We start from the raw sequence: 206839 nt of genomic DNA, 5'->3' as shown, positions 1-206839 counted from the left end.
CCCCCACCCCCCAATACAAAAACGCACAGACATTAGCGAGACAATATCACAAATCGTACAAATGTGTTCATCTATGAGAAGCGCGAGGGTTAAATGTGAGAGCACACGGCAACAACTGCTCGGTTTGGCTTGCTAACTTTAGCAGATGTTGGAAATGACAAACCGCGTTGAAGGAGAAGCTCCGTGGTCGAATAGAAAACCAAAAAAAGTAGAGGATTCCTCCCTCGGAACGCATCAGTGAACGCACCACTAACGCAGATTCATGGGACTTTTTGAAGGTTTTTAAAAGTCATTCGAATGTGAGACCATTTTGTAGAGAAATAAAGATTCATTAACAACAAAAATGTGTTGATTTTTTTTTTTTAATTAAAGTGAATGGACCGTGTCACATTTTGGGGGTTTCTAAATATCATAAAAAGGTGAGGCAAGTACAGCACCTGAGAAAAATGAGGATTCATTGAATGCACCAGCAATTGAAAATAGAGATTTGTTTGACAAAAAATGGAGATCAAGCACAACCTGTTACCTATTCTTAAAGTTCTCAAAGCCAGCAAAACGAGGATGACTGAGATGGCCACCACTAGCAAGCAGCAGTGAACGCACCAGTAAAAGTCATCAAAAATATGAACAGTATGAAAAAAATAAGGATTCTTTCCCTAAAAAGAAAAAAATGTGACCACACGAGTAAAATCATGTTGTCAATATTTTATTTCTATAAGTAATTACAGTTAAAAGTCAGTGAACGCACCAGTCAAAGTCTGCCATGTCACTAGTTTAAAATTGATAAAAGTAGTGGAAACACGAGACCAGTTTGAGCAAAATTAAAGATTCTGCAACTAGGAAGTGCCAGTGAAGGCACCACGTCACTCCTTCTGAACTTTCTTCTAGTATAAATACAACTCCAGGATGGAGAACGCCCAGGATTCCTCCCCCTAAAAAGCGCCCGTGAACGCACCAGTACAAACGTGCCATGTCACATTTCTTTAAAGGGTCTAAAAGTTGGTAAAAAAAATGCGCAACATTCCCAATGTAGGGAAATCCGACACCTCGATCCCACCCACTCCTTTAACTCCATGCTGGAGCGTTCACGGGTCACTTTCGAGACAAATGATCAATTTAAAAAAAAAAGTTATTTTTGCATAAAACTTTCAATCACTTTTTTTTTTTTTTTTTTTTTTACGAAGCAGCACGGCTGCTTTTTAGCAGCCTGTCAGGCGACTCGCGCATTATCTCAAAGTCCAGGGAAGGATCCCGTCAGATTTTCCATCTGGGCTGTCTGACTGGATGTCTGCGGCCCTGGTGCAGGGAGGGAGGGAGGGAAGGAAGGATGGGAAAGAGAGGGTGAGAGAGAAACAGAGGGAGGGATGGAGAGAGCTTGGACGAACGAGCGATGGGGGCTGGGATGGAGGACGCAGCCAAACAGTTATAAAAAAAAAAAAACAGGGCCCCCAAAAGTATCGGGAAAATCGACGACGGCCCCCAGTGCCCCTCAGTGATGGGTGATGAATGTTTAGGAGTTTTGGCGTGGAAGGACCCCATCAAACGGCCCTCTGGTCTGCCTCCTGGGTGCTGGGACACTTGCAGATTTTGGCAGCAGCGCCACTTTTGCTTAATTTCCTGTTGGTGGGATGCGTCCCAAAACTTTTGCCCGTCCACAAGTAAAAATCAGCTGCCCGAGTGGCAGATGGTTTTCCTTCGTTTTTGTTCGTTTGTTGTCTTAAAGCACTACTACGGATTCATAACTGAGGATTCCTCCCCTAAAAAGCACCATTGAACGCACCAGTAAAAGCACATCATTCACTTTTTCAATGGTTTGAAAAGACAAGTGAGAATTCTTCTAATAGAAATGGTCATTGAACGCACCACTAAATTCTCGCCACATCAATTTTTGGGAGCCATCTAAAAAAACATAAATCCAGTGGAGAAATTCCTCCTCTAGAAACCATCAGTGAACGCATCTGTCAAATTTGAAGTTTGGATCCCTTCAATGTCTTTTTGAATGCTATAAAAGTTATGGAAAAATGACGAAAACACTGAAAATCAACATGTTGAAGCCTCTTGAACTTGTGAAAATGGGAGGCGAATTTGAAGGTAGTCAAGGGATAAGATGGAGATCCCTTCTTTTTTGGAGGGTGGGGGTGGGATTAGTCCTTCAGAGTACTCATCACATATTAGCTAGGTAGGTAGGTAGCATCTAAAGATATTGTAGTGCACCTCATCTGATTGGCGACACTGTAAAATTTTCACGGTCACGCCCTGTAATTTATCTGCGTCAAGCGTGACAAGACGGATTGGAATTGCGACCAATGAAGAAAGGCCAAAGGAGAAATGAAAGGCATATTTTTGAATATTCGCACCGATAATTAATGCGCTTCGTGTTTGAAGGGAAGCGAGGCACGGAGGGGGATGTCTGGCGCAAAGCTGCAAGTAGGAACACGTGCACGCTGCAGCGCGCAGGCTCGCTGGGAATGTAAAGTTTGCCCGGCGCGTGTGAGGAAGGCTTAAAGACGTAAACTTTTCATTTTTCGCTTTAAGGCCCACGGCACGCATGCAGCGGAACAGGGCGGTCGTCTTAGTTTGGCCAACTAACTGCATGCGTCGGTTTCATGGTCGCCGGGCTGTACGTTTTGGACCCCCGGGCCCTCTGTTTCAATTACGTCCAATCACAGCGGCCCGCCCCATTCCCTTTAAACGTAGGGACAATGGCAGTCTCGTGCGGAGACATCTCCGCGCAGGAGAAGACGATGTGGAAAACGACAACGCGGAATCGTCGCTGATCTTAGGCCACTGTGAAAACAGACAATGTAATGTAACTGTGCCGGCCAGTAAATGATTTCAAAAATACAATACAAGAATGATAATTATATTAATAAGAATGTGTTTAATGTATTCGTTTCAGAGGGGCGTCAGAGGGTTTTATGCAAGCTGTTGACTTATTTATGAATGAAAACTATCTGACATCCACCACACGTTCACGGAGCTCACGTGTTTGTCTGCCTGTGCCCCGATCCATTGCGCTAAAACCAGCGGTCCAGCTACAGTCCCGGACTTACATGTGGTCGCATGAGGTAAACATCTGGACCAACGTTTTACCACCAGACTTAGTAATTGAAAGTGATACATGTAGTTATAGACAACGATATGATAAATGTTGAAGTCCATCGTGAAGTCTATATACAGTAAGTCTTTCTCAAAGTCGAGATCGAAGCGTACTGTGGATCTATGTCTTAATCGTAGTCTATGTTCATGATGGAGTCTTTGCCCCAGTTCAACTCTCTCTATGAGTCAATGAGTAAGTCCAAGTCTATGACTAAGTCCTTTTGAAAGTTGAAGTGTAAATCTTGGTCTAGTTCACTGACCAAGTCGTAGTCTGAGTCTGACTCGGAGTTTTTGTCCTTGTCTAGATCTTTCAGTCTGTCTATGCTAAAGTCAATGACAAAGTCCAAGTCGTGATTCTCAATCATATTATTATATTAACTCTGCTTGAGTGTCACTGAGTTTGTATCATTTTCGTGTTCCGGATGGGGACAAATGCCGGTGGACCAAAACGAGATATTTTTGTCCTTCATCTTTTTTTTTTTTTGGGGGGCAGGGGGGTCAGCTTCGGGCTCCTGGCGCTCACCTGAGCTGGTCCCAGCCGTTCGGTCACCTGGGATCTGCTCGAATGTTCTGCAGGTCTGATTGAGCTCGAGCAGCTTCCGGCCAAAAGAAAGGAGGCAGAAAAAAAGGGAGGGAGAGCGAGAGAAAAAAAAAAGAGGCCGCAAAACGATCTGTTATGGCGAGGCAGCGAGACTTCATTCTGAGGGACTGGGAAGAAAATTACAAGTTCTATTTAAACTCGGCCGCTTCACTCGTGGAACTTTTGCACCAACGCTGCAGCGTTACAGTACTCCTGACTCCTTCGAACGACAACTGCGACTACTTGTACTACTATGCCCAGTACTTACTCTACCACTAGTACTACTCATTTTAGTGTTCCCATCAGCACTATTACAATCACTACTACGACTACGATGACGACTCCTACTGAACCTACTACAACTCCCAGCACCATACTACTACTACTACAACTACTAATATTACCATCATTACCACTCCTAGTGATATACAATACGATAGAGAGGTATCGAGTGTGGTATAGTAAATGGTATAGAATATATAAGTACAACTGATAAACACCAGTACGACCAATACTACTGTTACAAGGACTGCACAATTAAAACAACTACTACTACCACAAGTCTTACAAGTACTACTGTTTCAACCGCTACTACAACTACTGCAGTGCTATCAGGACTAGGGTGACTATGTAGTAATACAGGTCCCAGCTCTAACACTACTAGGACTACTCCTACTGCTGTTATTGCTGCAATATTTCTATCACTACTACTCCTACTCCTACTTCCAATCGGCTACTGCTACTTCTATTACTACTAAGTCAACAACTGCAAGCAGTACTATCGTACTACATCACTACTTGTAGTATCAGTATTACAGTACTCCCAGCTCTACGATTACTGCTACAACTCCTGCAACCACTACACTACTGCAATCATTACATCTATTATTGACACTACTAATATGCCTACTACTATGAGTACTACTTTTATGACTACCACTGGTACTTAAGAATATTACTGCTTCTACTCCTACTACCACCAAAATGATTTCTACTAATAACACTAAAAGAGACTACTAATGCCATCACAACTAAATATGCTACCACAGCAAATAAAAAAATACTGCAACAACCGCTGCAAGTATTTCAACAGTACGCACCTGTACCACCCCTACTGCAACTATAATTGATCCTACAAAGGTGACTTCTATTACTTTTCTATTACTTTCAGTAGTACTTTTCTGACTACTGCTACAACAAAAGTATTAGCGCTTCCAGCCTAAAAGTAGCGCTAACGACAAAATTCGAAGATCGAAGACTCAAGCGTCCACGAGGAGAGCGAAACATTCACAACTGCGTGCTTGATAACGCGTCATGTTCACATCTTTTATTGATCCCAGACTTCTCCTCTTCTCTTTTTTCCCCCTTCTCGCAGAAAAGAGAAAGAAAGAAAGGAGGAGATGGAGTGAAATGAGAGGTCAGGCTGGGCCAACGTGGAGAAGCTGCAACGTGTCCACATTGTAAGCAGGCAGGCTGGCTGCTTTGTGGCCCTGCCAGCTTTTCTTTTCTTTTTTCAATCTCTCTCTCTTTCTTTCTTTTTCAGCTCCACGTCTTTGAGCTGCAAAACGTTTTGTGCATTTTAACCATCATTTTGTGTGTTTATTTCAATATTCAGGCACGCAGTGTGCTGACACAAAGCATCATTGGGGGACGTTTAATGGGTTTTATTGCTGGGGCGCGCTCCCGTGCGTAATTACGCACGAGCAGACCCATCTCTTTGCTTTCGTGTCGTAGGGATGAGGAGAGTTGAAGGGAGGCCGGGGCTGACCTTGTTAATGTTCACGTGCAAAACGTAAAAATGCAAAGCGATCGCTTGTATCGATCGGTGACGTCACACCCAACCCCGCAAAAGCCCAAAGTTAAATGGAAGAGTCCGAGAGGAAGCAACCTTACTTCAAGCCCGTCAATTGTGTCAGTGATCGTCCTCATCATCGCGAACCAAGTTTTTTTTCTTTTCTTTTTTTTTTGTTACATGGTTGTAGACACCCACCAGCCCTGCATCCCGCCCCCCGTGCGCTCGGGGCCCTCCCCAGAAATCTTCGGGGCATATAAAAGCCCCGCTAAGTGATTTGTTGAGGCAGTAGGGAGTTTCTGCTGGGGTCTGGATTGGAGTTACACACGCAGACCGGACCCTACCGTGTATGAGTGGCGTTTGAGGAGACGAACAAAAGGACCCCCCCTGCCGCAAAGAATCTACATGTCTAATATTTAGACATGTTCAGCTTTGTGGATATTCGGTTAGCGCTTTTGCTCAGCGCAGCTGTGCTTGTGGTGAGAGGTCAAGGCGAGGATGACAGTAAGTATTCACTTTATAACATTGATGTGCTTGTTTTGGAGGGAGGGGTGGGGGCAGATGGGGGGGAGGGATTGATAGAAGCACTGTGGCCCCGTCAGAAGTGGACACGGCCCTGGAAAGAGAGAGGATGCTCATTCTGGATGCCTTTTTTGGGGTTCTCATGGAGCTCCGTTTGTGGAGGAGTGGATTGTGGGTCCCCCCCCCCTCCTCCTCCCGCTCCCCCCTTGGCGTGCACATAAACGACCTGTGAACGTCCTCCTGAAGGAGCGCAGCTGCGTCTCCTCTCTCTGACAGATGTTTAGGTTCAGAAGCGCCATCAGTAGAAAAAGAAATAGAACAAAGTTTTAGTGGACAAAAAGTCTTATTTGGAGCAATTTGGGGGAGGGGGGGGGGGGACAACCTAAACAGAAGTAAAGTAACTGTGTTATACACTTCACCAAATTAGAATATGATCACTTAAATTCATCAACCCCGAAAATCATATCCCGTTAGTTCCTATTCGGATCCTCAGATTACACGAATGATTATGAAACCCAAAGTAGGTTGGATCAACGAATTGACACTGGTTTTGAATTGGGAAAAAAAATATATATAGATGTATGGGTGAAACTAAAATCTAAATCTGATGTTGAAAAACAACTATCTTCAAATGTTGTAGAAAGTTGGGGGGGGAGACAATGGAAAAATTGCTGAGGTGTGACGTCGAGGCATCAATTAATCACAGCGGAGGAGGAGGGGTCTCCTTTGTGGGGCAACAGCACCATCTGGTGGTTAACTCTAATACTGACACCTCCGTCCCTTTAAAAAAAAAGACCTCAGACGCCCAGTTGAACACTTCCTGTTTAGAAAAGCTAAAAGCGCGTCTGCTGGATTGTTTTTTTTTTTTTTTTTTTAATCTTTTAACACAAATGATACAAATCAAAGTAATACATGTGCTAAAAGTTTCCATCTTGAACTGTTATCTTACTGTACTGATGATGCATGCTGAAAGAATCAAAATGGCAAAAGGCCCAAGGAATCACATGCCGCAATTGACAGAATTCATCTTGCGATGTTTTGTTTTTTAATTATTATTTCGGAAGAGTGTCTGACGCTCACCTTGTTGTCGCCCCAGGCACATTTGGCAGCTGCACACTAGACGGACAGTTGTACAACGACAAGGATGTGTGGAAACCAGAGCCGTGCCAGATCTGTGTTTGCGACAGCGGCACAGTGATGTGCGACGAGGTCATCTGCGAGGACACTTCTGAATGCGCCGACCCCATCATCCCAGAGGGCGAATGCTGTCCCATCTGCCCCGACCAAGACGGTACTGCTTCACCCTCCGTCCTCCTCAGCAGCGTTTATGTTTTTGGGGTTTTGTTTTTGCGCTGACAACTTGGGCCCAGTCTGAGAATCCCCCCGGACGGACATCCTTGCACGCCCTCTGGGGATTTTCATAGGACTTGCATGGGATTTGTGCACACGTCATATATTGATTGGCACTGTAAATGCCTCACTTCCTTCGCAAATTTTGTTTAGCTCATTCTTCTAAAAAAACGGGGCTCGTTTTTTATCGATAAAATGTCTTTTTTTACCGATTTGGAGGCACAGGAGCGAGCAGCCTCGACTAGTACTAATTGAGTCATGGGTACGTGAACGGTAAACACGATGACAACAAAAAGCACAAATTACGTTAATGACAGTAAAGTTTGTAAACGACAATAACAATGGCAAACAAACAGTGCGACAACAAAGTTTGTGATAAAAAAAAAAAAAACCCGAGTGAGCACAAAGCTCACAAGCGGTAAACGTATTGACAGCAAAGTTTGTTCTCGTTAACCTGACTGACGATAAATTTCCCGAGTGATGCTAGCAACAAAGATCGTAAACGTTTAACCGAGCGATATCAAAGTTTGCATACGACACCGCAGTTCGCAAAGGATGAAACTGACTGACGACGAGTTTCACACACGAAAAACTAACCCCTGTCAATCATATGTCCTACGTCTGCAGTTTTAGCATGTGACGCCACCATTTGTCTGCATTCTATGTTGTTAAAAAGCAAAATTGCTAACTGGCCTGCATGGTCACAATGACAGGTGAAGGAACTGATGCTATTAGTGTGATTTTCAAAAATATATGTAATGTTGTTGTCAAAACACATCACACCTCTCCATAAACGATTCTCTCCACTGCAATGAATTGTCGGCATCTTTCGTTAGCCGCGATACGTAGCTTGTATGTAAACTCATCAGGTGAACGGCATGTGACTTTTTGTCCCTCCTTCTCCCCCCGCAGGACCCGTGAACCCCCAAGAGGTAAGGTCACCTTTGATTGACCCTCAACGTAAAGTCTCCTTGCAGATATTTCCCGTTTAGCTTCTGCAAGCTAGATAGCCCGCGTGGTGTTAGCCGCCTAGCTTCACTCTGTTTTATTTGTGTCTGTTCTTAGGGAATCAAGGGAGACGTTGGTCCCAAGGGAGATGTGGTAAGATATGCATTTATACTCATTATTATTTGATTAGCATTGTGTGACATTAGTACTTTGTCTGGTTGTAAGAGTAAATCCTAAATTGTTACGCTGTCATCAGTCTTGTTAGCGCACCTTTGGGACATTTTGCCCAATTTTTGTTGCATTTCAAAGGACAAATATTCAACGGTACTAGCCTGCTAAGCTCTAATTGGCGGTGATGTCACTGAGGTCAGAAGTTCAAAAGGACGTTAAAAGTTCAAAGACCAAGTTTTTTTTAACCTCACTTTGGGGATTGAAAAGAAAGTTTACGTGTTGTGAGTTGCACAAATTGATGATAAAGTTATTGTCTAATCTGTATTAAATATACTTTTTTGTCACAAACAAAACAATATTTCGCAGCTAATGGTCCACCTGATATCCTTCTAGGGTCCCATGGGTCCTCCTGGAAATGATGGAATCCCCGGACAGCCTGGACTTCCTGGCCCACCCGGCCCCCCTGGCCCCCCTGGCCTTGGCGGAGTATGTTCAAGTCATATTTAATAATATCATAACGAAGACTGAATTATAATTTGTTCGTCATAACCTTTTGCCTTCTGAGATTACGGCGTTAAACAGCCCAGCACTCAATTGTTTACCTTTTTCCCCTTTGACAGAACTTCTCTCCTCAAATGAGCTATGTGGACCACTCCAAGTCCAGTGGCGGCCCACCCATGCCCGGCCCAATGGTATGGTGGCTTTGCACCAACACACCTGCTTGCTCTCGCTAAATCAGGATAGCCCTAGTTCCCGAATGCTTATGCTGACTTTTCACTCATCTTCGTCAACAGGGTCCAATGGGTCCTCGTGGTCCTGCTGGACCTGCTGGATCTTCTGTAAGAATCCCTCTCATCAACTCCTAGTCACGCTTCTGAAATATGGGCATTGTTTGGTAAATCTTCTGGGTTTGTTGTTCATCAGGGTCCTCAGGGTTTCACTGGTCCCCCCGGAGAGCCTGGTGAGCCCGGAGCTTCTGTGAGTATCCTCGAGCTTTCTTTTTCACCCTTCAGCCCAACCTGCTGTTCCTATTCGCACTTCAATGCAATCGTCCTTCTGCGTTCCAGGGACCTATGGGAGCTCGCGGTCCCGCTGGCCCCCCTGGAAAGAACGGAGATGATGTAAGGGAGTTTATTGATTCTAACCTTAACCCCAATCCTAACGATTGGTTTTTCCAAAGACCCATCTTTTAGTGTCCCCAACACTAACTATGTTGCTGTGCGTCAACAGGGTGAGGCTGGCAAAGCTGGACGCCCCGGTGAGCGTGGCGCTCCCGGCATGCAGGTGAGTACTCCCCACTGGGAGAGGGGCAAAGATCAAGCGAGAGCCTGGTTGACAATTTCCTCCTGCTGCAGGGTACCCGTGGATTCCCCGGAACTCCTGGACTTCCCGGCATCAAGGGACACAGAGTGAGTAGGGAGCACCTGCAGTGTGACACTGGGATGATTGTTGTTGTTGGGTTAATGTCTCACCTCTGATTTTGTCCGCAGGGTTTCAATGGCTTGGATGGAGCTAAGGGAGATGCCGGACCTGCTGGACCTAAGGTAAGATTAACAACAGAAGGCTGGCCTGATGTCCTAAAGTTCTTCACATCCGGCAAGCCGTGTTAAACCATCTCTGTGTCTGTCTACAGGGAGAGGCTGGTGCCTCTGGTGAGAACGGTATCCCCGGTGCCATGGTGGGTTTTTGTCTCTCCTCCATCAATCAGATTCTACTCATGGAGACAGTCTTGACAGAATGAAGACTAAAATGTGGTTTTTGTCCACCAGGGGGCTCGTGGTCTCCCCGGTGAGAGAGGCCGTCCCGGACCTGCTGGCCCTGCTGTAAGCGCTTCTAGCTAGCCCATGAAGGCAGACATGTTTTATTTCCAATCGTATCCTCTGTCTGATTTGATTAACGCTTGGACACCTCCTCTGCAGGGTGCTCGTGGTAACGATGGCAATGTTGGCCCCGCTGGACCTCCTGTGAGTATTTGTCATTTCACTTGCAGTTCCGCTGCGCTCATATTCTTAGGAGTTGCTAACATCCAGTGTCTTCATGTTTTAGGGACCCACTGGACCTGCTGGACCCCCTGGATTCCCTGGCGGTGCTGGTGTGAAGGTCAGTTATCCAAAGAAGTTTCATTGATGACTACAGTATTACCACGATTTGTAGTTTAGATGTTTGTACTCATGTGGTATTTGGTATCGTCGGTCACATCATCTCCCAAAAGAATCAAAATGATGAATATTGAGCAAGTAATTAACAATTTAATACAGTTGATATCCACCAGGTTGTCATCAACTAACTGGAATGACATAAGGATAAACATTATGAGAAGGTGACACTACGACAATATGACATATTTACTTGTTATTTTCCTGCTCAGGGAGAGACTGGTGCCCAAGGAGCCCGTGGTTCTGAGGGAGCCCAGGGAGCTCGTGGTGAGCCCGGTAACCCAGGACCCGCTGGAGCTGCTGGCCCTGCTGTGAGTATACATATGGATATCCATTCCACATGTTCTGAGAAGGTAACCTAACATGGCTTCCGTAGGGTGCTCCAGGAACTGATGGTGCCCCCGGTGCCAAGGGAGCTACTGTAAGTATCACAGTCACGGAATACATTTGGTACACTCTTACACAGATCAGGAACTGGCTGTGACACCTGTGTTCTCTATCCTTCAGGGTCCCGCTGGTATTGCTGGTGCCCCTGGTTTCCCAGGTGGTCGTGGTCCCGCTGGAGGTCAGGGTGCCGTCGGTGCTCCTGGTCCCAAGGGTAACAATGTGAGTGGTCAATAGAAGATATTTGGTTTTAGAATTGCATACAATATTGACTGTCTGTGTTTCTATCATCAGGGTGACCCAGGTGCTGCTGGTCCCAAGGGAGAGCCTGGCGCCAAGGGAGAGACTGTAAGTTTCAGCATACATCCATGGATTTATCATTGCTCTTCATATTGTGTGACACTATAACAAAACTTGCCTGGTGTCTTTCCTTTCAGGGCCCCGTTGGAATTATGGGACTTCCTGGCCCATCTGGTGAGGAGGGCAAAAGAGGACCTCGTGGAGAGCCCGGTGTTGGTGGACCCCGTGGACCTCCTGGAGAGCGCGTACGTTGCAAGCTAAATTTGTTGTCGTCTTTTTTTTCTTTAACTAGTGAAATTTTTATTTCTTCTAATTATCCACCAATTGTCATGAAGATTATTTAGAAGCTCCAGCTCACAATTCTGGTTTTTGTTCTTCCAGGGTGCCCCCGGTGCCCGTGGTTTCCCTGGAGCTGATGGAGCTGTTGGTGGCAAGGTGAGTTGGCGAATAGCTTCCTAGTTGGTTCTCGTTCTTTTATCACGGGAACGAGACTTTTGTTTTAACCTTACGCATGTGATAGGGAGCCCCTGGTGAGCGCGGTGCCACTGGCCCTGCCGGACCTCAGGGAGCAACTGGTGAGGCCGGAGCTCCTGGCGCTCCTGGTGCACCTGGAGCCAAGGTGAGATTTGCTCTGCATTACTTACATTTAAACATTTCAGTATGGACAAGCTCTAAACAGGCAGAATCTCTCCACAGGGTATGACTGGTAGCCCCGGGAACACTGGCGCTGATGGCAAAGTTGGACCCACTGTAAGTTCAAATTCTCTCAGGAAAGGTCTTGAGAACACAGTGGACACGATTCTCAACTTGAAATCATTTTTAAGGGTCCTCCTGGACAAGATGGATCCCCTGGACCCGCTGGAGCCACTGGAGCCAGAGGCCAGCCTGGAGTTATGGGATTCCCCGGACCTAAGGGAGTTGCTGTGAGTGCAGCACTCTGAACGTCCTGACGTTAGTTGGAAAGCCAGCATACAAGCTGCATCAGACACTGATTTTTTTTTTTTGTTCTCTTCTTTAGGGAGAGAATGGCAAGCCCGGTGAGAAAGGACCTGCTGGTGCTATGGGTGGCGTTGTAAGTGTTATCATTTTATTTGAATTAAATTTGTCTGGTGTGAAACACATCGTGTTCAATGTCACATCCACGTAAAGTAAATCAGATTCCTTTGTCCGCCTTAGGGTGCCCCTGGCAAAGATGGTGATGTTGGTGCTCCTGGACCTTCTGGCCCTGCTGTAAGTATCACCTCAATTACGTGTCTCACTGTAGAAGCACAAAGCAAACGTGTAGGCAGGTCTGATCATTTTGTGTTCTTCTTCAGGGACCTGCTGGAGAGAAGGGAGAGGGTGGCCCTGCTGGACCTCCTGGATTCCAGGTGAGTTCGAGAACACAAATGTAGCTATTTAAACTTCGGTAGGTAGACTTTTGGACGTATATCAATATTCTGCTTCTCTCCCGCAACCAGGGTCTTCCCGGACCCCAAGGTGCTACTGGTGAGACTGGCAAGCCTGGTGAGCAGGTAAGAGTCACGGGAAATTCCAATTACGTTATACACCATCATGATATTTCTCAAGGGTTGTTGATTGGTAACCATGTCTCCTTTGATCAGGGTGTTGCTGGTGAGGTTGGACCCCACGGTCCTTCTGGACCCAGAGTGAGTATCCTACAATTAAGCTAAACCTGGTTCCTTGGGTGTCGTCGGCTTCTGATTGATTCTGACTCTTTCCCTATCTTTCTCTCAGGGTGACAGAGGTTTCCCCGGTGAGCGTGGTGCTCCTGGCCTCGGTGGTCCAATTGGACCCCGTGGTGCCCCCGGCAATTCTGGTAACGATGGACCCAAGGTAAGTTGGAGAAACTGTTCTTGTTGAGGTCCATGAGCTTTGTACATATTTTTTCGGTCTCACTTTTATCAGGACTCATACGTCAAAGCAGAAACAAAAAATGATCTTTTGCACAGCAATGAGATCTCTGATATTATTTGATGTTGTGTAGCTAGCTAGCGAAGTTTACACTAACTATCATGGTACACGCTTAAATCCTAAATTCAAATGAATTTTCAAATCAGCACTGACATTACTGTCCAAAGCCTTATAAGAAAAAAAATCTGTTGCTCATGTTAAGATAGTTTAAAAGTTCCCCAGTTTGGTTTTAAAGGTACTGGTGTGTATTTATACCTCAAAGGTAACGAACGGTACACCAAAACATCATCAATAATTTTTCTGTTTTTCTTTTTAGTAGATGTGTTCAAAGCATGTGACAGCATTAATAATAGGAAATTATTCATGAAGTTGTATCCGAGGGAGGTGCCTAAAAATATAGTGCAAAGGATACTTTATTGATAGGCTACTAAAATACTGTCCCAACTCCATTTGGTTTAAGTATGGAAAGAGAGAGGGGGGGGGGGGATTCCCCACACCTCCAAGGCTTCATTTTAATTGACACATGGATGATTTGTCCAACGAGTTGGAAACTGCATGAGTGGATAATTGGAAATTTATTAGTTAAGCATATCATGTATGCAGATGACCTCGTGGTCCTCAGTCAGGTTCAGAGAATGGTGTGGAACATCATATTAAAAAAAATAATGCTGCTAAGAATGTCATAATGATCAATAAAGCCAGAAGATAACAATGGAAATTTTTCCTGATGATATAATAATCTCACAGTCAACTCAACCATTTTATGAAGGATCAAAAAACAGAGGATGAAGACATTTAGTAGGATTGTGCGTGTTGTTTATATACAAGGAACCATGCTTCGATGAAAGTTTTTACATTTGATGTAAATATGTATTGGTTTTGGAGTAGAGTGGACTGCACTCTGCACAGATTTGTGGTCAAATCATGTTAAATATGCTCTGAGATGATTACTCACTAAATCTATATGGACAAGTGCAAGTGGAATACAACCGCGAATACCTTTGTAGGCTGTACAAAGAGATGTTGTACAAATTATTTTGCCAGAGAAATGAATCAAACTGAAATTTAAGTGCTACACGGTACCGGTCCCGGATCCAAATCAGAATCAGCTTGCTACCTCTGCTTCTTTTATGACACTTTCAAGTGAATATGTATTTTCTCGTGATTACCTGTATATTTATACCTGATTGTGTGATAGGTTGTATTTTTTTCTCTATTCCTGGACCTTAAGTGGGTAGATTCGGCAAATTGATTCATACAAATCAAATTCATTCAGTGTTTGGAATTCATCGCACGTCTGAGACACCGTGAGAGATAAATTACCGAACATTTGCAACAAAATGACAGTGCATCTGTTTATGTGACCAGGGAGAGCCCGGTGCCCCCGGTACCAACGGTGCTGCAGGAAGCCCCGGTATGCAGGGAATGCCAGGTGAGCGCGGAGCTGCTGGTCTTTCTGGAGTCAAGGGAGAGAGAGTAAGAATCACTCATTAACCCGCTTTCCAAAGTGTGTCAGTGGCGACTGACAAGATCCAGGAGGCCGGAATGAATGTGAACATCACCGTGTTGGAACTTTCTCCTCTCAGGGTGAGGCTGGCGCCAAGGGAGGCGAAGGTGCCCCTGGCAAAGATGGCGCTCGCGGTCTGACCGGACCTATCGGACCCCCTGGACCTCCTGGTTCTCAGGGCGAGAAGGTAACTTGGATTCATCATATGTCCAGGAAGTGGTGCAGCAGCTAGTTTAAATCATTATGACGACCATCCCAGATAAACTCAACAACAGAACAAACGAAAAAGATATGAACCATTACTAGGGAGTCATCTGAGGTTCTTTGCGTGTGGTTTTAGGGTGAGCCCGGCCCCATTGGAGCTGTTGGACCTACCGGCCCTCGTGGTTCCCCTGTAAGTTTTTGTCCAATTGTTTAAAAGAAAAAAACAGACTTACTTTTAATGATTGAGTATTTGTATCTTCAGTTTGTACAAAGGTATATTCTTATGACTTTTCATGCCTATAGGGTGAGCGTGGAGAGGCTGGCCCTGCTGGACCTGCTGGATTTGCTGGACCCCCTGTGAGAACCTGACTTTGTCCATACCATCGTTGAAGGATGTCGGAGACCTTGTGCTGATATTTTGTCCTTCAAATTCAGGGTGCTGACGGTCAACCAGGTGCCAAGGGAGAGACTGGTGAAACTGGACCCAAGGGTGATGCTGGTGCTCCCGGTACCAGTGGACCTGTTGGACCTGCTGGCCCTCAGGTAGGATTTTGTTTTAATCATGTCACTTTTATTCTTAGTCTTCATTCTAAATGTGTGGCTCCAGTTTCATCTTTAAATACATGTGCCGACAGGGACCTGCTGGTCCTCCTGGTGCCAAGGGTGCTACTGGTGGTGCTGGTTCTCCTGTAAGTATTTTGAGAACCTTTGTGTGATCAAACGTGATGGATTTACAAAAACACTTCCGTGGCTTTCAGTTCCTTGTTTCACATCATGTGTTCTTGTGCAGGGTGTTACTGGTTTCCCTGGACCTGCTGGCAGAGTTGGACCCGCTGGCCCCTCCGTAAGTGTCTCGCTCGCTTGGGACCAAACACCTGTTTTATCATCAATGATGACCTCTAAGCGTGTCTCTGTAGGGAGCTGCTGGACCCCCAGGTCCCGCCGGCCCCGTTGGCAAAGATGGAGCAAGAGGAGCTCGTGGTGAGACTGGTCCCGCCGGTCGTCCTGGTGAGCCTGGTGCTGCTGGTGTTGCAGGATCTCAGGGTGAGAGAGGATCTCCTGGTTCCGATGGTGCCCCTGTAAGTAGACGTTGTTTTTCACGCTGTTTATTTGTTTTTTGTTTTTTTTTAGAAAAGATGGACTATTCTTTGTTGGCCTGAACCAACCCAATGTGTCTTTCTATTTAGGGTCCCGCTGGTATTCCCGGACCCCAAGGTATTGGTGGACAGCGTGGTATTGTAGGTCTCCCTGGACTCCGTGGAGAGCGTGGTTTCGCTGGTCTGCCTGGACCTGCTGTATGTTGACCAAGAGCTTACTAATATCTGGCCATTTTGAAAATGCACACTGGTTCTCACGCCTGTACATAAATGTTTCAATTCAGGGTGAGCCTGGAAAGCAGGGACCTGGTGGACCTGTTGGTGCCCGTGGACCCCCTGGACCCGCTGGACCCCCTGGACTGTCTGGTGCTCCCGGAGAGGCTGGTCGTGAGGTCTGAGATGTCACACTGCTCTTTGCTTGTGCCTAATTAGATTCTGATCACTTTGGTAATCACAATCTAGCTACTGCAGCTTGTCTACTTTGCAAAATAATCTAATATGGCCATTCTTGCACAGGGATCTCAAGGACACGATGGTGCACCTGGTCGCGATGGACCTGCTGGAGCCAAGGTAAACAAGTTATACGAAAATTCCCTTTTTGAAACATTCAAAAAATGATTGCATTGTGATAAGTTGTCTCATTGAATGTGCCCTCCATAGGGAGACCGTGGTGAGTCTGGCATTGCTGGACCCCCAGGACCTCCTGGTGCTCCTGGTGCCCCTGGAGCTGTTGGCCCCTCTGGCAAGACTGGTGATCGTGGAGAGCCTGTATGTCTCGTCCTCACTGAAATGTTGAAAATATCATTGCTCTCTGATTCTCTAGTGCTCTGACATTTGACCAATTTGCCATCGCTAGGGTCCCGCTGGTTCTGCTGGCGCTGCTGGTCCCGCTGGTGTCCGTGGTCCCGCTGTAAGTTCCTTGTGGCTTTTTCTCGTTTCTGTGGACATGAAATGGTAGGTCAACCTCACATTTCTGTTTTTTTTTGTCATGAAGGGACCCGCTGGAGCTAAGGGAGACAGAGGAGAGGCTGGTGAGGCTGGAGAGAGAGGCCACAAAGGACACAGAGGATTCACTGGCATGCAGGGACTTCCTGGACCTGCTGTGAGTACCATTTTTTGCCCCTTGATGCATTCATCACAAAACTCCTTTGTTGGATGTCTAGATTAGGTCTTGGTTCAGTTCTTGACGTATTTCTTTTTACATGCTCATGGTGGCTTTTTCTGACTCCAGGGAACTTCCGGAGAGAGAGGACCCGCTGGAGTCTCTGGACCTGCTGGACCAAGAGTGAGTACAATCTGCCCTTGAATGTGAGATGGACGTGTATGGTGGCTACTAATTCTTCACATGCAATATAATATGGTTTTGCTGCATAGGGACCCTCTGGATCTAACGGCTCCCCTGGTAAAGATGGCATGAATGGTATGCCTGGACCAATTGGACCTCCTGGACCTCGTGGTCGCAATGGAGAGATGGGACCTTCTGTAAGTTTCTTGGACCTGCCAAAACTTTCACCTTGGTTAGATGTGAGGGGTTTCTAAGCTCCTCTTGCGTTATCTAGGGTCCTCCCGGACCTCCCGGACCTCCCGGACCCCCCGGTGCTCCCGGTGGTGGATTTGACTTCATCAGCCAGCCTATTCAGGAGAAGGCCCCAGATCCCTTCCGCTCTGGCCACTACCGTGCTGACGACCCCAGTGTTCTCCGCGATCGTGACATGGAGGTCGACACCACTCTGGAGTCTCTGACCAAGAGAATTGAGAAGCTCAGAAGTCCCGACGGCACCCAGAAGAGTCCCGCCCGCATGTGCCGCGACCTGAGAATGTGCCACCCTGAGTGGAAGAGCGGTGAGTGGGCATCTCGAGCCTCCTCGGAAAAGAACTTGCCCACTAGATAGTGGCACTCACTTGTCCCATCTGCTTCAGGTACCTACTGGGTGGACCCCAACCAGGGCTCTCCTCTGGACGCCATCAAGGTCCACTGCAACATGGAGACTGGTGAGACTTGCGTCTCCCCCAGCCAGTCTACCGTGCCCATGAAGAACTGGTACCTGAGCAGGAACCCCAGAGACAAGAAGCACGTCTGGTTTAGCGAGTCCATGACCGGTGGATTCCAGGTGAGAAAAGACCAGATTTTCGTCCACCACAATTTTCTGACAATGAGAACTTGTTGATAATAACAGTACGAACACCTTACAGTTCCAGTACGGCAGCGATGGAGCTGATTCCGAGGATGTCAGCATCCAGATGACCTTCATGCGTCTGATGGCCAACCAGGCCTCCCAGAACATCACATACCACTGCAAGAACAGCATCGCCTACATGGACTCCGCCTCCGGCAACCTCAAGAAGGCCCTGCTGCTCCAGGGCTCCAACGACGTGGAGATCAGAGCCGAGGGCAACAGCCGCTTCACGTACAGCGTCAGCGAGGATGGCTGCACGGTAAGTCTTTGAAATATGATTTGAAACGCAAAATATGAATGTTAGAAAAGGTTTCTGAGCTTTTTATTGGCCTTCCTTCCACAGTCACACACTGGCTCATGGGGCAAGACAGTTATCGACTACAAGACATCGAAAACATCCCGCCTGCCAATCATTGACATTGCTCCTATGGATGTTGGTGCCCCTGATCAGGAATTTGGCGTCGAAGTTGGCCCTGTTTGCTTCTTGTAAAAAGGAGAGAAAACAAGGAAGAAATATGGACATGAAATTGTTGTTTTTTTTCTAGCAGTCATCTCTAAAATCCTATTCTCTTTGCATTCAAAACTCATTTGGCCACCATCAGTCCACACGCTTTAAAACCACTCCACTGAAGATGATTTTTTTATTTTGTTCGTTTTGTTTCCAATCGTGAGACATTTTGGGACTGCCACTCCACAAGGACACTTTTTTTTTTTTAATGACCAAAAAAAAAAAAAAATTGAACAAATCTGTTCGTTTTCAACGGCAACAAGAACATGATATTTGCTTGTGTAAAATGTTTCCCTTGGAGTTTAAGAAAGAAAAAAATCCCGCAAAATTATAGCAATGAAACGCAGGTGACCTTTGCCGTTTTTCGCCCCCCAACTGCGGAAGGACATTAAGGAACAACAAATGATATGTACCATTTTTTTCCTGGTGTTAAATAAATTGTAAAAAGTGTGACGTGTCTCCTTGTTGTAAAATTGTCCCATCGGAATGCAAAAAAAAAAAACTCAAACCAAAAAAAAAGTGCACCTTCATTGCTTTGATGGCTACCTCATAACAAGAAGTCACCGTCATGTTTTTAATTTCTTAAAAAGGAAAGGGTCATATTTTACACAACGTGCCTATTGGGGAGCATGCAAACACGTCAAGGTGCTATAGAACCGACTCAACGAGGTCCCCTTGTTGTGACGGTGAGACGTTCGCTGTCATACTGTAATTCTGACCACTCGTATGCCCGCGGAACCCTTTGGTGCTACTTAATTGACTTGCCTTGTTGTCTTTGCCGTGCAATTGAATTTTTTTTTTTTTTGTAAACGCATGTCATTGTAGATAAAAACAAAAGTGACCATTTCAATCGACATCTCCTGCCCGTTGTTGTTCTTTTCCTGTCTCATCTTCACTAAAGAAAAACTAGCACACATCTCCCGCCCTGTTGTTCATGTTATTTGTTGTCTCAAGACCAAGAAAAAAAAAGAAAAAAACAACAACCCGGAAGCAGACTCACTTTCATGGATCAAAAGGAGAGATTGTGTACTTGTGTTGTACATGTATAATAAATCAAGATGTTTTTAATTATTTTTGCTGGGTGCTGAAATAAAGCATGTGAAGTGGTTCGACTCAGTGGCCGACTTTTCACTGTCCTGTCCTGCAACTGTTGTGAAACCCAAAATGGCTTCCGCGTCGTTCCAGAAAAGTCAGCGTCTGCTACATCGCCGGGTGGCACTCACGATTCCACAGCAGTTGCACTTGTGTTCCCCACGAGCAGCAGTGAAAACAAAGCCGACTCGTTTCCGTTTCAACTAATCCATTTGCGTTCCCTGTTTAGGTTTACGGCTGAGCTGGAGACTCCGATCGAGGTTCGGCGGGGTACGCCCTGGACAGGTCGCCAGGCGCACGCAGGCGAAAGGATCACTCGCACTTAGGGACGATTTAAAGAAGACGACGCGCATTTCGGGGAATGTGGGAGAAAGCAACAAATGCGAACGCCACGCAGGAAAGCTGGAGCACAGATTCCAACCTGAACCTCAGAACCGCGATGCCGACATGCTAACCATTAGCACGCCACGCTACCTCTTTAACGTTCCATCCGACGGAATCATCGTTTTTCCGAACATATTCCCGAAACAAAAATACAACCGATAACATTAAAAGAAACAGAGCACTTTATTTCTTCAACATTCACCACTAAAAGTCTCAATACAAAGCCTTGAATAAGAGGAGCACTGGACTTTGGAACTTGAACACGAGAAGCTACTCTGACGCCCTCTGGTGGGCGGGAACCGTTCAGCATAAACTGGAACATGAAATTTCGAGCTTGTGTATGTTAATATGTGCATATTAAATTCCAGCCACTTTTACTTTTACTACGCGTATCCTCACTAAGCTCACGTTTGCGCTGTAGTCTATCTCAGCGGATTACGTACACCGGGAGTCACCAACGCGGTGCCCGCGGGCGAATGGTAGACCGCGAGGACCGCATAAGGCCCCCATGAGGTATGTTCTAAAAATACCTCTGAATCTGAATTGCTTATGTGAATTAAAAATTTAAAATACCTGTAATGTCATTTACTACAATAAATTAAAACAAAAAATATTTTATGTACGTGTAATGAACTGAGTTTGAAATTTGACGCAAACAGGTCACGTAGCCCTTGATACGATCGGCGCTCACTAAATAGCCCTCAGTCTCAAAAAGGTTGCCAAGCCCTGACGTACACCCTGAATGGGTTGGCCGGGTAAGACCCGCATCGACAAAGAACCCTTCACACATAAGGACAAGTTAGCCTTCAATCAACCTTGTTCAAGGGTCGTGGTAGGGAATTGGATTACTCGGGGGGGACACACCAGCAAGGGGGAGAACTTGCAACTCCACACAGGAAGGCCAATAGCCCAAGGAACCCACAAGTTCAGAAATGTGAGGCAAATGTGCTAAAAACACGGTTCCATTTGTGATTAAATGAGGTATTACTATATATTTCAATGTTTAGATACACATTTTTCAGTTTTGTTCTACATGAATGCTAAATCATTGCTTGGTGTGTTAAAAAGAAGAATATCTTATACACCGCTACCAGGATAAGACAATTGAGACCATGTAAAAATAATGTGGAAACACCAAAATGACCGGGCACATGATACAATTTTGGATTATATTATATAATACTATAAGTTAGCCATCTCAATTTATACTACAAAATAGTCTCATTTGTGAAAGGCCAAAATATCACACCAGTTTTTAAAACGTGGATTCCTACTCATGTTGTAATATCAATAGAGTCAAAAATAAATGAATGAAAAACACTCACAAACGAGCACACAACACATTCTGTCCTCCTGGGCTGCTGCTCCGTTGGTGGTCTTACTTCCGGCTGAGGCAAAGGCAAAATTTTGTGACTTTAAAGCGTCGAGCAGCATGCAAAGATGTGAATACTACCCACCTGGGCAACGTATCGACGTGGGGGTCGCTGTGACGGGACAAAAAAAATCAGACGGCAAATTTGATTCAAACAAAAGGTGTCAAGAAAAAGCTTCTTACTGCTGGGCCATGATGAGGGGCACGCGGGGGCTGTCAGCGGGTGTCGCACGGGACCCTGTGCGACTGTCAAACATGGGAAGCGTAGAGAGCGGTGGGGGGACGCCGCGGTGGTCCGCCATGGTCCTGAGCTCGTCGGTGTTGTCCAGAATGGTGTGGTGGTGGTACAGTTGGATCCTGAGCCACCGAGTACATACAGCATGAACGTTACAGGGCGATACAATGTGGACGCACGCGCGAAAGGCTTTTTACTTACTGGTTGGTCTTCGCGTTCCTCTTTTCGCTGCAAGAAAACATCACATTTTGTTGTCTATGTGTCCACATAGAGTAGGCCTATCTCTGCGTTGCACGGGTGAATACGTACACGCCCTCACGGCGACCAAACATGACGAAGGCGAGCAGCAGGCACAGGATGAGGGCTAACACCAGCGGCACGATGACCGTCACGATGTAGTCCGGCAAAAAGTTCCGGTCCTCGGGGGACTCCGGCGGTGCGAATTCTTCTACGGCCTCCAGTACGTCGGAGCCCAAGGTAGGGGGGGGCGGGCTCGGTTCCACCTGAGACAGATCGAACTGCAAAGGTGGAGTATGATGAACGGGTGTTACCGGCCACAAGATGGTGACGGATATCCAGTATCCATCGTGCATCGAGGTCCTAATTCATGTGAAATTTGATAAACTGCAAGCATGCAGTGCTAACATGCTAACCATTGCTACGGAAACAAACTGCGAGATAGTAACCAGAGTACAGAATATTTAGTTAGCAGCCCAAAGTTGAAACCCCCCCAGGTCTTGGTCTCACCAGCTCAGTGCTGCACCAGCTGATGCAGTTGCTGGGGATGCTGCAGAAGTTGCACCCGCCGGGCACCTTGACCTTAGCCCCCGCTGCGCACTGCAGCTGGTGCTCGGGCGCCCGTGCCCGCATTAGGCAGGCGGAGAAGTTCTGCTCCGACCCCGCCTTCACGTACACGCTGGCACAAGGGTGGAAAAAAGGTGATGGACCAACCGGCGCAGGGAAGCCGGCTCCGGAAATGCGACGCGGCCGTTACCCTTCGAAGTGCCCCGCCAGCGGGAGGGGGACCCGTCCGCCGCGGTCAAGAGCGTTGGAGATATTGACGATGTCCAAGTCCTCCGTGTCCCACAGCTTCTGCAGGTCCTGCTTGATCTCGTCCTGGACAGCAGGAGGCAGCACTTTCTCGATCTCCCGTAGCTTGATGAAGAACTCTGCCTGATAGGGGAGGCTCTTGGCTGAGTGGGAGAGGGCCGGGAGGTTAGCATGAGTCCCTAATAAAGTGATACGCCGACTTACGAGTGCCCCAATTTGAGTTCATAAAGTTATGATGACATCACACGCTAGACCGTGCCCATTAAAGGCAAACATGCAACACATAGTAGACACTACGACGTGCACAAACTTTTGTTTTTATACAATACAGTGATATTTATAATTTTGAACAACAAAAATGGTGGTGTTTTTTTTTTTTGGGGGGGGGGGGGGCTGGAAGTAAAGGTACCGCTGTACAGTAAATCACATTCATGCTTTTTAGTACCTGCAATTACATTAAGGACGAGAATCTGCCTGGTGGTCTCGTAGCTTCGCTTGTTGACTGCGTAAATCTGCCAGAAACGAAACATCATTGCAACTTTTTTCAGTGAGAAAAATGTCACATTTTGCACGTTTTTTTTTTTTTTCAATTTCCTGCTCATAAATCCAAATCAGGCCTTTCAGTGACTACCAAAAACTACCGAGCTGCCTTAAAATGTATTTTGGTGTCCGGTATTGTTAACAATGTTGTCTTTCAGCAATTTGAATGTTTTTTTTCTCCCCTGAATTCTTAACAGGGATGCAAATACCTCAATGACGCTCTTCCCAGGAGATGTCGGGGTCCCGTAAAGGAATCCGTTGTCGTAGGGATGCCTCTGGGTGAAGCGCAGCCACTCGGGGAGATCCGGGAAATGCTGCTTGTTGCACTTGAACACCATCGGGTCATCGTACAGGTGCCCCACTGTACATGATAAAAAAAAATTGCGTGTGTGTCTACGCTCACCAAGATTCAACATTGGGTGCAGTAAAATCGGCCTCTTACGGTAGAGTTGGGACAGGGGCTCAAAGTCACTCTGAAATGTCTCCCTCATCAGTTCGTAGGAGAAAAACTTCCCCGCCGGGATGTTGAATTTGATCTCTGCGCGGGTCCAACCCGCTACTGCTGTACGAGGCAATGCAGTAATAGAAAACCGGACGTGAGGGATACAAAGCAAATGTTTTAAGGGAGGAAAAACTTGCCTGTTAGAAGGAGGATCCAGCTCCTGTAGCCTGCCATCTTGTTTTGGCCTATGATTGACAGCTGCAAGTGCAGAAAAGGAAAGACTGGCAAGTTATTTTGGACTCCGCCGCCTCCCAATGATATCCAGACGGGTGTCAACCTTCTGTTTGGTCATGATATTAATAAAAGAGGAGGGGAGGGCGGCGGATAATTGTTCACGTTAATGCTTTTCAATACATTTACAAACACAAAGTACAATTGTATCGAATGGAGTGTTTCTGACACCTAGTGGTGATCACTGACCTAAAAAAACAAAACAAAAAAAAAGACTGGAAAGCGCATACACGTCGAGCGGTATGTCGATTGGCTGAAGCCAGTTGGCCGCCATCTTGGTACTCCCAAAACGCGTGGAGACTTACAGGTTGGCTTATGGCGGGGGTTTTCTCAAAGTTTGGCATGTAGAAATAAAACTGGTCGTGTGATCTTGGCATTTTTTCAGTTCTAGTAACATGAAGGATTTTTAATGAATTAACCTTGAATATTACCTAGGGCCCGATTTCCATGACATGTTGACTTTTCAAAATACGCTGTGAAGCACTATCATCATAACGAAGCAAAAAGAAAAAAGTAGGCATTTTTTTGCCATAAAAACATTACATTTTAAGTCAATTAGCTCGATATGTTTTTGGAAATAAGGACTCTCAATGGGAAAAATACATGCTAAATGCATTATTTGTTATCTCTGCGACATCCTATTTCAGACAGAAAATTTAAACTTGTTTCCTCGCATTTGAAAATCAATTTCAATTCAGTTCTGTATTACGAAATTCATCCAAAATTTCACAGAAATGTGTTTTCTTGCTTACCCACTGATGAAGTTTTTTCGCAAAAAAAAAAACGCTCAGCCTATAAAGGTGAAGCAGAGAGTGAATAGTGAACAACAACAACTGCAAACAAAACTTTGTTCAAGTGAATTAAGATCATCAGAAAATTTAAAAAAACATTTTACAAACTAACTTTAACAGTGTCAAAGTAAATCTTTCTAATTTACCTGTGGAATATTTACCCACAGCCACGAAACTGGCGATTAACATATGTTAATCGCTGTCGCTGCACAGGTCGGCATGCTTGTTTTGGGAATATCAAGATGGGGGATGGCGACTTCAGATTTGATGGCCAATGAGCCATCCAGGCTTTTTTTTTTTTAAGATCAGTGGTGGTGACCATTGCAGACAAGGTGTTTTGCGCTTCTAGGCCACCGTAGGGAATCTTCAATCTCCATAACAATCGAGCTCAGGAAACTAAGATAAAAGGTAAAAAAAGAGATTGTTTACTAAGCCATTCGCATTGCATCGTTCAACAAAGCATGCCATTTTCAACACTTGACATCGATCAATAATTTGGATATAAAAAAAAACAATATGCCCACGTCAGGGATGACAATTAGTATCGATCAGTGCCGTCGTCAGGCCTTTTTTAGGTAGGGGTCACGCCCCGGTACACCCCCTTAAAATTTTCTTAAACCCCGTTAAATGATTTGGTTGCTTATTATTATTAGGTTTACAAAAAGAAGCACCAACAAATTCAATATGAATTGAAATGAGTTCACATAAATAATTATCTATCATTCTTCGCTTCAATATTGTCATAAATCCATGGAGTTCCCCTCACTTTAAATTGTAATAACTGCATATTTTTTCGTTTTATTTTGCCAGCAATCCACTTGTTGTTAATTTAAATGTTGCTTTCTACTAGTGCAGATGACTTATTAGTGGTTTCAACTGCCAAATATGTAATTTTTGGTTTAGAAAGTAATTCCTGTCTATAATTAGTCGTTTGCATAATAAACGTGTCATATATGACGTGACGGAATGTGCAAGCTACCAGAAGGTGGCGCTATTATTCCACTCGGTTAGATTCAAACGGTACAAAAGTACTTTTCGTATTTAATTTGAATCCATAACTTGATGTTTATAAAGCTATACTCCGTTGGAATAAAAAAAAAAGGAAAATTATTTTCTGGATCACGAGCAAACAAACATGGTGGGAAAGTAGTCATAAAGAACAAAACTACAGGATGGAGGGGAAAAGTCAGTAAAGGCGACCTTAATCCCACTTGGTCTAAAATGCACATTTAAAAACACAATGGAAAAGACGGCCAAACACACATTCAAAAAATACATTTCCAAAAAATATGAAGAACATAATTACATAAACAGCAATGTCTGTTGTTGCGTTCATTCCTCTACGGTACACAGAAACTCATTTGAAAGGGCGCTTTCCATTCAACTGGCGAGGGCATCGACGTCAACCGAATCTGGGCTACAACGATGCCAGGTTGGGGGTGGGCGCGGATGTGGTCCATTTTGTTCCATTTCGCTTTGACGTGAGAGCTGAGTTGCTCCGCGTTCAATGCGGCAGAGACCACAAAATAAGGCAATTGAAGGATAATACGGTAAAAAAAAAAAAAAAAAAGTAGCTGTTGGGTTGGGTGAACTGTCAGTGTACTAAATTGAGCTGAGCACGGCGCTAGGACCCAGCGGGCCCCTCCCCTCCATGCAGCAGGCAGAAATCTGCTGCTGGCCGCGAGAGGAGATCAAAATGATGCTGCCTTCAAAACGGGATTAAAACGTAAGCAATCTGTCGTCGGCCGCGTCGCGTCGCCCCGCGGTGCTTCCAAACGACGTCCTAATGTCTGCCGTTCGAACGACGGCGACGGTCTAGCAAAGAGTCGCCGTTGCGGTTTCGCGCTCGCTAATGACAGATGCGCGGTGCCCACTTTCTCTTCTGCAGCGGGTCGCGCGCAGGCCTTTGACGAGATTTCTCGGTTTTTTTTTTTTTTTTTTGTCTCGATCCACCTGCCCGGCTGCCTGTGGGCGGTTAATACAGCTTTGCCAGTGGGGCCGAGGGAGGGGAGACATGCCGTCGCAGAGCATCCGTCGCGACGCCTGAGCCAGCCACCATGATGAAGACGGAACCCACGTCCAAGAGCGCCGGCTCCACGCTCAGGAGCCCGTCCCCGCATAGGAGCGCCTACGAAGCGGGGATGCAGGCCCTCAAGCCGGTCGCGGACAACGCCGCCAACGGCGACGTGCACGACGGCCCCCGGGGTCGCAGGTACGGTTCCAACGTGCACCGCATCAAGAACATGTTCCAGCAGCTGCAGACCACCACGGCCGACGTCGAGAACGAGGAGGGGGCCAAGGGAAGCGACAAAGCCGTGCGCCTCTCCCTCCCCAGGGCTGGCAGCCTGAACGAGAACGTGGACCACAGCGCCCTGCTCAAGCTCGGCTCCACCGTGTCCGAGCGCGTCAGCAAGTTCGACACCAAGCCCGAGAACGGCCACCAGCGAGCCGGGTCGCCCAGTTACTCGAAGCTCCAGGAGACCCGCCGCATTTTCGAGCAGCAGCAGCAGGAGAAGCTGGCCACCACCAGGGTTCTGCTCAAGGCGGACAAGGCCTCGGGCTTGCAGGAGGGCAGGCTGGACATGATGGCCCGCTTCAACGGGAGCACCGAGTCCCTGGACAGTCTGGACGCCAGCGAGGCCGTGTCCCCCACCGTCAGCCAGCTCAGCGCCGTCTTCGAACGGGCGGCCGAGCTCCGGAACAACCTGAACCGTCTCTCGTCTGCGCCGCCGCTCCCATCTAGGGGGGTCAGCGCCAAGGTGGGCGTGTTGAACTCCAAAGTAATCACAAAGAGGGTCAGCGCCTTGGCCGCCGGCAACCAGGCGGAGGACTTCGGCCGTCCTCGGGACCAAGAGGCGCCTGCGAGGAGCACCCGCAGGGGGGCCGGCCCGGCCGGGAGCGTGAACGGGGGTCAGAAAGCGGACGCGGAGCTGCACGGGACCAAGACCGTGTCTGATGCCGGCGTGGAGGCGAAGGCCGAGCAGCTGGAGGAGGCCGGCGGCGTAGCGGCAAGCTACGAAAGCGGAGATGTCATCTCCGCCAGGCTGAAGGCGGCGGACGAGGGCAGCCGGACGCCGGGAGACGGCGGAGGAAGCCAGGAGGACGACCAGGACGAGGACGACCGCTACGAGGCCGAGTCCAGCTGCGTCGAGATCGCCGGGCTGCCAGTCGAGGAGGAAGCGCCCCCGTGCAGAAAGATCCGATTCAGCACCGAGCCCATCAAGGTGAGCAAAAGAAGTATTTATTCTTCAGCGGCGGCATCAGTGGGGCTAATGGCACTTTGTTAGCTTCATTTCTAAATTGTCCATAGGTGTGATGTTGTCTATATTTCCCCCGCGATTGGCTCGTCCCAAAGTCAACCGGGCTTGGCCCTGATGCAGATGAGTGCTCTGGGAAGCGGACGAATGGATGTTTTTTCCTTGACCTTCAAGCCAGCTGTCAGCGTTTTTTCATCACCAACTTGCGCTGCTGACATGTTGGATTTTCACACGAGCTGATGCGCCCGCATTCCAGCGGTTATACTCGCAGCGGAAGAGACGCAGGCAGGCAGGTTGGCGCTGATGATAAGGGGGCGGAGGGTGGGGGCGGTTAAAGGATGGTCTTCAGACTGATGGAAGAGAGAACCGAGGCGAGGGCCGCAGTGGGAGCACCGCTGGTGCAGCCATGTTAGTGTAGTACTTAATAAATTTAAATAAAATGTGCCTTCAAACTTACTTGACTATTACATATAGTGCTGTATATCCATTGCTAGGGCGCTTATATATTTTTTTTCATGTACAATTGTAGAGGTGAGGCAAAGCAACATATTTGTCATGGCTTGGAATCACATACCTCTGGTCAAAATCTGTCGATAAATCACTGCTTTTACCACAAATGAAGGCATCTTTTCTTCTCATTCACACAATAATGAAAATAATTCCACGTATGTAGTCTTTTTCATGGGGAAATTAAACTTGCTAGTCACTTTTGGAGAAAAATTGTCACTAGAGAAGTCAGAAAAGTATTTTGGAAACATAGTGAGAGTGCAAGCAGTGCAGTGAAGTGAGGACGTGCCTTGAAAAATGCAAAACCGCAAAACAAAATATGAATTGATTGATAAAATCAAGTCAGCATCCCGCCCTGGGAACCCCATCAGTCGGCAAATATTGATCATTTCCATTGATTGAAGTGCGAGGTGACATTTGAAGTAACGAACGGGTTTCTTTACTTTCATTGTAAGCAGGTTAGCTTAGCATGAACTGCTAACAGCAAACCAATTTGGCATAAGAAAAAGCAAGTTTGGTTAAAAAAAATCAAACATTGAGACCTGGATGTCTGCATTATTGTTAAAAGTGCTTTTCAGATCAAACCCAACAGAGAAGAATATTGCTAGGGTGTACTGTGACGTATAAAATAGTTGTTAGACGGCGATAATTCCTTTCAACGCAATAGGGCGGGAGAAGTTAGCGTCAGGGGTCAAATTTCACAACCCCGGTCCGGACGTTTCCACTATCACACAGTCGCCATCCCGCCTCTGACACTATCTCAGAAGCTAGAGAATTCGCAGGGTCAGCTTTGACCCCCGCCCCAACATCCCTCCCAACTTGGATCGGTACTTTTAACACAGAACAGTGATATGGAGTTAAAGCAGGGACCGAGCTGGCTTTGAAGAGCAGTGTGAAAAGAGCTATGGACATTAAAGCTAGCTAGCTAGCTTGCTAGATGGATGGAATGATAATAAATTTATCCCCTAAGGGAAATAACACGCTAAAGCTTGCTAGCTAGCTTGCTAGATGGATGGAATGATAATTAATTCATCCTCTAAGGGAAATAACACGCTAAAGCTAGCTTGCTAGCTAGCTAGATGAATGGAATGATAATTAATTTATCCCCTAAGGGAAATAACATGCTAAAGCTAGCTTGATAGCTAGCTAGATGAATGGAATGATAATTAATTTATCCCCTAAGGGAAATAACACGCTAAAGCTAGCTTGATAGCTAGCTAGATGGACGGAATGATAATTAATTTATCCCCTAAGGGAAATAACATGCTAAAGCTAGCTAGCTAGCTTGCTAAATGAATGGAATGATTAATTTATTTCCTAAGGGAAATAACACGCTAAAGCTAGCTAGCTTGCTAGATGGATGGAATGATCATTAATTTATCCCCTAAGGGAAATAACACGCTAAAGCTAGCTAGCTTGCTAGATGGATGGAATGATAATTAATTTATCCCCGAAGGGAAATAACACATATAGACTCATATTAATTGATGGGTTGAGTGTTATTACATTGGGCACGTGTACCAAATAATGTCGTCAGTGACGACATTACATTATATGACACAAAATTGACAGACAGGTCAACTTCTGTTTCCTAACATGCTTAAATTGACCCCGCACATGTCTTTTGATGAGTGGAAACCCTCCCCCCTCCTTTCACACTGTACCCCCCCAGAGGCCTTTGTTATGGATATGTGGCGCATGCGGGGGTGGGTTGGGTCAAAGGAGCGTTGGGGGTCAATGGGGGGGGGGGGGGTTATTATGCTTTTATGGGGCTCAAATGTCATGTGTCCGCGTAGTGTCCCAGAGTCGCTTCTCAAGTTTGACAAACAGGAAGTGGCCATTTTTAGATTCTGCTTCCTGTCATCGGCAGCTACAATCGTTTTTTGTTGTTGCGGTGATGGGGAGTTGGTCTCTTCTGTACAGAAAAAAAAAAATAGTGTGCTCGGGGTGGGGTTAACACGTGAATCTCTCACTCGCTCTGTGTGTGCTTCTTCGTTGCTCGTTCGCTCTTTGTCATCAGTCTGCCGTCGCCGGCGCTTACAAAAATAGAAACGCCGCCGCCAACGTCTTGTTTCGCTCGTTTGCCTTGGCTTTGTGTCTGCCGCTCTGTGTGACCGCGTTGCTTTCGGTGGTGGATTTGGCCTGGCACCATGTTGACCACCCGTGTGTTGTCATGGCACCCAAAAAAAACTATAAAAAAACTATTCAGTGTTTACATCTCGAATGTTTCTTATTTTTCCTTATAAAATAAAAATCAGATAGTATAAAACTTGTCTGAATGTTTACAAATTCAATGTCATTTTAGTGTAGATTTGCACGATTATAGTCAATGTAATGATCGTGACTCTTTCAATCAATATCACAATTATGAATCAGAATTATTCCACGTTTTTATTGCCCGACTTTTTAACCAAATAAGGTGTAGCAAACTGGATTGCGAGCAAATCGACACCACCGTGCTGGTCACTAGGAAAGCGACAATGCTCTCCTCAGGGTTAAATGATAAAGGGAGATTTAAGATATCCATCCATTTTCTGAGCCGCTTATCCCCACGAGGGTGGCGGGAGCGCCAGAGCCAATCCCAGCCGTCATCGGGCAGGAGGCGGGGTACATCCTGGACTGGTTGTCAGCCAATCGCAGGGCACATGGGAGAAAGATAAACAATATTAAAAAAAAAAAGTGAGTGAGTTGTTATATAATATGGCTGGTGGCAGTCACCTGGATGAGTGGGTGCCCACACAAACTCATACACACAAACACACATTCTGCCTACACAACATTGTGAGACTGAAACAATGGAGAGGGACACAGCGACCTTGCAGATTATCTTTCAGAGTCCTCTCAACCTCAGACGGGTTTTTACCTTCTCGCCTCTGCCGAGCACTTACCGACACTAACACAATAAACTGGAGGACGCCTGCACGGTGTTGCCGAGGCATGCGTGTGACGATGGCAACGGGTAGAACAAACTTTGTAATGGCTCTAATTTGAACTAAGTGTGCTCTGGGGATTTTGTCGTTAATATCTGTGGATTGCTCAGGAGTTCCTTTCACACTGCGTGTCACATTTTAAGTAGTCGACCTGCGATTTTCATGTAGTATCAGAAGCGGGACGGCGGATGTGCGAGCAGAAGTAAGCCAGGACAGCATTTACCGTAATTTCCGGCCCATAAACCGCAACTTTTTTCACACGCTTTCAACCCTGCGGTTTATGCAGTGATGCTGCTAATTTGTGCATTTTTGTCTAACGGCCGCAAAGGCGCCCAGGAATGGAAAAGGTAATAGTTAGACCGGTGGAATATATGTCGAGGAAGTGACTTTTACTGGTCCCCCCCCTGTTAGCGCTGCGCTAGCGTGTTACTGCCGTGTCTCAGTGATTTTTACCAGTATGTTTTTTTTTACCGCCCCTGTTAGGGCGGTGTTAGGGTTAGTGTGGCGCTAGCGTTAGAGTTAGCGTGGCGCTAGCGTTAGCAGTAGCGCGGCGGCACTAGTGTTAAGCTCTCTTTCGGCTTGTCCCGTTTGGGGTTGCCACAGCGTGACATCTCAGATAAATGCTCGTATTTGTTCGGCACAGTTTTTACGCCGGATGCCCTTCCTTGACGCAACTCCTCTTGGGGAGTCGAGGCCCCAGTGAGATACGAACTCACGACCCGTGGTTTACCAAGCCAATGGTCTAACCACTGAGCAATGGGGCCTCTTAGCGTTAAACTCTCTGTCTAGCGTTTTTCTTTGTAAATATCTCATGTTTCAATGTGGACACTTGCGGCTTTTAGACAGCTGTGGTGTATGTATGTCCCAAATGGTATTTCCTTTACAAATGTACTGAGTGAGGTTTACGACCAGGTGAGCTCTGTAGGCCGGGAATTACGGTCATTATTTTAAAGAATGAAGCTGTTAGTTATGTAAATGGGTTAGCAAAAATGTCGCATTTCTCTGGGTCTGTGTGAAATTCAATTGCTACAGGCACGATGCACCACTTTCGAAGCAACTTTGTGCGAAAGTGCTACTGATAGTGTTGTCATGTTTTTCCATCATTTATGATTTTGTTAAGTTTCACACGCAGACAATCCTCGCTCGGGCTAATTTGTGGAAACAGTGTAGTATGCATGCCAGACCAGTCGGGGGCGATGTCGACGAGCGCCAACAGATTTAAATGGAAATGTTAAAAATGTGATGTACAGTATTACACAGTAGTTAAGTGGGACTGGTCTCATATCTTGATTGTGATGTACTCAACACGGCTTTGTCCCGCTTTGTTGGGTTCCGTTCAAAACCCACGGATTGAAGAATCCCGCTTCTACAACAAAAAAAGTCAGCGATATTACAGATGAATTGCCGAGCGCTCCTCTTAGCTGTTAGCTTGTGAGCTGCGTTTAAAAGAGGCTAAAAAAAAAGCGCGTTAGCTGTTTTCTGACAAAAGCGCCACGGAGACAGCGGGATGATTCCGGCCTCTATCGCTGACCTTGTTATTCTGCAGCCACGTCCCTCTCTCGAGGTCATCGCTAAGCCGCCACATGCCCGCTGACCGGCGGCAGCCCGCCAAAGCAGATGAACGCCGGTTGACCATTATTTTATCTGCGCGTGTGTTCGACATTTAGCACGAAGCCGCAATTCTAGACTGCTTTGACGGTGACGTCTGGCAAACTGGGATTGCGAAGTGAACTTCTTGCAGACTCGTGCAATATCATCACCTTGTAATACTTTCTTTCATCCCCGACAAAACAGAAACGGCGAATTCACCTGCACATCACAATGACGGCGCGATACGAGAGGAAGTTGCATCTATTTTGAACGCCGAGCACCCCTTGGCTCGATCCAAATATAGACGGGTTTGGTGAGTTCCGCGAGTAGGCGAGCGCATCAGTGTGGGCAGAGGAGGTTCGCGGTGGAAGTGCCCAGCATACAAAGTACAACTTAATTCTTGAAAGTACTACTGAATTATTCTGAATTTACAATTTCTTCTATATTCTGTATTCTCTAATTTCCCTGTTTATAGTGTGCAAGTGTGTCCAAATCTTTAACTGGTACTGTATTTCCTGATGTAACTGCGCCACCAGAAACAGCCCTGCAGTCTCTAAAAGATGGTAGGGGGGGGGGTAGTGGGTGGTTTATGATGCGAGTATTGAGGGCTTTTGAAGCATTTTGGCGATTCCTTGTCATATAAATTGAATTGTTGCAAGTGGTTTGCAGTCTCGAGTAAGCACAATCACTGAGTTCGCATCTCGGGTTCGCTGCATTTGTAGGACATGGCGTGGCGCAAGGGGAGGGGTGTGGGTGGAGGGAAGGAGGAGGGAGTTTCCTGGCCATCTGTTGGCTTCTCTGACCTACTATCTGTCACAACTGGAACAGCACCCTTCTCTGGCACACATTGCCCCCACCCCCCACCCCCCCTCCAGACCCCCAGCGGCAGCCTGCCTCTAATCCCACTGTTTGTCTCCTCCGCACAACAACACGTCTGCAGGTCGAGGTGAAAGTGCGACGCCCACGTCGCTGCGGTGCCAAAACCATCGGCCCGCTTGTCGCACCATAAATCAGGACTCCCCCCCCCCCCCCCAGCGGCAAAGTCAGTGATTTGTCGAGGGTTGTTGGATTGTACCGGCGCCTATTTTTTGTGTGTGTAATCCACATTCTTGTAATCCCACTAAATACAAAGGTAACCTAAATCAAAAACCTCAGCGCTCGCCTGTCAGCCCGCTCCCACCCAGTCGGACTTCATTTGGGCCTGCATTCATATAGAACAAATGCATATTTTAAGACAAATAATACATTTAGATTCATTGCATTTATATAATGTAATTAGACGTCATTTTATATACGAGGTGGCACGATGAATAAGATGGAAAGCTCACAGTTGTGAGGTCCCGGGTTCGATCCCGGCCCCGCCTGTGTGGCGTTTGCATATTCTCTCCGTGCCTGCGTGGGTTTTCTCCAGGCACTCCGGTTTCCTCCCACATCCCAAAAACATGCAACAATAATCAAACACTCTAAAGGTGTGATTGTGAGTGCGGCCTTTTGTCTCAATGTGCCCTGCGATTGGCTGGCGACCAGGTCAGGGTGTACCCCGCCTCCTGCCCATTGACTCCCCGCGACCCTCGTGAGGATAACCGGCAAAGAAAATGGATGGATGAATGAGAGTTTTTAGACACCTTGTGACATTAAGCTTTTTTAGTGTTTTACAGTGTCCATAGACACTGATGATCATACTTTTCATGACCAAGGTTATTTTCCAGTCAGCATCCTAATAGCTTTCAATATTGCTTTCAATCATGTGATCAATATTTGTCTGATATGTTGGTTATTGAGATTGGGAGGTTTGTCTATTCAAACACTACAGATGGATGGATTTTATATACTATTTCAATTAACAGATAAAAACAATTTGTTGTTGCTCCATATAATAAACAGAATATTACCACACTACTAAACACATTGCTTAATAACTCTGTGCATACAGTATGTGTCTATGTTCCAAATGTATATTTTGCTCTATTGTCTAAAACTGAAGACTGTATGTGTGAGACTGGTTGGTTGTCTATAATGTCTGTGGCCTGTGATTGGTTGGCAGTCAGGTTAGGGTTGAACCATCCTCTTCCTCAAAAACATTCGAGATAAACTGCCGCCCACCTGTCACCCTAACAAGGACGAGACGCGTAGAAAATGAATTAATTTTCATTTCATTCTTTGACAGTCCTGCCATTTAAATTATTGCAGCATGTTTAGGCGTCGTGTAAGAAGTATTAGGGCCCCCTTCGAGGCTTTTCTTGTAGTTAAGGGAGATTTAAATGAAGAAGCAAGAGCCTTGTTGAGCGTTCAGCCATGCGTGCAAATACAATCGTACTGTAAATCTCTGAAAGGAGAGGGGGCAGGGAGGGGGGGGGGCGCTACTGTCAAATCTGACGAGTTTGCCGCGTTGCTATGGAGAGGGAGAAAAGCTGCGTGACGCAGATGGACGCACCTAAAAAACAAAGTGAATGCAAAAGTGTGAAAATGTCGCCGGAGTGAGAAGAAGAAAATGTTTGTTGAGGGGAAAAAAAAAACAAGATTCTGTCCAATCAGGAGCGCTCGAGTCGGTGTGACTATTCGAGCATGCGAGGTGCTGCATGCATAATCACCTCCTGTGTGTGTTTGAGTGTGTCTATTTGTGTGTCCAGTTGCGGGAGAGCTCCATTAGCATGCTGGGGGTGCTTATGTAAACGACCACTCTGTTAACAAGAAGCAGAACCAAGGTGGCGTTGTTTGTGTTGCGGATAATGTGCAAATGATTCTTCCACTTGGGAAAAAAAATGTCTTTTTTTGGTATGTGCCTTATGACTGGCTGGCGACCAGTTCAGGGTGTAGTCCGCCTTTTGCCCGAAGTCAACTGGGATAGGCTCAAGCGTCCCGTCACCCTAACCACGATAAGTGCTGTTGAAAATGGATGGACGTTTTTGTAACCACGATCCTGACAACAAGTTAACATTATGAATTGAGCTGTCAAACCACATGGTTTGGCTTGTAAATATGTCTCTTAAAGTTCTCGTGAAAATGCCCCCCCCCCTCCAAAAAAAATTGTCAAAAGTCAATAGTGCGCAGTAGTATCGGGGAATCTTTTTTTTTTTTAAATATTCATATAAATGTGTCCACCCATCTAGAGCAGGGGTGCCCCGACTTTTTTACCCCCAGATCTACTTTTCAAGCAAAAGGGTGGGGGGGGGGCGTGGTTTTTTTTTTTTAGAATGACCAATGATGAAATAGAATGACCAAGTCACAAAAATCTACCCACTAAAAAAATGCAAAACATATTTATTTGAAAGTATATTGAGGATTCTTTTTGTGTTAATGTATGTTCGTGTGCCTTGCATAACCGCATGAGCCAATATTGCACAACATTATTAACTTTAAACATTTTTTGTAACTATCTGAGTTCACGTTGATTATCACTAAACAGAGTTTATGAAGAAGCTATAGACTTTGATTCTAATATGCCACCGGCACCTCGAGGTTATGAAAAAGGTGTCGCCAATCACGCCAATGTTGTCTGTTTCTCAGCGAAAATTAAACATGCTCATCACTTTTCGGAAAATAGTCTTCTAGAGCGGTTTGAAAAGTTACTAAATATAGCAAACGACCAGTCGGCAACACTGACGGTGCTTTTGTAACAGTTTGCGTTGCCATGTTATTTCAGCATAAGCAATGAACATTAGCTAGGACGCAAAACAAAACAAAACCCATTCTGTGTTGATGCCACTTGAACAGAAAAGCAATTACAGGCAAAAATGTTCACATATGAGATATAATTTCCCAAGCTTGACGTAAGGTGCAGCGTGTTTGCGTATCGTGCAGGTGTTCGCCACCTACCCCAACGAGGACTACGACAGGCGCAACGAAGATGTGGACCCGATGGCCGCGTCCGCCGAGTACGAGCTGGAGAAGCGGGTGGAGCGGCTGGATCTGTTCCCCGTGGAGCTGGAGAAAGGCGAGTGGCAACGTTAGACGCGTATCACTGCGCCGAGACCATCTTGCGTAGCTAAAATGACCCCCGACCTCTCTTTAACGTGATGGTGTAGTCAGATATTTATGACACACTATATGTAGAAGTACACAAATGCCCTGACAAAGACATGCTTCCTGTATTTGACTTAAAAGCTTTTGCCTCATCTTTTTTCCTTCTTGCCTGCAATAAAGAGTTTGGGCTGAAAATTAAAACAAGTAGTACATCTATGCATACATATTTTTTTAAAAGTGGTAATTGGAGAACATCAAAATTGGCTTTATTCATGTAAAATTATGATTCTAAATAAAAAAGGATTTTTGTATTATTACACCTATTTTGTCTCATGTACAAATATATTCTCATTGCTCATATTTATTTGCAAAAAAAATAAATTCTTCTCGTAAGATTCTCGAAAAAACATCTGTATTCTCATAAATTCCGCTTATTTTATGAAAAAAATACAATATGACCCTCATGATATTAAGCCCTCATTTTCTGAAAAAATAAGACAATATTATTATAATAATTGTAATGTTATTTCTTTTAAAAAATATGACTTAAAATTAAGTAAAGAAATTTAAAAAAAGTTTTCAAATGACTGAATTCTTGCAAAATTGCATATTTTTTCCCTCCCCAAAATTGAGTCTGTCGAGTTTTTTTTTTTTCCTTGAAAAGTAGTTATTTTATTCCTGCAATATTGAGGCTCTTTTTTCCTCGTTTTATTCATTCCATTTGTGAAAGATTAATAAAGATGACAAAGTTCATGATAATTGCCATCAAAAAAATGTTTTAAATCATTTTTGGTGTGGCTAATAATGGCTCTGGAATAACGTCGACTTCATAATTTCTGAGCCTATGAACGTCGGCAAACGAAAAAGCAGCACAATTGAAACGAAACGGTTTTGTCTTGCCTCCCAGACGAGGACGGCCTGGGCATCAGCATCATCGGCATGGGCGCCGGAGCCGACATGGGCCTGGAAAAGCTGGGCATCTTCGTCAAGACCGTCACGGAGGGGGGGGCGGCGCATCGCGACGGCAGGTGTGTTCTCGAACATCGCTACTTGCCACTTTGGAACGTGCTCTCCGTCACGACGCGTTTGACATCTGCGCAGGATTCAGGTGAACGATCTGATCGTGGAGGTGGACGGGACCAGTTTGGTGGGAGTCACCCAGAACTTCGCAGCGTCCGTGCTGCGGAACACGTCAGGAACTGTCAAGTAAGAGCAACGCGTTCAAATCCTCCATATTTTCAAAAGCGTAATATTATTTTGTTACAGGATATAGACCTTGTAAGTTGTAAAAAGATACAAACTGCAACAGCAAGTGACCCACAGATAAACCGAGCGCGTGATTAAAGAAAAACAGAGCGGTCCTTGTGTCGCCAGCCTCGCACAAATAAAAAGACCCCCGTGTTAATGATTTAAAAATAAAACAATACAAAAAAAATAATAAATCCAATGCCAGACCCAATAGTAGTCATTTAATACCATCATCATTATTATTGTGTCTTTGAGTCTATGAAGAAAGACTTACTAGCGACCAGTTCAGGGTGTAGTCCGCCTTTCTTGCTGGGACAGGCTCCAGATCTCCAGTGACCCTCGTGAGGATAAGCGGCTTGGATAACGGGTGGATCGATAAAAGTAATAAAGTGATAGTATAAAGGACAGCCATTCCATTATATTCTAAAATCAGTGCGTTTTGTGAATAACAAAATAAAACGTCCATCCATCCATTTTCTGAGCCACTTATCCTCACAAGGGTCGCGGGAGTGTTGGAGCCTACCCCAGCTATCTTCACATCGGTGGCTCTTTTGACGTGACGACTGCCTGTCATTTGGTGCCAGTGTGACTCGAGAAGATCAGAGGCCTTCAAAGACAGCTCGCTCATTATATATTGTCACAAAAATAATAACACACTGGGGTCGGCAAACATCAGGAAGCGCGCGCATTTAATTACGCGGGAATTAAAAGGCTGAAAGACGTCGTCCTCACTCTGCTCTTTTAATAATTAAGAGTTTTTGTGTGCTTTGTAGTCACTGCGATAAAAGGAGCTCACAGAGAAAAGAGATGGGTAATTGATTTTTTTTCCCATTTTTTTTCCATTGTTATTGTTCTTAGGTCAAATAGCTATAATGAGGGTTTTGGGAAATCTTTTGAAAATCCAGTCTGCCATCTTGCTTTGCCGCAGCCATTTTAAGGGCCGCGTCGGCCATTTCACTTCAAAGACGATTTTCGTTTTGGACTGCTACCGTTTTAAGGGTCACGATGGCCTTCAAGGGGTCCTTCAAAGACAAATTCAACCTTGTGATTTTTTTTTTTTGGGGGGGGGATTCAGCTTTAATTATTACTATTATTGATGAACAATTGCATTGTGCAGGTTCTTCATCGGGCGCGAGAAGCCGGGCGAGCAGAGCGAGGTGGCGCAGCTCATCCAGCAGACGCTGGAGCAGGAACGCTGGCAGCGCGAGATGCTGGAACAGCGCTACAACCAGTACATGGAAGAGCATGAGGTCCGTCCATTTTTTGGGGGGGGGCGTGGAATAAAAGCGCAAGACTCGTCATTGTGGAATGTGCGGCAGGGCAGCGGTTGCCGCTGTGCCGAAGCAACGAGGGGAAACGCTGAGTAATCCATATTTCTAAACCCACCCCCCTCCCCCGCTGACTCAGAATTCTCCCTGCTTTCTCAGATGGGTTGCATCATCAATATTTCGCCAGTATTACTCCCACCTCAAGGGAAAAAAAAAAAAACGCATCTATTTTTATACACGCAACGGTCAAAATATTTAGGACCTCTTCAGATATGAATGACGGTTTATTATTGTGGTCGCCGACACATTTCGCCTAATAAGGTATCCAAAATGTGAGAAACGTCTCTCGTACGACCTCGCACGGCATCGTCACGGTAACACGGGCGGCTGCAAAATGGCTTCGAGGATTAACGTTAGAACAGTTTCGGCACCGCACGTGCGTGGCGGAAGCCGCCTTTTCCACTGGAGACAATAACAGGAAGTGGCTCCATTCATCGAGAGTGGGTGGTTCTTGGAAAGCATCTGAAAGGGTGGAAGATGGAGTGGTGGTGGTTTGGTTGGAAAAGAAATAGGAATGAATACAATGGCAGTTTTGCACCATCTATAGGCCGTTTGGTATACTCCACTTAGCTCCTTGTAACCATTTACAGCAGTGATTCCCAACAGATTTTTGCACTGTGGGAAATGACCCAATCTCTTCAAATTGGTCCAATATCATATTTATTTACTACAAATAAGGTTAATTTTTTCCCTGAAATTGTACAGTATGTTTGGTGGTGTGCTGTGAGGATTTTCTAATGTATAATATGTGCTTTGGCTCAATAAAGATTGGGGGAAAACTGCCTGAAAGCAGGGTGAGCAGAACTTTTCGGCAGCCCGTTTTGACGTACGCGGAGGTTCTTACCATTCCCCGTATCGGCAGGGTGGCGAGTACGGCACCGATGAGGAGGAGGACGAGGACGAAGACGTTAGTCCGCAGTACACGGGCGCCATCGAGGTGTTCGACTTGGCGGAAAACGAGGACCTGTCGCCGCTGGAGACGGACCCCGAGAAACTGGCCCATAAATACAAAGAGGTACGGGGATCCGCCGCCATCTTTCGCAATATAAACAAACACAACGATAAAAGAATAATAATCATCATCATCGGGGATGAGAATGACCAATTTGGAAAAATGCACGTGCACGGGAGGGTTTCAACAGGGGGTGCACCCCCCTTTGGGGATGAATTTTTTTTTTTAATAAAACACAGTTAAATGGTGACCTTCTGGTTACTTCTAACTGTGTAAATACAGGATAATCATAACATCAAAACTTAAAATATGAGTCCAAACAACCGAAATAATTTTGCCAAACTTCAGACATAAAAATGTAGACTGAGTGAAATTTATATCAAATAGGCTACTGCACTTACAAGTTATACTTAAGAAATAAGTACACAAGTTATTTATTTATGTGTGTGTATATATATATATATATATATATATATATATATATATATATATATATATATATATATATATATATATGAGAGACAGAGAGATCATGAAATATAAAACTGTGCGATAAAATGCGTGATCTACAGGGCCAGTGCTTGATATGGCTAATTCGTTGCCAGTTATATAATATTTGAGAAATTTACGTCCACTTTACCTTTGTGTTTCCTGGTTTGGATATGCTCCTGGATATTTTTTCCTCCTCAGCTTCCATAATTGATCATATCGGAACACAGAGTGCGCAGCACTTTGCCGGGAACGACCACTTTTTGTATGTGTTCGGGTAGGTATGTTGATACAGTTTTCGTTCCTTTCCGCACGGTTACACTTTTTTCAAGCCATGCCCATCTGAAACAGTTTTTTACCTCGTGGTTATTATCAATTTCCCTGGCACGATCTTCATATTTTCGCTCTAAGACTTTCACCGTACTGGCAAACATGCAGACCACTCTATAACATATGCGTACGTATGTCTATAAGTTATAACTATGCCATAGTAAACAGAATGCTTCTCTATGAAATGTTAACATCGGAGTGAAAATACCGCCAAAATGCTGTCGGAAATTGGAATGTTGTTGTGATTTTAAACACCAAATTCAATGCAAACAGATAGCAATGCCGTAAACAGATGGAAATCAGAACACGATCAGGTTTGAGTATGTCCTTACAATTGCAATTTCTGACCCGTTCAGCTACAAATAAAGCACGCAGTGACTCAGGCCGAGATCCAGCAGCTGAAGAGGAAGGTACGCCGGCTCAGTCCACGGAACCATCTCCGTTCCTCTCCACCTTTTTTGTTCTGGTCCAAAGGCAGCGTTTCTTTTGCCTTTCGCAGCTGCACCACGCCGAGCAGGACAAGCAGCGCTGGCGCATGGACAAGGCGCAGCTGGAGCAGACCCTGCAGGAGAACAAGGAGCGCATGGAGAAGCTGGAGGGGTACTGGATGGAGGCGCAGAGCCTGTGCCAGGCGGTGGACGAGCACCTGAAGGAGACGCAGGCGCAGTACCAGGCGCTGGAGCGCAAGTACAGCAAAGCGAAGCGGCTCATCAAGGAATACCAGCAGAAGTAAGACCTACATACCTGCAGACGGGGCCCTTCCTTGTGAACGTCGACTCATCCTGGTTATTTCTGCAGGGAAATCGAGTACCTAAAGAAGGAGACGCAGCGATGTGCACAAGTCGGAGCCGAGGCCTCGCTTCTCAAGGAGGAGTCGGGTCAGCTCCAAGAACAGGTCAGTAACGCTGAACCCGCACAAACGGAGAAGTCCTAGTAAGTCGGCAACATGATGCAAGGACGAAAGTGTTATTTGGCTAAAGAAGTGTGGCTGATAAATGTATAGTTCCCTGAAGTTTGCTTAGAAATCAAATTTTCATCGTAGGTGCATGTCCACTGTGAGAGAGATAATAATAAAAAAATCCAGAAATCACAATGTGTGATTTTTTTAAACATTTATTTGTGTGATACAGCTGCAAATAAGTATTTGAACACCGGTCCATCAGCTCGAATTCCGACACTCAAAGACCTGTTAGTCCGCCTTTAAAGGTCCGCCTCCACTCCATGTATTATCCTGAATCAGATGCACCTGTGTGAGGTCGTTAGCTGCATAAAGACACCTGTCCACCCCATACAGTCATTAAGACTCAAACTTGTAACATGACCAAGACAAAATTGTACAAATCCACATGGCTGGAAAGGGCTACGGAGAACTTGCCGAGCAGCTTGGTGAAAAAAAAAGTCCACTGTTGGAGCAATCATTAGAAAATGGATGAAGCTAAAAATGATGGTCAATCTCAATCAGAGTGGAGCCCCGTGCAAGATATCATCAGCTCGTGGGGTCTCAATGATCCTTAGAAAGGTTAGGAATCAGGCCAGGACTACGCGACAGGACTTGGTCAATGACATGAAAAGAGTTGGGACTACCGTTTCCAAGGTGACTGTTGGTAATACACTAAGACGTCATGGTTTGAAATCACGCATGGCACGGAAGGTTCCTCTGCTTAACCCAGCACGTCAAGGCCCGTCTGAAGTTTGCCAATGACCATTTGGATGATACAGAGGAGTCATAGGAGAACGTTTTGTGGTCAAATGAGACCAAAATTGAACTTTTTGGTCATAATTCCACTACCTGTGTTTGGAGGAATACGAATGATGTGTTCCATCGCAAGAACACCATCCCTTCTATGAAGCATGGGGGTGGTAGCATCATGCTTTGGGGTGTTTTTCTCCAAATGGGACAGGACGACTGGACTGTATTATGGAGAGGATGACTGCGACCATGTATTGTGAGATTTTGGGGAGCAACCTCTTTCTCCCAGTCAGAGCATTGAAGATGGGTCATCGCTGGGCCTTTCAACGTGACAATGATTGAAGCACACAGCCAGGAAAACCAAGGAGTGGCTCCGTAAGAAGCGTATCAAGGTTCTGGCATGGTCTAGCCAGTCTCCAGACCTAAACCCAATAGAAAATCTTTGGAGGGAGCTGAAACTCCGTGTATCTCAGCGACAGCCTAGAAACCTGTCTGATCTAGAGAAGATCTGTGTGGAGGAGTGGGCCAAAATCCCTCCTGCAGTGTGTGCAAACCTGGTGAACAACTACAGGAAACATTTTGGCTCTGTAATTGCAAACAAAGGCTACTGTACCTACTATTAACATTGGTTTTCTCAGGTGTTCAAATACTTATTTGCAGCTCTATCACACAAATCGTTAAAAAAAATAAATAAAATAATCATACATTGTGATTTCTGAATTTTTCTTTTTAGATTCTCTCTCACAGTGGACATGCACCTACGATGAAAATTTTAGACCCCTCCATGATTTCTAAGTGGGAGAACCTGCACTATAGCAGGGTGTTCAAATACTTATTTTCTTCACTGCATATTTATTTCTTATTTGGTATCCAATTCTTTTATTATTTTTTTTGAAACAGTGCCGATATGCGTCACAATGCCGAATAGGGGCGCTGATAATCAGATGATGATGATGATGATGATGATGATAATTGGGCTATCCGTATTTGGCGTGCATCTAATGGTGTCACTGTCGTGTGCTTCGGAGCAGGTGGCCGACCTGGAGTGCCGTGTGGAGGAGCTGAAATCGGAACCATTATAAGAAGCCTTTGGGGGGAGAGAAAAGGAAAGAAAAAAAAAAAGAGAAAGGAAAACACAAGGAGCTGCAGGGTATCTCTCATTTACTCTCCACCTGGGACCCTTTTTCTTTCACACCAGGAGAGTATGTCATCCCTCAGTTTGTTATTTGTGACACTTCGAGTTGTCAGTTTTTTTTTTCCCAATTGCCAAACAAAAACAAAACTTCCTCTCTTTCTAGTTTGGTGACATTTTCCAGCGTGTACAGAAGTGACTGTCGTATGGTTTAACAAGAGTTTCGGATGTGTCAAAGATTTTAACACGTGTAAACTCTAATTAGACACAGGCTTATTGTTGTAAAGTCGATGTGAGATTGACAACTGAGGTGCTTTGCCAGGGAATCAAAACTGGACTGATTGTAACCATAGCAACCACCTGCTGCCTAAAAGTGTTTGTGTATTATTATTATTATTATTGACACATGTAAGAGTCATGACTACGAGTCCAGGCCTCTGTTCATTTATGACTACTACCAAGAGTGGGCCAGTACCAGCAGAGGACATTTTTAGTCTGGAACCAGCAGCTGCAGCACAACAACAAAAAAACAACACAAAAAAATTTACACACACTGCCTGAATTGAACGCCGCACACCTGTGTCACGCCGCCACCGCCATCTTTGTAGAGCTCAGCTTCTATTTTAACTTCGTATTTATAACACAGACCCATGAGTGAACAAAAATGTTATGTAAGAAAAAAAATATATCCAAATGACTGAAATGAAGAAAAACAGGCACAGTTGTATTTTTCCTAATAATAATAATAATAATAATAATGATGACAACCTATACAGTGCACAGGGCTTGCATTGTGTGTTTTGTGGATTAAATGGTCAACAGTGGTGGACAAAGTGCTTGTTTTTATTTCAACTGTGCATAAAGGACGGCCATTTGGTCAAAAATGAACTAAATATTTTACATACTACTGACATTCAAAATGATTGAGCCTATTGTCAATTACAGCTCTTGAAATACCAACTAAGATGACTTTTTTTTTTTTTAAATTAAAAGTGTGCAACAGTATTATGCTACCTGATAGCAGCGTCTGTGTGGATGTAACTGATGTAGTGACAGACAGAACAATTAAATGCTGTTCCACAAGACTGTGGAATGTACGTAGATAAAGTGCATCCACTTACTGTACCTACAATACGCAAAACCTACTCGAAACTGGATAATCTCCTGCTGCATGTGCACATCTGCTTGTGATCACTCGTGGCATAATTTGGCAAGTTGGAAATCACTGCTTAAGATAGCAAACAACGTATGTGCACTGACCTCAATTCCTGATCACCAAAATAACAACGGATCTGGACAAAGGCTGATTGATCATACTAAATAGGATGTGTAGTCTCTTACGTGTGATTCTTCCGGTGGTGCCTGCGGAGATGATAGTTCCTCGAGAAGCTCTTTTCACACAAGCCGCACGTAAATATCCGCTGTCCCATGTGCAGCATCCGGTGCGCCTTGAGGCTCTGCAAGCGGCTGAAGCTCTTGCAGCATTGCTCGCACGTGTAGGGCCGCACGCCCGTGTGCTTCCGCTCGTGCCGCTTCAGGTCGCCCGACTGGCGGAAGCTCTCGCCGCAGTGCGTGCACAAGTAGGGCTTCTCTCCGGTGTGCGTGCGCAGGTGGACGGTGAGCTGGCCCGAGTGAGCGAAGCCCTTGGCGCAGTGGGGGCAGCAATAGGGCTTCTCGCCCGTGTGCGTGCGCTGGTGCTGCTTGAGGGTGTAGTGGTTGCCAAAGCCCTTGCCGCAGTCGGCGCAGAAGTAGAGCACCTTCACCTGTAGGGAGCAGGAGTGGCTTTTAAAGGCTTTGGCATCGGTGTAGCCTTCATCACAGTGGGGGCACGTAAACAACTTGGGCTCCTGCTCAACCTCCGGCTGATCCGACGGACTGTGGGCCACGTACTCCGCTGGGTGATGCCTGCGAACGTGCTTGGCCAGGAAACTCTTGGTGGTGAAGGAGAACTGGCAGTGGGCACAGGAGAAGAGCTCGGTGCCGCAGTGGTACTTCCTGCAAGCATTGGTGTGCTGGTGCTGCTTCAGACCTCCAGAGCCGAATACTTTGCTGCAGTGCTCACAGCGGCGCAGGACGACAGACTTGTCGAAGGTCATCCCGCAGTGTGTGCACGCGTGGCCCTGCTCTTTGCACTTGTGCACCCGCAGCTCATCTGGATCGGCGTAGCTCTGATTGCAGCGGTTACAACGGAAGCGCTTATTGCCGCTCTCAGCGCTTGCTTTTCGCTTGGGAGCGATGAGCTGCATGATGGAGGAAATTTTCGATTTAGAGACGTGACGCCGTGGCCGCACACGGGGAAGCCTCGTGACAGGCCCCTCAGGGGGTTGCGGCACGGAATCGGGATCGTCAACCTCTCGGCTCTCCTCCGAGTGACTGGCGCCGATGTGCAGCTGGAGGAGGTCCACGGTGGAGAAAGCCACTGAACACTCGCCACAGCTAAACGGCATTTCGTCAGGCACACCGGACGGACGGGACGATCTCGGACGGACTTTGCATCGTGTACGGTGACGTTGCAGGTGGCGGGTGAGGTCGCTGTACTGGCCAAAGCAGCGTTTGCACACAGTGCACACGTACGGACGAAACATGTCGTGCACCAGCATCGTGTGCTTCTTGAGAGACATTTGGTTACAGAAATTTTTCCCACACTCGGAGCAAACATGATGCTGCTTGCCCGCTTCCTCCTCTCCTGCCTCACTCAGCTGCTCGCTTGCAGTTACATCCGTCGTGTTGGAAGCGTCTTTTTGGGACCCATCAACCTGCTCAGCGTTTTCTGACACATTTGTCCCCTCTTTCGTTACGCCGGACTTCCTGTGAACAATCTGGTGTCGGATAAAAGCCGACGCCTGACTGAAGCTACGCCGGCAAAGCCGGCAGCAGTAGGGGCCCCTGTTGCCGTGTACGCACAGCTTGTGCCTCTTCAGGTGCCACGCCTTCTTGAAAGTTCGACCGCAGTCGGAGCAGGCGACTGACGCGATTGCGTCGTCTGGGAGCGGCGTTTTGGCGGGAGAGGAAACCTCAGCGTCTGCGGTGTGATTCTCTGCCTCGGTTTCGTCAGGGTTGGATTTCAGCAGCTGATTTGAGTGGAAGCAGTCCACGTGCCGCTGGAGGAAGGCCTCGGTGGTGAACGTCAGCTTACACTGCACGCATTCGAAGACCTCAGATGCCGCAGAGGAGATGCTCTCTGCTAGTTACAGGAGGAAATAAAAACATGTTAATGGGAGCTTTGAATTTGAAAAGTATTCAAACTATAATAAAGTACAGTATGTGCAGTCTTGAGCTTGGTCAGCCTTTTAATTTACAATTTAAATTGACTTTTAATGTACATTTCCATGATTAAAAAAAACATTTTAACATCCATCTTCCAAGCTGCTTATCGGACCGCGCACATTTGCGGTTTAGCATCAGGTGATTTACATATTCTTCGATTTTTTTTCTTCTCTTTGTTGAGGAGAGAGCCAACTCTGAAAAGGATTAATATGGGTTTGCTTATTCAAGAATGGTTTCAGCTCATCATTTGTGAAATTTATTTATTTATTTTCTGTGCCCACGACGCTTGTGAGAAAGCAGCTCAGAAAAAGGATGTATGGAATTTTTAATGGAATTATAATGGCCGTCGATTATCTGGGGATTTTCAATAGTGGCGCTTCAGCCTAGCTCCAAATCCCGCTGCGAATTGTGGGGGTCCACATTATTCACATTTGAATGGCAATGTTTATTTTTAAACATGGAATTTTTTTTCAAATATATATTACCAGAACATATCACTTCAGACATTTTATTGTTTTATTTAAACTTTGAATTTCCAATCATTCTTAGAACTAGTTATTATTAAGTGCAGTCTTGGGCTTTGTCAGATACATTTGACTAATTTTGAATTTAAACTATTATTAATGTATTTTTTGCATACATTTGAAAAGATAATTTTCGGGTATAAATGGGATCACTAAACGAATTAGGCTTGCAACACGATTTTCCATATTCTGAAAATTATTAACAGGAAGTACTTGCAGTCTTGAGCCTTTTAACGGGTATTTTATTTTTTAATTGCAACTATATACTTTTCAATGTTTTATTTGACGTTTGTAAATAATTAAAATATATATTACAAAGACATACCATCCCAGCCACATTTCCTTTGTTTTACTGTCATTTTAATTGCAAAAAGTATGGGAAATAGCTCCAGTTTTGAGATTTGTTCGTCATATTTTATATTACAAAATTGTGCTTCATGCAGCAAGAAGTACCTCTTGAGTCACATACTATTTCTTTATATCAGATTCAAAATAAAAGTACCTGCACTCTCGACCTTGGTCAGCCACATTTGTGTCCAGGCGTCGCTAAATCTTGCGAGCATCTTGTCGCTGGGCCACACCAGGAGCTCGTCTCCGGCGTGAACGATGCGGCGGCAGTGGTACAGGATGCTGCCTTTGTACTGCACAGCCAGCAGATTGCTCTCGTCCCTGCTGCGAGCACGGTTCACATACCTGCCACAGAGCCAAAAGGGTCAAAAAATGTATTAAAAATAAGAATAACAAAAATAATGAGTTGAAATTAATTAAAAACACACACACACAACAGGATTATTAAAACAATTAAAAAATATGTACCATGAAAATAAAGAGTGGTACCCCACATTAAAAAAGTGGGTTTTTGTTCTAGTTAAAAATGATTTTTTATCAGATTTTAATTTTTTAAAGAATGTTTTTACTTGTTTTAATTTTTTTTCCCAGCAGATGCGCAGAATACTAGAATGATGAGAAGAGTAACGCTTCTGAGGTTAAAAAAAAAGGACCCTAGTCAAGATTTATTCCAGATAAATCAAATTTCTTCACTCATATTATTATACTAAAGTTGTATTATTTCAAAATAAAGTTTGATTTGTTTAAAATTTTAAAAATCATAAATATATTGATGTATTTTTCTCAAACGTATTTTTTTTTCAAGCTAAAAAGCAAGGAGGCGAGGCCTCATATTAAAAAAAATATATATTCGACAAAGTTGTATTCCCCATTCCTGAGCCAAACTGAGTTTTGGGAGTGAAATCGTCCAAATCTTCTTAAATGTTTTTTTAGATAAATCAGATTTTTTTGTATAAATTAATATTCCAAGTTTAACAAGCAAAAAAATGTCAGATAAGGACAAGGGACTTTTAGAGTATTCTCATCATAAACAACTTTTTTCTAAGACAAAAAAAACTCCTTTTTGTTGGTTGGATAACAACTATTTCATAGCAGTAGTATTTTGTTCATGAAATGAAAACAAAAAAAAAAAAGATACCTCATCCAGTTTGACAGAGTTTCTGAAGAGGCATCAATGTACTCATAAACATCTTGTCCTTTGTAAATCTGCAAAATAAATGTCATTTTTATTCTGCGCAATGCTTCAAAATGGCAATGACTAACTAAATGTTTATTTAATGTCTAGTAATGCATATTTATATCCACAACACGATCCAAATAGTCAACCAACCTCCCAGGAGAAGTCACTTGCGACTACGTTCTCCACACTCGTCACCACACCCTCAAACGGCCCGAAATGCATCCCAGGAGCGAGAGGGGGCCCGTGATTGATGACCCCGACACCTGCGCCGGGAATACCGGAGCGGCCCACCGTTAGGCCGTAGGGCAAAGTGCAAAGTGCTCTCTCGGGGATGCCCACACTTGTGGGAAAGTCGAGGATAAAGGACGGTCCGCCGGCCTTGAGCAAGTCGCTCTGGTTTTGGAAGAGAGTGAGACACTCGTCACAGCCTGGAGAATAAAACCAAAAGTATTGCAGTTTATGTTTAGCTGAATAATGAATAACGCTTATTAAATGTCTTCCTTACAAAAGCCTTCCGCAGCCTCTCCATTACCGACCAGCAACTTCTGGATTGGTGGAATCACTGAAAGGTTAAAATTAGAGAACGGGGAAAAAAACATGCAGGAATGAAACAACACTGCAAGAAGATTATAGCTTTGTTATTTTATAGCATTTATTTAGTTTGTCCTAAATTGCTCACACCCACTTGGGGGTGCAATTACACTGAGGATTACTATTATAGAGTACAATCTTTAAAGGAGATGTCAAGCATTTTACTTTTCTCAAAACACCTCTAGGATAAAGACATGGATATTTTCAAACCATATTTCTTGTCATGTTTAAATCCACTCATTTTAAGAACAGCTATTCGCAATGCAGCCCAGCATTTGTTAGATTGTCATCCAGAGGCCTGGACAGCGCAGGGCCATTCCTGCTATTGTTGGCCCAGGTCCTCTTCCGACTCAATCAACGAGCGTTCGCAGCGGCCGGCTGCTTGCTTCTACTAGCAAGAACACCGTCCAGTGTGTAAAACAAGCAAGCACCAAATACAATGACACCGTTTTGTGAGGCGCGGACAGGTTGCCAGGACCCTCTTGGGAATATTGGTTAGCACTTGGCATTGCTTTCCTCATATTCCACACTGAAGTATCTGTGACTTGGAGTGTGCTTCTTTTTATAACCACTTTTGTCATCAGTGGCTATTCTTGACTACTTGTGACAACACCCTTTAACTAGTGATGGTACACTATATTAAAAATGGCTTTCCACCATCGACCTAGTTATTTCTACAATAATGAAATGAGGGCTGTCTACATGTAAATCCTGTATAGCTTAAAATGTTACTATTTAGTCGGTGAAAAACATTTCATACGTGTGAAATCCAATGTACCTGCTGTGTCGATGCCGTCAGCCCGCAAGGAGCCTTCTATGATAACGACCTGCCCGGTGGACTCGACCCATTCTATAGAGTTGGTTGTGCACGACATTTGGGAATCTGTGGAAAGCACATTATGTATTTTTTTTTATTTCTATTTTATTACGAAGAAAGACATTCAGTTAGTTTACGCCGCCCAAACATTGAGATAGTTTACCTTTGAGTTTAGCTAGCATTACGTTCGTGAATTTATCGTAGAATGACAACCAACAGTTAGCCACACTAGACTTCGTGCGTGGCGTATCACTATCGGGTTAATAGCTACAGTAAAAACAAAACAAAAACAAGTTGTTCCATTATAGACCTGTGTTAACTTTGCACATTTTCACTCTGGACCATTTTGCTAAACACTAGCACACACCGGAAAAGTTGAACTCTTACCCGGACGTTGATGGGCTACACCTTCTAAATAAAAGCGTCCATAATTATAAACCGTATATACGGAGCCTCCTCAAACTTTTACAAAGCTATAAAATCATCAGAATTAATTTAAAAATTGGTAACAAGTTGAATTTAAGCTTTTTACACGAAATCAAAACACATTGGTTGCGTCCTTCAGATTGATTTTCTCGTGACAACAAAGAGACCGGAAGCGTATAGTCGCTCTATTGAAACAAATCTAACTTAGTCACTTCACGCAACCCTTTCTTAAACTAGAAATTGATTAGTAGAGATTTTCGGAATACCTGCTTCTAAAAGTAAACACATCCATGCATCCATTTTCCGTGCCGCTTGTCCTCACGACGTTCGTGGGAGTGCTGGAGCCTATCCCAGACGACTTTGGGCGACCCTGGATACCCTGAACTGGTCGCCAGCCAAGCACAGACATATAAAAACAAGCAACCATTTGCAATCACAATCACACTTACATGAAATTTCAAGTCTTCATTTAAACTACTATGCATGGAGTTTCTGAATAAAATCACCCACATTTTTGAGGATTTTTTTTAATGACCATTAGTTCAACACACCAATGATAATTTTTGGGACATTCACAATTAAAAAAAAATATATCAGTACTGTGTTAGCTGCCTTTTGTGACACAAAATTGTTGTAAAATTCAACTTTATGTAAAAATGACCAAGAAAATTTGAGCAGAGTATTGCTAAACATTCAAAAGTCCTGAGCTCAACTAGCAAGTTGCTCTCAGAGGAAGGTGTGGAAGACCAGCGTCTTCAAACTGGAGCGTCTTGGGCTGTTCCTGGATGGCATCTTGGAACGTCTTCCAAAGCTCAAGAAGGGAAAACATCCAGCGGGTCCCTTTCTCCTGTGAAGGTTTAAGAAAGAAGCGGAGCAACGCTGCACGAGCTCCACGCTGACGGCGTACTGCGCCGGCGCCCATCGACACACACGCACCATGGTCACAGAGGTCACCAAGCCGCACTTGCGTGGCGCCACGCCGCGAAAGGTAGACTGCCCCGGCTGGGTTGGTGCGCCCCTTTCCCACACCACGCCGGCCTCCTCTGCCACACTCACGCCGCTGAGGTTGCACAAGGCCCGGAGGCATACCTCCTCTAAGGCCCCATTCCCGGGGAATCGCAACAGGACAGCGACGAGACGAGGCACCACTCCTTTGCGCAGTAACAGCTGCTGATGCTTACCTGTATTTTAAAAAAGTTTAAACACGCTTAAAGAGTGTGGGAGGGGTAAAACCACATTCAAAATGTTTTTATATAGGGTCTCTGTATCACAAATGTTCCTCTCTTAACACGTGGTTCTGGAACGTGTCCCCCTCCATGATTGGGGGTTCACTATTTTGTACTCTCTCTGTGCTTTCTACCCATATGATGCCTTTTAGGTTCGATACTCACAGCTGTCATATGAGACCCGAGCGATGGCCTGGACTGCATGCTCCAGCAGGTCCTGGTCTGCACTAGTCAGCACAGATAGCAGAGCTGTAACCAGACCGGCATCCCCGAAACCTTTACGGATCATCGCTTGAGAGACAGAAAACAAAACATCGCATGAGATCAATGAAAGATTTTCAATCCACTTCGCTTTGCCGCAGTACGCTTCGGAGGAGTCCGTCTCGACTTGGATTACACTTCGGGGCATCCTCTATACCGTACAAACAAGTGGTATCACATTCTAGTTCCTTACTGGACTAGTCTAATTGCTAGCGTGTCGTCACTTACATTCCTTGGCGAGTTCGGCCACTAGTTGCGCAGTTAGCTGCGCCAGAGGCCCTCTGCACCTCAGCAACAGTGCCAGAACCGGAAGGATCCCACTGATCACGACCTGCTCGGCGGTGCCTTTTTCTGTGTAGATGCGGAATAACGTCTGTGCAATGGCGTCATTATGAAAACACCCCAAGACCCCAACTCAAAAGTGTAAACTCTGGACAACAATGCTATTATAACTGATCAATGGATTATTATCAAGACACGTCTGCCACCTACTAGAAACTAGAAGATGCTACTATAGATCGATGAACAAAGATGTGATGAATAAAAAAACTAAAATTGGATCGTTTCCCAGCACACATTACATGGAGGCGGGCCATTTCTGTTGGCATGTAGCATCAGGTAGCGTAGTTACTGGCTCAAGCCCCAAGAATGGCATCAATTCAAACGTCTGGACTCACTCCTCTCCCGAATGTTCACCAGCACGGTGCACAAGTGCGGCTTCAGCTCATCTTCAATCCGCTCGAGACCCAGGACCCTGATGGCACCTAATGCGTTATTCAACGTCTCTGTGGCAGGGAGGGAAGAACGAAGAAAAGCATGAAGACCATTGACGCAGCAAGACGGAAGAAATGGTCCAAAGCCTTAATCTTGGTCTGTACAAATACCCCAGTCACCTAACCAGTTACCTTGGGTCAATTCACTAAGGCAAACAAACATCTGCAAAATGTGACGGACCATTGACCATACTCACCATTTGGGGAGTAGGGTTGCAGACAACTGGTCTTGTGTTTGTCCCCCTTGGTACTTTTGTACGTAAATGCGAGCGGCACGGTGGAATGTCCCATCCTGGTCTTTCGTTATCCCGACAATCTCCGTTTTCTATGTTTGAACATTTCCAGCCTTCGTCGAGGCTGGAAAAGCGTCCGGTGCTCGCGACAGCTCTCTCAGTCCTGTCGGCTTTAACGCAAATCCCCGCACCCCTTAAAGCTCTTCTCTCGCCATCTGTGCGTGCACAATTTAGGTATTAGCCACCCCGCTGCTTTGGGTATTTCGGCCGGCCGAAAACGTGCCAAGGCATCTCAGAGCCGTTTGAGGCAACGTGAGGGCAGGTAGGCGGGTACGCAGAAAAGGTTTCCTTATTCGTCACATAAACAACTTCGACTACTACCACCAACTCTCATGTTTTGTGTGTAATACAAAGACAGAAATACCTGGATTTGGACCAAAAACACAAATTGAGTCATTTGTGTCAAACCTGACACGTTCATCCTTGATTTTGATCACATGACTATATTGGCAAGTTCACTTCGACAACCCATTTCAGAAAACTTCGAAATATCACGTTGCACAGGCAGTGTATTATTACTACATGGTGCTGCCATTCTTGCAGATTAGCCAGGTTGGACTCCCTGCCAGTGCCCAAATACTGAAGCCTTGCCACACTGACGCCCAAGATGTAAAAATGTTTGGATTGTGTCAGGATGGGATAACCCAAAGGTTTCAGGGGGGAAAAAAAGGACACCATAAAAGAGGCTACTGTTACATCAGGAGATATTTTCACATTGATACAAAACACTACATGTGTCTTTAATCTTTTTGGTCCTTCCTGAGAACAATCTGGTAAAACCAAACATGATGTCATCTCAAGCCGGTCTGGAACCGCTAAGACCGGTGGAAACAGTCTCATATCCCACAGACACCAGAGTTAGCATGTTGCCTTGCACGTCATCTTTCTTGCAGGGTTCCACTTCTACTCGGTTCTCCTGATGCACCTTCTTCTTCCCTCTGCTTCGCCCTTTGCCTTTGGAGATGACCTTCCCTTGATCCTTGATGCCAAGAGACGCTTTGTAACACCGCCGTTGTCGTCGGCGGATGCGGCGCGTCAGCACCGTGGATTCAGGAGGTTCTGCGGCAGCGGCGCCAGACAGGATGCGAATCTGCTGCTCGATCGCCGTGACGATCATGTCCAGAGCCACGTCCAGCATTCCCAGACCGAGGCCGTGGGTCGCGTTGTCGAAGGCTCCGCTGTTGGCTGGGTCTTTGAAACATTTCCGCATGTCTTCTAGGTGATTCCTGCACAGAAACAAAACAGTTATACAAAATTACTTTTCTGTTGCTTTTAAAATGATCACTGTCTGCAAAAATGAACATACTTTGTCTCAATTATTTTGGACCAGTGTTGGACTGTGTTTGTTTCAGGGATAAGCTGTTTCGCCATGTTGCCATAGTCGATGTAGTCATGCGAGAAGTCTTTCATATCGTCGCACAAAGCTCTGGTGTCACCTGAGAACGCATACACATTGAAACACAGCAGGGTCATACACAAGGCCTGGATTCTCCATGTCACCGACGGACCTTTTTCCCAAGTTTATGTCTTCGTACTCCAGACGTGTTTTCTTGCTGCAATCCTCCAAAAACCAAGACCAACCATTTTTCAACCAACAACTTGCAACCAAGACTACACCGTGCTCTTCTCTTACCACCTTCAATGAGATTGGAGAAGGATGTATTCAACAGAGGTAGACATGGTGGGCTTGAAGCCGAGGACGTTCAGGGATTCGAAAAGGTTCTTCTTAAAAAACGCTAACTGGAACCCAACCCTAAACCTAATCCCAACAACTTGAGACCAAGACTCTACTGACCATACTATTTCCTTCCTGAAAAGGGACTTTTGCGTTTCTTGCCTCACCTTCAGTGAGTTTGGAGAAGGATGAGGAAACAGAGGTAGTCGTGCTGGGTGTGAGGCCGAGGACGCTCAGCGACTCCAGCAGTGTCTTCTTGCTAGCCGGGCCTCGGCTCACTCGCGTGTAGGCGGCCAACGAGCGCAGGGACATCTTCTCCGGTGCCTGCAAACGGCGCTTGATCTCCTCGTAGGAGATGAGATGTTTCCCTGAAATTGGAAGTCAGTGGCAACAGAGTTATTTCTATTTGTTAGCAAATTCGGAATTCCTTGTGAAAGGCCACTTACGAGCCTTGGATCCTTTCATGTTCGGATCCAGGAGTGACGACACCTCTGCAAAGGGCATCTGTGTAGAGAGCTCTGCAGTAGTGCGGGAGTTCTGTGGTGTTCCCTGACCCTGCATGGCTTCCTCAGTCTGGACTGGGACAGATATCTGCATCTGGGGCTGAAGATGAGGCTGGATAGCATGCATCTCAACCTGAGCGGTTTCGAGTGAAACCTGGTCTTGTGCAGAAGGCAGCACCAGTGTGTTTTCAGGTAAACCCTGAAGACCCATCCCCCCCTGGGTCACCGTTTGGTCTGAGGACACTTGAAATATTCCCATGACCGGCTTCACCATAGTGAAAAGCATGTTGCCCTGCGCGTCCAGACCCACCACCCTCGTAGACTGGTCCATTTTGTCGCAGAATCAAGTTCCCACGTACTAGGGAGCTTGGGGTTTGCTTACTTTTTACACTTTGAGGAGGGTGATTATCACTTTCAATAACAGCAAGTGCTTCCTACAAGACAAAACACATATTTGGTGCAAGATTAAAGAATAAATATAATACTAATACACAAGATGGCACTGGTAACATCCACAGATTATGTAATATTGGTGTTATCGTGGGATATTTTCAAAGGTTGAAGCGGGTATGAGTAGAGATTGGCACACAAGTTTTAGTGACGACTGATGAGAGTGGCGGCACGGTGATTCAGATTATAAACCGTTGGCCTCACAGTTCTGAGAACCCGGGATCAATCCCGGCCCCGCCTGTGTGGAGTCTGCATGTTCTCGCCGTGTCTCCGTAGGTTTTCTCCAGGCACTCCCGTTTCCTCCCATAATTCCAAAAAAATGTAACATTAATTGGACACTCTAAATTGCCCCTTGGCGTGATTATGAGTGCGACTGTCTCGATGTGCCCTGTGATTGGCTGGCGACCAGTTCATGGTGTACGCCGCCTCCTGCCCGTTGACAGCTGGGATAGGTTCCACCACTCCCTGTGACCCTCGTGAGGATGAGCAGCAAAGAAAATGGATGGATTAACAAGAGTTTTTAGACACCTGGTGACATTAAGCTTTTTTAGTGCTTTAGAGTGTCCCCTATTGAGTATACTGTACCCATAATATAGACACTGATGATCATACCTTTCATGACCAAGGTTATTTTCCAGTCAGCATCCTAATAGCTTTAAATATTGCTTTCAATCATGTGATCAATATTTGTCTGATATGTTGGCTATTGAGATTGGGAGGTTTGTCTATTCAAACACTATTGAAGCATCTAAACACAACAATGCATCAACCTGCAACATGACGGCACGTGAGATCATAGGAAAACTATTTAGTGTTACCTGATGTGCCATAGCACCTTTGGAAATGCTCAATGTGTTCCTGTGCAAATCGTCCATTAGATGAAATATAAGGTCATAACATTTTTTAAGGTCAAACTATTGTAATTTTCCTGCCTAATGTAATTCTGATTTTTTTTTCCAGGTATATATGTACATTTTAGAAACATTTCAAAATGGCTGCCACCGCCGTGCTTTGTTTGTTACAGCTGATCCCGGAAAAAAAAAAAAAAAAACTCGGCGTGTGGTGGTTCCGAGCGTGGCCAACAAGACCCAGATGAGCGGCGCCTCTCTCCCAGAAGCAAGTGGTGAGGAGTGACGGGATTTCCACTCACCAGCTTTCTCGCTTAAGCGGTCACTGATCCTAGAACGGTCCACGTCGAACCAAGCGACATTTTTGCGTCTTCTTTGCTGCAGCTTCGGCGGGTTGCAAATCAGCTCTACGCGCACCCCTGCCGGTACACTTGAATACAGACGCTCATTGACTGGGAAACACGTCAATCATTTAAAAATTGACACTTCATTGGCTAAGAGAAGTTGACGCAAAGGGGGCGTGTTAGACCGTAATTCCGGCTTCCGCCCAAACGTGTACAGTTCCGGCCTACTTTTGGCATAATAATAGTTTAAAAAACGAAACGAAACGATATTTATATGTATTCACCTATTCCCCAACAAAACTGATGATGGAGGTTTTCGTTGCTCACGAGACATAATTATACAAAAAACTCAACGAAGTAAAATGTAAAATATTCAATTCATATTACCTCAAAGAATAAATGTCTGTAAAAAGACAAATATACCATTAAATAATTTCTTAATAAACAGTATATTTTTTAATTTCGTCAGAATAACATTTCGTCAATTTATATGGATCATTTTATGATTATTATTATTAGTCATTTACCCTTAATTTTCCCTCTCATATAGCTGAATAATTTGTTGCAAGTTAGGGTTTAATAGCAACGAGCATGGGAGTATCATTTTAAATCTTTAATTGAATTTATTTCATTAAAATTAAAAAAGTACGCCCAAAAAAATCACAGAAAATAGAAATGAGCAAAACCATGTCAGTATCGATGACAGCAAGGCAACTGTTAAAAGAGTGAACGTAAAACGAATAAATAAATAAATTAAAAACACACGAGGAAGCAAGTTGTCCTAGTGGTTTGAAAAATCTGCCTCGCAGGTCTGAAGGTACTCCAGCATCCTCCAAAATTCCAAAAACACTAGAATCTAGTTTGCTGAGAGAAGGCCAGCACTTCTGACAATGAAGAAACGAACGACAATAAAAAGATATATATTTTTTTTAAACAAATGTGAACAAGACACAGAGCGGACATGTAACGATCTTTGGCGTCTTGCGGGGACGATGATGTCACCGTCCAGACTTCCTGGCGTGTGAGTCTCGCGTAGCTCAAATCAAAATGACGCTCAGTGTCGGCGCGGTCGCTGCTGGGCCCCCGTGGAGGCTGCGGCGGTGGTGGAGATGTAGAGCGGCGGCTGGGGCTGCCGCAGGAAGGGGGCGCGCTTCAGGTTGTTCACTTGGGTTGCAGCGATTTCTGAGTTGGGGCCTGCAAATGGGGGGAAAAAAGAGCCACAAGTCCTAAAAAACACAATTTTGGGGGGTTTCCTTTCTCTGTTTTAGCTTAGTGTAGCGATTTATTGGTTACTGTTAGCCTTGATGTTAGCATACCTGCTTGCTGGCTGCCCATCGGTACCCTGACTTTGGCAAGAGGCGGGACTCCTCTGAACTGGGGCCGTAGAAGCGGGACCTGGGACTCACCGCTGACGTGCAGGTGAGCGTCTGACGTGCTGTCCAAAGGACGGAACCTTCCAGCCGTGCTCGTTTTGGACTGAGGTAGCTGCGTGTGAAAGTGGGTGAAAAGTCAGCTAATTTCAAACGATTGTAGCGCCGGAGAAAAGGAGTCGGAGGCGGAGTGTCGGACACAGGAACAGAACTTGCTTTATTGTTCGACATCAAAAAACTCCTCGCATAACGGCGGGAACTCTGTTAACCTTTGCTCCGGAAGCGCAACAACAAAAACAGTCCGTGCGGAACCCCGCACCCCAACTCGAGGTCCCGCGGGTGAATTATGTAAACACCACACAAGCCCCCCCAGAATTCACCCATAGTCAAAATTCTTGTGCCGTGGAGGGATGATGACCCGACCCCGGCGGGTGTGCACTGTAGGGGCCGAGGGGGGCGGGGCCGCACTGTCCATTGAGTCACAGGACAAGGGCTCAGGCGGGGTCAAGGGTACCCCGGCAGGCGCAGGGGCACAGGGCAAAGGGGGACGACCCCGGCGCGGGGGGAGGGCCAACCCCAAAGGCTGGGCAATGTCCAGGTGCGCGGGTTTGACCCTGTCCACGGAAACATTCTCGGGTCTGCCGCCAATGTCCACGAGCAGGCTCTTATCCCCGTGCTCCAGGACCCTGAACGGCCCGTCGTATCGGGGGCGGAGAGGTCCACGGTGGGCGTCATGACGGACAAACACAAAATCCGCAGAGCGCAGGTGACAGGGCAGCCGGGCAGCTGGGGTGCCATGTTGCGACGTGGGAACCGGCGCGAACCCTTTTGCGGCCTCCAGCAGGGAGGACCGTTGCCTGGCTGCGGACCAGGGCGCTGTGGCGTCCGGGATGAATTCGCCGGGGACCCGCAGTGGCTGGCCGTAGACGAGTTCGGCGGATGAGGACAACAGGTCCTCCTTGGGAGCGCACCTGAGGCCGAGCATGACCCACGGGAGCTTATCCAACCAGTTGCCGTCCGTCAAGCCGGCACGCAGGGCTGCTTTCATGGAGCGGTGGAACCGCTCGCAAAGACCGTTCGCCTGGGGGTGATAGGCGGTAGTGCGGTGCAGCTTGACCCCCAAACTCTCAGCGACTGCGTTCCAGAGTTCAGAGGTAAACTGAGGGCCACGATCTGAGGAAAGGTCGCACGGTGTCCCGAAGCGTGCAACCCACGTGCCGATGAACGCCCGGGCCACGTCTGACGACGTTGTCGAGGAGAGGGGAACGGCTTCGGGCCAGCGGGTCGTCCTGTCCACCATGGTGAGCCTTGATCCCAGCATACTTATCTCGGGCCGGGGGAGAGGTGATGAAGTTCACTGCTCTGGCCGCCGTTGAGCTCCCGAGTGCTGAGACAACGTGGTAGTAACGCGTGGAATCATCTGAGATCCCGCGGAGGGCGAACTGAGCCTCAGTCTGTGCGAACCACGCTGCCGCGGACGTCTCCCAAAACTCCGGCAATTTGAGGATGGCGGTTGCCATGTTCGTTTCAGTCTCGAAAACGCCGGGACTGACGTCGGGGTCACCAGTGTAGCGCCGGAGAAAAGGAGTCGGAGGCGGAGTGTCGGACACAGGAACAGAACTTGCTTTATTGTTCGACATCAAAAAACTCCTCGCATAACGGCGGGAACTCTGTTAACCTTTGCTCCGGAAGCGCAACAACAAAAACAGTCCGTGCGGAACCCCGCACCCCAACTCGAGGTCCCGCGGGTGAATTATGTAAACACCACACGATTATATATTCGCGGTCATGAGGTAGCTGAATGTTTAGGGCTGTGGTGCGTTCACTTACTGCTTGTCCAGTGACCTCAAAAGAGCGCGAGCGCCTCTTTTTGCGACGCGCCTCAAGGTCTCCGTCTCGTGGCGTTTGGTTCTTGCCGGTGAGCTTCTGGTTCCGCGTCCAAGTGGCCTGCAAGCCGGGACCCTCGCCGGTGCTGCTGGACAGGTTGTCGTCCGAGGTGGCGTGCTTGAGCTCCGGGCTGGGTTGTCTGCCGCGCCGGAGCGGCAGACCACTGGGGGGCGGGTCACTGCCAACAAAACTACTCCTCGGTTTGGCGGGCTCCGAGGGAGACGGCGCGGGTGGCAAGCGCAAGGCCTCCACCTCTCGGGCTTTGGAGCGCCGCCGTGCCGCCTTCACCGAAATGTTCTGCACGCCGTGGAGGATCTGTTGCCTTTCTACGGATAAAAACAGAAACATTTGTTCGCTTTTCAGGCGCGTCAACCAAGGGAGATCCTTGTCAGGTATTTTACCATTTCGGGAAAGCGGCGCATCGGCCCCCGCCTCGCTGCTTTCGGGCGATGAGTCGAGGTGGCTGCTGACGCTGTGGCTGAGGTGAGTGTAGCTCAGCGAGCTTACAGGAGCCAGCGGTTGCAGCTGCACAGGCAGAAATATTCGGTGGTTACAGGTTACAGACTTCCTGTATATGTCACATAACGAACAATACAAAAGGTCAATGACACTCAGTAAAAAAAAATATTCTTTATGACTGTGGTCTTTGGACAAAAGATGAATTCATTTCTATCCTTTATACGGTACGATATATGCGAGCTCGAACATAGCCTAATCGTCAAATATGGTTTTGTTTGGGGGCTCTGTGGTGAAATCTTGCTTAAAAAAATACATTGTAAACATTCATAGTACCTACTGGTGCTTTCCAGTTTCGTATATTCGTTTTTTTGTCATGTGGTGGCTTAATATTTTATATGAGTGAGTTGATACCACATTCCATGCATTTGGTCTGTACACTAAATGTTTCCTCTTCAAATAATTCCACTCACCTCTCTGTTGCCCTTCCCATTGATGTGGATGGGGGGCGGGGTCATCACAGCCGATATTTTCATGTGACGCCCATGAGCGATGTTCCTGAAAACTCTGTCACTGTCCCTGACACCAGAGAGAAAAACAAGACCCTTGTAGGAATTGCGGTTGCTTGTTGCCGTGGTTCTTGTCAACGTGTCCTCACTGTTCCGGCTCAGGCAAAATGGGGGGCAACGTGTGGCGGCGAAGTGCGGCGTGTCCTCGCCTTTCGTCAGGGCGTACGCTCTCCTGGTCCGAGTCCAGGTCTTGCATGGTATCGCGAGCCTGAGGGGACAGGCCGATCTTGGGTAGGGAGCCCCCCTGAAAACATGTGTTAGGATTCATATTACAGGAGCAGACTTCAGTTTTGTTTGGGTCTTGTATGAGAACCTGGACCAGACTTGGCTTAGAGCTCTTGTCCTGCTCCATGCATTTTTTTCTGGGTCCCATCAAAACATAATCATATTCTATACTTTTCTGTCTTATATTATCCTACTCTGGCCTTTCCTTTTTTTCCTACTTATTTATAATTCAGATAACAGCCGAAGACTTCAGGTTAACACAGTCTGGCTCATCTTTAAGGACCTGGATTTTTTTTTTACCGCTCTTGTTCAGTCCTGTCGTCTTTTTTTTTAGTCAATGCCTGCATTTCACACACAAATATATGATATGCCCGCATCCAGGATTGAACCTGAGGGAGTTTGTGTCACGAGCCCCCCTGAAAATTTAGCGTTATCATTCCCATTAGATGAGTACACTTCAGGTTTGGTTACTCTTTTATAAAGGACCTAGTAGTCCAGTAGTAGTAGTCTAAAGATCCAGTCCTGTTTGTCTTAACCTGTCCTATCTTTTTTTTTTTCTTCTAATTATTCACCTTTTAGATTCTCGGAAAAGTTTTCAGGTTCTCACCAATAGCGGCTCATTCATGAGGACCTGGAACTGGCTTATTGTTCCCATCCTGTTTTGTCATGTCCTGTCTGCATGCATCCTTCATGGTGTTGCAATCCTACCTGGCCAAGACAATCTTGAAAAGAGTCGACCTCATTCAGAGGGAACTTCAGAGTCCCACCGCCATCTTGGGACTCAAGTGGCTCGTCCTTAAGGACCTGGCTTGGTTTACTGCTGCTGTTCTATCTTATCCTGTCCTTTTCTGTCCTGAACCATGTTCTACAAATAAATCAAGAGAATAAAGGAACCCCCACAAGTAAGGTTACTTACTTCTTTTTTGAATGTACCTTGATTCTGTGGTGGATGGTTTCCTGATCCAGAGCTGCGGCTCTGTCCAATTTTCTCTCATCTCGTTCTCTGGTGTACATATCGTAGAGCTCCTGGAGGTGGGGTGGCACGAGCAGACTGTGGTCTTCAGAGAGAACATGTCAGTCAGTCAGGAGATCATGATCATCCGCAGTTCTGATGCAGGATTTGGTACTGACCATCAATGAACTGCCGCTGCTGTTGAATGAGCTCGTCGCAGAGGTGCCGGTGCATCTCAAAGCGGCGGACCACAAAGTTCTTCTGTCGGATCACGTTGTCCTTCAACAGAGCGTGCGACTGCATCTCCGCATTCTCGATCTCGAGCTCGTGGACTTTGCACAGGAGGCCCAGGACCTCACGCTGCTCATCTGAGCTGACTCGCCGTGGCAGCAGCTCCTCCAGTTGCCGGGCTTGGTCACGGAGCACCAAGAACCGGCGCTCTAGCAGCACCTTGAGACAGAAAAGGAAAATCCATCAAATCCCTACACAGACAATACAGTTCTGTATTGTTCCTTGAACAACGCAAACTGTGCTACGAGAGTCCTCCACCAAGTCTTAGTAGAACAAGAACTCAAGATCTTCAAGTGATTACTTACTGCAAAGGTTTTCTGAAAAAAGACTGGTTTTGATCATTATAGTCTAGACGAGACACTCAAAATGCAACACAATGATTACTATTTTGTACCATTTCAAGAATAAGATCAAGAACTACCTAGCTTCGGAATTTAAATGTTCACTCGGTTGCTGTTTTGTTTCCTTCCTGTCCTCTGGTCATCATCAAAAATGATCCTTCCAGATTTAAATCAATTTTTTTTAACTGAACCAACCACGTGAGGATAAGTAGATCTTTTGAAGACCTTCTGTTTGTGGAGCTTCTTCTGCTCCGCCATGAGGGCCACCAGGTTCTCTCTGGCCACGGTAACCTCCTCCGTCTCTGTGGCGTCGGTCGGAGATTCCTGTGAGTCCGAGTCCTTCTCGCTGTCATCCTTTCCGGCACTTTCCTTCCGCCTTTCGGCACGCCACTTCCGTCGTCGCCTGCTCCGTTCTTGCTCCCAGCTGTAGATAAAGCTTCACGTGAACATGCCGAGTCGGTCACATATTCTCTGCGGTTTTTCCCAGTTAGGGAAAACATTTTTTTTTTTAGACTCACTCTGCAATGGTGAGCAGCTGCTTGGTGGTGTCCATCTGGATCTCGGCGTTGCTGGTCTCCAGCTCCATCAGGTTCCGGCGGACATCCATCTGCTGGCGGAATGCGTCTAGGAGCTGCTCCCTCAGCTGCTCCATCTCAACCCGACTCTGCTGGCAGGAGTGCGCCTTGACTTCAGCTGGGAGAGGACAACGAACGGGAAAATTTAGAACCGTGATTGTTTTCAGTTGATGACACGGTGAAAGGAGGCAGCAGAAGAGAGGATCATTCGAGAATTTTTCATCCCTTCCATGGAATTTATTTAATTTTTGCTTTGTTTATCTGGCTGTTGGAGCGAGGAGGTTGGAGCGCTTCACCTTGGACGTGGCGGATGTCGGCCCGCTCGGAGGTCAGCTGGCGGCTGGCCTGATCGGCAATCATCTTCTTGAGCCGCTCGATCTCACAGCGGAGGTCCGAGATGATGTTGGTGTACTGAGCGATGTGGTAGGACACGTTGATCAGGTTCTTCTTCACCTGGGGCGCACACAACCGTGACAGATTATTATTGTTATGATTTTGAAGAAGGTAAAATTTAGAACAAGGCGCTGTCTCGCAATCAGCTGGTCTTAAAATAGTGTGTATTACTTTTAAAAACCAATAGATGGCACTTCTGTTACATTAATGTAACAACCAAGCCCAAGCAGAATTTTTTTTTTGGATTATGTTTTAATAATGTTATTATGACGTCATTGTCATTTGTCATCAGCTTTTTTTAAATTCTATTTTTTGGGATGATCTCATTTCTTTTTCTTTGCTAATTTGCTTGCTAGTTTTTCTATGCTAAAATAACTCTGGGAAAAAAAAGAAGAAAAAATGCTTTGTCAATTTAATGTTGAAATAATATTTTCCCAGCTCACCCGCGTGCGAATACTTTTGGCACGGTCAGCGTACGTTAACGTGTTGCGGGACTCCTCAAAGGCCACGGAGGCGGGGCTAATGTGAGCGATCATGACGGTTCGACTGTTCCCTCCCAAAGAGTCCTGTTAATCAACGACATCATCAATCAACAACGTCCCCGCCCCCTCCCACTCCCAACGAAAGGTCAAATGAGCGTCATCATTAGCGATCAATACCTTGAGCAGTCGGGTCAGCTTGCTGTCTCGATAGTTTACGTACTTGTTGCCGTTTTTGTCGCTCAGAGCGTTGATGCAGTTGCCCAACGCCAAGAGGGAGCGGTTAATGTGGGCGCCTTCTTTTAACCTCTGACCCCGATTCTGGGTCTGATTGACAGGCAGACGTTAATCCATCGAAAAATCAATCAATCAATAATACCCGCACGCAAGCGCGCACACGCACCTGCGCCGCCCGTTCGGAGCCGGCCAGATCGATCATAAAGAGGCGGGCGAAGCGGACCTCCTGCAGGACGTCCCTGCAGCGACTTTGCTGCTTGACCGCCACCTGCAACACCGCGTGAGAGCGTGACGACGTCCGGTTGGCTGCGGTGGGCTCCTGCGTGCGCTGCTTGTTGCCCTTGATCAGCAGCTCCATGATCTGCGACCCGTAAAGGCCCATTTGTCAATTGTGGTGCTCGTGCAGCGTGGGATTCGAAAAGGACCGGGAACGACCTCTTGAGCGTTGATGGTGGACACTTCCGTGATGCCCGCCACTTGAATCTCTCCTTTGGCATCCTCTCTAAGGTCCAGGAAGCCCGAAGACGGGTTGAGCAGGTCCCGGATCATCTCGTTGTAGATCTACGATCATATTGAGAGCAAAGGATATATTTGACAAAAAACAGGTTGCTATTATTTCCTTATTATATTTGACTACAGTCCGATAATGTTAAAAATATTACTTTTACCACTACTATGATTAAAAAAATATTCTTGCAATATCTATATTTTTTTATCTTTTTGAAAAAAATCCAACTACCATGGGGGATAATGAAAAAGTGCAAAATGTGTCCTTTTTCATTGTTTCTTGTGTTGTTTTTTTTATACTTCCTTGACAGAAAATACCACAAATGATTGTTTTTTTTTTTTTTAAAAAAAGGAATAATCCCGTATGAAAGTTAAAAAATATGACTTTAGTCTCACAATCTAGTTAACTTCTATCTTGAAAAAAATGAGGAATTATTTTTAAAAATAGAAATGTACTCTTGTAAAATAAAAAAAAGACTTGAGTTAAATTTGTGCATGCTTTGTACCTAAAAAAAATTCAATTTTCATCAAAACATTATTCTTATTTTTTTTATTTTGAAAAAATTGTTACTCATTTATTCTTATTTCTAGTTTATGACTTTATTCTTGTACAGTTACCACTTATCTAATGGATATCTAACCGCTTATGGATTATATATATATATAGCAACTGTACACTGTACACCAGGGGTGTCAAAGTCATTTTTGTCACGGGCTACATTGTAGTTAGGCCTGTTATGACTGTGAAACCATAAAAATATTTAATCACCTCATTATGTTTTTCCATGAAATTTTGGTACAGATTTTAGCAAGAATCACGGATTATTTGCCTTCGTGGGCCACATAAAATTATGTGGTGGGCCGGATCTGGCCCCCAGGCCTTGAGTTTGATACCTGTGCTGTACACCATATTTTTTCCCCTTAGTGAATAGAGTCATTGTGAAAATATGGCTATAAAGCTATAATTGTGCATTTGGGCTATTCTGCGGAGGCTGTAAAAAAACCTTTCAAGCCCTTCACTGCCTGGAAACAGCAGCAAACACGTCCGCGTTCATCTAGAACCATCCGCACGACACACACGCAACAACACACTTTTCCACACGCCAGCTTCAGTAACGAGCGCCTAATGACAGCCGCACAATGAAAAGACATTTCAATATCGGATGTGGCCAAGACGCCGCTCAGTGGGAGTAATCGTTCGCGGAAAAATGACACACAGCCTCCCGCTGAAGGCAGGATTCCGTTTATACTTGTTATATGGAAAAATTTCACACAAAAGTAGTCATTATTTTTGTCATTAGCTTCTTAGTTTTTGGGGAATTTAAAACAATCATCGGTCCCACCTCCAAATAAGACATGGAGACGCTGTACATCATGTCGTCGCTGGTCTCCTCGATGGCCCGGAAGAGGTCGTTGAGGGTGCGGACGTAGATGCCGTGCTCCTTGTCGGTGCCCAGCATGGTGTACGTTTTCCCACAACCTGAGGCGACTCGTATTATAGTATGACAGCGACTTCTCAGAAGACCACCTCAACTGTTTTCCGTTCTCTTTGTCGCGAAAAATGAAGCGAAAAGACATATCTAGCGTCGTCAAGGGTCATATAGCAAATGTAACCTGTGGGTCCGTAGGCGAACACGGTGGCGTTGTAGCCGGATATGAGGCCCTCGATCAGGCCTTTGGTGGTGGCGCGGTACACTTCCTCCTGCACACGGAGCAAACGTGACTTTGGTGGCTCTCCTGGGGAAATAAATTGATATATTTCTGTCTGTGTTTTTAAGACTCACCTGACTGGCCGAGTAATCGAAGGCCACGTCGAAGACGTAGCTCTTTTCCCTGGAGCGGTTGGCCCGCAGGACGTCATCGGGATCCTCCATGGGGTCCATCAGGATCACCATCTAGAGAGGAGTGAAAAAACAAATGCTGTTTATGTCATCCAATAATAATAATAATAATAAAATCACTGCTCAGATCACACGCACATGGATGGAAACTAAAAAGTTTCACTACTTCTCTTTGAGGCATTTGTTTAGTACTTGGGGTTCAGATCTGTTTGCGATTGGACAAAATCAAAACCAAAATGGCCAACTTCCTGTGTCTTTTTGACCATGGCTTCTGAAGAGATTTTTATAGGTGTACTCATGATTGACAACCATCCATCCATTTTCTTCGCCGCTTATCCTCAAGAAGGTCACAGGGAGTGCTGGAGCCTATCCCAGCTGTCAACAGGCAGGAGGCGGGGTACAGCCTGAACTGGTTTCCGGCCAATCGCAGGGCACATCGAGACAAACAGCCGCACTTACAATCACACCTAAGGGCAATTTAGAGTGTCCAATTAATGTTGCATGTTTTTGGAATGCGGGAGGAAACTGGAGTGCCCGGAGGAAACCCACGCTGGCACAACATGCAAACTCCATGGAGTTTTGTCGCTGGTATTTGCTGGTTTGTTGCGTTGCATTTAGTGCATGTTAGATTCTCCACTATTTAGAGTAAGTCTAAGTGTAGAGCTCTCCTTGTCACAGCGAGTCTGTGCCCTTTTGTTTATTCACGTCTTGTCAAGTCTAGTTTGTTCATAGTCATCAGACCTTGTTCCATGGTTTTGGATCCTGCCTTCAGTCTAGCGATTTTGTGCCTCTGCCTAGTCAGACTGCTACACCGCATATGACCTTGCTTTGGAATAAAACCAGGCTCAACACCATGCCTTCGTCTCGGAGTCCTGCATTTGGGTCTGCCCCCGTGCCGCTGGTCCGTGATAGCGTTAGGGTTTCACGTTAGGATTTTGGGCCAAGATTAGGGTTCTAAATTTAGTCACAAACATAGGTTAGGGATTAATATGAGGGTTTCATGCTGATTTGTGGGTGTGAATGTGGGGTTTCTGACGATTTGAGACAGAGTTAGGGTTTCAACTACCCTAATCCTGGTTTCAAGCCCAAATGGAATACCTAGCCTCATGTTAAAACCCTAATTTAAAATTTTGCACAGAATCCTGTGAAACCCTAATCCTGGTTTGAAACTTTACTACGAAACCGTAACCCTATTTTGAAACCCTCGTATTAATCCCTAAACCAGGTTTAAAACCCCGACTCAAACCAAGCCTTGAAACCCGAATTGAAAACTACAATCCCGTCTTGAAAACCCATTTAGACACTCCCGCTCGTTTAAGTCGGGTGGAATTTGTTTCGTCATGGGGAAATTATTATTATTAATAATTATTAATTATTATAATTCAGTCAACAAGTAGATGCTGAACAGCAGTTGTAGAAGATAATGCTTTCACACACGCACACACACACGCGCGTGGTAATAGACAAAAAAAAAAACAAGGTCAAAATGGACGGACGTCATCGTTTACAATTTTATAGCTCATTGTTCGTCTGTTGTCTTTATGACGCTGGCCTCCAAGGTCACGGGGTCAGTCGTTTCCTTTTTTTTTTTTCAAACGTGTGCTGGCAAGATTAAGACCAGCGCTTTTGTGTGTGCGTGCGTGTGTGTCTGTGTGTGTTCGCGTCTCTATCTGCATGGCACGTCCATCTGCCGTCTTATTCCTCTGCTGCCATGGGGACGGCGTGTTTTCAGCAAAATGTAAAAATGGGGACAATGTGCACAATCTGAAGATCTGGAGCGATGACCGGCAACACGGCGTGCTATCGGTTAGCCGGTGTGCTTCACAGTTCTGAGTCCAGGGTTCGAATTAAGGCCGATTGTCATTGTTGTGTGTACATTCAAGCCCCGCCTACTCATTGTTGTCATATTGCAAATTCAACTTAACACTTTCTATAAAACCGGCGTAAGCAACTTGGTGCCCATTGTGATTTTCTCGGAATAATGGAAAAGTGATCATTTGAAAATGTAAATACTTGCAGAGATTTATAGAAATAAATGCTGTAAACATTGCTTCCAATTTGGTTAAATGATTGTTCAGAAATACAGTGAACACATTGTGACAAGTTTCTAGATGAATAAATATCATTATTGGAAATAACAGATAGCTATGGACGTAAAAAGTGGTCCCAAGGAAAGACGAAGATGTTTGTTTGACAGGGAGGAGCCAAGTTTAGAATGGGTTGTTAGTGGAAGTTACAAAATGTTTTTGTTGTATGTGCTTTGAAGTTTTTTTTTTTTTTAAAAATCAAATAACTTGTGTCATTTAATTTTTTAAGGTGTAATACTGTAAAATTAGTTCAATATGTATGGATTTGGGGATAAGAGTTTGATTTATTCACGGTTTAAACTTCAAAAATGGCCATTTATCAACATTTTTCACGGCACGGTGGTTCAGCTGGTAAAGCGTTGGCCTCACAATGCTGAGGACCCGGGTTCGATCCCGGACCCGCCTGTGTGGAGTTTGCATGTTATCCCCGTGGCTGCGTGGGTTTCCTCCGGGCACTCTGGTATCCTCCCACATCCCAAAAACATGCAACATTAATTGGACACCCTAAATTGCTCATAGGTGTGAGTGTGAGTACGGCTGTCTGTCTCTATGTGCCCTGCGATTGGCTGGTAACCAGCTTGGGGTGTACACCGCCTCTTGCCGTTGACAGCTGGGATGGGCTCCAGCACTCCCCATGACCCTTGTGAGGATAAGCAGCAAAGAAAATGGATATTATTATTTTTCAGCATTCCTGACAGGGATTTACCGTACCATCCATTTAAGCAAAGCAACGAATACTCTAAATTGATGCAGTATGACTGTGGTGTGTACCACAAGAGTGCTTTTATTGAGTTATTAAGATTTTTATAAAAGTATACGATCGAAAGATGTCTGTCGACCTGATCTGCAGTGAAACAGCAACACCCCAGACAAACGAGTGTGCACACTGCCAATGACTTTTTATTTCATCCTATCCGTTTTCGGAAGCTTATATGCTATCTTCCAAAACAGAAAAGGCCACAAAAGAAAGAAAGCGCCGCCGTTGACCTTTTCCCGAAATGCAACCAACGCGTTGGAAAGTTATCGGTTATCCGATAGAAAAGGCCAGCGGCTGCCCTCCGTGCGCCCCGACAATGCCGGCCCGGATCTCCTTTCAAGTGCGGCGGCGTCTCGCCGCGGTCACGTAAGACGTCTGCCTCGGCCCGTTGCGCGTGTTGAAGCACACGCGTGACAAAAAAAAAAAGTCCACGCTGACGTTGTCAAACGTCACAACTGTAACTGCTGTAATGTTAATATTTTGAGGCAGAACCAACATGGCACTGATAATTTACCCTTTCAACCCGCACTTCTTGCTATTCTCAACGGGTGTTAAACTCAAGGCCCAGGGGCCAGATCTGGGCCGCTACGTAATTTTTTTGTGGCCTACGACGGCAAGTCACGTGTGTCAACTTCCAAGATTCTTGTGTACTGAAATTTCAAGTTGTCAAATCATAAATGATAATTATGAGATATTGCAAGCATTTTTGTGTTACCAAACATCAACAAAAGTTGGCAAAAAAATCATTACCCTTGATTTCTGATTCCAAAACTAGTTCATAAATTCCATATGAAAAAAATTAGGAGGCGATCAAAGAATTTTATGGTTTCGGTCATAACGGCCCTCTGAGGGAAATCATAACTACAAAAAAATGAGTTTGACTCCTTAGACCTACATGGATATACAAGGCCAAAACGTAGCTAAATATATTGTGCAAAATAAAACAACAGTCCTAATCCACTGCAATAATAACTATAATAAGTGTCGTTGTCATACATTAATTCATAGTAAATATTTTATGAGCGGGGGACGACATCAAATGAATCATTGATGGGATCTGCTTCCTTTCAGATCGTTAGAGACACCATAGATAGGAAGAAAATGACATTGTCCACCAGAGGAAAGTAGGGGAGGTAGTAAAATTATCATTGAAGCTCCATCCCATAATAAAAACCCGCCTCCCTGCAGGCTATCAATGAACCCTGCAGTGGACTTGCAACCGTTTTCAAGTCAAATGAGAACAAGAACTCACCGCGATGAGTGCATGTGCTCCTCATCCGGGATGATAAGAGCGAAAATGTGTCCTGTCCCGGATTGCCACTTCACTAGTCCTGAGCCCCCTTGAGGGTCCCACTCGGCACCCACTCCTCACTTCCAACCTCGCCGGTTGAGGCAGAGAAAAAAAGGAAACATTTATGACTGCGCGACTGGACCTTTTCCTTTCAAGCAAGAAGGGAAAATGCATCCAGAAGATGTTAACTACAACAAAAAGTTAAATAAATTGCATTATATAAACCACTCAAATAAAAGGAAATGAAGTTACGTATACTAGATATAATAAATTACTCATACTAAAATTAAAAACAAAACAAATAAAAAAAAATGTACTTGAGGCGATCAAGTGCATCAATTAGAAAATGAGCCACATGCTGCTTCACCAAGACACATATCTTATTACCTGATCACATGCAGCCTGGTACATTTCCATTGTGAAGCGCAGTGGGCCTCAAACTTTTTAGACCGAGTACCACCTAAAAAATACTTTGCCGTTCAAGTTCTATCAACATGACCATTATAAAATACAGTGGTGTTATTAGCGGAAATGGCATATTTCATCCTAGAGACCCCAAGACAACCAAATCCACTTTTAAATACGTGACCCCGAAGCATTTAAACATCCATACCTTCATTTTCTTAGCCGCCTATCCTCACAAGGGTCACGGGGAGTGCTGGAGCCTATCCCAGCTGTCAACGGGTACATCCTGAATTGGTTGCCAACGCTTGAAATACCTCAACATTATGATTTATGATATGACAATTTCAAATTTTGGTACAAATTTGAACAAGGATCACGGAAATTGACATATATGATTTGCCACCGCGGACCACATAAAATCATGTGGTGGGCTGGATCTGGCCCCTGGGCCTTGAGTTTGACACCTGTGCCCTAACCCTTGAACTCTTATGGTGACAATGAACACCTGGCTTGAAGCCATTGTTTGAATTCATTACTCCTTCCTTGGATACCTAATTTGGAATCTAACCTATTCCCATCGCCATCCATTTTCTTTGCCGCTTATCCTCACAACAATAAACAATCACTCTTGGGGCAATTTAGAGTGTCCAATTCATGTTGCATGTTTTTGGGATGTGGGAGGAAACCGGAGCGCCCACATGGAGAAACCCCACGCAGGCACGGGGAACGGGATCGAACCCGGGTCCTCAGAACTGTGAGGCCAACGCATATACCAGCTGATCCACCGTTCCGCCCCGTTTAAACATCCGGACTTTATTTTAGATAAAGCACAGGCACTTCAAATGGTGAGCTGACTTCCATTCACCATGAGTTTCAGTACAATCGGTAATTGCTGAAGACACCCCCATCCCAAAGATTACAGTTGTTTATTTTTAATTCCCAATTCAGTCGTATAGCTTATAGGGCACACGAACAGTTGGAAACGCAGCGAAATGACTAATCTTGATGTCATTTGTTGCTCCGTGCAGGAAAACAAAGCCCGAAAACCCAAAAAAGTGCCCGCTCGTTTACTCGTAATCCTGCATAAAGGACAGACAAACAGCGCAGAATAACCCTCTTTGGACGGACGGGATAAGGAGCGCAGGGAAGATGATCCACTTTCCCGGATCAGATCGTCTATTTGCGCCCGCTCGGGAGGAAAAAAGAAGCTCGTCCGCTGCCTTTTTAGCAGCCTCTCTCATCTCGCTTTTGAAGCGCCTATTCCAACACTCGTATAAACAGCGTGTTAACTAGGTCACATTTGCAACGACGACAAAGAGGAAGAGTCAAGTTGTGCCACTTGAAGCTCTTTTTTTTTTTTTTTTTTGACCCCTGAAAAAAATTTTTAATAGAGCAAAAAGACCTGAGATGTTCCTTTCTTGTCATAATAAGAGCATCCATTCTCCTCCACGATGGATACGCAGGACAGAATACACTCGCCCAAGCACACTTTGTCATTGTCAAAGTCTTAGAAATATAAAATCTAAATAAATAAAATCAAAGAGTGATGATGCCAAAACATGGGAATATATGAACAGGACAGTGACAACACAATTAAAGGAGTCATGTAAAAAAAAAAAAACAATTAATAAAATAATAATAAAATATATATAAATATATATCCTATATATATTAAAATAAAGCAAAAAAGATTTGAAAAATAACAATATTAAATAATAGAATAAATGATGACAAGAGCACATAAAAATAAATATAAAAAATAAAATACGTGTCATAAAATGAATGTAATGTATATATATATATATATATAATATATATATATATATATATATATATATATATATATATAAAAGTACTGGTTTCCCCTCATTCTCACCATACGTGAGGAGGCAGGAATACAGAGTGATGGGGAGAAGAAGAGGAATAGGAGGACGAGGAAGAAGAAGAGGAAGAAGAAGAAGAAGAAGAAGAAAACCTCTCCACAAACAATGGCCCTGACCTTGTCTGGTGTCTCCATGGCGACCAGGCCCGGGCCATAAAACCTCCCAACTGTGTGCCACTGTCAAAGCCAAAGACCAGTTCGACAGGCTTTCGAAAATACTAAAAACACGTTCTGCGGTGACAATGTTAATACCAGTAGCAGCATGTGGTTGACAATGCAATGCCTTGTTCAGAATGATTTACATTTGTGATCACCAGGCCCATCAATGTTTAGAAGACCGTGTGTAATTACTAGCATACTACACAATTGTTCTTCTGCATTTTCAACACTACGAATGCGCTCATTCATAAATCCTCGCCACTACTACACCCCGGTGGTCGCTGAGTAGCGGTTTTGAGAGAGAGAGAGAGAGAGAGAGAGAGAGAGAGCGAGAGAGAGAGAGAGAGAGAGAGAGAGCGAGAGAGAGAGAGAGAGAGCAGGTGGCAAGGAGGCTTACTTAACCTGAGCCACAAGACGTCCAATCAGCTCATCTCGTCGTTGTGCTCTCTGCCAGGACAGCAACCCCAGCCTAATCTGTCTGAGCTCTACACACGCGCGCCATATGGTCTCCGGGAGCCATGTGGACTTCGTTGAGGGGCTTTGTAAACGGACCTGGGGTGTCAGGTTTGGCGAGGGTGTGGGCAAAAGTATTAGGGATCACTCAACAGGAGAAATTGTACAGCGCGGCGCACAAGGTCTTCTGACGGGCTGTCGCGTTTACACTAAACCTTCAATCGCCTCCTGATAACAAACAAACAATTGTTTACGCTTACGAGTGGGCAACGAGCCACGTGCTGCTTCACCTTTTATCTGATCACATGTAGCAGTCAGCGCTGGTATATTCATGTCACAATAGCATGTTTGTGATCGTAAACTGTAATTTAGCAGGCATTCAAAACAACAAAAACAAACAAAAAAAAAAAAATACCAATAATCCGTTAAACCCCCCCCCGCCCCTCCCAAATAACGTTAGTGTTGTTAGATGAGTAAAATAGTATACCCCCCCAAAAAAATATGCCTTTTTGGCATGTTTTTTTTTGTTGTTGCTTCAATTCAATAGACACTGTGCACCTCCTGGTGTGTGCACTTTGGTCACCGGGGGCAGTGTAATACAGGACTCAGTACCTCCATCCATCTATTTTCTTTGTCGCTTATCCTCACAGGGGTCACAGGAGTGCTGGAGCCAACCAAGCTGTCAACTGGCAGATAGCAGAGTGTACACCCCGAACCGGTTGCCAGTCAGTCACAGGGCAAGTATCAACACCGTCACGGAGCGGGAATCGATCCGAGGCTGCCCGCACCAAAGTCAGGCATGTGTACCACTACACCATCAGATGACTCAGTCCATGTAAATTGGGTAGATCATATCTCAAGTTGCCACTAATTGCTTGATGGACTAGTTTTAGGATATCTAATTCATTCCTTTCCATTTTCTTTGCCGCTTATCCTCACGAGGGTCACGGGGAGTGCCGGAGCCTATCCCAGCTTGGCCTGACCCGCAGTGGGTCTCAAACTTTTTATACCGAGTACCACCTAAAAAATACTTTTCTATTCATGTTCTATCAACATGACCATTATAAAATACAGTGGTGTAGTAGGGCTAAGTGTTATTTGCGGAAATGGCATAGAGAACTCTAGGTAGCCCAAGACATCCAAATCCACTTTTAAATATGTGACCCCATGGGTTAATGCTGTATTATTTTAGGCCACTGTTACATCCATCCATCCATTTTCTTCGCTGTTTATCCTCACGAGGGTCGCGGGGAGTGCTGGAGTCTATCCCAGCTGTCAACGGGCAGGAGGCGGGGTACACCGCGAACTGATTGCCAGCCAATCGCAGGGCACATAGAGACAAACAGCCGCAATCACAATCACACCTAGGGGCAATTTAGAGTGTCAAATTAATGTTGCATGTTTTTGGGATGTGGGAGGAAACCGGAGTGCCCGGAGGAAACCCACGCAGGCAAGCGGAGAACATGCAAACTCCACACAGGCGGGACCGGGATTGAACCCGGGACCTCAGAACTGTGAGGCCAACGCTTTACCATCTGAACCACGGTGGTGCTAATTCATTCAAATGGAGGAATATAAAAGTGTCCCTTGCATCTTTTGATTTATCCATTCATGGCCCAATTTCACGAAAGACTGATGTAGACAATATTACACAGATATTGCAATGTTGCATATGATAAAAATCTGCAAAAGTATTCTCCACAGCATACCCGTCATGTTGTTGTTGTGACCCTTCCCTCTATCCCCTCCATTCATACCTTTCGCCGTAAGCCCTTCTCGTGACAGATTCCCACAATCCCTCCCCGCATCGCTAATGAGCATAAGTAGCGTAAACCGAGCGTCGCCAGCCGTCTCCTCGCAGAGGCAAACATTGCGGTTTTATTGAGGGCGTGCACGTGGGAGCTGTGTCAGCACCGGCGGGGGGTGGGTGGGGGTGGGAGTGGGGGGGGGGGGTAGGGTGGTGCTGGAGTGGGTGGGGTGGGGGTGGGGATTTTCGGGCTCTGGTCCCCAAGTAGTTTTTCTTGATGACGACGATGTCGCATCGCTCGTGTTATCCCTGAGCCTCAATTGAATTACAACCCAGGATGTGGATAAACAAACAAGTCTGATCCTGGGGGCAGGCGGGATTATCCCTTTCTGGAAGTGCTCTCCAGGACACAACACCACCCTTACGTGGAGATGATGATGATGATCACATCCGAGACACCGCAAGTGGGTTGCCTAACCTGTCCCCTGCTAGGAAACTTGTATTTTTTTGGGGTGGGGGTCGGGTGTGTGTGGAGGGGTGGGGGGCGTGCTACATGGGCCTCTTTGCTTAGGGCTCCTATTGTATTGAGAAACACCCTCGATGATGTCGCCATGTCAACTGTCGTCATGCCCGACGCCGTTACTCTACTCGTGCTAGTCACGACGCTCATTAGCGTCCCCGCCGCCACCGCCACCGCGCTCCCTAAACGAGGCCCGCTGGGGGACGGCGTCAAATTGACAACGCCGCAGCTCCGGCTGCACCTCTTTCTCGTGTGACGACAGCGTAGCGGTTCACCTGGCTCGCACCTGGGATGAGTTCCCAGGAAAGACAGAAAACGGAAGGCGGTAACAAACACTGCAAGAGTCCATCCGTGCATCCACTTTCTTCGCCGCTTATCCTCACGAGGGTCGCGGGGAGTGCTGGAGCCTATCCCAGCTGTCAAGGGCACATAGAGACAGCCACACTCACAATCACACATAGGGGCAATTTAAAATGGAGACAACATGCAAACTCCATACAGGCGGGGCCGGGATCGAACCTGGGTCCTCAGAACTGTGAGGACGACACTTTACCAGCAGATCCACCGCACCGCCCACTACAAGATTCATTTTGGTCATTTCCACATTTTAAAAATTCAGCCCCTTAAGTCAGTTTCAAGCTTGTTTTTTTATGCAAAGACCCTCAAGAAAGCCTCAAGAAGCCACATCTGTGCAGGATGTCAGCCATTTTGGATTGAAGTGGCTATTTTAGGGCTGATTCTCGTCATACTCTAGCCCTTAAGCAAGTTTTAGTTAGCAACATGCAACTAACTTGGGTTCTTTATCATGGGCTGACCCCCCCCCCAAAAAAAAAAACAAAAAAAAAACGACATAGAAACTCTGCCATTTTGGTTTTACGTGGCCATTTTAGGGTCCATTAAACAATTTCCAGGGTTCCTTTCAACACACACACAGATGCGACCAGAACTCGGTGAAGCCCACCTGCTCGTCCAGCCGGTGGGCCACGATGGTCGCCGCCTCCTCCTGCTCGCCATCGCTGAGGGGCCGAATCCTCAAAGCCACCTGCACCGGGACGGACGCACAGAAATAAACACCAGGAATTGATTCCTTGCCAGAAAGGGGATAAATTGTACAGAGAGAAAAACTAAAAAAGGGGATGCAGAATACAAAGACTAACAAGGCCGCTGATGTAACAATTATCATGGACACTGAGCTGCCTCTAGACCATCACCCAAGATTCTTTTTGTCACCGGGCAGCTTTCATCTAATGAAAACTACACCCAAGTAAATGCAAATTAGACGCGCGTTCATGAATTAACTGCGAGTTTATCGGTGGCGTCATTGCACTTGCGGTCAGTAGAAAGTGTGTTGGGACATGAGAGGCTCAGTTACGAATGACACAAGCGCTTCAATAATTCACGTGAGCGTTACCAGCCGCTGCACAAACTACTAATCAAGCTTCGATCCACTTGTATTTTTGCAGTTTTTTTTTTTAAATCTGCAAAACAGGGGCAGATTTTTTCCCCAACACTAATTATAGCAATAACTAATATTTTTGCAATGCTATGTGAGAAATTATTGTAAAAAGTTTCCGCTTTTGTAAAAAAAAAAAAAAATCAAATAAATACCTAACTTTTGGGTTTATTCAGATGAGTTCAACCTTTTTGCTCATATGATTTTTAAAATTGAATTCAAAAGAGGTGCCGGGTCAGATGAGGTATTAATAATCATAAAAAAAAACACTCGTGTAAATGTACTGTTTATGTTTACTGTTCAACTAGGTATAACTGAATACATAACCAGCTAATACATATTCCACATGAAATGTATTGGAATGTGATTGTCGTATGTATATCTTAATTATCAGTATGAATTCACACACATCTTAAAATTCTATTGTTGATCATCGCTAATGGGCAGATAATTAAGCTTTTTATTAAAAAAACATCTTAATTCAATGAAATTATGTATTTGCTTTTGACTATTCAGAAAAGGCTAATAAACCCCATTATTTAATCAAGCAACCGCTTATTTTTTCCTTTTACAATAAATTAGGTCGCCATTTATTTCGTGCAAATCCTAAATATTAAATAAATATTAATCCACCAATTTTATGAGTGTTTTGATCAAGTCACTGCTTTGTGGTTGCACCCCACTGGATTAGAAAACCTCATAAAATGTCCCCTCCACATTCGTCTCTTTCTAAAAAGTCAGCATTTGCCTGCTAATGTAAGTGTTATTTAATATAATCATTACAAATGTTGTATATCAAAGTTATACGACGCCTTTTAAAAGTGTCCTAGAGTATTTGTGGCTGACAAACGACGTACAATTGAGTGGTGGAATGGATTCGAACTCACCGTCAGTTGGTGCTCCTTCGACTCTCCGGTGTCCTTCATCCTCACTTCGGCTCACTCACAGCCGAGTTTCGAGTGCATCACACCGGCCTCGCTCGGACATCCCCCGCCGGCCTCCTCCTCCTCCTCCTCCTTGTTGTGGTGGAGCCACCTGCAGCGCGTCGCACTCCTCACCCGGACCTCCTTCTTTATTGTTGTTGTTGGTTTTTTTTTTTTTTTCCTTCTCTTTCTTTCTTTCTTTCTTCACTCCGAGCCTCCGTCCCGCACCGGCTTCAACGCCGCCTTCCCAGCCGGCCCGAGAGCGTCGATGGTCGGCCGCGGGATTGGCGTTTATCCGGTGCTTGACCCGGTGCCAGGTAAGTGCCTCACCTAACCTCGAGTCCGCCGCTTCTTGACTGCTGCTGAGTGACTGTGCGTGCGCGTGCACGTGAGCGCGTCGTCGGTGCGCGCGCACGTCGCCCTTGGAGACGTGGCCGCGGTCAACAGATCGTGCAAAATATTAGGAACTTAGTTCTGACATTAAAAAAAAGTACTTGATTGACTTAATAATAATATCAAATGACATTTGAGATTTTACGAAATATCTAAATAAGGACTTTTTAAAAACATTTATTTTATATTTACATAGGATATAGTTTATTTACATTAGAGACAACAACAAATATAAAAAAAAAGTCATTAAAACAAGGTATTGGGGACATTTTTTGCATCATAAATAATTAATATAATTTGCAAGAAAAGGACAAGATTTATCCAATATGTTATATCTTAATTTGAATAAATATTTTTGGAGGTCCTACAGCTACAAGACCAGAACTGTTCTGGGCGGTTTTAATTTTCAAAGATGATTCATTAACATTCTGATAACACACACTGACATCTTAGATTATAAAAAATAATTTGAGAAAAATGAAAGGCCATACATAAATATTTGGACCTTTTAGAAGTGTTTCAAAACAAGATGACAGAACAAGTATGTAAATGTAACAATATTTTAGACAATTTAGATATTTAAACACGTTCTGACATTATATATATATTGGAGATGAACAGGTACGTGCATATAAAACCACTAGGTGGTGCTCAAGTACCTGCTCTTTTGCCCTGGATTAAATAAATAAATAATTTGCTGCAACGGAAAGATATATATTTTCGATGGAGTTTTACAGATAATAGGGCAACTAAAATTGGAAAACATACATTAGTCTTCATTTTGTAATTTATATAGACTTGCCATTTAAAAAGTGGTGTTAACATTTTATTACCTTTCTTTTTTAATGGATGTATTACTGTGTTGATTGTGCTGTTTTGTTTATTTATTTTTCAAATAAAATAAATAGCTGGTCAAGTTAAAAACAACAACAACAACAACAATAAAAAAAGACAAAAAATTTTTGGAGCTCTACAGCTTTTTGTCAACACCTGCTGGAGGAAAGCAAAACATAACCTAGCTCTATGTTAGCTACATGTTATGCTAATACAGACAGTGCCGTACTAAAAATGTATTTATTCAACACACATTTAGTCACAAATGCTTTTTGGCCCCACAAAGAATTAGGCATCACTCTCAGCTCCCGGACACAGTGTGACATGCTGGAAAAAAAAAAAGTAAAAAAAAAAACAAACTCATGAATTATTATATACATCATTACTATTATTCATTTTAATTATTGTTAGCCAACGCTCCAAGGAAGCTATTTACCTGAATGCGGTGGTTAAAAGCAGCAGGACAACAGCTTCTGATGTCGGGCTTAAGGGCAGTATGTATTCCGTTAGTTGATATGCAAAGAAAAATGTACATTATTGGCCCTTCAGTGAGTAGAAAAAAAACAAAGAAACCCCCCCAAAATATATTGAAAACTGCGCAAACAAAAATTACAAAAAAATAAGTTGTTGTAGAAATTATTTACAATGTTGTAGTTTTTGCGCACAGAAAAGTGAGCCAAAAATTACAACAACAAAAAAACCAACAAAACGTAACAACAGTGCCATCGCTTTCCACGCATACTTCATAATAACAGTCGTGGAACAGAAAAATCTTGTCCAAAATGTTTTTTTTTTTCCTCCTTGCTTGTTCTTAAATATTTTTTGAGCTCTCTAGACTGCTGTCACTAAGGACAAAAATGTGCACCCTTGTTTCTGCAGAACTTTTAAGAAAGTCTTTCCTCACGTTTCAAACTCCAGGGAAGGATGTGAGGGGGTGGTGGGGGGGGGGGGGGCGTCTCATCATCCAAACGTGTGCCCGGGTCACTTTCACATGCGTCCCACACGACAATGGCGGGGCTTCCCTGAAGAAAATCTCCCAAAGATCACACTTGGAAGTCGTTGCCGAAATGCCGCCGCTGCTCCTCCGTCATGGACAGGTACGTGGCCCTCATGCTGGGGGAGTACTGCAAAGACACAACATGGCGGAGCGGAGACTGATTCGAGAGGGAATTTTGCGCCATTCCATTTTTTTTTGGGGGGGGGGGCTGCTTTGAATGAATATAGGTTGAATATCCATCCATCCATCCATCTTCTTAACCGCTTATCCTCACAAGAGTCGCGGGGAGTGCTGGAGCCTATCCCAGCTGTCATCTAGCAGGAGGCGGGATCCACCCTGAGCTGGTCGCCAGCCAATCGCAGGGCACATAGAGACAAACACCCGCACTCGCAATCACGCTTAGGGACAATTTAGAGTGTCCAATTAATATTGCATGTTTTTGGAATGTGGGAGGAAACCGGAGTGCCCAGAAAAAACCCACGCAGGCACGGGGAGAACGTGCAAACTCCACACAGGCGGGGCCGGAATCAAACCCAGGTCCTCAGAACTTTGAGGCCAACGCTTTACCAGCTGAGCCCACCGTGCCGCCGTGAGGGGAATATTCATTTCAAAATACATAAATGAGCCAAATATGGCATAAAAAGATGAATAAAAATGAGAAAAATGGAATTTGGGATTTTTAAAACGCTACAAAAAGACTATGTCCAGTAATTAATGCTATTTAAAGTTCATTAATAAATGGGTTATAATGCAAATTATTTTATATCATATATATCCACTATCATTACAATTATAAACTACGACTACAGTTAGTAATAAAAAAGTCATAAAAATTAAGTCATGACTACAATTAATAAAGTTAAAATGATATACAAATTATTTTTTGTAAAAATACATCTGCTGTCGTCAACAAATTAGTGATAAATTTAACCTAATATGGCAAAGATACACAAATACACACACACACAACATCCCATTAAGCCCAAGTTTACTCATGAAATATTTTCCATCATTTCAATTTCGACAATGGGCTTTCTCCATTTATAGTGCATATTGTCTCCACCAGATGGCGCGATTTTATTTCCCATTTAAGGCATGCAGTGACATTTCACAGCCATGCTACTCAAATGAAGTTTGTGTCTGTATCAAAGTAGTAGTCTAAATCAAATCTCACTATTCCATCGTCACCATAATACTGCACACACACAAAACATTTCAATACATCATGCGGAAATTGCGGGACAGTCATGCAAGACAGTGCGCAAAATAAAGCGCCCCCTAGTGGCCACAAAGGGGAGTAACATGCGTTTGGAGAAAAAGGGAGGGATGGGATGGGACGAAAGAGTTGCAAGAAAACAACTTACTCGGTTTCTATACGGCTGAGAGTATATCTTCAAAAGTTGAAATTAAAGAAGGAGAAGACATGACGGACAAACGAGCAAAGAAGAAAAATAATAATGAATGGAAAAAAAAGTTGTTAGCCAAAAAGCAAGAAACATACAGCTGCACAGTTTGAAGCATGAAGGGAAGAATGAATTCAACTTTATTGGCAGAAGCAGCAAAGCAAAATAACATCAAGAGAGCACATTATTTAAAGAGGATATAAAAAATGTAAAAAAAAAACAAAACGTCGTTATCTACCCTGGGAATATGACGCTAAACGATGACGGTAAACATTCACATGAAATATTCAACGCGTTACTTCCCCTCTGCTCCGTCAGTACGCAACCACTTGCACGGAAAAGAGGACAAGTAAAAAAATAATACATCACAAAGCTTTTTATTTCTTGCATCGTAGCATATTTTGACAGGCAGTTTTTTGTACTGGGGAAGGGGTTGCAAAAAATCTGCCGAGCAACAAGTGACAATGGTCCACAAATATATTGCTGCAACTTCCCTGATTTGGTGGATTATTTCGAGTTGTGTTTATTTTTATTGTGCGAGCCGATGATAATTATGATTAGCCTGTGAGCAAGTGCAAGCGAGTAAGATTATTTCTGGTCGTGGGTTTATTTTTATTGTACAATTGTACTTTGGATTATTTCTAATTATTATATTTACAGTGCTTCTATTGTGGAGGTTGGCAGGCATTGGGTGCGCACAAAACCTGCCTAGCAACAAGTGATGGTGCCAGTTCAAAATTAAAAAAAAAAAAAAAAGTCCAGGGCTCACTGATCCAAGCGTTCGAACGTTTCACCGTTTGGGATGATTTGGTAAATTGCTGTTTCATGTTTTAAAAGCGAAATGATGCTCACAAAAAAAGGACTCGACCTACCGAGGGTGGCGGCGAGCCTCGTCCAATCAAAGGGACGTTCTCGTAGCGAGGATTCCCTCCGAACAGAGCCGTCTGGTTCCTGAGGGGGAAAAACAAGAACAGTCAAAGAAGATCAGCACCGTCGTCAAAGTAGACCAAGTTGACGTCCTCACATGTAGTCGCCCATGGGGGCGTTGGAGAGCGGGGGCGCGGGGGGCTGCAGGCTATTCTGGCTGCCCATGCTGCTGCTGTAGCTGCAGAAGCTGTGCACGGTGGTGTGGTTCTGGTTCTGCGAGCCCATCCGGTTGCGCCGGGGGTTGAAGGGATCCTCCTCGTCGATGTCGTCGTAGTCCTGCTCGCTAAAGGGCGGCGGGATTTAGTCATTCAACCCGTTCTTAGTATCCAATAAGGGGGGGGGGGGGCACCTACTTTACACTGTTTATTACTGAAACTTGAGTTTTGTTGTGTTTTTTTATGTTTGAAAATGACTATTGTCATACTGGAGCGGATCCAACTAAGCGTAAATAAATTCCTTGTGTGTTTTTGAGGTACTTGGCAATAAAAAGGATTCCGATTCTTTCAATCGGGCAAGGAAGTGACTTGATTCATATGATTAAAGATACATTGAGTCCCCATGTTTCTATTTTTAGATTCAAATGTATGTCACGTTCTCTGATCATTTCCAGACCATCAGCGGATTTCTCCAATGCAACGTGACACTTATAACGAATACCGTAATTCCCGGCCTACAGAGCACGGCTGGTTATAAGCCTCACCTAGTACATTTGTAAAGGAAAAACTATTTGGTACATACAGTGAAGAAAATAAGTATTTGAACACCTTGCTATCTTCTTCCACTTAGAAATCATGGAGGGGTCTGAAATTTTCATCCTAGGTGCATGTCCACTTTGAGAGAAATAATCTTTATTTCTGTGATACAGCTGCCAATAAGTATTTGAACACCTGGGAAAACCAATGTTATTTGGTACAGTAGCCTTTGTTTGCAATTACAGAGGTCAAACTTTTCCTGTAGTTGTTCACCGGGTTTGCACACACCGCAGGAGTGATTTTGGCCCACTCCTCCACACAGATCTTCTCTAGATCAGACGGGTTTGTGGGCTGTCGCTGAGAAATACGGAGTTTCAGCTCCCTCCAAAGATTCTCTATTGGGTTTAGGTCTGGAGACTGGCTAGGCCACGCCAGAACCTTGATATGCTTCTTATGGAGCCACTTCTTGGGTTTCCTGGCTGTGTGCTTTGGGTCATTGTCATGTTGAAAGACCCAACCACGAACCATCTTCAATGCTCTGACTGAGGGAAAGAGGTTGTTCCCCAAAATCTCACGATACATGGCCGCGGTCATCCTCTCCTTAATACTCGCACTCGTCCTGTCCTTTGTGCTGGAAAACACCCCCAAAGCATGATGGTACCACCCACCTTGCTTCACAGTAGGGATGGTGTTCTTGCGATGGAACTCATCATTCGTCTTCCTCCAAACACGGCTAGTGGAATTATGACCAAAAAGTTCAATTTTGGTCTCACTTGACCACAAAACTTTCTCCCATGACTCCTATGTATCATGCAAATGGTCATTGGCAGACTTAAGACGGGCCTTGACGTGCTGGGTTAAGCAGGGGAACTTTCCGTGCCATGCATGATTTCAAACCATGAGGTCTTAGTGTATTACCAACAGTCACCTCGGAAACAGTGGTCCCAGCTCTTTTCAGGTCATTTACTAAGTCCTGTGGTGTAGTCCTGGCCTGATTCCTCACCTTTCTAAGGATCACCGAGATCCCACGAGGTGATATCATGCATGGGGCTCCACTCCGATTGCGAGTGACCGTCATGTTTAGCTTCTTCCATTTTCTTATGATTGCTCCAACGGTGGACCTCTTTTCACCAAGCTGCTTGGCAATTTCTCCGTAGCCCTTCCCAGCCATGTGGAGTTATAACAATTTTGTCTCTGGTGTCTTTGGACAGCTCTTTGGTCTTGGCCATGTTACAAGCTTGAGTCTTACTGATCGTATGGGGTGCACAGGTGTCTTTATGCAGCTAACGACCTCACACGGGTGCATCTGATTCAGGATAATACATGGAGTGGAGGTGGACTTTTAAAGGCGGACTAACAGGTCTTTGAGGGTCAGAATTCTAGCTGATAGGCGTTCAAATACTTATTTGCAGCTGTATCACACAAATAAATCATTAAAAAAAAATCATACATTGTGATTACTGGATTTTTCGTTTAGGTTGATCTCTCTCACTTGGACATGCACCGACAATGAAAATTTCAGACCCCCTCCATGATTTCCAAGTGGGAGAACTTGCAATATAGCAGAGTGTTCAAATACTTATTTTCTTCACTGTATTCCACCGGTCTCACTCCCCCTTGCGGCCGTTACAAAAAAAAAGCACACATTGCTCACAGGGTTGAAAGCATGTGAAAAAAGTCGCGGCTGATAGGCCGGAAATTACGGTAATTGGAGAGGAGTGATTAAGAGAATTTTGACTCAGCGGGAAGATATTTGGGCAGCCCACCGACCTGTTGGCTATCTGCCTCCACGCCCTGGGGATGGCGCAGAGCATGATGGTGAAGGCACAGGCCGCCAGAACGGAGAAGAGGCACAGGTAGAGCACGCCCTCCACGCCGTCGTAACACACACCCACCATGGCGTCCAGGTAGTCCTGCACACGCATGCTCTTATGTCACGTGTGCCGTTTTTTTTTTTTTCAAGCTTCGTTCTGATTGTACCTTGTTGAGCCCCCGGCAGTCTAACAGTGCTGTCAGCTGGTGCAGGCTGGCCTCAGACGAGTTGAGAACGCGCTGGATGCCCACCAGGTCTCGCTGCGCAGACAAAGACAACACTGCTGATGTCTGTGTGTGTGTACGCGTGGAGTGTGAGTTGTGTGTGTGATACCTCCGCTGTAGGGAAGAGCGGCACGGCGAACTGCAGCAAACCCTGGATTTGGATCTGCATGGTGGTCAGAGATCTCTGGAAAAGCGTCAGAGGCTGCAATAGAACAGTTGAACCATCACTTGAAACCCAAACCCACATTGCAAAACATGACATAACTCTTGATTTGAAACCCTGTTTTTAAATAACTTAAACCGACCCCCCCCCAACCCCATCCTGTCTTGAAACCAGACTTTGAAAACATGACACTGACTTCAATCTAAACCCGAATTCTGGTTTAAAACCCATATTTGAAACACTGTTTGTGCAAACAAACTACAGTTAACATTTAGGACACTTGATGGATGATTTATGAGGAATATAAAAAAAACAAATTTTTTACTCCTCTCGTCTTTATCTCGATGGGGATTGGTGTACTTCTACGTGTTCACCACTAGAGGACAGTAGAAGTAGACTGATTTACAAACCCATTTCCAATGACAGTTGGGGCTCGTGAAAAAAAAAGTACCGTAAATAAAAACAATACTGTACATTTGTCAATCCATTTCATGAGCAGCTTATCCTCACAAGGGTCGAGGGAGTGCTGGAGCCTATCCCAGCTATCTTCAGACAGACGGTGGGATTCACCCTGAACTGGTTGCCACACAGTCACAGGACATCTTTTTTTATTCCCAACATTCTATCTTCCTTTATTTGTTTTAAAATTGACAACGTAGTAAAAAAATGTAAATAAATAACTGGCTTGAAACCCTTAAACCAACCAGAAACTTGAAACCTCTACTTTAAACGAAAACCCTTGTTTGAATCCCTGAACCTGTCTGAAAAATCCTGATCCGATCTTGAAAACCTCATTGTGGCTTTGACTGGAGTACTTTTAAACATGAACTCCTCATTTGGCTTGAAACCTAAATTTGAAACTATATTCCCAATTTCGACACCCTATTTGGAACCCCAAACCTTTGAATCCTGCATGTTTAGCCTGACAAAAGAGAGATTTAAAAAAAAAAATAATAATAATCTGAACGCTAGTGAAAAGGAGGCGAAGCTTGTGCCTTGACCGTGAGCCAATCAGCGACTTCCTGTGTTGCACTTTGAACCTTGAACTTTGTCCGAGCAACAATTTGCTCCATTTTTTGATGGAAAAAGTGAACTAAAGGAAAATGTATTGACATCCGATGGCCACAACATTAGGTACACTCACTCAATTCAGTTAGAACATCGCTTCATACTGAAAGCTGTTCCTAATCTATTGACTATGGAATATGTTAGTGTGATTACTATTATTACTATCCATCCATCCATCCATTCATTTTCTTTGCCCCTTATCCTCATGAGGGTCATGCTGGAGCCTATCCCAGCTGTCAACGGGCAGGAGGTCGGGTAGACCCTGAACAGGTTGTCAGGCAATCGCAGGGCCCATAGAGACAGACAACAGTCGCACTCACAATCACACCTTGGGGCAATTTAGAGTCTCCAATTAATGTTGCATGTTTTTTTTTTGGGGGGGGGGGATGTGGGAGGAAACTGGAGTACCCGGAGAAAACCCACACAGGCAAGGGAAGAATAATGAAACTCCACACAGGCGGGGCCGGGATTGAAGAACTGTGAGGCCAACGCTTTACCATCTGATCCACTGTGCCACCTATTATCATTTTTATTATTATTATTATTATTACTGTGAGGTGTACCTGCTGGTAAGGGTTGGTCAGCGTTTGGTTGCAGTAAACATAGTAATGAACGATATCTGCAAACAAACAAAAGGACGAGTCATCGTTTTGAAGACGGACGTTATGCGGTTGGCGGCGACTCATCGTCATCGCTCGTCATACCTGTGCCGATGACACCTTTGATTTGACTCATGATGAACTTGTCAGGCGCCACGCAGACGTCGCTCGTGGCCTAAAAATAACACACAGCAGTGTCACATGCACTCAAACTCTAGCCCTGGCTTTGAAACCTTAACTTCAAACCACAACCCAGGCTTGAAAAGGGCTTCTGTGAAAGTACGTTGAAGGCTGAACTTTTTGACTTTTAACCCCATCCCGGACTCATTTGGAGCTCTGACCCCGTCTTGAAACTTGAACTTGAAAACCTAATTTGTAAACCTTTACCGATGGCTTACAACCTGAACGTGAAAGCCTAACCTTGGCTTGAAAAACCAAATAAACCCACTTATTTGTGACCTGAAATCATTCTTGGAAAAATGAAAGCAAAATGAAAAACCCAACCCAGGCTTGAAACCATCCATCCATCTTTTTAGCTGCTTATCCTCACAAGGGTCGCGAGGAGTGCTGGAGCCTATTCCCGCTGTCAACGGGCAGGAGGCGGTGTACACCCTGAACTGGTTGCCAGCCAATCGCAGGGCACATAAAGACTGATAATCACACCTCGGGGCAATTTAGAGTGTCCAATTAATCCATCCATCCATCCATCCATCCATCCATCCATCCATCCATCCATCCATCCATCCATCCATTTTCTTTGCTGCTTATTCTCACGAGGGTTATGGGGAGTGCTGGAGCCTATCCCAGCTGTCAACGATCAGGAGGCGGCGCACACCCTGAACTGGTTGCCAGCCAGTCGCAGGGCACATGGAGACAGACAGCCGCACTCACACCTAGGGGCAATTTAGAGTGTCCAATGAATGTTGCATGTTTTTAGAATGTGGGAGGAAACTGGCACGGGGAGAACATGCAAACTCCACACAGGCGGGTCCGGGATTGGACCCCGGACCTCAGAACTGTGAGGCCAACGCGTTCCAGCTAAGACCCCGTGCCGCCTGGCTTGAAACCCTAGTTTGAAATCCGAACCCTCGTCTTCGTTAAAACTTGAACTTGAAGCCATAACCCAGGCTTGAACCCCTACTTGAAAACACTCACCCTGGTACGTTAACAAAAATCCCTCTTCCAGATCTGCACGGTTGAACTCTGGTACACGACTGTAGTGCAAATCGACAATTAGCATGTGGACTTGATGAGCCCACTGCCATGGCAACGTGGCGAGGTGCTGTGAACGTGCACGTTTCACTAAGAAGACCTTTCCCTCATTGTCAAACCAACAGTGCCATCTCTTCTGGCTCGTTTCCGTGGTTACGCCTGAATCCCTCGCTCGCCCGCAGGTAGCATTTAGCAGCAGCAGGGTAACGAAAAATGATTCGATTTTTGAAATTTTCCTCAAATGAATAAACTCCAAACTGAACTCGTAACAGACCGCACGCCGGCCAACTCACCACAGCGGCGGCCAGTTCGGCACCCAGCGACGCCCAGCTGAGTATCAACGTCAGTACCCCGCACAGCATCATCCTGACGGAGCATAAAAAACATATTTAGACATACTCAAAATGATCCCATTCAAATGAAAAGTGTTTTGAAAACACACGTTTTATTTTCAGGATGATCATATTTCCGATTTCAATGTTATTACCCGCTTCATCCCAATTTCAGGGACTTGTGAACTCTTTGCAAACAGGAAGTGTAAGAATTCTAAGCACCCAATTTTGGACAACCTAAGAGACGGGTGTCAAACTCGAGGCCCGGGGGCCATATCCGGCCCACCGCATGATTTCCACGATTTTTGTTCAAATCTGTTCCAAAACTTCAAATTGTCATATCATAAATGATAACGTTGAGCTATTACAAGCGTTTTTGTGTTACCAAACGACAGTAGTTGAAAAACCCATTACCCTTTATTTCTGATTCCAAAACTAGTTCATAAATTTCACGTGTAAAGATTTTTGTGGTTTCACAGTCATAACTGACACCTTCTCGGGCTCAACACCCCTTCCCTTGGAGTGTTTCTCGAAATGTAACCATGGCTTAAAACCCCGATTTGAAATCCGACTAACCCTAGTAAACTAACTCTAACCCACAGGTGTCAAACTCAAGGTCCAGGGGCCAGATACGGCCCAACACACGATTTTGGGTGGCCCGCAAAGGCAAACGATGCGCGTCGACTTTCGTGATTCTAGTTAAAAGCTGTACCAAAATTTCAAATTGTCAAATCATAAATAATCATGGATAGATATTATAAGCGTTTTTGTGTCACCAAACAATAATAGTTGGAAGAGCCACTACCTTTGACCTGAGGCAGTTATAGATTTTTATGGTTTCACAGTCTTAATGGCCTTCAGAGGCCCCGTAGCTCAGTGGTTAGAGCATCGGTTTGGTAAACTAGGGGTTGTGGGTTCATATCCCACTGGGGCCTCCACTCCCTGAGAAGGGTTGCGTCAGGAGTAAAAATTGTGCCAAACATATATGTGCGTTCATCTGAGGTGATGCGCTGTGGTGACGCCGAAAGAAATTTACTTTTTTACAGTCATAATGGCCCTCTGAGGGAAACCCCAAGTAAAATGTGACCCGTGACAAAAATGAATTTGATACCCCGGCCCTAAGATGTGTATATCGGTGGGCGGAGGGGGCTGTAGGTGCAGAATGGCAGCCACGCTTACCATCACTGGGGTATGACTGTGGAGTTGTGGAATTATAAAGCGTCTGAGTATCATTAAAAGTGCTAAATCAGCCTAATGCATTATTTGCACTGCAATTTTTTTTCCCCATCACTGTATTTTCAATTCATGGGAAATCCCACTTTGATGAACTTAAACAGCTGTCTCGAGCCACCAATCAGCTCTCGCGCAACTTATTTGAAACCATAATTTAAAACCTTTCCATGTATTGCATGGGGGGGGGGCATAGAGTGGGCTTTGAAGTGTTTCTGTCATTAAAGTTTGCTTAAATGTCTTATCTCCCCCCCCCCCATAACTCATTAATTTGCATTAATAAGTAAATAAGAGTTCAGATTGGGCACTTGGCACACAAAAGAGTGCAACCAGAAATCTAATTTAATTTGGATCCGCGTGTCACTTCCCAAAGGGCTTGAAACAATGTCGTCACTGGTCAGTTGTCAAAATAATAATCATAAAAAAGAAATGCAGCTGTTGGCTGAAGCCTGCGGGACTAATGATGAGCTCATCGCGACAGACAGTCAGAAAACGAGAGAACCATTAAAACATGAACCCTAAGTCCATCAGAGCATTACTAGAGGTCAAAGTAGCGGTACTTAGACTTAGTACGAGTGGAAATTAGTTTGTTAAGAAGCGGCGCTGACGCGCAGTCAGTCCCCAACCCAGAGAGTCTTTTGCGCATGAATTCCACTCTAGTGGAAAAAAGAGCATCCCGTGGGACGTCTTGACAAAGGGACTGGGAGCTAAATGCGGGTTGAAGTGGGGTGGCGGCGTGTGTGTGTGTGTTTTGTTGTGGTTAGTAGGGCGAGCGCGGCCGCACCGCTGAGCGATCGAGGGCGACAGGGCGATGCACGGCTGGATGGACGGACGTTCCGGTGGATTTTACGCCCCCGTGAACTCTCTCCCCGAGGAGGCAAGCGCTGCACGTCGGCAACTCGGTTACGTGCGCTGCTCGCTAGAGGCCATTTGATGGGTGTAAGCTTAGCTCCCGTTGTCTACAGCCGACGTCGGCGATTGCAGCAGAGAGAGATGTCGTGTCCCGGACAAATAAACAGGAAAAGGCGGAAAATGCTTTGCACCCGATAAACTATGCTAAATGGCGTTAAAACGGTTGCAATTTCTAAGTACCAGGGTTAAGGTTTCTAAAGGAGTGTGCAAGGTCAGGGTTTAGGTAAGATTTTAAAGTTTAAAGGAAGTAAGATTGAAGTTGGTATTTCGTAATAGGGTTTCAAACCACGTGTAGTGTTTCAAATGAGGATTTCAAGCACAGTGTAAGGCAGGGGGGTCAAACACATTTTTGTCACGGGCCACATTTTACTTAGGGTTTCCCCTCAGAGGGCCGTTATGACTGTGAAACCATAAAAATCTGTAACTGTCTCATCATATTTACACATGAAATTTATGAACTAGTTTTGGAATCAGAAATCAAGGGTAATGGGTTTTCCAACTATTGTTGTTTGGTAACACAAAAATGCTTGTGATAGCTCAACGTTATCATTTATGACGTGACAATTTGAAATTTTGGGACAGGTATTAACAAAAACCATGGAAGTTGATCCACATGATTTGCCTCCACGGGCCACAGAAAAGCATGCGCCGGGGCGGATCTGCCCCCCGGGCCTTCAGTTTGACACCTGTGGTGTAAGGGCTCGAACTTGCGGATTGACGAACGGTTTTGAATTAGAGTTTCAAGACTGCAATGGGGGTTCAATACAGGATCTCTAGAAAAGGAGTTTCAAGACTGGGATGGGGGTTCAATTTCGGGTCTCTAAAAAAGGTTGCATAGTAGGGTTTTAAGCCAAAGTTAGGGTTGTAAATGAGTGTTTTCAAAATTCATAAATTTGTAGCAGTCTGCAGTGTCGCGTGAGAAAGTTATTGAGTGATTGCATTGATCAGTTGCTGTCAGTGTCTTCATTTAAATGCAAAGCGGGATCACGTCAAATTTGATCCGGGGGGGGGGTAAAACGGGGCGTCGGGTTAGCGTTACGCTCAGCGGATTCAGCGGGTGAATATGCGGGATGCTGATTAAATGTGTCGCAGGCGTCTGCGAGTGAAGAATACGCCTCGTACAATGCACAACTCCGAATGGGATTTAGTGCTTCATAAGATGAGGGGCGTCTTTTACTTCAGGCCAGTTTCAGAACAAAGTGCACAGCACTTCACTTACGTGGTGAGCAGCCAGCGAGACTGCTTGGCGAGTCCCAGACAAGCCAGCAGGCAAATGATGAGGTCAAGGATGAGGAGCAGCAGGTACGCCAGCCACCTGGGAGGCAAAAAAAAGTGAGATTAGCATGCTAACGCCTCAAACACAAAATCCAAGATAGGCGCACATCTGCAGAGCAGTTAAATATGTTTAACTTCTTAACTTTGAGGTAAAAAGCAAATAACTTAGTAGAGAATCATCACTATCATCTTCATTTTGCAAAGTATATGAAAAACACACAAGAAATTTGTCTCCAGTAGTTGGAGCTGCTCTAGTACGACAACAGAAAGTCACCTGACAAGCCTGGGTTCCGAGTTTCCATCTTGGTTTTCGAGCCAGGGTGACGATATCAAGTTGGGCTTGAAATCTTGCTCACCTGTAGTACTCCACGCTGGCCGCCAGCTCGGCCACGGACGCCAGGTCCATGTCGGCCTGGGCCCAGTCCGGCAAGCCCAGCAGCTGCTTGATGACGTTGTCGGCCATCTGCTGCATGAACTGCAGCGTCTGGACGTAGTCGCCGCGCGTGGCGAAGATCTCGTCCAGGCGGGCAAGGTGCTGGTGCAGGCCGCTCTTCATGTTACCCATAGTGGTGCTCACCTGCAGCTCACGGCGCAAAACAAGAACGTCGCGGTAAGGTGCGTCATTGTTAGCATTTCTGCTAATTACCTCGCAATGGATACCGTAACAGATGAAACAGATGAAAATCCCTTGTCAGTTTTTCTCAAATACATTTCTGTCAGAATTGTATGTTTGTGATCTACAGCTGAGCCCCATGCTGCTTCACCAGACACTATTATTTGACCACATGCAGCAACAACGAGACCGATATTGCGTTTGCTTGTTTGAACCAGCGGCTAACGAAGTCTCCGAGGGTAACGGCAAACCGCCGAATTTACTCGACACGAGCACTTCCAGGGCTTTAATTATAGCGCCGAAACTTGGACTTGGAGGGAACGCTTGTTTACGAGGAAATGATGAGACATGATAATTAAAAAGGCTAATAAATCCTCCCTTTAAGCTCTGGGTGCTTAGCGCCTAATGGAGAGGCCAGTTGTACCGTTGTGGGAGCGATTAGTTGCTATTTTCATCGTGGAGCCTCCCAAAAAAGAGACGATGCCGTTCACAAATCCACAATCATTTGGCACAATTGTTGGTCCAACTCCGGATAGTAGATGAAATTGTACAGCGCAAATCCAAGGCCTCCTGACTAGTTCTCCTAAACACGAGCCACTTCCTGATCGCAAATGTAACCCGGTTAAAAGTTGGTACAGGTTAAAGTTCAGTTTAATAGAGTAGCAATTAGTTTATAGGTTTTCTTTATGCAATGTGGTGGAATATCTGTTAAACTGTGCGTGCTGACTTTATTTTCTTTTGGAGGGATTTGTATTTAAAAATTTTGTTTGTTGATTTATTGTGGTGACCTGGGTTTTGAGAGAGAGAGAGAGAGAGAGAAAGAGAAAGCTGGACGGTGTGACCGGGAGAGGTGGTTGAGAAAAAGGACAAAGAAAGTGAAGGGTGGACATTTATCAAAAGTTGATCAACGTGTTCGACAAGGACTGTTGAAAGTTCAACTGGGATAGTGTGTCGTTTGAGTGGACTACTCAAATCACGCCGTAACGTGGTGGAGTTAGCCGCTACCACAGGGGCTAAGTGCATGCATAAGACTTGGCTTGGGAGCTAGCAACCAGCTAACGCTAGCTACCAAGGCCTGTGTGTTGGACCACGGGGGAGAAGACAATGGCGCTAGTGTCAAGCTAATGCGGCTTGCGAGGCCTGAGTTTGGACTTCAACGATGAAGAAAAGAAGGACTGTGAGGATGCTGTACAGAGGAAAAACCACCTTCACCTTTCTTCACTCCTGCCTGGGGAAGCACCGCAGTGACATTGGGATTTGAATTTCGTTTGCTTTGCCGGCTAGATTCATTTTTGTTTGGGCCCTTAGCTTAGGTTAGCCTAGCTCATGTGTACAGTGTGTACCTGTTTTGTTCAATTTATTTACTGAATGACTGTTTCTTGAGTAAAGAGATTTGCTTTTCTAACCTTTATTTTGTTATTAAATGTTCATACTTTTTGTTACATAACCAGGTGTATTATTTGACGATCTGCAAGACAGTTAGAGGTGGGGAGTGTATGTGATAGCTGGGTTATCTACATTAGTTAACCTTTACTCATAAGGGAAACATTATTTCAGAGTTAATTTAGTAGTTTCCTACTTTGGAGTGAGGAAAGAACTCAGGGGGCTAGCTCGTCAAAGTATTTTATACTCGAGAGGCGCTAGACAAACATACAATCGTGACAGAAATGTACCCGCTTTGATCAACAGGTGGCTTGATGTCGAGTGTGACAGCAGGAGAAACACTAGTGCTAGAAAACCTTCCAAGGGCAACGGCAGAAAGGTACGTCTTGGTGTTTCCCGGTGTTTACTGGATTCAAAGATCCACGAACCGCCATTACTTAGGCAAGACAACAGAATCATACAACCCTCGTGAGAATCTAATCTCAACCACCCACGGTGGGGCGGGGGAAGGGAGCGCAGCGATTCCTTGACTGTACGTGATCCAGGCTGACGGAGCCCGGATACAAGTTTCCCAGTGGACTCCATCCGAGCGTGGCGGTTGAAACGGTAATTGGCTGTGTGTTAGATCGGGGCCGCGAAGCAATTGGACGCTCTGATTTTTATCTCTACAAGCTGTAAACAAACAAAGAAGACAAAGTAAGCCGACGTGTGACGTACACAGTGAAGCTGAGTGGAACGGAGAATTTGCTGCCTTGTGCGGTTCTGGCATGGAGGAAAAAAAAAACTGGATGAAGGTTGAAGGGCTAAGATGAAAGGTGATGTCTTGGTACTACGTCTTTGATCCCCAACAGCCGTTACAGGTCCCACAAAACCTGACAAATAGACTCAAAAATTGCTTTTTCCCCAAGAGCCACCAATACCTGAACTCGAGACCACTGAACATAAATGCTTGAGCACTACAGAGTCTTTGGGGTCATGATGGTTTTGGGTTTGCAGAAACTGGTGAGCTTTCAGGCATATTGGATTCCCCCAAAAAGGTGATTCATTTGTCACAAGAATATAATAAACATAGCGTGGCGCTCAGGCCTTAATTAAAGTTTAATGTGGAAGCCGAAGCATGTAATGGAACACGGGTGTGCGGTAATTCAAAGATAGCAACATTCCCCCCATCGCCGGCAAATGAAGCGCAGCGGAAACACGCGAGTTCTTCGCCGCTCGTCCCAATTGGGCGGCCGCAGAGCGTGTCCTCGGAGAAGAGCAGGATCCCTGAGAAGACTTTAAAAGACGATGCTGGTTCGTGACCAGGAAGTGGTTGGTCGAGTTCGACGTTAATTCAATATGCAGAAATGGGAAAATAATACGTCACAGACGACAGATGTAATAAAGGTCTTCCAACTCACAATAACTGTTGTTATACTTGTATTCAGGGATCAGGTCAGAATCTCTTAAGACTTGATGAACAGCCTTGGACTCATTGACCAAAGCGCAAACGGTTTAGTTTGTTCTAAACATGCATTTGTCGTTCATTCAAACTTGAATGAGAAAATAAAAGCTTACAACAATAGGAGCCTCTTAAAACATCAACGGACTGCACCTTATTCCCTTTCCACAAAATCGGCACATCAGAAGAGGCGGCCGGCGTTGATTTGCCTTTGATGAGCGGCGCGCAAAGGGGCCCGCACAGACCCAAGACCGTCGAATGACTGCCATGTCCTCTCCAAAGCACAGAGTTAACATTAGCGGCGCTCCAAATGTCACATCGGTTCCATTGGAGAGTAATAAAAGCATCGTGTTTTTTGGCCAATCTCCATCGTTAGCCTTCACTCTGAAGGGAGAGTGCGCTCCCCGACACATCATCAGCATATCTTTTAGACTGTGCCTAATCAAGGTCTTGCCTCCCTCAAAGCCCATCTAAAAAGGAGTCCGGCCATTCTCCAATTTCAATCGTAGGGCCCAACGGTTCCCTTTGCCACCCTCATTATAAGCGTTTTGTTTCCTGAGGGGGAACCGTGGTACACTGGCTTCTTTGTCCTGCCTAAGAAGACCACTTCTTAACAGTCTATAGAAGCATGTGTGCAATGCTCTGCCTTCAGGAAAGAACCCGGCATTGGGATTCTGAAATACAGAACGTCACGTCCAATTATGCGCCGGGTAGAGTTCGCGCGTTCGCAAGATTTCAGACAAGAGACGTTTTGTTTGTCACGACTCTGCATGGACAAGAACGTGGAGTCGGGTTACAAGTTTCAGTTAGGGTGTTTTTTTACTGTGATCTATAGGTTTTCAAATTAGACGAACATGTTCAAGTTTGGATTAGGGTTTTCTGGCATGGGGTTCGGGTTTCATATTCGGGTGTCGTCAGGAAGGGCATCCGGCGTAAAAACTGTGCCAAACAAATATGAGCGTTCATCTGAGATGTTACGCTGTGGCGACCTCTAACGGGACAAGTCGAAAGAAACTTACTATTCGGGTATGAGGCATAATTTACCAAAATGGTTTCAAATGAGGTCCTAAGGCAAGGGGTTGAGTTTCAAGTTACGGTTTCAAGACAAGGTTTGGGTTTCAAAAAAGGGTAATGTATTTGGGTTTCAAATTGTAAAGTAGCTTGAGTGAAGGCTCAGTCGCTACGTTGCACCTACCAGGCTGTCCACGCCACCCAGGGTGTTGTTGGCGTTGTACAGCGAGTACGTCAGCTGGTACACGCCGTCGTTGGTCTCGCTGTTGCCGTAGAAACCCACGCCTACGGCCACGCTGCGGGAAAGGCACAGTCAGTCGTCCGTTCGTCAGACTTCGGCAATGGAATCAACTCCGCGGGTGCTTTTTCTTTGGCTTTTTTACGGGGACAAAGCGATGACAAATTACAAAGTTGGTGTATTGTGACAAAAGTGTCTTGGGGGCTCAGTACAGCATGGCCACCCGTTTTACATAACTAAAAATTATACTTATGGCGATACTACCGAACCACTTCAACCCTCCAACATTTCATCCAACTTTTCAGCTGCCACACAAACACCATTTAATGGGAATACTGTTCCATCCATCCATCCATCCATCCATCCATCCATCCATCCATCCATCCATCCATTTTCTTAGCCACTTAGCCTCACAAGGGTCGCAGGAGTGCTGGAGCCTATCCCAGCTGTCAACGGGCAGGAGGCGGGGTACACCCCGAACTGATTGCCAGCCAATCGCAGGGCACATGGAGACAGACAACGGTCGCACTTAGAATCACACCTCGGGGCAATTTAGAGTGTCCAATGAATGTTGGATGTTTTTGGGATGTGGGAGGAAATCGGAGTGCCCGGAGGAAACCCACGCAGGCACGGGGAGAACATGCAAACTCCACACAAGCGGGATTGAACCTGGGACCTCAGAACTGTTAGGCCAACGCTTTTCCAACTGATCCACCGAGCTGCCGGCAATACTGTTTTGAAAGAAAAAAAATCCAATTTAATTTTGGCCAGCGATGTTTTCTGTTAGTGTTTCTGCATTTTTTGTATTGAAATGCAATTAAATTAAAGTTAATAATATTCCTGTCTGTGTCAATTATTTGATCCCATTGTCAACTAAAATCCATTTAAATTAAACTATGTTGCTTTGGTTAAAATATAATATAATAATAATATAATGTAACAATATAAAATTCACTTATTACAAATCCTCTGATGAATTCAAATTTTTTTTTAAACCATGAAAAAAAAAAATCCTCTGTCGTTCAAAACAAGCCGGTAGCGAACGCACAAATTTGAGTGACTTGAAGTACTTTCAAACAACCACTTCTTCTTCTTTTCCTTTCAAATAAAATCCTGGAATGTATTGTATTTCTTGTTTGTCAGTTTTTAGTTATGTTTTGTAATACTGGATTGACAAGCACGATAGCTTTAATTCTTATGCTGCCTACTGTTGGCTGTATGAATACATTAGCACTAGCTTAGCACGAGAATGACGCGGCGACTCCACTCATCGCTTGTTAGCAGTGAGCCCGCAGGTACCAGCTAGCACACGTATCAAAAAAAAAAAGTGGCGGATAAAAGACATGGAAATAGTTAGAAAAACACGGCGTGAAAAGGTATTAGCGCACACAAATCAGGACACACGCTGGATATGATAATGACACACATAAAGACGTGCGCTTGCTTCACTGGATGTTCTTCCCTTTTGTTCATCCGCCAATGTGCAGTTACTAAAAATGCTCAGGCTTAACTCCAGGCAACAGGCTCATTAATTCAAGATTTTTTTTTTTTTAAATAAATACACCACTTATGCCTAATGTGTCCTTTACTATCTGGAGTCTAAGCCCAAGAGAAAGAACATCACAGACAGTGCACAACTGTCGTGGCGAGGAATGACAATGCGGAGAAAAAGACGGGAGGAATTTAGGGGAAAACTAAAATGAAACGGCAGCAGCGTCAGCAGCGACTTTTTGTCGACAAAGAAATCGACTCAGCGGGGTTTATAAAATATTTACGTCTTGACCTAAACTGGGAGCCGAACCAATGAGGTGAGCGACTCCTGATTCCATCTTGATTTTATGTGTTGGAACTGCCAAATTTCCCCTAACATTTAGCTACAAAGTGACACTTTTTTTTTTTTTTTTTTTTTTAATCTATGTGTGTTTGTTAGCTAGCAAGCTGCTTTCCAGTTCATGGAGGATGACATACGTTAGGAGTGAGCTTCAGATACAACGTACCTCAAGTTCCCAGAATAAAACAGCTAATGAGTGCTATAAAGGTAGTATAATGCCTTTGTGTGGAGGGCAAGGAGAGCCAGAATCGTGAACACTTGCAAAGGAACTGCTGTTGACCCACATGTAGACTAAAAAAAGACTTGCGTCCAGGTCCTGACATAACTTACTAGGACACCCGTTAATGGCACGCATCCAAAACACGGATACGGATTTGTATACAGCAAGTACTGTCATGAGCAAGGTTGGACCACGCCCAAGAAGGACGTGATCTGGCCACCGCTCCGAGCGGTTTCATCTCGGACACCTGTCGCCGGTCACAGCTGTGTCACATGAGGCACTGTGATTAAATTAGTCCAGTCACACTTTTGGTTATGCTCTTTAGTTGACTCTTAGTTATCGGACATTATTTCTTGTGTTTTGGATCCTGCCTTCTTGGAATGTGTTTTCGTGGACAACTTTCGTTTACAATAAAACCACTGCACATCATGTACTCGTCTCAGAGTCCTGCATTTGGGTCCGCCGGCGCACCATTAGTTCATTTACATTTATTGTACATTTATGTACATTTCAAGTACCTTTATTTCAATTTTTTTTTCTTTTGGGTGGATGCAGTGGATTAATGGCATTTCAATTAATTTCCATGAGGAAAATTAGTAAAATAGTGACTGTAAATTGGGTTACAACCTTGGTCAGGGAATAAATTCAATTTCTGATTCAGAGTACCTCTGGAATCCTGTGGAAAATGATTCTTATTAAAAGGTCTCTGTAGGTAAAATAAATAGCAAAAATATTGAAAATAAACTGTCTGGCCGCCCAAAAAATTTACAGTTCTGATTATCTTTACGACTAACTGTTAAACAATACGCACAATAAAGAGCACTTTTCAACGGCCCAAAAATACTCCAACCGGCAGCTATTCGATACATAATTTACTGCCTTTGCCGTTACATAATATGCCTTTAAAGGTCACAGAGAAAAGACACTATAGTAAAAGGGCAACAATGGCGCTCTATTAAACGATATGAGTAAGTTCCGGAAGCATATAAAAAAACATATGAAAAAGCAAAGCTGGACAGTGCTGGGACTGACAAAGTGGGTTGTACGACATGACGGTCACATGAAGCACAGCCGCTGCCACGCTAGATTCAATTAGCTACTTTGCGGAGAGCGAGAGCGCGTGGAAGCGAGCTCGGCTTAACGAGACGCTCATGTAAGTGCCGACCACGCGTAATCACTTCCTGTACGGCATATGGTGATCTTCGGATAAAAACAAAACAAGCAAAAAAAAAACAAATCGACATGGTTTGTTTGATCTTCTGGTGCGCGTTCAAAACTGTCATTGTGGGGGGGTCTCTATGTGTACTTAATGAAGTGTCCGGTGAGTTTTAATGAGAGCGAGGCGACTCGAGCTGTCCGCTGCGCCATAATGAGAGGCCAAAGAGTCACTATGGAAAGGAAACGTTGTGCGTTGTTGTGCATGTGAAGTGTTTGCAGAGTAAATAGAAGGGGAGATAGAAAACACCTTGAGAATAACAAGGGGACATTTTTCCTTTTTTTGGGGGGGGGGGTAGTAGAGGTCGCCACGGAGAAGATAAAAGATAAAAACTCCTGCTCACGCTGACCATGTTGAGGAAAAGTCACTCTGTTTCCACCCCGTCCTTGAGAACAGGATTGTACGTTGAAAGTTAAGTTTCAAGACAATTTTCGGGGTTAGAGTTCTAATCTTGGTTTTGAAGTTCGGGGGGGGTTAGGGGTGTTCACTTTAGGTTTCCTCATTAAGGTTTGAAGTTGGGGTTACAAATTACCTTACAAAATTTGGTTGACAAAACTAGTTTTAAGTCATGGTTAATGTTTGGATTAGGGCAGGGGTGCTCAATGCGTCGATCGCGGGACGGCGTGCCCAAAAAAAAAAAAAAAAAAAAAAAAAAAGACGTCAGCCAATGTTCCCTTTAAACGTGTGCGCACTGGTGCATCGCTGATGCAGTGTCTGAGATATTCTGTGTTGCGCGCAAAAATAAAATAATCCAATGCAAACTGAAAGGATAACATACAGCTATTCAGGTTGTGGCATTTTGCAATGTGATTCGATGACTGGTTGTTAGATCCGATGGCACAATTCACATACGTACTGTAAAAAATGAAAAGAATAAGCCACTGGTTTCTTTTAGGCAGCACACAGAACTTTCTCTAACAACGACCGCTGCTAAAGACGTAAACTCATAATTACAAATGTTACAGAACTAAACGCAGCCCATCAATGTGTTTTATAATGACAGCGTCCACCACCGCTGCTTTCATTAGCAACACAGCCTGGGCAACATAGAGCAAAGACGAGCTCGACATGCTGGGTATGTTTACTTTCGATATTAATGGAGAAAGTTAAAAAAATAAATGCTTCTGTTTTAAGATGCAATGACTGTCGGAGTATGTGAATAATCAAATAAAAAGTATTTAAACTGGATGAGATTTTCTCTTTTCCGAGTGGGAGAGGTCTAGCCTGAAGCCAAAGTAGAAAGTGCAGGATAAGATGGTGTGTCATTTTAAAATTCCACCTTGCCACAGCCTGATCCAGGATGAAAGCACAGTTAATACAGTGCACAAAAGCTAATTCTCTATTTTAAATATAGGAGGCAACGTAACATTAACCTCGTCGTCCGTCGTCGGTAGCTCGCGAGAGGGTGGCTGCTTGAAAAGTAGATCTTGGGGTAAAAAAGTCTGGGCACCCCTGGATTAGGGTTTCAAGTGGGCTAGCAAGTTAGGGTTTCACTTTCAAGCCGGGTATCGAAGGTATCAAATTCATGTGTGGCTACGGGTCTCAAATTAGGCCTTCACGGAAGGGTTGGGGTTTCAAAATTGGGTTTTGGAGTCTCAACTCAGGGCTTTGAATTATGGTTTAAGTGTTGGATTTTAAATCAGGCTATCAAGTTGGGCTTTCAAGATATGGGTTAGGGCAGAGGTGTCAAACTCATTTTTGTCATTGTAGTTACGGTTTCCCTCAGAGGGGTGTTTTTTTTTTACTGTGAAACCATAAAAATCTTTAATCACCTCATCACATTTAAACATGAAATTTATGAACTCATTTTGGAATAAGAAATCAAGGATAATGGGTTTTTGAACTACTGTTGATGTTTGGTAAGACAAAAATTCTTGCAATATCTATAAATGATCATTTATGATTTGACAATTTAAAAATTTTCGTAGAGCTTTTAACAGGAATCGACGCGTGAGTTGAGGGCCACGTAAAATCATGTGGCGGGCCGGATCTGCCCCCCAAGCCTTGAGTTTGACACCTGTGGGTTACAAGGGTGAGTAGGGTTTCAAATCAGGGTTTTAAGACGTGGCTGCATTTCGAAAAACACTCCAAGAGAAGGGGTGTTGAGCCCGACACGGTGTCCGTTCTCACCAAGTGACAAGGCCCGCGACGACGGCCGACCAGGTGACGCAGCAGGACGCCGGCTTCTTGCCGTCCTCCTCGCTGCCGCCGCCGCCGCCGTCGTCGTCATCCTTGCGGCGGCAGCACAGGCAGCTGAGGTAGACGGCCAGACCCAGCAGGTTGACGCCCAGCGCCGTCGCCGCCACGCAGCCCAGAAACAGCAGAGACTGAACGAGACCAAAAAAAAAAAAAAAAAAAAGGGCAATATTTGAGAATGAAATAATAAACCAAAATTGGGATGAGATTGGGATTAAGGTTTGGTTTATGGTCCGAGCCATGTTGGCGTTTCAAATGCTCTCCTTTTTCCTCGCGAAGCAGTCAAACGCGAACAAAGCTGCCGTTTCCTCGTGTTTGTTAGGCCTATTTCTTTCTTTGAGGTACAGTAATGATCAGTAAGTGAGACAGCGAGCCGTGATCATCTCCACATCTGAGGGGGGAACACAGAAACAAGGCCAACTGCTTTCTCGGGGGCTCTCATCTCCTCTGCCAGCATCCCTCGCCTCCAGCTGGCGAGCAGACACCTCCTTGCGCTGCTCTTCATCTCCACTCTCCATACAAAACCCCCCACCGACACCCTCGTCTTCCTCCTTGTCCCACCTTCTGCGAGAGATGGGACGAAAATAGATCGTCCAATGCGAGCAGATGGGTTGAGCCCCCTCCCCCCCCACATCCCCCACTCTTCCTCCCCTTCTCCTTTCTCGTGCATCTAACATCTTTTGCTTGCAGAGCCATATGTTCCCATGGTGAGTGTCATGCATCCTGCAAGAGTAGCGAGGGATTAAAACCCCAAAATAGGGAGAATCCATTGGATTACGGCAAACCAAAACAGAAAAAAAAAACAAATGCTGAGGCTGGTCCGGTTTGCGCCATAAAAGAACAAAAGATGGAACAGCGGACAGTCGTTTCTGCTCCATCTGTCCCATTTAATGGCTATGATGTCGACCCCTTTGACTTTCACTATAAAACAAGCGTGCAATTAAACGCTCTTCCTGTTATATTGTGTCTGTTTGACCCGTAAAAATATTTTGTACAAAAAAAAAAAGCTGTTTCTGTTCCTTTCAGTACATAATTAATTCATTTGGAATTTGCATTTTTGCATGCAGGGGGGTGACATTGACCCAAATTAGGATAGCTAGGTGGTTTTCAATTTGGGTATGAAGTTGGGGTTTCAAAGTTATTGTTCGGGTGAGAAAAGATTTCCATCCACCCATTCTCACTTTGCCGCTTATCCTCACAAGGGTCGCGGGGAGTTCTGGAGCCTATCCCAGCTGTGAACTGGTCGTAGGGCACATAGAGACAAACAGCCGCACTCGCAATCACACCCAGGGGCAATTTAGAGTGTCCAATTAATGTTGCGTGTTTTTGGGATGTGGGAGGAAACCGGAGTGCCCGGAGGAAACCCACGCAGGCACGGAGGAGAACATGCAAAACTCCACACAGGCGGGGCCGGGATCGAACCCGGGACCTCAGAACCGTGAGGCCAACACTTCCAGCTGAACCACCGTGCCACCCTGAAAAGATTTGCGAGTGACATTTGACTTAACACACTCCCTTCGACTGCGTACAGTACAAAAACATTCCTGGAACTAACTTTTCTTCATCTTTGTAATATTGCTAAGAATCTAAAATATCTCAAATTCCATCCATATAAGATGCAGTTCATGTTTTTTTCACATCTTGCCTTGAGTATGACAATGTGTTTCTTTCTGGGCGACACAGTGAAAAGAAAACTAAATAATACGGGGTGAGAAAACAACAAAAGGCAGGATATAGAGCGAGGTGCAAAAAAGATGAGGAAAGTAAATCATTGTGTCGAATACAGTGACTCGTTAGATTTTTAGTATTCTATGGGGCACTACTTTGAAGGAAGGACAGGACAATAGAGGACAGGACTGGACAGGAGACGCGCAGGACTGAGGTCATGGATCTGGCTGTACAACTGAAGAGTGGTGGGACTGGCTATGTAAAGATATTTCTTTGTGGTCACAATGAGGCTCATGTCGGTTCCTGACTGCACTGCGCAAACATCCACCCCTGAAACAAACACGAGAGATGGTGAGACGGTATAAAAATGAAGCATTAGTGTGGGAGAACTCCGGGTTAAACACGGAGCGCATCCCCATGGTAACGCTCGGCTCACCGAGTGAAAAGGGGAACCGTCACCGTTTATTTGAATGGAGCAGCATGTGACGGGGGCCCGCTTCAATGGCCGTCTTGTGATTCCCCGCAGCCAAGGCGATGCGGAGAAAGAAGGGAATGTGGCAGGACGGGAGGAAAAGGGACGGCGCTCGCTGGCTGTCGGGACCCTTTCGAGCCGATCCGAGCTGTCAAAAGAATAGCTGATGCCCACTTTGTTGTTTTCTGGGAAAAAAACACGCACTCGCTCTTTTTGCGGGACGATTCCCAAGTCGCCCACATCGGGAACAGTCTGCGCCTTTGCATTTCCTCTGCGGTGTTTTCCTCTTTGCAGAAATAATGGCCGGTAAATTATGTAGCATCCACGCGAGGGGAAGGAAAGGATGCTCATGCGGAGACACGCATGCTTAACCGCCATCCTGCATGCAGCACTTACTTCCCGAGCATTGCGACCTTCCGTTAACTTTCGAAACACGTAGTTGATTTTAAACGCCGCACGTTGCGCTCATTGGGAGAGTAAAAATCCTGAAAGTGTGAGGAAAACTTGTAATATCTCAACGTTATAATTTCAGATACATGAGAATTTGAAATTTTGGTACAGATTTTCACAAGAATCATGGAGGTTGACACTTTAGATTTGCCTTCGTGGGCCACATAAAATCATGCTGTGGGCCAGATCTGGCCCTCAGCCCCTGAGTTTGACACCTTTGCCATAACCCATCTGGATTGGCGCCTAAACTGGCTGCTGGATGTCTTGAAATGGAAAATAAGCAGGAAGAAATTTTAATATTGTTTATTTTAATGTTGTTCCCACAAGCAAGCACTAGCAAAGGTGTCAAACCAGTGGCCTGGAGGCCAGATCTGGCCCACCACATCAGTCTATGTGGCCGGCAAAAGCAAATCAAAATTGCTGTGTTTTTGTGGAATACTGCTCAGATATTTGCAAGCATTTTTTTTTTGTGTTACCAATCCCCGTTTAAAAACAAATTTGATAGTTGCACAACATTTTCGTAGGCTTCTGATTTCATTGAGTATATTGTATGCAATTACAGTATATGGGGTAATTGTTCAGTTTTTATGGGTCATGGCACCCGCCGAGGGAAGCCATAACTACGATGTGGTCGGTGGCAAAAAATGAGTTTGACACCCCTGACGAGAGCAACAGGTGGTGCGGTAACCTACTAACCTACCTTGTTTGCCACAGTATAAACTGAAACAACGTCAACAATGTTCTGTCATCGCGTAAAAGCACTCAGCCACGGCGAGATCCCGCCTCCCGAGGTCTTTTGTCACGGCTGTTTTGCGGGATTTCTGGATGGAAAGAGACTACGACTGACTGTTGACTCCAAGTTAACACAGAAAACAAACAAGGCTGACAAACGCATTATCAAGGTGTGAAATCACAGACAAGTCACAGCTTTAAGTCCGAGTGCGTGTATGTGTGTGTTAACATCAGGTGAAAGTGATAAAAGCCCATAGCCAAAACGTCCCGGTGGATTTTAAACGCATCATTTCCTCTTCCCAAAATGTCATCATAAAGACCAGTGTGCTGCCTCGAATGGCATAAGAAATAACCACAGCTAATAATGTCAAAATATGATTTGGAAATGAAAGAAAGACAAATATTCTTAAAATAAATATGGTGGCTAATTGGAAGTGAGTTGGAGTTTTTTTTTCATGTTAAATCGTGGTCAAATTTTCACTCAGTATTTTGCGTTTTAAATGAGCTGGTGTAAAAAAAAAAAAAAAAATCACTCAGGAAAGTAATGAGTATAAGATTTGAGCCAGCATAATTAAAAAAAATGTAGTAGAAAAAGAAAAAAAAAAAAAAAAAAAAAAAAATCAATAAATGGTACAAACACAGGGACACCATCTGCTCTTTATACTCTCTCCGGTGGGCAATCCAAGGCCGCAATGTATGGCCAGAGGCCTGTTAAAAATCAATAGTTCCACATAAGTGGCGATTATAATTAATACATAAACGTAGCGTTACGGAGACTACGCCGAATAAGTCCCCTGCGAGTGCAAGAACGCGAGCATTAAATGTGTGAAATGTGCGGCGGGAAGAGCAACGCGGCAGGTGCGGACAGTGACATTTCCTGGATGTGACAGGAGCTAAACGGGTGGCGGGTCGTGGAACAACCAAGGACTTGGAATTCCCCTCTCCGATGCATTTTTTTTTTTTTTTTTGCAAAGGGAAATTCCAGAAATTCTATTCCGGGAAAATGTAACATTTGACAGTTGACTGTCCTAAAAGTGTCAGACCTTATTTGGCACATTTAGTGCAGCCTGTCATCTGGTTTTAGGGGTTTCAAAGGTGGCTTTCACGCCAGGGTTCGGTTTTAAAATTCACTCAGGTTTATGGTTTCAAAGGTTTTTTTTTTTTTTTTCCAGGGTTGGGGTTTCAAATTATTATTTTTTTTTTTTTATTTTCAAAAATGTGTTTCAAGCCAGTGTTAGAGTTGCAAACAGGAGTTGAAGTTTCAAAGTAAGACTTCAAGCCTGGGTGGTTAGTCTTTCAAGTAACAGTTTAAAAAAATGTTAAAGCTTGGAAGCCAAAGGCGGCACCTACAGTGAAGAAAATAAGTATTTGAACACCCTGCTATATTTCAAGTTCTCCCACTTACAAATTATGGAAGGGTCTGAAATTTCTATCGCAGGTGCATATCCATGTGAGAGAAATAATCTAAAAAGAAAATCCAGAAATCACAAGGTATGATTTTTTTTAACGATTTGTGTGACCCAGCTGCAAATAAGTATTTGAACACCTGTCTATCAGCTAGAATTCTGACCCTGAAAGACCTGTTAGTCCGCCTTTAAAAGTCCACCTCAACTCCATGTATTATCCTGAATCAGATGGACCTGTGTGAGGTCATGAGCTGGATAAAGACACCGGCCCACAGCATATAATCAGTAAGACTCAAACTTGTAACATGGCCAAGACCAAAGAGCTGTCCAAAGACACCACAGAAAAAATTGTACAACTCCACACGGCTGGAAAGGGCGACGGAGAAATTGCCAAGCAGCTTGGTGAAAAAAGGTCCACTGTTGAAGCAATCATTAGAAAATGGAAGAAGCTAAACATGACGGTCAATCTCAATCGGAGTGGAGCCCCATGCAAGAAATCACTTCGTGGGGTCTCATTGATCCTTAGAAAAGTTAGGAATCGACCCAGGACTACACAACAGGACTTGGTCAATGACCTGAAAAGAGCTAGGACTACCGTTTCCAAGGCGACTGTTGGTAATACACTAAGACGTCATGGTTTGAAATCATGCATGGCACGGAAGATTCCCCTGCTTAAACCAGCACATGTCAAGGCCCGTCTTGAGTCTGCCAATGACCATTTGCATGATACAGAGGAGTCATGGGAGAAAGTTTTGTGGTCAGGTGAGACCAAAATTGAACGTTTTGGTCATAATTCCACTAATATTGTTTGGAGGAAGACTAATGATGAGTTCCATCCCAAGAACATTATCCCTACTGTGAAGCATGGGGGTGGTAGCATGATGCTTCGGAGTGTTTTTCTGCACATGAGACAGGACAACTGCACTGTAACTTAAGGAAACGATGACCGCGGCCATGTATTGCGAGATTTTGGGGAACAACATCTTTCCCTCAGTCAGAGAACTGAAGATGGGTCAAGGCTGGGTCTTTCAACATGACAATGAGCCGAAGCACACAGCCAGGAAAACCAAGGAGGGGCTCCGTAAGAAGCATATCGAGGTTCTGGCGTCGCCTAGCCAGTCTCTATACCTAAACCCAATAGAAAATCTTTGGAGGGAGCTGAAACTCCGTGTTTCTCAGCGACAGCCCAGAAACCTGTCTGATCTAGAGAAGATCTGTGTGGGTCAAAATCCCTCCTGCAGTGTGTGCAAACCTGGTGAACAACTACAGGAAATGTTTGACCTCTGTAATTGCAAATAAAAGCTACTGTACCAAATATTAACACTGGTTTTCTCAGGTGTTCAAATACTGTACTTATTTTCTTCACTGTATAAAACAGCATCAGCCGGGTGTCATCAAATTCTAAGTACTGTACTTTGTACTACTTAAGACATTGCGTATAGTTTACGTTCATGTTTTATTTTAATGTCCATGATTTCCTATGGGAATTTTCCTATTTCCGGCTGTCATTCGGACGTGTCGCCGTTATCTTGTATCTTGACTGCACAATTATGACATCATCACTTCATGCAAGGCCTAAGAGACTGACTGACAAATACACTGTGCCATCATTACAAGGAACCCCCCCCCCCTCCCCCATCCGACCGGCACCCTTCCTCCAATCATCAGTCGCACCCCTCATCATCCACCGCGACGCTCGGCTCGATGCCTCAGGGAGGAGGGACGGTACGGGGGTCTTTTTTCCGGCACAGTGCGCTCGGCTGGGCCACATTCGCAGCTGGGATGCCATTAAAGTCCCAGTGAACCGGGCACTCTCGAGCCAGGGGGGGGGCGTAAGGGGTGGGGGGTGGAGTGGGTACGAGGAAGGAAGTGGGAGCTTCACCGGGACACACAAGTTTAAGCGCAATTTAACGCTTCTGAATTTATATAGCGGGAGTTTTTTTTGGAAAGGTCTAGCGCTCTCCCAGGACCCACACACATAGCTGACAATCCAGGGGAGGTGGAGGGGCAAGGATCAACGGGGGGGTCTTCAACAAAAGGACGAGGTGGAAAAAACCCACCCCCCATCACTTGAGGGGACCTTATTGTTGATTTTGTTGATAAGCTGCGGGCTATTCTGCTCCCTGTAGCCACCTCAGACAATAACAGCGAGGATGGCGTTTGTCTTTTTTTTTTTTTTTTTTTTTACAGCTCGGCAATATAGCCTTAAAAATAAAATTTGCTTTTTTTTTTTTTTTAAATAAAAATTTGATTGTAATCGATTTTTTTACTCACACTTTGTTCATGGACGAGGAAGAGTTTTGCGTTTGATGTGTATAAAACCTAATCCTTGGCCCCCGACCCAAAAAAAAAAAATAAAATTGCTATTAATCATCATGTCGAAGTTTCTCACGTGTGTTGCAATATTTTCAATATGAGTAATAAATACTGGGAAACAGCAGGAGTCGACTCGTTTGCAACACAGAGGAGAAATTGCGTTGAGCGGACAGTGCAAGACAAGATCTGCAGCTACTTCACGCTTACAGTAAAAATAGTTCAGAGGATCTTCCGAAAAGCTCGGCCTCACAAGCTAAATTAGCTTGCTAGCTAAATTGAACAAAAGTGTGGTTAAAGAGTATATCTATGTTCCGATAGTGATACATGGTGACTTCGACACTACTAAACACCCCCACCAAAAAAAAACCAAAATCAACTGGTCACTCTGCACTGTCGGGACGAAAAGAATAAAAACACCCTTTGATAGATCATGCCTTGCTCATTAGCGGCGACCCTACGCTAAGCTACGTTGATAAAACGTATTTTGGGACTCCAAACTTGATTAAAAGGGAAGCCAAATGAGGATAAACCTGCTTATCTCACAACTCCCTTACTTTTTAAGACCCCCCGCACCTCCCCATCCTGCCATCCCCCGCCTAACTGACACATACCATGTCCTGAGGAATTCGGCCCACGCAGCAACTTTGCCACCAATTGGGATGCTTCCCACAGTCATGTGACCTGGTGCCACGAACCCTCCTCTTAAATTAAATTCCCGGCCCTCGTTAAGCACGACAAAAAACAATAACGGAGACAGGATGGTCACATGGCACCGTAATCGTTACACAATACGGCACATTGTGCATTGCCCACGGAATTTATCCCGAAAAAAAAGACAAACAAAAAACTACATCATGAATGACATCAGCAAATCATAAACATAAAATCAGTAAGTTAGCTAAAGGAATCTGTTGTTGTTTTTATTATTTTGTGTGTATGTGTGATGCCACCACAGAATAATAAAAATGATATGGATAATACGATTGGCTGGCAACCAGTTCACAGCGTACCCTGCCTCCTGCCCGTTGACAGCAGGAATAGTCTCCAGTACTCCCCACGACCGTTGTGAGGATAAGCGGTGAAGAAAATGGATGGATGGACGGATGGATAATACATAATAACCACCGAGCCAATAATGGACCTCAAATGAAAAAATATTTAAGTATTCAAAGTAGAGTTTCCCACCAGGGTTTCAGATTGGGGTTTTTAAAAGCAGTTTTAGGGTTTCAAATTGGGTTTCAAGCAAAGGAGTGAGTTTGAACTTAGGGTATGGTTTAAAATGGAAGGTTGAAGTCAGGGTTAGTGTTTGAACTTGGGGTTACGAGGCAGGATTGCAGTTTCAAAGTCTGTCAAGACATGATTTAGTGCTTCAAACTTGGGTGGTGGACTCAAATTAGGGTTTCATAGTAGGGTTTTAAAACGGAGTACGTCTTCCAACTAGGATAAAGGTTCCAAATCAGAAGTGTACTCTTTCAAGAACAAATTCACATTCAACTTGGATCAGGTTTTCCAAGAGTGAAATGGGGTTTCAAATTAGCGCTTGGAGCCAGAGTTCGGGTTTTGAAACAAAGGTTATGCAAACTAGGTTTAGTTTTTCAAAAGTAGGGATTCAAGCCTGGGTAAGACTTGCAAAGGAAGGTTGTAAAGACAGGTTCGGGGTTTGAAATGAGGATCGGGGTTTCAAAACCAGGGTTAGGCTTTCAGGCGAGGGTTAACGTTTCAGAGTAAGGTTTAAAGATGGATTGAAGGATTTAAAGTAGGATTTCCAACCATGCTTTGCGTTTCAAAGTAGGGATTTAAACCAGGGTGCGAGCCTCAAACCGAAGTCAGGGTTTGGGTTTCAAATTAAGGGTTTGGAGCCAGGTTGCTCACATCAGACAATGATCATGTTAATCAACTGTTTTGTATTCCATATTTGGGAAATGACCACATTGAACTACAAAAACGACTCAAAATATTAGACATTGCTATGTGCACAAGTGTACCGAGGTAGTGTCGGATCCGTGCCTGTCCCTGTTTGAGTAATTCCAAATGTTCCACTGACCTGCTGGTAGTTCTCGTCGTCGGGTCTGAAGCTGTTGTCTACGGGCTGCAGTCTCAGGTTGACGTGGGGGAAACTGTGGAGCCAGTAAGTCCACCACGGCGCGATGTAATCCACGCGTGAAGATGACATCCCTGCTGGACCAGAGATTACGCCGAAATAAACCACACACAAAAAAAGTTCAAAACGCCTCCTCCCTTAGTCCTGTCTCGCGTGAGACCAGAGCGGGGATGAGAGCATGCTTCGTGCTTGCTGCTGCAGCTGGTCCTGGGTGGTGGAAGACACCCGCTCCTCCACGCGAGTCCAAAACACACACGGCAGTGTTCTGATCCGCTTGGAACCTCCACTTGTTCGGGAGTGACGAAGAATCACGCGCACGAAAGGAGGGAGCTGCTGGTTAGTGTATCCCGTGCGCGTGCGTGTGGTTGGACCCACGCGGTGACGAACCAGGGGCTGACCCACGGGAGACCAGGTACTCACAAAGCGGTTTGCATTCGTTTGTTAAAATTTGTTACTTTGCTTCCACCTGGTGGTTAAGCGTGGATACGACAAGAAGCAGTTTGGTTGAATTGCTTCTGCCATCTGGTGGCCAAGAAGGTAATTGAGCCAATTCACACTCGGACCTCACTATTTTGTAAAAATCCCCCCCAAAAACAGTAAAAAGTGTTAATTACATAACTCATAGTTTTCAAGGTTACTTGTAGCTCAAATCAACTAACAGTCCTGTACGTCAACTCAGTCCAGATGAATGTAACCAAATTTATGACATCATCCTTCCTCAAGAAAAATAAAAACATTGATTTCTTTAAACTTTATTTTTGGTCTTGGGGGGAAATGTTTTAAAACTAACCTACTTTCCCTTGCATTCCAGACAGATTCCGCACTAATTTGATGACGGAACATTTTTAGGGGCTTTCGAAAAGTTTCTAAGAACCTTCAAAACGTTCCACAAACTTCTCCATTTGTGAAACGTAGATGGCAGCAAAAATGCAGGAAACGTCTGCTCGACCGATCACGTTACTTGTAGCCGTCGCGCTGCGGAGAAGTCCCGTCGCTGGTCATTACTATCGGCATTTGTCACGCGTGGCATCGAGGTTGTAAAAATCCGGCAGACAACGTTTTGCTCCATCTGTTGCGAATTTATCAAGACGAGAAGTAAAAAGTAAGCTGTAGAAAGATCTCAGAAAAATGCAGATTTCGGCATGCCTGTCAGGATCAGGACAAACCTTGGGCAGCTCATTTCAACTACCAACTCTACATTAAAACTCAGACACACGCAATCCCAGCATAAATAAATGCTATTGCATTTATTTCGACCTACCTGTGCAAATTTGCCACTTTGTCCCAATGAGAAATTAATTTCAATTACACACAAGCAAAGTTAAAAATGAATGAAAGTATTTGTTTTCTAAGATAAAGACAAAAAGAAAATTATAGTTCTGTCCCAAGGACAAATATGTTATAGAATACAAAATGACGAAAAAAAAAAAAAAGACATACAAATTACTTGGTTTTTCAATTTTTATTACAATTTTTTGTACATCACAAATTTACTTCAGCTCCTTGACAGCCAGACCTGTAAAGAGAAAAACAGACAAAATTACACCCATTAACCGTCACTCAGTCGCAACAATGACTTTAGTTAAGTCATTAAACTAGCTAAATTAAATTGAATTAAATAAGTAATTAAATGTGTTAAACCAAGTTAAATTAATTAGTAATTTAAAAATGTTAAATTAAAGCTACATCAATTGCTAATTAAAATTAGTTCATTAGATAATAAATCTCAATGTAAAAAAAAAAAAAAAAAAAGTATGACACTCCCAACAAGGATATTTTCAAAGCCATCCATAATGCAAAAATACATCAGAGGAGGCTTGTTTTAAGTGGGCCATGACATCACAAGACCGGTGTGACGGTCTGAGCGCTCCCGGTGCTGAAAAATCTCGTGATTAATGAGCATGCGCGTATATTTTGCAAACTTCCGGCCAGTCTGAAAAATGTCCACCCATGCCATTCGACAACTTGTCGCCGAGTGCAGATAGGTGTATATCTTATCAAATTGTGTTTTACGGTTAGGTTAGGATATACCCTATGTTAGCTCCCTCTATGTAGAAGACGGGGAACTATGAGACCGGGAGATTTCCCAGTAAGCGTCTGCTACGTACCCAGACTTTCCCTGTCGGTAACATATGCGCATTAATCACGAGGAGACTTTTCAGCACGGGGGACATCTCAGACCGTCACACCGGACAGAAGTTGAGTCGCAAGCACAAAATTATTTTGTGCTCAGTAATACCAACCAGGAGGAAGCGACTGCTTGAGCTTCTCGGCCTTCTCCTTGTCAGTGATGACCAGCGTGTACAGATATCTGCTGCAGCGCACCTTGAATTTCACATTGTCCTTGTTCTTCTTGATCTTCACGGCTGCACACGCAAAAATGTTTACATTTCAGTCTGGGATACTTTAACTCTGAGAAGAATACAAGTTGTACATCATTTCCACCCAGTCTTCTTGTGCAAGGTAAAGCACACCGGTCATCCATAACAGACTAAATAGAGAAACCATTTCCCTAGAAAGGGATCTAAGAGAAAGGGTAGCGTTCAAATTAGTTTAAAATCATGTTTTAAGGGGTAAAAACAGGGGTTCAAGTCAGGGTTATGGGTTCCAATATAAGGTATCAAACAAGGCTTGTACACTGCCCAATTATGATTTCAAGTCAGGTTTCGTTTTTAAGAGTTGGAAACAAGGATTAGTTTTGCAAACCAAATTTCTTTCAAAGAAGGGTTCAAGGTAAGACTTTCTCGCACAGGTCGGGGGTTCGCACAGATGTTTCATAGCAAGACTTCAAGCCCGCCGGGTTCAGGTATCAAACATGGGTAAAGGTTTGACTTTCATTTCGAGCCAGGGTTAGGATTTCAAAAACGGGACAGACTTCTGAACAAGGGTTTGGAGCTCATTCTAGAGTTTCAAGTCAGGGCGCGAAACGCCGATATTGTGGTCCATTTCAAATATTAAAAAAAAAAAAAAAAAAAAGTGTTGGTCTGAATCCTTTTGCAGTAATAGTGTGGAAATATGGTAATTGAGAATTGTTTTTTTCCCCCCTGCATTATTATAGTTATAGCGTTTGTAACGTCATGCTGCGTTATTGGCTCTGCAGACCGATTGGATAAAATAGATTTTTTGAAAACTTTTACCGCATTCTAAAGAAACCTGAAGCTCGTCGAAAGCTTTGAAACAAAACAACAAATGGAAAACGACTGATAATGACCGGTTACTTTTGGCACTTTATGTACGGTAAAAAAATGACCTTTTGTTTTGCAATTAATTGTTAGATATAGTTATTACTTGGTATAAGTGGAGGGAGTCTAGCAAAATAAGCATTTTCATTGCTAAGTGCTGCCGTTGTTTTTAATCAGCATATGAGAAGCATTTTTTTTTCCATATAAGGTTATGTGCCATCTGCAGATATAATATAAACATTGCATTTAAAATTCACTTAATTGAGCAACTCAATATGCATGTAGAAATCTTTTACAATAAAGCCTTACAGAACATCAGTCTGGATGCTGCAGGCTGGACGAGTTGGAGATGTGTGTGGACAAAACCTGGGTGCCAATGTCGTACAGATAATTTCATGGTCGGCATATGCTTGCAATGAACTTTCATACTAGGGTAAATCACAAAATCTAGGTCACGATGTCTGTTTTCCGTTAATCCTCATCCCTTTTGAGTGTTAATATCCTCATAAATGTTACTTGGATTAGTGTAAATCCCGACGCAAACTCCCTGCAAAATGTACACTTTTACGGCTGACAACTGTACCTCTGGTCCCCCAGTGTTAACCAGAGGTCCATTGGGTAGCTTTTGTTGTTTTTACCTTGAGGAAATGTTTTTAAATTCAAGCACTGTGAGGTTAACGGTGTTTCAACAATGTGTTTGATGTGGGTTACTATTATAATGCTGGTTCAATACATACACTTGGCATCTTTCCTCCTGGCCGTCAGCAGGAAATCTTTGATTTCCTCAATCTTGCGAGGCTACAAAAACAAGAGACAACATTTTAAATAAAATAGCAACTTTCATTTCAACTGAACGCAATGCTAGGTCATGTTTGTTAGTGGACCGGTGGAACTGGGCTTTCTGTGAAAATCCGAAAGTCAGCACTTGGTCCATCGATAATCTGGCAAGTGTGTAAATGCACCATGGGCACAGCAGCCTGAGATGCTTGGACGCCTTGCTACGAGCTCATCAGTGTCAAAAACAGTTGTCAAGACATCAAAACGGCAACTACAAACAGGGGAAAAGTTTCACATATGAGTTTTTGGGACCAGATGACTTACAATGTGCAAAGACGGAGTTGTCATGTCACGTTAGCACGGCGTCAACCCCCAAGAAGACAGACCGCCATGTTTAGGCTAACAACCTTAGCTCGGAGTTAGCTTCAGTTTACAGCCCGGAGGCTACGACGTTTGTTTTCTCAACAAATACGAAAATTATGTTCCTCCTTCTTACACAAAACTATCAACTTCATAAACAAGTTCCTTGAAATTTGTGAGACTTTGGGTTGCTTACCATGGTGCCGTGTCAGCGAACTGGACGCTGAGGAAGAGCAAACGAGACACCGAGTCACACAATCGGCTACAACATAGCGTACACACACACATCAGTGAAGAAAATTATGGGTCGAAATGTGGATGCGAGAGAGTGTCACTATACTACCGTAAAGTTTGGGGTGTAATATGTTTGTGTTATACGGGATGGATGAAGATTACATATATGAACATTAGTGTGGGAATGAGAAGCTCACCGAGACAAGGAAAGTGGGGTGGAAAAAGGGGCGGTACTTCCGGTGAAGCTTGCTTATATTTGACACGACGGCAAGAGCGGAGAGACAAAAATAACAGTTCGAGGAACTACATAATGGTTATTTAATTAAAAATAAAAACTTTAATAACAGGTGCAGATATTGTTTGGGGTATTTTTTTATGAAATAAAAAGGGCGGAGTTTGTGTACATGTGCAGTCTTTCATTCTGAATTTCGCTCTCACTCCAGTCAGTGGCCGTTCCCATGGAGACGACACGATTTCAAGAAGATGGCTGGAGGAGAGGAGTTATTGCTCTTTTTTAAAAAATCAATTTACATACATACTAGCCAAGCTTTCGCCTATATACGGTCAAAAAGTGTCTGGACTTCAGCAAACCTTTTTAAAATTGCAACAGTCTCATGTCACTCATCAGTAGACCGATGAAAGTGAATCAGGGAGTAGAAAACCATAGGAGAATGTTTTTAATTCGTTATAAACCATTTTATAGTATCATTTGTAAATATGTAATCTGCTTGAATAAGCCATGTCGCCTTTTTATAAAAGGTTGCAATTGTACTTGCTGACGCTAGGGGGTAGTATTGCACTGCAGGTGTTTCCAGGTTCAAATTGCGTCAGAAGCGGTATCACAGTGATCATTTGCACACTGCTTCAAAGTATTCTGGCCTCACAGTTCTGAGGACCCGGGTTCAATCCCGACCCCGCCTGTCTGGAGTTCGCATGTTCTCCCCGTGCCTGCGTGGGTTCTCTCCTGGCACTCCGGTTTCCTCCGACATCCCAAAAAACTGTCTTATCCCCGACTGTTGTGAGGATAAGCGGCAAAGAAAATGGATGGATATGGGAATAGGTTATATTCCGAATTAGGTGTCCGAGTAGGAGTAATTAATTCAAACAATGGCTTCAAGCCAGGTGTTGGGTGTCAAGAGAAGAGTTCAAGGTTTAGGGCACTGGTGTCAAACTCAAGGCCCAGGGGCCAGATCCGACCCACCAAATGATTTTATGTGGCCCCGCGAAGGCAAGTCATGTAAGTCAATTTCTGTGATCCTTGTTCAAATTTGTACCAAAATTTCAAATTGTCATATCATGAATTCAAATAAATTATTGCGAGCGTTTGTACGTTACCAAACATCAACAATAGTAGAGGTCTAATTCCAAAAGTAATTCATAAATTTCATGTGTCAATATGATGAGGCGATAAACGATTTTTATGGTCATAACGGCCCTCTGAGGCAAACCCGGACTGCAATGTGGCCCGTCCCAAAAATGAGTTTGACATCCCTGGGTTAGGCTTTCAAATATGTTTCAACTTTGTGATTCAAGGAAGCGTTATGTTTCAAATATGATTTCATACAATGGTTGGAGATTCAAACAAGCCAAGTGTGGTGTTTTAAAACTGGGTTCAGTTTCCAAATCATGGTTTCAGGGACGAGTATTTGTGCTTAAACAAAGCCAGAGAAAGTGTTTGTTTCAAAGTTACATTTTCGAGCCTGGGTTAAGATCTCAAACAAGGGTTCGAGCAGGGGTCACAAACTCAATCTATCTTGGGGACGCCGGAGGCGAATTCTGGCTGAGGCGGGGGCCGCGGCTGGTCTAAACAAGTTGTGCGCAAAACTGCTAATAAAACTCGCCACGGAAACACCGCTGTAACTTACATTTCTTGAAAAAATGTTCATCGGCTCGCATCAAGCCCAGTGGATGTCACGCTCCAGGGAGCCATTTGCCACGCCGCGATTGGTCGGTTCGTCAGCGCCGCTCACGACCCTGTAAAAGTGCCGTTCATGTAAAACCCCATTGCTAACAAACGTTCATATCAAAAGGTCACGCGTCATCCCTATAAGCATTCTAATATAGATATTGAAATGAAAAATACATATAACATTATTCACTTCAATGTCCGTCCGGAAAAATAAATATGAGCCGAGAGCGCGTCATCCATGCGCAAAGTCGCGGAAGTGGCATTCGACATCCAAGTGGTCGCCATATTGAGTGTATCTACTGTCCGTGACGTCACCCCGGACATTCGCCATTGAAAACACGCTGTGGCCCCTACTGTAGGACACGCCCCTTCAGACATGGAAGCTCTTTTCGAAGAAAAGAACAGTCGTATTTAGATGATATGCGGATCACTTCTAACTAACAACAGACTCCCGGACAGTATGTATGAGCCAGCCCGGCTGAAGCCGTGCTCATCCACGAGGCATGACGCGGCAGCCTTCATTGGCGAGCCTGACGCGAAATCCGTCCGACACGCACATCAACACAATTAGCACCCCTGTCCTATGTACGCGGATCTTTTGTTACGTTATGAGAGACGGATTATGTGGTCCCCCCCAAACTATTGTTTTTTTTTAGTAGGTGTATACACACCTACCTGTCATTTGGAACCCACGAAGGTCTCATCCTTTGCACCCGTGCAATCCATTTTTCACGACAAACCCGGTCTCTTGGAAGCTTATGAAGGGTAAATCCATCCTCCCGAGTGTTCGAGCAACATCCGGCAATGCAGCGAGCCGGCATTTTGGCTAACACGAAGGAAGAGCGAGCTACCTTCCCGCAGGTAAAACTAATAGAAACAAACGAGTCCACATGAGCGCGCTACTGCCCTGTACGTCACTTCCTGCTTCCTGTCGAAAACAAATCCCTTGAGAGGATTTTCATGGCGGGAGTTACAAAAAGCCATATACGTCAAAATCATGATTTGTGGTGAAAAAAACTGATGGGTCCATACCGGCTGCCGTTTTTTCCATTAATAACATACAAAAAAAAAAAAAAATCATCCATTTCATGACACTTGACCTTTAAGGTGGGGGGCCACAAAATATCCTCTCACGGGCCGTAAATGTCCCGGGGGCCGCCAGTTTGAGACCTGTAGCTTCGCGTTTTAATTTCTGATTTCAAGTTATGGCACAGGTAAGGTTTCAAGTCTGAGGTGGTGTATCAAATAAATGTTAGGAGGACTTGAAACAAGAATTAGAATTGCAAGCCCTGGTTTTAAGCCAGGCGGCACGGTGGACCAGCTGGTAAAAGCTTTGAGGTCTTCTGAGGACCGGGGTCCGATCCCGGTCCCGCCTGAGTGGAGTTTGCATGTTCTCTCCGTGCCTGCGTGGGTTTTCTCCGGGCACTCACATTTCCTCCCACATCCCCAAAACGTGCAACATTAACTGGACAGTCTAAATTGCCCGTAGGTGTGAGTGCGGATGTTTGTCTCCATGTGCCCTGCGATTGGCTGGCAACCAGTTCAGGGTGTAGCCCTGCCTCCTGCCCGTTGACAGCTGGGATAGGCTCCAGCACTCCGCGTGACTCTCGTGAGGATAAGCGGCAAAGAAAATGGATAGATGGATGGTTTTACGGGGTTGTTTATGCCTCAGACTGAGGCAGAGGTTTCGTCATTCAAATGCTGGTTAAAAAAAATTATAAATATTTTGTGAGATATTCACATTCATACTCATTTTTATTTATGTTTTCTTGGATTCATACTAAATTACAAAAAAAAAAACCCTCAGTTTGATAAACTGTAAAGTTGTCAGAGAAAGGTCACAACAGGGAAAGGAAACAAGGGAATCTATGATCCAAGTTTTTTTGTCTAAACCCCCAGGGGATCGAGAAGCACTCACCCCGACGGCTATACCCCACCTGTGATGAGGATAAGCAGTTCAGAAAAAAAGGGAGACACTAAAAATGGAATTCCATCCTCGCAGATATCATTGGGGGCGCTGTGGATCCACGAAATTGGAGTTACAAAGGCATGGCAGTGACTGCTTCGAGTGTATTTTGAACACTTGATGAGTGGATGAGCCAAACTTGAAAATAATCATGATGATGATGACTTCTCCACCTGAGGGCACCGATCAGGAAGTTCGCTGGCTGTTCTTCAGCAGACATTTTGCTTCCAGTTTTGTTCATGCTGATCAAGACGGATGGCCAAACAGTTCAGGATTCTTTTTCGATAGAAAGTAAACAAAACAGACTAATTTGCAGCTGTCAGGAGGTATGACGGGTAAATGTTAACTGCAAACATTTCTTTTCGTTTTGTCAATATTTCGGCCAACCGGTAATGACAGCACAAAGCAAACCTGCCTCTGATGTTGTTTCGGGCTTGCTGGAGAGGTTGTAAACTGAATTTTAAAGCACTGTTCCATTTATTGGGGACTACGTCATTATGTTTTTCCAAAAGTACGTTGTAATTATCTCCTTTTTGTAGTTAGGTTGTAACTCACTTTACTAATCTGCTTGAATATCATATTTTTCGGTAGCACGCTTTTAATTGATTCTCTTTTAACATTTTTTTAGCTAATTTGTTTGTCCACATTGCGTGTGTTTGTGTGTTTTTATGCCATAACTAGTTAGTGTGAGTCCCATTTTAGCATCTTGTGTGCATATTTTTTGAAAGAATGTATGAATGAATGAATGAATTTATCTATTGATCAATCCCAACCTGCCCGAAGATACCTCGAATGGATGGATGGATGGATCTATCTATCTATCTATCTATCTATCTATCTATCTATCTATCTATCTATCTATCTATCTATCTATCTATCTATCTATCTATCTATCTATCTATCTAATCTATCTATCTATCTATCTATCTATCTATCTATCTATCTATCTATCTATCTATCTATCTATCTATCTCTATCTATCTATCTATCTATCTATCTATCTATCTATCTATCTATCTATCTATCTATCTATCTATCTATCTATCTATCTATCTTTTTCATGACTTATTTAACTTTTTAGAGAAATGCAGCCCTATGTGCAATCTGTAGGCCGGTCCCAAGCCCGGATAAATGCAGAGGGTTGCGTCAGGAAGGGCATCTGGCGTAAAAACTGTGCCAAACAAATATGAGCGTTCATCTAAAGAATCCCATATGGGATCGGTCGTGGCCTGGGTTAACAACGCCCGCCCCCGGCACTGCTAACCTGCAGGGCGGCGGTGGAAATTCAGCTACTGTGGGTCGAAGACAAAGAAGAGGAGGAAACCGGATCCAGCGTCAGAAGAAAAAGAGGAATGCACAGAGCGTACAACTGAGTGTAGGGACTTTGAATGTTGGGACTATGACAGGAAAAGCTCAGGAGTTGGTTGACATGATGATTAGGAGAAAGGTTGATATTCTGTTCATCCAAGAGAGCAGGTGGAAAGGTAGTAAGGCTAGAAGTTCGGGAGCAGGGTTTAAATTATTCTACCACGGAGTAGATGGGAAGAGAAATGGAGTAGAGGTTATTTTAAAGGAAGAGCTGGCTAAGAATGTCTTGGAGGTGAAAAGAGTATCAGATCGAGTGATGAGACTAAAATTTGAAATTGAGGGTGTTATGTATAATGTGGTTAGCGGCTATGCACCACAGGTAGGATGTGACCTGGAGTTGAAAGAGAAATTCTGGAAGGAACTAGATGAAGTAGTTCTGAGCATCCCAGACAGCGAGAGAGTTGTGATTGGTGCAGATTGTAATGGACATATTGGTAAAGGAAACAGGGCGGTGAAGAAGTGATGGGTAAGTACGGCATCCAGGAAAGGAACTTTGAAGGGCAGATGGTGGTGGACTTTGCAAAAAGGATGGAGATGGCTGTAGTGAACACTTATTTCCAGAAGAGGGAGGAACATATAGTGACCTACAAGAGCGGAGGTAGAACCACGCAGGTAGATTATATTTTGTGCAGATGATGTAATCTGAAGGAGGTTACTGACTGTAAAGTAGTGGTAGGGGAGAGTGTAGCTAGCATAGGATGGTAGTATGTAGGATAATTCTGGTGGTGAGTAGGAAGATTAAGAAGACAAAGTTAGAGCAGAGAACCATGTGGTGGAAGCTGAGAAAGGAAGAATGTTGTGCGGCCTTCCGGAAAGAGGTGAGACAGGCTCTCGATGGACAACCGAAGCTCCCGGAAGACTGGACGACGACAGCCAAGGTGATCAGAGAGACAGGCAAGAGAGTACTTGGTGTGTCATCTGGTAGGAAAGGAGAGAAGGAGACTTGGTGGTGGAACCCCAAAATACAGGGAGTCATACAAGGAAAGAGATTAGCGAAGAAGAAGTGGGATACTGAGAGGACTGAGGAGAGGCGAAAGGAGTACATCGAGATGCGACGTAGGGCAAAGGTAGAGGTGGCAAAGGCTAAACAAGAGGCATATGAAGACATGTACACCCGTTTGGACACGAAAGAAGGAGAAAAGGATCTCTACAGGTTGGCCAGACAGAGGGATAGAGATGGGAAGGATGTGCAGCAGGTTAGGGTGATTAAGGATAGAGATGGAAATGTGTTGACTGGTGCCGGTAGTGTGCTAAATAGATGGAAAGAATACTTTGAGAAGTTGATGAATGAAGAAAATGAGAGAGAAGGAAGAGTTGAAGAGGCAAGAGTGAAGGACCAGGAAGTGGCAATGATTACTAAGGGGGAAGTCACAAAGGCACTACAAAGGATGAAAAATGGAAAGGCAGTTGGTCCTGATGACATACCGGTAGAGGTATGGAAGCAATTTGGAGAGATGGCTGTGGAGTTTTTGACCAACTTATTCAACAGAATACTAGTGTTCTAGTTACCATTTTTAAGAACAAAGGCGATGTTCAGAGCTGTGGGAATTATAGAGGAATAAAGTTGATGAGCCACACAATGAAGTTATGGGAAAGAGTAGTGGAGGCTAGACTCAGGACAGAAGTATCTGCGAGCAACATTATGGTTTCATGCCTAGAAAGAGTACCACAGATGCATTATTTGCCTTGAGGATGCTAGTGGAAAAGTACAGAGAAGGTCAGAAGGAGCTACATTGTGTCTTTGTGGACCTAGAGAAAGCCTATGACAGAGTACCAAGAGAGGAACTGTGGTACTGCGTGCGTAAGTCTGGTGTGGCAGAGAAGTATGTTAAAATAGTACAGGACATGTATGATGGCAGCAGAACAGTGGTGAGGTGTGCCTTAGGTGTGACAGAGGAATTTAAGGTGGAGGTGGACTGCATCAGGGATCAGCTCTGAGCCCCTTCCTGTTTGCAGTGGTAATGGATAGGCTGACAGATGAGGTTAGACTGGAATCCCCTTGGACCATGATGTTCGCAGATGATATTGTCATATGCAGTGAAAGCAGGGAGCATGCAGAGGAACAATTGGAAAGATGGAGACATGCACTGGAAAGGAGAGGAATGAAGATTAGCAGAAGTAAAACAGAATATATGTGCGTGAATGAGAAAAGTAGAGGGGGAAGAGTGAGGCTTCAGGGAGAAGAGATAGCGAGGGTCGACGACTTCAAATACTTGGGGTCAACAATACAGAGCAATGGAGAGTGTGGTCAGGAAGTGAAGAAACGGGTCCAAGCAGGTTGGAACAGCTGGCGAAAGGTGTCTGGTGTGTTATGTGACAGAAGAGTCTCTGCTGGGATGAAGGGCAAAGTTTACAAAACAGTGGTGAGGCCGGCCATGATGTACGGATTAGAGACGGTGGCACTGAAGAAACAACAGGAAGCAGAACTGGAGGTGGCAGAAATGAAGATGTTGAGGTTCTCGCTCGGAGTGAGCAGGTTGGATAGGATTAGAAATTAGCTCATTAGAGGGACAGCCAAAGTTGGATGTTTTGGAGACAAGATTCGAGAGAGCAGACTTCGATGGTTTGGACATGTTCAGAGGCGAGAGAGTGAGTATATTGGTAGAAGGATGCTGAGGATGGAGCTCCCAGGCAAAAGAGCGAGAGGAAGACCAAAGAGAAGGTTTATGGATGTGGTGAGGGAGGACATGAGGGCAGTTGGGGTTAGAGAGGAAGATGCAGGAGATAGGCTAAAATGGCAAAAGATGACACGCTGTGGCGACCCCTAACGGGACAAGCCGAAAGGAAAAGAAGAAGAAAAAGATTTAACTTTTTAGAGACTTTTCTGGCATCTCATAATTTGGATTTTGTTAAGAGAGTTGAAAATGCACCTTTGTTCCAATTAAATTTAAAAAAATGTATATTTTTTTTAGCATCTCATGTTTTTAGGTAGCTTGAGAGTACAAAATTCCCATATCTGGCTAGTTAGTTTGTCAGCATCTTGTGTTTTTTTTTTTTTTTTGAGTAGATGTAGAGGGTTTAAGACTAAATTTTAGCAACTCATGTTGTCTGCTTTTTTTTTTTTTTTTGAGATAGCTGGGATGACGTTCACATTTTTTACCCAAAAAAATAATGACTTTTCTGGCGTCTCTTATTTATAGGTATCTGAAACATTTATAACTCGTGTTTATTGCTAACTACTTTGTCAGAGTGAGATGTTTTCGGTAGCTGGAGCGTTAGCATGTTTCCCATTCAAAGTTAAGGCGTGACTCCATAAAGCGATCAACTCCATAAGCAAGGTTGAAAATAGACTCTCCGCCTCATCCTTCCAACGGGGCCCTGCAGCCATGCTGGCACTTAATAAGGGTATTTAAAGAACTTATCTCACTCTGTGATACCAACCGTTGCCCTTAGAATTCATATTAACATCTTTAGATTTTACGTTGTCGCCTAATTACCGGCGACAAAGAGCAGCTGGAAGGTACGCGGGTATTAGGGGGGAGTAATGATCCAAGTAAAACCAAAACACCAAGTGAGATATTGAAACTGTGGCAGTAATGAGTAAGCCGTCAGCCCGATGATATTAAATCTCTTGAAGATACAGTCTATGAGAAAGCTGTATTTTAACAGGGTTTTAGCCCGCGTGTTAGCATTCTGTCAATCAAATTAGATACCTTGGTAGAGTAGTTGCTACCTAAACAACATGTACAACGAGGGACGTGATGACATATAGGAAATTTAACAGGTCTTATGTTAGTACCCAAACACTAGCCGTATCGTTCGCGTTGAAGCTGCTCGGCCCAAGTTAGCCTAACCTAGCCTAGCGCGCTAACAACCTTAGCTAATCCCATACATCCACATGTCCTTTCTATCATCATATCCATTATGTTTTCACATAGGTAGTATGTGATTTGTGTACCTTATGTGCTGACAGTGTTTATTTGATTGCTTTTATCTGACTTTAACTTTAACAAAGACTAGGTCAGGGCTCAGCAACCTTTTTGAGGCTTAGGGCGTGAGCACCGATCGTATGAAGGGTTACGTGACCTGTTTGCGGCAAATTTCAGACTCAGTTCATTACACGTACGTAAAGTATTTTCATTTTAATTTATTGTAGTAAATGACATTACAGGTATTTTCAAATTTTAATTCACGTAAGCAAGTCAGATTCAGAATTTAAAGCACAAATAATAGTAACAATTTGTGGCCTATGATATTTTTAGAACATACCTCGCGGACGCCTTATATGGTCCTCGCGGGCTACCATTTGCCTATGACCCCTGGACTAGGTAGTATATGAATTGTGTATCTTGGAACAATTCACTTTAGCAACAATTAGATTCGTATTTTGATTCATGGTTGCCAGTTCGATTCAAGGCCGACACAATATGAAACGATTCAGTGGCTGGAAATCAACTCTGAATTTTGAAATGAAATAAATCAACACTAATAATAACAAGGAAGGCAGCACGGTGGATCAGATGGTAAAGCGTTGGCCTCACAGTTCTGAGGTCCCAGTTGCGATCCCGGACCCACCTGTGTGGAGTTTGCATGTTCTCCCCGTGCCTGCGTGGGTTTTCTCCGGGCATTCCGGTTTCCTCCCACATCCCAAGAGATGCAACATTAATTGGACACTCTAAATTGCCCCAAGGTGTGATTGTGAGTGTGGCTGTTGTTTGTCTCCATGTGCCCTGCGATTTGCTGGCAACCAGTTCAGGGTGTACCCCGCCTCCTGCCCGTTGACATTTGGGATAGGCTCCGGCACTCCCCGCGACCCTCGTGAGGATATGCGGCAAACAAAATAGATGGATGGATGGAATAATAAGGATAGTGCAGATTTTTTTCTTTTCTTGTAAGGGAATTAACTATGGTCACTGTGGCTGGCTGGTGACCAGTTCTGGTTCTACCCCGTCTCTTTGCCAAAGATGCCGTTGATAGCCTCCAGCACGCCCATGAGCCTCGTGAAGATAAGCAGAAGGGAAGATGAATGAACTTTTGATCACACCCTGAACTGGTTGCCAGCCAATCGCAGGGCACGTGCAGACACTCACAATCAACCCTAGGGGACAATTTAGAGTTTTCAATTAATCGAATTAATAATTATGGTCATTAAATTTGAATATTTTCCTGGTCTACATTTTTTTGATGTCTTATTCTGTATTGTACCCCCGAGACAATTTGACTCCAGTCGACTCGAGTTGCCAGTTTTGACTGGCGACATGGTTGCCAAATACTTATAAAGACTTGACTTGCCAAGTCATCTCGTTTCGAGTTGTAAATCTTCATTTTAAGTGAAACCGTTTGCCTTTTATTATTTTCTTTAAGGAAGATTTTTTTTTTTTTTTGGCGGTGTCACATTTACCCCAACCTGGCAACACAATCTGCGTTGTTTCGCACTCCTCAGTGTAACGTTGACACCTGGATGAAGAACGATGGAATTTCCAAAGATACTGTAACAAAATTTGGATTCATGGATTATGTTTTCGATGAACTCTCGAAAAGAAAAAAAAAGTGGACCGCACCTTGCTTGGTTTGCAATTGGGGCATTGAAGACACAGCACCAACAACGTTGAACTTGAACGTTGGTCCTGAAGACATACCAGTGGAGGTATGGAAGCAATTTGGAGAGATGGCTGTGGAGTTTTTGACCAACTTATTCAACAGAATACTAGTGTTCTAGTTACCATTTTTAAGAACAAAGGCGATGTTCAGAGCTGTGGGAATTATAGAGGAATAAAGTTGATGAGCCACACAATGAAGTTATGGGAAAGAGTAGTGGAGGCTAGACTCAGGACAGAAGTAAGTATCTGCGAGCAACATTATGGTTTCATGGCTAGAAAGAGTACCACAGATGCATTATTTGCCTTGAGGATGCTAGTGGAAAAGTACAGAGAAGGTCAGAAGGAGCTACATTGTGTCTTTGTGGACCTAGAGAAAGCCTATGACAGAGTACCAAGAGAGGAACTGTGGTACTGCGTGCGTAAGTCTGGTGTGGCAGAGAAGTATGTTAAAATAGTACAGGACATGTATGATGGCAGCAGAACAGTGGTGAGGTGTGCCTTAGGTGTGACAGAAGAATTTAAGGTGGAGGTGGGACTGCATAAGGGATCAGCTCTGAGCCCCTTCCTGTTTGCAGTGGTAATGGATAGGCTGACAGATGAGGTTAGACTGGAATCCCCTTGGACCATGATGTTCGCAGATGATATTGTCATATGCAGTGAAAGCAGGGAGCATGCAGAGGAACAATTAGAAAGATGGAGACATGCACTGGAAAGGACAGGAATGAAGATTAGCCGAAGTAAAACAGAATATCTGTGCGTGAATGAGAAAAGTGGAGGGGGAAGAGTGAGGCTACAGGGAGAAGAGATAGCGAGGGTAGACGACTTCAAATACTTGGGGTCAACAATACAGAGCAATGGAGAGTGTGGTAAGGAAGTGAAGAAACGGGTCCAAGCAGGTTGGAACAGCTGGCGAAAGGTGTCTGGTGTGTTATGTGACAGAAGAGTCTCTGCTGGGATGAAGGGCAAAGTTTACAAAACAGTGGTGAGGCCGGCCATGATGTACGGATTAGAGACGGTGGCACTGAAGAAACAACAGGAAGCTGAACTGGAGGTGGCAGAAATGAAGATGTTGAGGTTCTCGCTCGGAGTGACCAGGTTGGATAGGATTAGAAATGAGCTCATTAGAGGGACAGCCAAAGCTGGATGTTTTGGAGACAAGATTCGAGAGAGCAGACTTCGATAGTTTGGACATGTCCAGAGGCGAGAGAGTGAGTATATTGGTAGAAGAGTGCTGAGGATGGAGGTGCCAGGCAAAAGAGCGAGAGGAAGACCAAAGAGAAGGTTTATGGATGTGGTGAGGGAGGACATGAGGGCAGTTGGGGTTAGAGAGGAAGATGCACAAGAGAAGCTTTGATGGAAAAAGATGACACGCCGTGGCGAGCCCTAACGTGACAAGCCGAAAGAAAAAGAAGAAGAATTACTGAACGCAACTATGGAAGTGACACCCTTATAATGTCATCTTTGCATCGGCTCTGTGATAAACTAATACAAATAATCCTGGATAAATTAAGTTCGAGAGCACGCGTCTTTGCCTTAATGTGTTTAAAATGGTGCCCCTTTGTCAAAACACCTGTCCCCAACCTGGTCCTCCCAGTGGAATAGGTCTAGAACCTTCAGTGGTTGCTGCTGTTAAATTGCATTTGTGACCTAAACATCTATGCTGACCTCTGTGTATGTCAATGGCTTTTTGAATTGCAGTATACCTTTATGCTCGCATTAACCTAGCACACTTGTCAGATGAAAAGATGTGATTTGATTGAACATTTTCTGTTTAACTACAGAATGTTCACTTCTGTTTTTTTTTTTTTTAAATGGGAATTTCACTGGTTTGCATTAACAATGTATCCAATAGGTCATGTAATATGTAATCTATTTTGACAATGTGATGTTAAATTCTCTCTCATTTAATAGTGTTTTGAGAATATTTTTATCGACAATTACGAATTGTCAGGGGCGCTGCCATTTTTGCGAGTCACGTGACCTACGTGCGCGGATGTGACGTATTACGTGGAGTTCCAAACGCTCGATTACATGGGACACCATTATGCCCAGCACTGATTTCTCGGATTTATCCTCATCTGATGAAGAAATAGCAGTATCGGTTGATCGGGAAGATGGAGGAATACTTCCACACACAGACGTGAGCGGCTCGATTGATCAGGAAGACGGGGGAATACTTCCATACACAGCCATGAGCGGGATAGCTCCGGGGCTCGGGGAGCAAGCTCACGGCTCCGCCGCTCGGTTGATCGGGAGGATGGAGGAATTACACCCTCGGCACTGCTCACAGCTGTGTATGGAAGGAAGTATTCCTCAGTCTTCCCGATCAACCGAGCGGCCGAGCCGCTCACGGCTGTGTTTGGAAGTATTCCTCTGTCTCCCCGATCAACCCATACTGCTATTTCTTCATCAGATGAGGATAAATCCGAGAAATCAGAAGCTATATGAATAATGGTGTTCCATGTAATCCAGCGTTTGGAACTCCACTTAACTCGTCACATCCGCGCATGTAGGTCAACCTTTTACCTCGGGAAAATGGCAGTGTCCCTGAAAATCCGTAATTGGCGGTAAAAATCTTCTGAAAAAACTATTAAATGAGGATTTAACATCACATTGTCAAAATAGAGTTCATATTACAAGACCTATTGGATACATTGCTAATGCAAACCAGTGGAATTCCCCTTTAATAATTGAAACATTTTTAAGAGTCTGGGACTGGTCAAAGAATTAAATTTTTGTTTTTTATGTGGTCTCTGTATTGGAGCTTTATACCTTTTTGTGGGTAGGTTGGAATATATCCCCAGTGCAAACTTCAATGCATCAATTTTTAAATGTAGAGAGTAAAAGTAAAAAGTCATCAGAAATATAGTCAAGCACAGAAACCTGACAATTGACAGAAGTAGGCCTAATATATACTGTATACAGCTGCAACCAACGACTTTCTAGGCTCCGGATAAGGATGGATAGATTTTTGTCCAAATGGCAGTACCAGCGGATGAAATGTATTTATCTACCTTGGGGTCAGTGACCGCTATCATTGTCATGGCAAAATGCACGTTTTGTAAGGTGACCAATGCTGTGACCCGCATTATGACGCGACCTCAGATTCAAGAGGTTGAAGTCGCCATGGACGTCGGATATGGCATTATAATTGCCCCTCAACCACGCGGTGTGTCCGCGATCTGAGTTGCTTCTCCGAGCTGCTGTGACAGGAGCATGGCTTCTCCATGAATTATGGAACACCCCCGTGGGGCAAATGGTGGTCCAAAATGTGGTGAAGGGACCGGCAGCCCTCATCCATGTGACATCCTTCACTCCATTCAAATTCATGTGACGGCATGCTGTCCTTTGCTGCCAAGGTCATAGTCTCCAAATTCAAAAACTGCTTTGCAAAGCCATCATCAAAAAATCTTAAAAAAAAAACAAAAAAAACCCCACAAGTCAAGCTTTCTGGCTTCCCTTCTCCGTCTCTCTTTGTCTTTGTCTCTGTCTTTCTCTTTCTCTGTTTCTCTCTTTCTCTCGCTCTCTTTGTTCTCTCTCTCTTTGGGTCAGACATTAACAAGGGCGAACAAATCTCCCAAATGTTCCTCATAAAGCGGGTGGGCGATTGCCTCGATCGTTAATGAGTGTGAGATTAAAAAAAAAAAAAAAGTGACCGCTTGTGTGAGGAAGACTGGGTTCACCCAAGGCTGCCAGGGCCAGGCTGACCATTTACCAATTTTCGTGGCCCTGAATTCATCTTTAAATTAAAACCCCTGCTTTTAAATATACTGTATGTGCCCTTGCAGCCTGTATGAGAAAAATCACCAATATCTGCAGTCAAAGACTAAACGGTTGGAAATAGTTTGGAATGACATTCAATTTACATAATTGCCCTTCCTCATCTTTGAAATGATTGATCCCATTGACTGGGCCGGTATTGATCAGAGTTCTTATCAGAGGCAAACTTCCACGACATTTGCAGATTATTTCGCAGTCTGAAGGATTTTACTTTTAATAGAATCTCAAAACGCTCCTTGTCTCCTCCTGTAGTCCAAACACCTGTGTGCACTCTTGTGTTTGATCCAGTTCTGAATTACCATGATTCAAATCTCTCGCTGAGCAGTTCCACAGAGGTGTTCCTACCAGGCTTTCTAACTCAGGTTTTTGCGTTCATTTCACTACCAAGGCCTGTGTACACTCTGGACCACTCATCTTGTGTATTTTAAATTTTCCAATAACCATTAGTCAAGTCTCAGGCTGAATAGTTCCTGATGGAATTCAGTGCTGGTCCTTTATTAACATATCCTTCCTGTTACGTAGCTGTTATTTTGCATTTATATCACACTCCTAAGACCTGTGGACAATCTCGAGCAATCTTTTATCTTTTATATATTTGAGCCACTGTAAATTAACTATCAGGATGAGTAAGCCAATGATGGCGTTCGGTCTGAGTCCTCTACGCTGCATTCCAAATTATTATGCAAATTATATTTTCTAAATAGTTGATAGTACAAATGACAATCATCATAATTTTCGAGTCATTAGCCTTCAGAATATAATTAAAATGTTTTTGAACAAACCTACAAATGATTAAGGATCTTTTGTAGAATAAAAGGCCCAAGACCTCCTATTGCTGCAAATTCTATAAATGACTATTTTCTGTTCGTTAAAACCCATTACATGTTTTTAAATTCTGTTGTGCGTAAAAATTTGGAATTTTTAATTAAAAAAAAAAATAATTGGTTTGTTCAAAAATATTTGACTTATGTCCTGACTGTTGATAACCTGAAATTTGATGTATTAGTTTCATACATGACTCAGGTTTCTGCATCTTCAACCCACGGGTAGGACATTTTGGAGCACTAATTTTTCATCTTATAAAAGCTCTCATCACCATGAGTTAGCTGTTAGGCTGAAGAAATCCTAAAGGCCTTCACTGTGATTCCTGTTTCACAATGTCCTTTATTACTATTACTTACAACTTATTATTTCTCGCATGCCAATTAGGGGCAACTCTATGTGAAAGGGGCTCAGAAAAAAGGCATGGTCACCCATTTATGTACATGGAAGGATCGTTGAGGTACACTTGTTGTTGTGGTTGGGCGTGTAGACTTGGAGGTGATTAAAAAGTCATTACCGGAATGACTCTGGCAGGTAATTCACCTGGCAGTCATCAGAAACCCAGTTAGCGTCCAGGGGAGGCTCCTGCGGAACAAATGACTGAGGAAGATATTATAGCAGATTGCTAGTGTGCAAGAAAACCCTTATTCTAAATCACTGTCATTCCTCAAGATTTCATTTTCGCATTGTCCCATTGGGATGTGACGAAAAACTTGTACGTTCAATTAAGCACGTCTATGGTCAGAACATGAATGGAATAATAACAAGTGTATGTGGGAGAAAGGACTTCTTTGAACCGTGACCATCGTGTTCTTATTGCGTTGACACAATGTGATTTTCTCGTGTGTATTTGTACTCTACATTGACCAGCGGCCCTGCTTCTGTTCTAATCTATTTTCATTCACGCCTTATTTGCTTCCATCTTTCATTCAGAGCTCCATTATCTTTTAAAATTGCCTCCCGCTGTTTGAAGATATGACGCCACCAGACAATATGTACTTGTCTCACGGTGTAATATTTCGTTCGGTCCCTGTGTGATAACCATGTATTGCACCTTGGTGGTGATATTTACCGACAGGACTGTAATAAACATATTGAGAGTGGGGCTTATTCCTGCCAAGAAAGAGGAAAGATTGTACAAAACAGACGCATAGAATGCAGGTGCCGGGGATATTTGCTGGATGGTGGCAGCTGCTGTCCTGTTCATACTAAACCCTGAGCTGCTTCATGATAACAAACCTACAATTGTTTTACTGACAAACGTCTTTCTGAGTTTTTCATATTCAAAGGAGATGTTATGGGTGGATACCCTTCCTGATGGCAAACCTAGCTACAGTATTTAATCGGGTTTGTACATTAAGCTAAGGATCGGCATTAAGCATTACGCAAAAAACTCTCATTACAAACCTCTAGCTCACCAAAGGTAAGGCTTCAGACTCCAGATAGCCTAAACAACCAACTAAACAAACAAACAAACTAAAAACAAGATCATAACAAACCAGTTCGTCAAACACTTCGATTACAAACTAGCTTCCCAAAGGAAACCCTTACAGTCTATTTATTCCTTAATTTCCTTTATTTCTTAAAAGCATGGGATGCTAAGATTAGATGACTTATGTAAAAATGAGTTAAAAAATTGCTGAAACAGATGCTGACAAACAAGTGACTTAAGTTAGTAACCATCTAAAAACATCAGAAACACCATTATTAAAAAAAAAAATTGTGAATGTGACTGAATTGTAAATGTGTTCTTAGTTGTCTTCCTGAAAGAATTGGACACAAGTTGACAACCAAAGAGTAAACAAATCCAAAGCGCTTGAGATCAGTGGTAGAGGTTAGCCTATAGCTAATTGCTTGAACTCACAGAGCAATTGGCAGCGTTCTATTTCAGATATCTCTCTCAAAGCCCCGAGGCTGAGCTTCTTCTTTGAGCCAATTGGAGCTGTTGAAATTCATAACTGTGACTTTAACTTCACATTCGTCTCAGTGGGACTCTCAGGGCTTAGAAGGTGGAGACCAACCAGCTCACTCGCTGTCATTTTGTATCATGGACATGTGAACTTGTTCCCCGAGAGTAAGAAATACAATACTCCATTTAGCTTCCCATTCTGAGAATGACAAAACTCTTGTGAGTAATAAAATTCTCTTCAACGCTGGTAGCGTAACGGTCCACATAGCCAGCTTTGGTGATCATAATAGAGCACTAGGTAGAAGCCTTGACAGAGATGTTTGAATTCCTGTCGCTTTGTGGTGACTCCACTAGGAAAAGGGAACATTTCTTGCACTTCATGTTGAAAGTTATAACCAAAAGCGTGTATGATAATCTAATGCTACGGACTGTCGGAAGTGTAGCAGTTCACATAGATGACTTTGAATTCAATTTCAAAATGAGGAACTTTCTTGCATTTAGTTCACCGATTAGCAGGAAAGTTGTTGAAAATTGCAACTGATATTAGAGAAATTATGAAACTCATGACTATGATGCTCTAGGCTAATGTTGGCTCAGTTGGGAGTGGCAGGTTGGATCTTTTCAAACATTGAATAATTTGAATTCCATCACAGCATCACAATAAATGGTGACCGGCAACCGAACGGTGCTCGCCACGTTATCATTGGAACCCCAGATGTATTCATTATCATGGCTATCTACTTCTGTTCGTCTTGCACTTCGGCGCTCACTATCTTCACTTCCATTAGCGCTGTGCCTGTAATTGCATTAGTGGGGACAAGAGAGGGATGGACGTGCGCTTTGTGTGCTGTACGAGGTAAGTTGGTAATTGAGTTTTAATTGTTTTTTTTTTGGGGGGCAGTCAGGTTGTCTAAATAAGAAAGTAGAAGAGCTAAGCGTATCTGATGGGTATTATTCCAAATCACTTCTCGTCACAGTATATTATTGTGATAAACACTGGTAAATTCCAAGATTTGCCTTTGTTTTATTTCTTGCAAGAACGAGGTGAAATGGACACATTTGCTTAGTGTTCAGTGTACAAGCTCATTTGACCAACATGGTTGCTGCTATAACGGTAGCAATTAATTCATAGTAAAGGTTAAGATGGTTCTTAAAATTGTAGTGTACAGTATATAGGTTTGGATTAAAACGTAATTAATGTTATAAAAGAATACTCCAGAAGTCAACGCCTGCTTTTACTTCAGTGTAATGTTACAATCTAGCTATGTTTGTTTCATAAAGGGGCACTGCATCTTTTTTTATTTGTGTAAACTTTAGAAAAAGTGACAAAAAGTCTGATATCTAGAGATCTGATACACATATGAAATGAGAGTTCTGTGATTACAGTAATTTTCCGGTTATACACACAGAAAACACAACAGGGAGTGGAATCTTATTGAAAATTTAAACAAGTCTAAAAGGGAAATGACAGGGAAAACAATGCAGAGGGGCTTCATTGCTGAAAGAAAATAATGATAATAGAAATGAAAATAGGACATTGTGTGTTGCTGGAATAACAATGTGCGTGAATAGGTTGAAACTTGTGCAAAGCTGGTGTTTTATCCCAAAATTATTAGGCATATTTGACATTCTGGTAATGACTGCCATGCTCTACTCATGACCATAGAACATTGGCCCTGGGTAGGGTCAGTCTCTGAACAACTTTGGAGGAAAGTAACTTCTGAGGAGGAAAGTGGTTAAATTAAAGGAAAACCAAAAAGATGCAAAAAGAAACTTGTCCACTGATTTGGTGGAAGAATGTGACCCTTTCTCTTCCTGCCTTTTGTATGGACCCCCTGGTCAATCATAGCACTCACGCCTCGCTGGAAATGTAACTTGTATCTTTAGCAACAGTTTCTTTGATTGCCTGCCAGTGGTCAAGTGGAGGCTGGGAAGCTGAGTTGCCATCCCAGGTTTCGTGTTGCCTGAACGATGGTTTTGAACAAAGGAAAGTGGGTGATGCAGGCGGAAGCCGCCCCGTAGTTGAGTAGGTTCGCCGGGAGGAAGAGAGTCAAAAGGACAAGAGCCAAGAGGTGGAAGACGAAGGGTTAAATACCCAAAGACCATGTCTTATGGACAGGGGAAGTGGAGAATACCCCTCCCATCGACTTGGATTGGACCGCCTCTAATCCGTACATCATGGCCGGCCTCACCAATGTTTTATAAACTTTGCCCTTCATCCTAGCACGTGGACACCAGACACCTTCCGCCAACTGTTCCATCCTGCTTGGACCCATTTCTTCACTTCCTTACCATACTCACCATTGCTCTGCATTGTTGACCCCAAGTATTTGAAGTCGTCCACCCTCGCTACCTCTTCTCTCTGGAGTTTCACTCTTCCTCCACTGCCCCTCTCATTCATTCATTCAGTCTGTTTTACTTTGGCTAATCCTCATTCCTCTCCTCTTAGCAAATCAACTCACTCTTCTATACATCATTGTGTACTGTTTGGCTTCATGACAATAAGGCAGACCTCAAAGTCTCATTGCTGAGCAGGTAAACTGACACATTAATAACACAGACATCAATGCATACATTTAGAATATTAGGAGCCAAGGCACTTAATTTACATTTGAAAAATCTCACAGGACACCAACAAAAAGAAAAACTACATACATTAACTGTTGTATATACTTACTGCCATCTAATAGAAGAGCAATAATTTGTTCTGTCTGTTACTATGCCTCACTGGCATGAATAGAAGATGAAAAATATTTATTGTAAATATATATATTTTTAACAATGAAGTACACAAGTATATGCAATAAAGGAACAGCTCATTTAAATACACTTGTTGCTCCATCTTGTGTTCAGGTCGGTGATTCGTTATCGTTTTTTTTTAACTCGCTGATCAGTGATTGGCCCCAAAAATCCTGATCATGTAACGTGTACTAACTAACTAACTAACTAACTAACTAACTAACTAACTAACTACTAACTAACTAACTAACTAACTAACTAACTAACTACTAACTAACTAACTAACTAACTAACTAACTAACTACTAACTAACTAACTAACACAAAGTACAGTAAATAACTTTGACCATTTTCTAACAACTGACAATTTTTTTGTTTACATTTTAAAAAATATGCCTCTGAGCAAATAGATTGTTGTCTCTGGACAGCACATCTCAAGTCCTACATTCTTTGTCACAAAGCTGTCATAGATCAACGGCTGCTTTCAAAGGCAGGCTTGACCCGATAGATCATGGTTGATGTCAGGCCCAAATACATTTATCCGTGAACTGCAGTTTGGACCACAAACGTTTGGCTAAAGCCTCTGGGCAGTACCTCAGTCCCTAACATTTTCATTTTCAACCAAGCTCAGCTTCAAAACAATGACCACTTTTTCAGCTAAAGCTCATATTTCCAGGTGAGATAGCATTTCACCATCATGACAATTTTTTTTTTTTTTTTTTTTTTTTTTAAAGGTACTTGCCCCACAGAGCCACTGCCTGGCCTTGGCTGTGACCACACATCTCTCCAAGGTCCAATTGGATTAGAGTCACTGAGACCGTAGAATTGAAACAGTCAGAATGGAGCAGCGATGAAATGGCTCGTATTCCTCAGAAGGCATTAACCCGGCCCAGCGCGGAGGGAGCGCGGTGCTGCTGGCATGTGGGAGAGATCATAGAGCGGCCAGTAGATACTCCTCTGCGGCATCATTGTGGTCTGAGTTGCATAGTTCAAAATGAGGAATCCCGGTAGAGCGCTCCAACGAAAGCGGTTACCGGGAGGCAATTGGAGGCAACACTCCATGGGAAGGGCTAGCATACATCTGGCCTTTTCAAGATAGTGCCAGGAGAGTTCAGCTTCTCCTAAATCGGGTTGAGGTGGGATAAAGTGGGTGTGCGCTGCTAAGTGACCGATAAGGCAAATGCCTCAGAGTAGACTGCAGTCATTGTGTTAACGTATTGATTATAGAGTGACAAAAAGAGGTTTTTGCCTTCCTAAAGCTGTAATGAACAACGTGACCCAGTGATTAATAATATTTCATGTTCACTACTTTATGCAACAGTGTAAACGTCAACTCCAATACCTAAAGTAGTTTTACTGTGACGTTTGTTCACAATATCCATGCATTGTGTATTCACAATAGTTTTTTGGGGGAAACTGATCCTTTCATTTGCTAAGTAACCCATCTATTCAGGCGAAAACCCAAGTGATTGTAAAAGTATCGGTTTGGCACCACCTTGTGGCATCTTTGTGGCAAGGAACTACATTGAGGTGAGTACAGGAAATTCATTTAATGCTTTCATGCCCAATTGTGGAATCTTGGTGCAAAGGAACTATGTTGAATAAAAGAGCTTCTTGTAATACCTTGGCATGATGTTGTGGGGCTCGATATGCAATTAGATTTTTTTCTTCATATAATACTTAACTATTCACATCATGGCTCAGTCCGTGGATAACTGATTAACAAACAAACAAACCAACTGATTGATTAATTAAAGAATTCACGAACTAGCAAACTAATGACAAAAAAAAATAACGCAACGGACTGTGACTAAAGAACTACTGGTATTTTGCTGAAATAACAATTTAAGTGATTGAAACTCTTTAGTCAGTCCAAGTAGTAAATAGAAAAGTAAGTAAAGACCATCCTAATAGATGAGATCATTTGCAAAGCAAGGGACAAATTAACCATCTGACTGATTACCCAATTAACCAGCTAACAAACCAGCAAAAAAAAATAGGATGGTAAAACGAATGGGTAAAATCATGGGAGAACTGACTAAGGCAAAGTAACAAACCAAGGTAAAGAAGTTTTGATTTGCTCCCCGCTGTGCTTGTAATCCAGTCTATCGGCCCTACTCTGTCCCTCAGCTGTCCTTGAAATCGTTCCTTTGACAGGACAATGACTTGTCTCCTCTTTACATGGATATAGATGTCCTACTGAGACTAATTTCCTCTGTGAGGACAAAAAAAGAATAGATATTAGCGAGCCCTGCGCCGTGTGTTGGCTCTCTTGACAATTCCCTGACAGATGTTCCCCCGCGGTGTCCGCCAGACGCCATTTTTATCTCCCAAATATCTGAGTAATAGAAAAAAGACTCAATTGCAGGCTGAGGGGGCTGACGTATAAAAGCACCTCACTTGACCGAGACTTATTACGGGCGCTTTTGTCAAGTGATGTCTCTGCGATATTGCGCCTGATAAGATGGCAATTTCAATAAGAGGCTTGGCTGGCTTGTGAACCCCCCAGGGCTGGGGGTGGGGGTGGGGGTGGTGGACTAAAAGGGATATATTTCACGAGGGAGTGCTTGAAAAAATGAGCATTTACAAAAGTGAGATCAAAGCGATGTTGCCAGGGTTTCACGAAGGAACTTTGCTCCATTTCGAAGGTGGGGAGGTGGTCTCACGGTGGGAGTCACATCTATTTTTCACCCTGAAGAAGATGCTGCAATGCTTTTAGCGTCCTCCGTGATGGTGGCTGCGGGCATTCTGGGGATGTGCGGAGCCCCAAATTAAGATGACAGCCAATGACAAGGTCTGATGAGAAACAGATCACACAGTTTAACAAACCATGTATGACGTGTGTGCGTGTGTGTGTGTATGCATCACACTTGTCTACAGCCCTGGTGTGCTGTCATATGTGTCAAAGAGTGACTCTGTGGAAAAAGGGAATGCAGTATATGAGGAAATGGAGTGCAGAAAATATGTTGACTGTTTGGTTTTTCAATGTGTTTGTCGAATCATATTTTCTAGTGAAGAGGTACATGATAAAGGCAGCAAAAGCAACTCTTAATGTTGAATTTGACCACCATCTAACAAAAAAATAAACCAACGGACAGTCTAAATCACTAGTGTCAAACTCAAGGCCCAGGCGCCACATCTGGCCCGCCACATGATTTTATGTGGCCCGCGAAGCCAAATCTCGAGTGTCAATTTCCATTATTGTAGTAAAAATCTGTACCAAAATTTCAAATTGTCATATACCATAAATGAGAACGTTGAGATATAAGCATTTTTGTGTTACCAAATCTGAATAGTTGAAAAACGCATTACCCTTGATTTCTGATTCCAAAACTAGATCATCACTTGATGATGTAAATATGAGATGACTAAATATTTTTGCTTCACCGTCATCATGGCCCTCTGAGGGGAAACTGGAACAACAATGTGGCCCGCGAGAAAAATGAGTTTGACACCCCTGCTCTAAATGCTTATAAACTAATTAACCAACTGACAGATTAAAGAATTCAGTAGGTATTGATTAAGTGACAAACTTATAAATTAACAAATAGAGTAAAGAATTCAATAGCTATTAAGTGACAAACTTACAAATGAACAAATAGAGTAATGAACTAAATGACGAAAAAGCTTATGAACCTAACTAATGCAACACAAAACTACTGATATTAGTGCAAAGTGAGTTAATAAAAATGCTGCCACATAGTGCACTTTCACACTGCTAATATAGGAGGAAGTACTGTATTTAAAAATAATAATTTAATTCTCGCTAAAACAATAATAGAACTAAGATTTCAAATTGTTTTCTTTGTCACGTCAGCTGTACTGTACGAACTGAATAAGAGCGTCATGGGTGCTGCAGTTGTGAAACTAAAGGGACTAGTAGTAATAGTCCCATAGCCAATGTGCATTTTTGTCTAATTGCCCCGATTTAACTGACAACAACAACAACACAAAGGCAAACTTGTGTGACCTGTTTTCTCTGTTTCTACTCTCAAAATGAACTTTTGCAAACTCTCAGCTGGCGTTGAAATTTATATCATCCGAAAGCTGTATAATTAATGGCCAAAGCCAAGAAGAATTTATTGGAGCGTAAAGGTCATGCTGAGGGTTGGGAATGTTTTTTTTTTTTTTTGGGAGTGGGGAGCGGAGTTGAGACGAGGAAAATCAAGCCACTAGATCTTATCACATATGCATTGTCTTGAGATAGCAGGGTAATCACGCCAGGAATAAACACATTATGAATTTTTAAGACCTTATTTCCATTTCTGCTATCCAATGACCTCTGCTAATCTACAGAGGTGAATAGGAAGTTTTTTTTTTTTTTTCGCTGAAAGCTGGAATGTGAGATGCGCCGGGGGAGTAGGAGGCACAGGTGCCGAATAAGAGTGTATGTATATTTCATCAGATAGTCACACTTTGAATTGACGTGCTTGCTGGTAATAAATGCCGTCCGCATTGACGCAGCAACAAAGAAATATGAAGCGAGCCATCACTGTTATCCCGAAATATTCACGCAGCAACAAATAGAAAGACCTGAGAAGGATTTGTGTTGGGTTGATGGAGTAAGAGGAACATTTAAAGGTTAATGAACTCACAAAAGTAACTAGTACTTCTAGTCAAGGGCTGATCACCAGTAGTTTTGACATATCTGCTAACTAACAAACAAACAGCAAAATTACATCACATCTCATTACATTCAGGATGTACCCTGCCTTTCGCCTGAAGTGACCTGGGCAAGGCACCAGCGCACTCACAACCTAAATGAGGGAAAACTGTATAGAAAATGTATGGATGAATATTATATTTTTATTTTTGTATTACAATTACTGTTTTATGTTTGATCTGACATACATCACTTTGTTACAGCAGCAATTGTTTTTAAAGTCCTCCGTAAATAAAGTTAGGCTAAGTTGTATTTTACAGTTTACTTTTTGTAGTACAGTATTCTGATTGTCCATTTATAAAGCAAAATAGATACTGCATCTTCGATATACAGTATTTTTTTTGCAATTAGTAATTTATAGGATATCATTTGGTAATATATTTTGTGATTAAATCACAAAAAAGACCTATTTTAACCATTTCCGGGCAGGGGTTGCAAATTTGCAACAGGTTTAATATAATTGAAAATTTTAAGTCCAGAGTATCGTTTTCTGAAAGTATCAGATTTTTTCTCTTATCAAAATGTTATTTGGTCCAGAAAGGCTGAAAGACATGTTCAATAAAATATTTTTTCCCTCAAAGTTAGCCTTGAAATTCTATAATTCAGTAATTTAGAATGCCCTCAATAAAAATGATTATCTTAGAACCAGAAATCGCAAAAACTCATTTTACCTAATTCACGACAACTTGAATTCTTTGTTTTCTCTCTTTTGAATTGCAGTGGTTGACGCTCAGCCACTCGTGAAAACTAGTTGCTGTCCCCTCAACACAACGTGACAGTCCAGTGTTTGGCTCGCTTTATGTTCAACGTGAGAGGTTCTTCTGAAACGAGGTTAAAACTTTGAGCTTAAGCGAGTATAAAACAGTTTCCCTGAACTATGGAAATTGCACTCGGACGTGGTTGCGGCGGTGATGTAGTATCCTTGACATATTGATCTGCATTTAGTTGAGATGCAACACTCATGTGTGCCGTGGGTGAAGTGGATGTCTTATTAGCGGCCTTTCCAACATGAATGTAAGGTCTTTCAGAGATACATATTTGCTTTTACCTCTACATCACAACACGAGCAAAAAAAAAAAAAAAAACCTCAAGTTTGTTGTGTTGATGAAGTCTGCAGACTCCTTACTTCTTTTCATTTTGTCAAGTATGTGCTTGAATTTAAAGTCAAAGGTGGAATTTATTTCAATGACTCACAGAAAGACGTTCCAGTAATTACATTTCATATGTGCTCTATGTAATCTTTAAAATAGAGCAATATGATAGAAACGACGAACTGACTGGTTAACTCAGTGATTGGCAAATACCCAAACAAGCAAACTGACTAACTAACTAATCCTCAAATTGACAACTAAATAATTAACCGAGAAACTGGCAAATGAACTGACAAAATCACTCTCATGCAATAAATGACAAAGTTACAATCTAACCAATTGACAGACAACTGACAAAGTGACAAAACTGAAAAGCAGCAGAAATGACTATGAAGTAACTAAGCAACTGATAAATGAGCTCAAGTGGTATGTGTTTGCAAGTGGCAGTTGTTAATGGATTTGTCATTGTGGGTGAGTTTGTGCTGAAAGTGGTTTCTTCTTGGGAGAAAAGACGTGCAAGCTACAACAAAGGTCAAGCGTCTGAATTATTAAATGTCTTTATTTGGCCTCGGTGACACAGCCCATCATTTCCAAGATGATTTGCCCGTGCTATGTGTTATTCAATCACGTTTGATGCCTTTGGGGATTCATTACTGGCCGGGAGTCCTTTTGCGCTTGCGCTCCCGTTCCGCCCTGAGAGCTGCGTTGAATTTTTTACAAGGCCGCCACATCTGCGGGTTGTTTCTACTACCTTTTAAATCCATAGCGTTTGCATCTCAGCCCGTGCACATGCTATTACACCAATACATAGTAAATGGAGCGAGACGATGGGAAAAGGTAATTGCGCTGCTCTGTTTTCTTTTGGTTTGCAAACGTTTTCAAATGCATTCAGAGTCACTGGCATTATTTAACATCTACTCTCTTTGTCTGCCTTGTGGAATAGTCGCTTTATCCAAAGTAAATCCGTTTTATTACTGCATGTTAATTAGCACCACTACTTCATAACAGGACAACTCGCTGACAAACACATTTTCAAATATAGTTGTTTAACTTCACACTTGATGGGTGAGCAGCCACTCCAGAGATCCATCTTTTACAAACACTAAAAAGTCAAATATTGTCTTTTAATATTCAAAATCGAAATTAATAAGATGTCCTAGCTGCTCATGCTAGTTCAGGATTGAAGACACAGCCAGTGTGTCTTTGCATGGATTGATTGATTTCATGCTGTTGGCAAGAAGGCAAGAGCCAATCATTTTTGTTGGCCCTTGACAAATGACCTCGTTGCACATTTTCATACGCTATGCATAAATGCATGTGCATTTCCTGGAAATGTGACGGTGAGGAATTACTGCTGCTTCCTATGCTTTTCTCCTCTCTGGATTATATCTAGAACCAATCCGTACAAGCCAAATGAGGTTTGGCAGATGACGTAATCTAACAGCATGATCAATGGATAAAAGATAAATGTTGATATTCTCCTCCAGGGTCCTTCTCCTTTTCCTTTCGGCTTGTCCCGTTAGGGGTCGCCACGTCGTGTCATCTTTTTCCATCTCAGGCTGTCTCGTGCATCTTCCTCTCTCACATCCACTGTCCTTAAGTCCTCCCTCACAACATCCATCAACCTTTTCTTTGGTCTTCCTCTCGCTCTTTTGCTCTTTCAGCTTCATCCTCAGTAGCCTTCTACCAATATACTCGCTCTTCTCGCCTCTGAACAAGTCCAAACCATCTAAGTCTGCTCTCTCTAACTTGTCTTCAAAACATCCAACTTTGGCTGTTCCTCGAATGAGCTCATTTCTAATCCTATCCAACCTGTTCACTCCAAGCGAGAACCTCAGCATCTTCATTAACGCTTCCTCCAGTTCTGCTTCCAGTTGTTTCTTCAGTGGCACCGTCTCTAATCCGTACATCATAGCCGTCTTTACCACTGTTTTATAAACTTTGACCTTCATCCTAGCGGAGACTCTTCTGTCACATAGAATAGCAGACCCGCTTGGACCTGTTTCTTCACTTCCTTACCACACTCAGCATTGGTCTGGATTGTTGACCCAAAGTATTTGAAGTCGTCCACCCTCGCTATCTCTTCTCCCTGGAGCTTCACTCTTCCTCCTCCGCCCCTCACATTCATGCACATATATTCTGTTGTACTTCGGCTAATCTTCATTCCTCTCCTGTCCAGTGCGTACCTCCGTGTTTCTAATTGTTCCTCTGCATGCTCCCTGCTTTCACTGCAGATCAGAATATTATCTGCGAACATCATAGTCCAAGGGGATTCCAGTCTCACCTCATCTGTCAGCCTATTCATTACTACCACAAACAGGAAGGGGCTCAGCGCAGATCCCTGATGCAGTCCCACCTCCACCGACCAGAGGTGAGTCGTTATGCATTACATTTACTCAAGCATAATTTTCGATAAGATGTACTATACTTTAAGTGCACTGTACTTTTTACTTTTACTTGAGTATTTATCTGAAGGATCAATGCTTTTACTCTGTGACAATGACTGACATGCCATTCGGTACTTTTGTTTTTGTCTGTGTTCTTCAACTTACGCTTCTGGCCCAATCAAACAGGATCACTTATGTCCTTTCATTCTCATTTACCAATCAGACAACACAAGGCAGTCACATGATTGCACATGTGGCTTTCGTGAGCCCATCAAAGTGACTTATTTTGAGGAAAAAAAAAACAGCTGCACGTGTGTTTACGGACCCAAAAAAGTTTGTCATGCAGCTATTAAATTGTCACTTCTCACATCTGGATATTTCAGCCCACCTCTAACTTGAGTTTGCTCAGCTTGCTCGGGCCATAGATGGTAAAAAAAAAATCCAGAATTTAGTCACATAGCATTAGTGTTATAGTCAGGGGTGCACATTAGAATTCTGGTCTTCTTCTCAAGTGAGTACGAGAGGTCATTTTTTTTTTTTATGACCAACTGACCTCACTGGATGAACGTCCATTTGTAGACAAATGCCCTATCCCTTACTTTATTCTCTGTAATGTGCTATACTGTAAACTTATTTATTTTTGTTTAATGACATTGTAAAAGTTTATTTTCCCTTTAAGGTATTTTTGGATATGCTTTACCTTCAATTACTCTTAGTTTGACCCAATTCACTGCTGGTAAACAGCTGATACATACATACTTGTCACAACAGACATTCATTTAGATACTGATAGATTTTGTATTATTTCATACCTTACATTTTGAATGATAGTTAATGTGGGCTGAAAGTCGTTATTCTTTCAGCTTGCGCTTTATTCAACTTATTAAGAATGTACAGAAGAGGTTTATTCGAAAAATGCCCATGATTTCATTAAATTCTCCATTCACATCACATTGAGTTTGAATGGCTGCAAAGGCGACTCCATTTGGTCACTCAGGATGAACGTACAGAGTTTGTGTTTTTTAGTCTCTTGTGTGTTGAAATATCAGGCATTTACTGAGTGTACACTTAAATTGGAGCAGAACTTGTTGATAAGATTCAACAATACAAGACGGCGAGAAAAGCAGTAATATGTTTCTGAATATTCTCCATTCTTTCAAATTATTTTTGCTTGGAGAAAGCTTAAGAAAAACACACACACCTCCACGACCCTCATCCCCAACATTGTATTGATGCCACACAGTTTTTGTCAGAGTTCTTGTGAGAATACAAACACAAAAGATCTCTGGTTAAATAAATTCATGTATGTATGAATAAAATTACAATAAAAAAGATACTTCAAAGCAAAATGGCAGACTTCCTGTGTCTTTTTAGGGATGGCTTTGTGGGGCATTTTTACAGGTATACGCATGATAGACATTGCTATTAAATTTAATGTCCCAACATGAAATTGGCTTCGGGGCAAAATTTTCCACATATTAAAGGCCGCGAGTTATTGTACATTTACACCAGGATGAACAAGCCTGCAAAATATTTTCGAGTATCAGATTTATTTGGACACATATTCATAATAACGATGAAGAAGCGTCTTTCATGCCTTGTGATTTTATCCTAACAATCCTAATCCTGTCCCAGTTTTTTTCAGAAAGGGAAAATACGGTTTGTTGATGAAAGTCTGCAAAAGAATAGTAAATCCTAAAAATTATGTAGAGCTTCGTGTTATAGTTTGGTCCACATGCTGTCGTTTGGGAAGTATAAGAAAGTGAGAGTTCCAGGGACTTCTAAATGTGAAACCAAAGCGGACACTTAAAATGGAGTTCCAAATATCACTTATAAATGTGCATTAATTCATCCTGACGTTAAAGTGAGCGTTGCCTCTTTCTCCTTTAAAAGAAAAGTCAGTCATCATTAGCATGCTCATTTGTCCAGGCCTCTCGCCATCCGTGACAGCGGCTCACTGACCCTTGCTCTCAGAGCGCCTGGGCAACCCTTTCAAGAAGGGTTATCGCTTATGAAAAATGACTTCCTAAGAAACCCGATGTGACACATTATCTCAAAATTAAATGGGAGTCTGAGCGAATAATAAGTTTGCTTTATTAATGGAGGTGCAAGAGGGGCTAAAGGAGCTGCCAAGCAAAGTTAAATGCTGCCGTCAATCCTGCCGCTGGTCGGGAACCGCGGCTCACCTTGTGTCGAGTGGCACTATATATAGAAACATCAATGTCCCACACCTGATGACAGGTCATTAGCTTCCAAAACATTGTCAATGCAAGATGCAAAGTAAAATCGAGAAAGTCACCTTGCATCGTGAGTGCATCACAGTGTCTGTCAATGTACGATCCTGGAGTTTCTTCGACCAGCCCAATACGTAACCCATTTCCCCTCAAGAACATGCAGTACGTTTACCTGTAATGCTAATATTCACACCGAGCCATAGATTTCCTGACAGCTTTGTAGGGGTGCAGGTCTAGGCAAAGCAGTCCAAGTAGTCCACCAACTAAAAGAGCGACACGGAGGGGTTTCCACGCTTTAAACTCTAACCCACAGTACTTGACCCAACACCTCACCAGGGAAGTGTACCTGTCATGTAAATTCAGGCTAAGAAAGACATCGTGCAGAGGCAACTAATTCCCAGCTCTTGTATCTGCAATGCAGTGACTATTTTCGCTTTGGAGTAAAATCCATCCATCCATTTCCCTCCTTCCTTAGTTACACCTGGATTATAGCTATAACTCACCTATAGGAGGTGGCAACAAGCTTCCTGGTTAACCCAAAGTACGTGCCTGAACCATTCATCGGGGAGACCAAGAATACTTCGGGACTAGGTTGCAGGGACTGGTATACAGTGTATAAGTGGGAATGCCACTGTTCCCAAGCTATAACGATGACAAGAATGGGGGTCCCGGGTTGCTATGATCTGTCATCCCAGGAGCGTATCCTAGGTATACCTCAAGACCTCCTTCTGAACACAGTACATAGTCATCTGTCAAAGCCAAGTGTGACACCCTCCAGAAAAAAAGTCATTCCCACACTTGTCTCTGATGTGGTGATTATTTTCATAACTTGATCGATTGAAAAGCAGTCAAATCCATTCATGAATTCTCCCCATTCTAGAGAACATTGATGAGAAAAGAAACATAGATCAATACAAAAGGAGTCTCTAATTCATTCCTCCATCCATTATCCAAGCATCCCTTTTTTTGCTGCTCAGTCCGGTCTGGATTGCAGGGCAGCAAAATAAGTGGGGCTGCCCACAGTTCCCTGTCCCCCAACTCTGAGTGCAACACCAATCTACGAGATCTACCCCACGGTACATGTGTGCACACCTCACCAGGGAGGCCCAATGCTAAAACCCTCCAGTGAAAACCCTTTATTGATAATTGTATTCACAATCCAATGCAAACTCTTTCAGTTTCTGATCAATAGATTGAAAAGCATTCAATTCAATTCATCTATTTGCCAGCTGGAAACCACAGACACAAATAGAAATGTACATGATTAGATAATAATGGCTGGCTCCTTCAGCCATTCTTCTGCTGCTCAGTCAGTCTGCATTGTTGGGCTGGGGGGTGGGGATGGGGGTGTTGAAGTCAGGGCAAGGATGCTCAGAGTGATTTCTCATCCAGCTGTTGATTTCATCTACATGTTAGTCATTTAGACACCAAGGTGTCCCCAAGCTACCTGGGAACTGTAAGTCTTAGGTCTACCTCAAGATCTCCTCTCAAACACCTTACCAAAGAGGCGTCCAGAAGGCATCAATAGTCAATGCCTGAGGCAACATCTGATCAGCTCCAGCCCTTTCAAAGGTCACACCGAGGAAATTCATTACCATCACTTGCGTCCAATCTGTAGCCCTTGTGACCGGGGGTGGGAAGGGAGCTTGACCAATATTCAATATTCTCAACTCTTTCAACTTAATGGCTGGTGATGCTTAAATAAATGTCCGTGTGTCCACTTGGATCAATGTTACCATAGAAACTGTCTGACAAAGAATTGCTTCCGAAAGAAAATATGGACGTCTGGGACATCTCCACGTGACCACGCTGAAGGATTGTCTGAGCTTACACCTAGCTTGTATTAGACTCAAAGATAAGGGAAAAATGAGTAGTTCATTTGTGGCCTAATTAATGTTTCTCACACCAATCCAAAACTGCAAACAGTGTCATTGTCACCCCTATCTCGCCTCCCCAGATAGTCGTGGGTCACTCCAGAGGAAAGGATTTTTAATTTGGTCACAATGATGGTGGGATCGCGAGTGCCGGCACACAATGGGAGTCTTTGTAACAGCAAGGGTCTCGCTTGCAAAATGGCAAGCTATTGTCTTGGAAAAACTCATACACCAGTGAGCGGGCTGCACCGCCGTCTTTTCACGCCCGCGAAGGCCACACAAGAGCACAAGTGTAATTGGAGCAGCCGCCGTTTGATAGCCAGGATTTAATCGCGGATCATTAATGCGCTGCCATTTAAAATGCCTCAGCATCCCCAGAATATAGAGAAGGTGACATTTAAAAAGCCCCCGGTTCTCCGACTGATGCCAAACATTTTGCAAGTCGCTGCAAATCAATTCACTGATGAGTTGCCTTTAGATATGAGCGGCACAATTACAACGCAAGGGAGGTGTGAGGGGAATTAGCCGCAAATGAATATATACTTTGGCAAGGTTACAAAGAAGCACCGCTAGCTGCTGTTTTCCTTGATTGACATTCTCTACAGCTTGTCACATCGCAGAGCTCAGACCTCTCGCCTACATTAAACAATGCATTCAGCCTTGCCTCATACATAACAAGCACACCTTTTGTGTCCATATGCCAGAAAACAAAGATGGGTATAAAGACGGCAATTTTATTCCCTGACACGCTTTCTGCCTCTCAATGTCAACATCTCTCCTGCTGTGGACTGAATCAGGAAATAATGTAGGTACAGTACACCTGCGGGATATTGCATACATTCATTCGAAATAATGCATCGGAGAGATTAAAAAGATGGCGTGCAAACATCTCCAAGGCCGCTAGCTTAGTTGGAACAAAACAAGCATGCCGCTTGGGTGTCTTTGACAGTGTTTGTGCAGTTAAATAAAATCGATTTTAATGAAAGAAAGCAAAAAAAAAAAAAACAACAACAGACAACCCATACAAGTGACCTGAGGACTCTGATGAATTAGACCTTGGGAAAAACTGACTTCTATTGGACAAATTTAGCATCTGAAATAAGTGTGCGACTGCACATTCTTAAATCCCTAAATCCTCAATCATAAACATAACCCAAATCCCAACCCTTCAACTGCACCCCCACCGTCAAACCATAACAAAAAGCCCCATGACATGATCATGTCCCTAACCACGAACCACAACAGTAATTGTAACCATCATCATATGTGTCTCATCCAGTAAATGGCTTTAATGTACATAATGATGCTCACAAGTGGCCTGGCTGTTGGGATTTTAACCTTTGTAGACAATTGTACAGTATTTTAACTTTAGATGGATATTCATCTGTTAGTCTGGTGGAACGGTGCATAAACTGGTTAGCACAACTGCCTCACAGTTGTGAGGATCAGAGTTCAAATCCCACTGCTCCTTGTTAGGAGTTTACCAGTTTCTTCCCACATGCCAAAAACGTGCATATTAGGTTGATTGAAGACTAAATTGGCCATAGGTCCGAATGTGAGTGCGAATGGTTGTTTGTGTTCGCCTTCTGATTGGCAGGAGACCAGTTCAGGATGTACACCACCTCTCGCCCAAAGATAGCTGGGATAAGCTCCAGCATGCCCAGCACTCTGGTGAGGATAAGCGGAATGGAAAGTGAATGAATGAAAAGTAAAACTAAAACTAACTACTGAAAACATCCCGAGTCATCCTCCGATATTGCAAAAACTGCATGTGATGTTCATTTAACACCATAAATTAAAGGGGGGAAAATTGAGGTGGAGGGACAAGAGCCCCCTGCTACCCTCATTTTATGTGGCCTGCGTAAATCATGATTCTTGCTAAAATCTGTACCCAAACTGCAAATTGTCTTTGGGTTTAAGTGTTGTGATCGTGCAATCATTTTTCTTACTTTCCCCTTTTAAAATACATTGAAAGATAGTTGAACAAACTATTTTATTTGGCTTGTGATATCCATCGATTTGTGGTGTAGGAGCATACAGTATGTGATATCACATTTGTAACAGTTCTCTGAGCGAAACAATAAATACAACGTACCCTTGACTGTGGTTTGACACCCCTTCCCTACATTTTGAGTGTGAATTCTTGTTTGCTCTACTGTGTTTAACCTACAAATGACTGGCAACCAATCCAGGGTGTTAACCCCCCCACTTCCTCATCCAAATTATGGTGGGATTGCCTCCAGATCACCCGAGAACCAAATGGGGAAGAATTATCAAAAATGGACAAATGATGCAGCGATTCTGATCTATCAAGGCAACATACAGCCTTCAAATGTCCATTTGTTTACTCGAGGAAAAAAACAGCTCAGAGGTAGCACTTCATCCACACAAGGAAAACTCTCAAGAGACTTTCCGAACTTGGGAGCAGTCCAAATTTGGAAGCGGCACAAATTAGCCCTGACCTTTTTCGTTGGTGCAAAGTGACTATGTTTACGACCCGCTCACGTGCAAAAACAACCAGGCCATGCATCTATTACCTGCAAACTTTTTTCTATCCGCCAATTATGTGGATTTGTCAGTGCTGCTTGAGTTCTCCCAATTAGTGTTCTGCAGGAGCAAACAAAAAACATTAAGATTAATTCGTAGCATCTGCCGCAGGAGAGGCCGAGCCTCCATCAGATGGGGTCAAGGATTAAAGTAGAATTGATGACGTGAAGTAAAGGGTGGTGGGGCTAAAGGGTTTGCGTGTGTGGTGAAATAACAACAAACCCTGGCCACAGACCACAATGCTGCGATTTGCCGCTTTGATTTAGCATGGCAAACCTTTGGACGTGCTTTAATTAGCAAGCATTTAACGCTGTTTTTCACGTTTAGTAGGCGAGGTGATGAATTGTATAATTACAGGGCTCCCTGTGTAAATCAACGATGGGGACTGGAGCGGAGAGGCTAATTAAACATGCGGCGATGTTCCAGCGTTTGGGACACTTGTTGAATGTATGGATGAGCTCGACCATGCTAATAGAGCTCGATGCATGTAATAAATGCATTTCTCCTTTATTACACTCAAGAGAAAAAGAAGGTGAAGTCACTTTGAATGTCATCGTTATGGGTGATGAGCCACATGCTGCTTCGTGAAGTCGAAAGATGAAATGATTGTTTTGTGGAAGTAATATGAGAATTTTTACATTGTTGATGCGCGGATCTACTAAACAAAACATAACCAAACAATCATTGAACGTTATTTAGGACACAACGGGCAAAAACATATGACCCACATGCTGTTTCACCAAGTTGATGTTGCGTCATACTCCAGTTTTGTTTTCATTTTTATTGTGATTGAATTGTGTGACTTTCGGGCTGCAAAAAAAAACTGTTGATGTTTTACAAGGAAATGAAATGAAGGTACCATTTATTTAAAAAAAAACATTCAAAATTAATTCAAATAAGCATAAATAAAGACATTTGGAAGACATTTAGAAGAAAAAAGTATGTTTGATAAAAATATAAGTAATTATAAAATGAAAGGAAAACATGTACGAGGGAACATGAAAAATACAAGGAAAGTTTAATCAAGGTGGGGACATTTTAATCCCAAATGTGAAATCTGCTTTGAAATCTAAAAGTTGTAATATACTAAAGAAAAAAAGAAAATTTTATCCAACATTGTCCTATTTAAACACCGACATTAAAACCAAAACGAAAAAAACACCTTCCTTCTGTTTTAACATGCTCCTCTACAACGTCCCATAACCTTACTGCCCAGACAATAATAATAACAATACTGGGTCATAGTAATAAATACGTTTACAAAGTGCTTTGACAGAGTATAGCATACATAAAACATTGTTATGATCAAACTGTATATTATATAAAATTAGCATCAGCAACAACAACAGCAGCAGCAGCAACAACAACTCCTGTACAATAAGGCTTGAAAAACCCAGACAATACAGGAACCCAACAGACCCAAAGAAGACTTCTGTTTCGTCTTTAAATGGGAAGTCTGGTTATTGAATTAACAATATATCAGATAGGTAATGTCATATGTACTGTACCTTGAAAATTTGAGGTTAATCCAATGTCATTTAATGGTATTTTGAGAAGATTATCGGCAATTCCGAATTATCATAGGTGAGAAATCCGAGCAATCAGCACTGGCTATAATTGTCAAAACATAAGTGAGCCTTTGTTTGCGCACGTAATACGTAGCATCCGCGGACGTAGGTCATGTGACTCACCAAAATGGCGGCGCCCATAAAAATTTGTAATTGCCGATTTAAAAAACTTCTCAAAACACCATTAAATGATATCGGATTAACCTAAAATTTTCAAAGTACTCTACGTATGACATGACCTAGCTGATACATTGTTAATTGAACGACCGGACTTCCACTTTCACCAGTCACCCATTGCCTCAGTCAATGGACCTGTTCCATTCATCACATATTGTGAAAGATCACACACACAGCTGACGCCTGATTGGTCTTGTCTGACATTTTTAAAATATTTTCTGACAAAGAGGTTCTGGAGTGTCCTGGGCCATATTGCTACTGATAGCCTTGATACCGTTGCAGCCATTTTCGCGTCGAAAGTGCTGCCGACGTCCCACTCGAATCACTTCACTCCACTAAACAGCCTGTGAAGCCTAATGTCCCGTTCCCGCTAAACGACCCGTCGTCTGTTTTACATGCCGCCGCAACGCAACCAAACACCTGCTGGGGGCTTAAAAGGATGCCCATGGCGGGCCCACTCCTTGGCTTTTCTAATCTGCCCTCACCTGAGAGGCCCAGCACATCTATTTAAACAGTGTATGCCAACCATGCTGTCAAAGGATCGTTTCAGAGCTGGACGACATTTTCTGATCCGCCAATGAAATCTTCTTCTTTTTTTTTCAGCTTGTCCGATAGGGGTCGCCACAGCATGTCATCTTTTTCCATTTAAGCCCATCTCGTGCATTCTTCGTCTCTACAATTGATGCACAAATACAGATACATAGTTGCTTTGTAGGTTATAGTTAAACTGAGACAAAATGCTGTGAAAAAGTAATTCCTGAATATTATTTGAAATACTGAATATCTCTTGAACACCTCCTAAAATGTTTTTTTTCCTCTTGTCCATTTCTCTTGATGACCAAGTTTCATATCAACTATAACAAATAAACTAAAATGGTAAAATTGGTATAATTTTTTTCTGTAATGGTCTATCTTAGAAGTATAAATTTGTATTTTTAATGAAAATCGCATAAGCAATTAAGAGGAAGAGGAAAAAAATTAAGCAACAAGTAAGAAAAAAAAAAAGAAATAAAAATTCATGTTTTGCCACAAGTTAACGCCTCTGTTTTTCACATTTAGTTCAAGATTTTTAACTTTTAACAGGTTGTATAACTCAAAACAAAACCAAAGTTACTCACAATAATAAAAATTTGTTTTTTCATATGTTATCCATATATTGCATGAAGCCCCCGTGCCTAATGGGTTTTCTCTAGGTACGCCGATTACCTCCCACATCCCTAAAACATGCATGGTAGGTTAATTGAATTCCAAAATTTCCCATAGGTGTAAATGTGAGTGAATGATTGTTTATACTGTATGTGCCCTGTGATTGACCTTTTCTGGTTGTACCCAGATTCCTGATATAGGCTCCAGCACTCCCGCCACCCCAGTGGGCATAAGTCGTATGGAAAATGAATGAATATGTATTTCATATCGATAATTTAGCATTGTCGCTAACACAGCAAGCATAACATTTTACTTAATTTATTCCCATCCATTCTCAACACTGCTTATCCTGGTTAGGGTCGTTGGGCACTTGACCCTATAAGCCACTTTATACTCACTCATTCGACAATGGCCGGATTGTGCTGTCAAAAAAAAGTTGCTGTCCGGGGAAAGTCACGGAGCTCATAACTCTATTACATTTTAGTCACATGCTGTGATTACGTACTCAACTTTCCTCCCAGCTCCACATACCACCTACACCGCCGCCTTCTTGATCGATTTTGCAGCATAATTAAACATATCATCTGGTCGTCAAGGCCGGGTTGCCATTGTTTTATTCCTTGCTATGGAAAGGAAAATAAAAAGTCTACCGGAAATAACCAAAATGCAGTGTTTTTGAAATATATTTTTCGTATGTTGAACAGGATTGCACCAAACACAGCAAATATATTGAAAATAAAATGTCTCATTAAAAGTGTTCTCTCATGGCTGAGTTGGGGCAAATCAAACTTTATGTCGCTTTGTTTCCTGTCTTTTTTTTTTAAAAAACCAAACACAGAAATTGGCATTATAAAATAAAAACGTCTGTTTTCCAAAAAATGTTGTTGACTAAAATGTCCTCCAATTCTGGAACAACCCAATAATATTTTTCAGTGCCACCAATTTATCCTGATTTGTTAGTTAGGTTGTCTGCTCACAAGAGGCACTTTAAGACTTCCACCGTTCAGCCAGCAGGGCAAACAAGCTGTCAGAGGTGGAAATGAGACGAGCAGTGTTCCGAGAGTCGACCTGATGTGAAAGACTTTGTGCAAATATCACAGCGTGACAAATCACGGGCGCTTGTGTTATAGCAGAGGCAAGATGAGTCAGTCGCTCGCACGCGCTGTCACTTGCACTGAAACCGAGGAGGAAGATGATAAAAGTAACAAACGCTTTTATACTTGGCTTTTAGTTCTAAATCAGTTGATTTTTCATGTTGTTTTCAGGCATATCCAGTACAAACTGTGTTGACACTTCCGCCCTGCATTAACGGGTAGCTGCAATAAACTTACCGAAGTTTCTCATGTTTTATGCACACCCATATATAGTACGCTCCCCCAAAGTTGACCTAAAAATTTTGGAAAACACTTCTACCTATACATTATGGATTTTTTTTCATCGCGTGCTTTTGCTTCTATCCATAAGATCAAAACACTAAGAATTATTTGCATAAAAATACGATTCTGAAGCACTTTATTTGACCATGTAATACTTGCTTTTTTTACTTCCTCTTTTAAAACTCATAGACCTTCTTTTTAAGTAAATGAAAAAACACAATGTTGTGCTCAAATGTTAGAATACATATCAAGATTTTTAAGATGTGTACAGTTCAGGACGCATAGAGACAAACGACCATTTGGACTCTCATTCACACCAACGGGCAATTTAGTCTTCAATTAATGCATGTTTTTGGGGTGTGGGAGGAAACGAAGGTGTCCGACAGTTTTTAGGGCCAGTGGTTTTTATTTTATTTTTTTAATTGATGGAAACAAATGCTAAAAGACACTGATTCCTGTCCGTACCAGCCGATGAGGCACATGGTTGGTGTTTTTGATACTTTGAGATGTTTGTGTGATTTTTGTCACGATTCATTGTGATGTAAAGTTGAAGTTTGAAGTCCATGTTAAGCCCTCCCACCCCAATCATTGGCTCTTTTGTTGGTTTGAAGAGTAAAATAAACACTAAAAAGTTTCAGTGCAAAAGTGCAACCAACTGTTTACCTTTTTAGCTGTCTCAATGTAGGCAGGCATTTTATTGTTTCACTTAACCAGTTGGCTAAGAGGTGACTTGCTGTGTAGGCAGAGACTCTAAGCGCATCACACACTCCACAGCATGAAAGAATCCTTTGCACAATATAATCTTATTAGTGTTGCACTGAGGCATCTGATCATTCATTTAAACAAGGTTAAGACACTTCGTCCGCTGTCACCACCATTGTGTAAAAGCACGTCTTTGTGTGCATTTTCCTTTGTTGTTTTTCGCCGCTTCTTCGCGGTGGGTGGAAGTCAGCCATCGAAACTGGGAACTGAAATATATCAATTCGAACAAGAACCAGAACGCTAGTCCCGGTTCAATGCCCAACTTTAAACGTTTTACTTTGAATAAGATGTGTATAATGGTGACTTCTGAAATATTAATGTCCTCAAAAATAACAAGAACATATTTGAAAAGGCATCTGCTGAATGCTTGCTGATTAACAGCCTTAATCCTGGCATCAGTCATCGATTAGCGAATTCAGCAAATGGCCACCAGTAACACACAGTCACGTATGCTTTGACAATGAAATAATATCAATTGACAAGCTTTTTTATTGTGTAAATTAATGGTTAGTTTTGGCCCAGCTTGGGCACAAAAATTCCCATCCCCTCATAATGTCAAAATTGTGTTTTCACTCAACGCTTCATCCTGCACCCATAGACAGACGGAATGCGCCACCCCAATCATCTAATCTTGAATCACACGGAGACACCTTCACTGCCTCACAGACAGTAATTTAGAGAATTTAAGCACCAAGTGTGTGTAACACAACTGCAGTTTAGTACACTACATGATTGAAAAAGCACGTCCTCTTTCCTCTGTCATTTCTTTTTTTTTTTTTAAAATATATTATTTCAGCGAGTAAGGACCCTACTGCTGCTGCTGTGTTACGTGAATTGTTCTACAATTTCTGACTGTATGAGCGAGTAGGGTAGGGGGTGGGGCAACTGGGGATGGCAGAGAATATATGATGAGAGTGAGTTTGTGTTTAGAGGGTAAAGGCAAACACTTGCTTGCATCCACAGCCGTTTGAAAAATGAAATTATCAGTCACTTCATCAATCAAACAACGACCGGTTGAATATCATCACGTAAGCAATGACCACAAAAAAATCTGAACCACATAGTTTCTTGATATGAATGATCACGTATGTATATTTTTGGAATGTATTCTGTGTGTGTAAATGATCCCAAAAGGCTATTGTCAGAGGACAGTTAAGGTTTTTGTGGAACTCGGAAGAAGGCACTGAATATGTGTTACTTTAACAATAATCTACTGAACAGCAACACGTCGACTTTAAAAATGGGTCTAACAAGAAACACTGAAAAATACAGTTCTTAATCAGTAAACCTAATGTATCTGAAATAATGTTAGATTTAGCTTACCTATTTAGGAGTTACCAAATGCAAATGTTCCAACAGGGGAAAAAAATCCTCTTGCTAACTGCTTCTGTCTTACCTATCTTCTCCCTTGACAATCCTAAATTTTCGAACTGTCTTGCTTTCTCTCCTTCTGAACTGTCTAAACTATCTTCAAACTCTATAAACTCTAGCCAAACTCTCGCATCCACACTGTCAAAACTCTTTCCAAGCAGAACTGACTGGAACTCTGTATCAAAAAACCCACATTTTGAATGAAGCCTGAGGGGTTTATAATGCAGTCAAACCTCGCTGCAAAATCATAACCACTTCCCAAGCAGTCAAAAGGCTTTGGGCATCATGGTTTGTGGCTCCTCCCTGATTTAACAAAGCCTCAATACAGACTTTGAAGCCTCAGCACATCCAATGTCTGCATGAAAACCTTTTGACAGAACCAACTAATCAGTGGTGCTGGCTGTAGTGATCAATAGGTAGACTAAGCGCTGACAGCAAGAGCAGCGACTCAGATCATGGCGATAATGCAGCTCATAATCACATATTTGCCTTGAGAGTGTTCAAAGCAGCATCAGACTTTTATGAAACGCTACTCTTCGTAATTCACATAAATTTATGGCCAATCTGATAGGAAAATGGAGCAATATGACAAAACTGCAGTGGCACTTTGATAGCGGGCTAGAATTGATGTTGCTGTCTTTAATAATTATGCTAATGTATATTTCCAGGCTGATTAAAATGCCTGTCACATTAAACACAATGTGGCCTTTTAGCCTGAGTCAGTTTTGGGATTAGCGCCACCTCCCCGTATGCCAGTTTCAATTACCGCCCCTGAAATTGCTCGGCGACCGCCTCGCCGCTGCACCTTCCGCCGGCGACAATCTCCATCTCCCAAAATTGCAAGACGGGAAATCTCGTCACATCTTTAAAGGAGGAAGTTGATTGGAAAATGTGCGGGATTGAATTTGGGTGACACAAGGGGCATCACTCACATCTCCACTTGAGCTCTTGTGATTATTTTGGGATGCAAGGCTGCTGCTTATCTTCCCTGTCGTTGCGTTGTTGCTTTTCCATACGCCCACAGGACGCCTTATTAGGTACACACTGCACAGTCTAATTTGATCTAATAGTAAACTTTTCTATATTGCTCTCATATATACTAGGAGACACCAAGCATTGTCCTTGTAGCTTGTTCCTTGGAAGAAAGAGGAGCAGTTGTACAGACCGGATATGCAGAATGCAACATGTAAGGTCTATCACAGTGACCCCAAGTACACAGCTACAGAACACCTGATCATAACAACTGTCAATACAGTCTCAACTCGTGTGCTGGCTTAAGAGGTATAGATTGATGAGGGTACAGCTGCTAAAAACTGTAATAGTTGTTGAAACGCTTGTTGTTTTAATCGCAATTAGTCTGCTGGCAAAAGCAGTATTGGTTGTGATGCCTATTGGCTAAAGCAGAAGTGGTTGAAACAATTGTTGAGTTAGTCTTGATAAAGTTTGCTGGCTAAAGAAGTAGAGGTTGCAACAGCTGTTAGCTAAAGCATAGGTTTCTCTAATGCCTGTTGGGTAAAGCAGACATGGTTGTTATGGCTATTGATACCATCTCAATTAGTCTATCGGCTAAAGATGTTTATTAATAGATGAATGTTTTCACGATTTTATAAATCATTACTTTTTGGGGGCAAATGGGAAAGTGGGTGCTGCAGCGATTAAATACAGCCTGAGACTTCAAGACAATAAGTCGAGTTAAATTTATTAATAGATCATTAACATTTTGTTTTGCACCGATAACATGTCCTCAACATCTTTTTACAGCAGTTGCCAAGTGACAAACACTGTTCTTGTCATGGTGGGACTGAAAAATACCCACATAATGTCAACAGAGAGCTCTTCGTTGCCTGTGCACCCCACCCCGGAATCATCAGCCCCTTGGGGTTGCGGAGCGGCTGATAGGATTTATAGAGTTGCATTGGCAATGCAGTGTGGATGCATATAGATCATTTCTTTGTAGAGGACATCACATTGACTCACAAATTTCTGTGGTGCATCTTAAAACTGCGGGGAAAAACAATTGCCACCACTTCTTTCTTTCTCTTCCTCACAGGTGGCAGCACAATGCATGATGTACTGAACAGGTGCTCTGCGTGTGTGTCAGTGAGCGTGTGCAATGGGTGTGTAAAGGTTACATAAATACACTACTCCTTCTCTTTGGGCCACTTTGTGGCTCCCTCCCCAGGCCCATGGCAGCTTCATAGATTAAGCCCAGAGAGCTCGAAAGTGCTGTTTAGTATTCTTGCGAGGATGCGCTAAACGCACACAGTAGCTCGGGTGTCCCCGCCCCAGCGCCACCACCCCTCACCCCCATATCACAAAAAAAAAAAAGAAAAATGGAGAAAAATGTGTTCAATCTGTGCCCGAGCTATTGTGAGCAATTTAAACGGAGGAAAAAAAAGTCTGTGGTGACTTGAAAGTGATCATTCCAAAGGCCTGCAAGTCCCATGATGAAAAAAAAAACCCAACAACTGCTTAAAATACTAAAAGAAAAAAGAAGAAGAAACTGAAGAAGTTGTGGTTGATACTGTGTCAACTCGCCTGCTAGTAGTTGTAATATCTATAGAGTCAAATGTCAACTAGAATGCTGGCTAAAGGAGTGGTTGTCTTTACCCCTGTCGATTTAGCCTGAACAAGTCTGCTGTGTGTAACTGTGAGTGATTTAATCCCAGCTATTCTACTGGCTATAGAAGTTGTGGTTGTTGTGATGGCTGTTGAGTTGTTCTTTACTAGTCTACTGGGTACAGAAGCACTGATTGTGACGGCTGTTCCTTAATGCCCGTCTATAGACCTCGTGCACGTTACGTCACAGTTTGCACGGCACCATATTGCCAGTCAAACCGAGCTGCTTGGCAGTGCTGGAGTCGTTGAACTGGAGCAGATTTTTCAAATTGCCCGAGACCTATTGTGCTGTTGGTTGTCACAATAGATGAAACAGTTCTTCAAAGATATCATTCTATAGAATACTAGATGAAAAGACCAGAAAAGATCGATGAGTTGCCGGTCAAACAAAGCTGCTCGGGAGTCTGCTGAACCGGAGCACACTTTTCCCAATGGCTGAGAACCATTGTGTCCCAATAGACGAGACAGTTCTTAAAAGAGATCATTCTATGGAATACCAGCTGAAAAGATCGATGAATTTCGGCAATTAAATGGGATGGATGGTGCCCCACGAAATACACACTCCTGTGTAGCAATAACTTCATTTCAGGTAGGAATTATTCTTCTCAATCTTGAATTATCAAGAAGTATTTATAATGCCATGTTGACTCATTCGAGAACAATGCGTATTTAAAAAAAATAAACGGTCTGTCACAGAGAGGTTTACGGGGGTTAATGTGTGGCCGCAATACGCTTCCGTGTACGGAGGAGACTCCCCCCATCCCAATTTTTTTTCCCAAATCGTAGTTAAAGAATTCGAGTTTGTGTAAAACCAGGGGTCATTTATTTAAATATTGGTATTTGCATTGAAAAATTCCGAGTGGATCCATCACTTTGTGGGATTTATTCTTGATTGAGAACAGATCTAGTAACGAAGTATTTGTTTGCATCCAGACTTTTATACGCTTTCAAACTTTTCCATGTAAATCTCGCCGACTTACTCACCAGATACATGTGTAGATCCAGTAGTCCAGGACAAGCGGAAGCGAATCAACAGTTCAATTTCTTATTGCCGAAAACATTTTTGCCATTAAATATGGATCCTCTATGCCAAGTGTCTCTCATTTTTCCATGTACCTTCATTTATTATCACTTTTGAAATGTTTAACGGTATCGGACAAAACTCTGGCTGTCGTGCGATAAGACATATATTTTTGTTTCCTCTAAACGGAATGAACTTGCAACAATGGTTTGTTGGACCGGCAATATGGCAATGTCACATGATTTGATGACGTATGTGCACGAGTTCTATATTGATGTCTCAAAGAACTGAGAGTTTTAATGGCTATTGATTCGGTACTAACTAGTATACTGACTAAATAAGTGGTTGTCCTAATGCTAGTTAATTTGGTCTCAACTAGTGTGCTGGCTAAAGCAGAGGTGGTCATCACAGCTTCCTATGAAGGATACAGTGATCACGAAACAACTTTCTTTTTGTGAAAAAGAAAAAACGAAACAAAACAACATTCTTCGATTGTTGCCGAGATGGAAAAATTACGTTATGGATCGGGGATCAGAATCAACATAAGCTTAATACCAGCCTAATGTTCATTCAGGAAAATTCAAGATGTTGATGGCTTCTGATTGAGTTTGTTGCCTGAAGAGGTCAATTATTAGATGAGTTAGTTGTCTATATGATTCAGTATCAACTATTTTGCTGCTTAAAGATGGTTCCATAGATTATATTTAAGGATTTTATAATAAAAAAAAAGATTATTATTATTCAGATGACAATTTTGAGTGCTGCAGCAAATGTGGGATCAATTTTATACAACACCATCCTTTCATTTTTTTATTTTTGTGAGGTGGGCATTTCTCCCTGTAGTTTCCAGTCGGAATTCATGGGGCATGACCATATCCGGCCCTCGAGTCCAATTAAATTTAAGACGGTCATGCTCAGATTTAGATTTCGAGTGTTCCATCACCTGATGCTTTGGCGGTTCCTCCTGTGTGCATGCTCACTCACACACTACAACCTGGGCCACATCAATTTAAAGCACACCCACTCACATACACAAAGGAATGAAAGTCCTGTAAAAAAAGGCCTGCGAATTCCCTCTTTTAACAAATGCAGCTCTGGAATGTCATCCGGTGCCAGCAAAGGTGTGTAGAATTGTGTGTCAGTGTGTGCGTGCACGACAGTAATGTGATTTTATTTGTCTTTAGAGAAGCTCAGGCTTGTATATGAGGCGGCATAATGGGGTCACAGTGGATGTGCGGGCCGGGCAGAGGCTCTTATTTCACAGGCGGAGAGATGGAATGTGCGTGGCGTAGGGCCAGTCTAGGGGTCTGACTAATGAATTCTCTCCATTGCCGCCCCCCTCCCCTTGCACCACACACCCCACCTGTAACCCTCCACCCTTCTCCTCTTCCACCTTTTCAAACTCCACCTGGGTATTAAAAGGGGTTAAGCCCTGCAATGCAGCTGTAATGAAACAAGGACACGGCATGGTCGAGTGAATGAAGACTGACGGCTGGAGATGACAAACCCAAGCGTGCCGCACGTAATTATGGCTTTGTTCTGTAATGGGAAGAACGATTGGAGGAAGACCCAACAATGTTCAAACTGACAGTTGCTGATTAATTCTCACTAAAATCTGTTGGCTAAAGTATAGTTTGTCAAGGCTTTGGATTTCGCCTCGACGAGTCTGGTTGTAAAGCCTGTTGGGCAAAGTAGAAGTGATTGTAATTGCTGTTAATTAATTACAAACTACTGTCGTTGTTGCTGGTTAATGGAGAGTGGGACTGACATCCCTATAAACATTCTAAAATAGATATTGTAATGAAAAATACATATAACAGTATTCACTTCAATGTTTATACGGGAAAAAAAAAAGTGAGCGGAGAGGACGTCATCCATGCACAAAGTTGCGCAATTGAGTGTCCCTCGACATCCATGTGGTCGCCATATCAGTCGCGTCCTCTGTCCTTGACGTCATCGTCACTTCCGCCGTTAAAAACGTGCAGTGCCTGCTACTATGGAAGCCGAACAACAGATATTCGCATTTTTCTGACGCCCCTTCTGACACCGAAGCTCTTTTTGAGAAGGACTACACCACACAACCGAGTGAAGTTACCGGGGCAATATTAGACTATTGTTTCGAGCCCTCAGGACAATATTACACTATTGTTTCGAGCCATATACAGACGATATCCGATCTTGGCCAAATCGCATCCCGTCCGATCCACTCCCGCAACGGAGATGAGCCATCGCGGCTCATTGCAGCCGGCCGGTGTGGCTTATGACAAAGCCGAGCGGTGCCGCTATTAGGGGGGTGCGCGCAGTCGAGCCGGGGAGCTTTATGCGCGCACGCGATTGAGTAACGCATTCTCGGCTGGCTTCTTCAGAGCCGCCCCCTTCGCAAAGCCCGAAGCTGTGACCGCCGAACGCGGCGCCTCAGCCGGTGTGGCTGAGTTTCGGCGCCCGTGGTGGCATATAACGAGGAGGTGGAGCCGAGCTATGTTGCTTTCAGGGGTATGTTCAAAGTCGCTGCAGTACGCGATGAACACTATCCAGACATTGTTGGCTGGACGACGCGCACATAGACATAATTCATACGCGGATCTTTTGTTACGTTATGAGAGAGACCGATTACGTGGTCCGCCCCAAACTATTATTTTTTTAGTAGCTGTATGCGCACATCAACACATTTCATATGCGGATCTTTTGCTACGTTATGAGAGAGACCGATTACGTGGTCCGCCCCAAACTATTATTTTTTTTTTAGTAGCTCTATACACACCTACCTGTTATTTGGAACCCACGAAGCTCTCGTCCTCTGCACCTGTCCAATCCATTTTGCACTACGAACAGGGTCTCTTTCAAACTTATGAAGGGTAATTCCATTCTCCCGAGTGTTCAAGCAATGTCCAGCAGAGTCGGCATTTTGGCTAACCCGAAGGAACAACGAGCTACGTTCCCGGAGGTAAAACTAATGGAAACAAACGAGTCCATGAGGGAGTGCCACTGTCCTTTACATCACTTCCTGCTTCTTCTCAAAAACAAATCCCTGAGAGGATTTTAATGGCGGGAGTTACAAAAAGATGTATACGTCAAAATCATGTTTTGTGGTGGAAAAAAAAAAACAGATGGGACCATAATGGCTGTGGGTTTTTCATTAATAGTATAGCAAAAATCATCCGTTTGACGACACTTGACCTTTAAGGAAGTGCTTATAACAGCTGTTAATTCAGTCTCAATAAATTAAATTCAGTCTTCTGCCTGCTCAAGGAGTAGGCGTTATAATCACTGTTGATTTCATCTCAGCAAATCCGTTGGCCAAATATGTAGTGGTTGAAGGAGCTGTTAAGTCAGTGTGAACTGCTGTTAAAGAAGAGATGAAGATGTTAATAATTCTTAATTGGGTCTCAACTAGTCTGTGCTCGAGAGAAATGGCGGTCGTAACTGCGTTGATACTTTTTCAGCTATTGTGCCGGCTAAAGAAAGCGGTGGTTGCAAAAGCTGGTGATTCATCACAACTATTCTACTGGGTAAACAAGGGGTAGTTGGATGATTTATTCTTTTTAATTGAGTTTGACGGTTAAAAAAGTGGCAGTTGTGAAGGCTCTTGATTCTGTTTGGTCTCAATGATTCTGCTGACTAATGGTTTAAGAGTGGTAATGGCTGCTGTATCACTCAAGAAGGTTTGGTGGCTAAAGAAGGTCGGTTAAAACAGCTTTTCATTCAGTCTCCATACTGTCTGCTGAATAAAGAAGGGCTGGAAGGATGAACAGCAGCAAAAACTGTTGAGTAATATCTGGATTTGTTTCTTCAGTGGCCATTTTGGGGCCCTAAAACTCACTTGCCTGTGAAAACATCACTGCCCTGGTGAAGGTCGCAAAAGAATACGACAGCAACAGGATTTGTTGGCTGATGCTTGGACTAAAGTGAGGTGTAAAAGGGAGTCTATTAAACAGCTGCTTGAAACACGCTCTAATTAAAAGGACGACAGCTTTATTAGCGCGTGCGGAAGGAGCAGCACACTTGATTAGTCCCATACGTCTTCATTCGTATTAAAGCAACCTGCTTTTGCTGTTGTAAAGAATGTTTATTCATTGCTTTATTAATCCTTACTGGTGCTGCGTCATTGACTTGGAAAAGAATTCATAAAATACAACATTAATATCAGAAACATAAAATCCACAAATACAGGGAAAAAAATCCATCAAAAATTCACCAATTGCGCATTATCCGAGATGAGAAGAAAATTACATCCAATAGAAAAATAAGTGTCAAATGAGATAAATGGCCAAAAGAAAAAAAGGGTAAAAAATGGTTAGAATAACACAAGTGTGAAGATTTAAAAAAGCAAAACAATTTGAAAAAATTAAACTACAAAGAATAAAACTCTGAAAACAATTTTAATAAACATGCAATGAAAATTTTGAGACAGGGAAATAATACAGAATATTAAAAAGCACAAAAAATACATAAATGGGAAGTGAAATTTAAAATATCTTGTTTTATGAAGTGCAAATCAATAAAAAAATAATACAAAAGATAAAGTGCAGCAAATAAATGAGAAACATACTCCGGATTCCTCCAAGATTCCAAAAAACATGTAAGATAGGTTTATTATTTACAATTTCTGTAAAATAAATACACAAAAGACAGAATTTTGGAAAATGTTAAAAGACTGCTAAAATATGAAAGTTACATGATTTAACCATCGACCCGTGTAAAGAAATTTGAATCTGAATTGAAAAGGGTCCAAACTGGAACAAATCTGGGGTTGATTGACATTTACTTCTAATAGCATCCACATTTATTATGAAGCTTCATTTCCAGGTGCTGCGTCAGTGACTTAGAAGAGAATTCATAAAACACAACATTAATATAAGAAAGATAAGATCCATAAATACAGGAAAAAAATCCATCAAAAATTCACCAATTACATTATACGAGATGAGAAGAAAATTAGATCCAATAGAAAAATAAGTGTCAAATGAGATGAATGGCCAAAAGAAAAAAGTGTGAAAAATGGTTAGAATAACACAAGTGTGAAGATTTAAAAAAGCAAAAAAATTTGAAAAAATTAAACTACAAAGTATAGACTCTAAAAACACATTTAATAGAAATGCAATGAAAATTTTGAGACAAGGAAATAATACATAATATTAAAAAGCACAAAGAATAATTAAAAAAATACATACACGGGAAGTGAAATTTAAAATATCTTACTTTATGAAGTGCAAATCAATAAAAAATAATACAAAAGACAAAGTGCATCAAATAAATGAGAAACATACGCCATACATACAACATACATTCCAAAAACATATAAGATAGGTTAATTATTTACAACTTCTGTAAAAGAAATGCACAAAAGACATGGAATTTTGGAAAATGTTAAAAAGGATGCTAAAGTATGAAAGTTACATGATTTAACCAACAACCTGTGTAAAGAAATTTGAATCTGAATTGAAAAGTGTCTAAACTGGAGCAAGTCTGGGCTTGATTGACATTTACTTCTAAGAGCATCCACAATTTCTTATGGATCTTCATTTCGAGGTAAATAATGAACAAATGGATAAAAGTGACATTCTTTATTATTATTGTCCTTATTGTGTCATGTTTACTGTTGCATGGCCATGGCTCCAATTGTTGGAACCGAGCAGCAAAGAAGTGTTGACAGTTCCTTTGAGTTCCCTCCTCTCATGAATGTCTAAATTGTCTTGCAGGCAGGCTTCGTTTGTGTGTGTGTCTGTGAGGTGGGGATGTTGGGCGGGGTGGCGGTTGGGATGCGCTGGCTCACCAACATCACTCGGCCAGATGGCGGGAGGAAGCAGCTGTGACTAATGGCCGTGCAGACGAGCCAGAACGCCGCGTGGCAATGTCACAACCTTGGGATTTGAAGAAGAGGTTGGGAGTGAAGGAAGTGCGATGGAGGACTATAGCACGAGACACACAAACATCCTGAGTCTATTGCCCATGTTTTTGCCTCCACGCGCATCCCCGGAGCACCTCCCGTCGTCACTTCCGTCCTGCCTTTCATCTCCTGCCCTGGTATTCCCGGGCCCGACGCTGTAAAAGTTCTTCCCAATATCGCCGAGAAGCAAACATCTACTGTAATACTGGCAAGCGACGGCTCGTCGTTCATGCCGCTTGATGTGCGTTTTGGCAGGAAGCGTGCATACGGATGAGCAGTTAAACATGCTCTCCGAGGTGGGTAACTGGAAGGGGGGGGGGGGGCGGATTTGGTGGCGGGACAAACAGGCTGCCATTTGTAGATAGGCAAGCACATACATTGACAAATGCTTAATGTTTTATTTTAAACGCTGGATTGCTTGTGAGGCCAATTTGGGCTTTTAGAGAAAAGATGTGATAAGGATCTTAGGGGGAATTCTTTTAAAGTGTGGGCTAAAGTGAGATATTTTGTGACCTCCCCCCACGTTAATATGAAAGTTTGTGAGTGCGGCCCTCAAGTTTTATATGAATGGCACTTCTACAGTGTTGTGTGCAAGGCTGACGAACCCACCAATCACGGTGTGGTATATGGCTCTCGGGGGCATGGCATCAACTGGCCTTGATGGAAGCAGAGAAACATTTATCAATAAGTGAAAGTTACAGCAGGAGAGTTTTAATAGTAGTTTTGCACACAACTTGTTTACACCTGCAACTTATCTTATTTTGTGTTAAAAATAAGACGTTTGAGAAGATTGGATTTTTTTTTTTTTTTTTTGTAATTTAAATTGGACGAGCGTGCATGTGCTGTGGCCCAGCCTCAGCCAGACTCTGCCTTCAGCGGCCCCAAGGTAAATTGAGTTTGAGACCACTGGTGTAGACCTTGGCTTTGGGCTGGTGTGGTCACTGGAGAGCACCTCGTTGCCGGCACCGGTTGTTTCTTAAACAACTCATTGAAGATGCAGTTAAACTCATCAATTCAATCAAAGAAAAAAAACAAACTGCACATTTGAATGGTCTTACAGGAGTGCGGCAAGAACAAATCTGAGTAAACTGCATGCATTGTGCATATGGTATGACTGATCCATCCATCCATTTTCTTTGCCGCTTATCCTCACAAGGCTCAGGCAGGAGGCGGGGTACACCTTGAACTGGTTGCCAGCCAATCGCAGGGGACACAGACACTCACAATCACACCTCGGGGCAATTTAGAGTGTCCAAGAGTGTTTTTGGGAAGTGGGATGAAACCGGAGTGCCCGGAGAAAACTCACGCAGCCACGGGAAGAACATGCAAACTCCACACAGGCGGGGCCGGGATTGAACCCAGGTCCTCAGAAGTGTGGGGCCAACGCTTTAGCAGCTGATCCACCGTGCTGCCCCGGTATCCAAGCCGCTTATCCTCGCATGGGTTAAGTGAAAGCTGGAGCCTATCCCAGTTAGCTTTGGGAGAATGGCAGACTACACCCTGAACTGGTCGTCAGTCAGTCGCAGGGCAGATATCGACACCATCACTGAGCAGGAATTGATCACACGCTGCCCGCACCAAAGCCAGGCGAGTGTACCACTACACCATTACTGACCGGTATGAAGTAGTGCTTAAAAAAAAACCAATAACAAAACAATACATTTGCATGGTTTTATCGCTGTGTGGCAAGTCAGTTTGAACAAAATAACATCCAAAATGCACCTCAGCTACACCCTGTCTTCTTCTAAAATAAAAAAATCTAGCCTGCTTTTATGCTTGACAAGTTTGCTGGAGTGATTTATATGCAAAACTGGGGGAAAAAAAAAAAAACCTAGGTAGTCGCGGTCAAGGTCATCTGTACCCTTCCCAGGCCTGGGCCGTTGGAGGGGCTGCACACCAGTGCACTCCAAACTCCCCACTCATCTTCCGGGAGCAGCGTATTGACGCTCACACCGTAGATAAGAAGCACTCGATGCTATTAGCGCTCAGGTGGAGAGGTGGGTGGAGAGGCGATAAGGGAGATTAGTTGGCAAAATATTGGCGTGATGGCCGGGAGATGTTTGTGTCCGTGCTGGGACGTGCCATCGTGAGCGAGGCGCGCCGTCACCACGCTAGCTGTTTGACTGACTTGAGGCCTTCGGATGCTGTGAAGGCTCAGTGCCATTACGGTGGATTAAGTGCAACATTTGTGCAGAAATGCCAGTGGGGAGCTCTTAATACATTATAGATGCAACTCACGTCAGTCAGTCCACTGTCTCCTGTTGAATCCTGGAGAAACACCAATGAATCTGTAAATTTCTCGTGTGCATTGTATTGTTATTACTAATTACCAATGGTGGGTAATAACTAATTACATCTAGCAATATTATATGATTGAATTATGCCATGGTGGTTCACCGGCTAAAGCGTTGGCTTCACAGTTCAGAGGATCTGGGTTTGATCCCGGCCCCGCCTATTGAAGTTTGCAAGTTCTCCCTCGGACACTCCGCTTTCGTCCCACATCCCATCCATTAATTGGACACTCTAAATTGCCCCTAGGTGTGATTGTGAGTGTGGCTGCTTTGCCTCTATGTGCCCTGCGATTGGCTAGCAACCAGTTCAGGGTGTGCCCCGCCTCCTGCCCATTGACAGCTGGGATTGGCTCCAGCACTCCCCGAGACCCTCGTGAGGATAAGCGGCAAAGAAAATGGATGGATGGATGAATTACAAATCGTATTTTAATGCATTACATTACAGGGAGAAAATGTGTAACTAAATTGAGTAATAATAACGTTTCTTTTTGAAATTTCCAAAGATTACAGTTTTATTGATGTTTGAAAAATAGCCACAAATGTTCAGTTTTTTTCACCTCTTCCTCTTCGTACAGCCAACACCTCTGGTTGACTATCTGGTCATGTGATATTCAAACATGACATTCATTCATTCTCTGTACCGTCCATCCATCCATCCATTAACCAAACTGCTTATCCTCGCAAGGGCCACAAGAACCTATCCCAGCTATCTTCGGGCGGGAGTTGGGGTGCACCCTGAACTAGTTCTCAGCCAATCGGGGTTGTAAATGTACAATGTGTGTAATGTTTTTTTTTCTAGTAAATCAAGCATCAAAAGCATGCTCAGAGATTGCAGGATATAGTTAAATCGATTAATCCAATCGTTTTTATTCCATTGTAATAGGCCTCTGCCGATAGTAATCAATGAGCCATCTAGCTAGCCTTCTGATCGTTTGTCAGTCACGTCCACAGAATCATTAATTAATCAATTAATCAAAACAAATGTGGCTCCAACGCTGCATTTTTCTTTTCATAATTCCAAAGCGCTTTGAGGATATGATGATGGAAATCTGGTCAACACCTGGATTCGGAGAGTGTGCTCGTGGATTTTTTTTACGAGCAACCGCAAAATAAATACAGTCCAGACTCCAGACTAACGTTTCTCACTTGGAGCACAGTTGCCCAGAACTTCAAATTTTAGGGGCGCAAGCAGAATATGTTGGGGTGAACAGTGTAAATCAACTTTTATATAAATATTTACATTTCAACCCATTATACCGTCTTACTGATAAATATACAATGAAAACAGAAACTAAAATGGTTTTAATTCACTTTTTTTGTGTTTTGACACCACAAAAAGTTATACTGCTTAAAGGTCCCATATTTTGATTATCTACATCGCCATAGACGTAGTCTCTCACATGGATTTAGTACAACAGCGACCTCTGTTGGATCCAGTTTTGGATTTGCTTTACCGTCCCTTTCCTCTCATTGGTTGGTTGACACTGCGTAGGCCACTCAACCCTTACTACTTGTGAGAACACATGTTTTTAATGTTGACAACACTAGCGCTGGAGAGGAGAGGTAGTCAGAGATCTTCTTTAGTGACGCAGATAAGATTGAGAAATTCGAACGAACTGAATGACCTCTCGGCATAAAATCTTTTATTAGTGGGAAAGTAAGTACTGCTAGTCCTCCTTGCGACTGTTCATTAAAACCATATGTTACGCGACAACCCCAAGACCCTCATCCTTTGACAGCCAAACACGTTGGTCATCTGGCCCTCACTCCCCAAACTTTGACCTGCCTCTTCTTCTTTGGCATTCATCGTCTTTATTAAGTTGTCATGTCAGTTAATGATTATTTATTTGTACAGTATCGCTAACAACTGGGGGAAAGTGAGAGGTAGAACATTGCTAAAATGTAGTTAGTTAAAAAAAAAGAAAAGAAAAAACCTGGCAGATCTACTGTTTGCGAATGCGCAAGTTCTTGAAAGGTTTCGGAGCAAAATGCGACCATTTGGGTTTGTGCTTTACTTTTACAAAATGGAAATAAAGAGGCTAACCTTAAGTTATTGAAAGATTAAAAAAAAGAGGTTTACGACATATCTATAACGCATGGGTACATGGGACATAGAACATTTCACATGACTAATACAGTCAGTCTCCAGCTATTCATAATTACTGTAAATTTGAAGATTAGGAATGAATAGAATGACTAGAAATAATCTGTAGAGTAAAAAAAATGTCGATGACATGCTGAGGCAGGTCTCACCAATGAACATCAAGCCATGAACAAACCAAATGCACATATTCCACGAAGTCAAAAAGTAGTCAATAACACACTGGTTTACACACAGGCTTGCAGGTAACATGTGGTCAACTGTAAATGTTCTCTTTTCGCCTCAGTTTTTCATCATATCAACCACTTTGCCGATTAGAAATAAAAAGAATGTTTAGAAATAATCCACAGTCCAAAAGTAGCTCATGTTTTGCTTAGTCACACTCAGGCAAAATGTGTCATCTGATTGTGTGATTGGTTCTCTTGACAGTTTACCAGTGCTGCGACTTTGCTTAATAAAAATAAGCAAAAAAACTAGAAATAATCCACAGTAAAAAATTGTTCCATGACACTGTGAGTAAAACGTGGGTGAGCGATGAACGTGTTATAAAAAAAAAAATGGCTAGAAATGATCCACAGTGTTGTAAGGCACGCGTTTAATGTAAATGCTATAAAGAGCTTACGATTACTTGACTGAATGGCTGCTTCTAAGAGCCTTGACGGAGGAACACTTGGTTGCCAGATAACAGAATTCCACGTGTCGCAGCGGGAATCCCATCTCGCCGTTTGCCGGCCAGCTGGACAGTATGCTAATTAACCAGCAGGAGCATTTCTTCTGCCTGTTGTGGTGAACGCAGCCGACGTCCAGATGGACATTTTTATACTGGTCCACAGGTGGGAGTGTCACGCCCCGCTCCACCCCCAATGCCGAGTGGCCTAATGGTGAATTCAAGCAAAAGTTTTATTGGGTGCGTGTCAGGTGTCAGCAGGGAGCTCACAGCAACATCTAGTTTCACAAATGGGAAATGGAAAAAAAAAACATCAGTGTGTGCATCAGGAAGTCAGCAAGAGGTTAGGAGAACATTTTTGTTGCCGTTAATTTTGTTTGGGCCCTAATAATACGCTATGACAGTGTTGACAAACCATAATTTCTCTTTCTCTCTGTCTCGCTCATCATCTAACGGCCGTTTGTGTTAGCAGTGAGCGTAGTTCAAGCGCAGGCACGTCAGTGTTGCAATCTTCGCCGAATAATTGGTGACAAGTCATCACTTGTAGCACCGCCGTGGTGTTTGAGCCGATGATGTATTTATTTTTACCCTTTGTTTGAGTGCTCAAAGTAAGCGCAAGCACCAAATGCTGGAAACACAATCCTGTGGATTTTTCTCGAAAGCAAGTGATAACGCATCAAACCCATGAGAAGACATGACTCTGACTCTGTGTTTGCTTCAAAGTAGGGTTTCGAGACAAGGATAGGGTCTCTAATTAGATTTAACTCTGTGTTCAGGTTACAAATAAAGGTTTCAAGCCTGGATGAGGGGGTTCAAGTCTGAAATATGGTTTAAATCAAGGTTCATGATTGCAAACAAGGTTTGTGGGTTCAAGGGTGCGTTTAGTTTGACAGTTTACAATTTACAGTTGAGACGTTTGACCCCCAAGTATTTAAACCGTCACTGTCAGGTTCCACACTCTTGTACGTACAGTTTGATGATGCCAAGTTCAGCTGTACGTTGTAATCCTCCTCATATTCCAACATGTTACTCGCCAGTGCGTGTAGTGTAGCACAGTGTGTTTGTCAATTGCAATACCACTTCTGGAAGCCATTGGAGTGAATAGAATAACCACACCCTGGTGTCTTGTGCTTCGGGTATATTCCGTGACTGCTCAGTACCGGTAATAAAAAAAATGATTTTTAGTTAAACCATAGCTGAAAACATTCTGGAATTTATGTGCATATATTACTTAACATCATATTCTTCTTCTTTTCCTTTCGGCTTGTCCTGTCAGGGGTCGCCACAGCGTGTTGTCGTTTTCCATCTAAGCCTATCTCGTGCATCTTCCTCTCTAACACCCACAATCTTCATGTCCTCTCTAACAACATCCATCAACTATTTCTTTGGTCTTCCTCTTGCTTTTTTGCCTGGCAGCTCCTTCCTCAGCACACCGTTCTACCAATATACTCCCTCTCTCGCCTCTGCACATGTGCAAACCATCGAAGTCCGCTCTCTCTAAGCTTGTCTCCAAAACATCCAACTTTGGCTGTCCCTGTAATGAGCTCATTTCTAATCCTATACAACCTGCTCACACCGAGCGAGAACCTCAACATCTTTTTTTCTGCTACCTCCAGTTCTGCTTCCTGTTGTTTCTTCAGTGCTAATCCGTACATCATGGCCGGCCACTGTTTTTTAAACTTTGCCCTTCATCCTAGCAGAGACCCTTCTGTCACATAGAACACCAGATACCTTGCGCCAACTGTTCCACCACGCTTGGACCTGTTTCTTCACTTCCTTACCACACTCTTCATTGCTCTGGATTGTTTGACCCCAAGTATTTGAAGTCGTCCACCCTCGCTATCTCTTCTCCCTGGAGCTTCACTCTTCCTCCTCCGCCCCTCACATTCATGCAAAAATATTCAGTATTTTTTTCCGAATTTTGACATAACATCTTTTTCATCTGACCTTTAAGTTCTCCTCACCAATACTTAGCACTACACTGTGGCAGTTTGACACGTTTGCGAATCATCATTTGCATCGGAAAGAAGAAAAGGTCTTTTTTTTTCTAAATTATCTGTCATTGTGTTCATTGAAATTTTACGTATCCGAAGTAGTAGTGAGTATTGGTATCAGTACTCGAGTGAGTACTCGTATTGGTTTGAATAAATATGGTATCAAACATACATATAGAAATATAGATTTTGAATTCATCTATGTTTTGGTATTTTACAGATAGATGGAGACGCATTCCGACCGTAGGAGAGGTGTCCGGTTGTTTTGCTTGGACAAAATTCCTCATTTGAGCGCATTAGGAAAACATTCTTTGTGCCAGAGAGGCGATGTGGCCAAGCGGACATTCGCTTGCCAAATATGACTAATTAGAATATAATTATAGGCCACCATTGGATGCGGCATCGCTTGATTTATGCTAATGAGACTGACAGTAAAGATGAGACTGTCAGGCGCTCAATAGAACCAACACAAGTCCGATTTCAATTGTACATTGTACGATGTTGACCAAAGACGCTTGGCCATCTCAACTTGGATAGTTTTCAAACTTCGTAAAATGTTTGCTCCATCAATGAAAAATAATCCCCGAAAGTCTGAATGGTGATTGAGAGTGCAAACGTGTAGAGAACTGCAAATTTAATTTGAATTCAGAGATTTGTCCCTACGTGTCATCATACGCGTTTAAAGATAATTGCTGAAAACTTGCAAAGACTATCCATCCATCCATCCTCCATCCATCCATCCATCCATCCATCCATCCATCCATCCATCCATCCATCCATCCATCCATTTTCTTAGCCCCTTATCCTCACAAGGGTCGTGGGGAGCGCTGGAGCTTATAAAAGCTGTCAAGGGGTAGGAGAAAAAGTACACCCTGAACTGGTTGCCATCAAATCACAGGGCACATAGAGACAAACAGTCGCACTCACGATCACACCAAGGGCCAATTTAGAGTGAACATGCAAATTCCCCACAGGCGGGTCCAGGATTGAACCCGGGACCTCAGAACTGTGAGGCTAACGCTTTCCAGCTGATCCACCGTGCCGTGCAAAGCCTATATCGTATTTAAAACTGTTGAAATTGTTGAGACATTGTGTTCAACTTTTTCCAGTGGTTAACCAGCAAAATTGTCAGTTACTTAAAGCCCAAGTGTCACCCCTATAAACATTCTAAAATAGATATTGTAATGAAAAATACATGTAACATTATTCACTTCAATGTCCATATGAAAAAATAAATGTGAGCGGAGAGGGCGTCATCCATGCGCAAAGTTGCAGAAGTGTCATTCCATGATAACCAAGTGGTCGCCATATTGGCTGCATCCTCCGTCCGTGACGTCACCCGGATATTCGTCAATGAAAACACGCGGTGCACCCTAACTATGGGAGACAAACGCGCTCCTTCTGACACGGAAGCTCTTTTTGAAAAGGAGAACACCACACAACCGAGTGAAGTTACCGGGGCAATGTGACACTATTGTTTCGAGCCCTCGGGGCGATATTACACTATTGTTTCGAGCCATTTTCAGATGACATGTGATCACGGCCAAACCGCATCCCCGTCCGATCCACTTCCGCGGCCGAAATGAGACATTGCGGCTCATCGCAGCCGACCGGTGTGACTTATGACGGAGCCGAGCCGTGCTGCTTTAGAGGGTTGTTCATAGACGCCGCAGTACTGAGCAACACAGTCGAGCCGGGGTGCTTTATGTGCGCACGCTGCTGAGTGAGGCATTCTTGGCTGGGTTCTTCAGAGCCGCCCCCGTCTGCAAAGCCCGACGCGCAGCCTTCGCAGAAGCAGTGACCGCCGAACGCGGCGCCTTAGCCGGTGTGGCTGATTTTCGGCGCCGTGGTGGCATATAATGGAGCCGAGCCGTGCTGCTTTCAGGGGGATGTTCAAGGCAGTACTTGTTGAACACCGTTGAGCCGGGGCGCATTACTGCCTACCTGTTATTTGGAACCCACGAAGCTCTCGTCCTCTGGACCCGTGCTATCCATTTTTCACAACGAACCGGGTCTCTTGCAAACTTATGAAGGCTAAATCCATTCTCGCGAGTGTTCAAGCAATGTCCAGCAATGCAATGAGCCGGGATTTTGGCTAACACGAAGGAACAACGAGCTACCTTCCCGGAGGTAAAACTAATGGAAACAAACGAGTCCACTTGGGGGCGCCGCTGTCCTTTACGTTCACGTCACTTCCTGCTTCTTCTCGAAAACAAATCCCTTGAGAGGATTTTCATGGCGGGAGTTACAAAAAGCTGTATACGTCAAAATCATGTTTTGTGGTGAAAAAACGGATGGGCCCATATTGGCTGACGGTTTTTCATTAATAACATACTAAAAATCATCCATTTCATGACAGGAGCCCTTTTAATCATAAATATTTGGCCCATTTTTACCACCACAGTATGCAGTTAGCAAGCTAACTCCGCTTACGCCTGGAAAAAAAAATGCATCTTCCCCGGGTGCCTCAATTTTTAGAGTAGCTCAGGTTCCCAAGTGTTACGCGTTGTGTTGTTCAGGCTATTGTAACATGTTGGAATGCAAAGCATTGTGGCTTTAGAACTGCAACTTTCCCGAAAGTATCTATTCTGTGATGCCACATATTCACTAAACACCAAGTGAGGAGAGGTAGATGAGCCCACCGCCTGTCTGTTGGCCAAGAGACGCTTCGATTACTTGGCGAGCTAGCTGATGGCTTGAGCCTCGTGTTGTCATATTGAAAGTCCCACAACGACCTGTTGGGATATATTCCAGCTACCGGAGGCTTTGATCAGATTTATTTTAACGACTCAAACATAGGAATGTGTCTGCACAAAAAAAGATGTGATATATATAATTGACAGCTGAAAGATAGTAATAAAGTTTTGGGGAAGCAGCATGCGTGCAGCTGATTGTCACAAATTTCGCTTCCCAGAGAACGCTAATTTGAGGACCTAATCCTGTCTTGTGGTCATGAGGTGCCTCATATTCAATTTAAGTGTGACAGCGTTAAACCTCGAAATGCAGCGAAACTCATTAGACAGCGATGTTATCACGGCCGTCCAATCGCTTTGTTTTTGTGGCGCCGTTTGCGACTTAAGATGCTTCTCGGTTGACGCCTTGAAGGCGTTTGATTTGATAGAAAAAAACAAATATTTTTCATCCCTTTTTTCCTGCCATGCTTATGCAACACATGGCCTGTTACATAATCTGAAAGTTTCTGAAAGTGTGGAGGATATTTTCTTTTGTCCCTGCAAATGTGACTTACACAAGTTTCTCATTGGAAGTCTCAGGAGACAAAGTTGTACCCCCAAATGTACTCCTTTGGGTGGGAAGTGATACTGTCAGGCTGTTTTGTCAAAGTCAACCATACGTGCGAGAATAAGTCTGTGTAGATTTATAGTATGTATGTGAGGCTGTGTTGCTCAATGTGTGAAGTTTTCCTCAGTTTTTCCCTTGTCACTGCTCTGTGTGAAAAATATCACCACTCAGGTTACGGTTGGCTTCGGCAAATTGGGAGTATCACGGCTCCCATACCTGGAAGCGTATGAATGGCGGAATGGTTTTTGGTTGTAATTTCCTTCTTCAGACTTTTGAGGATTTTCTCCATGTCAAAGCAACAAAGCCTTGATTTTGATAGCTATTAGCAGCTGGTGTTGGAATGCCTATCCAATATCTGTCTGACAATTTATCACTGACAATTTTCAAGAACAATTCAGTCTTCTCCTACTGTTTGGCGCGGGTGCACTTTTCAATCATTTATCACTAGAAGAACAATAACACTCAATGAGCACATTACGCCGGGAGCTGCTGTTAGCCACAGATCACACCAAGACACCAAAGCATCACACTATGTAATGCATAGACACTACAATCCATGTTTTTTAAAATAAATTTTATGCTTGATGTATTTTTGTGAGTTCAATTACAAAGTTTGAAAAGTGATGCAATGAATCTTTGAAAAAGATGTTTTTTACTTCTGTATAGGTTCTCTGTCCTGGAATTTCACCTATACTGCGTCTATACACTGAAGTATTTCAAAACCTTCAAGCTTAGTGGTTGTTCTACATAAAAGCCCTTTTAATTTTCAGTACATTTGCTATAAGGCGGATATTTAGTACCTTTCTTTTCTGAGGGCATCATGCATGTTTTATCCAGCTGCAGGTCGCTAAGCGCATCAGCCACTTATTTGGAATGCATTAGTGACAAAAGACACAAACAATTTCAATTCTAATCCCGCAGACTGATTACAAGCTTTGGCACATGCATGACATTTCATAGACAGACTGTGTGGCAAAGGCCAACAGCTGCTCCGCGTTGGTAGCGTTCATGAATCACACTCATGGACGGCGGGTGCATTTTCCCGCAAAGAAGACACCGACGCAAATGAAGTGAAAATAATACACTAACACACACAAACCCCCCCCAACAAAAACATGCAGGCTGTTTTTTTTTTTTTTTTTTTTTTTTTATTGAGTGAAATGGTTGGCAAACAGGGAGAGTGCAAAATTGCATCAGGAAGGGAACGACCTACAGGGTGGGCGCCCGAGTGCAATAATGGCCTGGTCGGGTTACATGAGACTGGTAAAGAGTTTAGCGGAGAAGACACATTAGGAAAGGATATTGCCAATATGGAAGAGGGAAGTGAGTGACAACTAGCAAAAGAGATTGTGAAAATAAGAAGGCTTGCTCTGTTCAAATTTTAATTATTTACCCGACAAAGTACTTTTTAAAGAAGAGAGATTGTATTGGAGTCAGTGATGTGTGGTACACATGCCTGACTTTGATGCAGGCATGAATGTGGTTGTTGGATCTCCGGCGGTGGTCGGTCGGGCCGTAGGTGCAGAATGGCAGCCACACTTCTGTGAAACGGCCCCGGGGCAGCTGTGGCTGCACAAGTAGCTTCTCACCACCAGGGTGCAATTGGAGTGAATGGTTGTGTGTGATGGTAAAGCGTCTTCGTCTTTGAAAAGGAAGCTGTAAGCGGTATGCATTACAATTATGATCATGTTTGTTTCTTTGTTATAATTTTCTGATTCCTGGATGGATGGTATGATATTTAGATTTCATTGCAAACAATTGGTAAGCATAATACATATTTTTTTGTAGCATTTTTATATTTTCATAGCAAATAAAAAATATAATTACCTTTAGAAGTCCCCTTTTACTTTTCTATTTGAATGTATTTCAGTTCAAATTTGTTGATTTGACTTGTTTATATTTCACTTTTTTTTTAAAAAAAGAAATAACTAACCCATAAATTGACAATGTTACAATATATTCCTATTTTATTGCATTCTGACTTTTTGTACATTTTTTTCCTTGTAAAATTGACTTTGTCACAATATTTTGATAATTGAATAAAAAAATAAACAATCAAGTAAAGACTTTTTCTAGACCTCCCAACATTTTCATTTAATAATGGATTTTTTCCCTTATAGAAATATGCAATTACACAACAATTCTAACTTTGTTCTCATAATTATGGTAGATACATAAAAAAATGAAAAATTAAAGCATTTTTTTTCCAGAAAATGTGAACCTTTTTCTTATATTTAACTAGTTGTTAAATTAGAAACAAAAACAATATGGTCAAATTACAACTTTTTCATACTTGTATGTTATAATCAGATTTTTTTTCATGTATGTGTTTTTATACTTTTTATGTGTGTAAATTCTGTATACTGTAATTTCATAAAATTTAGGTCAGTGTGCCACATGCTACTTCATCTTGGCTTGGTGAAAAGCAAGTAGAGTGAGTTCAAGTCAATTTGTGTCATTGAGTCCCTCCTGCAGCAGATGTGACGACCAGGTTGTGCGGTGGAGTTGTGTAGTTTTGTCAGCGAGAGCGAGGCAGTGTTTGATGTTATCACACTGGAAGTCCACCGCCGATGCAGAACGTCATGCCTGCATCTCCAACAGATGCTCTGCACAGGCGCCGGCAGTGCGGAGTCCGGGGGAGGACCCGCCAGCTATTCGGGATAAATTAGTAAAGACAACACTGACTCCCCCAGGGTGACGGCGACTCACCTCACGCATCCCGGTCTGGCTTGGCAGCGGAAAAAATGGGCGGAGAAGGCGGGCGGTTTGACATTTGCCACTTTTGTGTTTGTCCAGCAGACAGGTGGCTGCTGAGGCTTGATCGTCCCCTCGCACCTCTTCCACATACCGGAGAGGAGGAAAACCCTCTCATGGTAGTAGTTAACAGAGTTGTATACAATACTCCAGCTGTCACCTCTGCAAAAGCAACATACAGTGGGGTTTGTGTATTGTTCTATACTTGCAAAAGGTTTCAAATAGGCATAGATGTTTCTAAGCAGGTTTTCAAGACAGGGTCAGGCTTTCGGGCAAAGTTTTTAAATTAGGGTTTAAAGTAGGGCTGTGAAAAAAAATTACCACAAAAATTAGTCGACATAAACATTTATGCCTCGACGCAATACAAAGTATACCCGTAGATAAAAAAAACATTCGCACTGCCCAGAACCAGTTGATCACTGAAAGTTTGCCGGACGGAAATTTGTTGCACTTTTGGGACAAAAATTTATTCTTCTTTTTCTTTCGGCTTGTCTCGTTCAGGGTTGCCACAGCGCGTCATCTTTTTCCATCTAAGCCTATCTTGTGCATCCTCCTCTCTAACACCCACTGTCCTCATGTCCTCCCTCACAACATCCATCCACCATTTCTTTGGTCTTCCTCTTGCTCTTTTGCCTGGCAGCTCCATCCTCAGCACACCGTTCTACCAATATACTCACTCTCTTGCCTCTGGACATGTCCAAACCATTGAAATCTGCTCTCTCTAAGCTTGTCTCCAAAACATCCAACTTTGGGTGTGCCTCTAATGAGCTCCTTTCTAATCCAATCCAACCGGTTCACACTGAGCGAGAACCTCAGCATCTTCATTCAGGGTTCGCACGCGGCCCTGAAAGTCCCTAAAAACCCCTAAATTTTCGAAGGTGCATTTAGGGGCTCCTAAAAGTCCTTAAAATCCCCGAAAACCGGTCAAGCCCCTAAAAAGGCCTTAAATTAAAAAAAATATTAAAGGGAGGACCTCTACCGCCAAAATTCTCCCTAAAAAATAGATTAATCTTTTATGTAAAAAATAAATGGCGATCCGTCTGGCGTCCAAATCAGCCGGAAATTGTCAACGGAAGTCACCGTGTTGACAACTAGTTGCCATCTTGTCGATATTCCATTGTTTGTTTCCGTGAGTAGGCATTTCACTTCGTCTTCGTTACGACGTAGCGTAGTTCTTTCATCGATCCAACTTGTATCACGGGGAAGTGCATTTTTCAAGAAGCTTGGGTTGAAAGTAAGGAGTTTGGGAGCTGGGTTCGTCGAGATCCAAAAGATCGGCACATGTTTTACTGCCATCTGTGCAAGCAGAGTTACCAGCTTGAAAAGATGAGTGTCAAAGCGCTGGAGTCGCACCGGAAAAACAGGAGACACGCTGATTTGGCGAAAACTCTCTCATCTTCTGTTGGTATGAATCTGTTTCTAAAATATCAAGATAGTGAAGCATCAACTTCAGGCAGTGGTACTAGCAGTGCATGCGCACTAGGGATCGCAAAAAAAAAACGCTTACTTTCATAACCGGTTTTAACCGAACAGTTGTAGCACAAAAAACGATTAACCGGTTTTAAAACCGGTACCATCGTGGTGTTTACATAATTCACCCGCGGGACCTCGAGTTGGGGTGCGGGGTTCTGCACGGACTGTTTTTGTTGTTGCTCTTCCGGAGTGACGAGTTCACAGAGTTCCCCCCGTTATGCGAGTAGTGTTTTGATGTCTGCCAGTTAAACAAGTTTTGTTCCTGTTTCCGACACTCCGCCTCCGACTCCTGTTCTCCGGCGCTACACCATCGATCGTTAATTTACTCCGCGGTAATGGGGTAGTTTGTACACAATATTGACAAACAAGCTTGTTGAATGTGGCTTTCAACAAAGCACTCGTGTAAGTTAATTTTTTTTTTTTGTAAAAATGTTTTAACGTTGACATTCTTCTTTCGGACTTTCAGAAAGGGCATGAAAGTATACCAAGCGTTTCCTCGATGCCATGTTTGATTTGATTCCTTGATTTCACTTAATGTTCTTTTGAGTCCAACTTTACTCTTAACAGCGAAATTTGAAAAAAGTGGAAATGATGTTGAAAAAATAGCGCAATGTGGAGTACCAGAACCGGAAGAAATGATTGAAAATTTTAACCGATTTCGAAAGTTCGATTACGGTTTTGGTTTTAAAAAAAACAACAACCGGTTACAACCGGTTATTTGTAACCGGTTGCGATCCCTAATGCGCACCTACAGTTGTCCAGCCATCGACTTCAACCAGCCAGAAGTCAGGCTTTACGAACGTAGTTCAATACACGAAGACGGACTCGTTAAAGGCAGAGATCGTGTGGACTTTAAAAGTGATCTGCAGCCATTAGAGTTACAAATCTTGTGAAAATAATTTGAAAGTGTTTGCAGTCATGTTCCAGACAGTGACATTGCTAAAAACTACCACTGTGGGGAAAGGAAGACTTCGTACTTGGCTACATTTGGCATCGCTGCCCACTTTTCATCTCTACTGCCTCAAAGCCAAAAAAGCCAGAATAGAGACTGACATATCAACGCTTATTGAGAAGGCTGACAGGCTGTGTGAGGAGATAGAAGAAAAGAGGAATCTGAGGTTTATCACCGAGGCCAATGCACTCAGAGGCAGAGCAAAGGACAAGAGAGCCACTTTGGCACCTCTGCAGCAACAAATAGAGGAGGGACTGGGTAGGCTCAAGGAGCTTGAGTAGGGGTGCTGAAACAGACATCAGTAGAAGACATTTGTGTATATAGTTGCAATTGTAGTTAGAATCTGTTTTTCTGTATACTGTTATGTGAAGACGTTGACAATGGTTTTATCAATGAGAACTACCACAAGGGGCGCCGGGTGATCACTGTCACAGGTACTGAGACACTGGAACATTTGATGAACCAAGAACGGTTGTTGGCACCATTGGGTGAGTCTTTTTTCCTTACTCTTGATTTCCCATGGTGGCCCTAAATTTTTCGTGTCGGCCCTAAAAATTTTTCCGTGTCAGCCCCTAAGTATGCCCCTAAAAAGCCCTTAAATTTTTTGGGTCAGACTGAGTATGAACCCTGTCATTTCTGCTACCTGTTGTCTCTTCAGTGCCACCGTCTCCAATCCGTATATCATGGCCGGCCTCGCCGCTGTTTTATAAACTTTGCCCTTCATCCTAGCGGATACTCTTCTGTCACATAGAAAACCAGACGCTTTCCGCCAAGTGTTCAATCCCGCTTGGACCCGTTTCTTCACTTCCTTACCAAAAATTAATTAATCAAATTAATTATGGGATCAAGCAAGGGTTACATGTTGAAGTTTTTAAGGGTTTGGGTTTTAAATTAATGTTTGAAGTAAGGGTTTCAAAGAAGGATTTCTACCTGGACTTCAAGTTAGCTATTTAAATTCAAGACAGCGTTTGGGTTTTCATGAGGTTTTTAAATAAGGATGATGATTTCAAGTGAAGGGTAAAAGAAAGGTTCCAAGCCAGTGTTACAAAGTTGAGTTGCAAGCCATTTTACATTTTGCAAGTGGGGTTTCAGACATTTGCACTAAATTGACCTGTGCTAGAGTTTCAAATTTGTATTTGACAAAATTAGGGTTTCCAGCAAGGTTTTGAGTTTTAAATTGAGATTTCAAATCAGGAGTGAGATTTCAAATTTGGGCATCAAACAAGGGTTACAGTTTCAACATATTTAAGGTTTGTATTTAAAGTCAAGAGTTTTCAGCAAAGCTTTGGGGGTGAAATTAGGGTTTCAAAGAAATGTTGTAAGTCCTGGGCACAAGAAGCTGATGTAGATTTCATGTATATCTCTGGATACTATGTAATTGTGTCACTGTGTGGAAGTGTCAATGTCCCGCTTCTGACTTTTGCGTAACAGGCACAGCGTAAAATTTGCTCCGAGGTTGCGTCGAGTGTGTGTGAAAAGGGCTTGTGATAGTTGTTGATATTGAGTGGCAGACAGTTTAGCCAAAGTGACGTAAAGGAAGCGTGCAAGTGGCGGCGTGTTTGGAAATCAGGCGGCCATTTGAATAGTCTACCCCGAGGGGGCCGGTGCCCCTAATTCCTTCCTCGCTGCTGTCAAAATGGCAGAGAGGAGAACACGGTCGGGAATTTGCATTTTAATGCGCCTGTCCCAATCACTTTGGCCAAAAAAGCAAACAGCTAATAATGCTGGAAACAACGCTGAGCTGCTGGAGAGGAGCTTGTTGACAGAGAGGAGACCCTTGATGTGCGAAAGAGGACACCCAGGTTCAAGTCAATTTTTTTTTCTCCATTCTTCTCATATGATTATTTTTTCCCTCACTGCCAGGACCACCACCACCTCAACAACCACAGGACAATATCAACCCGAACACAAACTGTATGCCCACAACAAAAAACGCAGTAATCAACAGCACCACAACCACCGCACAATCACCAACAGCACTAGACAACGACACACGAAAACAACCCCCTCACAGTAGCACGCAAGAGCTTCAACCCCAACATAAAATATACACAAACTCAAACACGATGAAAATACAAATACAAACACACACAGACACACACAGACACACACACACACACACACACACACACACACACACACACACTATATTTACATTGATTTGTTTGATTTATTCATTTTTTTCTCAATACCTACAGTATTCTTGTATTATTACAACTCTCTCAATATCTGGGCTCTTTTTTCTGAACTCAAAAGGAGAAAAATGCATAATTTCACATGTGGCAACTGGACGTAATAGAAGAAATAAAAGAAAATAATAAAAAAAATGATATGTGTTGTTGAGGCTGAAGCGTGAATATTCACGCGCAAATCCATATTTCCCTTCGCTGTCCTCCTTTGCAAACTTTTGCCTCGCCACCACAACAACCTTGGGAGAAGAAGTAGCGGCGCCACGGTAAACATTGTCATTAATTGCAATGACATTCTAATTATAAAAATGCTTTTCCTGAAGGACGACTGAATTTGTCTCCTATGGAAAAAACAAGCAACTCCCAAAGCAACAAATGAGAGGACAGGAAGGCAGGGTGCTGCTGTTCTTGTTTTTTTTTTTCATTCTTTCTTTAGTTAAAAAAAAAAAAAAAAGACATGCGATCATTATTCTTTTCATTGTGAAGTTGCTGCATGGAAATATTCCCTCCATAGTGCAATAACAAAGGCAGCGCTCCGTCTTTCTGTGTGTGTGTTTTCGCTGTCAAGTTCCACCGAGAGGACGGTGGCAATTTGAGCGCAGCAGGCAGAGACTTGATTGGCTCTTAATACTATTTAAAGTGCTCACTCACTCGCTGAGGCCCGCATTCGAGCGTCTCGATTCAATACGTCCCATTTTAGCCTCTGACACGGCCGCATAGCCTTGCGTCAGATATCGACAGGGAGCCCCGAAGAAGTCCTCGCGGAGGATCGTTGAGTAGTTTGTCCGCCATCGACTGTTCCGTTATTTCTGACCTCTGCCAAGGCCGAAATATTCGAAGCACATCTCCCTAGTTAGTAGAAAGCTGTGCTTGGTGATGTTGCGTTTCCACTCTGTTTCTGTAACGCGATGGTAGTGGGTAACACAGAGTGGCAGCCTGTAGATTGTAGTATTGTAAAAAAATAGAATTGAGCACCTGGAGAAAGTCCTTTGAAGTTAATGGGTTCAAGTCCAAGTGAAGTCACGTGTCATTACTGTCTTTTAATATACTGCCAAGCGAAATCTAAAGTCATCAAATTCATGATTGGAGTCTACGGCATGTGACTCCAATCCATACCTCTAATAATTACATCCTAGAGGCACGTAAACAGCAATGTAACCATACAGTAATTAGTCAAAATGTCTTTGATCACACACAAACAGCAATCACAAAATCAGTGTTGATTTTGACCACTGGAGTGGAAAAAGGAGCTTTAAATGCAGGTACGCCATTGTTTGGCCATAAAAGCTAATTGTGGAGTGCTAAACTAGCCTGTCATTGTGCCACTAAACATCACACTGACATCCTTTGCCACCATGATGATGATGATGATGATGACATTAAATTGCTCTGGGGATGTCAATGTGACACACACATGTACACGCACACACGAAAAACAAAAACGGTGTGGGGGGTGGGGTGTTGCTTAATGTGGCATCTGTCGCACAAACCCCAGAGTCCAGCTGGAACGAAAAGCTTCTGACCGTGTGAAAACAAAAACGTGCAACGAGAAGGTGACTTTACACCATCTCGAACATTCTACGTGGACTACCTCTATCTTGTGATTTGTCCCTGCACGAATAGAATTTGTTTTGAATGTTGTCCAACAGCCAAGGTTAAACCCGACGGCTTGTCCTTGATAGCACAACACATTGACTATGTCAGGTGAAACATTTTGATTTTAGCTGTAATTTTACCACATCTTACATGATCAAATCTTTTTTTTTCCTTTCGGCTTGTCCCGTTAAGGGGTCCCCACAAGGGGTCATTTTTTTTCCATGTAAGCCCTCTGTAACACCACCCACCCTCATGTCTTCCCTCACAATAGCCATCAACCTTTGGTCTTCCTCTCACTCTTTTGCCTGGCAGCTCCATCCTCAGCACCCTTCTACCAATATACTTACTCTCTCGCCTCTGGAGATGTCCAAACCATCAAATTCTGCTCTCTCTAATTTTGTCTCCAAAACATCCAACTTTGGCTGTCCCTCTTTTGAGCTCATTTCCAATCCACTCCAACCTGCTCACTCGGAGCGAGAACCTCAACATCTTCATTTCTGCCACCGTCTCTCATCCGTACATCGTGGCCGGTCTCACCACTGTTTTGTAAACTTTGCCCTTCATCCCAGCATAGACTCTTCTGTCACATAACACACCAGACACCATCCGCCAGCTGTTTCAACCTGCTTGGACCCATTTCTTCACTTCCTTACCATACTCACCATTGCTCTGGATTGTCGACCCCAAGTATTTGAAGTCATCTACCCTCTATATTGCTTCTCCATGGGGGGGCATTGTTAACCTGGTTCATGACCGATCTGGTATGGGATTCTTCAGATGAACGCAAAGTTTTAAGATGGATGCACTTCTTGATGCAAACCTCAGCATTTATGCAGCCTTGGGACCAGCCTACAGATTGCACTGGTTTTTGCCCCCATAGGGCTTCATTCTACGTGATCAAATGAAGTACTTTTTTTCAGTGTCCAAGCAAAGAGGAAAAAGTACAATAAAACTAAAGTCACAAATACCCCATGTTAGAGTAATGCCAAAGTGGAACAGATGCCAGTCAAGGCAAAAGTTCAGTGTTTTCAAACATGATCAAACGGTTGAAGCAGAATCTGCTTTTTGCTTAGGAACTTTCCTTCCCTTAAGTTAAAAAAAAAAAAAAAAAATTTTTTTTGCATTTGGCTTGCCTTCTTTGTGCTGTGTGTGTGTGCATAAGCTAGCGGCCCTGCCTCCGTGACCCCAAAAGAGACAGAGTGTGGGTACTGACAAGATGAAAACCCATGTTCATTCTGCTTTTAAAAAAAACTTCCCAATGCTGAGACCGATGCTCAGAGTGAATCCTCTTGTCACCCAGTCCCTTTGAAAAAGAGAGGAGAAGGAAAAGGGGAAAAAAAATGGATGACAGCCTGAAAATGATCCCCAGATGGTGGTTTGGACACCCCTGATTTATAGTATATTCGTCAACAGAATTGTAAGTCTTTAGTTGATACGGTAGGATTTTTCTTTTCCTTAGCTCTAGAAATCATTAGCACTATTTTAAGCGTTAACATACTCTTTTCACCCTGAAAACATGAAACCATATTTTTTGTGAGGTATAACCATAACCAGACCATCTTTCTCTATAGTTGTGACTTACATTAAGATCAGGTCTCATTTTATGACCAATTTATGTAGCAATGCAAATACTAACTGTTTTCCCGCAGCTATACACAAGATGGTCTCACTGGATAAAAATGTTTGTGGGGATAAAAAAAAAAAACCTTTTGACTCATTGAATTATGTGCAAGTAGAAAACTGGTGTTTTACTTGCTGCTTGTTGATAATAAGTCACTTTTTTACATTTTGGTGTCATTTTCCATGCACTCTGTTTTCTTTGGGAGCGCTTGCGAGTGATCACAGGTGATGGAAGCAGCACGTCGCCGCCATCTTAATGGATTTTTGATTTATGCAATATTTAGACGACATTGTTTGGCTTTGATTCGGCAGGCAGCTTCTCTCGCGCTCTCGCTCTCTCAAAGGAGCTAAATTCCATTAACAGGTAAAAGCCCATCGCCGGAGTGTACGGCGCGATAAACGGCCGAGATGTTTGGTTTGCGCGCATCGTAATGTATGCACCGTGTGAAGAACTTTTTATTTGTCTTGCTCGGGCAAAGTGATATGCAGCTTCTTTTATTGTTTTCTCTTGGCTTGGGGAGAATGAAATGGATTGTCCTCAAACTAAACAAGAAAAAAAAATATAACTGCAGTGAGTTGTGTTCTTATCAGGAGGCATTTTGAAAGAAAAACAGTACCCCCAAAAAACATCACAGTCATCTTGTTTATAGATGCAAGGAAGGTGTCAAGGTATAACTTTTCTTTCTTTAACTTTCTTTCCTAGGTCATCAAAGCACACTCAGTGACTATGACATAAATTACACGAGCACAATTTAATGACAAGTACAAACAATGAAAAGACACAGATATTAAAAAATGTGAAAATACAAAGTAAAAAAACAAAACTATATAAATTAACATTATTTTAAAAAATACAATAAATAAATACATAACTAGTAAAAAAAAGCATAACCAAAGGATACATTAAATAAACTGTAATGAACAAGTAATTAATAAATCGTTAAAAAAATACCAAATCTGGATGAAATGTTGAGATTCAAGGGCAACTCGTCCACTGCTAATTTATTAATGAATGAATGATTCACATAGTATAACAAGTTGCCCATGATATTAATGATTTTAATATGATTCTGCAAGTACCTTTCAGATGTGACAAGGCCTGTCTGTACATCTGTAAGTGCTCACACAATGTTCCCATCTAACCTTAAAGCTGTATCCATGGTGATGAAATGTCATCTACTTTTTTTTTTTTTTTACCTCACACCAAACGAAAAAAAAAAAAAAACCTCCCATTTCCACCATGGTAGAAGTAAGGTGTTAGCAGAGGGGAAAAAAAAAAACAGAAGTTCCTACCTAAGTCTTGAAGGTCGTTGCAAACTTCGTGAGGCTTTAAGCGTACCCCTGGTGTGCCGTCTTCTCCTTTTACACATCCTCGGTGGCAGTTAGTAATCTTTTTACAACAGTGTAATGAATGTGCATCTGTGCTAGCGTTGGCTATTGTCATTGCATCCCAAGGAAGACAAAACACTTGTTTGTTTTGCACGGAACGGAGCGATTCAAGGCTGGTAAAGACTTCCGGGCTGGCGACGCAACAACAACCACTGCAGAATCTCGCTCGCTTGTGCAGTGTTCATTTCACGGATGTAATGAGGCGTCACTTTTGTTGCGTTTATACGCGACAAATTGTGTGGAGGCTGGCTATGGTCCAAGTCAATCATAGCCGACGCCAGCTGTGCTTCTCGGAGACAGGGAGGTAATTAAAGCGACCTGAGAGATGGAGGTGTGTTTCATCAACACTCCACACCCAAAACACCGCCAGCACCTTCATAAACAACTAGCTAACATACCTGACTACCCCTGAGGTATTTTTATTCTACCTGTTTCGCATTCATTGTGGGTTGCAATTTTCCGTAACAAAATTTGGCTATGTCCTGCTATGGAATCCATCCACTAGTTCACTCAAACTATGTTCAACTATCTGCTAATTTAATGCTATAGTCCACCATGCAGGAAGTGTTGTTGGAATAATAGTAGTACAGTATAGTAATGTTGCTAACATGAAGATCACCATTGGTGTTGCCGCTTAAAAAAATGGTAGAGCAGTCAGAAAAGTCATTTAATACGGCGACAAAAAGTTTATGATGGGAAGACTGAAGACGAATCGTTGCTCACTCTTGTTCACTTGCACCGCTCATACACAAGCACATGAGAATAAAAGCAGTGCAAACTCTCGTTTTTTTTCTTTCATTTATAAAGGCGGAAAAGGCTGGTCAGTGACCATGGATGGTCTGGATGTGGCCCTTGGACTGTACATTGCTCAGACATGTGTTTGACTGTATTCCCGAAGCAATTGGTCGAGTTGAAGTTCTATTCCAAAATGGAATCGTCCACTTGAGGATTTCATCCAGAACAGAACGGTTTCTTTTAGGATTTATTTCACAACTGAATAAATTACAATATATTCCAAAAGAGAACGGTCCCATTCAGGCTCTAATCTCAAATGTATTGCTACATTCCAGTCCAGGATTGTCCATTTTCGGCTATATTTCAGAACAGAATGGTTGAGTTTATCGTATATTCGAGAACTGGATGGTTTATTTTAGGCTGGATTCCAAGATTGAATTGTTCACTTAATCAGTCATGTTAATAGTCACATTTTCATGGTCCGTAGCTTTAGTTCTCACCATGATATGGTCAGTGGTGTTAGTCGCCACAATGACATTGTCAGTTGTGTTCTCACGTTGACCAGGTCAGTAGCATTAGTCGTCACACCGACACAATCGATTAAGTTAGGTGTCACATTGACATGGTCAATACGGTTAGTTGTCACATTGACACGGTCATTATCGTTTGTCGTCCGATTGGCAAGGTTAGCGGCGTTACTCATCACATTGACATCGTCAGCAGTGTTTGTAGTTACAATGACATGGTCGCTCGGGTTAGTGGCTACATTGGCATGGTCATTCGCATTAGTCATGCATAACAGTTTGTCATTTGGTCATCCATCCAAAATCTTGGGACCTGTGACCTTTCATTCGACATGTCATGACACCCTGGCACCTGCTTCAAACGAACCAACAAAGACCGCCTACCGTCCTCCATTTCCCGCACTCTCCCCACTTGAACATATTGACATTTGTGAGGTGCTTGGCAGTAATTGTCAACCACATGGTGACTCCTCATTTGTTTCCATGACATTTCGCCTGTGCCTGATTGTCTGTTTAACGCGGGGGAAAGCAAAATTAATTGGAGCGAGGCCCTAATCTGTCTGCTGGAAATGTCACCCCTTTATTGTGACGCCAGCGTCGACATGTAGGCCATGCGAGAATGGGAGAAAATTAAGAGAAATGCAAAATTACAGGAAGAACAAAAAAAACAAAAAAAAAGTGAGTGAAGACTCTGACCTTTGCGGCAAATCTTCCATAGTTGTCCCCTTTATTTTTAAACGAAACGTTCCAGATGTTAATTGCTGACATTTGCACCTGGGATTTGCTGATTAAAGGTCTGCTATGAACAACGGTCCTACCCATTTAACAAAGAAAGTGAACACTCATCTTATTTCATCCTGGAATGTAGCCCAAATTGAACTGTTCCATTTAGGAATGGAAACTAAACTAGAGCATTTTCTTCTGGAATATAGTCCAAACTAGATCACTTCATTCTTGAACATAGTCTAAATTTACAGCAAGATCATCATTCCCTACAACAAGATGATCATTCCCTTCTGCAATATAGTGTCATCGTACCCATTGTTGAGAAATATACCCAAAATGTTCTGAAATATAGCCCAAACTGGACCATGTCATTCTAGACTAATTCTTAAAGTGGGCCATTCCATTAGAAATCTTGCCCAAGGTGGACCTTTCCCTTCTGGAATGGAGCCCAATCTAGACCCTGCTGTTCTACACCGAACCATTGTGTTCTGAAATAGAAATGAAAGTCATCTTTCCTCAACTTAAGCATATAGTTGACCATTCTATTCTGGAATCTAGACTTAGGTGGAAGTGTGTTCTAGAATGCTGTCAAGAGAGAGGCTCCAGGGAGCTGATTGGTTGAAGCTGGGTTGACGAGAACAGATGAAGATGATGACTTAAGTTTACAAGACATGAACAAGAGAAATAGGGAAACTAAATATCTCATGAAACAAAACTAAAGACGTGACAATACATAAATCCACAAACACAGATCATGAAAAAATACAGCCCAAAGAGGACTTTTTTATTCTGGAATGAATCCTAACATAGGCCAGTTCACACTGTTTTACAGTCCAAGATAGACCATTGCCCAACATGGGTTATTCGGTTCTGCCATGTATCCTAATATGGACCATTCCATTGTGGAATTTCTCCGCCACTATTTCTTTCAAGAATGTACCCTACACTGAACTATTACAGTATGTTCTAGAAATTTACCCTAAAGTGGACCATTTATTTCTTCTCTACAACCTTGGGCAGACCAGTCTGTCCTGGAAAAGAGTAAAAGCTGGTTCATTGTTACTCAACAATAGGAGACAGCAAAACCCCCCTTTTCGCTGAAGGAACCTCAGATTTTCCATCTCTGGAATCCTCAAACTGCAAACAATCTATGAAGGAGATGGTTGATCAGTTATTGTACTAATATAGGGGAAACGGGTCCAAGCAGGGTGGAACAGCTGGCGGAATGTGTCTGGTGTTCTATGTGACAGAAGAGTCTCCGCTAGGATGAAAGGCAAAATTGATAAAACAGTAGTTAGGCTGGCCATGATGTACAGGTTAGAGACGGTGGCACTGAAGAAACAACAGGAAGCCGAACTGGAGGTAGCAGAAATGAAGATTCTGAGGTTCTTGCTCAGAGTGAGCAGGTTGGATAGGATTAGAAACAAGCTCATTAGAGGGACAGCCAAAGTTGGATGTTTTGGAGACAAGGTTAGAGAGAGCAGACTTCGATAGTTTGGACATGTCTGGAGGCGAGAGAGTCAGTATATTGGTAGAAGGGTTCTTAGGATGGAAGACCAAAGAAAGGGGTCGATGGATGTTGTGAGGGAAGACATGAGGACAGTGGGTGTTAAAGAGGAAGATGCACGAGATAGGCTTGGATGGAAAAAGATGACACGCTGTGGTGACCCCTAACGGGAGAAGCCGAAAGGAAAAGAAAATATATATATACAGTTGTCTCCAGTTACTTGTAGCAGGCTTTATTTATTGTGCCTCATGCGACATCACCACGGCCAAAAACATTCTCATCTGCTCACGTGTCAGTTTGCTCTGGACAGTTTCGATCCCCGTGTTTGATTTTTGACCTTTCTCCCCTCGTTGTGAATGTCACAAGGTCAGGATCAAGCTGATGCGGCCGAATTAGTTTTGTTTCCTGACACCAAATCCATCTGAGATCATTGATGCCGCATTCCCACAATCCCCTGCGACAACAAGTCGCTCTCCTCGCTGCTGTCGATCATCTGCAAGTCTGGGTTTGAATCATACAACTGTGTCACTTTATCATCTGCTGGCTGTCATTTTTTAATTTATATGTATAAAATTGAGAAAAAAAGCCTCAGGAGCAGCAGATTGAAAAACAAGTATTTTTTCCATTGTATTTTATTTCAAAGCACAAGACGCCGCACAAGCCTTGCCTTTAAAAACAATGATACATTATTAAGAAACTCTGATTTAAATTCATAGCAGCACATTTTCACCACTCACTCACATAGCATACATGATGAGTGTACGATGGCATTTGGCATCCTAAAAGCAATAGATCCTTTGGAAGATTTTGAAGGACCTTGGGGAGTCAACGTAGCCCGGAAAAGTTGGGTTGGTAGTGGAGATTCTGGAAAAACAAAAACAAAAAAACAATGAAAACCCGTTAAAATCGAAAACAGTTTCATTTTACCCTATTCATTTTGGGCAATATGGAACGAGGGCGATAACAAGAAATTGGTCAGTGCTATCTATTGTATCCCACCATGTTAAGTTTATCTCCTGTTTTGTCTCACAGTGTCCAGAAATGTCCCAATTGTTTCTCATCGTGTTTCATTATGTCCTCCAGTGTCCCATAATGTCCTTATTGTGTCATACTGCCTCTTATTGTTTAATCATGTCCCATTGTGTCCTTTACTATGTCCAATTATGTGCCATCAGGTACCATGGGGCCTAATTTACTAAGATCCTAAATAACAGACACTAAATTACATGTTCATCCTCCCTAAAAGATTGTGCACAACATTGCTAGCAGGTGTAAAAGTGGGTGAGAAATAGTATTTAAAACAAGGATTCCGTGCTTTTGATAAGGCATAATAGATTTGCGCTGTGAAATTTTTGGGCAAGTGTAAAATGATGTCTGAAGTAATGGAATTGAAAATATCAGAAATATCCCAAGAGCACCTAGACCAGTCCCTCCTTCCTGGAGGCCAGTTCCATTCTATAATTTAGATTAATCTAGATGATTCTATTTTGGAATAGCCAGAGCTGTCATCATTTTTGCTCATTTTTTTCCAATTTGGGGAAAAATTGGGGAGTGAAATGTCAAGTTCTCCATCCCCAGAGGCTCAAAATCTGGAAAAAAAAATCAGTTCAAAAGACTATTGATTGTGGGAAAAGCAAGCTCATGATCACAAACATACATTTTTGTCCATTTACTTCAATCAGGGTGTACAAAATGTCGAAAATGCGTCACGTAATCCTTCATGTCTAACAACATTGTTATCTGATCATGTGGCCTGTTGCCCAAGATCGCTTTTCGAAACCTGTGTTCTGAGGAAAAAGTCAACGATTAAATGTTTGAGGATCACAAAGCGGATAAGTGTTTACTACTAGCATGATGGAAGCTCGTGGTTTTTTTTTTCGGGACAAGGAAATTGAAAATCTGAAACACTTACAGACAAAGAAACGGAGGCACATTCCACACATGGCGACGACGCTGGAGATTTGCAGCGCCCGGCCGCATTCGGCGCTCATGAGGCAGTCGCGCGTTTTAAGGCAGCATTTGGGGCACTTGCTTCCGCCTTCAGTGTCCCTGTCACGTCTGGTCTCGGTCACATGGACCCTCTGAGGCTGATCCTGGTACGGCGGAGGCTGACTCTGGTATGGAGGAGGCTTGTCGTCCCACTCCTCCCCATCACTGGAAACTACGGGCATAGCGTGGATTGTGCGATAAGGCTGTGTGAAAAGCCTGAGAGACAAAATGGAAGGTGAAATCTCAAAAATCAACAGTTACTTTTTTTTTTCCCCACTCATACCATTTTTTTTTTCTTCGGGAAATTCCTCAAACTTGGTATGGCTGTAGTTTCCACACCCCTGCTTGACAGTATCCATGTGTCATGTTGATGTGTTTTTGTTTTGTTTTTGAATTGCTCACATGGAACGCTTTAGTCACGCCACCATCTTGCATTTCTGGTTGACAATCTATAAATAACTCCGGCACTAAGATCTTAACCTGCCAGGTATTTTACACCTCTTGAGTGCAAATCATGAACATTTGAAGTTCCTTTATGAACACAATGTGAAGTGAAGTCACATTGATTCTTCCACTTTGATGAACATGCGGTTACTTCTCCCCCCACCCCGGCAGACGCCATCAGAATTTCCGCGATAACCCGGATTGGGAAATAATAACATCTTCTTCGCAAGGGGACGGGAGGGGAGGGGTCCTGCCTTTGTTCCAGCCGAGGCTAAATTCGATTGTTGGGATTCACAGGGGGGTGCGGCGGCATTTTAAGTGCACCTCTCTTCCCGCTTTGGAAAGTTGGCGGCTTTTCAATCATAAGTAATGAAATTCCATCAGCCTCCCTCGGCGGAAATGAGGGAAAGGCCCATTAGGAGAAGGAGGGAAAAAGTAGTCGTGCTCTTACCCTTTGCGTTCTGTCGCTTTCAATCGCTTCTCTCAACGCCTCGGATGGACTCCTCGCATTACATCTGTAGCAGAGCGGGAGTGTCAGCAAGTCTTACAGGTTTTCCAGGTGGAACGCAAGTTCCATCTTAAAGACACAGTCGTAACATGAGTTGGCGCAAGATGACATGGCGGCCTGACTGATTAGAGTGTCTGCCTCACAGTTCTGAGGACCAGGGTGCAAATCCCAGCCCCCGGCTGTCTGGGTTTTTTCCTGGCACTCTGGTTTCTTCCCACATCCCACATTTGCCCATAGGAGTGATTATGTGCCCTCTGATTGGGTGGCAACCAGTTCAGGGTGTACCCCGCCTCCTGCCCAATGATAGCTGGGGTAGGCTCCAGCACTCCCGCGACCCTTGTGAGGACAAGCGTCTCAGATAATGGATGAATGAAAGACGACATGTAGTACAGTCAAAAGACTAATTTTGAGGGGAAGGACAGAACTCTAGCGCTTTGATTTCTTCTTTCATCTCTGATTTCAGTTGAAAAGAAAAACAAAACAAAGTAAGAATACAAGAAAAAGTTGGGGTTGTTAAAAGTTACTTTTATAATTTTTTTTCTTGTAATATTACGACTTTGAATTTATTCTCGGGAAGCTTGCAGCTCTTTTGTTGCAAAAGTCCAACCTCTTTTTTCTTCATAATTCCACCCCCAAAAGGTGTTCACATGTAAAATGATGTTTTTATAATTTTATTATTATTTGTCACAATTTTAGTTGTCAGAAAAACTTTTAGCATTTTTTTTTACAAGAATTTTTTTTATACCTTTAATGTCATAGTTTATAACATGTTAAATCTCAAAAGAGCACCGCCCCCCCAAAAAAAACTTAAAAAAAAATTCTACAACTTTTTCTGAATCACAGCTTCTTTAAAAAAAAAAAAAATTCAAAATATTCTTATACCTCATAACTAAAAATGTACTTATCTTCATAATATAGTTTCCCACCTCTTTTTAGCACTACAACTGTTATTTAGTCAATATATCACACTACTCATTCCTCATAATATTTTCCCCCTGTCTTCATTATTCATAAATCTGACTTTTCTCTTCATGATATTGCCCCCATTTTTCTTATTGTTTTATCATCATAGCTTTTTTATTTTTATAAACAATGTTTCCCTCAACTTTACACTTGTAGAGCTTTGACTTTTTGCTTGTAAATGTATTTTTTGTGTGGGGGGGGGGGGACATAATACCTTCCTTACAATACCATTTATTCTTGTAATATTCAGACATTTTCTTGTCATTCTTGTTCTCGGAAAGAAATTCACTTCGCTTGTTGAAAAATGCTTTTTTCCTCTTTAACCCTGCAACTTAATTCTCTTAAATGGTTAGCACTTTTCTCATAATGTTTTCAATTTTTTTTGTACCCTAATTTGCAAATCACTCAAAAAGCTATTCTTGGAAAAAGAGAACTTTACTTGAAGGAGATCGCAACCTATGTTCATGACTATACGTCTTGCAGTATTACTATAATGGTAATAATGATGATGATAAAAATCCTTAAATGCATTACTTTTTTTCCCCCCTGGAAATTCTAAAGGAAAATAAGAGCCTGTAAATTGTGCTGTCATTAGCATAAATCCAGCAGTTAATTCATTAGCATGACGTGCACGCGCACACACAAACACACACACACATGAAAATGCAATCAAGCCACTAATAAATAAATAAATACATGCACACGTGTAAAATAATTAACGTTTGATTGCATGACAAATTAAATCGGGGTGAAAAATACTTTCAAGGGAAAAACTAAAGGACAAATAATGGGAATCTGCATAAAAAAGTGAAACACCAACTGAGTAACTCTTTATTTAAAATAAAAATGATTGCAGTTTTAGCTGAAATAATAAATGAATATATCCATAGGAGAAACCACGGGGGCAGTAATATTCCTCACCGCCGTGGAAGAAACCAAACATGAAATGTATGATTGCCGCCTTGGTTTTGAATTGAGAGCGTCCCTGCTGATGATAAGAACATTTTTATTGATATTGTTTATTGATGTGCCATTAATGATGGGAACACCTGGGCCCGACCGAGTTATTACACGTCGCTACCCTCATTTAAAAGTTTGAAAACAATTCTCAGACGTCATTTTAGACCCTGAATGGTGCGTCGAGATGAAAATCACAGCTTGATTTCGTTTTTTTGGCAGCTATTTCTGGAAAACCCCCAGCGAGGTGAGAACAAATCAGGGGAGGGGAGGGCGCATAAGAGATGCCACACATCTGGTGCGTGAGGTGTGAGGACTCGCTTCTTTCCTGCCAGACAGACGTGCCTTTGTTCCTTTGCGTCGACGACTTATAGTGACAGGCGAAACAATTAAAAGCTCTCCCACGAGATGGCGCTAGAATAAACAAGTGTATCCATCTTTTGCCCTTCATACAAAAGATTAATCTGCTTTTGTTCAATTAAACAGGTCCAGACTTTATAGTGAGTACGTGTATGTTGGTGAGTAAGCTCTGCAACTTAATTCTTAATCGCCTCTTTTTTTTTTTAATTATTGTAGAATCCCTTTTTTTTCTTCTTGTAATTCTGACTTTAACTCTTTAACCCTACAAATGTACTCTCGTAAAACGGCACGTTGGATCAGCTGGCAAGTGTTGGCCTCACAGTTCTGAGGTCCCAGGTTCAATCCGGCTCGCCCGTGTGGAGTTTACATGTTCTCCCCGTGGCCGCGTGGGTTTTCTCTGGGCACTCTGGTTTCCTCCCACATCCTAAAAACATGCAACATTAATTGGACACTCTCGGCTGTTTGTCTCCATGTGCTCTGCGATTGGCTTGCAACCAGTTCAGGGTGTACCCTGCCTCGTGCCCATTCTCAGCTGGGATAGGCTCCAGCACTCCTGCGACCCCCGTGAGGATAAGCGGCCAAGAAAATGGATGGATGGATGTTTTCTTCCTCGTCATTGTACAACAATTTTGCATACAGCTGTCTTTTTTTCTCTTGTAATAATGCTGCATTTTCCTTGTAGCTTCATGACTTTATTCTCATAAAATTACAACTTGGTTCTCCTAAATTCTTTCATAGTTTCATAAGAATACATTTTTAGAAAAGACATATAGTCATTAATTGAGTTTATATACTTTTTGTAACTTTTGTTTTGGTGTGCCATGCAAATGCCCTCACCCCCTCCCGCCCCCACACCCTCTGCAACCTCAAACTACATGAAAATCATTAGTGCCCCTTTTTTGGGGGGGGGGGGGGTGAATGTGGTTTTTCACATTAGAATTATGAATGGCTTTTGAGGAGACATACTGTGTACTTGTTGTCTAAACAGTTAAACATTCATCCATTTTTCAAGCCACTTATCCTCACAAGGGTCACGGGAGTGCGGGAGCTTATCCCAGCTAACTTCGGGTGAACGGTGGACTACATCCTGAACTGGTCACTTACATATGCATACAGCTTTAATTAATGTAGAAAATATGGGCATAATTGCAGCGGGTGGGGTTTCACGTTGAGACCCGAATCTAAAGGAAGCCATTAAAATCGAGAGAGTTCTTGCTTGGGTCGAGTGATGTATTCTCAAGCGACTCCTGGCTGACAGACGTAAGGTGTATGAAGATGGAAGGGCGCCTGTTTTGTTGCGTGGCGCTGCATTCACTGCGCGCGCACACACAAAAACGCGTTAAGGCAACAGGTGCGCCATCAAGCAGAATAATTCATCGTCTTTCACATACTTCTTTGTGTGTGCGTGTGTGAGAGCGAGACAGAGAGATTCTGTGAGCGCTAACAGAGTGCATCCTGGGTATTGCCAGTCTCGATTAGAGATGGACCGCCTGTCGCGTTTGTGCCAGATAAGGGAAGATGTTGTCTGCATGGGCAACAGAGCAACACCAGCGATAATGATGACAAAAAAAAAAAAAAAAAAAATCGAGATAACACGGAATGTCACACGAGCGCATTTGCGCCAAAATGGCACATTTTATTTTGATGATAATGATTACTGTGATACAGACCCCGTTTTATCCGTATTCTGTTGTGCTAGTTGGTGATTATCTTGAATTGTGAGAGGAGCACTTAGATGAATTACATAAAGTTATTATTATCAAAGAATATTGCACGTCCCGATGTGCGAACGTCTGTGCTTCTTACTCCATGGATTAATTTTTGTTGTTTCTTTGTACTCCCTAGTAAATTTGGTTCTCACTTTACTCATTCAAATTCACTGGTCTGTGTATATCTATAATCAATATAACTAGCAATCAATCTATAATATTAATGTCTTTGGGTATCTTCACTCTATGCTCATCATGTCTATACCACCACTCGGATTCCCCATGATCAGTTTTATTAACTTCTTTGTTCCCAAAGTCAGCACTACTTTTGGTTGATACTTTTTCCCAATTATCTGCCTCAAATGTTTAGCACATTCATCAACAAATGATAAAACTCACCTTATTCATCCCAATATCATCATTAAAAAGTTATTGAGAAGGAATGGAGTTGATCACCTCTTTTTAGATTCTTTTATTAAAAAATTTTATTTTCTTTTATATTGCAAACTGTACAGTTTGCTGGCTATAAGCAGTACAGTATTTGTATGTGCTTTTATTTGATTTATTTCATTCTGCTGTCTGCTGCCAACTCGACTCTGTTCTCAATCGTTTTACCTGGATGAATAAAGGTTGCATAAATAAATAAAATAAATATTTCTGTTGTGTATAATGACAATTATCGTGAAAAACTGGCAAGAACCCTCATGGATCATAACATTATCCATGTGTCTTAGAGTATTTTTTTTTTTTTTTTTTTTTTTATTTTTAATTCTGGTTTAATTCCAGTCATTATTTGTATTGTGTAATCTGGCAGTTACAATGTATTGCCAAAATATTATTTGATTATATTATTATACAATTATTTGTTAAAATTGGATGTATCAAAAGTAATCGTGGTATCGAGACTTGACGTATTGGTATTGGTGGTTTAGGAAGAGTGAATACTTTTATTGGTATCGCTGTGAATGTCGTGTGATCGTCAACTTTCTTGTCAGACTTGATGAAGCGGCATCTGGATCATCGTTCAAGGTTGTTTTACTATTGCTATTTCCGAGTATAACTGTAAATAATTATGTTTGTGATAAGTCACCTCATGTTTAGTAAAAGTGCGTTGCCTTCTGTACATCAATCATATACAATCTTTCCTCCTCGTGAGCGCAGTTACCTAGAACAGTAATAATTATGGATAAAGAGCCACATGCTGCTGCAGCAAACAAATATTTAGTTGTCTGAGTCCTGTTGCCGTAATGCACTTCACATCTGTCTTAATGAATTGATGTACAAATTTCCCGCGTATCTATATGTCAGAAACACATTCAGTTAAACCGCCAGAATTCAAATCTGGGGTCTGCTGTGCTGTGTCAGTTTAATTGAAAATCATTTTTTCAGATTATTGCTTTTCCTTTGTCTGTCACACTGTAATGTATTTATGTCAGAGAAGCTCGGATTTTTTTTTTTAATAAAAACGAATCCTTTATTCTATTATATGATCCAGTCCCTAATATCTCCTAATGGACGCCCATGTTTTTCACCTTCTAATCTTAGCAATTGCTCATCTTCCTGTGCCCATTTCGCACAAATCTCACCCCCTTGTGCCTTTCTCACTCACACCAAGCTTCGTCTCTATCGTCTAATGTCTCTCTCTCATCAAATCCTCATCTCATGCAAAACAAACCCACGTCTTTTTTCTCATCTAATGCTTACTCACCTTTCTCACATAAAGTCACGCCACTTGTCAGTTTTCGCCCACCTGCCTCTCACCCGCCAAATGTTCACAGGGCTTTTGTTTGCCACCTTTGTCGTTGTCATGCACCCAGAGTCGCTGTGTATCTCGCCAAATGTTCATCTCCCGCTGGCTCTTCCACACAAAGTCGACAATGCAACCCCACTTATGTACGTCTCCCACTGAATGCCCACCCACATGTGTGATAACACAACATTTTAGCATCTGTCACTCACTAACACCTTCACAATTATCCCCTGTGCCCAAATTTAAAACCCCCATCCTCAAAACTGAGACATAAATGTGCCACCAGTTATCATACACTACTTTCCGAAGGGAACATTTTGTTGGAAAACTGACTTTTTTTGTGATGTATTTTTTGGTGACCACGTTTTAAATGTGGACATTGCAATTTAAAATTATAGATGAAGTATTCATTGTTTTATAACGTACCAAAAATAAAATGAAAACGGTACAAAATAGAATAACAACAGCATGTCAGGACTTTCATGTTTGCTTACAAATAGAAATGTCGCCGGGGCGCTTCCCCACCCATCAAGTGTGAAATGAATCAGGTAAATCTTTCATTAATATCCTATCTCTGAAAATGTGCATACAAGCCATCTCTTCCGCACTTCTGCCTCACTGTTGACAAATCCATGTTGAATGAGGTTGGTTGAAGTTCCAGAGCAAAAGAACCACTGTGAAGCAGGAGTTGAAGTACCGTAACTTTTTTCACATGCTTTTATCCTGCGATCTATGCGGTGATGTGGCTAATTTGTGCATTTTTTCTAACGGCTGCAAGGGGCCACTCGAGCACAAAGGTAAGAATGAGACCAGTGGAATATATGTGCAGAGGAAGTGACTTTTACCGGCCCTGTTAGCGCTCCGCTAGCGTTAGCGCTGGGCTAGCATGTTGCTGCTGTGTTACTGGCGTGTCTCAGTGATATTTAAGGGTAAGTTTTATTTTAACCAGCCCTGTTAGCGTTAGCACTAGTGTTAGTATTAGCGTTAGTGCTAATGTTAGCGTGCCGTTAACGCTAGTGTTAAACTCTTTCTGTGTACCGTCTTTCTTTGTAAATATCTCGTGTTTCAATGTGGATTTCAATGTAGGCATTTGCGGCTTTCAAACAGCTGCGCCATATGTATGTACCAAATGTACTCGCCGAGGCTTGTAACCAGGTGCGCTCTGTAGGCCGGGAATTACGGTACTATTAAGTCGAGGTCAAAAGTTGCTAAAAATGCTCAATGTCTCCTTTATGTATCCTAAATTACTTTCTTTTCGTTCATTTCTTGTGGCAGGATGTCAAGCATCTGCTGGAGTCAATCTTAAGAACCAGATGCTCTGCTGCATCACCTGTTTCACAGAATCGGGAAAAAGTCGCTCTACACTCTTGCAATAAGGTAATGGGGAACAAAAAGAAAGAGTGCTCAGCACATTTCAAGGCTTTTTCACTCTGATGTTACATCGTATCGCAGGGCGCTCGTTTTAATTAAATGGAATTGGACGCGCTTTGATCGGCAGTCTGCAGCCATTTTAAGTTTTTTTTTTTTAAATACTGTACTTCCGAGTCATATCTTGCAACAAAAGAAAATGTATATTCCACCCACTGAAATTGGCAGTCTTTTTGACAGCAGAGCAATGCTGATATGACTGTTATATGTATGGACCATAACAGAGAACAGACCTAATTTTAGGGTTGAATCGGCAGCACGGTGGGTGACTGGTTGGAGTGTATGACAGCATCTGTCATGTTGGTCAGAAACCTTGTGTACTGCACATTTTCTCAGTCAAAATATTCTTGTACCCCTTGTGACAAATAACTGAAAGGTCTTGTACCTTTAATATCAAGCATAGGAAGAATTGCTTTCTTCTTTTTAGCCTTCAATCTTCCATGAAAGAAAAAATTATACACGGGAAGTCATTCTCGTTGCTTTGTGGGTAAAGGTTCAGTAATTTAGCACCTGAATTCCTGTAAGACATGCCTCTATAATAACCTCCCAGTCAGCATTCGTATTTATATTGGAAGGCGGGGTCAGCGCGTGTAAAAAGTTGAAATATAGCATTGGTGAAGGGTGCGGCATAAACTCGACCACTCCAACTTTTTTTTTTTTAATTTGGATTGGCAAGCCATCTGCCAGCAGGGTAATATTTTATCCCCAAGTCGTTTTCGGAGTATTCCTACTCTGCAGTAGAGTGCCTCTCCATCATACTTGTCCAAAGGGAATTTTATTGAAGAACACTGAGATGGGATTGGATGCTGTGTGTGCGCATGTTTGTGAGTGAGTTTATTGCATCGGAGCCGCAGCAAGGGGTTGTGTCGCTAGGTTACAATCAAATATGTTCAGCTATTTGTTGTCACAGACACGGCGTTTGACTCGAGACTGACTTTTTTTTTTTGTACGGTTACTGTTTTGTTTTAAAATTTCAGCACTGCCAGGTTCACACTCCTGCCCACCTGTGTCTGTTTTTGTCTCCAGGATTATCTGCCCACCTCTTTCTCAAACCAGTGTTCACGCACCGGTATCGCAATACAACAGATCTGCCTTTTTTCCTTCCATATGATATTAACACACCTACTGTATGTCAGTCACCCACCTGTATCTGTCTCACCCAATTTACAGCCATCGGTAGTATCTTTGTACCAAAAGAGGAACTGTGGTACTGCAGGCGCAAGTCTGGTGTGGCGGAGAAATATGTTAGAATAGTACAGGACATGTATGAGGACAGCAGAACAGCGGTGAAATGTGCCGTAGGTGTGTCAGAAGAATTTAAGGTGGAGGTGGGAGTGCATCAGGGATCTGCCCTGAGCCCCTTCCTGTTTGTGGTCGTATTGGGTAGGCTGACCGATGAGGTTAGACTGGATTCCCCTTGGACCATGATGTTCACAGGTGATATTGTGATCTGCAGTGAAAGCAGGGAGCAGGTGGAGGAACTATTAGAAAGATGGAGGCACGCACTGGAAAGGAGAGGAATAAAGATTAGCTGAAGTAAAACAGAATATATGTGCATGAATGAGAGGGGCGGTGGTGGAAGACTGTGGTAAGGAAATGAAGAAACAGGTCCAAGCGGGATGGAACAGTTGGCGGAAGGTGTCTGCTGTTCTATGTGACAGAAGAGTCTTCGCTGGGATGAAGGGAAAAGTTCCCTTCACACAATGTCCCCCACTTGTGTCTCCATCTTACTCAATATTCAGCCACATGTCTCTCTCAGCCTTTTTGCAACCACCTGTGTCCCACCGACACAATCTACACCCATTTTGTGCTGTTCTTACTCGAGGACCGAGTAAGCATCCCTTTTTTTTGTCACTAAATGTTGACCCCTTTGGCTCTTACCCAATGTCCAACCACCTTTGCGTCTCTTTCATCAAACCATCTGTGTGTTTCTCACCCATCGTTCTCTCACCGTTGTCCCTCTCACCCAAAATTCATCCACCTGAAAGTGTTCCCGACGTCTCTGCCAACAAATGTTCACAGGCCTGCGTCTTTCATACAACGGTTGTCACCTGTGTCACTGTCACACAGTGTTTAAATATCTTTTTTTTTTATGCTCCCCACATGTATCCCTTGAAATTGTCATTTTGTTCCTCTTGCGAAATATTTCATCCCCTCTCCCCACTTGTCATTCTCGCACACTGATCACCACCTGTGTCGCTATCGCCCAGTGCTAACAGCTGTTTCCCTTTTTTCCCAGTATTCGCCCACCCGCGTATCTGACCAAATGTTCATCTGACTGCGGCACTCAAACACAGTCCATCTGACAATGCAAAACCATGTCTGGCACTAAATTTCAGACCACCTGCCTCTCTTTCAGACCTCTCCTACTCATACCACCCGTCTATCTCACTCAATGGTCTCCAGTTGGCCCACCCACCTTTGTCTTTCACTGAAATGTTTGTTAGCACAATAACCCAACATTCCCACTTTCCTCACACCTTTGACAGTGTACTCTTCTTTTTCTCTTTCCTAATGTCCACCCACTCTGGTCTCTGTTTGTATCATACAGGACATGCACAAAAGTTCCGCTGTGTTGCAAAAAGACGG

The 206839-nt window shown here is 43.4% G+C and overlaps 9 protein-coding genes and 2 long non-coding RNA genes across 30 annotated transcripts; 2 read left to right on the top strand and 9 right to left on the bottom strand.

Annotated features, from left to right (window-relative positions):
• The first annotated feature begins 5767 nt into the window (after nt 1-5767).
• Nucleotides 5768-19631, top strand: col1a1b (collagen, type I, alpha 1b). The gene is made up of 51 exons (XM_061809304.1): nt 5768-5975; nt 7090-7284; nt 8256-8275; nt 8409-8444; nt 8856-8948; nt 9083-9154; nt 9257-9301; nt 9387-9440; nt 9530-9583; nt 9693-9746; nt 9818-9871; nt 9953-10006; nt 10096-10140; nt 10232-10285; nt 10382-10426; nt 10509-10562; nt 10831-10929; nt 10995-11039; nt 11126-11224; nt 11297-11350; nt 11440-11547; nt 11684-11737; nt 11823-11921; nt 11999-12052; nt 12127-12225; nt 12321-12374; nt 12479-12532; nt 12619-12672; nt 12763-12816; nt 12907-12951; nt 13040-13138; nt 14585-14692; nt 14803-14910; nt 15064-15117; nt 15231-15284; nt 15363-15470; nt 15563-15616; nt 15718-15771; nt 15845-16006; nt 16115-16222; nt 16309-16416; nt 16541-16594; nt 16685-16792; nt 16881-16934; nt 17019-17126; nt 17256-17309; nt 17399-17506; nt 17584-17866; nt 17945-18135; nt 18218-18460; nt 18545-19631. Exons 1-51 carry the CDS (start codon nt 5894-5896, stop codon nt 18689-18691), a joined length of 4350 nt encoding a protein of 1449 aa, XP_061665288.1. The 5' UTR covers nt 5768-5893; the 3' UTR covers nt 18692-19631.
• Nucleotides 19632-19939: 308 nt separating this feature from the next.
• Nucleotides 19940-37090, bottom strand: sgca (sarcoglycan, alpha). 8 transcript variants are annotated; one of them, XM_061809316.1, is made up of 14 exons: nt 37007-37090; nt 25053-25302; nt 24868-24907; nt 24022-24082; nt 23825-23944; nt 23592-23743; nt 23288-23354; nt 22787-22985; nt 22540-22708; nt 22102-22310; nt 21994-22020; nt 21741-21914; nt 21643-21669; nt 19940-21573 (listed from the first exon to the last, which is right to left on the bottom strand). In XM_061809316.1, exons 4-14 carry the CDS (start codon nt 24056-24058, stop codon nt 21564-21566), a joined length of 1191 nt encoding a protein of 396 aa, XP_061665300.1. In that variant the 5' UTR covers nt 24059-24082; nt 24868-24907; nt 25053-25302; nt 37007-37090; the 3' UTR covers nt 19940-21563. The 8 variants fall into 8 exon arrangements, with proteins under 8 accessions (XP_061665300.1, XP_061665298.1, XP_061665302.1 ...); XM_061809314.1 differs by lacking the exon at nt 37007-37090 and adding an exon at nt 26213-26406; XM_061809318.1 differs by lacking the exon at nt 37007-37090 and adding an exon at nt 26213-26406 and having other exon boundaries at nt 23825-23941.
• ppp1r9bb (protein phosphatase 1, regulatory subunit 9Bb) lies at nt 26481-45096 on the top strand. Its single transcript, XM_061809311.1, has 11 exons — nt 26481-26632; nt 26891-28130; nt 36992-37124; nt 38061-38181; nt 38255-38359; nt 39519-39651; nt 40592-40744; nt 41857-41910; nt 42000-42229; nt 42299-42395; nt 44222-45096. Exons 2-11 carry the CDS (start codon nt 26964-26966, stop codon nt 44270-44272), a joined length of 2244 nt encoding a protein of 747 aa, XP_061665295.1. The 5' UTR covers nt 26481-26632; nt 26891-26963; the 3' UTR covers nt 44273-45096.
• LOC133495099 (uncharacterized) lies at nt 41455-41961 on the bottom strand. Its single transcript, XR_009793479.1, has 2 exons — nt 41833-41961; nt 41455-41512 (listed from the first exon to the last, which is right to left on the bottom strand). It is a non-coding gene; the product is annotated as an uncharacterized LOC133495099 (long non-coding RNA).
• A 51-nt stretch (nt 45097-45147) lies between the features above and the next one.
• Nucleotides 45148-51851, bottom strand: prdm9 (PR domain containing 9). 5 transcript variants are annotated; one of them, XM_061809305.1, is made up of 7 exons: nt 51742-51851; nt 51011-51115; nt 50147-50203; nt 49792-50069; nt 49600-49667; nt 48616-48806; nt 45148-47506 (listed from the first exon to the last, which is right to left on the bottom strand). In XM_061809305.1, the coding sequence occupies exons 1-7, from the start codon at nt 51773-51775 to the stop codon at nt 45660-45662; spliced, it is 2580 nt and encodes an 859-aa protein (XP_061665289.1). In that variant the 5' UTR covers nt 51776-51851; the 3' UTR covers nt 45148-45659. The 5 variants fall into 5 exon arrangements, with proteins under 5 accessions (XP_061665289.1, XP_061665291.1, XP_061665293.1 ...); XM_061809307.1 differs by having other exon boundaries at nt 45148-47503; XM_061809309.1 differs by lacking the exon at nt 51742-51851 and adding an exon at nt 51437-51567.
• Nucleotides 51852-52046: 195 nt separating this feature from the next.
• On the bottom strand, nt 52047-54502 carry si:dkey-21e13.3 (uncharacterized protein LOC100150043 homolog). The gene is made up of 5 exons (XM_061811103.1): nt 53933-54502; nt 53640-53747; nt 53191-53313; nt 52867-52992; nt 52047-52656 (listed from the first exon to the last, which is right to left on the bottom strand). Exons 1-5 carry the CDS (start codon nt 54024-54026, stop codon nt 52202-52204), a joined length of 906 nt encoding a protein of 301 aa, XP_061667087.1. The 5' UTR covers nt 54027-54502; the 3' UTR covers nt 52047-52201.
• Nucleotides 54503-54678: 176 nt separating this feature from the next.
• si:ch73-127m5.2 (uncharacterized protein LOC561202 homolog) lies at nt 54679-57959 on the bottom strand. Of its 2 annotated transcripts, none has more exons than XM_061811101.1 (5): nt 57807-57959; nt 56150-56640; nt 55871-56071; nt 55335-55464; nt 54679-55254 (listed from the first exon to the last, which is right to left on the bottom strand). In XM_061811101.1, the coding sequence occupies exons 2-5, from the start codon at nt 56535-56537 to the stop codon at nt 54825-54827; spliced, it is 1149 nt and encodes a 382-aa protein (XP_061667085.1). In that variant the 5' UTR covers nt 56538-56640; nt 57807-57959; the 3' UTR covers nt 54679-54824. The 2 variants fall into 2 exon arrangements, with proteins under 2 accessions (XP_061667085.1, XP_061667086.1); XM_061811102.1 differs by lacking the exon at nt 57807-57959 and adding an exon at nt 57475-57763.
• An 800-nt stretch (nt 57960-58759) lies between these two features.
• kif19 (kinesin family member 19) lies at nt 58760-80021 on the bottom strand. Of its 3 annotated transcripts, none has more exons than XM_061811093.1 (20): nt 79613-80021; nt 78234-78314; nt 67915-68025; nt 67745-67832; nt 67474-67610; nt 66059-66184; nt 65790-65984; nt 65567-65713; nt 65351-65473; nt 64811-64967; nt 64458-64632; nt 64165-64375; nt 63487-63757; nt 63289-63413; nt 62220-62374; nt 62035-62140; nt 61507-61630; nt 61049-61431; nt 59165-59333; nt 58760-59042 (listed from the first exon to the last, which is right to left on the bottom strand). In XM_061811093.1, exons 1-20 carry the CDS (start codon nt 79649-79651, stop codon nt 58903-58905), a joined length of 3063 nt encoding a protein of 1020 aa, XP_061667077.1. In that variant the 5' UTR covers nt 79652-80021; the 3' UTR covers nt 58760-58902. The 3 variants fall into 3 exon arrangements, with proteins under 3 accessions (XP_061667077.1, XP_061667078.1, XP_061667079.1); XM_061811094.1 differs by having other exon boundaries at nt 64165-64363; XM_061811095.1 differs by lacking the exons at nt 78234-78314; nt 79613-80021 and adding an exon at nt 72068-72192.
• A 181-nt stretch (nt 80022-80202) lies between these two features.
• On the bottom strand, nt 80203-113461 carry ttyh2 (tweety family member 2). Of its 4 annotated transcripts, none has more exons than XM_061811021.1 (16): nt 112960-113461; nt 103806-104002; nt 98355-98466; nt 94079-94305; nt 93667-93762; nt 90267-90339; nt 88867-88936; nt 88726-88781; nt 87041-87133; nt 86875-86967; nt 86665-86807; nt 84300-84485; nt 84148-84226; nt 83237-83263; nt 81312-81999; nt 80203-81202 (listed from the first exon to the last, which is right to left on the bottom strand). In XM_061811021.1, exons 1-15 carry the CDS (start codon nt 113086-113088, stop codon nt 81919-81921), a joined length of 1662 nt encoding a protein of 553 aa, XP_061667005.1. In that variant the 5' UTR covers nt 113089-113461; the 3' UTR covers nt 80203-81202; nt 81312-81918. The 4 variants fall into 4 exon arrangements, with proteins under 4 accessions (XP_061667005.1, XP_061667006.1, XP_061667007.1 ...); XM_061811022.1 differs by having other exon boundaries at nt 94079-94299; XM_061811023.1 differs by lacking the exon at nt 83237-83263.
• A 1002-nt stretch (nt 113462-114463) lies between these two features.
• Nucleotides 114464-167560, bottom strand: rpl38 (ribosomal protein L38). 3 transcript variants are annotated; one of them, XM_061810076.1, is made up of 5 exons: nt 167550-167560; nt 117532-117560; nt 116936-116996; nt 115260-115382; nt 114464-114532 (listed from the first exon to the last, which is right to left on the bottom strand). In XM_061810076.1, exons 2-5 carry the CDS (start codon nt 117532-117534, stop codon nt 114507-114509), a joined length of 213 nt encoding a protein of 70 aa, XP_061666060.1. In that variant the 5' UTR covers nt 117535-117560; nt 167550-167560; the 3' UTR covers nt 114464-114506. The 3 variants fall into 3 exon arrangements, with proteins under 3 accessions (XP_061666060.1, XP_061666059.1, XP_061666061.1); XM_061810075.1 differs by lacking the exon at nt 167550-167560 and adding an exon at nt 117767-117835 and having other exon boundaries at nt 117532-117558; XM_061810077.1 differs by lacking the exon at nt 167550-167560 and adding an exon at nt 117679-117748 and having other exon boundaries at nt 117532-117558.
• Nucleotides 167561-194374: 26814 nt separating this feature from the next.
• On the bottom strand, nt 194375-197100 carry LOC133495862 (uncharacterized). Its single transcript, XR_009793676.1, has 3 exons — nt 197027-197100; nt 196055-196347; nt 194375-195006 (listed from the first exon to the last, which is right to left on the bottom strand). It is a non-coding gene; the product is annotated as an uncharacterized LOC133495862 (long non-coding RNA).
• Nucleotides 197101-206839: the final 9739 nt, after the last annotated feature.

Source organism: Syngnathoides biaculeatus, chromosome 22 (genome assembly GCF_019802595.1).
Source record: "Syngnathoides biaculeatus isolate LvHL_M chromosome 22, ASM1980259v1, whole genome shotgun sequence".
NCBI classification, from domain to species: domain Eukaryota; kingdom Metazoa; phylum Chordata; class Actinopteri; order Syngnathiformes; family Syngnathidae; genus Syngnathoides; species Syngnathoides biaculeatus.
Note: the sequence above shows the minus strand (reverse complement) of the source record. Positions and strands in the feature narration are given on the sequence as shown.

What these genes read in the sequence shown, in the direction of transcription:
- col1a1b (XM_061809304.1), top strand. Translation starts at nt 5,894, where the DNA reads ATGTTCAGCTTTGTGGATATTCGGTTAGCGCTTTTGCTCAGCGCAGCT. An exon ending in TTGGTCCCAAGGGAGATGTG is followed by an intron (nt 8,445 to 8,855) that starts GTAAGATATGCA and finishes ATATCCTTCTAG; the next exon opens with GGTCCCATGGGTCCTCCTGG. An exon ending in CTGGTCTGCCTGGACCTGCT is followed by an intron (nt 16,223 to 16,308) that starts GTATGTTGACCA and finishes GTTTCAATTCAG; the next exon opens with GGTGAGCCTGGAAAGCAGGG.
- sgca (XM_061809312.1), bottom strand. Translation starts at nt 24,492, where the DNA reads ATGCCAAGATCACACGACCAGTTTTATTTCTACATGCCAAACTTTGAG. An exon ending in CGTCCTTAATGTAATTGCAG is followed by an intron (nt 22,986 to 23,287) that starts GTACTAAAAAGC and finishes TCTCCCACTCAG; the next exon opens with CCAAGAGCCTCCCCTATCAG. An exon ending in CCCCTCATCATGGCCCAGCA is followed by an intron (nt 21,670 to 21,740) that starts GTAAGAAGCTTT and finishes GTCCCGTCACAG; the next exon opens with CGACCCCCACGTCGATACGT.
- ppp1r9bb (XM_061809311.1), top strand. Translation starts at nt 26,964, where the DNA reads ATGATGAAGACGGAACCCACGTCCAAGAGCGCCGGCTCCACGCTCAGG. An exon ending in TCAGCACCGAGCCCATCAAG is followed by an intron (nt 28,131 to 36,991) that starts GTGAGCAAAAGA and finishes CGTATCGTGCAG; the next exon opens with GTGTTCGCCACCTACCCCAA. An exon ending in CGGGTCAGCTCCAAGAACAG is followed by an intron (nt 42,396 to 44,221) that starts GTCAGTAACGCT and finishes GCTTCGGAGCAG; the next exon opens with GTGGCCGACCTGGAGTGCCG.
- prdm9 (XM_061809305.1), bottom strand. Translation starts at nt 51,775, where the DNA reads ATGGATGCATGGATGTGTTTACTTTTAGAAGCAG. An exon ending in AGAGGCTGCGGAAGGCTTTT is followed by an intron (nt 50,070 to 50,146) that starts GTAAGGAAGACA and finishes TTTATTCTCCAG; the next exon opens with GCTGTGACGAGTGTCTCACT. An exon ending in ACTCTGTCAAACTGGATGAG is followed by an intron (nt 48,807 to 49,599) that starts GTATCTTTTTTT and finishes GCTCTGTGGCAG; the next exon opens with GTATGTGAACCGTGCTCGCA.
- si:dkey-21e13.3 (XM_061811103.1), bottom strand. Translation starts at nt 54,026, where the DNA reads ATGGGACATTCCACCGTGCCGCTCGCATTTACGTACAAAAGTACCAAG. An exon ending in GGTGAACATTCGGGAGAGGA is followed by an intron (nt 53,314 to 53,639) that starts GTGAGTCCAGAC and finishes GCATCTACACAG; the next exon opens with AAAAAGGCACCGCCGAGCAG. An exon ending in TCGGGTCTCATATGACAGCT is followed by an intron (nt 52,657 to 52,866) that starts GTGAGTATCGAA and finishes TTTAAAATACAG; the next exon opens with GTAAGCATCAGCAGCTGTTA.
- si:ch73-127m5.2 (XM_061811101.1), bottom strand. Translation starts at nt 56,537, where the DNA reads ATGGACCAGTCTACGAGGGTGGTGGGTCTGGACGCGCAGGGCAACATG. An exon ending in CTTCTCCAAACTCACTGAAG is followed by an intron (nt 55,465 to 55,870) that starts GTGAGGCAAGAA and finishes ATGCGTTCTCAG; the next exon opens with GTGACACCAGAGCTTTGTGC. An exon ending in TCCAAAATAATTGAGACAAA is followed by an intron (nt 55,255 to 55,334) that starts GTATGTTCATTT and finishes GTTTCTGTGCAG; the next exon opens with GAATCACCTAGAAGACATGC.
- kif19 (XM_061811093.1), bottom strand. Translation starts at nt 79,651, where the DNA reads ATGAAGGACACCGGAGAGTCGAAGGAGCACCAACTGACG. An exon ending in GTTCGCCTACGGACCCACAG is followed by an intron (nt 67,611 to 67,744) that starts GTTACATTTGCT and finishes GAGTCGCCTCAG; the next exon opens with GTTGTGGGAAAACGTACACC. An exon ending in AGAAGCTCCACAAACAGAAG is followed by an intron (nt 63,758 to 64,164) that starts GTCTTCAAAAGA and finishes TTCTGTCTCAAG; the next exon opens with GTGCTGCTAGAGCGCCGGTT.
- ttyh2 (XM_061811021.1), bottom strand. Translation starts at nt 113,088, where the DNA reads ATGTCATCTTCACGCGTGGATTACATCGCGCCGTGGTGGACTTACTGG. An exon ending in ACGACGAGAACTACCAGCAG is followed by an intron (nt 104,003 to 112,959) that starts GTCAGTGGAACA and finishes GGTCTCGTTCAG; the next exon opens with TCTCTGCTGTTTCTGGGCTG. An exon ending in CAAAGGTGTCATCGGCACAG is followed by an intron (nt 88,782 to 88,866) that starts GTATGACGAGCG and finishes GTTTGTTTGCAG; the next exon opens with ATATCGTTCATTACTATGTT.
- rpl38 (XM_061810076.1), bottom strand. An exon ending in CAGGAGGAAAGATGCCAAGT is followed by an intron (nt 115,383 to 116,935) that starts GTATGTATTGAA and finishes TTGCGTGTGCAG; the next exon opens with CCGTGAAGATCAAGAAGAAC. An exon ending in CAAGCAGTCGCTTCCTCCTG is followed by an intron (nt 114,533 to 115,259) that starts GTTGGTATTACT and finishes TTCTCTTTACAG; the next exon opens with GTCTGGCTGTCAAGGAGCTG.